General features: G+C 41.6%; 10 protein-coding genes across 18 annotated transcripts; 4 read left to right on the top strand and 6 right to left on the bottom strand.

Annotated features, from left to right (window-relative positions):
* Positions 1 to 17790: 17790 nt before the first annotated feature.
* LOC135463897 (uncharacterized) lies at positions 17791 to 18999 on the bottom strand. The gene is made up of 3 exons (XM_064741361.1): positions 18778 to 18999; positions 18374 to 18628; positions 17791 to 18187 (listed from the first exon to the last, which is right to left on the bottom strand). Exons 1-3 carry the CDS (start codon positions 18879 to 18881, stop codon positions 17905 to 17907), a joined length of 642 nt encoding a protein of 213 aa, XP_064597431.1. The 5' UTR covers positions 18882 to 18999; the 3' UTR covers positions 17791 to 17904.
* A 659-nt stretch (positions 19000 to 19658) lies between these two features.
* LOC135463519 (uncharacterized) lies at positions 19659 to 22628 on the bottom strand. The gene is made up of 6 exons (XM_064740778.1): positions 22510 to 22628; positions 21738 to 22201; positions 20796 to 21326; positions 20311 to 20523; positions 19913 to 19987; positions 19659 to 19732 (listed from the first exon to the last, which is right to left on the bottom strand). The coding sequence occupies exons 3-6, from the start codon at positions 20812 to 20814 to the stop codon at positions 19659 to 19661; spliced, it is 381 nt and encodes a 126-aa protein (XP_064596848.1). The 5' UTR covers positions 20815 to 21326; positions 21738 to 22201; positions 22510 to 22628.
* Positions 22571 to 27979, bottom strand: LOC135463520 (uncharacterized). The gene is made up of 6 exons (XM_064740779.1): positions 25809 to 27979; positions 25153 to 25316; positions 24634 to 24808; positions 24326 to 24373; positions 23997 to 24095; positions 22571 to 22905 (listed from the first exon to the last, which is right to left on the bottom strand). The coding sequence occupies exons 1-6, from the start codon at positions 26041 to 26043 to the stop codon at positions 22571 to 22573; spliced, it is 1056 nt and encodes a 351-aa protein (XP_064596849.1). The 5' UTR covers positions 26044 to 27979.
* An 8315-nt stretch (positions 27980 to 36294) lies between these two features.
* On the top strand, positions 36295 to 37780 carry LOC135463521 (putative nuclease HARBI1). Its single transcript, XM_064740780.1, has 3 exons — positions 36295 to 36734; positions 37066 to 37105; positions 37382 to 37780. Exons 1-3 carry the CDS (start codon positions 36295 to 36297, stop codon positions 37706 to 37708), a joined length of 807 nt encoding a protein of 268 aa, XP_064596850.1. The 3' UTR covers positions 37709 to 37780.
* A 14352-nt stretch (positions 37781 to 52132) lies between these two features.
* LOC135463622 (uncharacterized) lies at positions 52133 to 74453 on the top strand. 4 transcript variants are annotated; one of them, XM_064740958.1, is made up of 2 exons: positions 52133 to 52218; positions 73820 to 74453. In XM_064740958.1, exon 2 carries the CDS (start codon positions 73848 to 73850, stop codon positions 74424 to 74426), a length of 579 nt encoding a protein of 192 aa, XP_064597028.1. In that variant the 5' UTR covers positions 52133 to 52218; positions 73820 to 73847; the 3' UTR covers positions 74427 to 74453. The 4 variants fall into 4 exon arrangements, with proteins under 4 accessions (XP_064597028.1, XP_064597032.1, XP_064597030.1 ...); XM_064740962.1 differs by lacking the exon at positions 52133 to 52218 and adding an exon at positions 56660 to 56687; XM_064740960.1 differs by lacking the exon at positions 52133 to 52218 and adding an exon at positions 70877 to 71056.
* A 6769-nt stretch (positions 74454 to 81222) lies between these two features.
* Positions 81223 to 93080, bottom strand: LOC135463738 (uncharacterized). The gene is made up of 6 exons (XM_064741148.1): positions 92994 to 93080; positions 89593 to 89703; positions 87926 to 89313; positions 86010 to 86135; positions 84981 to 85141; positions 81223 to 84565 (listed from the first exon to the last, which is right to left on the bottom strand). Exons 2-6 carry the CDS (start codon positions 89701 to 89703, stop codon positions 83157 to 83159), a joined length of 3195 nt encoding a protein of 1064 aa, XP_064597218.1. The 5' UTR covers positions 92994 to 93080; the 3' UTR covers positions 81223 to 83156.
* A 4164-nt stretch (positions 93081 to 97244) lies between these two features.
* Positions 97245 to 100035, bottom strand: LOC135463522 (uncharacterized). The gene is made up of 6 exons (XM_064740781.1): positions 99727 to 100035; positions 99190 to 99245; positions 98540 to 98627; positions 98220 to 98284; positions 97817 to 97900; positions 97245 to 97449 (listed from the first exon to the last, which is right to left on the bottom strand). The coding sequence occupies exons 1-6, from the start codon at positions 99757 to 99759 to the stop codon at positions 97245 to 97247; spliced, it is 531 nt and encodes a 176-aa protein (XP_064596851.1). The 5' UTR covers positions 99760 to 100035.
* Positions 100036 to 106468: 6433 nt separating this feature from the next.
* LOC135463524 (RBPJ-interacting and tubulin-associated protein 1-like) lies at positions 106469 to 107122 on the top strand. Its single transcript, XM_064740782.1, has one exon. The coding sequence runs from the start codon at positions 106469 to 106471 to the stop codon at positions 107120 to 107122; it is 654 nt and encodes a 217-aa protein (XP_064596852.1).
* Positions 107123 to 117230: 10108 nt separating this feature from the next.
* LOC135463549 (arf-GAP with SH3 domain, ANK repeat and PH domain-containing protein 2-like) lies at positions 117231 to 195268 on the bottom strand. 6 transcript variants are annotated; one of them, XM_064740809.1, is made up of 31 exons: positions 195012 to 195268; positions 193094 to 193166; positions 191947 to 192024; positions 183102 to 183163; positions 179874 to 179998; positions 159448 to 159523; positions 157197 to 157250; positions 156508 to 156593; positions 156025 to 156184; positions 155301 to 155318; positions 147169 to 147348; positions 146702 to 146749; positions 146426 to 146477; positions 144773 to 144821; positions 144070 to 144239; positions 142789 to 142922; positions 141938 to 142026; positions 141384 to 141564; positions 141093 to 141187; positions 140499 to 140679; positions 140130 to 140198; positions 133973 to 134020; positions 129951 to 130113; positions 128460 to 128504; positions 127013 to 127030; positions 123975 to 124295; positions 122616 to 122670; positions 119345 to 119406; positions 118887 to 118990; positions 117581 to 117703; positions 117231 to 117416 (listed from the first exon to the last, which is right to left on the bottom strand). In XM_064740809.1, the coding sequence occupies exons 1-31, from the start codon at positions 195135 to 195137 to the stop codon at positions 117342 to 117344; spliced, it is 3120 nt and encodes a 1039-aa protein (XP_064596879.1). In that variant the 5' UTR covers positions 195138 to 195268; the 3' UTR covers positions 117231 to 117341. The 6 variants fall into 6 exon arrangements, with proteins under 6 accessions (XP_064596879.1, XP_064596880.1, XP_064596882.1 ...); XM_064740810.1 differs by lacking the exon at positions 155301 to 155318; XM_064740812.1 differs by lacking the exon at positions 128460 to 128504.
* A 126-nt stretch (positions 195269 to 195394) lies between these two features.
* On the top strand, positions 195395 to 243325 carry LOC135463525 (X-ray repair cross-complementing protein 5-like). Its single transcript, XM_064740783.1, has 19 exons — positions 195395 to 195516; positions 196803 to 196909; positions 198117 to 198230; positions 199069 to 199252; positions 203677 to 203725; positions 205462 to 205587; positions 208096 to 208257; positions 213718 to 213832; positions 214224 to 214359; positions 227423 to 227532; positions 229486 to 229548; positions 230290 to 230427; positions 231299 to 231410; positions 232030 to 232084; positions 233601 to 233676; positions 235529 to 235725; positions 236005 to 236101; positions 238067 to 238139; positions 243105 to 243325. The coding sequence occupies exons 2-19, from the start codon at positions 196895 to 196897 to the stop codon at positions 243323 to 243325; spliced, it is 2043 nt and encodes a 680-aa protein (XP_064596853.1). The 5' UTR covers positions 195395 to 195516; positions 196803 to 196894.
* The last annotated feature ends 14713 nt before the right edge of the window (positions 243326 to 258038 follow it).

Consider the following 258038-nt stretch of genomic DNA (forward strand, 5'->3'; position numbering starts at 1 on the left):
TTTGCCAGAATTGATGCTTGACTGACAGAAGTAGAGTGGCACGCGTTCGTGCCAACTTCGCTGTACCTTTCTCTGTTAGCGGTACCGATATTCAAACAACGCTTTTCAGTATGCCCTTTATCGACAGATATTTTCAGAATGCAACATGATGAAATGTATTTATTGATTAGAGCTGTAAGACCAAAAATGTCATAACAGACCTGTGAAGAAGTGTGAGAACAGAACTGTTAGTACAGACGTGTTAAAACGAATGTGTTATGACAGAACTATAACAGACGGGGAAAAAAACAAACGTGATATCAAAATAGCAGAATAGACTTGTGACAACACAGATATGATGACAGAACTGCAGAACAGACAAGTGATAACACAGATATGATGACAGAACTGCAGAACAAACGAGTGACAACACAGATATGATGACAGAACTGCAAAACAGACGTGTGATAACACAGGTATGATGACAGAGCTGCAGAACAGACGTGTGATAACACAGGTATGATGACAGAGCTGCAGAACAGACGTGTGACAGCACAGATATGATGACAGAACTTCACAACAAACGTGTGACAGCACAGGTATGACAGAACTTCACAACAAACGTGTGACAGCACAGGTATGATAGAACTTCACAACAAACGTGTGACAGCACAGGTATGACAGAACTGCAGAACAGACGTGTGATAACAGATATGATGACAGAACTGCATAATAGAGTGTGATAACACAGATATGATGACAGAACTGCAGAAAAGAACATAGTTGAAGAAGGCATCCTGCGATATCAGTTTGTCACTAATCATGTCATTTGCCATTGCTAAATTTCAGTGTCGTGCTTAACTTTTTTCTTTGTGTGTATTTTCATCTAACTTTATATGATGAAAATATAAGAAGCAAACTTATTTGTTACCATTGTTGTTTCTTGGCTCCATCAGTCCGTAAAATAGAAGAGTCCAGTAACGTGTCCGTGAACTTCTGATATTGATTACTCGAAGTCCATTAACTAATCCGTAACCTTCTGATATTGATTACTAGAAGTCCATTAACTAGTCCGTAATCTTCTGGCATTGATGACTAGAAGTGCATCAACAACTCCGTATTGGCAACTTAGAGATCCATTAACTAGTCCGTGACTTTCTGGCATGGGTGAAATCAGTTAAGCCTCTGAAATGCATGGATAGAAGTCCATTAGTCCGTAAAGTCCGTAAAGTTCAACATTGGATGACTAGAATTCCTTTAATTAGTCAATTAAGTTTAACATTGGGTGACTAGAGCCCCATTAATTAGATTTAAACGGTTACTAGAAGTCAATTAATTAATTAATCCGTGAACCTCTGAAATGGATCTGACATTTTTTGTCATATATTTCGTACGGAATAACATAATCGTATTTTCCGAGACACACGGGCCTTTTTCTGGATTATGTGTACGCTGCTGAAGTGCTTAATGTGATGATTTCAATATACATTACAATGCGTCATGGCACAGAAAGCTGACACCTACACGGCCAGATTTAACTTTCTTTTGTCCCTGAGTACATGTGCAATAACATGTATGTGTAACTAACTGTTAGTGCAGATGTGCGCATACATCAAGTTGCTGTTCTGTTTGTGAAAAGGTTTGTCATGTATCTAACAGTAGTTTGTGGTTTACCCCCGGGCTTTCTCCGATTTCCACTCATACACCTGGTAGCACATATACAGATTTAAGCGACAAACGCCAGACAAAATGTTGCCAATAAAACTGAACGAATAACCCCTGTATTCTAGGCCCACACTGCATTGGAGATACAGAACACTAACCAAGATCAAGCCATGCACCGCCAAGATCTTACTTGTCAACATCAATGACGATTTCTCTGTCAAAGTGTGGAATAGCTTTTGGTCAGAGTTCAACTTGATATTCTACTATTCCGACCGACAGATTGTTAAAAATAAAAAATTCCATTAATCGTTAATGTCGCAGGACATCCTAACACGCTGTACCTCAACAGAGCTGTCATTACCAGGGGACCTTACTCTGCTCTCACGCATGTACCAGAACAGCAATGTGGTAGTCTCCCCTTGGTTGTTTATATATCTAAACACACGAGGAAAATATACGCTCTCTTGATCACTTAACACAGGCGCTGGTTTTCTTTTTCCCTTTAAATATTCTCCAGTCATGAGAAATGCATCTTCCAGCTTTTTATACTCTAAGACTGTAATGTATATGTGAATACGCCTGTCACGAAATGATATCAAAGCCATACTTGTATATTACTAATATAAATGATATTAATACTCTGACTGATGATGAAATAGCTTCAGAATTTCTCATTTCGCAATCGTTTTTTGCTGTTGTTTTCTTTGCTTTTTTTTTAAAATAATAACTCATTCAAAATAATACAGTTTCTGAAACAACGTCAATTTGGTCAAAAAAAGACCCAAAGAAAATGTTGGCAGAATGAGGCAGATGGCTGACAATGAGAAGAGTGGAGTCAGATATTGGCACGTTCCTGGTCAGATTGAACTCCGTTTTTCCAGGGCCTTGGGGATGTGTTCACGGTTAGACAACAAGGAATTCGTGCATTTATCAGAATCTTTGATTTAGACGTTCGCAGAAAGAAAGAAAAAAAGTTACACAAATGTCATACTGTATTGTTTGTAGTAAGAATTATTCTGACGTGGGAAGCAGCGTGTGTTCACAATTTGTTTTCAGCACATGATCCGCGGCGTTCACAACTGAGGCAGAGCCTATGAATTTTATTGTCAGCACATGATCCGTGGCGTTCACAACTGAGGCAGAGCCTATGAATTTTGTTGTCAGCACATGATCCGTGGCGTTCACAAAGTCTGAGGCAGAGCCTAATGAATTTTGTTGTCAGCACATGATCCGCGGCGTTCACAACTGAGGCAGAGCCTATGAATTTTGTTGTCAGCACATGATCCGCGGCGTTCACAACTGAGGCAGAGCCTATGAATTTTGTTGTCAGCACATGATCCGTGGCGTTCACAAAGTCTGAGGCAGAGCCTAATGAATTTTGTTGTCAGCACATGATCCGCGGCGTTCACAACTGAGGCAGAGCCTATGAATTTTATTGTCAGCACATGATCCGCGGCGTTCACAACTGAGGCAGAGCCTATGAATTTTGTTGTCAGCACATGATCCGCGGCGTTCACAACTGAGGCAGAGCCTATGAATTTTATTGTCAGCACATGATCCGCGGCGTTCACAACTGTGGCAGAGCCTATGAATTTTGTTGTCAGCACATGATCCGCGGCGTTCACAACTGAGGCAGAGTATGTATGAAATTCACACACCATCCACCCCTACTTCTGTTTACTGCCTCTGCGTGTGTGTCAACACCATGGAGCTGTAATGGCTTTTAATATAGGAGGCAGCCAGATATATCGTTCCACCTACAAATCTTTTCGACTTTGTATTTAATTTCACAGTTTAAGCGTACCCGTGAGCAGAAAATTTAAATATATGATTATGTATGTATACTGTTTCTCCAATGTAGGATTGCAGTTAGCAGGCCCCCTGTAAGTTCCAGTTGTACAACATGAAGTCGGAGATTGTGTTTCAACAATGTTTATTGTGATACGGGAACTTCCAAATATGGGAAAGGTAAAAAGCTGTAAAACAAAAGGAAAAACAAACTTTCACACAGAGCTTGTAATGGGAGAGAATCGCTATATAATATGGCAATTAACCTAAAAGTTACCTCCCTTGAAATGAACAGTCGTGCGACAAATATTAACAGTTATCAACGTGACCTTTCTTCCCAAACCGGGTTTGAACAAGGATATGTTAATGCTACTGCCAGAACAGTTCGTGTGGTCGGAGTGGAGCAGGTATCAAAGCACATGCCGCGCAAAACAAGGCTCTTATATTTAACACTTGGAATGTAGCGGTAAGTGAATAGGCGTTACGCACAAATTATGGATACGGCATCAACCGCCAAGTGCAACAAAGATGGTTACCTGACTGATTACACGAACTTACGCTGTGGTTAGCTATGGGAGAACGAGAAAATACAGGAAACAGTCAGCATCAGAAGTGGAGTACTGTTGGGCATGCACGTTGTGGCATGAATCGTACATGGTAGATGCGCACAATGTCCCTCCACACACAGAAGAATTCCATGGGCTATATATAAGTTTACCTGTAGGCCCTAATGTGCGTTACAGAACAGTATGCATCTTCTAGATTTGATAAGCATACATGTGGAATTTAAACAAATAGATCTATTCTAGGTAAAGAATAGAAACGTCTTCACTTCATATCACATTCGCCCAATCGTTTTTCACGGTCCACGTCCTAAGTATATATATTATGATGAATACAAATGTATGTACCATATGGATACAGGATACAAGATAGAAAGCTCACGTCAAAGACATCGAACATATATATCTAGTATTCAACATTTTTGTTAAGGATGTTGTAACAATCAGTACCGGTATGTTACACAGTGTACTGTGTACCGCCATGATTAAGCATTGCGGCATGTAGTAAATTCCCAATCTTTATTATATTTATTTATTCATTTGATTGGTGTTATACTCCAGACTCCAGAATATTTCACTTATACGATGACGGCCAGCATTTTTGTGGGAGGAAATCGGGCAGAGCCGGCGGAAACCCACGACCATCCGCTGCTTCCTGGAAGACCTTCCCACAGACAACCGGAGAGATCTTTATTATAGTTATGAAGTTTAATATATAGCGCTTGATAAGAGACTAATCCCAACAGGGTGTGATGAAAATACAGAAAACTTTGTCTTAAATACGCCCATGACATTTTACACTACTCTACCTGAATAATTTTAGCATGCCTCTAAAAGCACATACATGTAGTATACAACGGTTTTCTCTAAAAGTGAATGTGGTCAAAACACCAACCAGTGAGAATATTTTGTAGAGAACTGCCCTTAGACCTCACTGTTAATGTCTTTTAGATGTGCAGAGTCCAACGAGGGAAGGTCAACATGCTGTATATGATATATAATTTTTGTCCATGTCAAAGTTACTCATGATGCATGATTCTGAGCGTTCTGTTAATCTGAGAAAAGTGTTTTGTGGTTTATCTGGAACGTAGGGTGATATCCTACTGAAAAAATGTAAGTTTCAGCACTACAAAAAAACTTAATGACCTTGTTTGCCTCTCATGATCCACTTTTTAACGGCAAATTTTTAAGGTAAACACAATTTAAATACATGAAAATGATACAAGTTAAAAGAAAAAAAGAAAGAAGTTTATTCTCGATTTAATAAGAAAGGCCAAAACACATACATTTAAGGACAATTTAAATTTAAAAAATAGAATCTACACGAAAAATTGCATGTACGTCCATATAAACTCCAATAGGCCGGTTCAACCAGATTTCCCTCTATGTTAACGGATAATCCTACCTATTATAGTACATGTATATTGATGTTAATAAAGAAAAAATAATTAACAGCTTGCTCTTGGACAATTAAAATTTAGCAACCCCTGAAGTTGCCCCAAAAACTCACACAAAAGTATTGTGATGTGTTTAAGGTGCTCTTGGCCATCTATACCAGAAAAGATATTGGACCAGATGGCACCGTCCCAAGATGCTTTTTGAAGGCATGTTCGAAATGTCATCAGTACGATGATTTCTTTGTTAATGCGCCTTTAATTACAGGAAGATGTGAATCTAGTTACAAAATTGTCATCCTAACACCAAAATGGTAGTCTCATCTAAACTCGAAAACCATATAGGCTATATTTCCCTTCTTAATGGCATCCTCATTATCTGAAGGCATTATCTTTCACCTATATAGACCCGAGGTATTTGGTTTTTTCAGATTGGCTTTCAGAAATACAGATCTGGACTCTTCAATTTACTAGCCTGGAACTCGGGGCTTTCGCCTGCGCTCTCCTGGAAATGTCGAAGCTGTACGCCACAAAAGCATGTTTCCTCTAATAATTGGGTTCCCAAGCTCCTGAGCGTCCCCTCGCAAGAGAGAGCTGTCAGTCAAAAATGACGGTTTGCAAGATTTGCGGATGGTATCCGAATGGATGCGTTGGCTATGTTTGTGTTGGGACGTTACAGTCTTTATATTCCCGCATCATGAGGTGATGTAGAATAGCTGGGAAGTTCACGGGATAGGGCGAGCAACAGGACAGAGTTCCAGTTCGGTGAATGTAACGGTCAGAGCCTTTAATGTGGAAGTTAAGCGAGGAACATCACCACGGTATCTCAGCACTATCAACCGTACTGAAAATATCTGTAAACTGTGTCTTTTCGTCATCAGATCAGCAATGTAAACTTTATATACTTTGCCAAGCTATGTATATTTTACTTTACTCTTGCCATCACTGAAGCCCAAGGAAATATATTTGATCGAATTTAACTCAAAAGTATACCAAATATGTTTAAGGTCACATTTAATGAAGGGACCTATTTTACAGAAAAGCTTTGTGGAAGATTTCTGTGGAATACGCAGACCTGTGTCTGCGGTCAATATTACTCAAAGACACTTAAATACTATAGAAAATATCCTAAAGAATGAACAATGTGTATAATTGTCACTAGCTTGAAAAAAAGAGTTACCTCTAATCTACCGTACTCCGCCAAGAATTAAATGTCTTTGAACTAGCATATCAGCACCACCCGTGTGCATGACGTTAGATAATAACAAGAGCTTTTAGTTAATTCTTTTCTCCACAAACTTGCAGTAAATAGAATACTCTCCCACTCATTAGGAAATACAAAATATGAAAACAAAGCACATCCGGTAATATAGAAATCATTACATCCTGCGCATCAATACTTTGTGCCCATGACTTGCATGACTGAGGGGAAGAGACCTCTAAAAATCGAAGCAGGCGTCGCTAGATAGACCAGTTAAAATATGCATACACATTCTTTCTTTTATTTTTTTTTTAGATTTTTGTGAAAGGTGTTGAACGTGTTCAAACATTTTAATTCCAAGGTGCGCTTTATGGATCACGCTATCAGAGTTTCGGAACTCTGACGTCAAAGTTTTTCCAACTGTAATTGCGAAAATGATTTGGAATAACTCTTTTTAGCTGTGAGACAACGATTACTGAAATAGTGTTCCCAAAAATTCCTTTCTTCTGGTAATCTAGAAGAAAAGGGTGATGTGACGTCAGAGTTCCCAGATACCGTCAGCATGACTCATAAAAGCCCAACGTACTATTCAAATGTCTGAATGCCTTTTAGAACTCTTAAGAAAGTCTGGAAAAATAAATTAAAGTGTTTTTTTTTTCGCATAGTTATCAGTTGTCTGTATGATAACTCTTATTCCATATTTTAGCTCTTTTTCACTTTCAGTCTGAGTAGCACACATTCAAATAAATGCACTTAAAAAACACGCTTAGCTCACTAAAGCAAACATAAATTGCAATAACCCCACAAGAACATGTATTACACATCACTTCCTTATTACTTGTGTTGTTGTCAGCAATCAAAGTTCACGATAATTAAACCAGAATATGTATTACACAACACTTCCTTATTACTTGTGTTGTTGTCAGCAAATGTGTGCTTGGGATTACATATGTTGGTATATGAGGATGTGTACTTGGGGTTATACATGTTGGTATGTGAGGATGTGTGCTTGGGGTTATATATGTTAGTATGTATGGATGTGTGCTTGGGGTTAAATATGTTAGTATATGTGCATGTGTGCTTGGGGTTATATATGTTGGTAAGTGTACATGTGTCCTTGGGGTTATAAAGTTTGGTAGGTGTAGATATGTGCTTGGGGTTATATATGTTGGTATGTATGGATGTGTGCTTGGGGTTATATATGTTGGTATGTGTGGATGTGTGCTTAGGGTTACATATGTTGGTATGTATGGATGTATGCTTGGGGTTATATATGTTAGTATATATGGATGTGTGCTTGGGGTTATTAATAATTGTACATGTAGATGTACCCTTGGGGTTATAAATGTTGGCATACACGGATGTATGCTTGGGGATATATATGTTGGCATGCACGGATGTATGCTTGGGGATATATATGTTGGCATGCACGGATGTATGCTTGGGGATATATATGTTGGCATGCACGGATGTATGCTTGGGGTTATATATGTTGGTATGTGTGGATGTATCCTTGCGGTCATATATGTTGGTATGTGTGGATGTGTGCTTAGGGTTACATATGTTGGTATGTGTGGATGTATGCTTGGGGTTATATATGTTGGTATGTGTGGATGTGTGCTTGGGGTTATATATGTTGGTATGTGTGGATGTGTGCTTGGGGTTATATATGTTTGTATATGTGGATGTATCCTTGGTGTTATATCTGTTGGTATGCACGGATGTATGCTTGGGGATATATATGTTGGTATGTATGGATGTATGCTTGGGGTTGTATATGTTAGAATGTGTGGATGTGCACTTGGGGTTATAAATTTTGGTAGGTGTTGATGTTTGCTTAAGATTATATATGTTGGTATAAGAGAATGCATGCCTAGGGTTATATATGTGGGCATGTGTAGATGTGCGCTTGGGGTTATATATGTTAGTATATGTGGATGTGTGCTTGGGGTTATATATGTTGGTATATGAGGATGTGTGCTTGGGGTTATATATGTTGGTATGTGTGGATGTATCCTTCGGGTTGTATATGTTGGTATGTGTGGATATGTGTTTGGGGTTATACATGTGGGTATATGTGGATGTGTGCTTGGGGTTATATATGTTGGTATGTATGGATGTGTTCTTGGGGTTATATATGTTGGTATGTGTGGATGTATCCTTCGGGTTATATATGTTGGTATATGAGGATGTGTGCTTGGGGTTATATATGTTGGTATATGAGGATGTGTGCTTGGGGTTATATATGTTGGTATGCACGGATGTATCCTTGGGGTTATATATGTTAGTATATGTGGATGTGTGCATGGGGTTATATATGTTGGTAAGTGTACATGTGTCCTTGGGGTTTTAAATTTTGGTAGGTGTAGATGTGTGCTTGGGATTATGTTTGTTGGTATGTATGGATGAATATTTCAGGTTATATAGGTTGGTATGTATTGATGTATGCTTGGGGTTATATATGTTGGTACGTATGGGTGTGTGCTTGGGGTTATATATGTTAGTATGTATGGATTTGTGCTAGTGTTATATATGTTGGTATGTGTAGATGTGTGCTTGGGATTATGTATGTTGGTATGTATGGATGAATAATTCGGGTTGTATATGTTGGTATGTATTGATATGTGTTTGGGGTTATACATGTGGGTATGTGTAGATGTGTGCTTGCGGATATATATGTTGGTATATATGGACGTATGCTTGGGGCTATATATGTTGGTATGTGTGGCTGTGTGCTTGAGGTTATATATGTTGGTATGTGTGGATGTATCCTTCGGGTTGTATATGTTGGTATGTGTGGATGTATCCTTCGGGTTATATATGTTGGTATGCACGGATGTATGCTTGGGGTTATATATCTTGGTATGTATGGATGTGTGCTTGGGGTTATATATGTTGATATGTATGGATGTGTTCTTGGGGTTACATATGTTGGTATGTGTGGATGTGTGCTTAGGGTTACATATGTTGGTATGCGTGGATGTGTGCTTGGGGTTACATATGTTGGTATGTGTGGATGTGTGCTTCGGGTTACATATGTTGGTATGTGTGGATGTGTGCTTGGGGTTACATATGTTTGTATATGTGGATGTGTGCTTGGGGTTATATATGTTGGTATGTATGGATGTGTTCTTGGGGTTATATATGTTGGTATGTGTGGATGTGTGCTTGGGGTTATATAAACTACCAGGCAAAAGAAAGGTTTTACCGTATTTTTTGTCATAAAAAAAATAAAAGCGCGGTTCCGGATTTGTTTCTAAGTAGGACATGGTGTATGACTGCATCGTTTCCTCTACCAGAACGCATCGTCACGAACGCAGCAATTGGAATTGTGAAATTGCGACCACATGCAAAACGTCCTTTTGAGGCATGGCTCGTGATGCACGTGCGGTAATGTTACATAAATACTTTTGCTCGAAAGAGCAGACATTCAGTGACCGAAAAAACACCAACAGTATGCCAAGACTTACGCAAACGCAACGATACCAGGCCATCGGTATGTCCACCATGGGAGTCTCGCAACGTCACATTGCAAGAACGTTCAACTGCAGCCAAACCACCATCAGGAGGTTGTTGATACGCTATCAGCAGACAGGCCAGACCCAAGACAGACCAAGATCGGGAAGACCGAGGGTAACAACTGCGGCTGAAGATCGCTACATCCGGCAGATCCACCTCCGAAACCGATTCGTCACGGCGACGTCAACAGCGGCAACGGCACTAGGCCATGTCATCAGCCCCAGAAGAACACTGCGTCGTCTTCGTACAGCTGGTTTACGACCTTACCGCCCCTTCCATGGGATGGCCTTGACCCTTTTACATCGTCAATGCAGATTGCGATGGGCACGTATTGTACATCGGTGGCAGCGACGTGACTGGGCGAGAGTGCTGTTTACAGACGAGAGCAGGTTCTGTCTATTCAGGAACGATGGCAGAGTTCGAGTTTTCCGACGAAGAGGCGAGCGTCTCGCGCCAAACTGCGTAAGAGAGGTTTATCCGTTTGGAGGCGGAGGCGTCATGGTTTGGGGAGGGATTTGTGACCAAATGAAGGCGCAGCTGGTTATTGTGCGAGGTAATCTGACTGGCCAGCGATACGTTGATGAGGTACTGAGACCTGTCGTCGTTCCTTTCCTCCAATGACAGCCAAAACGATCGATCTTGCAACACTGCCCGCATTTTTACAGACTACCTCAAGACCGCAAACGTCATCGTGTTGCCCTGGCCAGCCAACTCACCAGACATGAACCCTATTGAGCATCTCTGGGATCACCTTGACCGCCGTTTGAGACAGCTGGTGCCTCCTCCAACTAACCAACAGGAACTTGAGCAAGCTCTGTTAAACCTATGGAACGTTATCCTTGCTGACGTCATCCGGCGACTGACGACGTCAATGCGGAGGCGTGTGCTTGCTTGCTTGCATTGATGCCCAGGGTGGCCACACTCGCTGCTGATGACTGTAGTCCTTCATTTCTGTGGATACTGTGACTTTACATGCACTTGCCAGTTAACTTTACATTTGTGTAATTTTTTCTTCTGACCCCTTGTCTCTTTCATTGTGTTTTGTGGCCAATTGAATGCCAATAATTTAAAGCCTTTTTGAGAGAATATTTCACAATGATTCCTGTTTATAAACCAATCTTCTTAATTCTTATAACTGACTTTGTTTTTGTTTTATGGGCTCAAGAAGTGGGTGAAACCTTTCTTTTACCTGGTAGTTTATGTTGGTATGTATGGATATGTCTTTGGCGATACATATGTTTGTATATGTGGATGTTTCCTTGATGTTATATGTGTTGGAATGTATGGATGTATGCTTGGGGTTATATATGTTGGTATGTGTGGCTGTGTGCTTGAGGTTATATATGTTGGTATGTGTGGATGTGTGTTTGGGGTTATATATGTTGGTATGTGTGGATGTATCCTTCGGGTTATATATGTTGGTATGTGTACATGTGTGTTTGGGGTTATATCTGTTGGTATGCACGTATGTATCCTTGGGGTTATATATATTGGTATGTGTGGATGTATCCTTCGGGTTATATATGTTGGTATGTGTACATGTGTGTTTGGGGTTATATATGTTGGTATGTGTGGATGTATCCTTCGGGTTGTATATGTTGGTATGCACGGATGTATGCTTGGGGTTATATATGTTGGTATGTGTGGATGTATCCTTCGGGTTACATATGTTGGTATATATGGATATGTGTTTGGGGTTATACATGTGGGTATGTGTAGATGTGTGCTTGGGGTTATATATGTTGGTATGTATGGATGTGTGCTTGGGGTTACATATGTTGGTAGGTGTAGATATGTGCTTGGGGTTACATATGTTGGTATGTGTGAAGGTGTGCTTAGGGTTACATATGTTGGTATGCATGGATGTATGCTTCGGATTATATATGTTGGCATGTGTACATGTGTGCTTGGGGTTATATATCTTGGTATGTGTGGATGTGTACATGGGGTTATATATGTTGGTATGTATGAATGTGTGTTTTGCGATAAATATGTTTGTATATGTGGATGTATCCTTGGTGTTATATCTGTTGGTATGCACGGATGTATGCTTGGGGTTATATATGTTGGTATGTGTGGATGTGTGCTTGGGGTTATATATGTTGGTATGTGTGGATGTGTGCTTGGGGTTATATATGTTGGTATGTGTGGATGTATCCTTCGGGTTGTATATGTTGGTATGCACGGATGTATGCTTGGGGTTATATATGTTGGTATGTGTGGATGTGTGCTTGGGGTTATATATGTTGGTATGAGTGGATGTGTGCTTGGGGTTGTATATGTTGGTATGTGTGGATGTGTGCTCGGGGTTATATATGTTGGTATGTGTGGATGTGTGCTTAGGGTTATATCTGTTGGTATGTGTGGTTGTGTGCTTGGGGTTACATATGTTGGTATGTGTGGATGTGTGCTTGGGGTTACATATGTTTGTATATGTTAATGTATCCTTGGTGTTATATATGTTGGTATGCACGGATGTATGCTTGGGGTTATATATGTTGGTATGCACGGATGTATGCTTGGGGTTATATATGTTGGTATATGTTAATGTGTGTTTAGGAATATATATGTTGGTATGTATGCCTGGGATTATATATTTTGGTATGTATGGATGTTTGCTTGGGGTTATATGTTGATATGTGAGGATGTGTGCCTGGGGTCATATATGTTGGCATGTGTAGATGTGTACTTGGGGTTATATATGTTTGTATGTGTGCTTGGGGTTACATATGTTGGTATGTATGGATGTATGCTTGGGGTTATATATGTTAGTATGTATGGATGTGTGCTTGGGGTTATATATGTTGGTATGTGTGGATGTATGCTTGGGGTTATATATGTTGGTATGTATGGGTGTGTGCTTGGGGTAATATAGGTTGGTATGTATGGATGTTTGCTTGGGGTTATATGTTGATATGCGAGGATGTGTGCTTGGGGTTATATGTTGATATGTGAGGATGTGTGCTTGGGGTTATATATGTTGGCATGTGTAGATGTGTACTTGGGGTGATATAGGTTTGTATGTGTGCTTGGGGTTACATATGTTGGTATGTATGGATGTATGCTTGGGGAAATATATGTTAGTATGTGTGGATGTGTGCTTGGGGTTATATATGATGGTATGTATGGATGTGTGCTTAGGGTAATATATGTTGGTATTTATCGAGGTGTGCTTGGGGTAATATATGTTGGTAGGTGTAGATCATTTCTTGGGGTTGTATATGTTGGTATGTATGGATGTGTGCCTAGGGTAATATATGTTGGTATTTATCGAGGTGTGCTTGGGGTGGGATATGTTGGTAGGTGTAGATCATTTCTTGGGGATATATATGTTGGTATGTATGGATGTGTGCCTAGGGTAATATATGTTGGTATTTATCAAGGTGTGCTTGGGGTGGGATATGTTGGTAGGTGTATATCATTTCTTGGGGTTGTATATGTTGGTATGTATGGATGTGTGCTTAGGGTAATATATGTTGGTATTTATCAAGGTGTGCTTGGGGTGGGATGTGTTGGTAGGTGTAGATCATTTCTTGGGGTTATATATGTTGGTATGTATGGATGTGTGCTTAGGGTAATATATGTTGGTATTTATCAAGGTGTGCTTGGGGTGGGATATGTTGGTAGGTGTAGATCATTTGTTGGGGTTGTATATGTTGGTATGTATGGATGTGTGCTTAGGGTAATATATGTTGGTATTTATCGAGGTGTGCTTGGGGTGGGATATGTTGGTAGGTGTAGATCATTTCTTGGGGTTGTATATGTTGGTATGTATGGATGTGTGCTTAGGGTAATATATGTTGATATTTATCAAGGTGTGCTTGGGGTAATATATGTTGGTAGGTGTAGATCATTTCTTGGGGTTATATATGTTGGTATGTATGGATGTGTGCTTAGGTTAATATATGTTGGTATTTATCAAGGTGTGCTTGGGGTAATATATGTTGGTAGGTGTAGATCATTTCTTGGGGTTATATATGTTGGTATGTATGGATGTGTGCTTAGGGTAATATATGTTGGTATTTATCAAGGTGTGCTTGGGGTGGGATATGTTGGTAGGTGTAGATCATTTCTTGGGGTTGTATATGTTGGTATGTATGGATGTGTGCTTAGGGTAATATATGTTGGTATTTATCAAGGTGTGCTTGGGGTGGGATATGTTGGTAGGTGTAGATCATTTCTTGGGGTTGTATATGTTGGTATGTATGGATGTGTGCTTAGGGTAATATATGTTGGTATTTATCGAGGTGTGCTTGGGGTGGGATATGTTGGTAGGTGTAGATCATTTCTTGGGGTTGTATATGTTGGTATGTATGGATGTGTGCTTAGGGTAATATATGTTGGTACTTATCAAGGTGTGCTTGGGGTAATATATGTTGGTAGGTGTAGATCATTTCTTGGGGATATATATGTTGGTATGTATGGATGTGTGCTTAGGGTAATATATGTTGGTATTTATCGAGGTGTGCTTGGGGTGGGATATGTTGGTAGGTGTAGATCATTTCTTGGGGTTATATATGTTGGTATGTATGGATGTGTGCTTAGGGTAATATATGTTGGTATTTATCAAGGTGTGCTTGGGGTGGGATATGTTGGTAGGTGTAGATCATTTCTTGGGGATATATATGTTGGTATGTATGGATGTGTGCTTGGGGTGGGATATGTTGGTAGGTGTAGATCATTTCTTGGGGATATATATGTTGGTATGTATGGATGTGTGCTTAGGGTAATATATGTTGGTATTTATCAAGGTGTGCTTGGGGTGGGATATGTTGGTAGGTGTAGATCATTTCTTGGGGTTATATATGTTGGTATGTATGGATGTGTGCTTAGGTTAATATATGTTGGTATTTATCGAGGTGTGCTTGGGGTGGGATATGTTGGTAGGTGTAGATCATTTCTTGGGGTTGTATATGTTGGTATGTATGGATGTGTGCTTAGGGTAATATATGTTGGTATTTATCAAGGTGTGCTTGGGGTAATATATGTTGGTAGGTGTAGATCATTTCTTGGGGATATATATGTTGGTATGTGTGGATGTGTGCTTAGGGTAATATATGTTGGTATTTATCGAGGTGTGCTTGGGGTGGGATATGTTGGTAGGTGTAGATCATTTCTTGGGGTTATATATGTTGGTATGTATGGATGTGTGCTTAGGGTAATATATGTTGGTATTTATCAAGGTGTGCTTGGGGTGGGATATGTTGGTAGGTGTAGATCATTTGTTGGGGTTGTATATGTTGGTATGTATGGATGTGTGCTTAGGGTAATATATGTTGGTATTTATCGAGGTGTGCTTGGGGTGGGATATGTTGGTAGGTCTAGATCATTTCTTGGGGTTGTATATGTTGGTATGTATGGATGTGTGCTTAGGGTAATATATGTTGGTATTTATCAAGGTGTGCTTGGGGTAATATATGTTGGTAGGTGTAGATCATTTCTTGGGGTTATATATGTTGGTATGTATGGATGTGTGCTTAGGTTAATATATGTTGGTATTTATCGAGGTGTGCTTGGGGTGGGATATGTTGGTAGGTGTAGATCATTTCTTGGGGATATTTATGTTGGTATGCATGGATGTGTGCTTAGGGTAATATATGTTGGTATTTATCAAGGCGTACTTGGGGTGGGATATGTTGGTAGGTGTAGATCATTTCTTGGGGATATATATGTTGGTATATGTGGATGTGTGCTTGGGGTTATATATTTTGTTACAAATAATATTCAAATATTATTCTCTGTACATTAAGAGTTATATGTTAATACGGTTGATTATATGATGTATTCTAGTAAAATATGACTACTGACTCACCCACATTTATAGTAGTGTACCATGTATAACAGCTTCTCTAATGTTATATCATCTGTTTACTTAGTGCTAGGGATGGTCTTGCAGCAACCTGTGGGATGGCTGTGGTTTATGTTTTCCTTCCAGAACTTGTCTGGAAAGCATTAAAACACTACATTCTTGGCAAAGAAGATGGCCTGACCTTCATGGCGACTAACAGGAAGAAAACAATGAAAGTGTATCCCACTGAAATGTTAACATTGTGGGCTGACAAGTTAATGTATTATTTCCCAAGGCACAGGCCCAGAGCTCCACGCTTCTCGGGGCCTTTAAGGTCACTACACCAGTGTAATGGTAGAGGGATATCACTATCTGGGTCACACAAGGATTCGAACTCGGGTCTCTGCTGCCGAAGTCCAGCGCTCAACCGAGCTAAAAGGAAATTCTCGCTAGCTACTGCTAGTATAAGCTCTGGAAATCTGCTCCCGTTACACTCCAGACTGGCGCACGTAAGTCTCCACCGCGCAAACCAGAAAATCCAAGAAAAACAGAAAAAATTAAGTCACGCTGGTGACCTACTTTCAAAACGAAAGCGGAGATAACTTTGATCAAAACATACTTATGTTTATTGCATTAGTAATATACTAATAGTAATACTTTGGTTTTGTTTATATAAATATCCACTTGTATAATATTTCCAGGATTTCATATGTGAAGCTGCTAACACTAGGCCTTCCTCAAAATTTAAATTTTATAGAATCAGTCTAGTTTTAAGATCCTCTTACAAACTTCAATGAATTTGAAAGCCGTATTTTCACTTTTACTGAATTGATAGTGTATGCTTTTGCACAACATAACAGTCAGGGTGGCTGGTCCTAGATATAATTGCAGACTTTTCGCTTAATCATTAGTCCAAGAACATTGATAAATGGAAATGAACTCACAACCTTGAACATCAGCTTGTTCTGGTATGAATAACACAATCGCCGTAGTCAGCACACCAACAAACTTAACAAATGTACTGTTTCTCTAAATACAGACACTAAGCAGAACTACATTTTCATCATTAATGATTCATGCCCTTCTAAGAACCCTTTTCCCCCCCATATATGTAGACCCACAAATCCCACAAAGACCCCACAGCCATCCCCAAACTGCTGAATCAAGTAGTAATGGATGAACTTCTGATCTCATTGTTAATACCATGTTTTTACCAATTCTCATTTTCCATTTTCATGAAACACTATGGATTCCTGAAATGCTATGGAGCATCATATTAAACCCCAAACACAAACTTATTTCATATTTCTTGAAAGCCTCATTCTCAAGTGAAAATAAATCTATAGAAGTTGCGGCAATCACAGTTGTGTCATGCACACTTAGTGTTATTTTGAGACTGCACAAAATTTCTCCTCCGCTTTTTACAAGGGCTTGGAACCTTCTACTGTTCCATAGAAGCGATGTCACTCAATGTTACAGGTTTATCAACTTATCCACTGACGCTTTCTGAACAAGTTTTATTCTGCATTGTCAGGTATTCTGATTTGTAATCAAAAACTTCATCAAGATGTCAACATCTCTCTAGACTATGACACAGTAGGCAGAATTAAAAATTCTTTATAGATATATATTTTTACTTCTTTTCACCGATTCCTTTTCTCTGTGCATACTGCTTAAATAGTCCTCTTCCTTGCGACACCTTGGGATTGAAGGTTTCTTCTCCATTCTTCAAATGGTACTGCTCGAGTCTTTGCACAGTATCTGTAGCCCATGTACTGCTGATGTAGTGGGGGGACTCTCTCCTCTCCACACTGAGAGCATCGCACCAACGTTGTTTTTTTACATGTTCTTTCTTTTGGGCGCCCCTTCTTTTGTTTCTCAGGCATACCTTGAGACAACGGGGGCACAGCCTGACCTGGTGTTGACTTGATATTTTGGAATACAACAGAGGGTAATATGGGCACAGGTGAAATACTTGGCCACACTCCAATGGAGGACGCAGCAGTTTCATGTGGAAGTGGTTGTTTCACGGGGTGGGCTGTGGCTGGCACGACAGGGCGAAAATGTAGGTGAAGACGTTGTAGCCTGTTGTAACCTTGGGCGCTTCAGTTTTGCCATGCCTGCTGTATCTTGAGGGTCTGGGAATGAAAATGATTCACCTTGTCCCACACTGAAAGTGGCTGGCTTATCTTTCGGCTGTGGAGCGCCAGTCCAGGATATGGAGGGCTGAGGCAGATCTATGCCTTGGAGAACAACTTGTAGGTCTTTCTCCTTTCCTTTTTTGTTGTACCTGGGGGAAAAGACAACAGAAATAGATTGACTTTGAAGAACATCTCTGTTACGGATGCACTGTTGTGTATTTCACAAATGCAAAAAAATGGCACCATTCACCAGCTGTAAAAATTCAGCACAAACAGCAGATTCTGCAAGCAGTTCATCTTAAATATAGAAACAGGAAAAGTCAAATTTCACTTACCACTGTTGTATTGTCTTAATATTAACACTTGAGAGCTGTATATCTGTCTCAGTCATCACCCTGCGGTTGGACATAATTAGGCCCTGGATACAGGAGTAGGCATTCTTCATGAGATTCCAGCGAGTGGTGGAAGTTTTGGTTTTCTTAGACCGCCTATCGCTCGGGTATGCAGCAACCAATTTCTCAATGGTGGCCTCCACATACCGATTGCAATCAGGCCAGTTAGCCCGAGTGGGGTTGGGTCCAAGAATAGCTCTGTGCATATAAAAGGATATAAATGTAACTTTTATCAAAGATTTTACTCCAATGTACATAAAAATGTACAGTCATAAATCATATCATAAGTATAAATCAAACTGTAAGTCATTTCAGGTGGAGGTGTATGTAGAAAACTGTACTATTACCTTTGGATGCTTGTAACTCCCAAAGCTACTTGTTTCTTGGGACTTTTGAAGTGACCAGGCCCTGGTGAAGGAGATACCCTCAGGGGAAACTTTAGCCATTCCATAACTTAATGAGACTGTCTGCCTCCTCCGATGTTAATGGAGTAAGCTGTTCTTTCAAGCTAGCCAGGAAGCTTGCCAGTTTTAATACAGCAATATAGCCTGGGACATTGTCAGGGCCAAGGTCGCTCTGAAATTTGAAACAGACAAAATAGAAGATATATAAACATTTTTATGCTGCTGCTTGCAAATTACCTCCTTAGGACTGAACTACATTTAATATGTACATGTATGGCCAGTGATTCCACAGTGTAGAATCTGTGAAATGTGTAGAACTATCTCAGAATTTGGCACTTTGAGACTGTCTCACTTTTTTAAGTGATATGAATGGAATGATGGTGTGGAACTAATTTTTGTCAGTAAGTAATCTGATGGAGACTTGTGTTAAGTGCTGAGATGAGAGATGATTATCTGACATCATCACCTGTGGGCTCACATGATAAGATGAGAGATGATTATCTGACATCATCACCTGTGGGCTCACATGATAAGATGAGAGATGATTATCTGACATCATCACCTGTGGGCTCACATGATAAGATGAGAGATGATTATCTGACATCACCTGTGGGCTCACATGATAAGATGAGAGATGATTATCTGACATCACCTGTGGGCTCACATGATAAGATGAGAGATGATTATCTGACATCACCTGTGGGCTCACATGATAAGATGAGAGATGATTATCTGACATCATCACCTGTGGACTCACATGATAAGATGAGAGATGATTATCTGACATCATCACCTGTGGACTCACATGATAAGATGAGAGATGATTATCTGACATCATCAACTGTGGGCTCACATGATAAGGTCATCTCCTTTCCTGACTCTTGAAGCTGTTCAACACCTGAAAAATAAATAGGAAAATCATTAATTTGAGAAAAATCTAAACACTACCACTGGATATTATTTATAAAGTTCTTTTATTCCAGCAAACTTAAGAAGTTTCTTGCAGCACTATATATCTTTGTGGGGAAGAGCTGAATCTTTACATGGCATTTGTGTTAACTAATCACAACTTACTCACCTGTACTTAAAACAGCCGTTGTGTCAATGGTGCGCTCAGAAGCAGAGGTCACAGGAGGCATACCGGATGGCTGAGCTATAGGGAATAAGCAAAATACAAAAATACTCAAAAAGACAAAAGTTACTGTAACACAATTCTGTAATGAGAGTTTAAAAAAAGCGGGAACAAAAGTCCAGAGACGTATCATTTGCTAATCCTTAAAGCTACGTATTACACAAAAGGATACAAACGTTTTTGATTTACAGCTCTGTTCCCAAAAAGTTATTTCACGATAATAATTGTGTATTTTCTTTTAAATCAGACTTTAACCTAAAGTGATCTGTATAATCTGATCATTTGCATATCTCAAGAATACGCAAAAACAATATATTAAGAAATTAAAATTATGCCTTTCTTACCCGTATACTTTTTTGGTGGCACAAAATTTGGACAAAATGTTTTCCCCGGCACCTCTGACGACAGCTTGTTGACTGCTTGCTGCAGTGGACCATCATAGGAGATGGGATCAGCTCCTCCTTTACTGGTTAAGGCATCCCGTCTTCTGTCCTCATTCCACCTGTACACACCATCAAGGAGGTAAACCTGAAAGTTTACATCATTGGCAACAGTACCTGAAAAACAAAGTGTTATAAAACTGTTAAAATTTATCTTGGGCTGATTCGGTGATGAACATATCACTGACAGTAACAGCCGAAACTGATATAAGGAAGGTAAAGTTACCAGACTCACAGATACCGCTAGTTTAAGATGTTCAGTGGTTGGTGTTTTATGACATGCTTAAGAAACTCAAAACACATCTACTGACTACAGTGCTGTATCCTGAAGAAATGCCAGAGAGAAAATAATAACAAACTACCCGTATGAATACTGTAACTTTACATACCGGGGATAAATCTAGCCATATGTAAATGGAAACTCTCCAGACTCGATCCTCTGGAGCATCTGAAAGTTGGGAGTGTTACACCTCCCTTAACCAATGTACCCGTGCAGGTGTACAACTGGATAGCTTCAGGGTCCTGGATACAACCAACATGTCAACTCTGCTGTTGCCAAATGTCTCATTTTCTCAGTGCTGATGAGGGGCACACCAAGAATATCCAGGCCCTTGTCACCATCCATGGAACTGATCAGTTTCAAAATAAGACGTTCAGCCTCATCGGCGCGACGAGTCCTTCTCCTGCAGTGGAGAGCTAGCTCTTCCCTCTGGAGCGCCTGCATTACATCAGAATCGCTGGGATTTGGAATATGACGTTTGATCATTTCCAAACGCTTTGCGTTTTTCAGTAGGCAGATATCTTCCTCCTCCCAGCGAAAGATGCAATGACTTAGACGCCCCATAAAAACCCCATACAGGGGATGAGCATCAGTTGTACACCCTGAAGATAAGCGTCGCATGAAATGCCAAATATCCAGTCTGTAAACAGAACAGGAAAAAAATTAAGGTTCCCTATTACAGATAAATGCCATTCAATATTAAAGAAAAACAAGTGGTTGACAAGGTTTACATTTGAAATATATGTATTTTTATCAGTCTGATATATTCCCATACACCCAGGATGGAAATCAGCCATACAGTGTTCTTCCCAGGCAGTCCAGTCCAATAAAACCATTAAATTTATTTGACTTATTTAAAGTACTCGAGAATATTTCACTTATACGATGGCGGCCAGCATTATTGTGAGAGGGACCCATGCAGAGTCTGGGGGAAACCCACAACCATCCACATCTCACATAGGGCTGGAGAGGAAGTCAGCATGAGCTGAAACCCTTAAAGTTATTGTACACACTACTAGAACTCTCTGACATAAAGCAAACAAGACTTTACCCAACTTGCAGGAATGGCCAGTCATCAAAGTACTTGGCAATAGCAGAGCCGCCACAACAGCCTCTGTCTACATTTGAAGTCCAGGAGGGTCAACATTGGCACGACGATAGCAATCAATGACACACAATCAATCATATCCCTCAAACCCTGTCCTTCCCCTGTAGTGAGAACTGTCATGATGACTTGCCCATGCTCGTTGCCAACGTTTGTGGCCCACATGGCAGATTTGCTCTCTGGAATCGTCGACACTCAGTCAGATAATGATGGACCGCCTTGAGATAGCGATCTCCATGCTCCTCCTCTAACTGCCTACGCAACAAACTACTGCTGTTACCCAGGCCTCGATGCCACAGTAGCTCTACCACCTTACGATCACAGGCAAACTTGGCAGTCAGGATGCATGGAAAACGTATTTGATGGTCAATACCAAGCTGATTGATGATGTTATGTGCCCAAGAGATAACCTAGAAAGAAAAATTTCCTCTTGAGTTTTGACTTCCAGCAAGAGGAAAAATCATAGTAAAAACACATGGAATGGAACTCACAGCCACTTTGCTGAGAGTTTCACTGAGCCTTATTGTTGTGTACAGCAAGCAGACTGAGAACAATTAAATTAATCCAAGCCATTCATCAACTTCTTGTGTTCACAATGTTGGACTGAGGAGTGTGCTCTACCTCCTATGCTTGAGTTTAGACTCACAAAACTGGGTATGAAACTGTTTCTCCTCTTGTTTAACATACAGTTGAACTCACAATATAAAACATAGTTTACCTTAGCACCACAGGATGAGCATTGTAGATACTCTGCAGCAATGATGTAAAAGCTGTCAACATCAAGCACCATCCTTGTTTTCTGGTGGAACCCTGCCCTGGTCAGCACTCCACCACATTTTCCCCAACTCACTGCCATGTGGACAAAGAAGCTTTACTCCCCAAAAATTAACTGCTATCCACAAAAACAATTGATGACTGAAGTATCTGTCAACTTTGTTTCGGGCTGAAGATGCCATACTTGGAGGGGGTGGTGTATGCCACAGTTTGATCAAGATATCAGAGCGGAACTCAATTTTGTTGGTCCGGGGGTTCCTCCTGAAAAATGTTTTGGATATCCACTGCTGGTCCTCTTTTGGCAGCGTAGATTTCCAGCCTTGATACAAGAGGAGTTCATCTGATTTAAACAATAAGTCAGAAATTGAGAAGTAGGAATTAAGATAAATTCTCGAGAACTTCACATTTATGGCAAAAATCAAATGGTATTTTTCAATCCTTAAATCACTCAACAGATCACTATTTTGACAGAAATAACAGACGTTAAAGCTTATGAAGTATAATGTACAGCTGAAGAGAATTATACAATTTAGGCAAGGAAATACATCCTTGGTTTACAGGCTTCTAAAATTAATTATCAAACTAAAAGGAAGTCAAAAAATTATACTAAATTTATAAGAAAATTTAGTTCAATTGGTTTTCTTAAAATATTTTATAAACCACAGGTTACCACACACCCATCTACATGTATATATACCGACAGTCCCTTAATACCATATACGCACAATGCATTGCTCCATTCTTAAGCACTATGATATGCTAAGTTCTACCAAAACCACAAGACATGCTGTTCACATACATATTGTGCATCGCCATTTAAGTTTCATTAGAATAAATGAACATAAAGCTATAAGGAAATGGATGGAGTGAGTGAGTGCTTGGGGTTTAACATCATACTTAACTGAAATGGATGGAGAGCAGACAAGACGCTTTAGTGAGAGACAAAATAAATGAAGAGAAGTCCCACAGGTAAAAAGCAAAAGGTGGACATGTGGAGCCTCAAGCTAAGATAAAATATCAGTACTTACCTCAAGTCAGCCTACTAATATCATAAAACAATTCCATGTAAACATTAAACATCTACCAAAATACAAATTTTGAAGAAGTACACTAACTCACCTAAAATCTGGGGAAGAAAAATTTGCCTCTTTTTGTCAGATTTTAGAAGTTTGATGGCATTTTAAGAAATCATTTTGCATTTATTAGACACAATACTAAAAACACAAATACATATATCAGTCACCCAATGTATAATTTGGGGCAGCTGTACTGACTTCTAAAGTTAAGGTGATATTTAGGATATTCTATTTACTGCATTTAAGTGTACATCAAATTCATAAAATATCTTGTTCCTATAAAAATGATTTCTGGAGAATTTAAAATGTAAAAATATTCGTCCTATACAAACTGAATATTTTACACAAAAATTACCTGGAACTTCTGAAGATACTTCAGTGGCGTCCGACATTTCAGTCGATTCAATATGTTCAAGAACCGAGACCAGATCTCGATCTTCCTGTGCTGAAGTACCTGTGCAAAAAAGAAGCAAACATATCACGGAACCGTTCATCTGCACCAGATGTACAATCCTGTACTATATGTCACGTTCACTTGACTGCTTTCATTCGTTACCACAAAGATGTGTATTTTAACATCCAAATACATGAGTGGAATTTATATCACATCCACAGATATTATTATCTCTAGTCCACATACAAGCCAGGTAATGTGCATGTGAGTGCATGTACATAAATACTTACCCAGTTTGATTTCTTGAGCAATCAGAGGTGACTGATACGATGGAATGTCTGTGAACAAAGATCACATGTTAACTGAATTGATAAAAAACTAAATACAACAAAAATTAATATTTCACACATCTTATTTTCACAAGAAACTATAATTATGTCAATGGGATACCTTATTATAATTGTGAGTTATCTCCCCTGATCCTAAATCTTCTCATCACTGTGTGGTATTAATCCAGTTATAATTTTCAGTTATCATCTTTGTTATATTTCGATAAACAATATTAACTGATTTGCACTGATTTATCAGCAGTACTCACTTGGTTTCACCTTAGGTGGGGCAAAAAGTGTCTTGGCCTTCTGCACAAGGGCCCCAGTTGATAGCTGTCGCTCTGTTGTGACAAGGGCCTTCAACTGAGAGGTGCTTGACTTGCATTTTTCTTCGCTTTTCATTTGAATAATGGCGCGCCCCTCCTCAAACATTTGCATGTAGCGCTATAAAATACAATTTTCATCTGATTGTCACTAAATGTCACTGAAACAGGTTCAAGTTCAGAAAGATTTGTACAATTACAATAGAGTTCAATTAAATTTGTCTGTACACTGTCTGCTTGTGTTGGCATGTCTGATTTCGAGAATTTCACTGTAATAGTTATTTAATAGGTGTAGGGATCATCCAATCTATGGTTCACTACCAGTCTTGTGCAAGTCAGCTAGCATCCATTGCAGATCCTGTATACATTTTAGTGGGTTTGATTGATTGATTGACTGACTGATTGATTGAGCCTTAACATCCTACTTAACAGTGTCAGTAAACCATAAAATGTACAGGGTGTCACCTTAAATGCAGCCTTGTTGTGTCTTTGCTGAACACTAGACAGGTCTTGTTTCCCTTCATCCTTAATGATCTGTCCAACAACCCATCCACAATATCCAGGGCCATTCTCCAAAAGCCACCGGAAACACTTTCCCCTATACTTCCCACACTGGAGGATGTACTCACCTAGCAGTTCATAATAAACACAATAGGTTGAATTAACATACATTAACATGTTCACTTTTAATGTACAACATGGCTGTTATTTTCAAATTATAAATTTGATTAGATTGATTGGAGTCCTACATGCATTGCAGAACTTCCACTTACATGTACATTAGAATAATCGGTGGTATTATCGCAAGAAAAACAACTAATCATGACCATCACCTGGCTGCTGATGAACCATCACACTTAAGCTAAAGAACAAATTCAGCTGATGCTGAACAAGGTTGGCAGATCTTGAAGGATGTTTTGGTCAGGAATACAGAAATAAATAACAATAACCAAATTAAGTACTCCACAGACACTGAATACATGTATCTAAAATTTAACAAGGGAGTGTACTTGTTTTATAATTTTACCAGTTTCTTATCCATCAAGCAAAATATTAACTTTATGCATGTTCTTGAAAAATAGCCCTACTGGTGAATACTATTGACCTAATCAGGGACCTACCAAGTACATCTTTTTCAACAGTTAAATCGCCTTGCCTGGCAGTGACTCTTTCCCTGGCCTCTTTGTGTACAACTGCAGTGGTAAGCACTGGTGACAACTTTGGGCGATTCGCAGCTGCAAGCCTCCCTTCCACAGAATCACTGAGGAGAAGTTCGCCTGTTTCACTCTTTCGAAATTTAGGATATAAGACACTAGACATGATTGTAAACTGAAAAAGAACAAATGATGATAGCATTATCTCACCTTAAGTATATTTATTTGGTTGTAACATATATCGCATAAAAATCTCAAAAACATGATATTTCCCCCATCCTGGATTAGGACGGACATTAAATTGCTGCTGCCATAAACAAAACTAACAAACCAGGATAACACAGAATTACATAGTTGCACAGGTTATTACATGTGGAAATTAATTTAAGAGTATCAGTATCTTATAACTATCCATATATAGGGGCCACATACATACCCTTGTTTTTTGTCTGAGCCAGCAAGTGAAATACTGCAGCACAGATATGTTGCCTATAACTTTCCCAAGGGACACTTATACAGAGTTTACATGGACCATGGCTGCTGAATATCACATCAACTAAGAGGACATTCCTGATAGGCTGCTGGCAAGATGAACACTGGGGCTACCATCTTACCAGATGTCCGGGCCATTAAAAAGCCATAAAGGTTTAGAGTGGTCAGTAGAAGCAGCATCTTCTCATGGGAAACACAGACCAACCTGTTACACTGTCCAGACAATCTCAACCTGAGGGATTCACTCAAAATTAGCTTGAGAAATACATGTAGTATGCATGGTAAAATCTCAAGGTATCGCCAGGACAGAAAGTCAGCCCATGTGCAATTAACTTGTCAAACATTATATGACAAGAAGCTAATTTAACAAATTAGTTTAATAAAATGAATTGTGCTTTCCATTTGAACAACCTGATAATCCATAGAACTTGCACTAGGCTGCACTTTAAACTGTAAAAACTGTTTGAAAAACACACTCTGATAATGAGGATAGGCTGCTGAGCTTGGAAGCAGGCTCCTGTAATTACCTATCAGGAGATTACTGGCTGGAGTCAACATTAACATGGGTTCAGATGTTCATCTTGTATTTCTTTACAAGTTAGCCGACGGAAATATTTCCCGAGTTTTTAACTATTTAATCTCAGAGAAATAAATCAACTTATAGACCGCTTTAACACTAATCAATGCAATCACATCCAAGTGATCAAATGCCGCTAGAATTTCTTCCATCTCACCCCATCATAAACTGGCTGGCCGTTCGAGCGGGTGACATCCGTGAAGTGGAGGGGGTGATTAATTTGTAATGGCGTTTCCCCATAAAAGTGAAGTGGATATTTGCTTTACACAATATATACCTCCCCCAAATACGGCTACGGTGTTAAACCCCAATCACTCACTCACTCACCCACCCGATGCTGTGCATCACCGAGGGTCTAAAGGACAATAACAACAACAACGGCGTGCTGTGCTTTACATACCAGATATGATAAAATGATGTCAGGCCTAAAGTCAATAAAAGTGACATCCCAAGGTTATGGGAGCACACCGATCATGCATTAAGCGTCTGAATGCTTGCATACTCACAGACTGCACCTGTCGTTGTAAGCTAAGACTCAAAAATTTATCGGATCTCCGCTTTATGTACCGTTTACCTTCGGTTTCGCCATGCGACTTCTCTAGCCCAGTGATCTGAATTACTGATTACTGGTTTTCATTGGATCGCAAATCGTGGTTCTGAAGCTTTGATTGGTGCTTTAATTCTGGTTCTCTGCTTTTGATTTGTTGTCAATGTGATCGATTGGGTTTAGATCCGGGGATTTGGAGGGCCAGGAAAGGGTTTTGATGTTGTTATTGGCCAGGTAGTCCACGGTGGCACGTGCTGTGTGAGGCCTGGCGTTGTCCTGTTGGAAGAGCTGCCGTTGAAGGTCAACAAGACGAAGGACGTGCGGGCGGAGAATCTTGTCGATGTATCGATTGCCCGTTAGATTGGACAAGCACAAGCTCCGATAACCGGGTGTATGAGATGGCTCCGCACACCATAACACTCCCTCCACCGAATCTCTCCACCTGTCTGATGCAGTGAGGAGCAAAACGTTCATGACGTCGTCTGTAGACACAGTCAATACCATCACGTCGCCTGAGGAGATATCGGGATTCATCGCTAAACCATATGCGCCTTCAGCTAGCCAGGTTCCATGGCAATACCGTGGTACACCATCTCACTCGTCGACGTCGATGTAGTCGTGTCAAGGAGGGGGCAACTTTTTGACGTTTGGCACGTATTCCTGCTTCTCGGAGACAGTTCCTGATTGTCTGATCGGACACTCTTCGGGCTCCAAACTGTTCTTGTGCTGTGTCCCGGGCGGTACGATGGCGGTCACGTAGATGTGTTACCCGGATGTACCGATCTTGGGCAGGTGTGGTGACTCTAGGTCTTCCTGATCTTGGGCGGTCATTTATCAAATTTGTTTGACGAAATCAATCCCACAACCGAGTTATTGTGCTGGGATGAACGTTGAAGATCCTTGCCACCTCACTCTTTGATTCGCCAGCTTGCAATCGTCCAATTGCCTGATTTCGGTCGGCAGCGTTGAGACGTCCCATTTTCGTGTATAGTACTTGCAAAGATATTGGATAAAATTGTGAGATTCGTTTGGGCCTTTTATAGTCACATGCTGTACTCATGTTTTGCACGTGACAAACAATCATTGTGCCTGAACTTCGTGCTGCACGACATCAACGCACATCATAACAATCCTAATTGACAAAACCGTTCAAAATCATTTTTGGTTGCGTTTGGTCAAGGATGATCTTCTGAAACATTCCAGTAACAATGTGCAACCCTACAAAACTGTTTGAGTTAACATGTGTGCAAAATTGTATCATTTTTGAATTTCATTTTGCGTTTCTTTTTTTGAAGAGTGTACATGTGCATCATTACCTTTATCCTGAACAATGCTAAGCAAATTTCAATTTCTATATTATACTGAAGTGAAGTCAGTTCTTACCCTCCCCTACCCCTCTCCTCACCCTCTCTAGAAGGAATGGAGAAGGATTCCACAACAAAACATCCAACGACTGATTCGATCTGTACCCAGGAGGTATCGGGCAGTGGTAGCAGCTGGAGATGGTCATACGAGTCACTGACTTCAACACCACCTGGTGGACAGCAGTAATGACCGTGATGACTGTTATTCTCATGAAATATGGACAACATAGCAATGCTCCACAAAATTTCATTCGTGTATCTTTGTTTTCCGCTGATCTACACGTCCTTGAATCACATCAAATTTACATTGATATTTGGGTTTTGCGTTTCTCTTTTTAAAGAGTGTATTTAGTGTGGACTCCGTCGATTTCCAGCTGAAACCTGGACATTACAGCTGAAACCTGGGGATTACCAGCTAAAACCTGGAGATTTCCAGCTGAAACTTGCAGATTATCAGCTGATTTATATAGTGTATAAGTTAACTCACTTTATATTTAGCGTGGACTCCGTCGATTTCCAGCTGAAATCTGCAGATTACCAGCTGAAACCTAAAGATTACCAGCTAAAAACCTACAGATTACCAGCTAAAAACCTACAGATTACCAGCTGATTTATATAGTGAATATGACTATAAGTTGTATTTAATATGATCAAATCATGAACAAAAATGTCAGTGTGCAGTGTTAAATAAGCAGTATGTAAAGATGGAAAGAAAACCTCTAAAATAAAAATATTATCAGTACGATAGGCCTATATTTCGGCCTGTGTCGAGTGCACTTAAAACTGAGAGAAGACTCAAATTTATGATCATACAGTAACCCAACCCCAGCTAACAGCCTACAGTCCCAGATAACAGCTAACAGCCTACAGTCCCAGATAGCCTACACCTCACAACCTACAGTCCCAGATAACACTCTGGCCCATATCTCCATAAATACTGCATTTACAGACATCACACTTGGTACATTTTGGACACCTAATGCGGGCTTTCACGTTATGCCAATGATTCCCAATTCTGACACCAGGGGGCGCTTCCATAAATACTGCACCTACAGACTTCATATATGGTACATTAATGACACTTAATGCGAACTATTACGTCATGTCAACAATTCCCGATTCTGACACCAGTGGGCGCTTACGTAAACAGCAGTCTGGCGCATATCTCCATAAATAATCCGCCTACAGACATCATACTTGGAACATGACACCTAATGCGGGCTATAACGTCATGCCAACGATTCCCGATTCTGACACCAGGGGGCGCTTCTGTGAATAGCAGTCTGGTCCATACCTCCACAAATACTGGCCCTACAGACATCATACTGTATTTGGTACAATAATAACACTTAATGTCGGCTATCACGTCATGCCAAAAAATTCCTGACTGACACCAGACTGCTATTCAAATGGCTATTCACAGAAGCGTCCTATGGTGTCGAATCTGGAATCATCGGCCTCATGTGATAATCGAAATCAAGTGTCATTAATGTACCAACTATGATTTCTGTAGGTGCAGTAATAATGGAGATATAGCCGAATATATGCTTTATAGAAATAAGGACTTGCCCCCATTGAATAGCTTTCAGTCACTTAGATACACAGGTATGCGTGTATGTGTGTATGTGTCTATGTTTATTTGTATGATTATGGTTTACGTCGTACTAAATAGCTTTTATGTCCTAGTTTCACAAATTACAAGCTCATACTCCTTCTATTGTTTTATTAGATCCTTACAAGCAACTAACAAAAACACTAGCATATATTAAAATGATATTGTAATTTAAATGGAAATAATTTAAGCGACCTCTTTATTTCATCCATAAAATATCATAGTGGACAATAAATGGAATAAAACTGTTGGCGAACAGTGTTGCCGGGTCCATGCTAGTTGCGTGTAATCTCTGAGAATGGTCACCTTTATAGTATTTTCATGACAGTGGAAAATAGAGAAAAGCACGCGATGCAAAGAAAGTTGAATAAACGAATTGGAATATTCGGAACTCAGTGTGCTAAAAATAATTTCGACACCTCTGGAAATATTTTATTATTTGAAAAAAAAATTTTTAAACTTGCGTGAAATCTTTAACAACACACAATAATGATGGCTACTTTTAAGAAATAAATATTTACGTTTTGAAAATAATTTCTTAAACTTTACAATGGATTTGTAAAAAAAGATAAAATTTCACTTCATCTTAATTTATTTCAACTGCATTTGTAGTGACATTTTAAACTGGAAAATAATTTCTGAAAATTTAAAGTTATTTTTCACCGCCTTCAAAAGTTTACCACTATTGTATTTTGAAGAAACCTTTAAATTTTTATTTCTAAACTTACAATGAGTTTTCAAAGTGTAATCAAAGAAGAACATAATTCAGATTGTTCTTAGAACGCTACCTCCAACATTGAGAAACATTTAAATATAAAAAAGTTAAAATTTGCCCTGGTCTTCTTCCAGTTCACATTAGTAAGCACAAACCAGACGATCAGTCTTAAACACTCACAGTAGATGTCAACAAATAACTTTAACATAATCATTTCTTAATAAAGCTGCCATGTTTAAAATATACACGCCTTATAAAAATGTATTTTAGTTCACAAAAATTATGCTTACAAACTATGTAAATATCTTTAATACTTAAAGCGACACGATCGCCCAAGTATTAGGTATTTTTGCGTTAGTACAGAATGACATGAGTATCGGGTATTTCGGTCAAGAAGTAAAAGTTACAAGTTTTTTGTTAACCCCACCCCCAGCGTTGCACGATAAGTGAATGTTTAAAAATAACAAAAAAACTGAAAACTGAAAAGTCTGCCAGAATATTTAAATGAGGCGTTGTCAATTCGGCGGAGCATGCGCACAGCGCTCGGTAAAATTCATATGTAAATAAACATGGCTGGTAGAAAGCGTGCAACACAGGGTAGCCCTATTATGTACAGGCGGCTTACACTGCACATCTTATAAAACACTAAAGGCTTAATTAAACTGGGAAACCTTTTACATTCGTAGAAAAGAATCAAAGGTTGTTACTTTTGTATAAGATAATCAAGGACTTACTGCTCCATTACTAAAAAAGTCTATGTACCTCAAGAAAAGAGACTGGAAATAACTATATTCTCCAAAACATCGAAAGCTTGCCCTTATTCAAAAGACCTACTTCATTGAGTTCATCCTTTTTCCCCCAAACCACTGAAGATTGACATTCTCTCCCACTCCATATAAAAGCTCCAAGATCCAAGAAGCTTCCATCAAAACGTACAAATGTCATCTCTCCACGCCCAAGAATGATACGAAGACTTTTTGTTCGATTTTACCCTGCAGGATGTTAATGGGGCAGATCGCTCTTCACGCAGACGTGTTTAAGTGCGGCATCACTGATGACTCCGTATGCACACAGTGTGGTTTCAAATGTGAAGATGCAGAGCACTACCTACTTATAGATACCCCGTATTTGCCGTAAGTAGGGAGCACATGCTTAAAACACTGACTCAAGTTTTCTCACCCAGTGTCCACCACTCTGTTTCTCTCGTCGTCATATGACTGAAAATTGTTGAGTACGACGTTAAACCTCAAGCACTCACTCTGTTTCTCACATGCTGCCCAAAATATATATCTTCAGTAGTAATAAATGCATCTCAAGGTCTATCTTTACAAGAGAACAAACTTACTTTTATAAGTCTACATGAAAAGATTTTGGCCAACAATCGGTTTAAAACCTATTACACAGCTTATCAAGCTACCCACCACATCATGGGTACAAACAAATAAACAAATATTCACCTAGCGTGTAAATATGTACTTCAGTGATAAGTAGCTGGCTGACTATTCTGTGTATATGTTGTACCTCAAATACTGCACTATACGCTGTGCCTATGTTATTACATGTTTTGTAGCAGTTAAATATTCTTATGGCATGTACAGTGCTGAAGAAAACCTCTCGTGGCCACTGGCTGTGGGGAATCCGCGTTAAATATATAAAGAATGAAATACATACACAGTGGAACCTCGACAACACTGATATCGCAGTTTGAACTCCGACATCGCTGATATAGCAGTGGGAACTCCGACATCGCTGATATCGCAGCTGGAACTCCGACATCGCTGATATAGCACCTGGAACCCCAACATCGCTGATACAGTAGTTGGACATCGCTGATACAGTAGCTGAAACCCGATATTGCTGATATCGAAGTTAGAACCCCGATATCGCTGATATCGCTGATATCGCAGTTTGAACTCCGATATCGCTGATATAGCAGTTGGACATCGTTGATACAGTAGTTGGAACCCGATATTGCTGATATCGCAGCTGCAACCCCGACATTGCTGATATGGTAACTGGAAACTAGTATATTCCTCAGTCAGGGTTTCATCCCAACTGTTCATATAAATTCAATATTACCAAATTACAGGCTACCTAACACCTATGGTTAAACAAAATTAAGTAAATCAATGCGGTCAAGTTAATTGTTAAAGTTTTTTCTAAGGAAATGAAAAACTTTACAATTTCGGTATTGTAGCTTAGAAAACAATGTCTAAAGCTTGAGAAATCTTTTTCGGAGATTTAAAATTTTATACAGTGTATAGGATTGAATTTGATTTAACAGTCTGAATAAATACCACACTAGCAACCAATCTGAGAAATCATTTTCGTGTGTTAAAAACTTAATTACACTTACCTGTGTGGGGAACATAAAACTAACTGCTCCAGAGTCTCCAAATCGTACAGTTGACCCAGACTGTCAAAGGAGAACTGTGGATCAACCGTTGACCAAACCGTGAATCAAAGATTGTCCATACAGTATTGTGGATATAGAGTGTCCAAATCCGTACAGTGGATCCAGAGTGTCCAAAACCGTACAGTGGATCCAGAGTATCCAAAACCGTACAAGGGATCCAGAGTATCCAAAACCGTACAATGGATCCAGATTGCCCAAAACCTATTGTAGACTCACCGAATGTCCAAGCCGTATTGTGGACAATTGTGGGCAATTGTCACAGATACTCTAGTTCTTTAAGGAGTTACACAGTTTCTTTATCCAGAGACGGCTAAAGAGACCCACTGGATACCCAAAGCGTATTGTAAATTCTTTAGTAAAGTCGATGAGGGTGCCTCACATTTGTGTTTGAACCTAACGGTGGCTCTGGTATAACACTACATAAATTCAAGTCACAAACGCCTATTAGTGTTCAAGTCCACAGTGAGAGGCTAGTAGCTGACAGAAGAGTTCCAAACACGGTGAACGGGCTTATCAATGAAGAGTTCCGACAGTCGAGCGTGATCTGATCAGTGGACAAGAATAATTCATACCTCGTACAAACCGCTTAGAATATCCAAACATTCTCCATACATTCTCCATGTTGGGAATTTGGTTTGTGACCCCCAATCCGGCCCTCCCCGCTTTCCGCTAATACCGGCCAGCGGAATGTGAGGAATTATCACAGTTTTGTGACCGGAGATCCGCCCTCCCCACTTTCGACAGAAACCAGCCAGCTGAAAGTGGGCAATTGTCACAGATACTCTAGTTCTTGAAGGAGTTACACAGTTTTCTTTATCCAGAGACGGCTAAAGCTTGGGGTTAACATTCAAATTAGGCTTAAAGACAGTCAGCAGAATGTTGGGAATTTGGTTTGTGACTGCCAATCCGGTCCTCGACTCTCTCCGCTAATACCGGCCAGTGGAATGTGAGGAATTGTCACAGTTTTGTGACCGGAGATCCGCCCTCCCCACTTTCGACAGAAACCAGCCAGCTGAAAGTGGGCAATTGTCACAGATACTCTAGTTCTTTAAGGAGTTACACAGTTTCTTTATCCAGAGACGGCTAAAAAGACCCACTGGATACCCAAAGCGTATTGTAAATTCTTTAGTAAAGTCGATGAGGGTGCCTCACATTTGTGTTTGAACCTAACGGTGGCTCTGGTATAACACTACATAAATTCAAGTCACAAACGCCTATTAGTGTTCAAGTCCACAGTGAGAGGCTAGTAGTTGACAGAAGAGTTCCAAACACGGTGAACGGGCTTATCAATGAAGAGTTCCGACAGTCGAGCGTGATCTGATCAGTGGACAAGAATAATTCATACCTCGTACAAACCGCTTAGAATATCCAAACATTCTCCATACACCCTCCATGCACTCTCCGTACACTCTCCCTACACCCTCCGTACACTCCCTGTACACACTCCATACAGTCTAACTACACCCTCTGTACACTCCCTGTACACACTCAATACATTCTCCATGCACTATCCGCACACTCTTCATACACCCTCCATACACTCTCCATGCACCCTCCCATGCACTCGCCTTGCACTCTCCACACACCCTTGATACACTCTCCATACATAAAAGAAAACAGAGGAATAAATTTTTTATATTTTTTCACGATACACGTGAAGAAAAACTGTTCGAGAAAGAGCCAAAACGTCGTCGTTGTTCACCGTTTTCCAGAAAAAAATCGAGGGAATGAAAGCACTTCTTTTCAGCTCCGGCCTAAACCCAGTGAACACCGTCGGTTTGACTGCTCGGTATTTACAACACCTCCGAACGTAAGCGGCAAGGTCTGCCAGCAACCTGCGGAGTTTTAGTATGACCGCTAGGTATTAACAACGCGCACGGTCGGTTTTTAAATTAATTGTGGTCGGTCGCGGTTAGTCACCGTCGGTATTTACAACACGCACGGTCGACTTCTAAAATACTTGCAGTGAGCCGAGGTAGCCTAATCTCCCTGCTTAAATCAATCGCTCCTCGACTGACACGGACTGTTCTTAGCGGAACCATGCCTTCCGCATTCTGATCCTGCGTGGAGTACCATCTCTACGGCCGTATGTTCCTCCGCCCTCAGCGCTGTGTGGAGTACCATCTCTACGGCCGTATGTTCCCCGCCCTCAGCGCTGTGTGGAGTACCATCTCTACGGCCATATGTTCCACCACCCTCGGCACCTGGCTCCGAAAAGTTTCCTAACAGCTGACTGTCTCCTACCTCCCAGTCCATTGGCTCCTCTCTCTGCTCAAAGATGCAGAATGTCCCGCCGTCCTGGGCGCCTGGCATCGTACATTTCCCATTATATCACCACGGCAATTTCCATACTCGTCCTCCCAGTCCATTGGCTCCTCTCTGCGATAAGTGTTCTCCGGTAGCCATACTGGGTTTCCCTGTAGAGTACGGTCTGTAGGGTGGAATGTTTCCCAGGCCTGGGCGCCTGGCTCGGGGGAGCTTTCTAAGGGCCGTCGTACATTTCCCGTTGTGTCACCAGCAGGCCCGGTGATTGCGGATCTGAAACTCGATCGATGTTGCGGACCTGGGGCCAATTTCATAAAGCTGCGTACGGAAAAATTTACACCAGCGTCCGTTTTCATAAAAATTCTTACGTAGGCTATCCACTATGCGTAAATTTCCGTGTAAAACTACGGCACCTTCTGGGCTACCTTAAAGCCTAATAAACGTGCGTTTTGGCGTAAATTCAACATGGCGAATGTTCTCTTGGCCGGCCTCGCTGAAAGACGAACCATTCGAAGAGAGCGTGTTTTTCGTGATCGTACTCACCCTCTGGATGTTTTAAATGGCGGCGATGTCGTCGCTCGGTATAGAGTTGACAGGCGGGCATTTTTGCAAGTTGTGGACTTCTTAACACCGGCTTTGGAGAGACCTACTAACCGGAACCATGCAATTCCTGTCGTCCTGCAAGTCCTCACAGCTCTGAGATACTATGCCTCAGGGTCTTTCCAAAGTTTAGTGAGCGATCTTCATGGGATAAGTGTTCCAAGCACGTCCAGAATAGTCAGAAGTGTCACTACCGCCATCGTTAATTTAAATACATATCCCCTTTCAATTTCATCTCCCTCAAATCCGAGGGAAATTGCAGAGGCCCAGCAGGCCTTCTACGAGATTGAAATTTCCCACACGTAGTCAGTTGCATAGATGGCACGCAGATTCCCATAAAGTCCCCAACAAAAGATGAACGTGTTTGTGTGTCGCAAAAACTACCATTCACTCAACGTGCAGGCCACAACAGATGCGAGACTTAGGTGGGTATTAGGTCATTCGCCGACATCAACGCCTTCTACAACTAGGTCAAAATTCCAAGGGGAATAACTTTAAAGGCTATCCCAGAGCGAACACCTGCATAAATCACATAGTTATTAGACTATTGAGCCTTTTCTTGTACAAAGCGGTACCGGTACTGAATCATTCGGGAGATATTAAGTTTTTATATTTTAAAACCTTTAATTATTACAGCAAATGTTGTGTGACGTCATACTGTCCCAATCTGATAAATGTTTGTGTGTAGCATCATTTTTTCAAAATATTAAGTGGATTGATTACAGAAAGCTGTCAAATACGTGCAGGCTGAATTTCAACATATTTAGTGATTTCCTGTATTCTAAGTGGTGGATGGTTTTAGGGCTACAATTAACTGTTTCAGACAGTGTCCAGTTTTGATCAAATTAGTACAGATACATTTTGTAGTACCTCATAGCCTTTCAAGTTCTAAAACTAGTTTGCAAAAGTTTTGCATAGGTTAATAGCATGCATGGGATAACGGTATTCTCAGAATCTCCCGATTAGAATTGATTGTGGCCCTGCATGCTTTCCTGTTATTTCCTGCAGATTCACCAGTGTAGTATCTAGGTATCCAGGGTCAGCACATGACAGTTTTATATTGAAGCAAAGCGGCATTTGGAGGAAGTACCAGAATGGTGATTTTGATGGTACCATTATCCTTGGGGACAGTGGTTATCCTCTGAAGCCATCGTTAATGGTACCCTTCATACAGACACATAATGGTGCACAGGCCAAGTACAACAAGAGCCACAAAACTACAAGGTGCACAATTGAGAGGGCTTTTGGAGTAGCTAAGTCGAGGTTTAGGTACGAATAACGTCTGCTTTATCATGATTTTCACAGATTATATAAAGCTTCTGCCCATAACACATTTCTTACATATATAGATATGGGTCTACACAATGGACCGTCTTTAACACCATTAATCTTGATGTTGGTTCAGCCATGGTTCCACTGGTTTACACTGTGCACTCCCGTTTTCAGCATGCAAGAGTAAACCCGCATAAGTGACACAAAGCACTTTAATCAAATAAATAAACCACCATTATAAAACTTCCTGCTATATATATATATTGAAATTGGCCGTTCATTAGTTTCGAGAGTACTTTTCATTTCCCTGACCGTTTCATTAAATTTTAAGAGGTACTCCATCTCTCTGTCATTCAGATGTATTCACCACAAATCTGGCGGGTTCCTGATGCATTCGCCAGAAGTGAGTGCACAGGTTGTTGTAGCTGTCTTTAAGCTACACAACCTGTGCAGCAACAACCAGCTACCTAACCCCGATATAGAGCCGGACGATGGGGAAAAAGGGGATGATGATGATGACCATACCACAGGTGTTACCCTGCTTGCAGATGGGGCACGAGCCAGAGATGAACTTGTTAGGTTCAGATTTAGCTAGTAACCTGTACTACACGTTGGAATTTTTGCTGTTTAGATAAATATAGTATTTCACCTAAAACTCCGCCCACGACAGAGCTGCAGCCTGACTGGAAAGCCATGTCGAAATTACTATGCATGATGTCCTACACAGTTAGATTACACAAACACCTGGCTGACCAGTACTTATTCACAGCCTTATGCTGTGGGCCAAACGTACCAAGAAAGTGCCCTAACACCATTGTTAGTCTTATATATGAACTAGAACTGCGTGCAGTTTTAAGGCTTTCAAGCTGTTTCATACACAATTTTCAGCTTTTGCACCAGTGTACAGCAGTTGCAGGGTACTGCAGAGTTTGTACCGATAGTCCAGAACAGCTAATACTGTCTAATACACATATAATGCACATACAGCCTTTGCACTCACCAGTTTTCATCTTCTCACCTTCAAGTATGTATCATTTTGCACCTTAGCATTTTGTCACAATACAGTGTACTCCCTTTTTTTCAGCCTATTTTTGCCCTCATAAATCCACTTTTAGGTCAAAATTAGGAATGGCAGCACCAAGGTACTGATATGTTTGAAGATTCTGAGTGAACACAGATTAAGCCAGGGGAACTTCAAAACACTGAAACAGCCCATTGCAGCATTAATATTTGGGCCTAAGGTACCTTTGGTATATCTCATTCCAAGCCCTGTTCTTCTCAGATTTGGTCACATGTTTACCAAACTTTGCCTTAATAACGTGGTCATGATCCTCAAGGGCCATGACCAAGGCCTTGGTCGCCCTGGACTCCCACTTAGGCTTCTTTGCCTTCTTTACAACATTCAATGCCATGATGATTGAAGTAACAAACGACAGCTGTCGATGTCAGTTTCCCATAATTCGTAGCAACCAGTTAATCAGCTGATTTATTATCATGTCACAAGGCAATGTAAAGCATTTTCTTGCGCCCCCCCCCCCCCCACCAAAAAAAAATGAAACCACATCAACTAAACACTATGCGGTACAGTGGTATTTGTAGAGTAGAATATTTGCACGGTTAACAAGCAGAGGGCAAGCATAAAGATATAATCTGATATGTCCTTGCACGACTCCTTGAAAACCTTTTCGTTTTCCATCTGAAGTCTTGCGCAACCGGTGTACCCTAAGGAAATAAACATGTGTCAGTTTATAAAATACACGGATACAAGCAGTAACTTACCTCAACGATCTGTTTTACCTAATCCAGTTGTAAATAATACCTTATATTCCTCCATATCTGAGTATTTCTAACCTCTTGGTCATCAATTCGTGTTGTCAACTTCGGACCGCCATTTTCTTCCCGCCTGACGTCACACCCGAGTATGTTATCTATCAGCTGCACTACAAAAACTCACTGAACTTCCAGCGCTATCACATTAAACTTCATCAAAACCAGCTGGGCTGCAAACTGAAAGTACAAAAGTAATGATTTGAAATGAATATCCCAACAGGCGACAATGAAATTAAGCCGGCTGCAACCCCGACATCGCTGATATGGTAACTGGAAACTAGTATATTCCTCAGTCAGGGTTTCATCCCAAGTGTTCATATAAATTCAATATTACCAAATTACAGGCTACCTAACACCTTTGGTTAAACAAAATTCAGTAAATCAATGCGGTCAAGTTAATTGTTAAAGTTTTTTCTAAGGAAATGAAAAACTTTACAATTTCGGTATTGTAGCTTAGAAAACAATGTCTAAAGCTTGAGAAATCTTTTTCGGAGATTTAAAATTTTATACAGTGTATAGGATTGAATTTGATTTAACAGTCTGAATAAATACCACACTAGCAACCAATCTGATAAATCATTTTCGTTTGTTAAAAACTTAATTACACTTACCTGTGTGGGGAACATAAAACTAACTGCCCCAGAGTCTCCAAATCGTACAGTTGACCCAGACTGTCAAAGGCAGAACTGTGGATCAACCGTTGACCAAACCGTGAATCAAAGATTGTCCATACAGTATTGTGGATATAGAGTGTCCAAATCCGTACAGTGGATCCACTGGATACCCAAAGCGTATTGTAAATTCTTTAGTAAAGTCGATGAGGGTAACTCACATTTGTGTTTGAAGAATAATTCATACATCGTACAAACCGCTTAGAATATCCAAACATTCTCCATACACCCTCCATACACTTTCCGTACACTCCCTGTACATACTCCACTCCATAGTCTCCCTACACCCTCCGTACACTCTCCATACATTCTCCATGCACTATCCGCACACCTCCGTACACCCTCCATACACTCTCCATGCACCCTCCACACACCCTCGATACACTCTCCAGAAAACATAACAGAAAACAGAGGAATATATTTTTTCTACAGTTTTATTACGACACACGTGAAGAAAAACTGTTCGAGAAAGAGCCAAAACGTCGTCGTTGTTCACCGTTTTCCAGAAAAAATCGAGGGAACGCACTTCTTTTCAGCTCCGACCTAAACCACCGTCGGTTTGACTGCTCGGTATTTACAACAATTCCGGACGTAAGCGGCAAGGTCTGCCAGCAACCTGCGGAGTTTTAGTATGACCGCTAGGTATTAACAATGCGCACGGTCGGTTTTTAAATTAATTGTGGCCGGTCGCGGTCGGTCGCGGTTAGTCACCGTCGGTGTTTAGTATGACACCTTGGTATTTACAACACGCACAGTCGACTTCTAAAATACTTGCAGTGAGCCGAGGTAGCCTAATCTCCCTGCTTAAATCAATCGCTCCTCGACTGACACGGACCATTCTTCACGGAACCATGCCTTCCGCATTCTGATCCTGCGTGGAGTACCATCTCTACGGCCGTATGTTCCCCCCGCCCTCAGCGCTGTGTGGAGTACCATCTCTACGGCCGTATGTTCCTCCGCCCTCAGCGCTGTGTGGAGTACCATCTCTACGGCCGTATGTTCCCCGCCCTCAGCGCTGTGTGGAGTACCATCTCTACGGCCATATGTTCCACCACCCTCGGCGCCTGGCTCCAAAAAGTTTCCTAACAGCTGACTGTCTCCTACCTCCCAGTCCATTGGCTCCTCTCTCTGCTCAAAGATGCAGAATGTCCCGCCGTCCTGGGCGCCTGGCTCAGGCGAATTTTGTAAGAGGCATCGTACATTTCCCATTATATCATCACGGCAATTTCCATACTCGTCCTCCCAGTCCATTGGCTCCTCTCTGCGATAAGTGTTCTCCGGTAGCCATACTGGGTTTCCCTGTAGAGTACGGTCTGTAGGGTGGAATGTTTCCCAGGCCTGGGCGCCTGGCTCGGGGGAGCTTTCTAAGGGCCGTCGCACATTTCCCGTTGTGTCACCAGCAGGCCCGGTGATTGCGGATCTGAAACTCGATCGATGTTGCGGACCTGTTCCGTACGGTGTCGCCGAGATTTGGTGCCGCCGAACTTTGGCATGAGACGTCGCCGAACTTTGGTTTCGCGCAAATTTGTGGTGATGCATTGCTGAATGTTCGCGCCGCGGTAGTTTGCGTTGAGGACTCGCCCAAGGTTGGTTTCGCCGAACATTGCCGTAAGGCTTTGCCGAACTTTGGTATCGCCGGAATTTGTTGTAAGATTTTGGGTATCCTTGGCGTCGCGAAATTTTGCCCTGAGCGGTCGCGCTCTGCTCGATCACAGGCGTTGAGCCACCATGTTTGCTTTCACGAGATGACCTCGCAGTGTGTGACGTGTCAACCACCTTATGTGACGGACACTGTTGTAGATCCACGTCTTCAACGCACGGTAGTGATGTTTTCCCAACGAACGCCATTGTGAAATGGCAGACTGATTCTCCTGCGCCGGTATTTATAGTTTCCCGGGACTATCTATGAATGCATACATCTGAAAGCTCAGGCACCTCGACATTCCAAAGATTATATCATATTCTGGCCTATGAGGCTACAACAAAAATATTTACTTTCTAAAGTGGCACAGTTGCAAGAACTTATTAATTACACTTCGGAAAGTTTTTTGTCTTTTCACAGCCTTATACTTCCGCAATACAGTTGCGTAATGTTGTGCAATAGGGAAGAGCTATATATAACGGCCAATGAAAACCGTCAGGCGAAGAGAGCTTTATCCTTTTTTGATATATCCTTTCACGTGCCCTTAAACATTAATGAAATTATGAGTTATGTTACACCTAAGTTTGTGGATATTTGGCAGCGGCAGTGGGATGAATCTAATAAGGGGAGGTTTTTTCACGAGTATAATCGTTCTGTTTTGTTAAACTCGCCAGTATCATTACGTTCCCGACGAGATGAAACGCTAGTTTTTCGCCTTATTTCTGGACATGTGCCTACAAATACCTATTTATTTAGAATGAATCTGAACCCATCTGGGATGCCTAGTTAACGATGATATCGCTCATCTCTTATTTACGTGTACCCGGCACTCTAACGCTCGCCGTGTTCTTTACCGGGACTTACGCTCCATTGGCCTTCGGCATTTTACCTTAGAATCTGTTTTAAACCCTAAAACGAACCGAAATAAGACTTCCCAGGCCCTGGCCAATTTTCTTAGCAGATGTCGTCGTTTTTAATAATCCGTAGTATACAGAATACAACACTCATATGATTGTATAAATATAATTTGCCTGAAGTATTATTAATTATATGAAGGTACATTTTTTAGTGTTAACATCGTTGGACCGGCCTATCTGTCGCTTTTATAGTGGTTGTTGTCGTTTTTTACCCATACAGAACTGATACGAGCTGACGCTTCTACTGTTTTTGTCCAGGTATTATCTATGTATACTGTTCAGCTCTTCCTATACTATACTCTGTGTTCCGTATATGTTATAACATCTTGAGTGTTCTAACGCCCACCTTTCCCAAAAATCTCTTTAACCCATGTACCTGCCCCTCTTGTACTGTAAATGTGGATTGTATAACTACATTAAGTATTGGTCATCATAGTGAATAATGACCCGTTACAAACACTTATTTTTTTCTTTTAGTCATCAAGCCCAAAATTCGTCGGCTATAATGCTACAAATGTTACAAGCTACAATGTCCATAGCACTAGTACTGAAATTTCTTCTTCTTGTTTTAAATAATATACTCTTCCTTTATATATTACCCAGGTTAAAAGCACTTTCAATGACGCACATCGGCGCACATCGGCCCTTTGGGCCGGAAAAGCGCCAGTGCAAATCAAATCCCCCCCCCCTTCCCCGTCAGGAGAAAACATGTTCAGGCTACACTGGCGCATTTCAGTAAAATGGGTGCAACATTTGCCTCCCAACTGAAGGGTAAATTGGATAACTGGATAGCCTAGGATTACGAAAACAAGATGGCGGACAATGTGAACTAATGTAAAAACAGCTAGTAAAATACCAGGCCATACACGGGGGAATTATTTCGCTGGTTGATCTCTACGATCCCAACGATGGCTCTGCGGGAAAAACAAAAGTCTGGTACGAAGGGAGCAAAAATGTCTCCAAGGATTCTGCTGATTTTGAAGCTTATACTGGTATGTGTAAGTCAGATTCGGAATTCGAACAATCTAGAACAACAACAACAGCAACACTTGCCAACTCAGACGTAACAAACACAACAGGGAATTCACCAGTCGAGGTCACAAACACTCATCTGAAGGGGATAATCTTATCTATGAATGATTCTCTGAACAAAAAACTCTCCAATTTTGATGATGATGTAAAAAACTTTAAAGTCGAAGTTCGTGTGATCGCTGAACGAGTTTGTCAAGATGAGCTCAACCTTGTAGACATGGAAAAATCGTTGAGCTTCACATCCCAATAACTTGATTCAGAGGAAAAGACTTTACAAAATACTGAAATCAAACTCAATAACTAGACCACTGAGCTGGAGAAAAAATCCTACGGCTGGAAATTCATGATCGTTCATGACTATTACAAGAAGGTTCCTGTCTGAGGAGACGAAGCCGGGTTGCGAATGGGCGAGAGACTTACGTATTGTGAATGTCCATCGACTCACACGGTCTACCCCTGCTCAAAATTATTTGTTAAATTAGTCCATGTAAAAGATAAAGATAACATTCTAAGGCCCCGACTGTACTTCGAGGGAAAAAATTAGCATCAGAACTGACCTGCCACCAGAACTTATACGTGAGAGGGGTAGGATCGCTAACTTGGCGTACGGCTTGAGATCTTCTGAAGGCAAGCAAATCAGAATTAGAGTGGTAGATACAAATGTATTGTTGGAGACAAGACTAGATACTGAAGTGGGCTCCTGGAAAGTTTCCAGGAGTAGCAGGTGTTAAAATAAGTAATTGATGCATCTTTTCTCATAAAGGTGATCTTGTGTGTTTCATAACATCAGATATCTCACAAACTCTGTCAGCCTAATATATATACACTCATATGCTGCACGAGCAATATCATATGTATCTGCTATCCAAGCAATATGATAACCAAGTTTGTGCACTTCTGTGCAGTATCAAAATACACTTACTTGTTCTTTTTTGTATTTTTCTTCCGTAACTAAAGGTATTACCATGTTATTACACATGGAGTATAAACTGATAATAATTCATATATTGAAATGTATTTATTCAAAAAGAAACTAATAAAAAAAATTATCTTCAACTAACCTTACACCTTTCTCAAACACAGCAGTGGAATTTACAAAGGGAGATAACTTGCATATTGTTCCAGATTGTGCCCACTATCTTGCCAATTGAAAATTTTTTTTAACATCAAAAGCACAGTTATAAAATGTACTGCTGTCCTTAATGTGTCATTGTTATGATACCTGTTCAAACACATGGATATCCCATGCTCAACTCCTGCTAAACTTTGCAATGATATTCTGACGTTCTAACACTGAACTTCATTCAGCATACTGTGGTGTTGGCTATGTCTAGACTAAATTTTGAACAATGCAACTTGATAAGTGTATAGATGCTGAAGCTGTCAGTAATTTCTAATTTTGTCATGTTGTCTGTTCAAGTGGATGCATATTCCATGCTTAATTTCTGCTAAACCTGGCAATCGTATTCTGATGTTCTAAAACTGAGTGAGTGATTGAGTGCTTGGGGTTTAACGTCGTACTCAACAATTTTCAGTCATATGACGACAAAGGAATCCTCAGAACGCATGTAATGTACCTCCTTGTTACAGGACGGATTTCCACCGCTCTTTTATCAAGTGGTGCTTTACTGAGACGACATACCGAAGGCAAGTACATGTAAGTCGCCCCGCCCGAGCCGTTATACTGATACGGGTCAACCAGTCGTTGCACTATCCCCTTCATGTTGAACGCCAAACGAAGAAGTTACAACTTCGTCTTTTAAAGTCTTAGGTCTGGAGTTGAACTCTTGTATGTTTGAAATGTTTAGACCTAAATATGAACAATGAAACTTGATAAGTGTATAAATGCTGTAGATGGCATAAATTTCTAGCTTTGTCATGATACCTGTTTAAACACATGCATTCCCTTACTTAAGTCCTGTTAAACTTTGCAATGATTTTCTGATGTTTTAATGTTGAACTGCATTTGGTGTGCTGCTGTTTTGGTTATGTCTGGAATGCTGTAGATCACGATTTACCATGAACCTATTCAAATCGAGTCCTGTGTGTGGCTTGGTACACTGTTCATTTTATCTTGTGCTCATTGTTTGTGTACTTTGCTTTTATCTGTTCTATTTATGTGTAATGGTAGTGAAAGACACTATAGTTTGGTGTACTACTCAGTCATTACCTCTCGTCTAAATGGTGGATACCGCAGATGCCTATGAGGGCAGAATATTTTAGAAGCCCTTCCCTCTTTCACTTCAGAGGAAATGGAGCACTTAAATTTAGACTCTCACAGTCCTGAAACATCTTACCAACACCCTTTCCTTGATTTTGATATACTGTGTTTTAATCCTATTGATATAAATGTTACGGAAGGCATGCAGTATCTTATTGACGACGCCTTAGAGGAACACGAAATTTGGCTTGTTTTAAACGAACATCAATCAACTATTACCAAAAAAATTCCTTTAACATGCTAGCAACTTCTACCACAATGATCGATTCTAGTACATTATCTTTTCTTCCTTTCAATGCTCATTTCAATCTTCGGAAACGTCATTCTGGGGTTGTCCCGTACTATGAATCATTACAATATTCATTCACCAACTTTGGTATGTCAGAAAGCTGGCTCACCTTTGGAACTGAGGATCTGTATAAAATTCCAAATTACAATTCGTCTCGTCTCGTTCCAAACGGAAGGGTAGGGGTCTTTTCTTTCTGTCCATAGCAGTATAAATGAATGTTTCGTCAGCGATGACCTTTCTCAAGTTGATAAAAACAGAGAATATCAAAGTTTATTTTTGGAAATTGAAATACATAACGAAAAACATCTTATTGGGTTATTTTATAGACCTCCAGGGAAAGATTTTTACTTCTTTAACGATCAGCTTAATGATTTATTATAAATTTTATAAAATAAAATCAGAGTGAAGGTTTTACACAATATTTGGTGATTTCAACATATATCTTTTCAAATCTCATCAACACTTACTCTCCAAAAGAATTCCTAGAAATCCGTAAATCAGGCTACCTATTCCCATTGATCACCAAACCAATTTTTTCATTAATCACATGGACTCAGCCGTAAAATCTGGTATCTTACTAACCGACATAACAGATTATCTACCTATATTCTACAACAAAACATTATCGCATGCTGAAGATCAAAGATCAAAAAGAATTATTTCGACGAGAAATTTACTTCAGTAAATAACAACATAAAAGGGGCGTGGAAATCAGTAAATAATTTAATTGAAACAAAAAGTAATAAGAAACTACCAAACTCGTTCACCAGTGGTGGTGACAACTGATCCAGAAAAAAATGCAGATGGTTTTAACACATATTCTGACATCCCTAATAATTTACCATGGTTTTCATCCCTCTGTTATGAAATTGGCAGCTGATTCCTTGGCTCATCTATTGACCTTTATAGTTAACTTGTCGTTTCAACCACAAATATTTCCAGATGTCAACAGTCGCAAAAATCTGTCCCATTTTTAAAGCAGGACGCATGGATGGCTTTAGTAATTACAGACCCATTTCCACATTGCCATTTTTAGTAAGATATTTGAATCATTAGTAGCTGATAAACTACAAATATAATTAGAAACAAACGAAGTACTTTTCGAAAATGAGCATGGCTTCAGTGACAATCATTCTACGATGCATGCTCTGATTTCCAAAATTACCTAAAGAATCAAATAAATTTAGCACATCTCTTTTTCTTGACCTAGCCAAAGCATTCGACACAGTCTATCATATTATCCTCATAGAAAAACTAAAACAGTATGGTGTTACCAGTCTAACCATACCTTTATGAACCCAAAAACATTTACGCTCCTCCCTCTTCGGAATACTTTTACTAAAGGTAAACAGGACCATGCCCGCGTAAAACATGCATTCCCATCTGCCGCAGACTTATTTTCAACACAAAAATAATTTTCAAACCACCCGCAGTCTTCATCCTGCATAAATATTTGCGCAAATAAATAGACGACCATATGTGGAAAACCCTTGCGATACACAAAATATTGAAACAAACTTATTTCTAATCAAACGTCTTTTATTTCCCAGTATGGCTATGGAGCTCCGTACGAGAAGGGAAAGACGAAGATTACGAACAAATATCACCGCTTCAGGTGAAGGACAAAACTCAGTCAAACCATCGATTGTCATAAATGTTAAACAGAGATTTGTCTGAGTGCCGATATCATAAACATTACTGAAAATGTCATGTCAGCTCTAGTGAGATATCACAAAGACGAAAACTAAAATTTGATGTCAGAGCGTGGTTATCTCGTTTTACGATCACAAGATAATTATATTCAACACTGCGATTTTGTAAATAAATTTATCAGTTCCTACCTGGCTGCAAGCGATGTTGATAATGTGCTTCAAAGATTTAAGGTTTGCTAAGAGCTCTCTTATTTTAATGGGTATAGGAGAACGGAGTATCGGGTGTTGGAAAACGGGGTACCGGATGTACGAAAACGGAGAACTGGATATAGGAAAACGGAGTACCAGATACAGGAAAACGGTGTACCGGGTGTAGGAAAAACAGAATAACGGCTGTAGGAAAAACAGTATACCGCATGTAGGAAAACGGAATACCTGGTGTAGAAAAACGGAGAGCCGGGAGTAGGAAAAAGGAGAACCGGGTGTAGAAAAACGGAATACCGGGCCTAGGAAAACGAAGTACCGGATGTAGAAAAACGGAGAACCGGGTGTCGGAAAACGGAGAACCGGGTGTAGAAAAACAGAATACCGAGTGAAGGAAAAAGGAGAACCGGATGTAGAAAAAAGGTGAACCGGGTGTAGAAAAACAGAATATGGTTGTAGGAAAAAGGAGAACCGGGTGAAGGAAAAAAGAGAACCAGATGTAGGAAAAAGGAGAACCCTCGAGTAGGAAAAAGGAGAACCCGGTGTATAAAAACGTATGAATATCGGATACGGCTGCAAAGTGCTTGCCGTCGCAACGTTCCATACACGGAATATAGCAAAAAATAAACCGTGGCGTTACATCCCTCATGTCATTATGTGCATGTGTGCCCGCTGTTTTGCGTGAGGACCGTTAGACTCCGCAAACGGACACGCTTTTGAGCATCGTCGAACGTCCCCTCAAGGTGTGAGAGCGAGGGAATAAGCCAGATAGCCGTTTCATGTGGTGCCTCAGTTCGCGCGCAGCGTGTAAAGGTGGGATAAACATGACTATTTATGCCTATGGTACAATATTACACTCTTCGGCGACAGCCCAGAATTCAACTCCAGTCCAATTTCTTAAAATGTATTTTTCTAAATTTTCGACTTGAAACTGTCCTCGGCCCCATCCAACGAGTAGAATGAAACATACGGATTTCGCTGAACTGTGTTTAACTGCCAAGCGATGAAATCTGCATCTTGCGCACTGGAAACAGCTATACAGCTTATTAAGAAATTCCTTGTTGTAAAGCGGGCTTTAACCCGGTGGTCGTGTGTCCCAGCGATTAAAAAAAGCAAGCCCTTGTAACCATTAGACCATTGTGAGATTGGTGCAATGGTCCCAATGTGAATGGGAATTATCTCCCCCTGTTATAAATTGCCTCCTTTTGCATGGACTGAACAGGAACACGCATGGTCGTTTTAGTTGAATTTCTACTTTCAAGCTCCTACAAGCTAATGGTCCACTTACAAACGTTGGTTGGTGCCAATGTACAAAAACATGACCATAAAATAGACCAGATGGAAAAAATAAACACATAAACACTGTAAATAATGGGTCTTTAATAACACACTGTAAGGACCTTTGACGGCGCAGGGAGGTTTGGCCTTGGAGCCCTTCAAGGGAGCTTGGAAGTTTGGCCTCGGAGATTTTCAGGGCATAAGGAAGCGTGGCCTTGGAGCTCTACATATTACAAGAAAGTTGAGCCCTTTTTTGTTTTCTTTTTTTCGGAAATGAACCTTTAAGAAAGAAAATAGCATTTTCTTGATTATAAGACAAGCTTATATGTAGTTTCAATACACATATTCCACATAAACTGTATTACCCTCTTAGTGTAGGGCAACCTGCGGATGGTCTTGGGTTTCCCTCGGGCTCTGCCCGCCTTCCTTCCACCATAATGCTGACCGCCGTCGTATAAGTAAAATATTCTTGACTACGGCGTAAAACACCAATCAAATAAATAAATAAATCTTATTGTAGGTCTTGAGTGATTTTGATAGAGCAACGCGAAAAGAAAATTTACAAATATTTACTTTTTTGAGGAAAAAGGTGTTTCTTTACACCTTTAGAGTTATATAGTTAGAAAACAGAAGTTGCCAAAAAGAAAAAAAGAAATTTTCGACGCAATTTCATACGTAGCTGACCCACCCCAGTGGCTCAGTTGGTAGAGCGTCCGCTTTTGGGTCGGTAGATACAGGACTGACCCTGGATCGGGTCACACCTAAGACCTTAAAAGGGGGAGTTGTAGCTTCCTTGCTTGGTGTTCAGTATTAAGGGGACAGTGCAACGACTGGGTTGACCCTTATCAGTATAATAGGTGGGACGGAATACGCCTTCGGTAAGTTGCCTCAGTGAAGTACCACGAGATAAAAGAGCCATGGAAATCCGTCCTGCAAGAAGGAGGCACATTACATACACCCTAAGGACTACTTCGTCGTCATATGACTGAGAAATTGTTATTACGACGTTAAATTCTAAGCACTCACTCACTCAAACATTGTCTACTCACTCACTTTATACGGAGAGGTGAAATGGACATAGTCGTTTTCTTTTTTTAAACTGTGCCTTTTCTGTTTTTTTCCACTAGCTGCGTAAGAAAAAAGAAAAACTCCGACTGCAATAGTTTTTCTTTTTTTAAATACACAAAAAAAAAACTCCCAGAAAAGATCTCGGGCCCGAAATAATCAGCCAGTCGGATTACAACTTCGCAACGTTATGTCGGGGCCGGATATAATCATCCGATGATAGTACATACATTAGTGTTTCAGCAAAAGCACGAAGAAGAACTCCAATCCGATCAGTTTTTCTGAGAGTTTTTCTTGGGGGCTGTGGGTGGGGTTGCTTAAGGAAAAAGGAAAACTACGACTGCAGTAGTGGAAAAAAAATTAAAAATGCACAGTTAGAAAAAAAATAAAACTGCCATGTCCCTTTTACGGCTCCGTAGCTCTATAACAATTGCAATAAAGATTTCCTTTTTGAAGGGCATTAAAGATATTTTTATAACTGTGAGAGGATCTATAACTGTCACTCTATTCAAACTTCTCCTTAACGACCCGTAGGAAGACCATGTAGAGGAATAGTTATCCGAAATGGACACTGGTTGAGCATCGCAGGATCAATACCAATCTATGCCGAAAGCTCGACATAGGTGACAGTTAAAATAAACAGAATAACAGGATCACGTTTTGCACAGAGAAATGTCTTTTCTCCGTATTAGTAACAACTGATACAAAACATCATTTTTGTTTTGGGTTCCGTAGAGTGGGTCATTATACGTTCTATCTTGATTCCCTTCCCCATGGTGAAAGCTGTGAGGTACAGAAGCCACTATGTAAGTATAATGTGCTGGTTTTAAATAACCTAAATCCGACAGTTTCAATCTAAAAATAGACAGCATTTCTGTAGACCAGCAGGTGAACTTTCTGTCTGTCATTATGATATCGTGTGCAGTAGCCTAAATGTTCCATCTCTGTGCGTGAACTCTTACATCGGTTACTCCATACACAGACTCAGCCTCATTGTCACGTATTTGATTAGTGAAATATGAGAAGTCGGACAGGTAAATATACTCTGTCATATTCTGTGAGTACAATACTGTGTGCTTGGTTCCAGGTGTTCTCACTATCCTCGCGCAGAGCCACTGTCAGCTGCTCTCCCAAGTACGCTGCTCGCTTCTCTACCTTGATGCACACAGCCTTTCATCTTGTGGTATTACGTCACCGTTTGAATTTCGGACAAAATTTTACCCAGCTGCGGTGAAGGCTTGTAGTCAGCCGTGCTACAACACAGAAGGCAAACTTGTAAGTGTACAATTTCAAGAAAATAGGACAAACATTATTTTCATCCTGCACTGTTTCATACAAACTCAAGTTTAATGCTGGACACAATACACGTCAATTCAGATATTATGTGTTTTAATACTTTCAGGTCTTCCCATTGCCCCTTAACCCATGCTTCAGCAGAGGTGAATCTATAACACCTCCAGGCCACGGTGATCCTCTAGGCTAGTGCGGACAAAGAAGGCTTACATCGACTGCTACACGAGCATTCGTTCGTGTACTAAGCCCTCTCCCACATTTGTGTGTGTGTTGTATGATCATCTCAGTCCTGGATATCTCGTGCCAGTGAACATCAAGCATCACAAGTATAGTAAGACATCTGTGTGTCCGGCACGATTTATATCAACAGCTCTATCCCGGTAGCTCAGCCTGACAGAACACACTACCAAAAACGCTTCTCTGGTAAGTCTGACTGTAGATCTCTTATTTTACCGCAGTCCAGAAGCGCCCCTGGGTCGGGTGCTGCTCAACACGAGCCAGGGCAGTCCGGCAAACGTGCAGCTATATACACCAGCTGTTTGTGAACGTAGGGGCCTCAAGTCATAAATCTCCAAATATCAGTAATTTATCCGGTCATGAATATAGCTAGGTTAGGTGTAAGCGCTGTCAGTAACAGCCATGGGATCACATCTCTGTATATCACGGCAATAACACTATGGCCGCAGCGCCCCAGTATACAAAGTGTTGTAAGAATTACCATTACAATCGTACGAGATTACTACCAGATCATTAGGATGTAGGAAATCATACCGTACTAACCGTCAAAATGTATGATGAATTTAGCTAAAAAGATAGACCTTTTATCTACATTTCATCTGTTTTTGTTCGTCCGTGCGTGAGCCGGATTCGTGGCGTTCCTAGAACGTGTGTCTATCTAAGTGTAGCTCAGCCCAAACCGCCTTCCACGGTTTTCAAAATGCCTTGACGAGAAAATTACCTGTACATCTATACTTAATAGCCGTGTGGGTACCGGTATGTAAATACTATGGTTTGGTGTAGCCGGTCGACTATCATAACAATCACCACTCATGCTGAACACATTGCTTGAGAGCAATGATTTGTTGGTCTATGTTAACGTGAAGATAATATTTTTGTTTGTGGATAAAATTTCAGGACAGATACGTGTCAATACTGTGTACATGTATGTGTACAGGACAGATACGTGTCAGTACTGTGTATGTCTAGAGGATATATAGGTGTCAGTACTGTTTATGCGTGCAGGATATATACGTGTCAGTACTGTGTATGAGTACTAGTCAGATACGTGTCAATACAGTGTATATGTACCGGACAAGTATGTGTCAATACTGTGTATGTGTACAGGACAGATACGTGTCAATACTGTGTGTGTGCACAGGACAGATTCGTGTCAATACTGTGTATGTGCACATGGCAGATACCTGCCAGTACTGTGTATGTGAACAGGACATATACGTGTCAATACTGTGTATGTTTACAAGACAGATACGTGTTAGTACTGTGTATATTTACAGGATATATACGTGTCAATGCTGTGCATGTGTACAGGGCACATACGTGTCAATATGGTGTATGTGCACCGGACAAATACGTGTCATCACTGTGTATGTGTACATGCCAGATACGTGTCAATACTTTGTATGTGTACATGACAAATACGTGTCTATACTGTGTATGTGTACATGGCAAATGTGTGTCGCTACTGTGTATGTGTACAGGACAAATTCGTGCCAAGACTGTTTATGTGTACAAGACAAATACGTGTCAATACTGTTTATGTGTACAGAGCAGATACGTGTCAATACTGTTTGTGTGTACAGGGCTGATACATGTCAGTACCATTCACATATATGTGAACAGCACAGATAGATGTCAGTACCGTGTATGTGAAAAGGATATATACTGTGTATGCGTACAGGACAGATACCTGTTAGTACTGTCACTGTGTACAGGACAGATACTTGTCAATATAGTGTTTGTGTACAGGGCACATACGTGTAAATACTGTGTATGTGTACGGGACAGATTCGTGTCAATACTGTGTATTGTTACGACCCAAACTGTCTGTATTATAAAGAGATGGCTTGTTCGAAATACACGACAGTTTAGCCGCACAAAAAAGTAACCAAAACCAGCAGATTTTATTTTACAACAATTTATTAGCTTTAACAAGAACAGACAATAAGACTTATACAAATACTAAAGTACTTAAGTTTAACAAGAAAGGATAGCAGTATCTATACAAATACTTACGGTGTCAAGTCCAAACGGACGCATATATTCCACAATATATACCACACAGGCATAAATGCTCAGAGGCAAATTCACAAGACGGAAAATCCACAGTATAACTGAGTGTATGACGAAATATACACAAAATTCCACAGACAGGGTCCGTGTACTAATAAGCACTGTGTACACAAGAGCACGAATCATGTGTACAAGCTCGGACTGAACAAGTGCTCGGTGGAGATAGGATATAAGAAAGCCAGAGGCTATAAAGACACCAAAATTCAGCACAAAAGGCCTACTAAAGTAATACACAGCGAAAGCATCCAAACTGTCAATAATTCTCCTTTCTCTCCGTTCTCTGTTCTCTCCCGTTTGACCTGCTTTCATAGTTCTTATATAGCCTGGTGGAATTGTCTAGAATAAGAAAATTCCTGAACACTTGATGTAAACAAACAGGCACCGAACTGCGCGCATTCTGAAACACTCTAAGGCAGAGGCAGACAGCAGGCGCCGAACTCAGCGTATGTAAACAGTAACAAGCTAAATTTAGCAACTGACGGCAGTCGTGCACATAACAGTATGTGTACAGGACAGATACGTATCAGTACATTGACTGTTCACAGAATATTTACCTGTCTGTATTGTAACTGTGCACAGAACAGATACCTGTCAGTACTGTGACAGTGTACAAGACAAATACCTGTCAGCACTGTTACTATGTACAAGACAGATATCTGTCCTAAGCTTTTGTTTCCGTGACGTGTCCCGCCATTATTAAATGAAAGGAGAAGACTACGACAAAAACCTCGTCTGTGACAACACCGACTGAATGAATGAATGAGTGAGGGGAATTTTAGGGCAATATTTGACAGTTTTGTCTAAAATACAAAGCTAAATTCATTCAAATATTCAGATGACTAGGTGGGCTCTGGAAACCATATTTCTGTTGTTGTGCTTCGCTGAGGTTACAGGAATTTCTTTGCTCTTAACGTTTAGCTTATATAAAACTCCTGTGACTTGCATGATACTCAAGGTGCTCTGACTCACAAGAAGAACTAATCTGGCCCTAAATTCCCGATGACGGCTTTAAAACAGAGCTTATGGCATCAATTTATTTATTTATTTATTTGATTGGTGTTTCACGCCGTACTCAAGAATATTTCACTTACTACGACGGCGGCCAGCATTATGGTGGGAGGAAACCGGGGAGAGCCCGGGGAAAACCCACGACCATCCGCAGGTTGCTGACAGACCCTTATGGCATCAAAATTGCCGGTACTAGCAGCACGCCTTTTGGAACCCGCTTTAGAATTCAAATCCTTGAATGCATTTAATTATGTTGTGGAAAAGTCTTTTAAGTCAGTATAGTTTAGATACAGTTTTCATTAGTGTGTCTGTTGACGATGACATTCTACTCTCTTTTCATTCGTCCTCATTGTATGCTGTCACACGCAATCATGTCACGTGGCCAGCTTTCTCCAACTCTTATCAAGTAGCCACCTGTTAGCACATTTAGAGTATTTAGTCATATCCGTTCATTCGGTCATTCAGTTCCATATCAAAGCCGTATGCAGCCAATGGCAAGATACTTATAGATGTGAGTTATGACACGTTACATGTATATGCTTAGAATGTGACGTTCCTCCATAATGTTGCCGACATCGTATAAGTGAAATATTCTTGAGTACGGCGTAAACCACTAAACTAATAAATAGAATGTGAGTGGAGGGGGTGGGTCAACAATGTTACTACACATACTGTAGTTTATAGATTGTATGCTGGACGCACATTCAAAACTGATAACAAGTTCTCTCTTGCATTTTAACAGCTCTTAACATAATAAATTTACATATAATTATTTTTTAAATATCCCTCTGGGGAGTGGTATTTTAAGTCGTTTTCAAATAAGTCTTGTGATCATCAACCTTGAACGCCCTTTCATCGTCTACGAGTGGTTCATGGACACTGACACGTGTCATTATATTAAATAATGTACCACATTATAAATGCGGTTTATTGGCGGTACACATTTCTGGCGTCAAACGAGGAAAATATGAACGGCTTAACAGCAGTAGAGAACATCTGTCTCACGTGATTTACAATAAAGGTTGATAAATGACATTTGTATGTTCACCGCAGGGATCTTTGTAACGGTGCAGCTTTGTCGACATCATACAATATCACACACTGTATACATATCAATGGCACAAAAGTCAGATTTGACTTCAGTCGAGCCACTTACAACGTTTTATTGTCTAACTAGAAGCCGTGGACAGGGTCGTGGCAGATCGAGTACACGTAACCGAGAGTACGCAGCCCGTGGGGAATGGTGACACCGCGGTGTAGTATACGTGGGAGTCGAATACTTCCCAGGGTATACCGATTCTACCCTCCCCACTAACCTCCGCCACCACCACACCACCACCCTCCACCCCCCAACACCCCACCCCACAGCCAACCACCTACCCCGACATACGCCGACATGGTTATAGTTGTAATCAGTGGAGTAGGCTATTGTGAAGAACGGAGGAAAGGACCTATCAAATCTGCACATGTACAGATACATCGGATAGTCACACATATTAAGAAGACAGGCCTTCACATAATCGAAAGTAGGTCACGCAGCGCAAAGTTGAGAACAGTTTGAAGTGGAGTACTTGGTGAGTAAATACTGTATGTGTACCAATAAACCCGAGCCTAGCCAAGATATTACATTGTAGCTACATGTACATGGATTTTCCCTCCTGTAACATATACTCTAGATGTGTTTTCACGAAATGCTTTGCGGGTATGTATGTAGGCCCTAAACAGACTATATCAGAGTCCAGAGCTATGGTGACGCTCAGCTCACTGTGGGGGGAGCTCAACGTGCACCTATAATTTGATCTAGTCATGTATAAATTGAGCTGAACTGAAGTTCAGTTAAAAGAGTTTTTTGTATCTTAATTGGGTTGTTGCATATTAATCGCAGTAACATGTAAAAGTAAAAGCCATTACAGGGGTGATTCACCCAGTTTGCTCTGGGTGGGTCATACCCAATACTAAACATGGTACTTCTTCCTGCCTGACTTGCTACTCAGCACTGACAGGCTAGAGCAACAAACAGAACTGGTAGGCTCAATATTTAGTCAATATAATGTGACTGGATGGGGTGTCATGTCTGGTTTGTCAGATATTTCAGAATGTTTGTCAGAAGATTATCAGAAAATTTGTCCGGGAATTTGTCAGAAAATTTGTCCGGGAATTTTTCCGAAAATTTGTCCGGGGATGTGTCCGAAGGCCTAAGTTTAGCTAGTTTGTTATGTCATTTTTGTCAGGTTTTTGGGTCAGGTTTAGTCAGAAAGTATGCCCGGAGATGCGTCAAAGAGTTTTCCTGCGAATTTGTCATAAAGTTTGTCTGGGAACATGTCTCAAAGGTTGTATGGGGATTTGTCATACAGTTTATCCAGGGATTTGTCACAAAGTTTGTCCAGGGATTTGTCACAAAGTTTTTCTGGGGATCGGTCGCAGTTTGTCCAGGGGTTGTCAGGAAGTTTGTCTGGGGATTTGTCACAAAGATTGCCCGGGAATTTACTAGAAAGTTTGCCCGGGATTTGTCAGAAAGTTTGTCCGGGGATTTGTCAGAAAGTTTCCCCGGGGTGTGTTCGTAGGATTGCTCTCCATCCGTGAAACAACGGTATTAAATAATTGATTTATGATTTGATACAACATATACGCGCAAATCAATAGTTAATTAACTAATACAAACCAATCTCTAGCTGTTACGTCCCTTTTAGCAATGCCGTATTTCAGGAGTCTGTATGATTCCAATTCCAGTTAATCTGTTCCGTCTCCACGTGTCTAGTATAATTTGCAAAGGAGATCCGATCACTTTCAGTTTTGATGATGTCACATCCGGTTTGTTAAAACGGATTTTAAGACCTAGGTCTATTGGATTTTTCAGTTCATTTCAATGTGTCAACGAATCTATGAGGAAAGTAAAACACATGCCTATGTTGAACTTGTGGTGAAAGAATAGACTTTCGCCCTACAGATGAAACACATCTGTTGACATGCTGATGAAGGGCCAGAGGACGGGCTACAGTTTGATAGAGGTCCCATCATTCTAGCCGTTTTAGTTTTCATCCTGTGGGGCAAAATGTGATTTCTTCAAAATACCGAATAGCCCGAAGTAAAATGAACGTGACATGAAATATGTACCATTGAACTTTCAGTTTTCGCTAAAAACCCCAAACTCTTCGACTATTTTCATTTTTTTTTCAACTTCTGAAATAACATTTTGAAAGTACCGGTAGTGAGAAAGTAGTGATATACGTGGACTCAGCGCCCACAGTTTCGCCTGAAAAGATGAAAGCTGGCTCATTTTGGGAGAAGACAGAACATAAATGAAAAATTGGTGACCTAAGGCTATAAAACATGGTCACAGTTCCTCGGGGATTCATGTATTTATTTTGTCCTCAAAACAATTTCACTCGCTCTTAATAATATTCCTGAAACAATTAACCCAAACAAATACTTTAAAACTATCTATGCCTATCTATGAACATGTTGGAGATCATTTCGCCGACTAACTTTTCACGATTTCTATAGTTACGTGATTTAACTTAAATTTTCAATAACATTCATTTTTGCAACTGGAGGACTTTTTTTTCCAAAATCAAATTTCTTTTAAAATCATACATCAGACAAACTAGCGGCGTGTTGATCTTGAAAGACAAAATGATATTGGCTTTTATTCATAATAAGCTCTTAGCAGGCATCCCGATCAAACATAGCTGTCATCTATATAAAAAAAAACGATTACGTTTATTTAGACCTCTCTAAATTATACATCCTGGATTTCTTCACAGTTGCAGTCTTTTCACCATATATAATTAGCATGCCCTCAACTGATGTCTGGGTATATTGATTGTGCGGTTTATATTAGCCTTTATTCATTCAACGAGTACTGCAAAGCATTGAAACCGTACACTTATCCGCATCTTATATACATTTTATGCAGATATCTTTGTGAATTTACGGGCTTATCATTATTAATATAGACGTGGATGAATTTGAACTTACGACCTCCTTAACCGTGGCGTGTACTTATGTCGTAATGCCAAAGTTCAATGTCCCTCCAGCCGGCTCGAGATAATCGGGACACAGGCCCTTGTTGGCAGATGTCAGCTGGCGGAATGGACATTAGCTACCGGAAGTGATATACGCTCATCTCAGAATATACATAAGTGTATCCTTTTATATCCAGGTATAGTGAAGTTTGCTTATGACGATAACCCTTACACTTTACTTTAACGCAATGTTGAGCTTATCCTCCATATTATTTCTTTACATATTTGATTTGGAATTAATGGCGTAAAGGTGCTCAATAATGTTGCACTTACTCTACGGCGGAGAGTTGAGTTAAGAGACATAACACACCTGGCGTAAACCAACGGCATTTGGTAAACTACTGACAAACTTCCCGCCTCGTGACACAGAGATTTTCACCTGCAAACCAGTTTAGGTTGTTGTAAAAGTGGCGCTGACATTCATTCCCCGTCTTTCTTAAGCCTGCACGGAAATGTGGGTATTTGCCCCGCGTTGTGTTCTATCGAGCTACAGACATTGCATATCGTTGTTTTACATTCATAACTTACTAGACACTGGAAAGTGAACGCCAGTGGAAGACATCGTGAAGCGCTCTCCCTATATTCACAATAATAACCATGTCAGTAGCCAAACTTTATCTTATAGGCAAGAAATGGTCATTCTAGTGGTATGTATATATCGTTTCTGGGCTGGTCTCGTTGGTTACCTGCTAAGGTGTGTGGCTGTTTGACGCTGACATACAACTTATGCGTGGTTGCCGATCCTGACGTAGTATGAGTTAGGCCTTTGCTGTTAACAAACAGAATATTGTAGCTTCTGTGGAGGATGAAAGATTTCGCAGCGCAAACGTTACTTTAACCCTCAGCACATAATTTTAAAGATAATCGTCCTAACGATATTATGGGGTGATTTGTGTGACCACGGAGAGACGACTTTTGGGGATTTCTCTGTTTTTGTGGACGGTTAATTTAATTTATTTTTTTATTTCGCGAAACTTGCAGGCAATGCTGTTAGTTATAACTGAGAAGAATGTTGCTAAATAGCATGTCGTGTATGCGGGTCAGGTAAAGGCGATAACCAGTGACTGGTCGAGTGTAGCTGCTGGCTGCTCTGTCAACTGATTTCCATTTATCGTCAACTTTTAATTTTTATGGCCTTGCACAACCGAGATATCGCAGTTCCAAGTAAGCAAAAAAGAAAGAAACGCACGTGGAGACCGTGGTAAGCGTCACCATGGTATCAGTTTTATCCAATCAGGCGCGAGTTACATGTATTTTATAACCCGATAGTCTGTTTTAATTTACTGCATTCAAACCGTATTTTGATCTTAACATGCGTGTGTTGGTTAAGAGTGACGCGACAACGTGTAACATGTCACTTCCCAAGGTCTTGTGTCTAACATGTCACTTCCCATGGAATTTGTGTCTAACATGTCACTTCCCATGCCATTGTGTGTAACATGTGGTTTCCCATGGCCTTGTGTGTAACATGTGGCTTCCCATGGCATTGTGTCTAACATGTGACTTCCCATGGCATTTGTGTCTAACATGTCACTTCTCATGGCTTTGTGTCTAACATGTCACTTCCCATGGCTTTGTGTCTAACATGTGGTTTCCCATGGCCTTGTGTCTAACATGCCGCTTCCCATGGCCTTGTGTTTAACATGTGGCTTTCCATGGCCTTTTGTCTAACATGTCACTTCCCATAGCTTTGTGTCTAACATGTGGCTTCCTATGGCTTTGTGTCTAACATGTGGCTTCCCATGGCCTTGTGTCTAACATGTGGCTTCCCATGGCTTTGTGTCTAACACGTAGCTTCTCATGGCACTGTGTCTGACATGTGGCTTCCCATGGCTTTGTGTCTAACATGTGGTTTCCCATGGCTTTGTGTCTAACATGTTGCTTCCCATGGCCTTGTGTCCAGCATGTCACTTCACATGGCATTGTGTCTAACATGTGGCTTCCCTTGGCCTTGTGTCTAACATGTGGCTTCCCATGGCATTATCTCTAACATGTGATTTCCCATGGCATTTGTGTCTAACATGTCACTTCCCATGGCCTTCTGTCTAACATGTCACATCCCATGGCTTTGTGTCTAACATGTGGTTTTCCATGGCCTTGTGTCTAACATATGGCTTCCCATGGTTTTGTGTCTAACATGTGGCTTCCCATGGCTTTGTGTCTAACATGTGGCTTCCCATGGCCTTATGCCTAACATGTGGCTTCCAATGGCCTTGTGTCTATCATGTCATCTCCCATGTCCTTGTGTCTAACATGTGGCTTCTCGTGGCTTTGTGTCTAAAATGTCACTTCCCATGCCATTGTGTCTAAAATGTGGCTTCCCATGGCCTTTTGTCCAGCATGTCACTTCCCCTAGCCTTCTTTCTAACATGTCACTTCCCATGGCATTTTGTCTAACATGTGGCTTCCCATGGTTTTGTGTCTAACATGTGGCTTCCCATTGCATTTGTGTCTAACATGCCGCTTCCCATGGCCTTGTGTCTAACATGTGGCTTCCCATGGCCTTTTGTCTAACATGTCACTTCCCATAGCCTTGTGTCTAACATGTGGCTTCCCATTGCATTGTGTCTAACATGTCACTTCTCATGGCTTTGTGTCTAACATGTCACTTCCCATGGCTTTGTGTCTAACATGTGGTTTCCCATGGCCTTGTGTCTAACATGCCGCTTCCCATGGCCTTGTGTTTAACATGTGGCTTTCCATGGCCTTTTGTCTAACATGTCACTTCCCATAGCTTTGTATCTAACATGTGGCTTCCCATGGCATTGTGTCTAACATGTGGTTTCCCATGGCCTTGTGTCTAACATGTGGCTTCCCATGGCTTTGTGTCTAACACGTAGCTTCTCATGGCACTGTGTCTGACATGTGGCTTCCCATGGCTTTGTGTCTAACATGTGGTTTCCCATGGCTTTGTGTCTAACATGTTGCTTCCCATGGCCTTGTGTCCAACATGTCACTTCACATGGCATTGTGTCTAACATGTGGCTTCCCTTGGCCTTGAGATTAACATGTGGCTTCCCATGGCATTATCTCTAACATGTGATTTCCCATGGCATTTGTGTCTAACATGTCACTTCCCATGGCCTTCTGTCTAACATGTCACATCCCATGGCTTTGTGTCTAACGTGGTTTTCCATGGCCTTGTGTCTAACATATGGCTTCCCATGGTTTTGTGTCTAACATGTGGCTTCCCATGGCTTTGTGTCTAACATGTGGCTTCCCATGGCCTTATGCCTAACATGTGGCTTCCAATGGCCTTGTGTCTATCATGTCGTCTCCCATGGCCTTGTGTCTAACATGTGGCTTCTCGTGGCTTTGTGTCTAAAATGTCACTTCCCATGCCATTGTGTCTAAAATGTGGCTTCCCATGGCCTTTTGTCCAGCATGTCACTTCCCCTAGCCTTCTATCTAACATGTCACTTCCCATGGCATTTTGTCTAACATGTGGCTTCCCATGGTTTTGTGTCTAACATGTGGCTTCCCATGGCATTTGTGTCTAACATGCCGCTTCCCATGGCCTTGTGTCTAACATGTGGCTTCCCATGGCCTTTTGTCTAACATGTCACTTCCCATAGCCTTGTGTCTAACATGTGGCTTCCCATTGCATTGTGTCTAACATGTGGTTTCCCATGGCCTTCTGTCTAGCATGCCGCTTCCCATGACATTTGTGTCTGACATGTAGTTTCCCATGGCCTTGTGTCTAACATGTGGCCTCCCATGGCATTGTGTCTAACATGTCACTTCCCATGGCATTGTGTCTAACATGTGGCTTCCCATGGCCTTGTGTCTAACATGTCACTTCCCATGGTATTGTGTCTAACATGTGACTTCCCATGGCCTTGTGTCTAACATGTGGCTTTCCATGGCTTTGTTTTTAACATGCCGCTTCCCATGTCTTTGTGTCCAACATGTGGCTTCCCATGGCATTGTGTCTATCATGCCGTCTCTTATGGCCTTGTGTTTAACATATGGCTTCCCATGGCTTTGTGTCTAACATGCCGCTTCCCATGGCCTTGTGTCTAACATGTGACTTCCCATGGCCTTGTGTCTATCATGTCGTCTCCCATGGCTTTGTGTCTAACATGTGGCTTCCCATGACATTTGTGTCTGACATGTAGTTTCCCATGGCTTTGTGTCTAACATGTCACTTCCCTTGCCTTTTGTCTAACATGTGGCTTCCCATGGCCTTTTGTCTAACATGTGGCTTCCCATGGCTTTGTGTTTAACATGTGGCTTCCCATGGCATTGTGTCTAACATGTGGCTTCCCATGGCATTGCGTCTGACATGTGGCTTCCCATGGCTTTGTGTCTAACATGTGGCTTCCCATGGCTTTGTGTGTAACATATGGCTTCCCATGGCATTGTGTCTAACATATGGCTTCCCATGGCCTTGTGTCTAACATGTGGCTTCCCATGGCTTTGTGTCTAACATGCCGCTTCCCATTTGATTTATAGCGTTACCACGCACGTCGGAAATATATTCATTTAATTTTTGTTTTTATCATTTGTTGTTTTCATACCTCTTCGTAAATAATTCAGGTTATATTATTTGTTATTTTCATCCCTCTTCGTAAATAACTGAGGTTATATTCTTTTTTGTTTTCACCCCTCAGCCTAAATAATTCGAGTTGTATTATGTGTCGTTTTCACCCCTCAGCCTAAATAATTCGGGTTGTATTATGTGTCGTTTTCACCCCTCAGCCTAAATAATTCAGGTTATATTATTTGTTGTTTTCACCCCTCAGCCTAAATAATTCAGGTTATATTATTTGTTGTTTTCACCCCTCAGCTTAAATAATTCAGGTTATATTATTTGTTGTTTTCACCCCTCTTCCTAAATAATTGAGGTTATATTATTTGTTGTTTTCATCCCTCAGCCTTAATAATTCGTGTTATATTATTTGTTGTTTTCACCCCTCTTCCTAAATGATTTAGGTTATATGGTTATATTATTTGTTATCTTTCGTTTTAAGCTCCACTTGTAAAATAGTCTCTGTAATTCATGCATCCCGCCATTGTCCCTTTGTAAGATAGATGTTTTCCAAGATGAATCGTTTTCATAAAGTGTAGACTGTTTACTGCGCTTGAATAATTAAGCTAGAGCTCACCCAGGACAGTTGGGTCTTTGTCCGGGAGCAATTCAGTTTATAGAGAGTAACCTTTTCAATTAGAGAAAGACCTTTAACTGTTTTTAGCTTACATCCTACCCTGAGCGTCGGCGTCAGCGTCCAATAACAGGAGCAATGTTAAACAAAATGTTAGGGGTGGTGTCGTAAAAAGTAGAGCACAATAACACTAAGGGGATATTCCATCGTTGATTCGGTGTGTGCATATTAAATACCGTACATTGCTGAATCCCTGACTTTGTGTATTGTGTAGTAGAATCAATGTTCAACGAAATGTTAGAGCTGGTATCTCAAAAAGTGCAGCGTATATTGAGTTCAGGGTTTGCACGTATGTAGAGCACAGTGACCCGAGGGGCATATTCCACCGTTGATCCTGTATTTGCATATTGGTCACCGTAAATTACCAATTTCACGATTTCAGTACTTTATGTATCGAGCTGATGTTTTGCATTCATGTATTCCCAACAGGCAAGATCAAAAGCTACCAAATTTAAGCTATTTTTTGCAATGATATGAGCTTCCAACATATCGATGTGCACATGTACATATTGTGGTGCTATGTGTCACTGACGAAAGGTAGTTGTACCACTGACTTTAAGAGCTTTTATTTATTATTTATTTATTTGATTAGTGTTTTACGCCGTACTCAAGAGTATTTCACTTATATGACGGCGGCCAGCATTATGGTGGGAGGAAACCGGGCAGAGCCCGGGGGAAACCCACGACCATCCGCATGTTGCTGCGGGACCTTCCCACTTACGGCCGGAGAGGAAGCCAGCATGAGCTGGACTTGAGAGATTTTATAGATAGCTAAATATAGTGTACAAACTCAGGTAGGTTCATCTAAATGCTAGTATAGTCATGTCAGGTTATTCTGCTGAAATATTTGATGTGTTTGAGATAACTATTTTTGAGCAAAACATTAACTGGCAAGCTTTGTATCATATGATACAGGTTGTGTAAACTCTGGGTGTGTAAAGGTATATAGGAGCAATCTTAGCTCGCGCTTTCTGTTGTCCGCTTATAAAATTACATTGTTGTAGTCAAAAGCTAGAATGCCTTATTCTATAATCGGAAAGCAGCTCACATTGTGAACTTTGATCTGGGTCTAACGGAATGTTTACTAACAGTCGAAGATTGTTTCGCTAGGTTTCATAATAGCTGTCAGAGAGATAGCGTGTACTTTAAGTTATACCGGATGCATGCGGTGACCCACTGGTTAGGGTGCCTGGTATTAATCTGTTACTTTTAACAGAAAGTCTCTTGTCTGAGTGATGCTAGAATGTCTTCTGTCAGTGCAGCAGAATATTCTGTTAAATATAACACACATATTCTAATAATTCAACACTCAAGATTCTGTTAGACTAATATTATGTTGAATATGACACAGTATTATGTTATAATAGTTGAATACATTCTAGCATTGCCCAGACAACAGATTTTGTGTTGAAATTAATTTTTGAGAGTACTTCCTCACGTTAACAGATTAACTGTTTGAGTGTACTTCCTCACGTTAACAGATTAATTTTTGAGCGTACTTCCTCACGTTAACAGATTAGTTTTTGAATGTACTTCCTCGCGTTAACAGATTAACATTTTGAATGTACTTCCTCACGTTAACAGATTAGTTTTTGAGCGTACTTCCTCACGTTAACAGATTAACGTTTTGAGTGTACTTCCTCACGTTAACAGATTAACGTTTTTGAGTGTACTTCCTCACTTTAACAGATTAATTTTTTGAGAGTACTTCCTCACGTTAACAGATTGACTTTTTGAGTGTACTTCCTCACGTTAACAGATTAGTTTTTGAGCGCACTTCCTCACGTTAACAGATTAGTTTTTGAGTGTACTTCCTCACGTTAACAGATTAGTTTTTTGAGCGCACTTCCTCACGTTAACAGATTAGTTTTTGAGTGTACTTCCTCACCTTAACAGATTAGTTTTTGAGCGTACTTCCTCACGTTAACAGATTAACTTTTTGAGCGTACTTCTTCACAAGGTGCTCAGTATAAGAGGAATGAATCAAGCAATAGTCGGTCTGGTGCCAGTGTAATGGGACTGGATATGGCCTCGTGTATGATGTCCTCGACTTGGCGTTCCAGTTAGGCAGCACTGTAAAAAAACTCGCATTTGTTTGACCTGCTACAAGCAGACAATGTTGTGATATGACGGAAATAATGTTTGAAAGCAACGTTCAACACCGATTAAACAAGCAAACCTCAGTAAATTTTGTTTTTCTCGGGTGTCCTCCGCATTCAAGATCCACCACACTATCCAGGTGTGTATGGTTCACTTCATTTGGAAATTCATAGCGAAGGTGTCATGACAGTTTTCGCTTTTGTTGCCCGTCATATAAAATACGGTGGGCGGTTAAGTGCATTTAACTGCGGTGTCCGTTCCCTGTGGCTGGTATGATTCACCCCTAAAAGGCCGATAATTAGCTCGGGCTGAAGCTGTACGTCCTGAGTTCACGACTAACGCTGTCTGCACATATCATTTGATAAGCGGGTTTGTCACTCTTATGTTAACAGGACTATTGGATTTTTTTATGTGGGAGTAAATACCCATCTCCATTCTCCGGAATTCCCCACTTATGCGATGGGGATCATTTTTGTGGATGAGAGAAACAGGAGTGCTCGGGTTAAATCCCTGATCTTTGGCACGCTACTGACGGACTTTTCAAAAGGTGGCGTACAAGTCGTGCTCAGCGAACGTTAGGCACGTAATCCAATTCGTGAGAGGTAAAAAATCTGGTGTGTCCCTAACCAGAACCAGATTTGAACCCACACTTCTTGTGTACTAGCGATTGATACGCAAGCATTTCAAGCATTTCTAACCATAAGACACGGCGATGTTCTAAGATGCAAATTGTAAAAACCTCTTATAGAAGCTTGGACGAATGTACAAAGCATATCATGTATACTGGCTGTGTCGTGTACTTTCAGTCTCGATGCACTGATCATGTGTGGCCATAAACAATGGAAGTTCCGACAATTTCGCTAAGCTCACTGTAACACTTCTGTTGAAAACTACCAACTAATGCTGTATGGTGTGTCTCGAAGCGGGATTGAAACTCCCGCTTGCCGCTTGCTGGAGCACATCCCTAGACCTAAGTGATTATAGGCAGTGATGTATGGCCTTCATCACATGATGGTGTTTTGTTGCGATTCTGACGGGCGGTTGACAGGGTAATGTCACGTGTCTCATCTGGCATACCTGTAATTCTTTGTAATAATTACAGCGGTATGCATTATTTCCATAATAGGGGCATAAATTCCTTCTATGAGTAATACTCTCACATTTTGTTTGTACGGCGTAATTACGCTGAAAAGTGCTATGCGCAGCATTTTCACATAAATCTGTGCGTCAAATTGCTTTCACTTGTTACATAACGTTTACGCATCTGCCCTCCTTGTACTATGTAGTATAGTGAACGCACCAGAGCAATCCAGAGCTTTATGATTGTTGAACCGACCAGGACCTTTAGATCTATGAATCTTAAAGCAACCAGGATATCCAGCCTTATGAATCTTGAACACACGGGAACAGATCCAGATTTATGAAACGTGAACGCATCAGAACTCACCCAAGACATGAACTTTGAACGCAACCAAGGCTCATCCGGACTCATGACCCTTCAACGCACCAGGACTAATTCAGACTTACGAACTTTGAACATACCAGAGCGCATGTAGACTTATGAACAATGAACGCATCAGGACTTATTCAGACATATGGCCCCTTGAATGCACCAGAACTCATCCAGCCATGAATTTTAAACGCACCAGGACTCATCCAGACTAATGAGCCTTTAACGCAACCAAAACTCACCCAGACATGAACTTTGGACGCACCAAAACTCACCCAGACATGAACTTTGGACGCACCAAAACTCATCCAGACATGAACTTTGGACGCACTAGAATTCATCCACACTCATGAACCTTGAGCGCACCGGGACTCTTCCAGATCCATGAAACTTGAACGCACGAGGAACATATTCAGACTTATGAACCTGGAACGCACGCGGACATATTCAGCCTTATGAACATTGAACACATACGAACTTATTCAGACATATGACCCTTCAACGCACCAGAACTCATCAAGGACATGAACTTTGAACGCACCAGGACTAATTCAGACTTATGAACTTTGAACATACCACGACTCATGCCGACTTATGGACCTTGAACGCATCAGGACTTATTGAGACATATGACCCTTGAACACACGAGAATTCACCCAAACATGGACCTTGAACGCGCCAGTACTCATTCAGACTGATAATTCTTGAACGGACTGGTGACCTTAAACGCACCAGAACTCATTCAGACTTATTAACCTTGAACGCGCCAGAAATCATTCAGACTTATTAACCTTGAACGCGCCAGAACTCATTCAGACTTATTAACCTTGAACGCGCCAGAACTAATTCAGACTTATTAACCTTGAACGAGCCAGAACTCTTTGAAAGAATCAGAACTAATCCAGACTAATTTTCCGGCATTAGGTACTGGAGCACGAAATGTATAATATTGTCGCGATAAAGGTCTCACTAAGGCTTTAGTGAAGTACACATGAACCAGTGAGTCAAACACCATATCAAGCACTTGAAGCTTAGAGTGGATCTCATATTACGCTGTTCACAATCGTACATAATCCCGATCATGAGAACTACAGATATGTAGGGAATAACCACAACAACATTTTTCTCACAGCTGATTAAATGTGCAGATATACAGTAGATTTGCTTCTGCCAAGTGTAAATGACATCACATAATCATGAACGGGGTGATGTTCTTCAGCTGCTACCCGGACTTTCTTAGGCCTGACCAATGGGAGTGAAAACGGCATAAAATATCTTTAATTATGGCAGAGTTACTCTGATTCGATCATTTCTAGAGGGGACCGTTCACATAAGGAAAGTGTACTGGCTGTCTGAAATGCACTGGGCCGCATTGGTTTCTCGGGGACCCCATGAATTTGTGAACCAGAATAAGCTACCGACAGTAGTTGTAAATTCCTCGTGACACTGAGCAGTTTAGGCTTCGGGACTGAGGTATAACTTCATAAATGGGAGTGAATGCTTGGAGTTTAACGTCGTGTTCAACAATTTTTCAGTCATATGACGACGAAGGAATCCTTACGGTGTATGTCATGTGCTTCCTTGTTGCAGGACGGATTTCCACCACTCTTTTATCTAGTGCTGCTTCACTGAGACGACTTAACGAAGGCAAGTAAGCCGCCCCGCCCCAGCTAATATACTGATATGGGTCAACCAATCGTTGCACTATCCCCTTAATGCTGCACGCCAAGCGAGGAAGTTGCAACTTCCTCTGTTAAGGTCTTAGGTGTGACTCGACCCAGGATTGACCCTGGCTCTACCGCTCCAGAGGCGAACGCTCTACCAGCTGTGCTGTCCGGGCTGGTACGTTACAGGGGAAGATTCCTTTGAAAGGTCAACATGTTTCGGTAGTAACCCCATGATTCCAGAGTAATCCCATGATTCCATAGTAACCCCATGATTCCATAGTAGCCCCATAATTCAATAGTAACCCCATGATTTCAGAGTAACCCCATGATTTCAGAGTAACCCCATGATTTCAGAGTAACACCATGATTCCATAGTAACCTCATAATTCAATAGTAACCCCATGATTCAATGGTAACCCCATGATTCCATAACCCCATGATTCCATAGTAACCCCATAATTCCAAAGTAATCCCATGATTCAATGGTAACCCCATGATTCAATGGTAACCCCATGATTCCATAGTAACCCCATGATTCCATAGTAACCCCATAACTCAATAGTAACCCCATGATTTCAGAGCAACTCCATGATTTAATAGTAACCCCATGATTCCAAAGTAACCCCATGATTCCAAAGTAACCCCATGATTCAATGGTAACCCCATGATTCCATAGTAACCCCATGATTCCATAGTAACCCCATAATTCAATGGTAACCCCATAATTTCAGAGGAACCCCATGATTTAATAGTAACCCCATGATTCCATAGTAACCCCATGATTCCATAGTAATCCTATGATTCAATGGTAACCCCATGATTCCAAAGTCATCCCATGACTCAATGGTAACCCCATGATTCAATAGTAACCCCATGATTCCACAGTAACCCCATGATTCAATGGTAACCCCATGATTCCAAAGTAACCCCATGATTCCATAGTAACCCCGTAATTCAATAGTAACCCATGATTCCTGAGTAACCCCATGATTTAATAGTAACCCCATGATTCCATTTGAAGACTGAGGACCCATGATTGCAGAGGGTTAAAACTGACATGCACAGAAAAAGGGACGTTTACTCTTCTAATCCAATTAAAACACCGTGTTAATAAATGACAATGGCTCTCCCATTCCTCAGGGGATGATATATCCAAATCGTGGCCAGGTCATTTATTAGCTGTAAGAGGTGTGAACAATATTTTGAACCAATCCACTGCGTTGCTTGAATTTTCCGCCTTTCAGTAAGTACTCTCTAACTCAAAATGCTATTACAGTGTAATAAGATTGCAGCTCATATTTCACTTGGTGCGCATATATCATCCATAATAATAATAAAGCAGTGTCCTAATTGACGCAGTTATGTCCAGAAACATTTCAGATTTTCAAATAAGACAACCCTATGTACTTAGAGAGTTTTACTGGGGAAAAAATCATGGCCATCCCCTGTAGGATGTAATTATAGCATCGCACCTTCTACACAAGTTAGGGTAAAGAGTACACAGAGATTGAGTCCGAAAACCAGCTAAGCAGGCAGGTAGCAAGTTCTCCTAAACTTGTAATTAAAAATTAGCTCTGAATTAAACGCCAGAAAATGTAAATTATCTACATAATAATCAGTCTATTACAACAACAACACCATGTGTACAGTTACATGTGTTCGATACTTAACACACGATATATTGACATTACCATGTCCTGTTTACTCACAACAATATACTAGTCTGTTTTTTAATCTAGGGGTAAATAAATTTGTCTGAATATTGCCATTACTGAGATTGTGGGATGAAGATTTACTATACACTTCTATACTTTAATTTTGTGTTCACTTAAAATGTTCGAGTTCCGTCTATGTATGAAAGATTCAAGACATCTAACTATTTCTTTATTTTTTTATTTATTTGATTGGTGTTTTACGCCGTACTCAAGAATATTTTACTTCTACGACGGCCGCCGGCATTAAGGTGGGAGGAAACCGGTCAGAGCCCGGGGGAAACCCATCGGCCGATTGATTGATGGTAGACCTTCACACGTACGGCCGGAAAGAAAGGCAGCTTGAGTTGGACTTGAACTTGAACTGACAGCTACCGCATTTTGAGAGGCTTCTGGGTCATTACGCTGCGCTAGCGCGTTAACCAACTGAGCCACGGAGGCCCCGACTTGTTACTACATAAATTCGACCGCTTTAGTGGCCTAATTGTTAGAGCGTCTCGGGACCCCGGGATCAAACCTGTGTCGGGTCTACTTTTTCGACTTTAAAAATAATACTTGCTGCTGCCTCAATTGACGTTCAGCACTGAGAGATTAGAGGAAGGAAACAAGACTGGTTGGCCCGGTGTCAGTATAATGTGACTGGATGGTGTGTCATGCCTGTTGTTTTCGGCATGACACTTCAGTGGCGGCAGCACTTTGGCGGCATGAACTCGCCCTATACGTATACAGTATTAGTATACGCACCTAATGACTCCTCGTCGCCATATGATTGCAAAATTTTTAAGTACGACGTTAAACCCCAGACATTCATTCCTTAGTTTGCTTCATAAATTATACGGATAATGAATGTGTACTGGTAACCTGTATACAAATGTAGAGCATATGATTTGAAACGGTTCTGAACAGCGAATAGGCCTGAGTCCAAAATAAATTAATTAACAGTTAAAAAAAAATAAACAAAAAAAAAAAAAAAAACAAAGTGCCTATTGATATACCCGGTGCCGATGTAGGTCGCTGAACTTTGATTTTACCGTTGGTCTGGAACATCAGTGGCGCAAGTAAATCTAGGCGGGTGTTGCAAGCCACGCCTATATCAGCTGTTAGCTGTTGTACATACTGGTACATTAGTTGAAAGACGCAGAACATAATGTTATCATGTGAGCCACTAATCGCAGTACTCGTCCATATAATAACTACTAATTATAACTTGATAAAGAGGATCGTAGATGAACCGGCTGGCGGATTGGCTGGTGCATGGTGTGACATTCCTGTCGGGCCGATGTGGGAACCGCTTAATATCTTTCACATCCCCCTCCCTATCACAAGTCCCATGCAATCCCCCCGCCTCCATTTCAATACCCCCCCCCCCCACGCCACCCTCACCCCCACGCTCCAACCCAACCCATCCACCCAAACCCAACAAACTTCAAATCCCCTTCCGCAGTGGTAAAATAGGTTAGCCTCGTACACCACACTGTATTACTTGTGGGTTACGTGGAGAACGGGTTTGGAAGGAAACGAAATTTAGGGCAGGTAATAACTGATAACGATGTGGCTAGGCAAGTTTTCCACTGTACACAACACTGTGCTGTGATGGTTTAATCGACTGATTCACCTTTTATAATGTATTCACCATGCATCTGATCTGAAGTGCGATGGAGAGCGTCACTAACTCAGAACGATGGCTAATGGATTCGCGTCATAGTGGTCGTAATCGTGCAGTAGTGTGTCATTCGGACCATGTACTCTAGCCGGCCGTGATCATACAATACCAGTCACTGTCTCTACCAACGCGACATCCGCATGAACAAACTTCGACAAGCCCTACCAGGTAGTATCATTGACGCAGACCATCATTATTGTGGACATTGGGTTAACCCTTGCAACATTAATTTGGACAGCTACAATAACGACTGGGTTCTGTCAGCAGATATCACTGATAACTCCACCACGATTGCTTTTATTTTGCATGCATTGGCGTTGCTATAATGCTCACTTTTGCATCTTCTAAATGGCATCTACCAGTCTGATATGTTCATGCAGCCAAGACTGAGAGCTCCGTGGTTTCTGATTATCACAGGAGTTCATGTATGTTCATCATGAAGAAGGCGACCTGTTGGTGAAATGATTTAAACGGCGGACAGATATACATGGCCATAAAATCCTAGACCCTGAGGTCGCTGGTTCGAAGCCCGGAATGGTCTCTTTTTATTATTAGAATCTGTGCTATGTCCCTAAAGGATGATACGTGAGAACAATAATATTGCTGCCCACAGCTAATTATACCACCTGCATCACATTGCCCTGTGTGGCATTTTAAGGCGCAATGATATAAACGCTACTTTGGACTAATATATGTTTAAAGATAAGTGCTTTAAACAAAAAAGAGTTTTATTTACAAAAAAGAGTTTTACTTAGAGTGCTAGCGTTGGTTCCCCCCACCCCCCGGGCTCTGTCCGGTTTCCTCACACCTTAACGCTGACCTGTTTTCGTATGAGATGTTCTTGATTAATGCGTAAATCTCCAATCATATAATCGGCTGGCATGTTTTCCAGGCGTATTTCATTGAATGACTGTTCTCTTACAGGCCTCATCTGTTTGGCTCAGGCGTGGGAATGGCGGAGATCGATCTCCAATTCCGACTGGATATGCTCCCAATGCTGACGTCACTTCCTGGCGGGCGGAAAGTGGTCGTTGATCACATGACTGACCGACAGATCACGGAAACTTACGCCATGGTGGAGAAGGACGCCAGTAACGGACTGGGCTTCGCCGTTGACGAGTACGTTACCGAGGAGGACTTCAGAGACGAGGTTTGCGAGGGTTTCGGTTTTGTTGTTTTGAGCGAAGACAAGTCTGAACTTATATCAGCGTTCTTCATCATCAGGAGCCGGTTTTGTCGGGACGGCCGAGCGGCCGATCCAATAGTGATTGTGCGAGAAGACCAGCGAGGACAGAAAATTGGGGAATTCTGCTCAAAACTCGTTATGCAGTTCGCCCCTAAATTAGGCTTTGTGTGCATATATTTCGACATTTTCACTAATAACAAAGCCATGCTGCACATCGTCCACAAACTGGAGGGACTCACACGAATTGGCCATCTACCTTACTCCGGCAGATTAGGAGACACCGGCAAGGCCATCGGCTCCGATGTCTTCTTTTACTCTTTTTCAAACCAATCAAATAATATTTAGGTAAATAATTTTTGAACAGTGTTTACTTTAAAGGGAAATATAATAAATATATATATATATATATATGTATGTGTATATATGTTGATATAAATCGTCTCGTAATTGTTCTGTATATTGTTAGAAGGCGGGGTATGATGTGACTAGGTCAGATGTCATATCTGGTGTTATCGGCATGATACTTCAGTCTCGGAAGGACTTTAGCGGCATGGACTCGCCCTCCCACGAGAAGATAGAGTACACGTATACACGTTTAATGACTCCTCGAGATCATGACTGAAAATTGTTCGACATTAAACCATAAGCATTCATTCTTTCATTATATTGTTGATTGTCTGCCAGCAAAATGTGGATGGTTGTGGTTTTTCGCGAGCCCAGTTCCCTCCCACCATAATGCTGGACGCCGTCGAGTAAGTGAAATATTTTTAAGTACGGTGTAAAACACCAAATAAATGCATAAATAAATGAATAAATTTATTTATCATAGTGCATGAATAATGGTGAATCTAACCTTAGATGTACACTCATGATGCATGAGTAATGACGACTCTAGCCTTAGATGTACACTCATGATGCATGAGTAATGGTGACTAGCCTTGGCTGTAGACTCATGATGCATGAGGAAGGGTGACTCTAGCCTTAGATGTACACTCATGATGCATGAATAATGGTGAATCTAACCTTAGATGTACACTCATGATGCATGAGTAATGACGAATCTAACCTTAGATGTACACTCATGATGCATGAGTAATGACGAATCTAACCTTAGATGTACACTCATGATGCATGAGTAATGACGAATCTAACCTTAGATGTACACTCATGATGCATGAGTAATGACGACTCTAGCCTTAGATGTACACTCATGATGCATGAGTAATGACGACTCTAGCCTTAGATGTACACTCATGATGCATGAGTAATGGTGACTAGCCTTGGCTGTAGACTCATGATGCATGAGTAAGGGTGACTCTAGCCTTAGTTGTACACTCATGATGCATGAGTAATGACGAATCTAACCTTAGATGTACACTCATGATGCATGAGTAATGGTGACTAGCCTTGGCTGTAGACTCATGATGCATGAGTAATGACGACTCTAGCCTTAGATGTACACTCATGATGCATGAGTAATGACGAATCTAACCTTAGATGTACACTCATGATGCATGAGTAATGGTGACTAGCCTTGGCTGTAGACTCATGATGCATGAGTAATGACGACTCTAGCCTTAGATGTACACTCATGATGCATGAGTAATGACGAATCTAACCTTAGATGTACACTCATGATGCATGAGTAATGGTGACTAGCCTTGGCTGTAGACTCATGATGCATGAGTAATGGTGACTAGCCTTGGCTGTAGACTCATGATGCATGAGTAAGGGTGACTCTAGCCTTAGTTGTACACCCATGATGCCTGAGCAATACCTTACCAGTTTGTCCACAAAGGCAGTATGTAGGGCGGGGATGAACTAATATAACACGGCTCAGACCTAAATACATTATGCGGTAAATGTGTTCTACTGAATAATTCAACTGAATGGGATTGGATTGGATCGACTAAGGTAGTGGTAAACAGTTCGCCGGACAACATTTGTTTATTTGTTAAGTTTTCTATTGACATATTAGATTGGAGTTTTACGACATACTGAAGAATATTGCGCTTGAAGGCGGCCACCACTTTGCCATGTACAAGGAATACCTCCCGACGTGAAGCCGCAGCCAATCAGCGAAGGTGGATTCGAGACTGACGTCATTGGTCTGTGGCAACTGTTTTACACCCTCCCATAAACTTGACGTGGATTTTCTGAATGTAATTTCGTTCAAAACACAGGTTAACACCCTACAGCCAATGCACAATCATACCGTAACTCCCTACAGTCAGTGCACAACCATACCATAACTCCCTACAGCCAGTGTGCAATCATATCATAACTCCCTACAGTCAGTGCACAATCATACCGTAACCCCCTACAGTCAGTGCACAATCATACCGTAACTCCTTACAGCCAGTGCACAATCATACCGTAACTCCCTACAGCCAGTGCACAATCATACCATAACTCCCTACAGTCAGTGCACAACCATACCATAACTCCCTACAGCCAGTGCACAATCATACCATAACTCCTTACAGCCAGTGCACAATCATACCGTAACTCCCTACAGCCAGTGCACAATCATACCGTAACTCCCTACAGCCAGTGCACAATCATACCGTAACCCCCTACAGTCAGTGCACAATCATACCGTAACTGCCTACAGCCAGAGCACAATCATACCGTAACTCCCTACAGTCAGTGCACAATCATACCGTAACTCCCTACAATCAGTGCACAATCATACCGTGACTCCCTACAGTCAGTGCACAATCATACCGTAACTCACTACAGTCAGTGCACAATCATACCGTAACTCCCTACAGTCAGTGCACAATCATACCGTAACTGCCTACAGCCAGTGCACAATCATACCGTAACTCCCTACAGTCAGTGCACAATCATACCGTAACTCCCTACAGCCAGTGCACAATCATACCGTAACTCCCTACAGTCAGTGCACAATCATACCGTAACCTCCTACATCCAGCTCACAACCATACAGTAACAACATACAACCAGTCCGTCACCATACAGTAACTCCCTACAACCAATACACAACCAAATCGTAACACTCTGTGGCCAGTACACTACCATATCGTAACTCCCTACAGTCAGTGCACAATCATACCGTAACTCCCTACAGCCAGTGCACAACCATAGCGTAAACCCCTACAGCCAGCCCACAATTATACAGTAATTGCCTACAACCAGTCAACAACCATACAGCAACTCTCTACAACCAGTCCGAAACCATACTGAAATTCCCTGCAACCAGTCCAGAACCATATCATAACCCTCTATAAATAGTACACTATCACATCGTAACTCCCTACAGCCAGTGCACAATCATACCGTAACCCTCTACAGCCAGCCCACAACCATACAGTAACAACCATACAGCAACTCTTAACAACCAGTCAACAAACATACAGTAACTACCTACAACCAGTCCACAACCACACTGTAACTCCCTACAACCAGTCCGGAGCCATATCGTAACTCTCTTTAACCAGCACGCTACCATATCGGTCAGAGCACAATCATAACGTAACTACCTACAGCCAGGCCGCAACCATACCGTAACTACCTACAACCAGTCCACAGCCATACAACAACTCTCTACAACCAGTCCAAAACCATACTGTAACTCCCTACAACCAATCCAGAGCCATATCGCAACTCTCTACAACCAGTACACTACCATATCCCAACTCTCTACAGTCAATGTACAATCATATCATAACTACCTACCAACAGTCCACAATCATAGCGTTACACCCTACAACCAGTCCACAATCATACAACTCTCTATAACCAAACCACAACCTTACAGTAACTCTACACAACCAATTCACATTCATACAGCAACTCCCTACAAGTCCACAACCATACAGCAACTCCCTACAAGTCCACAACCATACAGCAACTCCCTACAACCAGTCCACAACATACAGTAACTCTCTACAACCAACCACAACCATACAGTAATTCTCTACAACCAAACCAAAACCATACAGTAACTCTCTACAACCATACCGCAACTCCTTACAACCAGTCCACAACCAGTCCACATCCAGCCTAGGCTCCACTCCTGAAACCGTTCCAAAAAAGATTAAGACCCGTAGGCCTCCAGTTGGCTATACGTACTGCTCTAGGTACGTATACTTACATATTTTGACGAACCCCCCGAGCCTATATCCATTATATATACATACATGTGGTAATATTGTGATATCAGAAACCAATTCTATACGTTTTCGCCGACACACCAGGGCCCGGAGGTTTATGCCGGCCCATATTGATCTGTGCTCTCTCTGCATACTCTCTGTGTACCGGTAATGGGCGTTTGTCCAAATTATATTTATTTATTCATGTGATTGGTGTTTCACGCCGTACTCAAGAATATTTCACTTATACGGCGGCGGCCAGCATTATGGTGGGTGGAAACCATGCAGAGCCCAGGGGAAACCCACGACCATCCGCAGGTTGCTACAAAAACCTTTCCACGTAAGGCCGGAAAGGAAGCCAGCATCAGCTGGACTTGAACTCACAGTGACCGCATTGGTGAGAGGCTACTGGGTCATTGCGCTGCGCTAGCCAACTTAGCCACGGATGCCCCCCTCCAAGTTATAAGAGGAAATCTTAGTTTGAGGTTTAATAAAAAACAAAATCACTTAATGTGAGTGGTTTGTATTGAGTGAGTGCGGGTGTTGAATTGGAGAATGCTGATCAAGCCTTGTCTTCCGTGAGTAAAAAGTAATTGTCATATACAGGTAACAGAAAAAAATTATCTGGTAACGACATCTACTCACAACGAGCCTCGTTGTAACGAAACCTGTAGATGTATTTCGCACAAGCCAATCGTTCGTTCACAAATATTTGTACCTACATGCTTGCTGATAAATAGAGAAATGTTTCAAAATCTCAACAGAATATATGCCTGCTGTCGATTTCCCACCAACTTTTATCTGAAGTGAAAAGTAATATTTTGATCCTGCTTTTCTTTTTTGTGCACCTCCCCAGTTTTCACTGAGGCGATGTTGTACAATTGCATTCACCAATTCAACACACGCAATTAATGTTTTTCTGTATCAAAAGAGTGCAAATGTGATTGGTTGTAAATCTCGTGACTCTTTGGCTAATGAAAAACGACAAAATGATCGAAATCCATGTGTTTCAATGATAACATACCTGTATTCCTATCATCAATGGTTTTGATGTGAAACAAGGGCTTTACAAGTATGGTCTTGGAGTAAGCAGTGTTGATGCAGTGAATGAAAGTACTCAATAAAAGCGCCATTTGGTATCTCGTAAAGCGCTTTATGTCAATATCGGGTGTATAGACTGTGTGCCTGGATGACAGCCTGAACCCTTCTCCTCATACCACCTGTCCGCCTCTTGATACTCTGAAGGGGGAAATCGTTGCCATTCCTCGTGTAGGCAGTTCCAGTTGAGCCAGATCATGTACGGGTAAATCCCTTGCTTGCGCACGACGACCAGTCATGTCTCTGACATCCTCCAGAGGGTTGCAATAGGATCTCATTTCACACCATGGAAGTGTCACAATCGCCTCATTCCGGAGAAAGTCGGTCACAGCTCGAGCACGATGTGGTCTGGCGTTGTCATCCATACGGGGTGAGTACCCAATGGGTGGTTGTCGAAATCAGGTACAACAGGATTCAGAATGTCCCGAATGTGCAGTTGACCATTAAGATTCCCTTGTACTGTCACTAAAGGCTACTTGCAGTCATGTTAAACAGTCATGTATCTCCAGACCATACCTGAACCTCCACCGTATGGTACAATAGGGTACCTCTCTGCCTCCAGACTCTCTGACGACCACCCGTGACATAAAGAAGGGGCCTGCTCTCATCGCTCCAATGGATTCGCCTTCGGGTTCAGACGTCGTCTTCCATGGAAATCTGAAGGGGCAAGATGTTTAATGATCCTTTTGGAGCAGGGCTCTGTCTTCTCTGGGAGTTGTCTTCCTTGGTTGTCCTGACCGTCTATCCTTCACTTCACCCATAGCTTGATGTTTGGGCTACTAATGACTGAGTGGTTGTAGCCCAGTTGTCGTCCAATGGCCTTAAATGATATCCCTGACTCACGCGCACCAAGGATTTATCACCTCAATGCCTCCGACAGTCTACGCCTTGCCATTTCAGGCAGGTACTGGCCAAAATATCTCCAAATATACTTGCTTTACGTCCCAATATCAGATTATAAGAAAACGCTTTTCATGAAGTTAACGATTAGCATGTTACATATACGCTGCGTTTCTGTGGATAATAAACTGAAAGTTTCTTATGCTGACCGACATGAAATGTGTTTTTCTACATGGATATTATCATCGTAGTACTCAAATTAACAACTGCCTCACAATCGTGAAACATTCCAAGGGGTGCTTAATTAAATTCTGTTTATACATCAATACACAAGTGAGTGAGTGAGTGAGTGCTTGGGGTTTAACGTCGTACTCAACAATTTTTCAGTCATATGACGACGATCAATACACAAGTGAATTTGGCGGTTCATCGCTTGTAGTTTTTTTCACAGAAGTCCTGAGACACGACACGTGCGGTGCTGTATCAGCTAATAGGGCATAACTTTAAAGTGTCTCCTTATATCTAGTTGTTTTATGAAGCCCCCACGTCACCACCCCTCCTTTGACAATGAACTGTTCGATAGATATCACTCTTCAGTCGGAGTAGACATGTAAAGGGAAGTCTGTCTCCAAGTCGGACACACGTTTTACCCGCCAGGTGTTCGGGGTAAACTTTACTCACAAACATTATCCAGTGATGAAACTTGTCTTTCGGCATGTCTTGGCCATGTGTTTTTCTCAATGTCAGAAGGGTGACACGGATTTGCATGATCAATCGGATCATGCCTGCGTTCATACGTTAGCTCAAGAAAATTTTGAATATTCTTGTCCTTATTTGTTAAAGAAAAAAAACACGAATCAAACTGGAGGCATACTCTTGTCCACCCTAATTCTGTAGTCAAGATTACCGCATTGGCCAGGCGTCGATCAGCATAATTGTATGTATAAGCGAGCACTCCCAACACCACCAGGTCAAAGACACGGAGCAGGAACCGTCTTACGCAACTTTCGGCTGCACGTCTCTCCATGCTCACAAGCCAGAACAACAGACAAGGCAAACGAGGAAAACTTTTCTTTTAACCTTTTTTTTCAAAATGAACAATCAAAATGAACAATCAAATGACAATCTTGCGATCCTGGATGAATATGACTGGAGCGAAATATGGACATGTACTTGTAAACAGAGCTTGTATTTACTTGTAAATGGCCCGGAGAATGACATGTAGAAATGAGACAAGAACAACAACATACTACAAAAGAAACTCTTATTAGTAACCTATCATTGCTAATGCCGTTCCTCAGGCGGAATACTCATCATAACTGTCAGTCCAGAGACACTATTACAGAACCTTGTGAATCAATTCTTAACCTGCATCAGAATTGACGAATTGAGGTCAAATGTCACTTCAGATCACTCATATGATTTACCACAGAAGTTATGAAAGATATCTTTACCAAGTTTCGTGTCAACTGAATGATGTCTGAGAATACTGGGGTCTGACGGATGTACATCTACACTTGAATTTGTACAGCAGCCAGGAGTACACTATCAAAATTCTAAAATTTATTTGTATATTTTTTCTTTTTAATATTGAAAAATCTTAAAAATAAACAGCTTAAGTATCGATATAAGCATTTATCAGCATATAAAAAGAGGTTCTTTGGTATTAAATTTGTACAAAGAATGAAATATAAATAATTCAGATAAAGAATTAGATCAAATCTGTTTTATTTATTTCACTGGTGTTTTAGGACGTACTCAAGAATTTTTTACTTATACAACGGCGGCCAGCATTATTGTGGGAGGCAACCGGGTAGAGCCTGGGAAAAACCCATGACCATCCACAGGTTGCTGACAGACCTTCCCACATACAGCTGGAGAGGAGAGACAGCATTAGCTGTGAACTCACAGCGACCACATTGCTGAGAGGCTAGCATGCTAACCATGTCCAAAATCTGTTGAAGTCTCTTGGGTATTTTAGGGTTTGAAAAGTGTCATCCCATACCTTAGTCATATAATGCACTACAGCCTTAAAATTAATATTTGTGGATGAATGAACGAATGAATGTGGCTTTCAGAATATCAGCATTATTTTATCTGTATCTGTCAGCAAAATTAATGAAATTTCTGTTCATTATTAGGCTAACACAACGCAGAACTTTGTGTTTTTTTATCAATCATTGTTTCCAGATGACTGGATGTAGAAATGTCAGAGTAAGCAGAAAAACACTGTTTCGTTTAAGAAACAATACATCTAATAAGATGTTACATATCTTCAACAAAGATCTGTGCAAAATAGTGTCACTACAGTCAAGACAGCAGATCTGTGCAAAATACATGTAGCATCACTACAGTCAAGACAGCAGATCTGTGCAAAATACATGTAGCATCACTAGTCAAGACAGCAGATCTGTGCAAAATAGTGTCACTACAGTCAAGACAGTAGACCTGTGCAAAATACATGCAGCATCGCTTCAGTAAACACAGCAGATCAGTGCAAATATAGTCCTTTTTATCCTACAATCATTTACATATCCAGATTACTTGATACATTCATAGATTAACAACTGATTTAGCATACAATTGAACATGTGCATACGTATACAAAGCGATGCACATAGCTTTGAAATTAGTGAAATGGCTTTAATGGTACAGTGCAACACTAAAGTAGAACACATATTTGGCTATGTATTATGTCGGTAATTAACGGGCATAGCCTGGGGGGAAACCCATGACCATCAGCAGGTTTCTGACAGACATTCCCAGGTATGACCCAAGAGGTAACCAACATGAGCTCTTATGAAAATGTACTTCTGCACCTTGTCAGCATTACAGCATTTATTATGCTGGAGAGAAAATGCTGAAGCGGCAATAATTTTACTACTAAACCATAGTGTAGACATTAACACCTCATACAAGAGTACATCCAGTACACGAGTACAAGATGTTTGCTAGCACAACACTCTGTATCCAACAGACTGATCCAGAGCACGGCCAATACTCTGACAAAACACAACCTTTAATGAGACAGTAAGGCATCAATGGAATTGCATTCGTCTGGCAGGTTAAGGGTGGGTCTCAACAGCTCTGTGAGATCACCAGAGTCAACGCTGCATTCATCTGGCAGGCTGTAGGTGGATTCAAAGGGCTGTGTCATATCACTGGAGTTAGCACTGACGTTTAAGTCCAAGGCCTTGTACAGGTTTTGGAGAATCTCAGTCTGTGCTGTGCTACTGGAGTTATCCCCCTTGTAATCCTCTGACAGGAACTCTGACAGTTCTGGCAGAGCATTGGACAGTAAATCAGACAGATCCGGTTTGGACTGGTCCTCGGTCACATCCACCCACTCTGGTAAAACAAGGTCTTCAACAGACAGTTCCCCATTTGGATCAGAAATAATATTGTTTTGCACAAACTCTGTATTTTGCTCCATCACTGCCGGATTCTCCACATGTATAGTGTTTGGAGAAGAGAGAGCCAAGGCTGCTATAGGGCCGGCACTAGGACCGTGAACAGACCTCTGAGTGAAACTGTCCAAGTTTGCAGGATCAGCCAAATGGCATGAAGAGCGTAATTTCTTTCGTGGCAGAACAGGGACAGAGCCTTTCCGTTTTAACATAGGATTCTGGGAGACTGTAACAGCACTTGTCTGGGATGGAGGAATAGCTGCCTTGGTAGACAGCAGTTTTTGTTTACTAACGTGGATATTTGAGCCACAAGTTCTGCTAGTGATGAATTCTTCTTCACCATTTTCCTTCTGCTTCTGTGTGCAGGAGACTGCCTTAGATTTGTAGCCTTCAAACACCTGAGTATTTGCTTTTGACTTCACTTGAGTTTTCGGTGAACTGGAGGCTGACGATGCTGTTAAAGATAGGTTTCCCTGAGATAAGACTAGCGCAGCATTGGGCCGCCTAGGCTCAGCCCCTCTAGGCTCTCTTACACAAGGCCTGATCCCAACTCCAGCTGTGCCAATCGTTCGGCTGCGTGACCTGGAGACATCAGTGGATGATGTGGTGCATGTCTTGCTGGATTTCATCTGCTTCAGCAAGGCAAACGTTTTCCTCACCGCCACAGGAGGGATGGCTTTTGCTGCAGTTGTACTCTGATTGTCTTGCCGGAAGTTACGCTCACCGAGGTCTGTGGGGACAGGTTTCTTTGTAGCACTGCCTTCCACATCCGGCTCCTTCGTCCCTGAAATGTCCTCTGAGGACTCGAGGACTGCTGCCTTCTTCCTAGATCTTAGGTTCAGTGATTTCAAGGGTTGTTTCTGTCTCGAACCAAATGGCTGCTTGTCAATTTCTGGCTGGACATCAGCAGAGGTCCTTTCCCAGAATACAACATGGATTTGACCAGCCGGGAGATTTGGGGTTTGACCTTCAAACTTACTCAATGGCCCTTCAAGGTCATCACACTCCATCCAAAAATCCCCTACAAAACAGAACCGAGAAACTAACTTAACTTACGTACACATATATTTGCATTCATTTTACAAATATTTTGAATAGTAAAATATTTTGAATAGTATATAGGTAGCCAGTATAGGTGTAAGGAAAACCCTGCTCAAACTCAACACAAGTCATACAATCTGAAAGAGTTACTGACATGAGTTTGTAGCTTATCAACTGATTACTTACTGCTTTAGTTTGTGCACGAGAATAATCCCGACATAAGATGACCTGGGAAATTCTCAAAACCACCGCGACAATCGGATTCATACACATCATTGTCTAATGCTTGTCAAAATGTTAAAATTTTTGATGTTTTTCAAAGAAAAAATATGTGTTGATCAAAATGTACCAAACTCAAAGCTGTAGATGTTGAAACCTGCAAATAGTATACTTACCTGATGGGTGTTTAATCCAAATAACGAAGTGGGACGGGTCACTTTTATACTGCACCACACTGGACACCTGGTAGGACTGGCCGCTAAGGCTGAAATGAAGGGCCGTCAGGTCAGAGCTGGGCAGACCCTCCACAAAGTGGATCATTACACACTGTGAGAGCCTGAAAAAAGAGAGTAACAAGGGCTATTAGCAAAACCAGCCTTACTTCCAAGCTTGTGAACTCTCCTTGCCACCCCCTCCCCCCAACCTTCCCACAAACACAAACCAAAAAAACCCTGCATTTCTCACATGCGAACTCCCACCCACCCTTAATTAAAGAGATTCCATTTCATCTCTGAGTGAAACGTACAAGCCAAATGAGCATCTATGAAATTCCATGGAAAGTGACCCAAATTTTCGGGTCTCACAAGAATGGAAAACATCCATGAACAATAGGAAAACATCCATTAACAATCTTGCTGAAGCCAACTTAAAGACACATACACAAACACATCAGTGTTTGTTAAGTTATACACAAACACAATTTACATACATGTAGGATTTTGAACAAAGAAAAAAAAAATTTATATATGTGCAGTTAGAAATATACCTATATATAAACACATATGTACCTCACTATCTCTATCTAGAGTTTAAGCTGATAGCAGTTTTGTGGGCGGAGGAAACCCGTCCCTGTGGTAAACCACTGACCTACAGCAAATTAGTGTCAAACATGAACCACGTGTATCCTAGTGACTGGAAGTCAAGAATCTTTATCATCTAGCCATGACTCGCTTACCACCTGTCAATCCATGGAGGAAATATTCAGTCACAGGGGCATGAGTCTGCAAAGCATTTCATGATAATGTTGATTATCAACAGGCTTCCTACTCCAGAACACAATTCAGAAACATACGTGAATCTATTCTTAGTCGTTTTTAGTAAGTGACAGGAGTCCATCAACAACACACTAGGACGAGGTAAAAATAAAAAATTTTTCAATTAGACTCTGGCAAAAGCACTTCTACTTAAAGTTACTGGCGACTTACTTTTCAAAGTGAAGCTGTCTCTTCTGGTTTGGTGCTGAGCAGAAGAAGCAGTCCCTCCAGTGTGAGACGTTGTACATGGAGAAATCCTCCACAACTTTGGGGAGAGTTGGCAGGACTTTGGTATACCTGGGGGAAGACAAACACAACCCGTTAACTACACACTGTACATGGAGAAATCCTCCACAACTTTGGGGACAGTTGGCAGGACTTTGGTATACCTGGGGGAAGACAAACACAACCCGTTAACTACACACTGTACATGGAGAAATCCTCCACAACTTTGGGGAGAGTTGGCAGGGTTTTGGTATACCTGGGGGAAGACAAACACAACCCGTTAACTACACACTGTACATGAAGAAATCCTCCACAACTTTGGGGAGAGTTGGCAGGACTTTGGTATACCTGGGGGAAGACAAACACAACCCGTTAACTACACACTGTACATGAAGAAATCCTCCACAACTTTGGGGAGAGTTGGCAGGACTTTGGTATACCTGGGGGAAGACAAACACAACCCGTTAACTACACACTGTACATGGAGAAATCCTCCACAACTTTGGGGACAGTTGGCAGGACTTTGGTATACCTGGGGGAAGACAAACACAACCCGTTAACTACACACTGTACATGGAGAAATCCTCCACAACTTTGGGGACAGTTGGCAGGACTTTGGTCTACCTGGGGGAAGACAAACACGACCCGTTAACTACACACTGTACATGAAGAAATCCTCCACAACTTTGGGGACAGTTGGCAGGACTGGTATACTTGGGGGAAGACAAACACAACCCATTAACTACACACTGTACATGGAGAAATCCTCCACAACTTTGGGGACAGTTGGCAGGACTTTGGTATACCTGGGGGAAGACAAACACAACCCGTTAACTACACACTGTACATGAAGAAACCCTCCACAACTTTGGGGACAGTTGGCAGGACTGGTATACCTGGGGGAAGACAAACACAACCCGTTAACTACACACTGTACATGAAGAAATCCTCCACAACTTTGGGGGACAGTTGGCAGGACTTTGGTATACCTGGGGGAAGACAAACACAACCCATTAACTACACACTGTACATGAAGAAATCCTCCACAACTTTGGGGAGAGTTGGCAGGACTGGTATACCTGGGGGAAGACAAACACAACCCATTAACTACACACTGTACATGAAGAAATCCTCCACAACTTTGGGGAGAGTTGGCAGGACTGGTATACCTGGGGGAAGACAAACACAACCCATTAACTACACACTGTACATGAAGAAATCCTCCACAACTTTGGGGACAGTTGGCAGGACTGGTATACCTGGAGGAAGACTAGCACAACTGGTTAACCAGACACTGTACATGGAGAAATCCTCCACAACTTTGGGAAGAGTTGGCAGGGTTTTGGTATACCTGGGGGAAGACAAACACAACCAGTTAACTACACACTGTACATGGAGAAATCCTCCACAACTTTGGGGAGAGTTGGCAGGACTTTGGTATACCTGGGGGGAAGACAAACACAACCCATTAACTACACACTGTACATGGAAAAATCCTCCACAACTTTGGGGAGAGTTGGCAGGACTTTGGTATGCCTGGGGGAAGACAAACACAACCCATTAACTACACACTGTACATGGAGAAATCCTCCACAACTTTGGGGACAGTTGGCAGGACTTTGGTATACCTGGGGGAAGACAAACACAACTGGTTAACCAGACACTGTACATGGAGAAATCCTCCAAAATTCTGGGGAGTGTCGGCAGGGCTAGTAAAGATCCACATAATCGGCATAATCTTTACCTTTTCATTTACAAAGGTTCAATGTGGAACTTGGATAGAATATGAAAGTCATTATTAGACATGAAAATTAGACAAGAAAATTAGAAGGATGTATCACTGCTCCAATATCAGTACTTACCTTTCAATCTTTGTGTCACCACACTCAGAGCATTTCGTCTCAAACTTGTACGTGGTCTCAAACAGGTGGCAGATATCAGAGTCTGAGTGCAACAACAATGGAATGGCAAAAACAGGGCTGTCTTTGCGTCCTTTCTCACACTGTAACTTGGGCTGTAAAACCTGCCAGACCTGCTCCCGAACACAGTTAAGTATGGAGCGGGCCTTCCGGAAGCCAGGGTCCCGAACCATTATCTCTGCCCAGGATGCCAGGTTGGGGCTGTGAATTTGCCCTGCACCCATTTTGAGGGGAACGCCGCCATTTGAAATTGATTGAATAGGTCTTGACAAATGGAAGACTTGTTTCTTTGATTCCTTCTCTGCATGTGATTCCCAAGACATGCCTTTATCTTTAATCTTGGTGTCTTTGGCAGGTTTTATCTCCTGCTGTTGAGCAAATCTATCTTGAGTCCACACTCCACTGCTAACACTTCTAGTCAATGTTTCTCCTCCTTCTGACTTTGGCACAATCTTTAGTTTTTCTCTCTCGGTGCAAAGCGACTTGCTTAGTGCCATGGCCTGATCATAAGCCGCTAACAAGGTGCGGACTATGTATGTCTTTCCTGTCTCTGGCTCTGTGCCTGAGGAAGTTTTCAAAGAAAGGTCAACTGCCGTTTTAACCGACCGGCTCTGCACTAGCAGACAGAGGACAACGTCTAACCAACACAGGGCATCCCGATTTTCCCACTGTATATACCACTTACTGAGAACATCTACATCTTCTCCCTTCACATCATTTTGCTGGGCATTACAATAGTCTCGTACCGGCAGTTTTCCACCTCTGCCAGAGTTTGCCCTCCGATTACATCGTCCATCATTACTCCGGCTTCCCCTGGTCTCAGCTGAACTCTGAACATCAAAACCATTCAGTTTAACAGAATGGATTGAGGATTTCTTCACACTGGTGGTCATAACATAGTTTGCCTTCATTTGGGTGCCATTTCCTGAGGGGAGGTTTCCAGCTGCAGGTGTTGCATTGTGAACACTAGCTGCTGTTTTATAGGTTCCTGCTGGAATTGTACCGGACTCATGAGCATCACAAGTCCTGATCTGGCCTTGGTTTGGAGTACGTCTATCTTCCAATTCAACCTCTGCCAACGTGACAGGGACAATGTTTTTCTGGAACAGTCCAGGAGTGTAACCACCACACACTTTGTGTCTTGAAATGTGAGGACCTGTTTTTCCACGCCATGGAGAGAGATTCTTTGTGACAGTGTTTCCAATCCCTGAGGAATTGTGAATCTTGTCTGCATTGGATACTGCTCTCTTTCCATTGGATACCTCTCTCTTCAGGCTTTCAGGCTTTCTGATGAGATCATCTGTCTTAACAAGGCCTAATGGGTATGTACACTGCCAACATAAAATGTACCATTAATTTATTAGACTGATCATTTTAAGGTTAGGACGAGAAAAACTGTGACGGAGAAGAATTGCTGAAATGCTAGTAACCAAAAATGTTATTATTTACCCACCAATTCTTTTTGTATAAAAGGAAATTCATGCACACTGATACATTGTAGCAGATAAAACAGATTACTCTTCACTCGTCAATTTTTATAACAGGATTAAGAGGAGTGTCATTCATTCTAATAAGTGTCACAAATCAAAATTCTCTGAATCATTTCTTACCTTTTTATTGGCACACAGAGTAATGGACTCCTCAAAATTGATATGAAAGCGTTGTAGTTTCCCCTGAAGCCCATTTTGTCGGCATACAGGACAGTCTGGGTTCAAAGCCATCTGAATCACAAAAACATAAATTCATTATACATGTATATAGAAATTAATGTTACAGCAGCTCACTTTTTTGTGGCTTCTCTATGGAATCATTACCTGAAAACTACATAAGTTAGTTTAAGTTTGGTTTTTTATGAAATACTGATGTTTATTCTCACAACAAAGATCTTTTGGATTAGATAGGTAATGATCTCAGCAGCTGTGTCACTACACGTACCTCAGTCATCTGATCCAATGGTGTCAAAGGCGAACTTTTCAACTTTATTTTAACTTTAAAGAATCTGGATAAATGCCTTTCACCCTTTGCCATTCACAAGTCAATACAGGCTTTTGTTTTCCAAAATTGTGTGAGAACAATCAGGCGTTCGCGCGAGTTTTATCAACTGTAATCCTTCACTGTAATCTGAAAGATGTTCACACGACCCACCATTCGCAGTAAAAGTTATATATCGTACAAATTACTGTTCTTGTATACCTTGTAAACTGATGGCTATTTCTGTCGGTAACCTAATTACATTGTTGATGAAAGAAAGTCTTTCACTTTAAACAGTGCTCCAGATAAGGGGCATATCAGGGTAGTTTAGGCCTTTAAATATGCCCAATATGCACATAAGTGAAAAAATAGGAGTAACAAATACGCTTAGAAAAATTAAGATACACATGAGTTTCTTAAAGCGTACATAGATGTTATTTCCTGTTGATAGGTAGAATCACTTGTGGGTTGAATATGGGGGATAAATCTATTGGTTAAACTGTGCTAAGTCGCATTACTTTCTGCTGACTCACAGATTGTCTGGAAAGTTGCATTGATCATAAATGCCTGGCAAGGTACAACTCAAGCACATTGTCACGTGAAAGGATGCCAAATTTCTGAGATTTTCCAAGAAGTTATGGTGCCCAAATACAGCAACAACCAACCAAAGACAAGCTGGATGTGTATGGAAATTCCAGATCTTTGTAAACCTTCATGAATTCTTGCACAGAGCATGTTGTTGCTGAACACTGCTAGATATCCTAACTCTCATACTTACCATCCCTAAGGTTTTTAGGTGCATTGTTGGTAAACTTTATTTTTAGAAACACAAGACTGTTTTCTATAAATATTGCGAATTGCAACAAGTGCATAATAGTAATTTGAGCTCATTGATGTGTTAGCAAGCTGGGTTGGAATTAAGCTCTGGTCATGGTAACCTGTTTGTGGGTTGCCACTTTTTCATGTATGGTAACCCATTATAAAAATGGGTTACCGTCATTCAATATATGTTATTGATTAGTCTGATCTAACAGAACATTGCTCTGCGAAAGTCCATACTGCTGTTGACTGTGCCTTCCCAGTCAAAAACGTTTTCCACAATGAATAGACCTCAATGTAAAATAAATAATTTGTTTTGTTGAGTAAAGTACACATTAGTCCTGTTTTTACTTGTTTTATGTCTTCGTTTAACTTAGCAATAGGTTACAATGGCCAATTCTTGAAAACAATGTACACTCCTTCCTAATATCTAGACATACACGAAGTCATCAAAAAATGCTGTCAAAGACCGGTGTTCGAACGTCAAACAACATTGACAACAGCAACAGTGACAACAACAACAAAAACACTCGGAACATCTTTACTTTCGGCGGTCCTCCCATTCAGTTTCATATTTTCCAAAATATTGGATGTTGCTGTTGTTGCCGATGTTTCTCGTTGCGCAAGTGAACAGAATTTTCGCTTTGCTCAGTCATGCAAAGACCCGGACTTGACGTGTCTTGTAAGTTATGCTGACCACACAGTTTACGAGAGACTGCAGTGACTGTCCACTGATGCCTCGAATCTTTGTCTCGCCCCGAATCTTGGAAATATGTTCTGAACATACTTTGCATTGGAGCCTAGTCAATCGTTTGTCCTCACTCATTTCATATGTAAAGTCGCCGCGAAAGTTCAGCGAAAGAAACGTTTTTTCCGTGACAGACTCAGAAGTTATCTCCTAACTTTTTGTTATTTTCAAGAGAGATAAACTGACTATTTTAGCCAACTTTCAGCGTGCGTGGTTACGTGAAAGCTTTTAGTGTGGAGGCGCGCTTAATACCTGAAATGCTACACAGACTGCTATCAGTACGGGCCGTTTGTCGTACAAAATGCTAACAGCATTTAAGTGCCGGAGTAAATCGACTTAAACACATCTTGTGGTTCAGATTTTAAAGGCCTTTTCCCGGTGAACTTAAAATATTTGAATCTCAGCCTTGGCTCGTGGCAAACCTTCCCCATAATTAGATGGACGGCGACCCATGCGCAACCCTAACGAGCGTTCGCCGCTTAATCCCAACTATGAACAGGCATCTGATAATATGTTCCATGAGACCTAAGTTTTCATTTTTTGCCACCAAAAAAGTCCTTTTCTGTATTATAAATGCAGTGATAAAAACCAAAAAAGATTATAAATTTACTTTATAATTTCATGAAAAAAATTCAGTGTGAAGCATGTGAACTGAAATAGTTTTGATGTTGCCAGTAGTAATATGAAGATTTATTCAGTACCGGTACCAGTAGCAGTACTTTACAGTTGCAAGCAGAACATAAATGTTTTTTTTTTTCTAGATATGGCCTCGGAAGGTCACCAATACCTGATTCTAAGAGCATCTCTCAGGAGAGAGATTGCGTCTTCATAATTTGAAATGTTACACATCCAAATGTTAATCAACATGTAACACAAGTTTTAGCAATTTGCAGTACTCCTAAGACATAAGCCAGTACACCTCTGCTAATATTTAGGAGTACTTTACTGCCATAAAAACATATCGATCTGAAGCACTGTTTAAGGCAGATAATCACCAGTCACTTCCAGCAGGGGAATGTTTTCATGGCGATATCCAACACCAAAAATGTCATCCTGGCGGCTGCATTTCGGACTACCCATCCTCTGTCTATACCTTTCTACAAGTGAAAGTACATGTACAACAAACATAGCCTAACCATAGAACTGTGCACAGAGGCTACTTCTCACCATGACACCATGACACCACTCATCGACTGACATCCGAATTAAAACACTGTCACTTACGTTCTGTCTATTAAGGGAGCACTCAGCTGAATACAGTCACTGCATGTGTGTTGTAAAATAAACGTAGCGGCTTCGTCGTGAACAACGTAATGCAGACGTTCATGGGTGTCGTAAATAAAGCGTCAGTACTACCGGCGAGGGCTAACCTGAAACAGATCGCCCCAAAGTTTGTACGAGATCAAATCGTACACCTAAACAAATAGCATTGTACAAAATTCCTAAAGTTTACAAGCTACTCAGCAGTCTTACATTTGTGAGAAATTCTCCAAGGACGACGTCTTCAGAATCGAAATTTGGTTATCGAAGCGCACATGTTCCATTGCCGCCATCATCAACGTTCGGCGTGCGATGTCGCGTGATTTCTCGGTTACATGTGATGTTCTAAAATATTCACTTTGCGATCTTTTTTGTAAGGTAACAGTGTTTATGGGAATTATATATGTTTTTCTCACACCGCATCACATTGAAATATTAGATTAAAGAGTTTTTATTTCACCAAAACAAAAGACTTCCGCAGCGCTCGGCGTGCAGAAAAAACTTTAACCTGTAATTTATACGGAAGACTTTGCTCAAACTTTCGATTTTAAACTTATGCTAATCAACGACCTATGGTCATAAATACAGGAAATGGATAATGAACAAATTAACATAGGCTATTCTCTAAATTAAATAACAATTTCACGGTAGCCCTGAAAATATCTGGGACTAATATATGTTATGTATTAGTCCCCGTATATATATATATAAAACTGATAAGGCATACGTGCCGGAAAGGTTACTAGGCTTAGCTGTCTTTCAATCGCTCAGGATGACTCAGGGCCATAAAATCTGATTTTACGTTGACCAGTACGTGTATGCACATTTAAGCTCGCGTAATGATTTAACTTGATTGTCTATTTAAAGATTTGTTGATTAATTATTGAATTTGAAAACATATTTTCTTTCTTGGAAACCCAGTCTTTTTGGACTCCCACGAATACATTGGTTAGCTCAATAATAAATCAATGCAAGGTAAAAAGCGAGCTTAATCGTGTTTCAACTTGCACCACCGCAAATGATAAAATAATCGGATTTTCGGTTTTAGATGATATTTTACCTTTTCTGCTTTCCGATCACCATCCCAACAGTACTCGTCAGCCTACATCCACGAGGGGAACGGAAGTACATCCACCAGGAGAACGGACATCCATCAGGAGGACGGTGTAGTGCGCATGACCACACATATGGCGCGAAATGTAAAGTAGTGGGATATAGTTACACATTTGTGTTCACTAAAAAGACATACGGATTATATCACTGTATATCTCATACTATTAACTTAAATTTTATTTACTACAGGGCTTCTCCAAAATAATCGAACTATAGACAACAGATGATGAATAAGACAAGGTATCTTATAAATTATCGGTATAAATTATCGAACTATCGAAGACAGATGATGAATAAGACAAGGTATTCTATATCATAAGGACCCAACAGCCCACGGCCTCTCCAGACCCGTTGTCCCGACATGGGGTTCATAGGCCTGTAGGACTGTACAGTATACAGGTACTTGGCAAGACGGTGGTTTTCCCCCGGCATCTATATAAATTGTGCCTAATTTACCTTCATATAGGTATAAAGTACAACATCCACGAGGAGGACGGTGGCTAATTTAACTTCCTGCAGGTATAGAGTACAACATCCATGAGGAGGACAGTGGCTAATTTACCTTCCTGAAGGTATCAGATACAACATCCACCAGGTGGACGGTGGCTAATTTACCTTCCTACTGTTATAAGGTACAACATCCACGAGGAGGACGGTGACTAATTTACCTTTCTGCAGGTGTAAAGTACAACATCCACGAGGAGGACGGTGGCTAATTTACCTTCCTGCAGGTATCATGTACAACATCCACGAGGAGGACGGTGGCTAATTTACCTTTCTGCAGGTGTAAAGTACAACATCCATGAGGAGGACGGTGGCTAATTTACCTTTCTCCAGGTGTGAAGTACAACATCCATGAGGAGGACGGTGACTAATTTACCTTTCTGCAGGTATCAGGTACAACATCCACAAAAAGGACAGTGGCTAATTTACCTTTCTGCAGGTGTCAAGTACAACATCCATGAGGAGGACGGTGGCTAATTCATGTTCCTGCAGGTGTAAAGTACAACATCCACGAGGAGGACGGTGACTAATTTACCTTTCTCCAGGTGTAGAGTACAACATCCATGAGGAGGACGGTGGCTAATTTACCATTCTGCAGGTGTGAAGTACAACATCCATGAGGAGGACGGTGGCTAATTTACCTTTCTGCAGGTGTGAAGTACAACATCCATGCGGAGGACGGTGGCTAATTTACCTTTCTGCAGGTGTAAAGTACAACATCCACGAGGAGGACGGTGGATGCTTTACCTTCATATAGTTATAAAGTACAACATCCACGAAGAGGACGGTGGGTAATTTACCTGCCTATAGGTATAAAGTACAACATCCACAAGGAGGACGGTGGCTAATTTTCATCCCTATATGTGTAAAGTACAACATCCACGAGGAGGACGGTGGCTAATTTACCTTCCTACAGGTATCAGGAACAACATCCACGAGAAGGACGGTGGGTAATTTACCTTCCTGCAGGTATAAAGTACAACATCCACGAGGAGGACGGTGGCTAATTTACCTTCCTCCAGGTATCAGGAACAACATCCACGAGGAGGACGGTGGATGCTTTACCGTCATATAGTTATAAAGTACAACTTCCACGAGGAGGACGGTGGCTAATTTACCTGCCTTTAGGTATAAAGTACAACATCCACAAGGAGGACGGTGGCTAATTTACATCCCTATATGTATAAAGTACAACATCCACGAGGAGGACGGTGGCTAATTTACTTTCCTGCAGGTATAAAGTACAAAATCCATGAGGAGGTCGTTGGCTAGTTTACTTTCTTATAGGTATAAGGTACAACATCCACGAGGAGGACGGTGGGTAATTTACCTTTCTGCAGGTGTGAAGTACAACATCCATGAGGAGGACGGTGGGTAATTTACCTTCCTGCAGGAGTAAAGTACAACATCCACGAGGAGGACGGTGACTTATTTACCTTTCTGCAGGTGTAAAGTACAACATCCACGACAAGGACGGTGATTAATTTACCTTTCTGCAGGTGTAAAGTACAACATCCATGAGGAGGACGTTGGCTAGTTTACTTTCCTATAGGTATAAGGTACAACTTCCACGAGGAGGACGGTGGCTAATGTACCTGCCTATAGGTATAAAGTACAACATCCACAAAGAGGACGGTGGCTAATTTACATCCCTATATGTATAAAGTACAACATCCACGAGGAGGACGGTGGCTAATTTACCTTCCTGCAGGTATAAAGTACAAAATCGACGAGGAGGACGGTGGCTAATTTATGTTCCTGCAGGTATAAAGTACAACATCCACGAGGCTATAGCTATAAAGTACAACATCCACGAGGAGGACAGTGGCTAATTTATCTTCCTATAGGTATAAAGTACAACATCCACGAGGAGGACGGTGGCTAATTTACATCCATATAGGTATAAGGTACCACATCTACGAGGAGGACGTTGGCTAATTTACATCCCTATAGGTTTAAAGTACAACATCCATGAGGAGGACGGTGGCTGATTTACCTCCCCGTAGGTATAAGGTACAACATCCACGAGGAGGACGGTGGCTAATTTACATCCCTATAGGTTTAAAGTACAAAATCCATGAGGAGGACGGTGGCTAATTTACATTCCTGCAGGTATAAAGTACAACATCCATACGGAGGACGGTGGTTAATTGACGTTCCTATAGGTATCAGGTACAAAATCCACGAGGAGGACGGTGACTAATTTACCATCCTTTTTCTCCGCAGATGGGAAAAGCCCAACACGAACGAGGACAAACCGAGTTTGCCTTTCTCTACATGTACGTAGATGAGAAAGTTTTCACAGAGCCTTAGAATATAATCCTCGAATCATCCAATATGAGAAATCCAGTGGCCACCAATTCCGGACAGTTGAATAAAAAAGTCAACAACCACATTCTAGTTTAAATATATGTATTTTAAGGAGCCCTGTCGTAGTGCCATAACCCACCGCCCATGGAGAGTTTGCCAACAGAAACTCTAATTCAACAAGTTCCTTTCCCTAAAAATGGTTACAGCATTGTATTCATCCGGTTTGCAAAAACCTTTACAGAAAAACTATTATAAACTGAAGAACGCTTTACCGAGATGTACGGATAAAAGTTGTGTTTCATTACATATGCTGCAGTACCCTAGGCAAGTTTATTAGTGTATTAACTCTCTTGTACATTCTAAGATTCTATACATGTGTAAGTGAAGCAATGAATGGTTTGGAGGTGGAATGGAAGATACATCATAGGTGTAGGCTATATGTACAAGGCATATAGCCATGATACAATGATAACAATGATATAAAATACACATTGTCAACTCATCAGTCATCTATTATTTACACACACGGCATTCCATTTACGACTCGGTACTGCTGATTAAGCGGTGTGCTCTTAATTGTTCACTTTTTTTAAGTGCCGTGTGTAACGATGAATGTTCAGTTTGACAGCATCTTCGTCTTGCTTCTGGTAAAGATATGTGCAGTTTGTTGGATACAAGCAGTGCGACTACATCCCGAACCAAAGCTTCCTTACATCTCCTATTCCTGACTGTCCCTTCGTACCTACAAAGACAAAAATGTGAACAGAATGCAATCCTGTTAAAGGCTTCCTATTTCATTTGTAAAAGACTGAAATCTGGAAATGTATATATATTGCTACTAATGTATATATATTGCTATATGCCTGCACACTTTTTAGCAAGTCATGCGCGGAACAAAATTATGAAATTATAATGATAAATAATTAAACACACATCTACATGTAAATGACTACTTGATGACTGCAATATTCTTCGTTACTTTCCTCCTTTTTATGGCTTTAGCAAAAATCATTCCGATACTACTCCATTCATAACTGGAGCCAAAATAGCCATATCTAATTATACCAAAAAATAAAAACAGACAGATAAAACACAAGGTAAATACAAACCCATCCACATTTAAAATCTTCTGAATTCGCTCGGTTCCTGGTAGCTGGACTAGCTTGTGTACAAATCCAGATGTGGCGGGGCGCCTGAAGCAATGTTTCACACAAGAAAATAATCACACAGTGAAAGATAATCATGGCCTATTTCCAATGCACATATACAGACAAGGTATACAAAAGCATATGCAGATTGTTTCGCATAATTTAATCACGCTCTATGTAAGCAGCAATGAATCCGTCACTTTCTTCTTCACTCTTGGACCAAAATAAGTTGTGACAACAAACAAACAGAACATCCCAGATCTGTACTGTAACAAAAAACCCTTATAGGCATGATTATTTGAAACGTGCATGGAGAAGACCGGGATTACTGGCAACCACCCTACCTACATGTACCTATACGTACCGTTTGTCCCTAAGCTTCAATTTGAAGAACTTTTTTTCCACATAGGCTTCGAGATATGTATAAGCCTAAAAGAGAAAATCTTATTAAGTACCATACGCATACCCATTCGAAATAACACCCAGAATGGCCATAATTTACTCACAAAACATTTACAAAATTCCAGTCTCGCAGCGTTGTTTTTGGTACGAAAACATATATAAATATAGTAACACGGCTTTTTCCATACAAAGGGTATTTTCAGTACATATACATCAAGCTAAGCGATAAAGTCAATATCAATTTATAAACAATTTATACACCGAAATCACACTTTTACGTACCAAGTCCAAGACATAACCGAAACCAAAGCCCTTTAGAAATTCCCTTCTCGGATTTGTCAAGAAAATCTCCAGCTCAGAGCTCTCGGACCTAGATAAACACATAATCATGTATACAGTTGTACGAGGAAGGGGTTAGGAGAAGCTATCAATATAACACAGTGAAACACTCTAAAACACTCGTTTTAGATGCATAATAATATATCCCGGGCGATGAAGTGCATGAGGATCTTTATGAAATCACATGCTACCATCAAGTGTGGCTGTATGATGTGAAACAATACATTAAACTATATGTCATGTAACAAATTAATTATTTGTATCGCAGCAACTATTCTTCAAATAGCAGCGAAATCTTTCGAGTTTGTGTGATATGAATGTACAATGGTGCTGCACGCCACTATAGAAGAATAGGGAAAGACAGAAATGTGTTTAAAACTACTGTATATAGTCAAATACAAGGGTCAATTAAATACACTGTGTCTGTAAATTATAATTGCGCAGAAAAATGTGTAGGTATTCCTAAGCTAATTGTTGTTCACACCAGTCACTGTGCGAAACTCCAGAATGCGCCTACACATATGAGGAAATATAGAAAAATATGTAAAAGACAAAGAAAATAAATGAAGTGTACAGATTTAAGCTATACATACCACTTTGAACCTCTGTCTGTCAACAAGCCTTCCACATACTGGTCGATCACATCAACCTGAAATATCAACATTATGCGGCATATATATATACAATCCAAACATTGTGTTTAAGTTGGTTAAAAATCCAAAAATTGTCAGACACAGTTTAATGGTATTTTTCTACTGATGCTGAATACTTGAGGCTCAGACCCACCTGTTATTTCTAAACATTTTGAGTATATGCCTCAATGTCACCTGGGGCCTTCATGGCTCAGTCGGTTAGCGCGCTAGCGCAGCGTAATGACCTAGGAGTCTCTCACCAATGCGGTCGCTGTGAGTTGAAGTCCAGCTCATGCTGGCTTCCTCTCCGGCCGTACGTGGGAAGGTCTGCCAGCAACCTGCGGATGGTCGTGGGTTTCTCCCGGGCTCTGCCCGGTTTCCTCCCACCATAATGCTGGCCGCCGTCGTATAAGTGAAATATTCTTGGGTACGGCGTAAAACACCAATCAAATAAACAAATCAATGTCACCTGCATGACAACTGCTCCCTTATCCATACCTGTGAAATGACATCAGATACACAAATAAACATGTTGGAATCCTGCTCCTCATTGTTGAGTTCCTCGTCCGCAAATGGAATAATCCTGGACACTTGTAAGTCTTCTGACGAAAACCTACAGAAATCAAGACATCACAAAAGTTGTATCTTTCTTGAAAACATACGAGAAATGACTGCAACACTTATCAAAATCGACGCCCACATCGTTACACATTCTAAAGCAAAACGTATCGGAAAGAATGTGTTCAAGACAAAGACCTTAACCCTAAGACATGCAACAATGTTCAGTCATGCCCAGCATTTGTCGCCCCAAGCACCACAATGCAGATATACACGAGTATAATATTCAATTCAGATTTGAAATGCATTTCCTTAATTAGTGTTCTCTTTGCGAATAATTATCCTTCAACATGACGTGCAATGGAAATGCCGTGAAGAACTGTGTTCAGTTAGATAGCAAAGAACGGCACTTTTACCTACAAAAATAAACACGTCTTTTGAACATTGTGATAATTTAGTTATTTATTTCAATGGTGTTTTACGCCTCAAAAACAGCTCAATTTACAGCCCATGTGATGGCGGTCAATTTTATGGACATATGTGCATGGACTGTAATATATAGCGCAGACTTAAAGCCTAATTAGATTGCTCGCACAGTGAAGGCTTTGGAAAGAAGTTTAAACCCGTGCAGAGCTGATCCAATTTCTTGTGTGAATATATACAGTGTAATTTGACAAATAGATTATGAATCTGGCTTTGCTTTTGTTCTAGCTTTGTTCTAGCTTAAAAAGTTTGACCACAATTTACCTACTGTTCATGCATTAGGCATAAATAGCTAACCACGAATGTGGCTTTGTTTTGGTTCTAAAGAAGTTTTCGCTTTTAGGCACACTTTATTCTGATTTTTGAGACACGATGCGAAAAGCAGTAATGGTGCAATGCTGAAAGTTGGTCAGCAGGACAAATTGTGCTCTTCTGTCGTATCAAATTATTACAGATGAATAGTTTTCCAGTGATTGGCATTAAAATTTTTGCCAAATTTTTAAAATTTTGGCGTCACCTACAGAGCCGATAAATCTGCATATACGTCTGGATGACCACTAGGAGTATACACTTCGAAAAAAGATGTAGAAAAATAGTTCAAGAACATATCATCTCATTGACAGGGAATGAATCTATTTTTTTAACATGAAAAGTTAATCAAAAAGCTCGCCTATCATATAAAGCCGCAGACGATAACTATATATGTACACAGTATTTTAGATGAATGAAACGTATTGATGCTTAATTTTACGTACCATTTTGTCCCTCAACGCGTGCTTTCCAGTGTACAGCTCTCAAATGGTTCTCTACTTTCTTCTTCCTTGTTGGCTTGAACTTTGACGGTGGACATAACGGACAATGGAATGAAATATAGTCTCCTTTACAACAATCCTTGCAACTTTTTACACAACTTAAAAATTCATCCACAGACTGAATCACGACAGGTTGGTGTGCTGTCATTGTTACATTGAGGCGTCCAGAAATAAACTCGTCGGAAAAGTGGAAAGCTTTTATAAAAGCTATGTACTACATTAGCCAAACTGCAAAGCTAACAAGTCACCCTGAGATAGTATTACTTCAGCAGACATGCGATGGGAAACTGTGTTTACAAACACACCGCCACCTCGGCTTTCCAAGGTCCAGACACACGAAAGTTACCCATAAATTTGTTTTGTTTAGACATTGTGGCAAGTGATGCACGGAGGTATAAAAGTGTAGAAAGAGCAGGCCTATACACTGAATGTTCTTAGAAACTCCACATTTTTAACTTTAACTGAAAATGTTTTATCTTATAATCGAATTAGAAAATCATTTATACCTCTATCAACATCGAGTTTTTCCAAATATTGTATTGTTTTGGCGTCCGAAAAACATAAACAAACTCGTACATGATAGAACTCGTTAATTTTTCTGGAAATAACTCTCCACCGTCGAATTCCAAGTAAATTGGGATTAGGAGACATGAAGATCATTCATGTGAGACAACATGTCCATATGAACAAAATAAAATAGTCCTACTTAATTTCTAAGATGAAGATATTGGTCCGAAGTACATTTTAAATTCTTCAACCATAACAAAAGTTATCACGACACTGCAGATATGACTTTCAAGCACTATAGTAGGCCCAATGTGCTAGGTAGTACAAATGAAATGGTATTTGCTTGACATACTTCCTTTTCAGCCATTTCATGAGGATTTCATTCATTGTATGAATAAAATCAAAGCGCTATTCAAAAAGCCCGACCCCAATTCATATTGTATTATACATGGATCTTCTGCTGCTTGGTTGTCGGGCAGGGAAAGGCAAATTTTAATGCGAATTGAGTTACATAATTACATTGACGGTATATTTACATACACCTGTATTGTTGCATTCTTTTGCCTGTACACATATTTGTTAAGAAATATTTTGTGATGTGTGGATTTTTATGATTCTGATCATTTTTATTTTTTAAAACTTAATAATAGTAGTAATAAATGCATCTTGCTTAGGTCAAAGAAAACAATTCTGGGTATGAGAAAGTTATAGCTGACAGATTTCCTTGACAAGGAGATAAGTCTGAATTAAGTTTTCACTTAGAGAATTCAGGAGCAATAAAGCGGGCGATCACTTGTCCACCAGTGAAATCTGATATATGTGGATGTAAGCTTCTGCGGTATAACAAAATAAACTGGGTCATGCATGAAAGTCAGAGGTCAGACTTGAACCTTTCTCTGCCATAAGAGGAAGTAATGTGTGGGGTGTGTTAAGAAGCAAACTCTGAAAAACTTACTTGATATCTTTGGCAAAATAAGCTTTCTTAAATATTCAATGTTTTTCGCACTTTACAAATTATGGTCTCAAGCTACATATGTGTATTTTTGGGGTTATAAATAAGGCTATACAACAGCAGCAAACACCTTGTTTGTCCTTATCAAGGAACTGAGCGTAACAATTCGCCAGGCTTTATATCTCTGCAAGTTTTTACATACTAATTAAATGGCTATTGAACGTTAATTGACAACAAGAGCGCTGTGAACAGCTATGCACAGGCAGAGATCAAAAGGGATTACAACATTAAGCGTCAGAAGTTTACTGTACACAGAATAAAGCAATAATAATAATCATGTACATAAAACATATAACATTTCTAAGTAACAATAAACAACCTATGGTTAATTACCACACAAGTGTGATCAGGCTGGCGAAGAGCTATTGTATAACTTATAGGACTTCCATTCAAATCGGGCTAATACTTAGTTTTAAAAAAGTTTCTTAAACATGTAACAAACCCTGGTATCCATCACCTTACATACATACTTATACATTATATGTTATATATATTTCTCTGAAATAAACAAGGCAACAGTCATCCGCATATAGATTTTAGCTGTACCAAAACGACATATAACTTATCTATTGTCCTCATAAGTGTGTGTCAATCAATCAGTTAAATCTTTATTAGAAGTTAATTTGGTAATCATCAATGTTGTACTGCATACCTGAAGGATGGAAAACTTTATACCTATAAAGGTTGAACTTTATACATATAGGAAGGTAAATCAGCCACCGTCCTTCTCATGGATGTTGTACTCTATAGCTATAGGAAGGTAAACTGGTCACCATCCTCCTCGTGGATGTTGAATTTTATACATGTAGAAAGGTTAATTAGCCACTCTCCTTCTCGTGGATGTTGTACTTTATAACTATAGGAAGATAAATTTTCCACCGTCCTCCTCGTGGATGTGGTACCTTATTCGTACGGGAAAGCAACTTAACCACCGTCTTCCTCATGGATGTTGTACTTTATACCATTAGCAATGGTGTAAATTAGCCACCGTCCTCCTCATGGATGTTGTACCTCATGCTTACATGGAGGTAAGTTAGCCACCGTCCTCCTCCTGGATGTTGTACCTTATACCTACATGGAGGTAAATTAGCAACCGCCCTCCTTATGGATGTTGTACTTTATACCAGTAGGAAGGTAAATCAGGCACCGTCCTCCTCGTGGATGTTGTACCTGACACCTCCAGAAAGGTAAACTAGCCACCGTCCTCCTCGTGGATGTTGTACTTTATACCAGTAGGAAGGTAAACTAGTCACCGTCCTCCTCGTGGATGTTGAACTTTATACCTATAGAAAGGTAAACTAGTCACCGTCCTCCTCGTGGATGTTGAATTTTATACATGTAGGAAGGTAAATTAGCCACCGTCCTCCTCGTGGATGTTGTACTTTATACCAGTAGGAAGGTAAACTAGCCACCGTCCTCCTCGTGGATGTTGAACTTTATACCTATAGAAAGGTAAACTAGTCACCGTCCTCCTCGTGGATGTTGTACTTTATACCTATAGGAAGGTAAATCAGCCACCGTCCTCCTCGTGGATGTTGTACTTTATACCTATATGAAGGTAAATTAGCCACCGTCCTCCTCGTGGATGTTGTACCTCATGCTTACATGGAGGTAAGTTAGCCACCGTCCTCCTCGTGGATGTTGTACCTTATACCTACATGGAGGTAAATTAGCCACCGTCCTCCTTATGGATGTTGTACTTTATACCTATATGAAGGTAAATTAGCCACCGTCCTCCTCGTGGAGGTTCTACCTGATACCTATAGGAAGGTAAATTAGCTACCGTCCTCCTCGTGGATGTTGTACTTTATACCTAAAGGCAGGTAAATTAGCCACCGTCCTCCTCGTGGATGTTGTACCTTTTACCTGGAGGAAGGTAAATTAGCCACTGTCCTTCTCGTCGATGTTGTATCTTATGCCAGTAGGAAGGTAAATTAGCCACCGTCCTCCTCGTGGATGTTATACTTTATACCTATGGGGAGGTGAACTAGGCAAGGTCCTCCTCGTGGATCTTTAATATTTTTTCTTCAAGTTAGTGATGGAGGACTGTTAGGTTACTAATTAACAATGACACATTAGAGAAGGTCTTCAGGGTTACAGTAATGTCTGTGTTTTCGGATAATAAGGGGTTTAAAGTGTTGAGAATTTATCTGCTCGGCTATAGGCCTATATAAATATACAGGCCTATAGTCTCGTACCTTGCCCAATTATTCGTAAACGAACAAGTTACTTGTTCCGTTCTGCTCATGGATGTCCGTTCTCCTCGTGGACGTTCTCCTCATGGATGGCGGCTGCCCAGTGCTACTCCACCATCCGTTTGGCTTGACTCGTACATTTAGTGAAATGTCTGGGTAAGCGTCCTTTCGTTGTTTGTTGTTATGGGTGAAAAACAAGTGCGTTGATGTTCATTTGCTGTTTTGTTTGATTGTATTCACTTGATACAAGCTGTGAAAATCGAAAACACTCATTTACGGTGATGAAAGCTTTTTTCGTTAAAGTTTTTTCTTTTTACCTATGTAGATTTGGGCATTTGGATGATCTGTGTTAAAAAATGGTAGACTTATATCATTTTCATGGACGCACACATTCAGCATGAGTTTTCACTATTCTCTGTTGGTTTCTGGTAGTCGTTAGTGTTTACGGTCTAACAGTTTGCACTCTGAGCAAAACTGTGTGTGAAGGAATGCAATAGCCAAAAACAGCATAAAGCTTTTTGGCAATTCTAACGTGGCATTAAACTGCGAGCTATTAAATTGCGAAGACGGCAGCTAACTTTTTGTGGTCTGACTGACAAATTTCAAAATCTATTCAAAGCAGCTAATGGATTAGATGCCTGACAATGTGCTTGTTAGGAGCCTGACAATGTCCTAGTTAGGTGCCTGACAATGTCCAAGTTAGTGCCTGACAACATCCTTGTTAGGTGCCTGACAATGACCTAGTTAGGTGCCTGACAATGTCCTTGTTAGTTGCCTGACAATGACGTAGTTAGGTGCCTGACAATGTCCTTGTTAGGTGCCTGACAATGTCCTTGTTAGGTGCCAGACAATGACCTAGTTAGGTGCCTGACAATGTCCTAGTTACGTGCCTGACTATGTCCTTGTTAGGTCCCTGACAATGTCCTAGTTAGGTGCCTGACATTGTCCTAGTTAGGTGCCTGACAATGTCCTAGATAGGTGCCTGACAATGTCCTAGTTAGTGCCTGACAACATCCTTGTTAGGTGCCTGACAATGACCTAGTTAGGTGCCTGACAGTGTCCTTGTTAGGTGCATGACAATGTCCTAGTTAGGTACCTGACAATGTGTTTGTTAGGTGCCTGACAATGTTCTAGTTAGGTGCCTGACAACATCCTTGTTAGGTGCATGACAATGTCCTTGTTAGGTGCCTGACATTGTCCTTGTTAGGTGCATGACAATGTCCTAGTTAGGTGCCTGACAATGTTCTACTTAGATGCCCGACAGTGTCCTTGTTAGATACCTGACAATGTCCTAGTCAGGCTACTCATTTGCAGACTTGGCGAAGTGATGAAAGCTGTCTGATTTTGCATTTTTGTTCATTGCAGTGAAGAAGAAGAAGAACTGACTGAAAACAATCCTGCTGCCATTGGATGGAGATGTTTTAAGTAGGGCATACCTTTACCAATTCTGGTTGCTGCAGTGATCTGTGTAAATGAGCGTTTGATTACAAAGACACATACAACAATGGCTGGTGCAGATAATATCAACAGTTCTATGATAGACACTGGAGTTTTCGTCAAAGTGACATGATTTGGGAGAACTGATCTGGCCCAGACCTGGTGGTCATTGTTGTTCAACTGTAACAATTGTTAGCTATATTGTTTTTCAAGATAAGCAGCAATAACAACTAGAAATGAGATTAAGTCGTAGCGAACAAGATTTGACCTTGACAGGCACTCGTCCACCATCGGCATGTTCTTCGAATGGACCGAATTCAGGCAGAAACTCTCGAAAAGGCTATGTGAAAGTTGCCAATACATCAGTGGCAGATGAACTCTTGTTTTCCTCCTCAGTGTCCAGAATGAAACTGGAGGATGCGTCCTTTGATGCTCCATGGGTGACAAAGAAGGACCAGCGACAAATTCTGCTGTGGTCACCTGCTCCATCAAGTATGCGAACAACAAGGTCAACACCAGCAGGTGATCAAAGGACAGAATCCAGCCCAGTAGACAAGCCAGCAACGGGACTGGTTGTCACCAAGAAAACACCCAAAATCAAAGACACAATGTTAAAGACACGACACCCATATAGACTTGTCAAGAACACGCCTACCTTTGTTGATGAATGCTTGTTTGGCCCTCGCCTGGAGGAGCCATCTTTTACGGCTCCATGGAATGTGAAAGTGAAACCAGTAGGTGCTCAAAGACCTGGGACGCCCAGCAGGGGCCCCAGGGGAGTAGTGGCTGGAAACGGCGTCACAAAATTGGACTTTAGGTACAGACCAAGGTCTGCCATGAGGTCCGCATCTGATAGTGACACTGGTGCTAAGCCAATCTGGAAGCCTTGACCATCCATTCATCCACGTTTTAGGGTTAGGAACCAGCATTTGCCTGAACCAGCTTGTTTCACAAGACATATAGTGTTAGGTTCACTTAGTTACCATGGTAAGCCAATTACTCTAGGTTTACTCTACCCATAAACCTGATTAACCTTAACCAGTAGAGACAGGACGAGTTGTACCAATCTGTACATTGTTATTGATATGAGCTTTTGATGAGTTGTACCAATCTGTACATTGTGTTATTGATATGACCTTTTGATGAGTTGTACCAATCTATACATGGTGCTATTGATATGAGCTTTTGATGAGTTGTACCAATCTATACATGGTGTTATTGATATAAGCTTTTGATGAGTTGTACCAATCATCGTATACATCGTATTATTGATATTAGTTTTCGAGAGCAACTGCTCTCATCAGTTATTATGTGTATCTGATGATGGGAACAGTTGCTCTAGAAAGCTCATATTAGTAAAACCGTGTATAGATTGGTACAACTCATCAAAAGCTCATATCAATAGCACCATGTATAGATTGGTACAACTCATCAAAAGCTCAGATCAATAGCACCATGTATAGATTGGTACAACTCATCAAAAGCTCAGATCAATAGCACCATGTATAGATTGGTACAACTCATCAAAAGCTCAGATCAATAGCACCATGTATAGATTGGTACAACTCATCAAAAGCTCATATCAATAGCACCATGTATAGATTGGTACAACTCGTCTTGTGTTTACGGTTTTAGTAAACCCTCTACATTACCAAATATACTGATTAACTTTGTATAAGAGAAAAGCTCAGACTGAGTACCAGTATAAGAAAGAGTGACATGCTGCTAGCCTCAATAGTTATGTGCACTCACTGAAGCCTATACACTTTGTGAGATATGCGCCATGTGTCATATACCACTGTTGGAGAGTTTGGTGGTGTGAAAATTGGGTAATGTGAAGTATTGTAGAGAGAGAAATCTCAGAGGGTGTTAACTATAAAAATGGTGTGTTTATGCACATGTGATAGTTAGTGTCAGAAGTGACAGTAAGCCCATGATTTATTATAGGTTTCTTATGTTAATGCATGATATCAATAATGCATGTCCAGCTTGTACGATTGAAAGTTTTACAGAATTGAGGGATAGGTGCACTTACTGTGCTATGCATCTGTGGTACATGCTGTATTTACTGTACACTATACATTTGTGGTTCTGGTACATGTTATATGTACTGTACACTATACAGGTGTGGTAAATATACATGTAATATTTACTGTACACTATACAGTTGTGGTTCAGGTACATGCTATATTTACTGTACACTATACAGGTGTGGTACTTATACATGTTATACTTACTGTGCTATACAGTTATGGTACTTGTACATGTTATATTTATTGTGCTATACGGTTGTGGTACAGGCACATGCTATATTTACTGTGCACTATGCAGGTGTGGTACACTCACATGTTATACGTACTGTACACTATACAGTTGTGGTACAGGTACATACTATATTTACTGTACACTATGCAGTTGTGGTTCAGGCACATGATATATTTACTGTACACTATACAGTTATGGTACAGGTACATGTTTTGCTGTTTATTATTGGGATTATATATTTTAGTGCGGAACTTTTCCTTTTTGGATGATGAAAAGTTGTGTAGGTATGAACGGTCTGGAGTAGGGAAAGGTAGAATGGTTAGTAGTTTATGTGCTTCACATTGATTTGCTCATGTGTACAATGTGTACTGGAGTGGGGAAAGGTAGAATAGTTGGTAGTTTATGTGCTTCACATTGATTTGCTCATGTGTACAATGTGTACTGGAGTGGGGAAAGGTAGAATAGTTGGTAGTTTATGTGCTTCACATTGATTTGCTCATGTGTACAGTGTGTACTGGAGTGGGGAAAGGTAGAATAGTTAGTAGTTTATGTGCTTCACATTGATTTGCTCATGTGTACAATGTGTACAGTCGCGTTACAGTTTTAATTCAGCTTTAGTTATGGTGATCTGAAGTGGCGTTAAATCCTGAAATTTTGTATAGATGAGAAAGACAGAGCAATATGTACAAGAGAAGCATGTTTCCTTTTAATACAGATATTTTAATTCACACATAATATAATGATCAACATTTACCGCTCACATGTCACAGTTTGTCAACACATATAGTATACAACAACAACAAACTTAGGCTTAACAAAAGTTTGAGGGTGTAGAGTATATTTTATATCTGGTATGACATTTTCATCCCTTTAAAACCACATTTATTTAAGTGATAACGTGAGGATGTTCTTCTTTTTTAGTTGATAAAAGATTCATTTCAGTTTTGATTACATGTTGATTGTTTTTAGAAAGTTTGTCTTCTTGCCATAATGTACGTAGTACCAGTATTGAACTTGGATAAATACAGCAGTAAAAGATGTTGAAACTTTAAAATGGATTTCACTCTTGCTTTTGTGTGGTCTATTTATTTGCTTGGGGTTTGACATCACTTTCAACATTCTTTCCCCAGCCTTTCCTGTTCTGGGGGTATTGGTGGAAAAACTGGTGGACAGAGCATATAGGGACATTTAGCATGTCTATCATGAAGTTTAGTGTGGAGAAACTAATACTCTCTAATATGACACATTGCTGCTCTGCAGTATATTTGATACCAGACATGACTCCCCACCTTCTCACATTTTACTGACACCAGACCTGATGCTCTTACCCAGTCAGAATGTACCGACACCTGACCTGACACTCAACCCTGTCACCGTGTAGTCACCAGACTTGATGTCCCACCCAATTACATTGTACTGACACCAGTCAGTGTCTTTATATTGTTGGGACCATTTCCACTGTCAGTATTCAGCGGGTGTTGGCAACTGGACAGATACCTGAAGACCCACCACACTTTACAAGATTACTTTCCAAAGTAAAGCCACAACTGGATTTGAACCTGCGACCTCATAGGTCGAGGGCCTCTTATCTGCAGCAACAACGGAGCAGTAAATCAATGAGTCCTACAAGAAAACTTTATGTACATAACAGTTTCAATCAGATGTTTAAACGGCTGATTAAATTTGAGCAGGGGCCTAGTGGTTGACCCACTATGACCCACTCATGTGGTCGGTGCGAGTTCAAATCCAGCGTTTGCTGCCGTTCTCTCTGGTCGTATGTGGGGAGGTTTAGGTTTCCCTCACCCAGTTTCCTTACATCATAATGCTGACCACTATCAGATTAAGTGAAATATTTCGATCAAATAGATTTGAACAGTTCATGGAAGGGAATTCTATAGAAGACAAGAGTCAAGATGAGCATTGATTTAATGTGAGATAATGGTATTTTATTAAAACAAAATGAATGCTCTGTTAACAATACATAATGTTCATGTCGGCTAACATGAAGCCTTTTATTTTACGCATAAGGTACATGTGTATACTTCTACAGCATATCTTCATGTATTCTCCAAACATATCTTATTTTTTACAAGTGCCTTAATGACGAGTGCCCCTAACAACTCTGGCATTGCAGTTATCTTGACGTGACTAATTCTACGTGTAGATCTACTGGACTAGGGTGAATGTATTGCAGTGTATATAAGGGTACATCTCTCCTGTTCAAAACCTTACCATTATTTCCACCTGGCACATCTTCATGAAACAACATGGCATTAATATGGAAGTATACACAAAAGCTGTCGTCTGTGCATGCACAATGCCATTGTTATACCTAACCTGGCTTTAATATGAAGTCAGCCCACAGAACATCAACCTGCGACCTACAGGAACCACTAGAGTCTGTTACACTCTGAGTCTCTAACTTAATGCTACAAAGACATTCAGGGTGACACATGTAGGCTTGAGACAGAGGGATTTACCTGGGTGACACATGTAGGCTAGAGGCAGAGGGATTTACCTGGGTGACACATGTAGCCTAGAGGCAGAGGGATTTACCTGGGTGACACATGTAGGCTAGAGGCAGAGAGATTTACCTGGCTGACAGATGTGGGCTTGAGGCAGAGAAATTTACCTGGGTGACACACGTAGGCTTGAGGCAGAAGGATTTACCTTGGTGACGCATGTAGCCTAGAGGCAGAGGGATTTACCTGGGTGACACACGTAGCCTAGAGGCAGAGGGATTTACCTGGGTGACACACGTAGGCTAGAGGCAGAGGGATTTACCTGGGTGACACACGTAGCCTAGAGGCAGAGGGACTTACCTGGGTGACACATGTAGGCTAGAGGCAGAGGGATTTACCTGGGTGACACATGTAGCCTAGAGGCAGAGGGATTTACCTGGGTGACACATGTAGGCTCGAGGCAGAGGGATTTACCTGGGTGACACACGTAGCCTAGAGGCAGAGGGATTTACCTGGGTGACACACGTAGCCTAGAGGCAGAGGGACTTACCTGGGTGACACATGTAGGCTAGAGGCAGAGGGATTTACCTGGGTGACACATGTAGCCTAGAGGCAGAGGGATTTACCTGGGTGACACATGTAGGCTCGAGGCAGAGGGATTTACCTGGGTGACACACGTAGCCTAGAGGCAGAGGGATTTACCTGGGTGACACATGTAGGCTAGAGGCAGAGGGATTAACCGTGGTGACGCATGTAGCCTAGAGGCAGAGGGATTTACCTGGGTGACACATGTAGGCTAGAGGCAGAGGGATTTACCTGGGTGTCACATGTAGCCTAGAGGCAGAGGGATTTACCTGGGTGACACATGTAGGCTCGAGGCAGAGGGATTTACCTGATCCATTCATAAAACACAGGAAGAGAACACAACGTACATGGTTGGTAAATCCATGTATAAAACTGCTCCATTTATAGAACAGATGTATATAACACGTACTGCTCCATTTAGAGAACATGGTCCGACTCCAAGAACCCATTTCAGACTTCAGTCAAATTTTGAAATCCGATCTTAAAGTGTATTTTTGGGCATTGAAAATTGAAATTTTGACTCCCTCACCAATGTTATGTACATGCCAATGTCTAAGTTTCAACTTCCAGTATCCAAAACTGAGGATTGTAAAGAGTTACAAAGAGCATAATTTGGACTTATGTCAGAAACAGATTTGTGGAATCAGTTCCTGATGTACATGATGTCTACGTACTGCCCCATTTAGAGAAATTATGGAACGTGTAGTACTTGATTTCAAGAACAGATGTATACTACAATTAGTAATCCATTACAGAGAGGACAGATGTACAGAACATGTGGTGCTCCATTTAGAGAACCAATGTCTAGATCATGTACTGCTCCATTTAGGGAACAGGTGCACAGAACATGTCCTGCTACATTTAGAGAACAAATGTACAGAACATGTGGTGCTTCATTTACAGAACAAACGTACAGAACATGTGGTGCTCCATTTAGAGAACAAATGCACATAACATGTACTGCTCCATTTAGAGAACAGATGTACCAGACAGAACATGTGCTGCTCCATTTAGAGAACTGTACAGCACCAAGCAAATAATGTAGCAATGAGATAAACCAAACCAGTCCTTCACAGTTATCAGCAAAACAGGAAATGTAATGAACAGTCGTTGTCATGTTTATTGCAATGAACTACATTTGGGTGCAAAAAATTTTATAAATAAATAAAAGAAAGAGAATGGAATGTATGTACACATGAAATGTTTAAAACAGCCAATTTCACTTGGCATAAGTACAGAGTTAGCACCTAGCATGCACCAGAAATACTCAAGTTTGGTTTAAAAACAAATAATGAAACTTGCACAAACTAATTATAAGCACTTCTTGAGACTCAAGCCTAAATTCCTAACAAATGATAGAGAATAACAGAAATAATATTAGAATCAAAGCAGTATACAGGAGAAAGGAAACTAGCACCCCGCAAACAACGCCATGATTATATTTACAGCACCTTCTAACATCTATTACAAAGGTATATATACACACAGTTTTGCAGTCACCCTGTCAAAATGTCCCTCATAAATATCACTATGTATCTTCTCTTCTAAAAGATCTTCTTCATCGATGAAGCTCTGGTGGGTGTCAAAACACTCAACTAGCCATGTAAGTAGCTACATGCAGCAATACAAACAAAAATTCGGACTGATCAGGGGAAATAACACAGTAAACTACTCAGCATGGTCACTTCACAATTGCCGTTTTACAGCTACATGTGAATATACTGCATGCCACGGGTATCACAGGGCGTTAGTGTACATGTAGACACCTGTTAGAATGAGCTCAAATACCACTGGTATCACAGGGCGCTACTGTACATGTAGACACCTGTTAGAATGAGCTCAAATACCACTGGTATCACAGGGCGCTACTGTACATGTAGACACCTGTTAGAATGAGCTCAAATACCACTGGTATCACAGGGCGCTACTGTACATGTAGACACCTGTTAGAATGAGCTCAAATACCACTGGTTTCACAGGGCGCTACTGTATATACATGTAGACACCTGTTAGAATGAGCTCAAATACCACTGGTGTCACAGGGCGCAACTGTACATGTAGACACGTGTTAGAATGAGCTCAAATGCCACTGGTGTCACAGGGCACTACTGTACATGTAGACACCTGTTAGAATGAGCTCAAATGCCACTGGTATCACAGGGCACTACTGTACATGTAGACACCTGTTAGAATGAGCTCAAATACCACTGGTATCACAGGGCGCTACTGTACATGTAGACACCTGTTAGAATGAGCTCAAATGCCACTGGTATCACAGGGCGCTACTGTACATGTAGACACCTGTTAGAATGAGCTCAAATGCCACTGGTGTCACAGGGCACTACTGTACATGTAGACACCTGTTAGAATGAGCTCAAATGCCACTGGTATCACAGGGCGCTACTGTACATGTAGACACCTGTTAGAATGAGCTCAAATACCACTGGTATCACAGGGCGCTACTGTACATGTAGACACCTGTTAGAATGAGCTCAAATACCACTGGTATCACAGGGCGCTACTGTACATGTAGACACCTGTTAGAATGAGCTCAAATACCACTGGTACCACAGAGCGCTACTGTTCATGCATATATGAGAGACTGCCACTGTAGACTTGTAGACAATGCCATGGATTTCATATCATGCTATGATACATTAACAAACAAAGAATGAACAACAAAGTGTGAATACACACTGTCATCAAGAGGACTGCTTCAAGTCACAGGTATGCACATAATACACACAGTCATCAAGAGGACTGCTTCAAGTCACAGGTATGCACATAATACACACTGTCATCAAGAGGACTGCTTCTAGTCACAGGTATGCACATAATACACACAGTCATCAAGAGGACTGCTTCAAGTCACAGGTATGCACATAATACACACAGTCATCAAGAGGACTGCTTCAAGTCACAGGTATGCACATAATACACACTGTCATCAAGAGGACTGCTTCAAGTCACAGGTATGCACATAATACACACAGTCATCAAGAGGACTGCTTCAAGTCACAGGTATGCACATAATATACACAGTCATCAAGAGGACTGCTTCAAGTCACAGGTATGCACATAATATATACACACAAATCAAACGTGTGGAAAAACTTACACTATGACACAATAACCAAAACAAAGTTACAATTGTAATGTGATAGCATAGGCACTATTTGAATAGAAACTAGAACATGAAAACATACATACTGGCATGTGGTAACAATCCACAAAACAATTAATCCTTCTAACCACAGTCACAGTCTTCGCCCTGCTGTTCGTTGTTTACAAACAGATATGGTATAAGTGGAACAACTTGTCATTTCAGGACTGTCATTTCCATGGACCATCCTGGTTTATAGGAGCAGATAAATAATGGGCAATAACTCTTGTTAAAACTCCAAAAACAACAACATTTATACCTGTAGATTTGTATACCAGTCAACTGATGCCGAAGCCTTTCCTGACAAACTGATAACTGGAAGATTCAGCATTAGGGGAAACACTGACTAATTATAAATGGTTAAGATGTGAGACATAATGACACAACAGGAATGTGACATAATAGATATTTTGGCCCAAATTTATTCTATCTACATATTGCTTAATATACAAATTAGATCACACTTTATGTGGAATCATATAAAAACAAATGTAGCCACTATAAGCCTTATGTATTTTAAGGACTGAACTTGGTGAAAGTTTCACGGAAGTCTCAAATAACCCCAGTAAGGTGCTGCATGTACTTCTGAGACAGTTTATACAGAGATCACAAGGGAGAGCACAACTAGGCTCTGTTTAACTCCCCCCAACAGGAGACCTTGTCAACAGGCAGGAAAGACTCTATAATCATCACAGTTACATGCCTTTATGTATGTTATGTCCTACTTTTTCTTCTATTCTGACAAAATACAAGAAAAAAAAACTGCCACTATATGAAGCAGGCAAGGAACAGTGTGCTTTCTAGGTCTGCATACAAAGGCTATCCTGACATATTTAGAGTAAACATGCATGTCTGTTTTAACTTGTTCCTCTTCTGCAGACGTCATAAATACTGCATTCTAGATAACAAGACTACGCCAGGGATAAATGTTGCATATATTTAAGTTCAAACCAACATCCTTACACATATTTCGAGAATAAAATGCTGTGGCAATCTAAATACAAGCACGCTATGCTTATTGCAATAGTTTGGCCTAATGTGGCTGCTCTAAGATAAACCTGACTATACTGCTAGTGTGATAATCTCCCCTGTTTTTTAATCCGGATTGGGGGGGGGGGCAAAGGGGGGACTGTACTGTACATATAAATACAACATATGGCGCCAAAATAAACCATGTTTCTGTTGGCTTTGTGTAAACGCTCAATGATAAAATATCGTTTTTCATAGTTAATACAGGAGAACAAGCAGATGTCAAACATTGCTATGAATGGTATATTGCGTTTCATAGATACCAACAAAATACAAAACTTAGACCAATATATCCAACTTCCTTCCAAAATTGCTCTTCATAGATGTGTACGTGTACATATATATACACAGCTGAGCTAAAGATAGAAAGCTTCTGAAATGTATCTCAGCAGTTTCATTTTATGAAAAGTAGAAATTTGATAATTCTAGAAAACTCAACTGATGTCAGAAAATTCCTTGATTGTCTGAATAGTTAAAACATCCTAACCTCCAATACTTTCCAGGATTTCCATGATCCATAATCCACCGTGGAATAATTCCAGTTGTGTCCATTAATTCCCCACCATGTCAGGTTCATGTTTATGACTGCTTCCATAACCATGGTGATAGCAGCAGAGCCAGAGTAGCTAACACACATTTACATGTCTGCTTCGTAATAAAGAGACTGCTTCAGATTACATCTTCAGGCTAAGATAACATCTGCACACAGCCATGTGTGAACGAATGTAGTTTGCATGCCCTTTATTGTCTATATTAAATACAACTTTATAGCAACTTCATCCTGAAGTCCAAGGTATTCAATTAATCATGTTTTTGACGGCAAAGGGTGTGCATACATGTACAAGTACGTCATCATGGCAGGAAGTTTAAGATTTCTCTGTGTCTGGTGGAAATTAACTGTTACAATCAAGTTCTGAACATTGTTTGTTCGCATTACGTACAGGCAGAAACATAACCTGCGCAGGCAGACACATAGCCTGTACAGGCAGACACATAACCTGTGCAGGCTGAAACATAACCTGTGCAGGCAGAAACATAACCTGTGCAGGCAGAAACATAATCTAACCTGTGCAGGCAGAAACATAACCTGTGCAGGCAGAAACATAATCTAACCTGTGCAGGCAGAAACATAACCTGTGCAGGCAGAAACATAATCTAACCTGTGCAGGCAGAAACATAACCTGTGCAGGCAGAAACATAATCTAACCTGTGCAGGCAGAAACATAACCTGCACATTCATTTTGTGCCTTCAAACATTAATTGCTTTAGTTCATAGTTTATACATGGTTACAACTGTGATAAAAGTTAACACATACTCTACTGTCAAAAGTTAACCACATGAAAAATGTGCTTTTTGGCAAAAACATAAAAAATATCAGATTTCTCCAGAAGGATGTTGTAAAACACTTACACATGTAAAAAGGTTTACAGTATAATGCACTAAATTAATATTCTCTGCCTGCAAAAGAAGCCAGCCAATCATCTATCACAAAAACATCACATGCTTTTGGTATAAAATCTCCATAGCCAATGGGAAACAAGCTAACAAATTTAAACTATCCAATGAACGAACATACAACAATTTGTAGCTAAAGACCACTGAGGTCAGTCATTGAGAATGTGCACAAAGCTAACAGGAAACAGGCCACGGCGGTTGGGGTCTCCTTCAATCTCGCCCTCCTACAAATAGGAAAACAACAGAAGAATTAGCACAAGTTTACATGTTGATGGTAATAGTTGTACAGTGATCACTTTCTAGCTACTGACTGTTTCCATACCAATATCATGTTAGACACATTTCAAATCACCACTGGATGTAAATGTTAACACTTCTCACAACTTACCCACCAATCCTCCTCTTCTTCACGAATAATCACAATTATCTCCCCTTCTTGAAACGACAGCTCATCTTCATTGTCTGCTGTGCAGTGGTACAACGCTCTGCATCTTCTGCGCCCAGGTTTTTTCTACAGGTATATACAATGTAACAACATTGCAATGGACAAACAGAGGTAGTTTTCATACATCAAGAAATACTAGTGTCTATGTTCAAGAATGATTTTGTTTGAACGAGTTCAACCTTGCCTACAACATCTGATGATCACAGGTGTTTTCTTGTGGAAGGCTAGGGGCAATGACAACAGATTTATAACGCTGCCTCACTAGAATACCATGCCTAAGACACTATACCTGAAAGCCCACCTAATCACAGTACATGGACACCAGACACAGACACAAGCCATAATAGCCCAGCAAGTCAGGGTAGTAGCCTGTACTAACTGCAGTTTTTAAATCTTTTTTATTATTTTCAAAAATGATGAAAGTGTACACTTGTTAAACTTATGAATCAATCTGCACCCTACATAAGCTGGCCTACCTTAGCCCTGAGAGACATAGGTGAGAAGCCACCCTCTAGGGGAGAGCCTTCACACACACTAGCTGTATAAAGGAACTGGCCTCCTTAGCCCTGAGAGACACAGGTGAGAAGTGACCCTCTAGGGGAGAGCCTTGGGGAGACAGGTGGACTAGCACACTAGCTGTATTAAGGAGCTGGTCTACCTTAGCCTTGGGTTACAGTTGACTCTCTAGGGGAGAGCCTTCACACACACTGGCTGTAGTAAGGATCCAGACAGCCTTAGCACTGAGTGACACAGGTGGGAAGGAACTCTCTGGAGGAGAGCACACACACACTAGCTGTATTAAGGAGCTGGCTTATCTTAGCCCTGAGATGGGATACAGGGGAGAAGCGACTCTCAAGGAGAGCCTTGACGCACATTAGCTGTATTAAGGAGCTGGACTACCTTATTTCAGGGCTGGGGAACAGGTGGGAAGTGACTTTCTTGAGCGCTGACCTAAGTAAGCCCTGGGCTGGAGGAGAGGGGGAAGGAGCTGGCCTACGTTAGTCTTGTGGTACAGGTGGGAAGTGACTCTGTGTGGGAGATCCTTCACACAAACTAGCTGTATTAAGGAGCTGACCTTCCTTGGCTGTGGGCTGGGGGACAGGTGGGAAACAACTGTGTGGGGAAGAACCTTCATATACACTAGCTGTATTAAGGAGCTGGCTTACCCTAGCCCTGAGAGACACAGTGGGAAGGGACTCTCTTGGGGAAAGCCTTCATGCACAGTAGCTGTATTATGGAGCTGGCCTACCTTAGCCCTGGGCTGGGGTACAGGTGGGAAGTGACTCTCCGGGGGAGAACCTTCACTGGAACTCTGTGAGTCTCGTAATATCGGCCGTCGTATACATGTAGCATCTGAAAGAACAACGACATATTGTCCATCACAGCACTCCCAGACGACTACTGTTGTGGAATTCTGTGTGAATTGTGGAGTCAATTCTGGGATTTGAACTTCAGGAAATCCATCTGGAATGCTGTTGTTGTTCCCTAGGCTATTAGTGTTTAAGATATTTGCTGAGAGATATGCTATAATTTCAGTCTTAGTTCATCCAATTTTAAAACTGTTCAAGACACTAGCTTCATCATCCCAATATTTGTCACCTTGCCACTTCCCCAATGGTAAGACAAGAGCAAGTTTTAGGCAAAATAGCAACAATGACTGTGAGTATGAGGTAATTAAAGACCGTCCACAGCTCCCTGCTCACTCACCTTTTTCCCCCATGGACTGCGTCCTCTGATATCGCGGGGCTATGCTGGGCTTTCCACTTCCACTACGGACAAAGTAAACATCAACATCAGTGAGGAATAAGAATGAAACCGCCATTACTGACAAGGTAAACATCAACATCAGTGAGGAATAAGAATGAAACCGCCATTACTGACAAGGTAAACATCAACATCAGTGAGGAATAAGAATGAAACCGCCATTACTGACAAGGTAAACATCAACATCAGTGAGGAATAAGAAAGAAACCTCCACTACTGACGAGGTAAACATCAACATCAGTGAGGAATAAGAAAGAAACCGCCATTACTGACAAGGTAAACATTACCATCAATGAGGAATAAGAACGAAACCTCCACTACTGACAAGGTAAACATTACCATCAGTGAGGAATAAGATTTATTTATTTATTTATTTGATTGGTGTTTTACGCCGTACCCAAGAATATTTCACTTATATGACGGCGGCCAGCATCATGGTGGGGGGAACCTGGGAAGAGCCCAGGGGAAACCCACGACCACCTGCAGGTTGCTAGAAGAGCTTCCCATGTACGGCCTTAGAGAAAGCCAGCATGAGCTGGACTTGAACTCACAGCAACCGCATTTGTAAGAGACTCCTGGGTCATTACGCTCTTGCGCGCTAACTGACTGAGCCACGGAGGCCCCGTAAGGAATAAGAACAAAACCGCCACTACTGACAAGGTAAACATCAACATCAGTGAGGAATACGAACAAAACCTCCACTACTGAAAAGGTAAACATAAACATTACTGAGGAATAAGACCAAAATGTCCACTACTGACAAGGTAAACATAAATATCAGTGAGGAATAAGAATAAAACCACCACTACTGAAAAGGTAAACATCAACATCAGTGAGGAATACGAACAAAACCTCCACGACTGACACGGTAAACATCAACATCAGTGAGGAATACGAACAAAACCTCCACGACTGACACGGTAAACATAAACATCAGTGAGGAATAAGAACAAAACCTCCACTACTGACAAGGTACACATAAACATCAGTGAGGAATAAGAAAGAAACCTCCACTATTGACAAGGTAAACATAAATATCAGTGAGGAATAAGAACAAAACCTCCACTACTGAAAAGGTACACATAAACATCAGTGAGGAATAAGACCAAAATGTCCACTACTGACAAGGTAAACATAAATATCAGTGAGGAATAAGAATAAAACCACCACTACTGAAAAGGTAAACATCAACATCAGTGAGGAATACGAACAAAACCTCCACGACTGACACGGTAAACATCAACATCAGTGAGGAATAAGAACGAAACCTCCACGACTGACACGGTAAACATAAACATCAGTGAGGAATAAGAACAAAACCTCCACGACTGACACGGTAAACATAAACATCAGTGAGGAATAAGAAAGAAACCTCCACGACTGACACGGTAAACATAAACATCAGTGAGGAATAAGAACAAAACCTCCACTACTGACAAGGTACACATAAACATCAGTGAGGAATAAGAAAGAAACCTCCACCACTGACAAGGTACACATAAACATCAGTGAGGAATAAGAAAGAAACCTCCACTACTGACAAGGTAAACATAAATATCAGTGAAAAATAAGAACAAAACCTCCACTACTGACAAGGTAAACATAAATATCAGTGAGAAATAAGAACAAAACCTCCACTACTGACAATGTAAACATCAACATCAGTGAGGGATAAGAACAAAACCTCCACTATTGACAACGTAAACATAAACATCAGTGAGGAATAAGACCAAAATGTCCACTACTGAAAAGGTAAACATAAACATCAGTGACAAATAAGAACAAAACCTCCACTACTGACAAGGTAAACATCAACATCAGTGAGGAATACGAACAAAACCTCCACTACTGACAAGGTAAACATAAACATCAGTGAGGGATAAGAACAAAACCTCCACTACTGACAAGGTAAACATCAACATCAGTGAGGAATACGAACAAAACCTCCACTACTGACAAGGTAAACATAAATATCAGTGAAAAATAAGAACAAAACCTCCACTACTGACAAGGTAAACATAAATATCAGTGAGAAATAAGAACAAAACCTCCACTACTGACAATGTAAACATAAACATCAGTGAGGGATAAGAACAAAACCTCCACTATTGACAACGTAAACATAAACATCAGTGAGGAATAAGACCAAAATGTCCACTACTGACAAGGTAAACATAAACATCAGTGAGAAATAAGAACAAAGCCTCCACTACTGACAAGGTAAACATAAATATCAGTGAGGAATAAGAACAAAACCTCCACTACTGACAAGGTTAACATAAACATCAGTGAGGAATAAGACCAAAACCTCCACTACTGACAAGGTAAACATAAACATCAGTGAGAAATAAGAACAAAACCTCCACTACTGACAAGGTAAACATAAATATCAGTGAGGAATAAGAACAAAACCTCCACTACTGACAAGGTAAACATAAATATCAGTGAGGAATAAGAACAAAACCTCCACTACTGACAAGGTAAACATAAATATCAGTGAGGAATAAGAACAAAACCTCCACTACTGGTGAGGTAAACATAAACATCAGTGAGGAATAAGAACAAAACTTCCACTACTGACAAGGTAAACATCAACATCAGTGAGGAATAAGAACGAAACCAGACTGCTTCCCCACTGATCACCCACACTTCCCCACTCACAGTACACTGCTCCCATAGCAGACTGCTTCCCCACTGATCACCCACACACCAACACACCCACACTCCCACCCTCCCCCACTCACAATACACAGCTCCCCTAGCAGACTGCTTCCCCACTGATCACCCCTACTCCCTCCCCCACCCACAATACACAGTTCCCCCAACAGGCTGGTTTCCCATTAATCCCCAGGGCCTCCGTGGCTCAGTTGAGTAGCGCCCTAGCACAGCATAATGACCCAGGAGTCTCTCACCAATGGGGTCGCTGTGAGTTCAAGTTCAGCTCATGCTGGCTTCCTCTCCGGCCATACATGGGAAGGTCTGTCATCAACCTGCGGATGGTCGTGGGTTTCCCCCGGGCTCTGCCCGGTTTTCACCCACCATAATGCTGGCCGCTGTCGTATAAGAGAAATATTCACAAGAGACAAACACCAATCAATCAAATAAATAAATAAATAAATGCCCCCTCTTCCCCCTAACAATACACTGCTCCTCCGCTGATAAACTTTGCTTAAATACTCAGATCTACATGTAAAAGAGATGACCTAAGACTTACCTGTCTACATGGTGAAGAGGAAACTCTGGTCGTGGAGGAAGCACAAACTTAGCACCTGTACACAACACACCGAGATTGGGATTACACAAGGGAGACAACACAATCTGCATTATAACAATACCCCTCTGTATCCTGCCTGCACATTCAACCCAAGCGGTTATGCATGCTTGAACAATCTGAACACCACTAAATTTGTGTTGCACTAAGTGCACTGTAACAGTACCTGCTTTCATAGCAAATACGTTTACCAACAAATAAAGCTTGCTCACGACAATCATTATAACAGGGGTTAGAACTAAAAGCTAGTAACAATGTTAATTTACCTATATGCCCTGTAGTTGCCTTCTTCAATTTTCTAAACGCTAGACTACTTTACTACTGCATGCACAATGCGTTTTCATCTAGCCATTTTTTATTTATTTATTTGATTGGTGTTTTACACCATACTCAAGAATATTTCACTTATACGATGGTGGCCAGCATTATTGTGGGAGGAAACCGAGCAGAGCCTGGGGGAACCACGACCATCTGCAGGTTACTGGCAGACCTTCCCAAGTACAGCCGGAGAGGAAGCCAGCATGAGCTGGACTTGAACATTAGCGCACTAACCAACTGAGCCATGGAGGCCCCTCATCTAGCTTTTAATGTGTCTAGCTGTTTATGTGTCTAGCTATTAATATGTCTAGCCATTAATGTGTCCTGTAAATGCTTTGTCAGCCTAGTTAGCGTGCCGTAAATGCTTTGTCAGTTAGTGTCCTGTCCAAAAAACAAACAACAGATTTGATTTCTGATATGATAATTGCCCTTGTAAAGTTTCACTTGACAGAAACTAAAAAAAAAAAAAGATATTGCCTGGTTTTTGCTTGACCTTGACCTTGATTTGATTTATTTATTTGCTTGTTGTTTAACACTATACTCAACTGTTGTTGACTTTAGAGGAAACTGGGGTGCCTGGAGTAAACCAATGACCTTTGGCAAGTTAGTGATCTACTTTCCCTTGAGTATGTGACAAAGTGATTTGCAAGAGGACACTTGATTGTAGTCAACCACTTCATGTGACCAAGGCTCTGTAAGCTGCAAGGTCTGGATTTTGAATGATCCAAACAGTTTTATCATAAGAATTCTGCACAACTAAACCATCAACTTGTAACTAGCATCCGACAATATAAGCATGCATACATGTATTGTAAATATAGATGGAAATGTCTTAGGTTTGCAAGTTCTTGCTTAACACCATCACCGAAGACAGGAAAGCTTTAACTTTGTGAGACCCGCCTCATACGTTAGCTGATATAAGTGTGTTGTTAAAAGCTTGCATGTTGTTGCCTTGAGTTTGCGTGTAGTTGCCTGCAGGCTCACCAGGTGGTAGCAGCACAGTGTTCCGATGACTGGGGTCAGGTTTAGAGGGGCGTGGAGGCGGGTCAGAGGGCGTGCGTTTGTGAGACAAGAGGAACGCTGCATTTGGCTCTGACAAGTTCCTCATGTGACCTGGGGGTTTGGGGGCAGGGGCTTTCTTCGGAGCCTTTACTCTGGGAGGCAAGGGGGGCCCAGAAACCTGACCTGACCCAACGTGACCTTGACCCAGGGAGTGCACGTGATTGGTTAGATTGTTGGCATGGTGATTGGCAGAGTGCGTCTGATTGGTTGTTCCTCCATTAGCCGGAGCGTTCAGTCCAGGAACTAGACAAAGAAGTAAATTAGGCAAGATTCAAAACAAGCTGGATAATAATTCTACTTGTACACACAACTTTACATGCACACTACTTGTAACTACATGTACACATGTAATTCTACCCATACACACAAGGCTAGAAGCACACTACTTGTAACTACATGTACACATGTAATTCTACCCATACACACAAGGCTAGAAGCACACTACTTGTAACTACATCTACACATGTAATTCCACCCATACACACTAAACTACATTACACTACTTGTAACTACATGTACACAAGTAGTTCTAGGATGTTCAGTGCACTACATGTACACATATGTTGCTCTACAAGTAACTCTACATGTGCACTAACCCTTACAAGCACACGTGCATATAACCCTTACAAGTACATGTACAATATTGTATTTACTAAACTACATGTATGCGTACATCTCCAGATATACACATGTAATAAACTCTACATGGACATGTACATATGCTGGCTGTGTGTATGAACTCCTCCTAACCATATACACAGCTGACTGCTACACAGACACAAACCCAATTGTCAGCATTGACACGTCACCTGCTCTAGTCTAGCACATGTACACAGCATTGACACTTCACCTGTTCTAGTCTAGCACATGTACACAGCATTAACACTTCACCTGCTCTAGTCTAGCACATGTACACAGCATTGACACTTCACCTGCTCTAGTCTAGCACATGTACACAGCATTGACACTTCACCTGCTCTAGTCTAGCACATGCACACAGCATTGACACTTCACCTGCTCTAGTCTAGCACATGTACACAGCATTGACACTTCACCTGTTCTAGTCTAGCACATGTACACAGCATTGACACTTCACCTGCTCTAGTCTAGCACATGTACACAGCATTGACACTTCACCTACATGTATGCGTACATCTCCAGATATACACATGTAATAAACTCTACATGGACATGTACATATGCTGGCTGTGTGTATGAACTCCTCCTAACCATATACACAGCTGACTGCTACACAGACACAAACCCAATTGTCAGCATTGACACGTCACCTGCTCTAGTCTAGCACATGTACACAGCATTGACACTTCACCTGTTCTAGTCTAGCACATGTACACAGCATTGACACTTCACCTGCTCTAGTCTAGCACATGTACACAGCATTGACACTTCACCTGCTCTAGTCTAGCACATGTACACAGCATTGACACTTCACCTGCTCTAGTCTAGCACATGCACACAGCATTGACACTTCACCTGCTCTAGTCTAGCACATGTACATCTAACACATAACTGAGATAAAGACATAATATTAGATGTAACCCATGGCATCTGTTAAATCTGTTAAAACCATGTCAGCTACCAAACCTAGCCATATGTTACTAGACTGGTCTGCTTTTTTCATGTGCAGAAAAAAAGAAAAATTCCAATTATTACAGCAAAATCAGTCACTTGAAATTAGTTACTGGTGAGTCAGCTCCCATCAGTCACCAGTGGGGACAATACAGAGAAATGACCCCATCAGGGTCTTAACATTTCTAAGAAATTACCCAATCGGGGTCTTAACACTTTACGTGAGAGAAGAAATCACCAAACATGATACAATATCTACTATACGTAGTCATGTAGACATTTTACAGGTAACACTTCTAGTACATCTCTGTTAGCTCTATTTGGTTCGTTAGTTTAACTGGATAAGTTAATCTCTGTTTATTGCACATTCTCCAAAACTAACCCAGGATTAGGTTAATAATAAGAAATGGTTTGTTGCTAAACTGCTATTGTCTAATATCATTTACATCCACATATATCATGGCTTGCAGCATTGTCATGCACGTAAATTAGCTTGTTTTTGTCCAAAATTCAGCTGTATTCAAAATTTCCAATCTTCCACTCAAATATCATTGTACTTCTCATCACAATTGTTTTGTCATTTCTGTCTCATCAAATGTGACAGGTTGAGTGTTAAGAAGTATAAGATGTCCTCCTGAAGAGGCACTGTTCACCATGCTACATTGTGCACCATATTGTACATGTAACCATCTTACAAACATCAATTACAATATTAAATACAACAGTTAACAAAATATGTGGATGCAGAAAAATGAGGAAGATGGGTTGACATATATTACTACTTTGCAATGAGTGTAGTTTTAGTGAGATTTGAACAATTAAACAGCAGTTGCAAAAAGTCATGGTTATTAAACATCAGTTGCAAACAGTCATGGTTATTAAACAGCAGTTGCAAACAGTCATGGTTATTAACCAGCAGTTGCAAACAGTCATGGTTATCAAACAGCAGTTGCAAACAGTCATGGTTATTAACCAGCAGTTGCAAACAGTCATGGTTATTAACCAGCAGTTGCAAACAGTCATGGTTATCAAACAGCAGTTGCAAACAGTCATGGTTATTAAACAGCAGTTGCAAACAGTCATGGTTATCAAACAGCAGTTGCAAGCAGTCATGGTTATTAAACAGCAGTTGCAAACAGTCATGGTTATTAACCAGCAGTTGCAAACAGTCATGGTTATTAACCAGCAGTTGCAAACAGTCATGGTTATCAAACAGCAGTTGTAAACAGTCATGGTTATCATCACCTAGATGAACAGTCATGGTTATCATCACATAGCTGAACAGTCATGGTTATCATCACATAGCTGAATGAAGACCACCAAGAGGAAAACACCACCCTGATCAACACGCTACACCAATGGCTACTTACCAGCGAGAAAACTGGCCGCTGTTGTGATTGAAACACCATGAATAACGCTCATTAATTCTGATAAATCTGGTTTTTCTTTTTGAAATACAATTTTACTCAACATGAACAAACTCAGCTCTTTCTTGCAAAACAAACTCATTATTTCCAAATACATGTACAACAATTGCCTCACAGCCCCTCACTGTAATTATACATTAAAAGTGAGACTATTGAGATGACAGGAGTTCAAATCCACCAGGTGCTACTTTGTCCCCACAGTGTAGGCCGCTTCTACTTTGCCACTTTCTACTTCGGTTCTACACATGCACGTTTTCCAGATTAAAATGTTATATTAAACACATCAATCTTGACTGCACAGATGAACATAAACAAATATATATATGAACATGCATCCAGGAAAATATTACATGTTTTCATTATGAGTTGTTATACTAATGGCATGATGCAGATACTTGAACAATACCTTTTTAAAGATAAGGTAATGAGGAGGATGATTAAGAAATCAGAAAAAAAGAAAACAAGGAAGTGAATTATTTGTCAACAAATGTCTTGGGTGGATGGGTATCCATGCAGATTGGTCAGGCACTGGTTCGTCAAAGAATGTTCTTTGTTAATGGATATGCAGGTGATTCTGTTGTGCAGCCAGTGGCTTGAGAGACAATGTTGGCTGACACGTGACTACATCGTATGCGGAGCACACCACATGGGGCATATCCAGGACACACCTCATGGGGCGTATGCAGGGCACACCTCATGGGGCGTATGCAGGGCACACCTCATGGGGCGTATGCAGGGCACACCTCATGAGGCATATACTTCCAGGACCTGCTATTTACAGGATGCATTGTTTGATTACACAGTCATGCTGACAGAGGGCATCTAGAGTCAAGGTTTGCGCACAAGCACGAGGCTAACATTTGCATTTTGGTGTTCATGGAAGCCCAGTGCCCTGATTCTGGTCATCAGTTCTCACCAACAAGGCATTCTATATATGGCTGTAATTGTATGTCCAAATTGTCATATCTCCATCCATAATGGTACTGCGTCTTTGCCAAACTGAAATTATCTGGTCATCATCCTAATTTTCATGAACACAAGTTTTCATCCTCTTACCAAACAAAAAGTCAGAGGACAGTGCACGAGCAAATATTAACCCAAGAGGAAAAGGAACTCTCAGGCTGCCAGAGGTGAAAACCCAGATTAAACGGTCACTAAATCAGACAAGAGTTTTGGTTGATTTGTCCACATTGTCGATGGAGCTATGATCCCTGTGGGAAGCCTGTGGGAAGCCTGTGGGAAGCCTATGGGGCCACACATGTGAACAGAAGGCTACAAGCAAATAGGTAAACCCCAGGTGTGCTTCAATTTGCATCTCATGACAACATCATTTCAGGACAAGATTCAGGTCATGAGCACAGGTAAGTGTGGTTGGTAGTGTGATACTTACAAGTGCGAGATTTGTCGCGGTAATAACCAGGGATCGTAACATATTCTACAAACATCGATAGAAAGCAGTTCAAAAGTCCACCCTTCAACTGAGACATAATGAACTGAATGTGAATCCAATACTAGCAGGCAATGATTGTCAGCTGAATATATTATCTGCAGTTTTGTTAACTACTCATGATAAATGGGTGAATGTGATCAATGAAGAGAGCAGATACTGGTAATGATAAATGGCTGAATGTGATCAATGAAGAGAGCAGATACTGGTAATGATAAATGGCTGAATGTGATCAATGAAGAGACCATATACTGGTAACGATAAATGGCTGAATGTGATCAATGAAGAGAGCAGATACTGGTAACGATAAATGGCTGAATGTGATCAATGAAGAGAGCAGATACTGGTAGCGATAAATGGCTGAATGTGATCAATGAAGAGAGCAGATACTGGTAACGATAAATGGCTGAATGTGATCAATGAAGAGAGCAGATACTGGTAACGATAAATGGCTGAATGTGATCAATGAAGAGACCATATACTGGTAACGATAAATGTCTGAATGTGATCAATGAAGAGAGCAGATACTGGTAACGGTAAATGACTCAATGTGATCAATAAAGAGAGCAGATACTGGTAATGATAAATGGCTGAATGTGATCAATGAAGAGAGCAGATACTGGTAACAATAAATGGCTGAATGTGATCAATGAAGAGAGCAGATACTGGTAACGATAAATGGCTGAATGTGATCACTGAAGAGAGCAGATACTGGTAACAATAAATGGCTGAATGTGATCAATGAAGAGAGCAGATACTGGTAACGATAAATGACTGAATGTGATCAATGAAGAGAGCAGACACTGGTAACGATAAATGGCTGAATGTGATCAATGAAGAGAGCAAACACTGGTAACGATAAATGACTGAATGTGATCAACGAAGAGAGCATATACTGGTAACGAAAATGGCTGAACAGAAACATTAAATGAATGATTTTGGCTTTCATGCCATGTCAGCAATATTTCAGCCATTTCGTAGTGAGAATAGAAACATCTTTTAAAGGCATTATAACACATGTAAATGGTTCCCTATGAACCTGTCAGCTATAAACAAATACAGGTAACGAGAATAGTTGAATAACGAACCTGAAGTTAAGCTTACAGGTAATGAGAATGGTTGAATAATGAACTTTGTTGATAACACTTTACAGGCAAATGAAAGTGACTGAATAACGAACCTTGAATTTAACACATACAGGTAATGAGAATGGTTGAATAATGAACCCTGAAGTTAACAGGTAATGAGGCAGACTGAATATGACAGAATAATTTGATTGTAGTTTTTGTTCATTTGTGCTTGTGTTTGAATTTGTGCTTAACGGGATCTGACACTGCTAGTAAACTGTTAGGCTTGGATGATAACCTACATGTAGATCACAAATTTGTGGACACATAGCCCGTCTTTCTGAGAAATCTCTGACACAATACTCACTCTTTGGTTTGTTGGATGCTGGGGGTGGTGGAGGAGGCAGCTTAGCGTCCTGGTCCCCGGTCTTTTCCCGCTGACCCAGTTCCTTGGCAAGGTGTGGAGGCATGTCTGTGGGGAAGTTGATGAGGCTTGGGGGGCGGGAACGAGATTTCTTATCAGGGGTCCCCTAAAACATTCCCAGTGTCACACATTGACTAGAAAATCAAGGAGAGAGGCCAAGCACTTACTCAAGAGCCATTGTTGAGCAAATGGCATATAACCTACTCTCCACAGTAGCAGAAACAAGGACATAACCTACTCTCCACAGTAGCAGAAACAAGGACATAACCTACTCTCCACAGTAGCAGAAACAAAGACATAACCTACTCTACACAGTAGCAGAAACAAGGACATAGCCTGCTCTACACAGTAGCAGAAACAAGGACATAACCTACTCTACACAGTAGCAGAAGCAAAGGACATAACCTACTCTACACAGTAGCAGAAACAAGGACATAACCTACTCTACACAGTAGCAGAAACAAGGAGATAACATACTCTACACAGTAGCAGAACCAAGTTATCTGTTCCACCAAGAACAGGGGATAGTCAATCCCCTTGAGTATCAGCTTGAATCCACACGACACTGACAAACCAAACCACACAGCAAGGTACAGTACAGTCAGCCTATAATTTATAAAATTTGAACAACTGACACATACAAAGGTCAGCATGTTAATGTTTTTCCCTTTAATCTCGAGTTCCTAAATTGTATCCCTAATGTCACAATTGTCGATTCTATCTTTTATAAGCACAAAAACAGGTTTATTATAAGATGAGCTCAATCATATGTACCCTTACATATGCATGAAGATGTACAAAGTAGGCCCTGGCCTATATATATATATATATATTTGAAGAAATAGAGAAAGATCCCCTGGTGAGGGGAATTTCCATAGGAAAAAAAATAATAAAATGCCCTCTTAACTTTCTACATTCTGTTATATTCCAACTGTAGTTTCAAACTTCATGTTATTTTCAAGGAATATGAATTTGAATGTCCACAGAATGTGCCAGCAACAATTTATCCATGTATTATGCTATGTAACGAAACCAGTGCCTGTTTTGACATGTACATACAACTGTAACATGTTCCTTAGTTACTGGTAACACATATCCTATGTAAAGACCTCTTATATTCATACTCCTTGAAAATAACATGAAGTTTGAAACTGCAGTTGGAATATAACAGAATGTAGACAGTTAAGGTGTTTTATTATTTTTTTTCCTATATATATATACATATATATATATATATATATATATATGTGTGTGTGTGTGTGTGTGTGTATATATATATATATATATATATATATATATATATATATATATATATATATATATATATGTGCATGAACCCCAAAGTTTGCATTCCTAAATCTTGCATAAAATCAAGCTATAAAATGTATTACATATTTTGAGAATATCGCTCTATCTATCATGTATAAATTATGAAAATACACCAAAGAAAATGAAGATCAAAACCGTAGATTCTTGATACTGGTAAAAGAAATCTATTAGCGCAATTCCAACCCACTTTTTGCTGTTACTTCAGAATAGTTACCTTTCACAAAATATCAGCCTCGTGTGTGTATGTGTTATGTTCAAAATCGGTCATAAAGTTCTAAAAAGGCATTCTGATAGATCCCACCAGCTCACCGGCTACAGCAGTCAGCTAGACAATGTAATCAGGATAAAGATAGAAGTTGTAAAGCGTTGTGGTGGTAAAGATGTCAGTGTGGGGGAGTTCGTGCATAAAACTGAGACAGTGGTCTCTGAAAGGCAAACTGTGAACTGTATGCGGCAGTTCGTGAACAATTCCAATGCGGTGAATGGCTGAGCAACTGTTCAGCGATGGTAGAAAAAAAACTTTTGAGGGGTGTTCAAGCACCCACTTGCTGGAGTGGTCTTTGATATGCAAATCGCTTTCCATGACTGGTTATCCGTGTACTATGGGTGGCAATTGCAACTCGCTGCTTTGCTGAGCAAATACTCAGCTGACAACAGTCACTGTCTACGTGGATGGTTTAAACATTCCATCACAGTATAGGAAGACACATGCATCGGCCAGTGTCATAGGCTCCTAGTTCTAATAAAGCTGTGAAAAGCTTTGTACAGATACTGTGTACACCAGATATATTGGTATACACCAAGGTAAACTCTTGCACTCTATAAATCTGGTAAAGTAACTGGACAGACAAAAAGCTTATCTAGATAAGTGACTGCATAAAAACTGTAGCCCTACATGAAACTTTTCTTGATTACAAAAATGGTAAATCTGGTAAAGTTCATAAATCTCATAAGCAATACATTCACAGAAACCTTGCATACAAGAAACCGTTGCCCTGCATGGAGGTTAATAGTGGGCGTATAACACACGGACCATCTGACCACAACGGGTTAGATTGGTCACTATTGCTGGTGAGGATCCGGCTGTACTGTATCATTTTCTCCACGGCAACATTTCTCTCTGAAAATTTCATCACGGTTATTATAAACTGCGTGCATGTGTAACATTTCACTCAAATCCTGGTCTCTCTAAGGCTGACTGAAGGCTGTTTGTTCCCTTTCTGATTTTTATAAAAGTTGCCATAAAATCTTGTACAAGCAGGGTTATGCAGGTATGCCCAAACTGAAGCTTGAAATTGGGCGCTTGTGTGACTCCGAGGATAATTAGCAGATGAACATGTCTTAAGACGAAAGATATACACGGGTCAGTCATTCTGGAGAGAACATAGCCTAGTAAACTTTATCAGGGTAGCTGATTAGGGTGATAACACAGGTACCAAACAGAACTGCATATCTGAAAATGTGTCAGAAAATACGCTGTCTATTTGCACATGGCCATCAGCTGTATCAGGCTAACTGATTAGGGTGATAACAGAGCAACCAATCAGAACTGCATATCTGAAAATGTGTCAGAAAATACGCTGTCCACTTGCACATGGCCATCAGCTGTATCAGGCTTGCTGATTAGGATGATAATACAGGTACCAAACAGAACTGCATATCTGAAAATGTGTCAGAAAATATAATGACCATTTGCACATGGCCATCAGCTGTATCAGGCTAGCTGATTTGTGTGATAACAGAGCTACCAATCAGAACTGCATATCTGAAAATGTGTCAGAAAATACGCTGTACATTTGCACATGGCCATCAGCTATATCAGGCTAGCTGATTAGGGTGATAACAGAGCTACCAAACAGAACTGCATATCTGAAAATGTGTCAGAAAATATGCTGTCCATTTGCACATGGCCATCAGCTGTATCAAGCCAGCTGATTTGTGTGATAACAGAGCTACCAATCAGAACTGTATATCTAAAAATGTGTCAGAAAATACACTGTCCATTTGCACAAGGCCATCAGCTGTATCAGGCTAGCTGATTTGGGTGATAACAGAGCTACCAAACAGAACTGCATATCTAAAAATGTGTCAGAAAATATGCTGTCCATTTGCACATGGCCATCAGCTGTATCAAGCCAGCTGATTTGTATGATAACAGAGCTACCAATCAGAACTGTATATCTAAAAATGTGTCAGAAAATACTCTGTCTATTTGCCCATGGCCATCAGCTGTATCAGGCTTGCTGATTAGGATGATAACAGAGCTACCAAACAGAACTGCATATCTGAAAATGTGTCAGAAAATACTCTGTCCATTTGCACATGGCCATCAGCTGTATCAGGCTAGCTGAATTAGGGTGATAACAGAGCTACCAAACAAAACTTCCCATCTGAAAATGTGTCAGAAAACACGCTGTCAAATTGCACATGGCCATCAAACACAAAACAGATCATATCTGCCATGACCACAGCGTGCAAATGAGGCCCTTTATGACAAGTTTTAACTGATAAGATACATCATACATGATTAACTGATTTCCATGTATATTATATTAACTTCAGTAATTTCAGTTCTTGTTGCTGTGACAACTCATGGGAGTATTTAACAAAGTGAAGCACAAGGAGATGTCACCTACCTCCAAGTCATCATCGCTGTAGTCTACATGGTCATACATATGGTCATCCTGAAATCACAAACAAACATTCACTTACATTTATCCTGAGGTTATCACTCTGATCATGAATCAATCAGATTTTAATGTCCATGTGAAGACAGTAAAAATTTGAACGTATGACACTGAATATAGTCATATCACATGACTAAGAGGAAATGTCTCGGCACAGCGCCACACAATCATAATCTTCTGGCACTGCACATCTACCTGATTTACATACAGATGTCCAACATTTCATATTCATTTAAGGATAATACACTGTACTCACACTATAACAGTTTCTTTCCCCTGCATATTTCCTCTGACCAAACCACTCAACACTCCAATCACACTCTAACAGTTTCTTTCCCATGCATATTTCCTCTAGGTAAACCAATCAACACTCCAATCACACTATAACAGTTTCTTTCCCCTGCATATTTCCTCTGACCAAACCACTCAACACTCCAATCACACTCTAACAGTTTTCTCTCCCCTGCATATTTCCTCTAGGTAAACCAATCAACACTCCAATCACACTATAACAGTTTCGTTCCCCTGCATATTTCCTCTAGCCAAACCACTCAACACTCCAATCACACTCTAACAGTTTCTTTCCCCTGCAGATTTCCTCTAGGTAAACCAATCAACACTCCAATCACACTATAACAGTTTCGTTCCCCTGCATATTTTCCTCTAGCCAAACCACTCGACACTCCAATCACAGTATCACAGTTTCGTTCCCCTGCATATTTCCTCTAGCCAAACCACTCAGCACTCCAATCACACTATAACAGTTTCTTTCCCCTGCAGAATTCCTCTAGCTAAACCACTCAACACTCCAATCACAGAATAACAGTTTCGTTCCCCTGCATATTTCCTCTAGCCAAACCACTCAGCACTCCAATCACATTATAACAGTTTCTTTCCCTGCAGAATTCCTCTAGCTAAACCACTCAACACTCCAATCACAGCATAACAGTTTCTTTCCCCTGCATATTTCCTCTAGCCAAACCACTCAGCACTCCAATCACAGTATCACAGTATCTTTCCCCTGCAGAATTACTCTAGCTAAACCACTCAGCACTCCAATCACACTATAACAGTTTCTTTCCCCTGCATATTTCCTCTAGCCAAACCACTCAGCACTCCAATCACAGCATAACAGTTTCTTTCCCCTGCATATTTCCTCTAGCTTAACCACTCAACACTCCAATCAAACTATAACAGTTTTGTTCCCCTGCATATTTCCTCTAGCCAAACCACTCAACACTCCAATCACACTATAACGGTTTCTTTCCCCTGCAGATTTCTTCTGGCCAAACCACTCAGCATTCCAATCACAGTATAACAGTTTCTTTCCCCTGCAGATTTCCTCTAGCCAAACCACTCGACACTCCAATCACAGTATAACAGTTTCTTTCCCATGCATATTTCCTCTAGCCAAACCACTCAGCACTCCAATCACAGTATAACAGTTTCTTTCCCCTGCATATTTCCTCTAGCCAAACCACTCAACACTCCAATCAAACTATAACAGTTTCGTTCCCATGCATATTTCCTCTAGCCAAACCACTCGACACTCCAATCACACTATAACGGTTTCTTTCCCCTGCATATTTCTTCTGGCCAAACCACTCAGCATTCCAATCACAGTATAACAGTTTCTTTCCCCTGCAGATTTCCTCTAGCCAAACCACTCAGCACTCCAAACACACTATAACAGTTTCTTTCCCCTGCAGAATTCCTCTAGCTAAACCACTCGACACTCCAATCACAGTATCACAGTTTCTTTCCCCTGCATATTTCCTCTAGCCAAACCACTCGACACTCTAATCACACTATAACGGTTTCTTTCCCCTGCATATTTCTTCTGGCCAAACCACTCAGCATTCCAATCACAGTATAACAGTTTCTTTCCACTGCATATTTCCTCTAGCCAAACCACTCGACACTCCAATCACAGTATAACAGTTTCTTTCCCCTGCATATTTCCTCTAGCCAAACCACTCAACACTCCAATCACACTCTAACAGTTTCTTTCCCCTGCATATTTCCTCTAGCCAAACCACTCAGCACTCCAATCACACTATAACAGTTTCTTTCCCCTGCAGAATTCCTCTAGCTAAACCACTCAACACTCCAATCACAGAATAACAGTTTCGTTCCCCTGCATATTTCCTCTAGCCAAACCACTCAGCACTCCAATCACATTATAACAGTTTCTTTCCCCTGCAGAATTCCTCTAGCTAAACCACTCGACACTCCAATCACAGTATCACAGTTTCTTTCCACTGCATATTTCCTCTAGCCAAACCACTCGACACTCCAATCACAGTATAACAGTTTCTTTCCCCTGCATATTTCCTCTAGCCAAACCACTCAACACTCCAATCACACTCTAACAGTTTCTTTCCCCTGCAGAATTACTCTAGCTAAACCACTCAGCACTCCAATCACACTATAACAGTTTCTTTCCCATGCATATTTCCTCTAGCCAAACCACTCAGCACTCCAATCACAGCATAACAGTTTCTTTCCCCTGCATATTTCCTCTAGCCAAACCACTCAACACTCCAATCAAACTATAACAGTTTCGTTCCCATGCATATTTCCTCTAGCCAAACCACTCGACACTCCAATCACACTATAACGGTTTCTTTCCCCTGCATATTTCTTCTGGCCAAACCACTCAGCATTCCAATCACAGTATAACAGTTTCTTTCCCCTGCAGATTTCCTCTAGCCAAACCACTCGACACTCCAATCACAGTATAACAGTTTCTTTCCCCTGCATATTTCCTCTAGCCAAACCACTCAGCACTCCAATCACAGCATAACAGTTTCTTTCCCCTGCATATTTCCTCTAGCCAAACCACTCAACACTCCAATCAAACTATAACAGTTTCGTTCCCATGCATATTTCCTCTAGCCAAACCACTCGACACTCCAATCACACTATAACGGTTTCTTTCCCCTGCAGATTTCTTCTGGCCAAACCACTCAGCATTCCAATCACAGTATAACAGTTTCTTTCCCCTGCAGATTTCCTCTAGCCAAACCACTCGACACTCCAATCACAGTATCACAGTTTCTTTCCCCTGCAGAATTCCTCTAGCTAAACCACTCGACACTCCAATCACAGTATCACAGTTTCTTTCCCCTGCATATTTCCTCTAGCCAAACCACTCAACACTCCAATCACACTCTAACAGTTTCTTTCCCCTGCATATTTCCTCTAGCCAAACCACTCAGCACTCCAATCACACTATAACAGTTTCTTTCCCCTGCAGAATTCCTCTAGCTAAACCACTCAACACTCCAATCACAGAATAACAGTTTCGTTCCCCTGCATATTTCCTCTAGCCAAACCACTCAGCACTCCAATCACATTATAACAGTTTCTTTCCCCTGCAGAATTCCTCTAGCTAAACCACTCGACACTCCAATCACAGTATCACAGTTTCTTTCCACTGCATATTTCCTCTAGCCAAACCACTCGACACTCCAATCACAGTATAACAGTTTCTTTCCCCTGCATATTTCCTCTAGCCAAACCACTCAACACTCCAATCACACTCTAACAGTTTCTTTCCCCTGCAGAATTACTCTAGCTAAACCACTCAGCACTCCAATCACACTATAACAGTTTCTTTCCCATGCATATTTCCTCTAGCCAAACCACTCAGCACTCCAATCACAGCATAACAGTTTCTTTCCCCTGCATATTTCCTCTAGCCAAACCACTCAACACTCCAATCAAACTATAACAGTTTCGTTCCCATGCATATTTCCTCTAGCCAAACCACTCGACACTCCAATCACACTATAACGGTTTCTTTCCCCTGCATATTTCTTCTGGCCAAACCACTCAGCATTCCAATCACAGTATAACAGTTTCTTTCCCCTGCAGATTTCCTCTAGCCAAACCACTCGACACTCCAATCACAGTATAACAGTTTCTTTCCCCTGCATATTTCCTCTAGCCAAACCACTCAGCACTCCAATCACAGCATAACAGTTTCTTTCCCCTGCATATTTCCTCTAGCCAAACCACTCAACACTCCAATCAAACTATAACAGTTTCGTTCCCATGCATATTTCCTCTAGCCAAACCACTCGACACTCCAATCACACTATAACGGTTTCTTTCCCCTGCAGATTTCTTCTGGCCAAACCACTCAGCATTCCAATCACAGTATAACAGTTTCTTTCCCCTGCAGATTTCCTCTAGCCAAACCACTCGACACTCCAATCACAGTATCACAGTTTCTTTCCCCTGCAGAATTCCTCTAGCTAAACCACTCGACACTCCAATCACAGTATCACAGTTTCTTTCCCCTGCATATTTCCTCTAGCCAAACCACTCGACACTCTAATCACACTATAACGGTTTCTTTCCCCTGCATATTTCTTCTGGCCAAACCACTCAGCATTCCAATCACAGTATAACAGTTTCTTTCCACTGCATATTTCCTCTAGCCAAACCACTCGACACTCCAATCACAGTATAACAGTTTCTTTCCCCTGCATATTTCCTCTAGCCAAACCACTCAACACTCCAATCACACTCTAACAGTTTCTTTCCCCTGCATATTTCCTCTAGCCAAACCACTCAACACTCCAATCACACTATAACAGTTTCTTTCCCCTGCATATTTCTTCTGGCCAAACCACTCAGCACTCCAATCACAGTATCACAGTTTCTCTCCCCTGCATATTTCCTCTAGCTAAACCACTCAGCACTCCAATGACAGTATCACAGTTTCTTTCCCATGCATATTTCCTCTAGCCAAACCACTCGACACTCCAATCACACTCTAACAGTTTCTTTCCCCTGCATATTTCCTCTAGCCAAACCACTCAGCACTCCAATCACAGTATCACAGTTTCTTTCCCCTGCACATTTCCTCTAGCTAAACCACTCAACACTCCAATCACACTATAACAGTTTCTTTCCCCTGCATATCTTCTAGCCAAACCACTCAGCACTCCAATCACAGTATCACAGTTTCTTTCCCCTGCATATTTCCTCTAGCCAAACCACTCGACACTCCAATCACAGTATCACAGTTTCTTTCCCCTGCATATTTCCTCTAGCCAAACCACTCAACACTGTAATCATAGTATCACAGTTTCTTTCCCCTGCATATTTCCTCTAGCCAAACCACTCGACACTCCAATCACAGTATAACAGTTTCTTTCCCCTGCATATTTCCTCTAGCCAAACCACTCAGCACTCCAATCACAGTATCACAGTTTCTTTCCCCTGCATATTTCCTCTAGCCAAACCACTCGACACTCCAATCACACTCTAACAGTTTCTTTCCCCTGCATATTTCCTCTAGTCAAACCACTCGACACTCCAATCACACTATAACGGTTTCTTTCCCCTGCATATTTCTTCTGGCCAAACCACTCAGCACTCCAATCACAGTATCACAGTTTCTTTCCCCTGCATATTTCCTCTAGCCAAACCACTCAGCATTCCAATCACAGTATCACAGTTTCTTTCCCCTGCATATTTCCTCTAGCCAAACCACTCGACACTCCAATCACAGTATCACAGTTTCTTTCCCCTGCATATTTCCTCTAGCCAAACCACTCAACACTGTAATCATAGTATCACAGTTTCTTTCCCCTGCATATTTCCTCTAGCCAAACCACTCGACACTCCAATCACAGTATAACAGTTTCTTTCCCCTGCATATTTCCTCTAGCCAAACCACTCGACACTCCAATCACAGTATCACAGTTTCTTTCCCCTGCAGAATTCCTCTAGCTAAACCACTCAGCACTCCAATCACAGTATAACAGTTTCTTTCCCATGCATATTTCCTCTAGCCAAACCACTCAGCACTCCAATCACAGTATAACAGTTTCTTTCCCCTGCATATTTCCTCTAGCCAAACCACTCAACACTGTAATCATAGTCTCTTTATTATAACCATTATATACCTATAATCTTTCAAACATGCCACCAAGTTTGTTGGTCACAGCTAAACTTAATCAGCGTAGTTTTTCAAAATTCAATCATTATGTAATTTCTGTAAGAACTGTTTTTTCTTCAGGATAAAGAAGTTAACTTTTGTAAGCTGAATCTCATGCAGTGTCCAAAAAAAGCAGCAAAAACAACTCACCGGAATGAGTTCCCAATCAATGTTGACACATTCAAATGCCTCCTTCTTCCCAGCCAGAGCCGATCTCAGCTGGAAAACACAAACGACACTTCTAATAATCATCCATTTATATACAAGCTTGTATTCATCCATTTATCCATTTGTCATACAAGCTTGTATTCATCCATTTGTATACATGATTGTATCTATCCATTTATACACAGGCTTGTATTCATCCATTTGTATACATGCTTCAATCCATCCATTTATACAAATGCTTGCATTCATCCATTTACATGCTTTTTGTATTCTTCCATTAAGACACATACAATTTTGTATTCATCCATTTAAAAATGTACAAAGCCTGAGGATGTCATACAGTTCAGTTACCAGTTCAGAGCAGAGCTCATGGTTGTTCTCATTGGCGATGTCCAGCGCAGTTTTCCCCTCCTTATTCTCTATGGTAACCATCTCGGGCTTGCTGCGCAGCAAAAGCTTCATGCATTCTGTGCGGTTGAGCGCTGCGCACAGGTGTAGTGCAGTGTTCCCATCACGTGTGCATTTGTCCAGACTGGAAAAAAAACATTTCAAAAATATGTCAATGTTTTTTTAAAAACACTGTACCTCATGGCAAAATTTCCTCTACAAATATTCCTCTAATTTCCCTTAACCTCCAGGACAGACGAGGTAGGATTATAGGATAGCAATGTGGTTTATACTGTTCCCATCATAGATTAAACTGATCGCACACCTGGCCACTCAAACAGTGAGAGTGAGGAAATCAACACATTCCTTATCAAAAGTCGGGTCTGAACCTGCACCTTATCTGTCCCAGCAAATGAACGACAAATGCCTGAACTAATGTCAATCACGACTCACGGCCAAAAGCAAACATTTCACATCACAATGGCACGTCAGGAATGCAATAATTTTACAAGTCTGACTACACCTACATCTGTTGTCATATATATAAGTTGTACTCACATGTTAGAGTTCTGTATGATGAAGTCGACCATGTGCAGCGCGGTACCATCCTGTTCCTGAGACACTGCCAGGTGAAGCGCTGTCTCCTCGTTTGGCTGAAACAGGCAGAAACCAAGTTCTAAAAGCTTCCCTCAAACTTTTATTCCCTGATAGTAAAAACGTTCTCTTCAACGCAGCTGTTCAACAAGTGGTTGCTGAGAGAGAAATGTCTATAGGTCTGGATAACATTATCGCAGGAAAACATGCTCTTTTACTTTCACTTTGGAGGGCCGTTCCATCTGCTGTACTCACCATATTGTGTAGTGTTGTGGTGAGGTCGATGCCCTCAGCGTACACCTGCAGCAGAGCAAACACGTCTCTGTACTGAATAGCCTGTTGTAAGTCCTGCTTCAGATCCTCTTTGTAGGTACATGTTATAATTGCATACTTGTGGCCCTCATACTTAGCTTTGATAAAATTACGCTTCTGTTCCCTGAAAATACAAGAAATTTTTCAAACATTGATCAATAATTTCACTTGTTTGAAAAATTGTAACAAATTAGAATTTGTTTCTTTACTAACATTTGTAGTTATGCAAACATCATGTCCCATAATAAATATGAAAAACTCTTACATAGATTAAACCGATTCGTAAAACTTCACCTGGGGATCCACAAAGATGAATTTCAACAGCAAACTGATCAAAATCAAAATATTTGGAGAAGTTATTGTGCAAATTATACTTCTTTTTAATGTAAAATAAGAGAAATAATAAAGAGTTCATGTAATAAACAGAAGTTGTTAATTTTATGAGAAAAATCTCTCAGAGGCCGCTCTTGCTAAGTCTCTCCAGCAGACAAACTTACATGGGACTGTTTACATCAGGTTTCTGTGAAGGATGCAAGGTCGCCTCCATGATGTCATTAAAACCAGTGTTCCCCACAACACGGGCAAGCTGAAACAGCCATGCCACCAACGATAACACATCTTGTAGCTTCTATTTTATGAGGTGTTCAAAAAACATACTTCACATCTGTCAGTCTCTGATGCATGGTTTACGGTAGGTACATGTAGGCCACAATAATTGTACCTTTCCATCAGTTCAATCGTTAAAAGGCATAACGGTTAACCTTTGTGGGTATACAAGTTTTTTACATTCAGCAGGAATTTTTAAGACGCGATCAGCAAGTAGTGGTAATTTCATGTACATGTAGCTGCAGTAAGCAGATCTATTAGGTTGCCAGTCTGTTGGTTGGCTGGTAAGTCTGTCCAACTTTTGACACCCTACCTTACAACACGGGTCAGGCACTTAATAAAAGGACGACCACAGCATACTTGTACATGATAAACTTTGCTCACAACCAATGTGCAGAATTTCAGAAGCATAGTGATATCAGCGTGTACACAACTGTAGTGAAGCAAGTCATCCCAAATTCGTGGAAAACCACTGAGGCGTGACTCCAATCACTGCTTACTGACTACTTGGACCAAAGCACAGAAAACACTGCGAGAAGGAGAATCTCAGAAATAATGCATGTGCCAGGGGAATTAAAGTACATGGGTATTAATTCCGAGGACAAAACCCCAATTTCCGTAGGAGCAAAACCTTGTGTCTGTACATCCCCACCCAGGAAAGGCCTACTACCTCCCTCTCCAACCCGGACACAACCCACACATAGCCTAATGTCCCCAAGTAGGAAGTTAAAGTAAAACGGACCAATAACTGTGATGTGGAGAGTTCGTCTATGACCATGCTCTGTGTGCGTGATATGTGAACTCCCATCTCCCGGTGGATCCCAACACACTCTAAACACACCAACACACCAAGGTTTGTTGACAGCCACTCTGGGTCTGAAAATAAAACATGAAAATTACATGTACACCAGTTATTCATCAAACCAGGTCACAGTGGTATGACACAGGTACATCAGACTTACCTGATGCCCCACAATCACACCAGAACTTGTTTTCTGACAGTTGTTTAATCCTCTCTCTAACAGGTACATCAGACTTACCTGATGTCCCACAATCACACCAGAACCTGATTTCTGACAGTTGTTTCATCCTCTCCTAACACAGGTGCAGCAGACTTACCTGGTGTTCCACAATCACAGCAGAACCTGTTTTCTGACAGTTGTTTCATCCTCTCTGTAACACAGGTGCAGCAGACTTACCTGGTGTCCCGCAATTACACCAGAACCTGTTTTCTGACAGTTGTTTCATCCTCTCCTAACACAGGTACATCAGACTTACCCGGTGTCCCACAATCACAGCAGAGCCTGTTTCCTGACAGTTGTTTAATCCTCTCCTAACACAGGTAGTGATTACACTTTGTGAATATAGCACAGATTCTAGTGCTGAAATTTGGCTGGCTGAGACCACTGCGGGTTTCCAACCAGCGACCTCAGAGTCAGGCACCAAATCGCCAGCAGACTTAACTGGTGTCCCACAATCACACCAGAACCTGGTTCCTGGCAGTTGTTTAATTCTCTCATTACCACAGGTACAGCAGACTTACCTGGTGCCCCACAATCACACCAGAACCTGTTTTCTGACAGTTGTTTAATTCTCTCTCTAACACAGGTACAGCAGACTTAACTGGTGTCCCACAATCACAGCAGAACCTGGTTCCTGGCAGTTGTTTAATTCTCTCATTACCACAGGTACAGCAGACTTGCCTGGTGCCCCACAATCACACCAGAACCTGGTTCCTGACAGTTGTTTAATTCTCTCATTACCACAGGTACAGCAGACTTACCTGATGTCCCACAATCACACCAGAACCTGGTTACTGGCAGTTGTTTAATTCTCTCATTACCACAGGTACAGCAGACTTACCTGGTGTCCCACAATCACAGCAGAACCTGGTTCCTGGCAGTTGTTTAATTCTCTCATTACCACAGGTAGAGCAGACTTACCTGGTGTCCCACAATCACAGCAGAACCTGGTTCCTGGCAGTTGTTTAATTCTCTCATTACCACAGTTAGATCAGACTTACCTGGTGCCCCACAATCACAGCAGAACCGGTTTCCTGGCAGTCGTTTAATCCTCTCCTTAATACTTGTGGTCAGCTCTCGGACGCTCTGGTTCATGGAGGGAGAGTTGGAGCTGTCCTGGAAGGCTTTCATTAAAACCTCTTCTTTGGCATTGTTTAATACTGATATCCACCTATAATCATGAGGGGAACACAAATTTAGATCTGTAAGCAAGAAATCTCCTATCAAAGGATATCGTTTTGATAGCTACGAGGAACATGTAGGGACAGATCTGTTACTGCTATCCAGAAGTTTTCCAAGACTTAATAAAGGTGATAATTCAATGCAAAAGACGCAACAGTTATAACACAAAAAGATCAACAATGATAACATAGAAGGGGCAACAGTGCATGACAACATAGAATCGGCAACATAGAGAAAGAAACAGACAAGGGTGATAATACAGAAGGGGCAACAATTATAACATATAAGGGGCAACTGATAATACAGAAGTGGCAACTGATAATACAGAAGTGGCAACTGATAATACAGAAGTGGCAAATGTGACAACAAAAAATGGCGCACCAGTGATCACGCAAAAGGGGCAACAGTGATCATGCAGAAGTGGCAAATGTGATAATGCAGACAGGGCAATTGTGATAATACAGAATGGGTAAGTGTGAGAACACAGAATGGGTAAGTGTGATAATACAAGGGGCAACTTACTCCTCCATGTCTTTCAGATCTTCTCCTTGAAAATGGTATGTTCTGTTTTCTGCAAAAAAAAAAAGCTTTATTTTGTATTACATACAGTATATAACTGATATTTTAAAAGAAACAAAAATTCATGTTTAGCTTAATTTAGCTTACAAAACACTGGGCAAACACTCTGTGTTGGGAACAGAGATGCACATCACATGAGATATATCAGTATTAACACCAAATCACATGAGACATATGGGTATTAATACCAATCCACATGAGACATATGGGTATAAACACTAAATCACATGAGACATACCAGTATGAACACCAAATCACTTGAGACATATGGGTATTAACACCAAATCACATGAGACATACGGGTATTAATACCAATACATATGAGACATACGGGTATTAACACCAAATCACATGAGACATACAGGTATTAATACCAATCCACATGAGACATATGGGTATTAACACCAAATCACATGAGACATATGGGTATTAATACCAATCCACAAGAGACATATGGGTATTAACAACAAATCACATGAGACATACCAGTATGAACACCAAATCACATGAGATATATGAGTATTAACACCAAATCACATGAGACATATGGGTATTAATACCAATCCACATGAGACATATGGGTATTAACACCAAATCACATGAGACATAATACCAATCCACATGAGACATATGGGTATGAACATCAATCCACATGAGACATATGGGTATAAACACCAAATCACATGAGACATATGGGTATGAACACCAATCCACATGAGACATATGGGTATAAACACCAAATCACATGAGACATACGGGTATTAATACCAATCCACATGAGACATACAGGTATTAATACCAATACACATGAGACAAATGGGTATTAATACCAATCCACATGAGACATATGGGTATAAACACCAAATCACATGAGACATATGGGTATTAATACCAATCCACATGAGACATGTGGGTATAAACACCAAATCACAATGGACATACCAGTATGAACACCAAATCACTTGAGACATATGGGTATTAACACCAAATCACATGAGGACACAGGGGTATTAATACCAATACACATGAGACATACGGGTATTAACACCAAATCACATGAGACATACCAGTATGAACACCAAATCACATGAGATATATGAGTATTAACACTAAATCACATGAGACATATGGGTATTAACACCAATACACATGAGACATATGCGTATAAACACCAAATCACATGAGACATATGGGTATTAATACCAATCCACAAGAGACATATGGGTATAAACACCAAATCACATGAGACATACCAGTATGAACACCAAATCACTTGAGACATACGGGTATTAACACCAAATCACATGAGACATACGGGTATAATACCAATCCAAACACCAAAACAGTTGCTGGATAAGAACACAGCATCGGAGAAAAGGCAACTAAAACATACATGTATATTACCACTTTCTGCAAGACCCTTGTCTAACAATAACTACATGCTTGACATAACATATTGTTAATAAAAAAATCAAAGCCAAAACAGAATTCATTTATTTGACTAGTGTTTTGTGATCAGTTTGCTCAGATTCCTGAAGAGACTGAAAGCGTTGAGGCCTACTTCTTCTTTGCAAGAAAAAAAAACAAAGGACTTACTCAGACTGGATACTAAATCAAAACATTTTTTGCCCTGGTCCTCTGGAACCAGCTGAAAAATAAAGACGACAAACATTTTATACTCAATACCTCATGGACGGACGTTATGCTTATTGTGTTCATGCAATGTTCATTAATTCTAACAATAAATCACTGTGGTCTGCAGCAAAATTTCAAACCAGATTTCTATTCATCCTAGCTCTAAACATTATTATGGCTGATTACAAAACATTATACTCTGACACTTTTTTTTTTGGTTGACACTGGATGGCTTACCTTGACCTGGCATGTGAGGAGATTCAGTCTGACTGGATCTTTACTCTCCTGCAAAAAAACAACAACAACAACAAATCCTGATTCAGTAAACCAAACATGAGGCTTAGCTGATCAAACAGACAGCCTTTACACAAGAGCTTAAATTAAGAGAAACATAAATACAACTATTGCATAAAGCTTTCCAAAAAGTAAAACACTGTACATCATATTTATTATTATCTATTGATTTCCTACTCAACATCTGAAAAACCAGTTCACCAAATTTTGGGAAGGTACATGAATTCCTTTTCAAAGAATTTGAGAACACTTGGGGCAAACACAGATGAAGGATAATCTCTGAGGTGTACAAATTACATGTAATCTGCATTATACCATTTATTGGACACTTGTGAAAGACACTTTCAAAACTACTGGGTACAGTAATTACTCAGACGTAAATCTGGACAATAAAAGGCTGTTCATCTCACATCTGAGTGACTAATGGACATGAAGCCAGCTTTGATAGAGCATCTCCTCCTCTGCCAAACCTTCCTCATGCGCCCTTCGCTCTTCTTCAGCAGATAGCCCTGCTTCTCACAGCCATGGGCTTTGTTTCCTTGCAGCTGATGGAGGTTGTACTGAGATGAGCTGTTCTGTGCTACTGTAGGCTACAAAAACAACATACAGGCAAGCTCAATACAAATAAATCACGTTATCTCTCTTATCAACATGTAGGTTTATGGTGGGAAAAGCTCTAAGATATGGATTAAAATTTTACAGAAAATACATGTACTTTCTCAAAGAAATGCCTATATTGCTAGTGATGGTCATATGGAACCTATAACATGAAGTGCTTTTAAAATTAAGTGAAAGCATTTCATCAACTGGAAGAACTGGTTCAGTATTGTATAGATATTCAATGTCTCCCTTGTTTTAACATCTGGGAGGTTCATTTGGACAATGCATCTCTCCATTTCTCTGATACCTGGGAGGTTCATTTGGACAGTCAATGTCTCCATTTCTCTGATACCTGGGAGGTACATTTGGACAGTCAATGTCTCTACTGTTCTGATACCTGTGAGTTTCATTTAGACAGTTAATGTCTGCACTGTTCTGATACCTGTGAGGTTCATTTGGACAGTCAATGTCTCCACTGTTCTGATACCTGTGAGGTTCATTTATACAGTCAATGTCTCCACTGTTCTGATACCTGTGAGGTTCATTTGGAAAATCAACGTTTCCACTGTTCTGATACCTGTGAGTTTCATTTAGACAGTCAATGTCTCCACTGTTCTGATACCTGTGAGGTTCACTTGGAAAATCAACGTTTCCACTGTTCTGATACCTGTCAGTTTCATTTATAGTCAATGTCTCCACTGTTCTGATACCTGTGAGGTTCATTTGGACAGTCAATGTCTCCACTGTTCTGATACCTGTGAGGTTCATTTATACAGTCAATGTCTCCACTGTTGTGATACCTGTGAAGTTCATTTGGACAGTCAATGTCTCCACTGTTCTGATACCTGTGAGGTTCATTTGGACAGTCAATGTCTCCACTGTTCTGATACCTGTGAGGTTCATTTGGACAGTCAATGTCTCCACTGTTCTGATACCTGTGAGGTTCATTTAGACAGTCAACGTTTCCACTGTTCTGATACCTGTGAGGTTCATTTAGACAGTCAATGTCTCCACTGTTCTGATACCTGTGAGGTTCATTTGGACAGTCAATGTCTCCACTGTTCTGATACCTGTGAGGTTCATTTGGACAGTCAATGTCTCCACTGTTCTGATACCTGTGAGGTTCATTTGGACAGTCAATGTCTCCACTGTTCTGATACCTGTGAGGTTCATTTGGACAGTCAATGTCTCCACTGTTCTGATACCTGTGAGGTTCATTTATACAGTCAATGTCTCCACTGTTCTGATACCTGTGAGGTTCATTTGGGAAATCAACGTTTCCACTGTTCTGATACCTGTGAGTTTCATTTAGACAGTCAATGTCTCCACTGTTCTGATACATGTGAGGTTCATTTGGAAAATCAACGTTTCCACTGTTCTGATACCTGTCAGTTTCATTTAGACAGTCAATGTCTCCACTGTTCTGATACCTGTGAGGTTCATTTAGACAGTCAATGTCTCCACTGTTCTGATACCTGTGAGGTTCAATTAGACAGTCACTGTCTCCACTGTTCTGATACCCGTGAGGTTCATTTAGACAGTCAATGTCTCCACTGTTCTTATACCTGTAAGGTTCATTTAGACAGTCAATGTCTTCACTGTTCTCATACCTGTGAGGTTCATTTAGACAATGTCTCCACTGTTCTGATACCTGTGAGGTTTACTGTTGGCAGCCATGTTATCGAGAGGAAACCCATTACCATCCGCAGGTTGCTGGTATGACCCGAGAGGAAGCCAGCATTAGAGGAACTCACGGCGCCATCATAATGCAATAGCATGCTGACCACTTGGTCACATGGGCCTCCATCTTCTGATCTTCACGTAATGTACTAAATATGATAAGCACTTTGTACAAATTTAAAGAATCATACGAGCAAGGATTTATTTCATTTTGTATTGAGAAACCACCACACACATACATGTATGATCAGAGAAGCCAGTATGACAAAACTGACACGCATATGACATATACATATGACACAAATATCAAAGCAGTTAACCACAAAATAAATCATGCTTCATTCTTGGCAATTAAGAGTCCACCTGCCATTCCAGTACAAATACCACATTAGTGCATGAAACCAGTATATAGATGTATACTCTTGCCAGTGAAACGCCTTGAAACAATTTCATAGCAATACATGTACAGGCACCACAGGGAGCTACACATGGACGTACACGTACAGCACCACATGGAGCTACACATGGACGTACACGTAAAGCACTACATGGAGCTACACATGGACGTACACGTAAAGCACTACATGGAGCTACACATGGACGTACACGTAAAGCACCACATGGAGCTACACATGGACGTACACGTAAAGCACCACATGGAGCTACACATGGAGAACCACGTGGACCTACACATGGAGCACCACATGGAACTACACATGGGGCACAACAGGGAACTACACATGGACCTACACATGGGGCACCACATGGAACTACACATGGACATACACGTAAAGCACCACATGGAACTACACATGAACGTACACGTAAAGCACCACATGGAGCTACACATGGAGAACCACGTGGACCTACACATGGAGCACCACATGGAGCTACACATGGGGCACCACATGGAACTACACATGGACGTACACGTAAAGCACCACATGGAGCTACACATGGAGAACCACGTGGACCTACACATGGAGCACCACATGGAGCTACACATGGAACACCACATGGAACTACACAAGGAGCTACACATGGAGCACCACATGGAACTACTCATGGAGCTACACATGGAGCACCGCATGGAACTACACAAGGAGCACCACATGGAATTACACATGGACATACACGTAAAGCACCACATGGAACTACACATGGACGTACACATAAAGTACCACATGGAGCTACACAGGGAACTACACATGGAGCTACACATCGAGCCCCACATCGACTTACACATGGAACTACACATCGAGCCCCACATCGACTTACACAGGGAACTACACATGGAGCTACACATCGAGCCCCACATCGACTTACACATGGAACTACACATGGAACTACACAGGGAACAACAGAAGGAGGTACACATGGAGCAGAACATGGACTTACAAATGGAACTACACATGGAGCACCGCATGGAACTAAACAAGGAGCCCCACATGGAACTACACATGGACATACATGTACAGCACCACATGGAACTACACATGTAGCACCACATGGAACTACACATGGAGCACCACATGGAACTACACATGGACGTACACGTAAAGCACCACATGGAGCTACACATGGAGCACCACATGGAACTACACATGGACGTACACGTAAAGCACAACATGGAGCTACACATGTAGCACCATGTGGACCTACACATGGAGCACCACATGGAACTACACATGGACGTACACGTAAAGCACCACATGCGACTACACATGGAGCACCACATGGAACTACACATGGAGCTACACATGGAGCAACACATGGAACTACACATACACCATAGGCAGAGGTAATTATACAACCTGTTTTGTCTACAGTTCAAAGCACTGTGCCTTAAGCAATGTGCATGTACAGTTAAGAAATGCCAGACTAGGCAATGTAGGGAAGTAACAGTTATGTGCTATTTGCAGTCAAACACTAAGGAAATTCGTAGGATAAACTGAGTTTCTTGACAGAATAATAAAGAGAAATACACTGCACATAAAGGAAGTCCAAACGAAAAAGGAAAGACCCCAAATGTTTCAATTTATCAGCAGCTTGATATACATATGGCAACTACATATGAGGTACATGTTTCCTCAGTTATCTCTTTGAGTGCTGTTTAAGAATTTTCTACTTTAATACATGCCAAAGTTGGGTACATGAATGGCAGGCAACGTAAACGGCAGGCAACGTAAACGGCAGGCAACATGGGGGGTCTACTAAACAACTGCAGATTGTATTTACTTCCTCGACTGCTGTTTTAGGCCATGCTCACGAATATTTCACCTCTTCAATGACAGCCAGAACTATGGCAGAGAGCCCAGGGAAAACCCATAACCATTTACATGGCAATGACAGCAACTTGTAAGGCACATGTACTGAACAAACACGCCTGAGCTGGATCTGAACCTGTGACCTCATCAATGACTGGAGAACTTCATACACACTACCCATGTCCTTTCAGCGAGCGAGCAGATAACCATAGATCTACATGAAGATGCAGTAACTGATTTAATATATAGATGTGCTCATCAACACAATTATGCTCACAACACTACAACTACATGTAGGCTGACACACACTGTACATGTAGGCTGGCACACACTGTACATGTAGGCTGACACACACTGTACATGTAGGCTGACACACACTGTACTTGTAGGCTGATGTACACTATACATGTAGGCTGACACACACTGTACATGTAGGCTGACACACACTACACATGTAGGCTGACATACACTGTACATGTAGGCTGACACACGCTGTACATGTAGGCTGACACACGCTGTACATGTAGGCTGACACACAATGTACATGTAGGCTGACACACACTACACATGTAGGCTGACACACACTACACATGTAGGCTGACACACACTGCACATGTAGGCTGACACACAATGTACATGTAGGCTGACACACACTGTACATGTAGGCTGACATACACTGTACATGTAGGCTCACACACTATGTACATGTAGGCTGACACACACTGTAAATGCAGACTGACGCACACTGTACATGCAGGCTGACACACACTGTACATGTAGGCTGGCACAAACTGTACATGTAGGCTGGCACACACTGTACATGTAGGCTGGCACACACTGTACATGCAGGCTGACACACAATGTACATGCAGGCTGACAAACACTGTACATGTAGGCTCACACACACTGTACCTGTAGGCTGGCACACATTGTACATGTAGGCTGACACACACTACACATGTAGGCTGACACACACTGTACATGCAGGCTGACACACAATGTACATGCAGGCTGACAAACACTGTACATGTAGGCTCACACACTGTACATATAGGCTGACACACAATGTACATGCAGGCTGACAAACACTGTACATGTAGGCTGACACACACTGCACATGTAGGCTGGCACACACTGTACATGTAGGCTGACACACACTGTACACGTAGGCTGGCACACACTACACATGCAGGCTGACAAACACTGCACATGTAGGCTCACACACACTGTACACGTAGGCTCACACACACTGTACATGTAGGCTGGCACACACTGTACATATAGGCTGACACACACTATACATTTAGGCTAACACACATTGAAAATGAAGGCTGACATACACTGCACATGTAGGCTGGCACACACTGTACACGTAGGCTGGCACACACTGTACATGTAGGCTGACACACACTGCACATGTAGGCTGACAAACACTGCACATGTAGGCTCACACACACTGTACACATAGGCTCACACACACTGTACATGTAGGCTGGCACACACTGTACATATAGGCTGACACATTGAAAATGAAGGCTGACATACACTGCACATGTAGGCTGGCACACACTGTACATGTAGGCTGACACACACTGTACACGTAGGCTGGCACACACTACACATGCAGGCTGACAAACACTGCACATGTAGGCTCACACACACTGTACACGTAGGCTCACACACACTGTACATGTAGGCTGGCACACACTGTACATATAGGCTGACACACACTATACATTTAGGCTAACACACATTGAAAATGAAGGCTGACATACACTGCACATGTAGGCTGGCACACACTGTACACGTAGGCTGGCACACACTGTACATGTAGGCTGACACACACTGCACATGTAGGCTCACACACACTGTACACGTAGGCTGGCACACACTGTACATGCAGGCTGACACACAATGTACATGCAGGCTGACAAACACTGTACATGTAGGCTCACACACACTGTACACGTAGGCTGGCACACACTGTACATGCAGGCTCACATTACACTGCACATGTTTTAACATCTAGAGTTTTAGACACCATGTTTCAGAAACTATAGGCTTGCTGGGTTGACCTGACCTAACCTTTACATGTACATATTGAATAAAACTGACACTAAACTATTACACTAAAATAAGAAAATGGATTTCTCTTCACTCAATTTGAGAATAAAACTCATCAATTCTCACCCAAATTGTTTTAGCATGGTTAACCCATCCTTTATCTTTAGCTAGTATTCCTTCATAACCATTATGTATTAAAATAAAATATAAAATATTGAAAATACTGATCTTGTCCCCACCAATTGAGTAGGACGCACCATGATGCATTATATAAAAGAATTACAGACGCTATAGCAGTTAAACTAAATTAATTTGCATCCAATTTTTTCAGCAAGCTCAGATGAAGTTTTGAAGTCTAACATCTGTTGGATCATTGGCTGAATCAGATCTGAAGACAATGCAGAACAAATGGGGAAAGATTCAGAAATATAAGCAGGAGTCAACACCGGAATGAGTGTTAGTGATCTTTTATCTTGCTAAAACAACATATATTAGTTACTTTAAGGGTTCACCAGGCAAGCCTATCCTGACCAGGAGTATGTTTTTCTTATGTGTATGAAGGGTTAGTGTAGGTCAATAGGGTAAACAGTTAGCCGTTCCATGCTGTACAAACACAACAAACACGAGGGCACACTTAAGTTACCCAGCTTCCCCCTGAGTATCGCTGATGAGAATGCTTGGAAAGGCAAAAAAAACACACTAATTCACTGGTTTCAAGAACTCAACAGAATATCATTTGAACATTTTTATAAAAAAAGCACTATTTATGTGTTTATACTGGTGAATACAGGTAAGTTTTCAAACATTTTAACGTGCAAATAAAGTCTCTGTGAATCACCTCCGGGCCTCTATTTCAAAATGGTCTGAATATCGTACAATATGACTTAACCATTGTAGGGGTATTGCCCAGTCCAAATGGCACCAAAATATTTGTCAAATTACACATACAAATTTTATACATGGTTATTATTTATATTACCAATTTTTTTTCAGTATGCTCAGAAATGCTGTTAACAACATAATTTGTTAATTCTGGCACTTACTCTCATGTGCATGAGGCTATCATTTTTATTCATTTACTACGTGAATTATATCACTTAATGGCAGGAACACTTCAGACTTGCTTGCTAATTTGTGAGTGTTACTTTTCAATACACTCCTCGCTGCTGCTCGTTTTGCTCATGATAGGCAAGTAACCCATACAAACTAGAGACACTGCTGGCATATTAACAGAACGAGAAGATCTTAACATTTACATCTTCTTAGTCACGCTCAGTATGTGAGACAAATTCAAAATGTGACTATACCATGATGATACAATAAGTTACCACACCAGGATGTCTAGCACACATCAGTGCTTAAATTTATTGTTTTTCTTTGTTTGCTCAGAAATGGACAAACACGAAGGAGAAGGTAAAGTATATTAAATGACTCTTATTGAAAAACTTCTTCTAGCATGTCAAGTCAAGGTTCTATTTCATTTTTCTAAAATTACTTTGGAACTGGTTGAATTTAAAAATGTAGTAAAAACTTTACTATTCAATATTTCTGGTTTAACTTTGACAAGCTTTTCAGGAACTAAAATTATCATGATAGTATTAAAGGATATGTAAGTTTTTAATGTATTACAATCTACTGAATTTATAGACAGGTAATGACATTTCTGTCAATCATCTTAACTTGTGAGATGGAAACATAATTTCAAATCCACTCCTAATCCAGTTTACGGGTTGACATGCATGTACATGTACCAGCAATATTCCTCTGGTAAAGATGGCATAATCAACTACAAGGCTATGGGCATATATATCAACTGGTTTGCTTAAGCTTTACAGCATGCCCTGGGGGGGGGGGGGAGAGGGGAGGACAGACGTGTGCATAGCACGGCAATTGGCACAAGGAAAGAGCATTTGAAAGAGTAAGTATCTCACCCGTCCATGGTCTAAAATCTGAATATTAAAATTAACCAAGAGATGCACTAGTAATATGTGTGACCGTATGCCAACTATCACAGTGTGGTCACAGCTCTGGTTTAACCGTCAATCGTCACTGCTCCCGTTTTACTGTCTATGCTGTAGTCTGAAGCAGGTGTTCTCACACACTTCTTTGTGACTGTTTTTTATGACATGGTAATAACAATGACGGCAATGGGATCCAAGGAAAACAATCTACACTGCACATAACATGGATCATCTTCACCCTGCAGGCAGCTTATATTCATTTGCCAGCATGTTGCTGAAGCTATGCTGGTATCTAGCAGAATTTTGTACACTGTGCTTCTACTTCTACATCTTTATAGTGGCATCATTTTTCTTGGCACATTACGTTAGTACAAATGATGTATCTTGGGAATGTGACAATAATTAAAGTGTGATAAATTCTGATATGAAAAGTGATGTTCACTTGTACACGTAGAGGTAATCTCATGTTTGCTTTTAGGTAAAGTAGATATATATCAATCACACACTGCCAGAGCTGTGACCGTCAACAACATTCACAGATTTCATACATTGGAGATTATCACAAAATACCTGTCCTTCTTAAGCTAAATTCTACCAGATCTGGTAAATCAGCAATTTCCTAAATCCTCAGATAACTATATGCACTGCTCTATCTGGCCACAATATATGTGGTCTCTGTTACACAGACACCTACCTCTTTATATGTGGTGAGAGTGCTCTTGAGGGCTTCCCGCAGTTCAATCAGCTTCCGCCTCTCCTGATCCTGCCTCTGTTTAATGACCTGAAGCTTGGACACCAAATCCTCCACGTAACTATTGTAATGGTCAATAGTCTTTATGCCATCTTGAAAAAAGCTGGAAAGGAAGATTATCTAGTGACACTTTTGAAATAATACCAGCAGGCGGACAAATCTATAATTATGGATAGTTTGGCTGCCAGTATATTTATAGAATTACCTGATGGAAATTCCATTTTAAAGATATCAAAGATGCAGCTAAACATGTCATGGTGCACAAAGTTATCCACTACCTGTCCCAGCCCTAAACTCTATTATAATAAGGCATGGAAGTAAACCAACTATGACAACACTCACTGATTTCTTAAGCCACAAATTAAACCATGGCCTGCTTAGTTGATTTGTCAGCTGAAGAGAAGATGAGAGCTTTGGTGTTCTTACTTGGTTTGAGCTTTGTAGTACTCCACTAAGTGCTGTAGCAAATCTGCTCCCTTCTTGGTCTTGATCTCATTCACTTTGATTAAATACTGCAATCAAATGTAAACACTCATCAAAGATACGTCTTCCACACCATACTTTACATTTAATTATTTATTTCATTGGTGTTTTACACTGCCCTCAGAAATATTTCACATCATATACGACGGTGGCCAGCATTATGGTAAGAGGAAGCTGAGCAGAGCCAGGGAAAAACCCATGAACATCAACAGCTTGTTGGCAGACCTTAAGCTCCCCACCAACGGCTGGAGAGGAAGCTTATTGGTGAGAGGCTCCTGGATCACTGCGCCGTGCAGGCACTCTAACCACCTTGACTGTGGAGCCCCAACCCCCACCCCCGCTACTTTTACTTATTAGAAGTCTTTTTTTTATCAATAATGTTGAGAAAGAAAGGTTAACTTTAGACGATCGCTTCAGGGCTCAACTATACATTTATAAAGGTTACACTATATATGTGAATATACAAAACAGGTGCTCCAGTGAGTCTTATGCTTAATGATACCTGCTCTATTTTGATTAAAATTTTGCTGCATGGTCTGTGCTTCTTCTTCTTATACATAGATTTTACATATAAATTGTTTTCTGCGATAATAAATATTTTTGAACTAAAACCCAGAAGTAACAACATCTACCTCACACATCTGTAGTTGGAACATGCGTCTCTCCTTTTCCATCTCTTCTGCAATCTGCAAGGGGAAAGGAGGTTCAACGACTGACTTACACACAGACCAACTGATGTGTGGCCATCATAATCACTTTATACTGTACTTGGTGTTTGGGCAATCAGACAGCTATCGACATGTTACAAGAGTTGCTTGTCATCATAATCACTTTATACTGAAGGCAGAGTTGGTGTGCAGGGCATTCAGACAGCTATTGACATGTTACAAGAGTTGCTTGTCATCATAATCACTTTATACTGAAGGCAGAGTTGGTGTGCAGGGCATTCAGACAGCTATCGACATGTTACAAGAGTTGCTTGTCATCATAATCACTTTATACTGATGGCAGAGTTGGTGTGCAGGGCATTCAGACAGCTATCGACATGTTACAAGAGTTGCTTGTCATCATAATCACTTTATACTGTACTTGGTGTTTGGGCAATCAGACAGCTATCGACATGTTACAAGAGTTGCTTGTCATCATAATCACTTTATACTGAAGGCAGAGTTGGTGTGCAGGGCATTCAGACAGCTATCGACATGTTACAAGAGTTACTTGTCATCATAATCACTTTATACTGATGGCAGAGTTGGTGTGCAGGGCAATTAAGACAGCTATCGACATGTTACATGAGTTACTTGTCATCATAATCACTTTATACTGATGGCAGAGTTGGTCTTCAGGGCATTCAGACAGCTATCGACATATTACAAGAGTTGCTTGTCATCATAATCACTTTATACTGAAGGCAGAGTTGGTGTGCAGGGCATTCAGACAGCTAGCGACATGTTACAAGAGTTGCTTGTCATCATAATCACTTTATACTGAAGGCAGAGTTGGTGTGCAGGGCATTCAGACAGCTAGCGACATGTTACAAGAGTTGCTTGTCATCATAATCACTTTATACTGAAGGCAGAGTTGGTGTGCAGGGCATTCAGACAGCTAGCGACATGTTACAAGAGTTGCTTGTCATCATAATCACTTTATACTGAAGGCAGAGTTGGTGTGCAGGGCATTCAGACAGCTAGCGACATGTTACAAGAGTTGCTTGTCATCATAATCACTTTATACTGAAGGCAGAGTTGGTCTTCAGGGCATTCAGACAGCTATCGACATATTACAAGAGTTGCTTGTCATCATAATCACTTTATACTGAAGGCAGAGTTGGTGTGCAGGGCAATCAGACAGCTATTGACATGTTACAAGAGTTGCTTGTCATCATGATCACTTTATACTGAAGGCAGAGTTGGTGTGCAGGGCATTCAGACAGCTATTGACATGTTACAAGAGTTGCTTGTCATCATAATCACTTTATACTGTACTTGGTGTTTGGGCAATCAGACAGCTATCGACATGTTACAAGAGTTGCTTGTCATCATAATCACTTTATACTGAAGGCAGAGTTGGTGTGCAGGGCATTCAGACAGCTAGCGACATGTTACAAGAGTTGCTTGTCATCATAATCACTTTATACTGAAGGCAGAGTTGGTGTGCAGGGCATTCAGACAGCTATCGACATGTTACAAGAGTTGCTTGTCATCATAATGTCATTTCCACGAGCTGTTTTAAGGACTCAATATGCTGTACTTTGAGCTTCACAACTACCTATCTGAAATCTAAGAACAACTTCAAGGGTTGATTTCTATGGGCATGTAGAGCAAACCCACCATCTTCATAACAAAATGGACTACACATACATGTGCCCTTCCATCAGCTTCATCTACTGGAATTCTTCAAACTTTGCGCTGTCTGCAAGGTGTTTATTCAAGTATATTCTGTAGGAATTATTCTGTGTAGACTGATAAAATTGTACTGTTCGTAGAGCCCTCAAATTGGCTGATCCAACCAATGTAGTTTGGCTCCAAAACCAAATTTAAAATTCGCAAAAATTTCACTGCAAGATCCTCTTTTCTGTTCACAGAGGTTGAGGAATTAGGGTAGACATTTTCTTTTTTAACTTTTTTTTAGCTTTTTTTCAGAAATTCCACTGTGTAGATGCTAATGCCAAAAGGTGATGTGATTTACATTTGCATGTATGAGAACGTTTGTACCAAACACTAGATTACAGTTTTGTAAAAGTGTGAATTAACTTAGGCTGGCTACATGGCACTAGCCCAAACAGATTGCATTGTCTCAGCTGCAGAGATACGACAGTATAGTCATAGTCATTTATCTTAGCTAAAGCTACAAATCTGTGTCCATTCTGATTTCAAAACCCACCTCATTCCCAGAAACTTCTGTTCTCACCATACCAACTTCTTTTGCCTGCTGTTTCTTCTCTTTTTCTATCTTTGAGCTGAAATAACAACAAAGTATGGATAACACATATATATGTACAATGTATGTGTATGTGGCAAGAATTAGGGTTAGGCATTACATCTACATCTACATGTACACGCACACTGACCAGCTTAATTCATCCTCAATTTCATCTCAAATCCTTTATCGTACATCAGACGAATCAAGAATGCACACATGACGGAGACGGAGACAGGCAAACATGATGACAACAAAACACCTATTCTTGGGGTGACCACTGCTACCAATAATGCATGCAAATCAATTTACATCAAATAAAGTAGCAGGGCTTCCCGAAATGCCCTGGTCCACAGCTCCTGAATCAAACGACGGGATGGAGATTGGAAAGACATTTGTATTCCTAAAAGCAGTACAGTTCAAATTTCATATACATCATCAAGTATCTTCAGTCCACATTTTCCTATGTGATTTTCTCTTTGTAATTCATTCCTCCTGCTTTTCAATGTCACACAGAATTCTTAATAGCTTTGTGAGAGTGAACTTTGTAAGTCAGTCTCTCTGTTGTCTTATCTCACACAGAATCCTTTGTAACTCTGCACTAGTTATCAACTCTGCAAATCAGTCCTTCTGCTCCTCTACGCCACACAGAATCCTTTGTAACTCTGTACTAGTAAACTTTGTAAATCAGTCTTTTTGTTGTCCTATCTCACACAGAATTCTTTATAACTCTGTAATACTGAACTTTATAAATCAGTCTTGTTGTCCTATGCCACACAGAATCCTATGTCATTCAGTAAAAGTGAACTCTGCAACTCTGTCCTTCTGTTGTCCTGTGCCACACAAAATCCTGTGTAACTCAGTAATACTGAACTCTGTAAATCAGTCCTTCTGTTGTCCTATGCCACATAGAATCGTATGTAATTCAGTAATAATGAACTCTGTAACTCAGTCCTTCTGTTGTCCTATGCCACACAGACTCCTATTTAATTCAGTAATAGTGAACTCTGTAACTCAGTCCTTCTGTTGTCCTATGCCACACAGAATCCTATGTAATTCAGTAATAATGAACTCTGTAACTCAGTCATTCTGTTGTCCTATGCCACACAGAATCCTATTTAATTCAGTAATAGTGAACTCTGTAACTCAGTCCTTCTGTTGTCCTATGCCACACAGAATCCTATGTAATTCAGTAATAATGAACTCTGTAACTCAGTCCTTCTACTGTCCTATGCCACACAGAATCCTTTATAATTCAGTAAAAGTGAACTCTGTAACTCAGTCCTTCTACTGTCCTATGCCACACAGAACCCTTTATAATTCAGTAAAAGTGAACTCTGTAACTCAGTCCTTCTGTTGTCCTATGCCACACAGAATCCTGTATAATTCAGTAATAGTGAACTCTGTAACTCAGTCCTTCTGTTGTCCTACACCACACAGAATCCTATGTAATTCAGTAATAGTGAACTCTGTAACTCAGTCCTTCTGTTGTCCTATGCCACACAGAATCCTTTATAATTTAGTAATAGAGAACTCTGTAACTCAGTCCTTCTACTGTCCTATGCCACACAGAATCCTTTATAATTCAGTAATAGTGAACTCTGTAACTCAGTCCTTCTGTTGTCCTGTGCCACATATGTTATACAGAATCCTGTGTAACTTTGTGCGTCATATTTTCAAGAATTCTTTAGGGTATCAAACCTTACACAACATTTAACGTCAGACATTTTCTCAAATATCCATGTGTACCATTGCTCTTTGGGGAAACTTCTTTGACCATCTGAATTAGATTTCTATTAGATGTCCTCACAGTACACAAACACAGATCAGAGTCAGTGTTGGCTGCTTCCAGTGTTACTTTAAAATTCCATAATGAACTTTGGAGAGAGATCAGTCTTGGTGAAGATGAAGAAGCATGATTTTACAGACAGCTATAGTACATGTACATGTGCCTGCCTTCATATTAATAACATAGCTTTCTCTAGTTGCAATGTGATATTCCTAAAAGTCATAAAACAATCTCTGCACAGTAGATTGAGATGAACATGTGATAATAACAGCTGTGTGTCCAAAAGAAGTCCCAATTATGTTGTCATCCTTCCCAGTACAACATCTGAATCCTCACAGATTGTATCGAGTCGAAACAAGTGAGCTATGTGATCATGTTGATGGAACCTTATGCTGGTATTAGCATGTATCAGCTGGAGTGGCTGCACATAAGAAGCATCCATCATCCTGTACAGTTACCCAAACACTGGGCTGTTGAACTGCTACGGATTCTGTTATACAGCAAGAATAAAGGACATTTCTCCTTATTTCTCCTTGTTCATTTCTGAATCTTGTCATTTTGATTCAAACCTTTATGCTTTCCCAGACCACAGACTTTCATACAAGCATAAACTGAGCAAGAGGTTTTTCACCAGGTATCCAAACACTCTGAACAATTCAATCCAAATTTTAACAACATAATATCTTTCAACAACACAGCACCTGGCTTTCAATTTCACTGTTTGAGTTTGAACACTGATCAGAGTTATAGATGACTCTGAACTGCAGGAGTCAACTAAATTGAAGCTCACAACTCACAACAGCATGGGTAATCTGCTTTTTTTTTTCATCTCCACGGCTGTCTTCCCACATCCAGTATTAATGTTGCAGTATACGTTGAAAACCAGAGAAAACCGCAAGATCCAAACTTCAGGATAATACAGTAGCATTTGGAGTGATGATAAGTGAACTTCTAAAGATGTTAAAAACACTGGCTGGTTGAAGCTTACAGACAGCTGATCTGCTGATTGTGACAGACTGATGAATCACACATGCACGCACCACATGTACTCATACATATTCTCACACCTTAGCTTCTAAAGAGCTTGTTCATGCATGACTGCTCTAATCACACACAAATGAGTGTAAGTGACAACCATCTACACTTTAATTTCAACCTGTAGCTTTATAAAAGGGTATGTGATGGTTATAAGCAAATGTCTGCCAAACAAATTAAACTGCCAACTATCCAGCAACAAAAGACTTTGAAAGTTTGACTAAAGTATTCTCCAGCATCGAATGTCTGCAGGTACATTCTATTTACAGAAGAGAGATTTTTATGAAATTTCCCCACGCCTTCCTAAACACAAAGCACTTTCACACTGTATTATCATGGCCATTACAATCACACAGCCTTCAGCTGTGATCAGGATTAATGATTACATGTACCAGACTTTTGTTTCACCTTTGTTTTCGGCTAGCTACCTGGATGATTCACCTGGCAGATTGCCTTGTTAAGATTTACGCCCGATATCTGTAACTAGCCCCTGAGATAACACAGATAAATCCAAACACAAATCTCAAATTACAATACAATTCATCTTAGTGGTGATTAACAGAGAAAAGACACCAGTCCATTGCATTATTAAATCTCTACCCAAATCTCAGATAACCATATCTTATATCTTTACTGATTGTCACACAGGTAATGAGAAAAATGTGCCCGAATTTTGTGCTCGAAAAGCCTTTTCAATATAGAAAAAAACTTGCAGTCTGTGCTCCTCATACAAAAGCATCAATTAAACCAGGCTAAAGGTGACACATACATGAACAAAGTGAACACAATCTATATGACTGGATTCATACCCGCAGTATGTATATAGCACAGTATATGCAGATGGCTATACAGATGGCTACACTGATGGCTATACAGATGGCTAGACAGCCAACAATGCTCCTTTAAATCACATGAACAACTCTAAAACAATACATGTACTGTATCTGCAACAATGTTTTAGTTGCCATGGTTACCCATGCATAATGTGAATGAGTGAGTTCTTGGGGTTTAACGTTGTGTACTTAATAATTTTTCAGTCACATGACGACGAAGGAGTCCCTAGAGTGTATGTAATGTGCCTCCTTGTTGCAGGACAGATTTCTACTGCTGTTTTATCTAGTGCTGCTTCACTGAGACGACTTACCGAAGGCAAGTAAGCTGCCATTATACTGATACGGGTCAGCCAATCATTGCACTGCCCCTTAATGCTGAACGCCAGGCGAGGAAGTTCCAACTTCCTCCTTTTTTAAGGTCATAGGTGTGATCTGACCCAGGATTGACCCTGGATCTACCGCCCCCGAAGCAGATGCTCTACCAACTGTGCTATCGGGGCATGGTCACGCATAATGTGCATCAAGGACAAATTCTCTTACATTCACAGCCTACACTGAGCAGAATACAAGCTTTCAGTAAGTAACACGAGATGGTAATAAATACCAACAATGACACAGTAGTGTATATTCAGTCCAGTTAAAGTGTTTTTTTACTTGCTAAATATATATGTGTGCACTGTGTACGTTAATCTTCTACAAAACCTCTACACATACACAATATATGGGTAAATGATGTATATCATGTGCATATAAGTCATATAATGGAAGATTTAAATGTATTTCTTTAGTCTTTTTTCTTATATTTTTTTCTCTCCACCAACTGGGGGCTTCTGGTGTACATGTACATGAAATAAAAAAAATTTTGCATTATTTATTTGCTTTTTCATGCCATACTCATTTTATATTATGCAGCAACTAGTATTATGGTGAGAGGAAACTAGGAAGGGCCAAGGGGAACCCCACAGCACATATAGTATATGTACATACATGTATGCTTGTGGATTGTGGAATCCAGCCAGATATAGAGTTAGAAAAAACCCCTTGCCATCAGATACATGTACTGTCTAAAGAAGCGCTAATACTAATAAAAGCCAATGCAGTCGCTGTGATTTCAAGTCCAGCTCATGCTGGCTTTCTCTCTGGCAGTACAAGAGAAGGTACTCCAGCAACGTGCGGATGGTCATGGTTTCCCCCAGGCTCTGCTCACTTTCCTCCCACTATAATGATGGCAGCCGTCATATAAGTGAAATATTCTTGAGAACAGCCTAAAACAGCAATCAAATAAATAAATACTATAATACATAAGCTTGAACCCTGGCGTCTGTACTGTACATAAACATGTCTACAAACACAGGTCTATACTGTAGGTAGAGTGAGGTCATCAGCATTGGACAGACTGGTCAAAGCCTATAGAACATGCACAGTGATGATTAGAATGCTAACCAGGGATCTGTTTACATATCAGGATGGGCCCACTAGGCTTACTATACCAACAGGAGCTTCTTGTAACTGATACATGTTTGTGTGCAGTCATATTGACCATCCATAACATGCACATTTCTATAGCTCATGCAGTGTACATACGGTCATGATTGTGCCACCCCATTCACAAGCACCTGCACACAGTACACAGGTCCTTGCATGTACTATACAGGTACTGTCTAAAATGACTATAAATTTCATCCATGACTCCAAGCTTGCCCATATTTCCTGATTCTGAGAGTTCTATGTATTTTAGAAAGGTGTATGGTGTTTTGAGGCTTGCTTGGAACATAACATGATATTCTACTGGAACATTTAGCACCAAAAATAACACTTTGTGACATTTATTTCCCGCTAAAATTGCACATTTGTGGGCGAAATTTTAGGTATACATATATACATGTATTAACATGCTGTGTAATGGTCCAGCAGGGTAAACACACAGCCAGTTATGAAGAGGGGCACTTTTTATGTGTAATGGTCCAGTAGGGTAAAAACACAGCCAGTTATGAAGAGGGGCAGTTTTGTAATGGTCAAGCAGGGTAAAAACACAGCCAGTTACGAAGAAGGGCACTTTTTATGTGTAATGGTCCAGTAGGGTAAAAACACAGCCAGTTATGAAGAGGGGCACTTTTTATTTATGTGTAATGGTCTAGTAGGGTAAAAACACAGCTAGTTACGAAGATGGACACTTTTTGAGTGTAATGATCTAGCAGGGTAAAAAGACAGCCAGAGACAAAGAGGGGCACTTTTTATGTGTAATGGTCCAGTAGGGTAACAACACTGCCAGTTATGAAGAGAGGCACTTTTTTTAGTGTAATGGTCTAGCAGGGTAAAAACACAGCCAGACACGAAGAGGGGCACTTTTTACTTGTAATGCTCCAGTAGGGTAAAAACACAGCAGTTGTGAAGAGTGGCTCTTTTTGAGTGTAATGGTCTAGCAGGGTAAAAACACAGCCAGATATGAAGAGGGGCACTTTTTATGTGTTCTGGTCCAGTAGGGTAAAAACACAGCCAGTTATGAAAAGGGGCACTTTTCATGTGTAATGGTCCAGCAGGGTAACCACACAGCCAGTTATGAAGAGAGGCACTTTTTACTTGTAATGCTCCAGTAGGGTAAAAACACAGCAAGTTATGAAGAGGGGCAGTTTTTGAGTGTAATGGTCTAGCAGGGTATAAACACAGCCAATTATGAAGAGGGGCACTTTTTATGTGTAATGGACTAGCAGGGTAAAAACACAGCCAGATATGAAGGGGTGGCACTTTTCAAGTGTAATGGTCTAGCAGGGTAAAAACACAGCCAGATATGAGGAAGGGCACTTTTTGAGTGTAATGGTCCAGCAGGGTATGAACACAGCCAGTTATGAAAAGGGGCAGTTTTATGTGTAATGGTCCAGCAGGGTAAAAACATAGCCAGTTATGAAGAGGGACATTTTTTCATGTGTAATGGTCCAGCAAGGTAAAAACACAGCCAGTTATGAAGAGGGGCACTTTTTGAGTGTAATGGTCCAGCAGGGTAAAAACACAGCCAGAGACAAAGAGGGGCACTTTTTGAGTGTAATGGTCCAGCAGGGTAAAAACACAGCCAGAGACAACGAGGGGCACTTTTTATGTGTAATGATCCAGCAGGGTAAAAACACAGCCAGTTATGAAGAGAAGTTTTATGTGTAATGGTCCAGTAGGGTAAAAACACGGCCAGAGACAAAGAGGGGCACTTTTATGTGTAATTGTCCAGCAGGGTAACAACACAGCCAGTTATGAAGAGGGGCACTTTTTGAGTGTAATGGTCCAGCAGGGTAAAAACACAGCCAGAGACAAAGAGTGGCAATTTTTATGTGTAATGGTCCAGCAGGGTAAAAACACAGCCAGACACAAAGAGGTGCACTTTTTATGTGTAATGGTCCAGAAGGGTAAAAACACAGCCAGTTATGAAGAGGGGCAGTTTTATGTGTAATGGTCCTGCAGGGTAAAAACACAGCCAGTTATGAAGAGGGGCACTTTTTGAGTGTAATGGTCCAGCAGGGTAAAAACACAGCCAGAGACGAAGAGGGGCACTTTTTATGTGTATTGGTCCAGTAGGGAAAAACACAGCCAGAGACAAAGAGGGGCACTTTTTGAGTGTAATTGTCTAGTAGGGTAAAAACAAAGCCAGACACAAAGAGGGGCAGTTTTATATGTGAGGGGCAGTTTTATGTGTGAGGGGCAGTTTTATGTGTAATTGTCCACTAGGGTAAAAACACAGCCAGAGACAAAGAGGGGCACTTTTTATGTGTAATGGTCCAGCGGGGTAAAACACAGCCAGTTATGAAGAGGGGCAATTTTTTATGTGTGCTTTCCAGCAGGGTTACCACACAGCTAGCCATGATGAGGGGCACTTTTTTATGTGTGCTTTCCAGCAGGGTAAACACACAGTTTGATGAGGGGCGCTTTTTGTGTGGTCATCCAGTCACATGAGAACTGTGAATGGATTAAGACCAGTGGAATGTACAGGACCATGTGGAAACTGTAGGGATTTTCAAACAGATACTGTAACTGACAGAAAATGCTGACACAGCAGGATTTTACTGGGCATGCTTGTGATATTATTTGTACAAAGGTGTGCGAATCATACATGATTATTTATTCCAGGGTGTAAACAGGCTGAAACAGCATTGCCAGTACTCTCAGTGATGATCAGACAGCCTGACAGTCACTCACAAGTTGAGACTGCACTTTCTGCGTATATAGGACGTTACAATTGCTGAGTCAGCATTGCCAGTACTCTCAGTGATGATCAGACAGCCTGACAGTCACTCACAAGTTGAGATTGCACTTTCTGCGTATATAGGATGTTACAACTGCTGAGTCAGCATTGCCAGTACTCTCAGTGATGATCAGACAGCCTGACAGTCACTCACAAGTTGAGACTGCACTTTCTGTGTATATAGGATGTTACAATTGATGAGTCAGCATTGCCAGTACTCTTAGTGATGATCAGACAGCCTGACAGAGTCACTCACAAGTTGAGATTGCACTTTCTGCGTATATAGGACGTTACAACTGCTGAGTCAGCATTGCCAGTACTCTCAGTGATGATCAGACAGCCTGACAGAGTCACTCACAAGTTGAGATTGCACTTTCCGTGTATATAGGATGTTACAATTCCACTCCCAGCTGTACTGGCACAAGTACATGTACATGTCCCCAGCCAAATGCATTAGCACAATAAAACAAACTTTGTACATGCATAAAACCCTGTTACTTGCTACAGGCTCCATTCACTGTGTTAAAGACTACATGCAACTCTCACATCGGTGAAAGATGTAGAGTATGCGTATCAGTGGAAGCTTCTCCAGCGAACTGTAGCCTATCTCTACAACACACACGCCACATCTGCCACCCCCTATACATGTCGAAAATAACTGCAGCGGCTTGTTCCTTATCCCCATCAGACTTCCTCTATCACAGACTGTCTTATTGATTTTGTATGTACACAGTTACTTAGACTGAAGGCCAAGCCAATCCTCTTTGAAATATTTTAAGTGAAGTTGTACATATACACGTAAAACAACACACAAACACATGTATGATAAGACATCAATAATTTCTGAAATCAATCTTTGTATTTTTTCTTTTCTTTGTCATTTTGTCAGTGTTTACATACAAGATGTGCGTGTTCATCAGTTTAGGTGAGATGACACAGGAGATGACAAATGTCCTTGTTCTTCCTCATCAATGTTACAGGACATTTACCAGGTTTGCATTCTTGTGTGTTAACAGACCTGGCTAAAACCCAAATAAAGCACAACAGGTGAAATACAACAATCTTAATACCAGCACAAATCATCATAAGAAAACTCCTTATAACTCACTGTAATCTACAAAGACCATGTATTTAAATCTTCAATATTTCAACCACTAAGGCACCTATTTCAGTGGAATATAAGAATACAATTATTATGAAAATGATGCTAAAAATGATTTGTTTGCGTCAATAAAAATGCCAGCTTTATAAAACTGTGTAAATTTACTGATATTATTTCTTTACACCCCATAATTTTCTCCTAATGTTTCAAAATATTGGTTGCAGAGGCGGCTGAAAAAGTTGAAAAATGAGAGTACATTCATGTATATGTATAATGCAGCGTATGTGCAGCAGAGTCTTCCATGGAACACGTCTTTGTTCACCACAGATCTGAGAGCACTTGACAGAAAGTGGCCCAATCTGAGTCTTACACGCCACACACTGACAAAACTGTGGCAATGATGAGTATAAATGAGAAAAGAGTGCTTTACAACACTATCACAACAGTGTCACTATCACACATGCACTATAGTCACGAACAATCAAACATGTATTACAGTCACTAACAATCACAAATGTACTATAGTCACTAACAATCAAACATGTATTACAGTCACTAACAACCACACATGTACTATAGTCACTAACAATAACACATGTATTACAGTCACTAACAATCACACATGTATTATAGTCACTAACGGTCACACATGTATTATAGTCACTAACGATCACACATGTATTATAGTCACTAACATTCACACCTGTATTATAGTCACTAACAATCACACCTGTATTATAGTCACTAACAATCACACATGTATTATAGTCACTAACGGTCACACATGTATTATAGTCACTAACAATCACACATGTATTACAGTCACTAACATTCACACGTACTATAGTCACTAACAATAACACATGTATTACAGTCACTAACAATCACACATGTATTATAGTCACTAACGGTCACACATGTATTATAGTCACTAACAATCACACATGTATTATAGTCACTAACATTCACACGTATTATAGTCACTAACAACCACACATGTACTATAGTCACTAACAATCAAACATGTATTACAGTCACTAACAATCACACATGTATTACAGTCACTAACATTCACACCTGTATTATAGTCACTAACAATCAATCATGTATTACAGTCACTAACAACCACACCTGTATTATAGTCACTAACGATCACACCTGTATTATAGTCACTAACAATCACACATGTACTATAGTCACTAACAATCAAACATGTATTACAGTCACTAACAACCACACCTGTATTATAGTCACTAACAATCACACATGTATTATAGTCACTAACATTCACACCTGTATTATAGTCACTAACAATCAAACATGTATTACAGTCACTAACAACCACACCTGTATTATAGTCACTAACGATCACACCTGTATTATAGTCACTAACAATCACACATGTATTATAGTCACTAACAATCACACATGTACTATAGTCACTAACAATCACACATGTATTATAGTCACTAACAATCACACATGTACTATAGTCACTAACAATCAAACATGTATTACAGTCACTAACAATCACACATGTACTATAGTCACTAACAATCAAACATGTATTACAGTCACTAACAATCACACATGTATTATAGTCACTAACAACCACACCTGTATTATAGTCACTAACAATCAAACATGTATTACAGTCACTAACAACCACACCTGTATTATAGTCACTAACGATCACACCTGTATTATAGTCACTAACAATCACACATGTATTATAGTCACTAACAATCACACATGTATTACAGTCACTAACAATCACACATGTACTATAGTCACTAACAATCAAACATGTATTACAGTCACTAACAATCACACATGTACTATAGTCACTAACAATCAAACATGTATTACAGTCACTAACAATCACACATGTACTATAGTCACTAACAATCAAACATGTATTACAGTCACTAACAATCAAACATGTATTACAGTCACTAACAACCACACCTGTATTATAGTCACTAACAATCACACATGTATTATAGTCACTAACAATCACACCTGTATTATAGTCACTAACAATCAAACATGTATTACAGTCACTAACAACCACACCTGTATTATAGTCACTAACATTCACACCTGTATTATAGTCACTAACAATCAAACATGTATTACAGTCACTAACAATCACACATGTACTATAGTCACTAACAATCAAACATGTATTACAGTCACTAACAATCACACATGTACTATAGTCACTAACAATCAAACATGTATTACAGTCACTAACAACCACACATGTATTATAGTCACTAACAATCACACATGTATTACAGTCACTAACAATCACACATGTATTATAGTCACTAACAACCACACATGTATTATAGTCACTAACATTCACACCTGTATTATAGTCACTAACAATCACACATGTATTACAGTCACTAACAATCACACATGTATTATAGTCACTAACGGTCACACATGTATTATAGCCACTAACGATCACACATGTATTATAGTCACTAACGGTCACACATGTATTACAGTCACTAACAATCACACATGTATTATAGTCACTAACAATCACACATGTACTATAGTCACTAACAATCAAACATGTATTACAGTCACTAACAACCACACCTGTATTATAGTCACTAACGATCACACCTGTATTATAGTCACTAACAATCACACCTGTATTATAGTCACTAACGATCACACCTGTATTATAGTCGCTAACAATCACACGTGTATTATAGTCACTAACAATCACATGTGTATTATAGTCACTAACAACCACACCTGTATTATAGTCACTAACGATCACACCTGTATTATAGTCACTAACAATCACACCTGTATTATAGTCACTAACATTCACACCTGTATTATAGTCACTAACAATCACACATGTATTATAGTCACTAACAATCACACCTGTATTATAGTCACTAACATTCACACCTGTATTATAGTCACTAACAATCACACATGTATTATAGTCACTAACGATCACAAATGTATTATAGTCACTAACGGTCACACATGTATTATAGTCACTATCACACATGTACTATAGTCACTAACAACCACATATATTATAGCCACTAACAATCACACCTGTATTATAGTCACTAATGATCACACCTGTATTATAGTCACTAACGGTCACACATGTATTATAGTCACTATCACACATGTACTATAGTCACTAACAATCACACATGTATTATAGTCACTAACGTTCAAACCTGTATTATAGTCACTAACTATCACACATGTATTATAGTCACTAACGATCACACATGTATTATAGTCACTAACGATCACACATGTATTATAGTCACTAACAATCACACGTATTATAGTCACTAACAATCAAACATGTATTACAGTCACTAACAACCACACCTGTATTATAGTCACTAACGATCACACCTGTATTATAGTCACTAACAATCACACGTGTATTATAGTTGCTAACAATCACACATGTACTATAGTCACTAACAATCACCCCTGTATTATAGTCACTAACGATCACACCTGTATTATAGTCATTAACGATCACACATGTATTATAGTCACTAACAATCACACACGTATTATAGTCACTAACAATCAAACATGTATTATAGTCACTAACGGTCACACATGTATTATAGTCACTAACAATCACACATGTATTATAGTCACTATCACACATGTATTATAGTCACTAACAATCACACATGTATTATAGTCACTAACAATCAAACATGTATTATAGTCACTAACAATAACACATGTATTATAGTCACTAACATTCACACATGTATTATAGTCACTAACAATCACACATGTACTATAGTCACTAACAATCACACATGTATTACAGTCACTAACAACCACACATGTATTATAGTCACTAACGATCACACCTGTATTATAGTCACTAACAATCACACCTGTATTATAGTCACTAAGAATCACACATGTATTATAGTCACTAACAATCACACACGTATTATAGTCACTAACAATCACACATGTATTATAGTCACTAACAATCAAACATGTATTATAGTCACTAACAATCACCCCTGTATTATAGTCACTAACGATCACACCTGTATTATAGTCACTAACGATCACACATGTATTATAGTCACTAACAACCACACCTGTATTATAGTCACTAACAATCACACATGTATTATAGTCACTAACAATCACACATGTATTATAGTCACTAACAATCACATGTATTATAGTCACTAACAATCACACATGTACTATAGTCACTAACAATCACCCCTGTATTATAGTCACTAACAATCACACATGTATTATAGTCACTAACAATCAAACATGTATTATAGTCACTAACAATCACCCCTGTATTATAGTCACTAACAATCAAACATGTATTATAGTCACTAACAATCACACATGTATTATAGTCACTAACAATCACATGTATTATAGTCACTAACAATCACACATGTACTATAGTCACTAACAACCACACCTGTATTATAGTCACTAACAATCACACATGTATTATAGTCACTAACAATCAAACATGTATTATAGTCACTAACAATCACCCCTGTATTATAGTCACTAACGATCACACCTGTATTATAGTCACTAACGATCACACATGTATTATAGTCACTAACAACCACACCTGTATTATAGTCACTAACAATCACACCTGTATTATAGTCACTAACAATCACACATGTATTATAGTCACTAACATTCACACATGTATTATAGCCACTAACAATCACACATGTATTATAGTCACTAACAATCACACACATATTATAGTCACTAACGATCCCACCTGTATTATAGTCACTAACGATCACACATGTATTATAGTCACTAACAACCACACCTGTATTATAGTCACTAACGATCACACCTGTATTATAGTCACTAACGATCACACATGTATTATAGTCACTAACAACCACACCCGTATTATAGTCACTAACAATAACACATGTATTATAGTCACTAACAATCACACATGTATTATAGTCACTAACAACCACACCTGTATTATAGTCACTAACGATCACACCTGTATTATAGTCACTAACAATCACACATGTACTATAGTCACTAACAATCACCCCTGTATTATAGTCACTAACGATCACACCTGTATTATAGTCACTAACAATCACACATGTACTATAGTCACTAACAATCACCCCTGTATTATAGTCACTAACGATCACACCTGTATTACAGTCACTAACAATCACACATGTATTATAGCCACTAACAATCACACATGTATTATAGCCACTAACAATCACACATGTATTATAGTCACTAACAATCAAACATGTATTATAGTCACTAACAATCACACCTGTATTATAGTCACTAACGATCACACCTGTATTATAGTCACTAACGATCACACATGTATTATAGTCACTAACAACCACACCTGTATTATAGTCACTAACAATCACACATGTATTATAGTCACTAACAATCACACATGTACTATAGTCACTAACAATCACCCCTGTATTATAGTCACTAACGATCACACCTGTATTACAGTCACTAACAATCACACATGTATTATAGCCACTAACAATCACACATGTAGCATAGTCACTAACGGTCACACCTGTATTATAGTCACTAACAATCACACATGTATTATAGTCACTAACGGTCACACATGTATTATAGTCACTAACAATCACACCTGTATTATAGTCACTAACGGTCACACATGTATTATAGTCACTAACAATCACATGTATTATAGTCACTAACAATCACACCTGTATTATAGTCGCTAACAATCACACATGTATTATAGTCACTAACAATCACACATGTATTATAGCCACTAATAATCACACATGTATTATAGTCACTAACGGTCACACCTGTATTATAGTCACTAACAATCACACATGTATTATAGTCACTAACGGTCACACATGTATTATAGTCACTAACAATCACACCTGTATTACAGTCACTAACAATCACACATGTATTATAGCCACTAACAATCACACATGTAGCATAGACTCCACCATTTCAAAGGTTGTTACATATACATATATACTCTAGATTACAACATAGCATCTATCCATACATACTGGAAATTGTATAACATGAATATGGGCATGTGTCACAAAATCTAAGGGATATAGCCTAGAACAGCCAAAAACTACTGATGTTTCTGAAAGTCAATGATGCCATAATAGGGCTTTCAGGTATATAGCTGTCCGAGATATAAGTGGGAGTCAAGGCACTGTGCAGAAGTGCCTTTTATACTGCAGCAGTCACTGAGTTACATCATATATACATGCATGCAGCAGTCACTGAGGTACATCATATATACATGCATGCAGCAGTCACTGAGGTACATCATATATACATGCATGCAGCAGTCACTGAGGTACATCATATATACATGTATGCAGCAGTCACTGAGGTACATCATATATACATGCATGCAGCAGTCAATGAGTTACATCATATATACATGCATGCAGCAGTCACTGAGTTACATCATATATACATGCATGCAGCAGTCAATGAGTTACATCATATATACATGCATGCAGCAGTCCCTGAGGTACATCATATATACATGCATGCAGCAGTCACTGAGTTACATCATATATACATGCATGCAGCAGTCAATGAGTTACATCATATATACATGCATGCAGCAGTCACTGAGGTACATCATATATACATGCATGCAGCAGTCACTGAGTTACATCATATACACACGTATGCAGCAGTCACTGAGGTACATCATATATACATGCATGCAGCAGTCACTCAGTTACATTATATACACACGTATGCAGCAGTCACTGAGGTACATCATATATACATGCATGCAGCAGTCACTGAGTTACATCATATATACATGGGGGCCTCCGTGGCTCAGTCGGTTAAAGCGCTAGCGCAGCGTAATGACCCAGGAGTCTCTCACCAATGCGGTCGCTGTGAGTTCAAGTCCGGCTCATGCTGGCTTCCTCTCCGGCCGTACGTGAGAAGGTCTGTCAGCAACCTGCGGATGGTCGTGGGTTTCCCCCGGGCTCTGCCCGGTTTCCACCCACCATAATGCTGGCCGCCGTCGTATAAGTGAAATATTCTTGAGTACGGCATAAAACACCAATCAAAAAAAAAAAAAAAAAAAAATTATATATACATGCATGCAGCAGTCATTGAGGTACATCATATATACATGCATGCAGCCTTCATTGAGGTACATCATATATACATGCATGCAGCAGTCACTGAGGTACATCATATATACATGCATGCAGCAGTCACTGAGGTACATCATATATACATGCATGCAGCAGTCACTGAGTTACATCATATACACACGTATGCAGCAGTCACTGAGGTACATCATATATACATGCATGCAGCAATCACTGAGTTACATCATATATACATGCATGCAGCAGTCACTGAGTTACATCATATACACATGCATGCAGCAATCACTGAGTTACATCATATATACATGCATGCAGCAGTCACTGAGTTACATCATATACACACGTATGCAGCAGTCACTGAGGTACATCATATATACATGCATGCAGCAGTCACTGAGGTACATCATATATACATGCATGCAGCAGTCACTGAGTTACATCATATACACACGTATGCAGCAGTCACTGAGGTACATAATATATACATGCATGCAGCAGTCACTGAGTTACATCATATACACACGTATGCAGCAGTTACTGAGGTACATCATATATACATGCATGCAGCAATCACTGAGTTACATCATATATACATGCATGCAGCAGTCCCTGAGGTACATCATATATACATGCATGCAGCAGTCACTGAGTTACATCATATATATATATATATATATATATATATATATATATATATATATACATATACACATACATGCAGTAGTCACTTGTCGCTACCAACACCCCAAGAACAGTAGAGTGTGGATGTAGAACATTTATTTAATGGTCTATTTATCACCATGTTTAACACCATATTCAAGAATAATTCATTTATACTTATAGCATTTCACCTATAACATTATTTAGGGAGGAAACCTGGCAGATTCCAGGAGTACCCCACAACCATCCACAGATTGCTGCTTGACTTTCTCACATTGGAACATTTAACAGAAGGGTGGAGATGTTTATAACTTAAGAAACATATAAGAAAAAAAAAATAGATGTGTTATTGCAGCTGATCTGGTGAAGATGAAGTCACATGATGTGTAACAGATTATATAACCCCATGGACATGTCCACAAATGACGGATGATGATTCTACCAGGCAACTCATAACGATCCTACCATACAGTGTCAGATACTCTGTAATGCCTGAAAAACACTGATCGCAAGTTCAGACCTTCACAGACAGATATTAAATACGGCTCAATCCTAACAGATTAAAATACCCATTTGTCAAGTAATGCTACATGTGGTGTACATAAATGTGCAATGACTTGACTAGCCTAGCAGGGAAGATCTGACAGGCAGTATTTCTGCTGTAGTTTTCCCATACATGTACACGTAGGTCTGTAAGGCTTACAAGTAAACTGATACTACATGTAGGCCTATTTACTTCATCCTTTATCATACTGTATTATGAAGTAATCTGAGACAATTTTGCTGTCAGCACTTCACATGATACTACACTTTACTGGCCAAAGGATAGAGCGGGGCATGGCATGGGTTCAAGTCCATGTTACGTCAAACCTAGTCTATCTTAGGCATTAAAATCAGAAACCTTTTGGTTAAAGTTTGTCTGGTGTAAAACTTCGTACATTTTGTGAAATATCATTTCTGAAAATACATTATCTACATGATCATCTACAAAATGTTTTTTGTGTACAGTACACAAAACTTTCCAGCTGCTGCCATGGTATTAGAGCATACCTTCACATACATATACATGTACAGTACACAAAACTTTCCAGCTGCTGCCACGGTATTGATGCATACCTTCATATACATAAACAGTACACAAAACTTTCCAGCTGCTGCCACGGTATTGATGCATACCTTCATATACATATACATATACAGTACACAAAACTTTCCAGCTGCTGCCACGGTATTGATGCATACCTTCATATACATAGTACAGTACACAAAACATTCCAGCTGCTGCCACGGTATTGATGCATACCTTCATATACATACTACAGTACACAAAACTTTCCAGCTGCTGCCACGGTATTGATGCATACCTTCATATACATATACAGTACACAAAACTTTTCAGCTGCTGCCACAGTATTGATGCATACCTTCATATACATAGTACAGTACACAAAACTTTCCAGCTGCTGCCACGGTATTGATGCATACCTTCATATACATATACAGTACACAAAACTTTTCAGCTGCTGCCACAGTATTGATGCATACCTTCATATACATAGTACAGTACACAAAACTTTCCAGCTGCATCCACAGTATTAATTCATACCCTAATATATAATATAACATATATAGCATGTGTTGGTAGAAAACATGTTGCACATGCAAGTCAATGTGACATTGTGCCCCCATCCTGACATAGCTATATACATGTACTGTGTGTATGACAACCCAGACGAAGAGGTGGGGCGAGGGGGTGGTGGTGGTGGATGTGGGGGGTTGGGGGTTTGGGGTGGAGTGGGTTCTCCCTCTTGAAATCTGTCAGCACATACACATGTACATGTAGCTTTCATCAAAACCCACTGCTCACAAGTATACATTTACCTTGCCAAAACAAATATACTTGTGGCTGTCAGCTGGCCAAATTCCAGATGGAGCCGCACGACATTGATGACTCACTTCCTTCAGACTTTCCTGTGTTAAGAGACGCATGTATACTGTCCTGCTTTAATTACATGAATTCATGGGTGTTTACATGGACAGCTACAGCCAGAGATCTCTACTCTCTATAAAGTGTAACTTGTGTAATATTGGCTTATTGCAGCTTCTGACCATCATATAAAGTAAACCTACGACCGCCAAAGTCCACTCAAACTCAAGATGACAAATCCCTTTCTTACACGGTATCATGATATAACACTAGCTCTGACATACATGTACATGAAGCTCAGTCGAGGTTAACAATGTCAATTTTGTAGCCGCCAATAACACTAAGCTCCCAACAACAAAATCCTTATCATCATGATATCACACAATTATAGCTCTGCTTTAAAACCACACAGTATGTGTAGCTCACAGGAGGCCGACGATTTAATAACTTCTGCAGCAGCCCATGACCATTCAAACTCCAAAAGACAAATTCTTATTATCATTATATCACACTATTTAGCTCTGCTTTAAAACCTTGAAGTTAGATCTGTCAGATGTATGTGGAGCTTCGTGGTTGACATTTTCACTTGTGCAGCAGCCAATGGCCACTCAATCTCCAGATGGCAAATCCTGAGTACAGTATACTGATATAACACTAGCTCTGTCTCAGAACTGCAGAAATCATCCAGACACACACAGATGTAACTCAGTGGAGACTGACAAAGGAGCATGAGCTCCTAAGGTAAAAACAAATCTGTCCTCATAAACAACAGCTGTATCACACTATACAGATAAAGAACAAGCTGATAGCCTTACAGCTACCAACAACACATGGCACTGATACATGAACTGAGCAGGATGATACATGATACATTGAGCTGGGTGATACATGATACATTGAGCAGGATGATACATGATACATTGAGCTGGGTGATACATGATACATTGAGCTGGGTGATACATGATACATTGAGCTGGGTGATACATGATACATTGAGCTGGGTGATACATGATACATTGAGCAGGATGATACATGATACATTGAGCTGGGTGATACATGATACATTGAGCTGGGTGATACATGATACATTGAGCTGGGTGATACATGATACATTGAGCAGGATGATACATGATACATTGAGCTGGGTGATACAGAGGCCTAAATCCTCCCAGAATGATTTCTACAGCTGTAATGCTAACTAATGCATGTAGATGCAACAGATGTCCACAGCTGTGTTTATTAGCCATAAGAGTGTGTCATACAGTGTACACAGGCCCTAGCAAACCTAAATCCAGTGTTAAGGGTCAGGGGTTATATATGTACAACCATGTAGAATGTACAACAAAATACAGAATGCCCCTACAGAGCTGTACCAGTATCTGGTCAAATTACACAAAGAAATTAAAGCAATCTTCTTCAAAAATGAATCCCATCATCACAACAGTGGTACATGTAACAGAAAATGTAACACATTAATTTGAACAGTCTTACACGAAGGGGCTTTTGAGACATCTTGCTATAGCTGACCCACAAACTGATACACTCACAAAGGGACAGGGGCACATCATAGTGCTCCCACTGTATCAGCAAGTAGCCATTAAAAACAAGGTTAGATATACTCACAATTTTGCATCGTAATCTTTCCAAGCTTTGTCAAAAGGTTTTTTGAGATCCCCTTTAATTCCCTTGAGATCGCCTTTAAGGAATGCATCCAGTGGAAACAAAACAATGTTGTTGAGACTTTGCATCTGTAATGAACATTGAAAACATAACAATGTTGTTGACACTTTGCATCTATAATGAGCACTGCAACAAACAAATGTTGTTGAGCCTTGGAATCTGTAATGAATGTTGCAAACAATGTTGATGATAATTTGCATCTGAAATTAACATATTGCAGTAGCATAGATTTTCAAAACAATAGCTTTTTTTATTTAACATTGTTAGCCAGAGTACATGTATACCACCACCAAAATAAAGCAACCTGGCTGATTTGATAGGGGGAGGAAACTGAGGGTATAAAACATGTAAGTGACAAATCCCTGTCTTATCTGATAGGGGGAGGAAACTGGGGGTATAAAACATGTAGCTAACAAATCCCTGACAGATCTGATACGAAGGGAAAACTGAGAGTATAAAATATGTAGCTAACAAATCCCTGACTGATCTGATAGGAAAGGAAAACTGAGGGTATAAAACATGCAGCTGACAAATCCTTGTCTGATTTGATAGGAGGGGGAAACTGAGGGTATAAAGCATGTAGCTAACAAATCCTTGTCTTATCTGATAGGAAGGGAAAACTGAGGGTATAAAACATGCAGCTGACGAATCCTTGTCTGATTTGATAGGAGGGGGAAACTGAGGGTATAAAGCATGTAGCTGACAAATCCCTGTCTTATCTGATAGGGGGAGGAAATATAGGGTATAAGACATATTAGAATATCAGCATACAAATGAACTGACGTTGGATTCTATGTACACTGAACCTAGCATGACCTAAACATTGTCGGACACTGTATCTGCCATGACCTAAACATTGTCGGACACTGTATCTGCCATGACCTAAACATTGTCAGACACTGTACCTAGCATGACCTAAACATTGTCAGACACTGTACCTGGCATGACAAACATTGTCAGACACTGTACCTGGCATGACAAACATTGTCAGACACTGTACCTAGCATGACCTAAACAATGTCAGACACTGTACCTGGCATGACCTACACATTGTCAGACACTGTACCTAGCATGACCTAAACATTGTCAGACACTGTACCTGGCATGACAAACATTGTCAGACGCTGTACTTAGCATGACCTAAACATTGTCAGACACTGTACCTGGCATGACCTAAACATTGTCGGACACTGTATCTGCCATGACGTAAACATTGTCGGCCACTCTACCTGGCATGACGTAAACATTGTCAGACACTGTACCTGGCATGACAAACATTGTCAGACACTGTACCTAGCATGACCTAAACAATGTCAGACACTGTACCTGGCATGACCTACACATTGTCAGACGCTGTACCTAGCATGACCTACACATTGTCAGACACTGTACCTAGCATGACCTAAACATTGTCAGACACTGTACCTGGCATGACGTAAACATTGTCGGACACTGTATCTGCCATGACGTAAACATTGTCAGACACTGTACCTGGCATGACCTAAACATTGTCGGACACTGTATCTGCCATGACGTAAACATTGTCGGCCACTCTACCTGGCATGACCTAAACATTGTCAGACACTGTACCTGGCATGACCTAAACATTGTCGTCCACTCTACCTGGCATGACCTAAACATTGTCAGACACTGTACCTGGCATGACGTAAACATTGTCAGACACTGTACCTAGCATGACCTAAACATTGTCAGACACTGTACCTGGCATGACATGAACACTGTCAGACACTGTACCTGGCATGACTTAAACATTGTCAGACACTGTACCTGGCATGACTTAAACATTGTCAGACACTGTACCTAGCATGACCTAAACATTGTCAGACACTGTACCTGGCATGACCTAAACATTGTCAGACACTGTACCTGGCATGACTTAAACATTGTCAGACACTGTACTTAGCATGACCTAAACATTGTCAGACACTGTACCTGGCATGACCTAAACATTGTCGGACACTGTATCTGCCATGACGTAAACATTGTCAGACACTGTATCTGCCATGACCTAAACATTGTCAGACACTGTACCTGGCGTGACGTAAACATTGTCAGACACTGTACCTGGCATGACCTAAACATTGTCAGACACTGTACCTGGCATGACCTAAACATTGTCGGCCACTCTACCTGGCATGACGTAAACATTGTCGGCCACTCTACCTGGCATGACGTAAACATTGTCAGACACTGTACCTGGCGTGACGTAAACATTGTCAGACACTGTACTTAGCATGACCTAAACATTGTCAGACACTGTACCTAGCATGACCTAAACATTGTCGGACACTGTATCTGCCATCACGTAAACATTGTCGGCCACTCTACCTGGCATGACGTAAACATTGTCAGACACTGTACCTGGCGTGACGTAAACATTGTCAGACACTGTACCTGTCTGACAATAAGGATGCCCCAGAAACTGCTGACACCCATACAAATGCTTGATTGTTGATTAATATCATCCTGTGTACAGTGGTGGTTAGTTCTTTAGGCGGAAGAAACCAGAGTGCAAGGGATAAACTATTAGATTTGAAAACCTTTCTCACAAATGACACGCCGACTCGCACGCAGTATGTATTGGTCCATATAGTGTATAAGTTCATGAACAATGGACTGTGCAAATAGTCAAACAGCCTCCTGGACAACTTCTGGGCACCAAGGCCTTACTAACAATGAAGGCCTCAATGGGACGGATATGATAAGGTCATACCAACAATGAAAGGGACAGATTTGATAAGGTCATACCAACAATAAAAGGGACGGATTAAATAAAGTCATACCAACAATGAAAGGGACGGATTCGATAAGGCCTTAATAACAATGAAAAGTATGGATTCGATAAGGTCTTAACAACAATGAAAGGGACGGATTAGATAAGGTCATACCAACAATGAAAGGGACAGATTCGACAAGGTCTTAAAAACAATGAAAGGGATGGATTCGACAAATGTCCTGTCCAAGGCTGGGATTGAATACACATTTCATGATTCTTGTGGATGGAGGCTAACATCCCAATACCAATTCGCCAAGTCCGTCACTTTTATGCATAACTTTTGTAGGGATTAAAATATAGTTGTATGAATAATGTTTGGCTAAACACTGGATCCTCATTGGCCATTTAGGTTTATGTACATGTAGGAGACTTACCAAGCTTCTCATCAGCTGAGACAGATCTTTTGTAACAATGGAGAACTTGAGGAAAGCTTTCTCTGTGGAACATAAAACAGAAACAGAGCAAATCACACTTGTTGTCAGCAGAGTCAAGACTTTTGTGACTTTTTAATACTAAATTTGGCCAAAGCTTTCCCTGTGGAATCAAGTGAAAATGTCATCCCATTTCTTAAACTGTATTACAAATATGTTAAAACATGTACTGGAATTAACTTAGGCATAGTTTCACACATCACATCCCTCCCTCACCATGCCATTGTAGAAGACCACTGGGCCAGTGTAGCAAAACTGAATGAGAATAGCAAAGTTTGGGTAACATACACATGTATATAAATGTAGTCATCTAATTCTTCTGTCCATGTCTGATGTAAAAAATGTTTACAAAAATACCTGAATATGAATATTATCTTAAAATAGAATCTAAATTTGACACCATGCAGCACACATATTCAACATATATGTCGTTCCAACTAAACAATGTAATTATGTACTTTATAAAGCCTATCCACCAAGAACTATTTACTCTTTGTTTTTTTAAGTGGACAGTGACCTCAAGTAAGATCAAAAGGCCAATGGGACTATATATACAACCTGTGTACATGTAGAACCTGAAGGCAGGGCTTTACAGACCTACATGCAGTGTTGGTGCATGGATGCACATTGTACAATGTAGGTTTGAACACTCACATACGTATGGTCAATTCCACGTGGCGGGTCATGGATGACTTACTCACTCAGTTGAGAAATAAATTGTTAAAAACTCTGAAAACTTAAGCATTCTTAACACACAGTGCAGTAAGGAATGATCACCCTGGTGTATACAGCAACAAAGTTAAAATTATTAAGAGACATTACCTGATTATAACAAAGGCTCATCTGCATAGTGTGAATTGTGCTACAGAAAAAAATCACTGATGAAGCGTCAATTTGATGTCTTCACCGATCCCTGTGATATGCTGTAAGACTAACCCTTAATTTCAGTGTCGAAGTTTAGCTGCGTGAATACTGTTTATAATGCCTCAAGACTGACTTAGATATAGCGATACACTGTAAAGTATTAATCCTGTTGTATCAATCCATCAGTATGACAGTACTACAGGTCTTGAGACAGGTGCTACATGCTTGAAACCATGCCATCTAACTTTATTTTGAAAGCAAAAGAAGACAACAGCACATACTTGCCCATAAATACAATTAACCTGTTTCAACAATGTATGTAAGTTAAAATAATTTTCAATTTAAGTAATCCTGTTGGTTTGAACTCTTGTATCAATGCAGTCTGTCACTGAGTCCGTCCTACCCTGTTCGTATCATTGCAGTCTGTCACTGAGTCCGTCCTACTGTGTGTCATTGCAGTCTGTCACTGAGTCCTTCCTACTCTGTGTGTGTCATTGCAGTCTGTCACTGAGTCCGTCCTACTCTGTGTGGCATTGCAGTCTGTCACGGAGTCCGTCCTACTCTGTGTGTGTCATTGCAGTCTGTCACTGAGTCCTTCCTACTCTGTGTGTATCATTGCAGTCTGTCACTGAGTCCTTCCTACTCTGTGTGTGGCATTGCAGTCTGTCACTGAGTCCTTCCTACTGCGTGTGTGTCATTGCAGTCTGTCACTGAGTCCTTCCTACTGTGTGTGTGTCATTGCAGTCTGTCACTGAGTCCTTCCTACTGTGTGTGTGTCATTGCAGTCTGTCACTGAGTCCTTCCTACTCTGTGTGTGTCATTGCAGTCTGTCACTGAGTCCTTCCTACTCTGTGTGTGTCATTGCAGTCTGTCACTGAGTCCGTCCTACTCTGTGTGTGGCATTGCAGTCTGTCACTGAGTCTGTCCTACTCTGTGTGTGGCATTGCAGTCTGTCACTGAGTCCTTCCTACTCTGTGTGTCATTGCAGTCTGTCACTGAGTCCTTCCTACTCTGTGTGTGTGTCATTGCAGTCTGTCACTGAGTCCTTCCTACTCTGTGTGTATCATTGCAGTCTGTCACTGAGTCCTTCCTACTCTGTGTGTATCATTGCAGTCTGTCACTGAGTCCTTCCTACTCTGTGTGTGTCATTGCAGTCTGTCACTGAGTCCTTCCTACTCTGTGTGTGTCATTCAGTCTGTCACTGAGTCCGTCCTACTCTGTGTGTGTCATTACAGTCTGTCACCGAGTCCGTCCTACTCTGTGTGTGGCATTGCAGTCTGTCACTGAGTCCTTCCTACTCTGTGTGCGGCATTGCAGTCTGTCACTGAGTACTTCCTACTCTGTGTGTGTCATTGCAGTCTGTCACTGAGTCCGTCCTACTCTGTGTGGCATTGCAGTCTGTCACTGAGTTTGTCCTACTCTGTGTGTGTCATTGCAGTCTGTCACTGAGTCCGTCCTACTCTGTGTGTGTCATTGCAGTCTGTCACTGAGTCCTTCCTACTCTGTGTGTGTCATTGCAGTCTGTCACTGAGTCCGTCCTACTCTGTGTGGCATTGCAGTCTGTCACTGAGTCTGTCCTACTCTGTGTGTGTCATTGCAGTCTGTCACTGAGTCTGTCCTACTCTGTGTGTATCATTGCAGTCTGTCAGTGAGTCCTTCCTACTCTGTGTGTAAATCTGTGTTTATGTTGGTTGTGCCATAACATATGCACCTGAGTGATTTCTCACAATTACAGTGTCAGTAACAGCTAGTACAGATTGCATGCATTAAAAAAACTTTTTTTGGGCGTAACACAACCCTGTCAGAAAAAATAGGCCCAGCCAGTAGGGATTTTTTTTTTTACATTTGCTAATGAAAGAGAAGGGATTTTAACGAAATTACTATTTATAAAATCCATCAGAAGCCCAATGAAAACATCAGAGTTTGGCCATTTCTGGAGGAATGATCTGGTTACCCCCAACAAACATATTTTTTATCATGGCCTACAATGCAAGAGGCTCTATAATTAATGAATTGCTAGGGTGTTTACATCTTAGTTGGTGTGAGGTTTTCAGGCATTGACTTTAAATGAACAGAGTTTGACTTCTGATGAAATCTCGGGAAATCCAAGGGTTTAAAGAGTAGGGGAAACCCATTAAGAATGCCAATCATTTTACACTGGACTAGGAGTGGCAATCATTTTACACTGGATTAGCAGTGGCAATCATTTTACACTGGATTAGCAGTGGCAATCATTTTACACTGGATTAGCAGTGGAAATCATTTTACACTGGATTAGCAGTGGCAATCATTTTACACTGGACTAAGAGTGGCAATCATTTTACACTGGATTAGGAGTGGCAATCATTTTACACTGGATTAGCAGTGGCAATCATTTTACACTGAACTAGGAGTGGCAATCATTTTACACTGGATTAGCAGCGGCAATCATTTTACACTGGGTAAGCAGTGGCAATCATTTTACACTGGACTAGCAGTGGCAATCATTTTACACTGGACAAGGAAGTGGCAATCATTATACACTGGACTAGGAGTGGCAATCATTTTACACTGGACAAGGAAGTGGCAATCATTTTACACTGGATAAGCAGTGGCAATCATTTTACACTGGACTAGGAAGTGGCAATCATTTTACACTGGACTAAGAGTGGCAATCATTTTACATTGGATTAGCAGTGGCGATCATTATACACTGGATTAGCAGTGGCAATCATTTTACACTGGACTAAGAGTGGCAATCATTTTACACAGGATTAGCAGTGGCAATCATTTCACACTGGATTATGAGTGGTAATCATTTTACACAGGACAAGGAGTGGCAATCATTTCACATTGGATTACGAGTGGCAATCATTTTACACTGGACGAGGAGTGGCAATCATTTTACACTGGACTAGCAGTGGCAATCATTTTACACTAGACTAAGAGTGGCAATCATTTTACACTGGACTAGCAGTGGCAATCATTTTACACTGGACTAGGAGTGGCAATCATTTTACACTGGATTAGCAGTGGCAATCATTTTACACTGGACTAGAAGTGACAATCATTTTACACTGGATTAGCAGTGGCAATCATTTTACACTGTATTACGAGTGGCAACCTTTTTACACTGGATTAGCAGTGGTAATCATTTTACACTGGATTAGGAGTGGCAATCAGTTTACACTGGATTAGCAGTGGCAATCATTTTACACTGAACTAGGAGTGGCAATCATTTTACACTGGATTAGCAGTGGCAATCATTTTACACTGGATTAGCAGTGGCAATCATTTTACACTGGGTAAGCAGTGGCAATCATTTTACACTGTATTACAAGTGGCAATCATTTTACACTGGATTAGCAGTGGCAATCATTTTACACTGGATTAAGCTGTAGCATGGATCTCTTGATTATTGTTTATATTCATGTTTACCAAGGCATTTCTACTTTAAAATTCATCGGACTCATGAAAGGAAGAGTGATGGTTAATGTTCCAATATCAGTTCACAGCTATTGAGTACATTTACATCAATTCAATGCACATTTAAAGCAGCATGCCTTTCCACAATCTGTCCCTGCTTTCAAAACCCTGTGGCTCTCGCCAGGTTTACAAGAAAGCTGAATACAGCTTATTGCATTCTTCTAAAGTATGTATTTGTCACTGTCACCTTTGCTTACATGTGCATATCCATGAAGTAATCTGGTTTTTTTTTTCAAATGTCTGTAAACCTTATGAGATAAACAACCACATTAGTACACGCTTTCACTCCTGAAAACTGAAAATTTTCTTTACGGTGCCATTTCCAATTAAATTTCTGACTACTGAATGGTAAGCAAATCATGCATTTTTCCTTGAAATGAGAACTACTGCCACTGAGTATGTTGTACAGGTCAACTATTAAAACATTCTGAAGATCTTGCCACGAGATGTTCAGATACATGTAGCATGCTGCATACTTCATTTGTTCTAAATGGTCAATAGCAACAACAAATATTCTTAAGGTGCTGTTAACATTTATAGTAAATTCTAATTTGCTTCTTATGCCAATGAGCAGACTGAACAGGACAGACCATGTGATCTGTGACAGGTTATCCTTGTGCCAATGAGCAGGCTGAACAGGACAGATCATGTGGTCTGTGGTAAATTAGATGATAATTGAAGGTGCTGAAGCAGAAATTGATTACATTTGGATTTTGCAATTTGTTTACATTTGTATGCTCACTATTGAAATATGCAGTAGTTTCCTTTCACGACACCACCAAAGTCTACATGTAAATCAGTTAATGCAGTCTTTGCACTGAATTTTTCTGATTGTCAGGTATGTATTAATGACGCACCACCCGTCACATGAAATTTGTAGCACCCATGACTCTAATTAGCCATTTTAATTAAAAAAAATTAGAAAAATAACACTACAAGGTAACTGTTTTCTTTACATTGACACATTCAGAAAACAAAGAGGGATATTTTTGTACAGGTATATTTTTGTAGGAAATTCATCCAAATTGTGACGGGTTCTACATAACTTTTAATCATGAATTCCAAAACTAAACTGAAATTCATTCAAGCTATCTTAAGTTTTTTACAAAGCACATAAGTCGACCTAGATGACTAAAAACAAGGTGACCAAATGTTGAAAATATATGCAGAAGTGTCAAATATCTGGTGTTTGAATTTCTTCAAATCATCACCTCCCACCATAATGCTGGCTGCTGTCGAATAAGTGAAATATTCTTACAGCGTAAAACACCAATCAAACAAATAAATAAATCAAATGAAATCAGCATTCCCAACATCAGTCTTCATGGAGGGAACACCACTGTGTCTTTAAAATTATTTTTTGAACATTCCTTGATCAGTTCAATGAAGTTTAAACATTTATCTTTCAATGTACATCAGGATAGAAGTCCAAAAAAATTAGGATACATGTAAGTGAACAAGTTACATGGAATTGACAGTATGTACATTGTGATGTTTTCTGGAACACAACTTCTGATGTAGTCATGGTTTCATGAAAACAAAAACTCTTCAGACTTCTATTTATATAATGTTTCCTGAATCACATGTAGGACTGGGAAGATTTGGGCAGTTTTACATGAATCTTACCACAAGTACACACATTTACATATCTGCATTAAACATGTACCTATTTCTAGCAGTATGTGGTCAACATTTACATTTATATGTAGCACATGTAAGTAATGTATGTACATGTAATTTACCGGCCATGTCAAGCACACTAATCTCTATTCATATGTGTACTATCTGTATCTTACCTATGGACCTTCATGTACAGATGTACAGTAGACACAGCATAATACAACAGGCTATCTTAGCTACATGCACCTGTACACACAGGCACACAAAAACTAGGGGCAATTCAAGCCTAGGTCAGACTACTCAGGTATACAGTAGATAAGCCTAATGAAGCGGACAGACTAATTATCATAGGTTGTTAGTATTTTTTCACTTTGCCCCCAGTGTCCTTCATCTGAGACAATCACATGTACAGAATGGTCTATCAGTTTAATGACATCATTCAGGGCATGACCTTCAGTGATTCTATATGATCTTCTAGCAAACACAACTACAACAATAACAAGAGAGTAGAGAGTAAAAAATAACCAAATTATCATAACTGACTAACTGACTAATGCTCTAACAAGAATTTGTTGGCACATAGTAGCAACACTAAACAGTCATCAGCACTGTTGACACACAGAAGCAACAGTAAGCAGTCATCAGCACTGCTGACACACAGAAGCAACACTAAAGAGTCATCAGCACTGTTGACACACAGAAGCAATACTAAACAGTCATTAGCACTGTTGACACACAAAAGCAACACTAAACAGTCATCAGCACTGTTGACACATAGTAAGAACACTGAAAAAGTCATCAGCACTGTTGACACACAACACCACCACTGAAGAATCATCAGTATTACTGTCAAACAGCAACAACACTAAAGAATCATCAGCATGGTTGATACAAAGAAGCAACACTAAAGACTCATTAGTACTATTGACGCCGCAGCTACCCTAAAGATTATTATTGCAGTTGACACACACACACGTAACACTACAAGTTCATCAGCACTGTTGACACACCGTAACAACACTTAAGAATCATGAGCACTGCTGATACACAGAAGCAACATTGAAGCAACACTAAAGACTCATTAGAGCTGTTGACACACAGCAACAACACCAAAGACTCATTAGAACTGTTGACACACAGCAGCAACACTAAAGACCCATTAGAACTGTTGACACACAGCAGGAACACTAAAGACTCATTAGAACTGTTGACACACAGCAGCAACACTAAAGGATCACCAGCCCTGTTGATACACAGAAGCAACACTAAAAACTCATTAGAACTGTTGACACACAGAAGCAACACTAAAGACTCATCAGCACTGTTGACACACAGCAGCAACACTAAAGGATCACCAGCCCTGTTGATACACAGAAGCAACACTGAGAAGGTGAAAGGGAATATTCAGGTACAAGTAGATTCTAGAAGAAGTCTGACACATGAATCCACTCGTGAAAACATCTTGTAACATGTCAATGTGAAAGCAAACCCCACACGTGTGATAACACAGATCTAAACATAACAAAATAAATTCATCACCTGTCTACTGGGTCTTCTCATCCACACATATGACATGTACATGTACAATGCAGGTAGATGTAGATGGCCCATACTTCCAACAATAATTAATGACAACCCCAGACATGCTCACCTGTGGTCACATGTAACTTTACAGTTAACCTGTATTCAGATGTCCATGTACACCTGTACTGATGACACTCAGTTACACGTATGTTTTTATTCTATCCTTAGACACAGGTGATTATATGTACACATGCAGATTTCGCTTCATTAAATCCTCTGCTCAATAAACTGTATCGCGAAATTAAAACTGCTCATATGACCCTACATGAACAATACAGCTCAATCAGCAGTATCCAATAGGAGAGAAACAGATTAGTTACCTACTGGATTAGATGATCAAGTGCACATGCAAGTGTGCGAGAATATACACTCTGATAATCTCAGGTAAGGTTGAAAACTTGTTAGAATCAGGTATATTGGCAAATTTACAAATGAGCAGGTGTCATGTGTGTGAATGTGAGAATGCATGTAGATTTATACTGGCAAGGCAGTTCAGCTCAGTAAAGGTGCACTGCCCTAACGTACTAGTCAGGACTGAAATCCCCATGCTGCCTTACAGGACAGAAAGGAACTAGAATGCTGCACCATAATTTAGTATATACACAAGATAAAGGGCTTTCTACATGTAAGTTATCTGTAACTTGTTCACCATAGAAAACACGGTTCTATTTCAGATATCTTAGCATTGCAATCACAGTGTACAGAAATTTGGAATTGTGGACAGGTAAAGCCTCAGGTGTTCATTTACCTGTACCTGTATCTATGCAAATTACAGTAAATCTCCAACATTTTTCGACTTCTAAAGCACTCTTTTCAGTGCAATTTATGCACACAATTATATTGAAAATGACGCTAAAAATGTTTTTTTTTTCATCACTAAACATGCATGCAGGCTTTGAAAAACTGTACAAATTTACTTCTATACACCCCATAGTTCTCCCATAATGTTTCAAAATATTGCCTGCAGAGGGAGTTTGGGTAGATAACAAGATGGTACCCAGGAATCACCTCATCTGCATTTGGTGCATGTATGTATATTGATATTGTATATCAATGTTAAATGTAATCTGTTCTCTGCCAAGGTCCATGATAAACATGTATGTTATTCTGATGAAACAATCGACAAATATATCGTCAGAGAACATAAAAACATGGAACATGGGGTTATGCATCAAACAGAAACACAGATGTACCTCTGTCCTAGATGCAACTGTCACCTTCAGCGCTACAGCCTGGCAAAATATGCCTGACTTACCCAGTTCTGTCTCTTGATCTCTAGTCGCACCCAACTTCTCCAAGTTTTCTGCCAGATATTCTTCGTTACCAACATGAGCTGTAATCAAGTGTGCCAGAGTTAGTAACAAAGATCTAATCCCTTGAATTCACAGTTAAACCAAAGCTAAATTTACAGGTACCAAAAAACATCATCAAATAATATTTTTGGTGCTGAAACTTAAAATTTTCCAGCAGAGTATAATACCATGCTGCAAGCAAACCTCAAAACACTTTTCAAATACCAACAGAACTCTAAGAATCAGGAACAAGGCATCAGAGAATACCAGTAGCTCACCTGATTGAGCAGTTTGTAAAACTGCATAATCTTCAAGTCATGTGATAGAGTCAAATATTAAAATCTAAACCAAAAAAGATTAGAATGACTGACACTGTCATACATAGATATTATCCTCAAATTATATACCGCTAAGACCTTGCCATTAAATCAACAAGAAAGACCAAAATTATTATACTGTCAGAAATATGACTGTTTATCGTATGCATTAGGATTGCAGAGCAGTGACTTCATATGTTATGCAGTTGTAAATCATTGTGGTGGTAAAAGACACTGTGGGGAGTTAGTGCACAACTTTACCAAAGAGGTCTTTGATATGCACATTGCGAACTGCATCTGGCAATCTATGTACTATGGGAGGCAGTTGCAACCACATGAATAGCTGAGGAAATGTTAACCTATGAGGTCAAAGACGTTCTTGGTATTTGATATGCAAATTTATGGTCATTTAGGATAATTACAAGGTGAAGGTCGCCATGTCTGGTAGTTGAAGGCAGATCATTTTAGCTGTTGTGGTTCCCAGATTATCTTTTTTCTTTTTTATTTCTTGAAGTAAAAAAGATCAATATTACTAGTCAGTAGCTATGTGTACATGTATGTGTACACGTATGTGTACATGTATGTGTACACGTATGTGCACATGTATGTGTACATGTATGTGTACACGTATGTGCACATGTGTGTGTACATGTATGTGTCAGTAATCCTCAGAACTTGGAGTTAAAGGTCTCTATAATACTTCATCCAGTTACATACACACTCTTCTCTGATTAACACATCAAAACCCTCACCTGGAAGGTGGAAAAAGGCCAACAATCACAAATTAACTTACTGATTCCGGAGTTGTACAAGGCCTTGACACTCTTTTTCATTTTTGTCACACCACTTCGGTCCATGTCCAGAGTCTGTTGAGAAAAAAAACACCACATGTTTGATGACAGATGATACAGTATATAATGATAATGACAACTGAAAATGTACACAACCAGCTTTGACAAAAGACAGCCTAATACACCTTCACTGGCAAGAACAGGTACTTGTTCAATTCCCTCATGTAGTTTAGAAGAGAGCCAGCAGATCCTGTGAACAAATTTGCCTCAAAGCAAAGTGTTTGGAGCAGAGCCCTATTTACATGCACCTCAGACTGGTCTATGAAGGGTGACCAGCACTTTAACAGGACTTTAACAGCACTATAGTACATGTATACATGTACACATAACACTGAGGCTACAGGCTTGATTACAAATCTTGAGTAATGTACAAAATAATGTCATTGGATTCAAGGTCATCTGCTCACTTTGCTTATCCACTACATGTAGTTCAACTTCCCAGACTTCCACTTTAATTAATTGAGTGCTTGGGGTTTAACCTCGTACTTAACAATTCTTCAGTCATATGACAACGACTGCTTTAATTAATAAACTTTGCTGTCAGTAACATGTAATTCTGTGATCGTAACATATACACATTACTATACATGTATGAAATTCAACAGGTAAGTTTTGTGGATGAAGGCTATGGTGCCAGGCAGGGTTTATGAGGGGGTGGGGGTGGGTGTTGGATGGGAGAGGTGGGGATTTGAAACTAGCCTCCAAGTACAACAGAAGCTTTGTGATTAAACATGTATTATAATAGCATAATCTTTCCAGTTTTTATTTTCAGCTCACAGATTAGATAATTAAAATTAACACCCTGATACCTGATACGTTTATCACAGTTAATTGGCTCTGCAGGCATGAGCTCTGCAGACATGAGCTTACATTTACAATATATACATACCAACAGCACTAACTTCATTAATTACCACTATTGCTACCTTGTCACACATACATATATACAGGTGAAACAGATAGCTTCACCTCTGGTTTTTCCAATATTTTTCTTTCTTTTTAAATTTGTATTTTGTACATGTATATTTTCATCTAATAATGTAACTACATGTTTGCATATAAGTACCATGCACACAATTTGTGAGGGGGTCTATATGGCTTAGAGGGAGAGGGGGGGGGGGGCTAGTGTGGGGGTCTCTGAGGCCTCGTGTTTAGCATGCTAACACAGCACATTGACTCAGGAGCCTCTCACCGATGTGATCGTTGTGAGCTCAAGTCCAGCTCATGTTAGCATCCTCCATGCCCTTACGTGGGAACTGGTCTGACAGCATTCTGCAGATGGTTGTTGGTATCCCCAGGGCCCTGTCGGGTTCTTCTCAGAATAATGCTCATCGCATAAGTGAAATATTCTACAGTACGACGTAAAACACCAAGCAAATAAATAAATACAATCAAAATTTATGACGACTGTCTGCATTTTATGAACTAATATACGTGTACATGTATTAAAATCTGCTCCTATTCACAAAGCATTTATAATAATCAAACATATTCTCATAGAATTTAAATAATTTGCTATAGTCACATATGATTTATAAATTTACATTGACACATGTGAGCAAAAAATACACATGTGGATACAGAGTGCAACTTAGCAGCAACCCCTACAGACGGACTTACAAAGGTCTCAGTTGAAATATGTTGGGAGCCAGAAAACCAGACAGAGCCCCTTGGAAACCATGACTATCATTTTTGTGGCTAAATCCTTTCTTGCAGTGTCTGATTAAGCAGACAAGATGTAGAAGTCAAGACATGTTTAGTCTACAAACTAAACATGTGAAGAGACAGGCGGATTGGCCGGACTAGCAGACAGACAGACTAGCATGCAGACAGACAGGCAAACAGAGAGACTATACATACCTCCTCCAGACTGGCAACAGTGTGTCGACACTGCCCCATCTTGTGGACAAACGACGACGTCGTCGGAGAGTTGAAGTCGTCCCATGCTTCGTGCAGAAATTCTGGTACACTGATCAATTCCGGCATTTCATGGGGCCTTATCGTACTGCAGGCTGCCAGGCGTTGATGGAAAGTCTCGCTTGTTGTTTAGCTAATCACCGCCCATCAACATTAAATGATGCGAATACGCCTTCACTTCGTGTAAATGTTGCTTTCCTTACCGGAAGTTTATCCCCGCATTCGGAAACCCTCCCCGTGTGTGTATCCAGTCATATCAGTGTGGTGCCCCACGTCCTGCTGCATCCGCATTAATATAAACACGTGAAACATTTAACTGTTCGAAGAGCACCTCAGCGACTTTCTTTCTACGGACTGTTTTTCTGAAGGTCCTGACAATGGAATATCAATTTTTGTTGTATTACTTTTCAACTAATCACAATGTAAAATCGTCAACGTTTACATTCTGGTGAGTGGGAAACCAGTTTGATGTATTCCGTGAGGAGGGTCTATAGGCTGGGCTATCTCAGACAATTGCACAAAATAATGCTTACATTTGCCATTTCATAAAAAAATTGTGTGTAGTATATTTCCTAGTGAAAAAAAAAATTGATTGATAATCTGCTCATTGCTGAGGCAACATGAAAACGTTAATAATGGAAATGCATAACTTGTTTGATAATTGTAAGTCTTAATTACTACCAAATGAAATTAGTAATAAATCAAGTGTGAAATGTATTCTTACAAAAACAAACATGTCTGTCAGTAATGTATACGCTTGTGTATAATAGCTGGTGTTTACATTGATCATTTGAATGAAACTAATATTTATGATACCCGTGTAAAATATATTAAATCATTCACAAGGTACACATGTAGTACGGTACTACTGATACCGGGAGGAGCAGAGAAAAGCATTAAACACCAATGTTAAATTTGGTGTTTCGTACGAAAAAGTAATGAAGATTAAATTAGAATCCAAACATTCCAATTCATTCAGTCCAACAAAAAAGCAAAGAAAAAGACCCCCCACCCCCCAAAAAGGACCATAATAAAAAATTAAAAGAAAAAATAAGTAAAGGTAGTTTTAGATACATGTACTTTTTCATTCCACTTTCTCATTCTGATTCGTGCACAAAGTAGGTCAGTTTCAATCTGTAAAGGACCATCTGGCCCAGTTTATCTCCCCATGTTTTTGTTGTTGTTTTTAACATTTGACAAAAACCAAGTTGCTGGACAGTGACAGTTGCTGGTCCGCGATCATGGTTGTATTGAGGTGAAGCTGAGGTACAATGTTGTGTTGTTCAAGTCAATCATGAGCTAAGCTATTTAGCGCATATTATCTTTTTTTTGGCCACAATGTATCAAGTTGTACTACAGAAAATATAGTAGATCTTTCATAGGCATTGGGTAATACATGGAACTGAAATCTTGACCATCATACTTGGTTGACCACAACAAGAAAAGAGACGGTATGCGGTAAATTGTAAACCAGAAATAATTCCAACACATTCTGTGTGACACTTCAGTAAAAAGTGGATACGATTAAAAGAAATCCTCGATCTATGATCCACCATTACTGGAAACAAAGTTTTGCGTTACCTGTATACTATATATAGTTGCAATGTTTGCCTAAACGTCTTACATGTATCTTCCACAATGCAACTAAGTAATACTATATAGAACACTCACTCTGAGGTGCCTAGTTGGGTAAAACAAAGTCCACGTTTGATTGACTGCCTGTACCCCTATTAGTCATTTCAGTAACTGGACTACCATGACGTTTCGTGGAGTTTTCTCCCGTGTAGAAAGGAACTCTTCAATTGCCTGACGAGTTTTTGACCAGGATGGCGGCAACTAAGGTGAACTGTGTAACGAGTCTAACGACGCACGTTTCTGTTCATTAGATCTTCAAAGTTTTGTCAGAATATTTTAAATCAGTAAAAAGTGCAGTATGGAAGTATGTGGCTGTCACATTCAGATTTACAATGAGAGCCCTAGAATTAAGACATTGATAAAGCACGAAAATTGGCGCCCAGGTGGCATAGATGATAAAATAAACTCTGTGTCCGCAAGAGTTGTGAAACTGGCATAGTTTAGAAGCTGAAGAAGCTTGTGTGATGTTTTTAATTTTGGGAATTTGAGGGAAGTGTTCTTTGTAGTGCTTATCTGTCAGTGTGACACGTCGTTCTGTGTTTTTGACACCCTGTCTTAGCATGGGGCGTTTGGTCGATATCTGACAACCTAACTTGTAATTTGGGTGTGTGCCTTGCCCTAATGGTGAGCGCAATGATACTGGAGCCTCTCACTAATGCGCTTGCTGTGAGTTCAAGTCCAGCTCATTCTAGCCTCCTTTCCAATCATATGTGGGGTGGTCTGCCATCAACCTGTGGTTGGTTATGGGTTTCCTCGGCCCGCTTTCCTCCACCATAATGCAGGGCGCCATCAGTTTTAGCGAAATATTTTTGAGTACAGCGTAGCACACCAATCAAATAAGTTCTATTTTTTACTTATAAATGTGAAACTGTGCACATCCTGGCACATCTGGCCAATTGACTTTACTCACTTCTTGTGGAGGCCAGCAGGAAATGAGGTGAAAGACAACATGGGAAGGTTTAGGGAAATGAACAATAATGGGCATAGGTGCAGCTCTCTTTTTTTAAATATTGTTAAACATGGAGCTTCAAAGCAAAAGCTCATGCTGGCTTCCTCTCCTCTCTACGTGGTAAGGCCTGTCAGCAACCTGCAGTTGGTTGTGGATTTCCGTCAGGCTCTGGGCAGTTTCCTGCCATCATTATACTGGCTGCCGTCATATAAGTGAAATATTTTTGAGTACGGTGTAAAACACCAATCAAATAAATAAATAAATCAAACAAAAGCTGCAGACATTGGGTAGCTCCAGTGCAATCCAAAATGAGGCTATATGTATATAACAGCATAGAAGGTGTCAACTGGAGAGGGGGAAATATTCAGCCATTCAACAATTTGGTTCATAACTTTATTTAAAATAAATAGGATTTTTGTTATTTAGATAAATTTAATATGACCTGACCTATTGTATGAATGCAGGAAGCCATTGGAATTGTTCTGGATGTGGGTCCCTCTATGAATCAGGCTCCTCCAGGGGAGGAAACTCCTTTGCAGACGGCCATTGCAGCAATCACAATGATACTGCAGAGGAAGGTTGGTGACTGTAAAGTAGCCATAGTACATAATAGGCCACACTCTTAACAACCGTATAAATTTATATTCAAGACTCTTCTTAAAATAATTCCCTAAATGACCATAAATTCCGTCCATGGCTAACTCGGCCCATTTTTCCTGGCTTTTGAGAGTTCTGTTGATTTTAGAAAAGTGTTTTCAGGTTTATTTGGAACACGGGATTATCTTCTATTGGAAAATTGTGAGTTTCAGCACCAAAAATATTATTTTGTAACATTTGTTTGCTTGTGAAAATGCACTTTTGTGGATGAAACTTTAGGTCATTTAGGGTATATGGTTTTTAATTACGGATACATAAACCCACCCTGCTCTAGGCACAGATACATTCTGTTTCCGTGTAGCCTTTGTAACATTAAATCACTGTGTGCATCAGTTCCCTAATACTTCAGTTTTAGGTTGAAACCTGGCGAAAGTTTCTGATTGGTTCTTATATATGAAAAAATGTACCAAAAGTATGTTTGTGATACTTCTGGAATGACTGCTGCTGAGGTGAATGGTTAGTGTCATAAAGTTAACAGCAATGTGCTTAATGGGCATACAGCTTGTAAAACATTTGTCATATTTGTTAAAGTGACCTACATTCGTGTCTCGAGCCCATTGCAGAGGAAACTTTTGAATCAATTCACATGGATGAATCTTTTACTCTTGCTTGTAGTGATCATTTTTTAATACATGTACATGCCTTCAGCGATAAGCAATGGATTTTATGTTTTTTTCTTTTTTATTTTTATTTTCTGGAAAGGGGTGGAGGGGGCTCATTATTTTCAAGTTGTTTTTTTTTTTTTTTTTCTTGACATAGATGTTTGCTGAGTCCAAAGATGAGGTTTGCCTGGTGCTGTTTGGGACACAGAATACTGACAACCCATTGGCTAACGGAGATTGCTATGAGAACATTGTTGTGGCGCGAACTCTGGGCATTGCCGACTTTGACCTCTTACAGATGGTACAAAATGATATCACAACCAGCAATGTCTCAGCAGACTGTATCCTTGTTAACAGAGTATACATTTACTCTGTCAGTTACTTTATCCATGAGGATATTTACACGTACACCCAACAGTGTCAGCAGATGGCACTTACTTAATATAAAGACTATGACCTCTTGTAGATTGTTCATTCAGTATGATGATAGTACACCCAACAGTGTCAGGAGAGGGTACTTACTTAATATAAAGTCTATGATCTCTTACATATTGTTCATGCAGTATGATGATAGTACATCCAACAGTGTCAGGAGAGGGTACTTACTTAATGTAAGGTCTATGACCTCTTACATATTGTTCATGCAGTATGACGATAGTACACACAACAGTGTCAGCAGAGGGTACTTACTTAATATAAAGACTATGACCTCTTACATATTGTTCATGCAGTATGACGATAGTACATCCAACAGTGTCAGGAGAGGGTACTTACTTAATATAAAGTCTATGATCTCTTACATATTGTTCATGCAGTATGACGATAGTACACCCAACAGTGTCAGGAGAGGGTACTTATTTAATATAAAGTCTATGATCTCTTACAGATTGTTCATGCAGTATGATGATAGTACACCCAACAGTGTCAGGAGAGGGTACTTACTTAATATAAAGTCTATGACCTCTTACATATTGTTCATGCAGTATGACGATAGTACACCCAACAGTGTCAGCAGAGGGTACTTACTTAATATAAAGTCTATGACCTCTTACAGATTGTTCATGCAGTATGATGATAGTACATCCAACAGTGTCAGCAGAGGGTACTTACTTAATATAAGGTCTTTGACCTCTGACAGATTGTTCATGCAGTATGATGATAGTACATCCAACAGTGTCAGCAGAGGGTACTTACTTAATATAAAGTCTATGACCTCTGACAGATTGTTCATGCAGTATGACGATAGTACACCCAACAGTGTCAGGAGAGGGTACTTACTTAATGTAAAGTCTATGACCTCTTACAGATTGTTCATGCAGTATGATGATAGTACACCCAACAGTGTCAGGAGAGGGTACTTACTTAATATAAAGACTATGACCTCTTACAGATTGTTCATGCAGTATGATGATAGTACACCCAACAGTGTCAGGAGAGGGTACTTACTTAATATAAAGTCTATGATCTCTTACAGATTGTTCATGGAGTATGAAGATAATACACCCAACAGTGTCAGGAGAGGTTACTTACTTAATGTAAAGTCTATGACCTCTTACATATTGTTCATGCAGTATGGTGATAGTACACCCAACAGTGTCAGGAGAGGGTACTTACTTAATATAAAGTCTATGACCTCTGACAGATTGTTCATGCAGTATGATGATAGTACACCCAACAGTGTCAGGAGAGGGTACTTACTTAATATAAAGACTATGACCTCTTACATATTGTTCATGCAGTATGACGATAGTACACCCAATGGTGTCAGGAGAGGGTACTTACTTAATATAAAGACTATGACCTCTTACATATTGTTCATGCAGTATGATGATAGTACACCCAACAGTGTCAGCAGAGGGTACTTACTTTATATAAAGTCTATGATCTCTTACAGATTGTTCATGGAGTATGAAGATAATACACCCAACAGTGTCAGGAGAGGTTACTTACTTAATGTAAAGTCTATGACCTCTTACATATTATTCATGCAGTATGATGATAGTACATCCAACAGTGTCAGGAGAGGGTACTTACTTAATGTAAGGTCTATGACCTCTTACATATTGTTCATGCAGTATGGTGATAGTACACCCAACAGTGTCAGGAGAGGGTACTTACTTAATATAAAGTCTATGACCTCTGACAGATTGTTCATGCGGTATGACGATAGTACACCCAACAGTGTCAGGAGAGGGTACTTACTTAATGTAAAGTCTATGACCTCTTACAGATTGTTCATGCAGTATGACGATAGTGCACACAACAGTGTCAGGAGAGGGTACTTACTTAATATAAAGTCTATGACCTCTTACATATTGTTCATGCAGTATGACGATAGTACACCCAACAGTGTCAGGAGAGGGTACTTACTTAATATAAGGTCTTTGACCTCTTACAGATTGTTCATGAAGTATGAAGATAATACACCCAACAGTGTCAGGAGAGGGTACTTACTTAATATAAAGTCTATGATCTCTTACAGATTGTTCATGCAGTATGACGATAGTACACCCAACAGTGTCAGGAGAGGGTACTTACTTAATATAATGTCTATGACCTCTGACAGATTGTTCATGAAGTATGATGATAGTACATCCAACAGTGTCAGGAGACTGTACTTACTTAATATAAAGACTATGACCTCTTACATATTGTTCATGCAGTATGATGATAGTACATCCAACAGTGTCAGGAGAGGGTACTTACTTAATATAATGTCTATGACCTCTGACAGATTGTTCATGCAGTATGACGATAGTACGCCCAACAGTGTCAGCAGAGGGTACCTACTTAATATAAGGTCTATGACCTCTTACATATTGTTCATGCAGTATGACGATAGTACACCCATCAGTGTCTGCAGAGGGTACTTACTTAATGTAAAGACTATGACCTCTTACATATTGTTCATGCAGTATGATGATAGTACACCCAACAGTGTCAGGAGAGGGTACTTACTTAATATAGAGTCTATGATCTCTTACAGATTGTTCATGCAGTATGACGATAGTACACCCAACAGTGTCAGGAGAGGGTACTTACTTAATATAAAGAATATGACCTCTTACATATTGTTCATGCAGTATGATGATAGTACATCCAACAGTGTCAGGAGAGGGTACTTACTTAATATAATGTCTATGACCTCTTACAGATTGTTCATGAAGTATGAAGATAATACACCCAACAGTGTCAGGAGAGGGTACTTACTTAATACAATGTCTATGACCTCTTACATATTGTTCATGCAGTATGACGATAGTACACCCAACAGTGTCAGGAGAGGGTACTTACTTAATATAAAGTCTTTGACCTCTTACAGATTGTTCATGAAGTATGATGATAGTACACCCAACAGTGTCAGCAGAGGGTACTTACTTAATATAAGGTCTTTGACCTCTGACAGATTGTTCCTGCAGTATGATGATAGTACACACAACAGTGTCAGCAGAGGGTACTTACTTAATATAAGGTCTTTGACCTCTGACAGATTGTTCATGAAGTATGAAGGTAATACACCCAACAGTGTCAGGAGAGGGTACTTACTTAATATAAAGACTATGACCTCTGACAGATTGTTCATGCAGTATGACGATAGTACACCCAACAGTGTCAGGAGAGGGTACTTACTTAATGTAAGGTCTATGACCTCTTACATATTGTTCATGCAGTATGGTGATAGTACACCCAACAGTGTCAGGAGAGGGTACTTACTTAATATAATGTCTATGATCTCTTACAGATTGTTCATGCAGTATGATGATAGTACATCCAACAGTGTCAGGAGAGGGTACTTACTTAATATAAAGTCTATGATCTCTTACAGATTGTTCATGCAGTATGACGATAGTACACACAACAGTGTAAGCAGAGGGTACCTACTTAATATAAGGTCTTTGACCTCTGACAGATTGTTCATGAAGTATGACGATAGTACACCCAACAGTGTCAGGAGAGGGTACTTACTTAATATAAGGTCCTTTTTTGAAAAAAAAAAAGAGAAATTACCAAGCACAGAGGCTTGTCTGCAAAATCAGCCTAGGCCCTCGGCCTGGACGTTAGCACCTCTTATAAGATAAAATCCACTGTTTAGCAAAAATTGTTTATGTAAATAAAAATGACAGACATCACCTTAATGTTGAGCTTTGCAGTGCATTTACTTTTTTAATGAATCTGAGTGGTTTGTGTTAGTTTTGTTGACACAAACCCAAAGACGAGCAAAAACCCAATCTGTCTTAAAGAAATCTAACATCCGATTATTGTCTTTCAGTTTTTTTTTACACATCTGCACTTTCCAGCCTTTACCATGTTTTCAGCCGCTCCCTGGCCAGGCACAACTTTCCTGTCCCACCATTATTGCGCAGTTTGTTCAAAGCAGTGGTTTTGGTCAATTTTTAAACATTATCTCAAAGGTTGACTTCTGTGTGGAGATTTTAGGAGCACCAATACACGGAAAAACGTTCTTGTTATTATGGAGTTACCTCCCCTCTGGTGATGAGAAATGGCGAAGTCGGTGATTAATAAATATGAAAGATAGAGCCCCCAAGATTTAATAATTTACTGTGATTATTTGAAAAAAGTGCTTTGGTTTTTTCAAAAAATCGTTCCACAGAAAGGCCCTGGATTCAACCCTGTATTTGAGTGATGTTTAATATTACTGTCCCATAATTGTGAGTTCAGAAATACAAAGGTCATATCTTGTGGTTTAATCTTTAATAGTCATTTATTTACACATATGTGTTATTCCTTCACTGTTGTTAACCAGTTGTGGATGCTCTGATTGTGGCATTGGACCAGGTCATCAATGGCATGCAGTAAGTTATTATTTATGTCGTAGTCCTTGATATCGGGTGGGGGGTGGGGGGTGTTGGCCCTCCTCGTCTGTAGTGAGAGATACATCATGACTCATGTCATTAGCCTCTCACTAATGTGGTCACTGTGAGATCAAGTCCTGCTCATGCTGGCTTCCTCTCCGTCTGTTCATGAGAAGGTCTGCCAGCAAACTGCAGATGGTCCTGGGTTTCTTCCGGGCTCTGTCCAATTTCCTCTCACCATTTTGTTGGTTGTGGTCATATGAATAAATAACCCGTGATGAGTGTTAACAGAGGGAAGGGAATGTTTGCTGACAGCCTTAACATGTGTGTGGAATAAGATAACCTTTGATGTGTGTTTATAGAGGGAAAGGAGGGCGGGTGGGGGGGGGGGGGTGCTGACAGCCTCATCATGTCTGTGTTGTAAGATAACCTTTGATCTGTGTTTACAGAGGGAAAGTGGGGGGGGGGTGGTGACAGCCTCATCATGTCTGTGTTGTAAGATAACCTTTGCTGTGTGTTTACAGAGGGAAGTGGGGGGGTGCTGACAGCCTCATCATGTCTGTGTTATAAGATAACCTTTGATCTGTGTTTACAGAGGGAAAGGGGGGGGTGTTGACAGCTTCATCATGTCTGTGTTATAAGATAAGCTTTGATGTGTGTTTACAGAGGGAAAGGGGGGGGGGTGCTGACAGCCTCATCATGTCTGTGTTGTAAGATAACCTTTGATCTGTGTTTACAGAGGGAAAGGGGGGGGGGTGCTGACAGCCTCATCATGTCTGTGTTATAAGATAACCTTTGATGTGTGTTTACAGAGGGAAGTGGGGGTTGCTGACAGCCTTCTCATGTCTGTGCTATAGGATAAGCTTTGATGTGTGTTTACAGAGGGAAAGGGGGGATGGTTGCTGACAGCCTCATCATGCCTGTGTTACAAGATAACCTTTGATGTGTGTTTACAGAGGGAAGGGGGGGGGTGCTGACAGCCTCATCATGTCTGTGCTATAAGATAACCTTTGATGTGTGTTTACAGAGGGAAAGGGGGGATGGTTGCTGACAGCCTCATCATGTCTGTGTTGTAAGATAACCTTTGATCTGTGTTTACAGAGGGAAAGGGGGGGAGGGTGCTGATAGCCTCATCATGTCTGTGTTATAAGATAATCTTTGCTGTGTGTTTACAGAGGGAAGTGGGGGTTGCTGACAACCTTCTCATGTCTGTGCTATAAGATAACCTTTGATTTGTGTTTACAGAGGAAGGGGGGGGGGGTGCTGACAGCCTCATCATGTCGGTGCTATAAGATAACCTTTGAGGGAAAGGGGGGGGGGGGGGTGGTGACAGCCTCATCATGTCTGTGTTATAAGATAACCTTTGATGTGTGTTTACAGAGGGAAAGGGGTGGGGGTGTGCTGACAGCCTCATCATGTCTGTGCTATAAGATAACCTTTGAGGGAAAGTGGGGGGGGGGGTGGTGACAGCCTCATCATGTCTGTGTTATAAGATAACCTTTGATGTGTGTTTACAGAGGGAAAGGGGGGGGGGGTTGCTGACAACCTTCTCATGTCTGTGTTATAAGATAACCTTTGATTTGTGTTTACAGAGGGAAGGGGGGGGGGGTTGCTGACAGCCTTTTCATGTCTGTGCTATAAGATAACCTTTGATTTGTGTTAACAGAGGGAAAGGCTGGGGGGGTGCTGACAGCCTCATCATGTCTGTGTTGATAACCTTTGATTTGTGTTAACAGAGGAAAGCGAGGATTTGCTCACAAACGCCTCATCTTGTTTTCTGATCTTGGAGGAGAATTTGGGGACGATCAGATTGAGAAGATTATAGCAGGGATTCGAAACACTCAGACCGAGCTGAATATCATGTAAGGAAATATGTTTTTTAATTTCAATGTATAGTCAATATATTAAAGACTTAATGTATGCTTCTTAAATTTGAGACACACTGAATTACGCAGACATGTAATCCCAGTGATTTATATCTGTGTCACTTATATTTGTATCTACCAGTGACATTTGTGTGTCTTTGTGACATCTGTATCACCCAGTGACATCTGAATATCCCCAGTAACATGTATTCCCCAGTGACATCTGTGTATATAGTGAAATCTGTATCTCTCAGTGACATCTGTGTTTCACAGTGATTTTTGTCTATGTATCTGTCAGTGAAATACCTATATCCCCCAGTGTCAGCTTTATCTCCCACTGACATCTGTGTGTCCCACTGACATCTGTATCTCCCACTGACATCTGTGTGTCCCAGTGACATCTGTATCTCCCACTGACATCTGTGTATACCAGTGTTTTATATCTGTGTATCTGTCAGTGATTTACACCTGTATCCCCCAATGACAGCTGTATCTGCTATTGACTGTGTGTCCCAGTTATTTATATCTGTGTACAGTAACAGTTGTCTGTGTATCTCCCAGTGCCATCTGCCTGTGTTTCTCCCATTGACATCTCTCTGTGTCTCCCAGTGACATCTGTCTGTGGATCTCCCAGTGACATCTGTCTGTGTGTCTGACAGTGACATCTATGTATCTGCCAGTGCCATCTGTCTGTGTGTCTCCCATTGACATCTCTCTGTGTATCTCCCATTGACATCTGTCTGTGTTTCTCCCAGTGACATCTGTCGGTGTGTCTCCAAGCGCCATCTGTCTGTGTATCTCCAAGTACCATCTGTCTGTGTTTCTCCCAGTGCCATCTGCCTGTTTCTCCTAGTGACATGTTTGTGTATGTGTGTCTCCCAGTGCCATCTGTCTGTGTTCACCTCAGTGCCATCTGTCTGTGTTTGTCTCAGTGCCATCTGTCTGTGTATCTTTTAGTGCCATCTCTCTGTGTTCCTCTCAGTGCAATCTGTCTGTGTTTCTCTCAGTGCCATCTGTATGTGTTTCTCTCAGTGCCATCTGTCTGTGTTTCTCTCAGTGCCATCTGCCTCTGTATCTCCCAGTGCCATCTGTCTGTGTTTCTCCCAATGTCATCTGTCTGTATTTCTCCCAATGCCATCTGACTGTGTTTCTCTCATTGCCATCTGCCTCTGTATCTCTCAGTGCCATCTGTCTGGGTGTCTATGTATCTCGCAGTGCCATCTGTCTGTGTGTCTCCTATTGACATCTCTCTGTGTATCTCCCATTGACATCTGTCTGTGTTTCTCCCAGTGACATCTGTCTGTGTATCTCCAAGCGCCATGTGTCTGTGTATCTCCCAGTACCATCTGTCTGTGTTTCTCCCAGTGCCATCTGCCTGTGTTTCTCCTAGTGACATATGTCTGTGTCTCCCAGTGCCATCTGTCTGCGTTTCTCTCAGTGCCATCTGCCTCTGTATCTCCCAGTGCCATCTGTCTGTGTTTCTCTCAGTGCCATCTGTCTGTGTTTCTCTCAGTGCCATCTGTCTGTGTATCTCCCAGGGCCATCTGTCTGTGTATCTCCCAGTGCCATCTGTTTCTCTCAGTGGCGTCTCTCTCTTTTAGTGACATACATCTCTCCCAGTGACATCCGTTTCTCCCAGTGCCATCTGCCTGTGTTTCTCCTAGTGACATATGTCTGTGTGTCTCCCAGTGCCATCTGCCTCTGTATCTCCCAGTGCCATCTGTTTGTGTTTCTCCCAATGTCATCTGTCTGTATTTCTCCCAATGCCATCTGACTGTGTTTCTCTCATTGCCATCTGCCTCTGTATCTCTCAGTGCCATCTGTCTGGGTGTCTATGTATCTCGCAGTGCCATCTGTCTGTGTGTCTCCTATTGACATCTCTCTGTGTATCTCCCATTGACATCTGTCTGTGTTTCTCCCAGTGACATCTGTCTGTGTATCTCCAAGCGCCATGTGTCTGTGTATCTCCCAGTACCATCTGTCTGTGTTTCTCCCAGTGCCATCTGCCTGTGTTTCTCCTAGTGACATATGTCTGTGTCTCCCACAGACAGTATCTGTCTGCGTTTCTCTCAGTGCCATCTGCCTCTGTATCTCCCAGTGCCATCTGTCTGTGTTTCTCTCAGTGCCATCTGTCTGTGTTTCTCTCAGTGCCATCTGTCTGTGTATCTCCCAGGGCCATCTGTCTGTGTATCTCCCAGTGCCATCTGTTTCTCTCAGTGGCATCTCTCTCTTTTAGTGACATACATCTCTCCCAGTGACATCCGTTTCTCCCAGTGCCATCTGCCTGTGTTTCTCCTAGTGACATATGTCTGTGTGTCTCCCAGTGCCATCTGCCTCTGTATCTCCCAGTGCCATCTGTTTGTGTTTCTCCCAGTGCCATCTGCATGTGTATCTTGCAGTGCCATCTGGCTTTGTTTCTCTCAGTGCCATCTGTCTGTGTATCTGTTATTGATATCTGTGTATCAAAATGATTTATGCTGATGTCTGTGTGTGTGTGTCTGTCAGTGGCCCAGACTTTGATGATGATGGTGATGATGGAGACGCTGGCGGAGCATCCGTCGCTGTGGTGAACGGTCAGCGTAAAGAGAAAACACCGCAGCAGAAGGTAGGAGAGAAGATGGTCAAGCATATACTGGAGGAAGTGAATGGAGAGTGTTACTCATTCAAGTAAGTTTGCAGATGGAACTACTTATTCAAGTACAAGTAAGTTTGCAGGAGGAACTACTTATTCAAGTACAAGTAAGTTTAGAGTAGGAACTACTTATTAAGATACATGTAAGTTTACAGAAGGGACTACTCATTCAAGTAAGGTCGGCCCCGATAACTCAGTCAGTAGAGCGTCAGGGGGCTGTAGATCCAGGGTCAGTCCTGGGTCGGGTCACACCCTAAGACGTTAAGAGAAGAAATTGTAACTTCCTCGCTTGACATTCAGCATTAACGGAATAGTGGCTAAAACCCTGAGGACAAAAACCCCGGTGGACAAAATTCCCATAGTATTAATTAACTGACAAAACATGTCTGATAGTCTGACGAACATGATGTTAAATATTTGTTGATGGGAATTCATATAGTTTGACTTTTTCATCTAAAAATTTGACATCAGAGCGTATCCCAGTCTGTCAGTTGGGCTTGACAGCTCCCCTCAAAAGCATTGTAGGCCTACACGTACGCTTCAAAACAGTTTCGCCAAAATGACTCTCTGATGTCTCTAATATTATTATTGAATGCTTTTTGTCGAGCAAACATAAGTTCATCAGCATGGCATATAGGTTATGACTTACTACAGTCCACAGTATCACCTAGGCTGCCGTACGGTACCTTAAGTCACCTAGAGGTTAGCCGAAAATTTCTGGCCATAAAGTTTAGCTGATTTGAGTTACGGAGGATATGACGGAAGAGTGATAAGCCGCCAGAGTGATGTGCAGTAATCCCCAGTGATGGCCTAGCTGCTGGCCCTCGTCACATGGGGCAAACTCCCCAGGCATGGACTCAGACCAGTGTGTATACACTCACTAGTCCATCTAGACTCTCATTGAAACATTGTTGGTTGTGCCTAACAAGCCAGTGACTTGTTCTCAAGTTTTTTAAACAGTCAGTCATTGAAAAAAAAATTTTTTTTCTTTGACCCATGAAATAACTTGTGGAAAATATTCTAAAATTTCCCCAGTTGTTTACTTCCACACAGTCTTTTGAGGGTGGCATGACCTATGAGATATTAACAACTCTCCCTCGCCCCTTTCTCTTGTTAAACTTCGTGACAGCTTAGGTTGCTAACCCTTGCCGTATGGGGTCAACTATAGTGCTTGGCAGTGAGGCTTAAAGATTTCCTGACCAGTCACACTTTTGTTTTTACTCATGAATTAAAGTGGATAAAGTGTACAAAACTGTTTATTCAAGAAATGTCCACGCTAAACAGACTGCCTGATTACTTCTTAGGTGGACAGGCTAAATTTGCAGCTTACACTTGCTGCCCTCGATTAAATGGGCGATTGCCTAATTGTTCAGGTTACATGGAGGTCACCCAACGATAGCATTGTCCGGGAAATGGTGTTGTCTGTTCACAGCCTCGAAAATAAATTTAACACATCGGCATACAAAGGTATTTCAGCGCCATAGGCCTGATTGGTAAATATCAGTCTTGAGACTCTCGCAAAGTGAAAGTTGAGTTTGCCACATCTCACACACGTGTTATTTCATTATAATCAAAATCCTCCTCCCATTTCAGAAGAATTCTATTTTCTCGCCTTATCAAAACAGGTACCGTCAGTTCAGCATAGAAAACGCATTTCTGCAAAGTTTCCGAAACCATATATACCTTGTGTTCTATCCTCTTTTGGCACTGTTCTGACAGCCGATAGCCATGCACTGGACTGAGAACTCAGTCACATGCGCGTAAATGTCTACAGGTAACTGACAGCTTACTGATTTCAACACTGACCAATTAGATGCATTTAATTTATATACAGCCACATGCCCACTGAAATGCATGTACCGGTTCAGTAATTTTCGCAAGACCACTTTGGACTTTGCTGCTAAACCATTTCGGTAAAGCCATGTAATCATGTATTTCAGTGGTTTACCCGCGTAACCCATTTACAGCGAGTAGAATTAAAACCAATTGCCAAACATCAGATGGTGGGATTGGGTCTCAGCTGTGATTGACTGGTGTCCTAAACTATGTTGAAACTTCAAAGATCATACCCAGAGCTGCGTGAATGGCCAGGATTAGCCATGATATCACTAGAACTCAGCTGTTTATATATGAATACTCAATAGGTTATAGTTTGGCACCTACTCCTCTACAATTTCCATATAATGAACGCTATTGTTAGGTCATCAAGGCCTACACTGGTAAGGTGTGATCATGAGTTCTGATTCAAGCAGACTGCGTGAAAATGGATTTCCCTACTCCTAACCCTAACAAGGACAAACCTGTAAAGCTGGACCTAATAGCGATAAGTCGGAGCAGTATTTGTATTTGTAAATTAGCTTTTAAAACGCATATGGGTATTTATTTACATTAGACACATATTCGCTGTTAAGTGATGTTTTGAAAGATCTGCACGCTTATCAGTGCAGGCCTATATGTTACTGGTGCACCGTCTAACCTCAATCTGCCTGTTTTGGCACGACATACTCTTGCAGACCATACCTGAAACATGCATTCTGGTAGAAGATATGTAGAGATGGTACTAGTGCTGACATTCTGTTGCTCATGACTCACTTTGGCATGACTCACTGGGCACACCATACGTGAGATGTACATTCTAGCAGTAGCTGTGTAGTGATTCTACTGGAGCTATCAGTAGCATGTTCATTGAAACGTGAGCGTGTTTATTGGTCTTGTCACAGGTACGTACAACCCTGCGAACACACACCTCAGACCCCCACTGACCCCCAGCAGTGTCCAATTACCAAGAATTAAAACCAGACACAAGGAATCATAGGATAGACTTATTACAATCATCAGCTAAACTCTACGTGATTTACAGTATGCTTTTTGAGTCGGTTATCTTTTGCAATTTTAGGTGTTCACTATAACAGATGTATTTTGATTACCAAATAATATTATAGTTCACAAGAAAAATATTATTTTTAAATACTCTTGAAAAGAATAATTTTTATAGGTGATTGTGTATTTTTTCCTTTTTTATATGCCCTACATGCATGGATGTGTAACCTTTTCTGGGACGAGGCAACAGGTTATCTATCACTAACATTAGGGGAAGCTAGGTGGTAGGCATTTAACGGACACAAAATCAGAGTGAGTGATGTGTACTTCTGTCATCTGGGTGACCAGCCAAGGCGGTGACATCTTGGGTTTTGCCTGCGGGGGTTTGTTCGCCGGGACTTCTGTCAGTCCCCTGGTTGACCAGCATCAGTATAAAGGCTCGTGCGGGGGTGGGGCAGCTTAATTGCCTTTGGTATGTCGTCTCAGTGAAGCAGCACTAGATAAAAGAGAAATCCATCCTGCAGCAAGGAGGCACATTGCACATACATGCACTCTAGGGCCTCCTTCATCGTCATATGACTGAAAAATTGTTAAGTAAGACATTATAGCCCAAGCACTCACTCACCCATTCAAGTAAGTTAACAGAAGTGACTGCTTTTTAAATTCAATTATACAAACGGAATATTGGTTGATAACATTGACGTGTATGACCTTGAAGAAGTGGCCTAGGTCATCTCAGGTCATGGTATGGCCTTGCAGAAGTTGCCTGGGTCATCTCAGGTCATGGTATGGCCTTTAAGAAGTTGCGTAGGTCATCTCAGGCCATGGTATGGCGTTGCAGGAGTGGCCTAGGTCATCTCAGGCCATGGTACGGCCTTACAGGAGTGGCCTGGGTCATCATCTCATGTCATATTAGGGCCTTGCAGAAGTGGCCTGGGTCATCTCAGGTCATGGTACGGCCTTTCAGAAGTGGCCTAGGTCATCTCAGGTCATGGTACGGCCTTACAGGAGTGGCCTGGGTCATCATTTCAGGACGAAACCTTGTAGGGCCCAAATACATGGTATGGCCTTTCAGAAGTTGCCCAGGTCATCTGAGGTCATGGTAGGGCCTTGCAGGAGTGGCTTGGGTCATCTCAGGCCATGGTATGGCCTGGGTCATAATCTGAGGTCATGGTATGGCCTTGCAGAAGTGGCCTAGGTCATCTCAGGTCATGGTACGCCTTGCAAAAGTGGCATAGGTCATCTCAGGTCTTGCAGAAGTTGCCTAGGTCATCTCAGGTCATGGTCGTGGCCTGGGTCATCTAAGGTCATGGTATGGCCTTGCAGGAGTGGCCTGGGTCATCTCAGCCCATGGTATGGACTGGGTCATAATCTCAGGTCGTGGTACGGCCTTGCAGGAGTGGCCTGGGTCATCTCAGGAAGCAGTGGTGAGTTTGTTGTGGACGTCATTAAGTGCTGTGGTCTTCTTTGGGCCCTACAAGGTTTCATCCTGGCTGATTAATTTACAGCTTTTGAGTAATGAGTTTGTCATGTACATCATTAAGGCCTTTGGTTGTCTTTCCGCCTTAAAACGTTTCCACCTGGTTGGTTAATGTACATCTTTTGAGCAGTGAGTTTGTCTTTTATGTCATTGAGGGCTTTGGTTGTCTTTGCGCCCTACAATGTTCCCACCTGGTTGGTTAATGTACAGCTTTTGAGTAGTGAGTCTGTCTTGTACGTCATTAAGGGCTTTGGTTGTCTTTGTGCCCTACAATGTTCCCACCTGGTTGGTTAATGTACGGCTTTTGAGTGGTGAGTTTGTCTTGTACGTCATTAAGGGCTTTGGTTGTCTTTGGGCCCTACAATGTTTCCACCTGGTTGGTTAATGTACAGCTTTTGAGTAGTGAGTTTGTCTTGTACATCATTAAGGGCTTTGGTTGTCTTTGGGCCCTACAATGTTTCCACCTGGTTGGTTAATGTACAGCTTTTGAGTAGTGAGTTTGTCTTGTACGTCATTATGGGCTTTGGTTGTCTTTGGGCCCTACAATGTTTCCACCTGGTTGGTTAATGTACAGCTTTTGAGTAGTGAGTTTGTCATGTACGTCATTAAGGGCTTTGGTTGTCTTTGGGCCCTACAATGTTTCCACTTGGTTGGTTAATGTTCAGCTTTTGAGTAGTGAGTTTGTCTTTTATGTCATTAAGGGCTTTGGTTGTCTTTGGGCCCTACAATGTTTCCACTTGGTTGGTTAATGTTCAGCTTTTGAGTAGTGAGTTTGTCATGTACGTCATTAAGGGCTTTGGTTGTCTTTGGGCCCTACAATGTTACCACTTGGTTAGTTAATGTTCAGCTTTTGAGTAGTGAGTTTGTCATGTACGTCATTAAGGGCTTTGGTTGTCTTTGTGCCCTACAATGTTTCTTTCTAGCTGGTTAATGTACAGCTTTTGAGTAGTGAGTTTGTCATGTATGTCATTAAGATCTTTGTTGTTTTCCTGCGCAATGTAATTTCCTCCACCCACAAGCCTTTCCACTTTTGTGTAAGGGCAGTGTTATTTAGCACAAAATTTAACACATGCAAATGTAAGTAAAGAAAAAAGTATGCATGTGAATGAAGAGATTGATGATAAAAAGTTTCCAAACCAACCATCTTACTGTGTCACTCAGTCTTTGAGTTCTGCCCTTTTTTTGCTTTTCCCAGTGAGGCTTTACCAGCCCTGAGTTACTTCCAGGCTCGTCAGGTTCGTCCCACCGCCTGGAAATGTAACCTGGAGATAGGTCCCAATCTGAAGATCCCCATCTGTGGCTACATCAAGGTCAGACTCACAAAGTCACCCTGTCTGGTACAATACCATACATGTACTTTCATGCCAGTTGGTGTTTGGTGGATGTTTGCTTTCTAATTTTGTGCCTTAAAACCTTTAGAAAACAAAATATATTGTCCCAAAAATGACTCTTTGCTGTGTACCTGGTTTGCATATGTAGACCAAAAGGAAGGGATGGCAAGCAACAAGTTACCTCTTCTAGCAAGATATGACTAATGGACACTGTTACATGGAAAACAGGTACGGTAACTGCCAAGGTTAAAAATGAAGAGAAAGTTAAGGTCTATTTTTATTGTGGAATAGCTATTGAAACACTGTTCATAATCAATTTAAAAAATTACTAGATTACTCGAAATTATAATTATCTCTAACCTTAATACAGGTAAAAGATTTCAAGTTAAAGCAAAGTTGGAAAAAGGTGTATGCCAAAGACCCGCAGGCTGACGTGGGATTGCTGAGGACGTCCCATATGAATGATGAAGAAGAAACAGAGGTGGAGAAAGAGGACATAGTAGAAGGTACAACTATCAAGTGCTAAAGTAGTATACACAATAGGGGTCCTGGACCACCCTTCTCAGAACCCTCCCCAGAACAAATAGAGGCTCCCAGCCCCCTTTCCCTGCTTCCTCCATAACGCCCTCCCCATGGCAAATAGAGGCTCCCAGCCCCCTTTATACACAATAGGTGTTCTGGCCCACCCTCCCCATGGCAAATAGAGGCTCCCAGCCCCCATTTAGTACTTTACACAATAGGTGTAGTAGTATACACAACAGGGTTCTGGACCACTCTCCCCAGAACAAATAGAGGCTCCCAGCCCCCCTTTCCCTGCTTGCTCCATAACGCCCTCCCAACGGCAAATAGAGGCTACCAGCCCCCTTTCTCTGCTTCCTCTATAACGCCCTCCCTATGGCAAATAGAGGCTCCCAGCCCCTTTCCCTGCTTCTAGGGGTCCTATTAGACATATCAATTGCACCAGGTATACTTCGATAAACACAACAACATGCCAAAGGGTCGCAATAATTGCAAGTGGCTTCTCATCGGTTCCACGGAGCTCTGTGGTAAGAGTTGTCTTGGGGAGTACTGCGGGATTCACTTAGCCCGTCTGCGGAAGAGTCCTGGCACCCAGCCATGTATTAGCTGTGGCCGGGGCGTTAAAAACCGATTTCGGCTTTGCGTGGCCTGCGGATATAATAATGTCCAGACGTGTGAAAGGCAGCGGAGGTGCAAGGCTTTCTTGGACGAGTTCAAACGACTGGTGGCTATCGAAATTTCCTATTAGAGAATCACTGTCATTAGGTATAACGATGATATTGTATAACGGCGCGTACAATGAAACATCATCAAAAAGCACGAGCACTACGGGAGGAGTTTGAGACGCTCATAGGTGTGCGGCCCAAGTACCCACGGTCCCGCATTGCCTTGGAAGAATTGCAGGGGATCCTTGACAGGCATAAAAACGGCTGAGGCTAAGTGGAAGGCTAAGTTGAAGCAACTGCAAGACAACAAGAACTCAACCTTCCTCAGTAACGAGGAGTTGAAGCAACTGCAAGACAACAAGAACTCAACCTTCCTCAGTAACGAGGAGTTGGATGAATTGCTAGGTGGAATACAGGGTGAAAAGAAACTAGAATTCACTAACACCGGCAGGGCCATAAGGAATCTCCTCCGGGTCTGGCAGATGGACGTACCTGAAGGTGTTTGGACCGACCCAATAGCCTTCTTAGAAGAAATACGAACCATTATTCGCCAGAAGCTAGAAGAAGAGATCCTGGCACTCAACGGGGTTAAGTCCCAACTAGGCCTCAGGGTTCAGTTGCGAAAGGACAACGCCGATGGCAGTGAAGAGTATACCAGCCCAGTACTCCACAGCAAACAGGAGGCCCTCTTAGAGGCCGGTGACATTGACGGGGCTCTAGATAGGGCCTTCCCCACCATCCAGGAGGTGCTAGAAAAATGGACACAGCGAGGGTCAGGGTGGATTGTCAATTGCGTGCAAACACTCTGGCTTGACATTGCAAGTTATCAGCCACTGAGAGGCGGGTCCTACATCCCCCCTACCTGCAGTTGTGAGTAACAAGAAAACAGTCATCAATGTGAAGAACAAAGACGACAACTGCCTCCGATTGGCACTCCGGCCTGCCTTATTTCCAGCCGTCAGACACCCTCAGAGACCAACAAAGTATCCCACCAATGATGGTCTTGACTTTGGTGGGATCGATGCCCCCACACCCATCTCTCAGATCCCTAAAGTGGAGGAAAAGAACGACCTCACCATCAACGTGTTCGGGTGGGACAAGGGTGTGATCGTGCATCGTCTCAGCAAGCAGCCCGGTGACACTCCCCGAATCAGTCTGCTGCTGATTGGGAAGGCAGACAAATTCCATTATACGTGGATTAAAGATCTCGATCGTCTCCTGTTCCAAGAAAGTAAGGCACAAAATCGCAAACACTTCTGCGAGCGTTGTCTACACGGTTACACAAGGGAGGATCTGCTCGAGGCGCAAAAGCCGGAATGCCGTGGGATTGGTCAGACGGCGGTGAGGTTGGAAATGCCACAGGAGGGGGAAAACAAGTTCACCTTTCAGAATCACCACAAACAGCTACCGGCTCCGTTCATCATATATGCCGACTTTGAGGCTCTGACCAAAAAAGTTGAAGGCCCACCGCTCAACCCTACAGAGAGCAACACTCAAAAGACTCAGCACCACGAGACATGTAGTTACTGCTATGTTGTGGTGTGTTGTGACGGTCACACAAAACGCCCCATGGAATACAGAGGCCCTAACACAACAGAACACTTCCTCAGAGCTCTCCGGCAGGAGGAGCGGGAAATCAAATATGTTTTAGCTAACCTTAAAGCCATGAGGATGACTCCCCAGGACTGGCAGGCCCACAACAACGCCATAACCTGTCACATTTGTGAGAAGCCTCTAGGTGCGGCACATAACGAATGCAACCTAAAGTTGCGGCTGAGTCCTAAGACAACCATACCAGTAGTCTTCCACAACCTACGGGGCTACGACGGGCACCTCCTGATGCAAGCCATAAGTAAGGTGGAGAGCCGCATCTCCTGCACCCCCAGCAACACGGAAAAGTACATCTCCTTCTTACTTGGGCAGCTCCGCTTCATCGACAGTGTTCAATTCTTACTGACTTCCCTTGACGATCTGGTAGAGGCCAACAAACCTGAGGCTTTCCACATCACAGCTCGATATGAGCCTGCCGAAGAAAAACGTAAGTTACTCACGCGCAAGGGTGTCTACCCCTATGAGTGTATGGACTCCTGGGAGCGCTTAGACGAGTCCAGTCTCCCACCTAAAGAGGCTTTCTACAGTAAGCTCAAAGTCTCAGACATTAGCGATGAGGACTTCATCCATGCTCAACAGGTATGGAAGGTATTTGACTGCACCAATCTGGGAGACTACACAGACCTTTACTGTCGCAGACATGCTCCTGTTGGCTGATGTGTTTGAAGCCTTCCGGAAGACTTGTTTACAGCAGTATGGATTGGACCCAGCTCACTACGAGCCCAGGTCTCTCGTGGGATGCACTGTTCAAGATGACCAGGGTAGAGCTGGAGCTGTTGACTGACTATGACCAACATCTCTTCATTGAGGAGGGGTTGCGAGGAGGTATCTCCATGGTAAGTAAGCGATATGCCAAAGCCAATAATCCGCAGGTAGAGGGATACAACCCTGAAAGTTCAAACAGCTACATCCAATACCTAGATGCCAATAATCTATATGGCTGAGTATCCAGCCGACCTACATAACACACATAACGGCTACCCATTAGCCTCGGAGCATCTGGTGGTTCAAAAGGAGTGGATGTCAGACTATTAGCACGGTCTTCTCGGTAAGAAACGCCTACCGAGGTCGAAAAGCTGGTCCAAAATCTCCGCAACAAGGAACGGTATGTCCTGCACTACCGGAACCTACAGCTGTATCTATCTCTGGGAATGCGCCTGACAAAGGTTCACCGGGCCCTGAGATTCACCCAGAGGCCTTGGATGGAACCCTATATCAGGATGAACACCGAGCTCCGAAAAATGGCCGCCAGTAAATTCAAGGACCTGTACAAGCTAATGAACAAATCGGTCTTCGGAAAAACTATGGAGAACCTTCGAAAGCATGTGGACGTCAAGCTGGTACTCTGTGGAGAAGACGACAAGCTCCGACGCTTGATAGCCAGCCCGAGCTTCGCACGGGCAAACATATTTGATGATGACCTCGCAGCGATTCAGATGCACAAGACCCGTCTAGACCTGAACCGACCTATCTATGTTGGCATGAGCATTCTAGATCTCTCAAAGCACCTGATGTACGACTTCTACTACAACCACATGAAGGCCCAGTACAGAGAGCGTTGCCAGCTCCTCTACACTGACACGGATAGTCTGCTACTCGCGATTCAGACTGATGATGCTTATAGGGATATGGCTGAGAATGCAAACCTGTACGACACCTCAGATTACCCACAAGACCACCCACTGCACAGCGTAGCAAATGTGAAGGTCTTGGGGAAAATGAAGGACGAGTGCACTGGGCGACCGATCGCTGAATACATTGGTCTGCGTCCCAAGATGTACTCCATTCTGGAGGCAGGTGGAGCTAACATTAAGAAGGCCAAGGGCGTGAAAAAGGGAGTTGTGGGAAAGCACATCCGCCATAAGCAGTATAAAGAGGCCCTCTTTGAGAAGAAGATCTTCCGTCACGGTATGGACGTGCTGCGATCAGAGCGTCACCATATCTACGGACAACACCTGAATAAGGTCTCGCTGTCCCCCTTCGATAGTAAGCGCTGGATTGCTGAAGATGGTGTCCACACCTTGGCTTATGGTCATAGAGATGCAGTCCCCGCAGGATGGGCTGGAATGGACATCCTCATTGAGGAACTACTAGCGTCGTAGAACCCCATGCGGAGGAAGCTGAGTATCGGGAGGTACTATAAGCAACTCTTCACAAACGAAGCCCTGTCGCGGGCCATCCGATGTATCGTCTAGATAGTAAGGCACGGGCTCATTAGGCTTTGTGACAGAGCGCCCAAGCCGATATATCTCTAGAGACCACTCAGGATCAGTCGCGCGACGGCGGCCGCCCTCCAGTTCTCCAGACTGATAGAGATAACGAACACCAACACCCTCGATGATCTTCCGCTCATTAAGTCCAACGGGTGACCTGGAACTGTCGAGGAAGGCTTATGGGGCACCTCTTGTGCCTTGATGGCGTCTTTCGACTTTTTACCGATCAGTCTCGTCTCGTTATTCAGAGCAACCACAACAGAGGGCAGCCGAGCCACCCATTCAGTAGACCGGTGTTCGGGAGGGAGGCGCATCTCCTGGGCGTACTGATGTCCAAAGAGCCGCTCAGCCAGAGTACGGCTGAAACGCTCCACTATGCCTTGATCTCTGGTGGATATCCACGCGACCTCGGCGGACTGTGACATCATGTTTGGCCATCATTTGGCTTACTGCACCCATGAACTCGCACCCAGGGGTCAACTTGGAGAAGCTTCGGCCATCGAAGGGGTCCCCGCTTGTAAATGCGAGAGAGAGCATCAGCGACTTCTTTGGAATCTTTAGTTGCCAGAGGTTCCGCCTCCTTGTAGCGAGAAGCGACATCAACAACTTATACAGCTTCCGGCCTCGCCGATCATGTGGTAGAAATAGAAGATCGGCTTGGTGGAGGTCATTCGCGTGGAAACATCGAACATAGGCCTCGGTATTTTTCTGGAAAGGGGCAAGTATATCTGCCAGATAGCCTGCTTTTCCAACCAGGCCTGGACCACATCTTCGGAGACTTTAGCCGCAGTGGCAAAGTTTCTGGATGGCCGCGCGACCCTTCCAGTACCCACGAGGGCTGTAGTAGATATTTACCAGGCGAGCAGACACCTTACTAGCCATGTCATCAAGGTATTCTAGCAGCCCTCTAACAGATTTGCGACAAAAAAGATGTTAATCATCCTGGCGTTCGCGGTGATGATCAACTACGTCACTACTAAGGTCGTGCCTGCCATACGGCGAGGAGCTCGATGGTGAGTCTGGCACAGTCAGTTCGGATTAGTTGGTGAGTTTTGTGATTCCGTAACTCACACGGAGTGGGTGTCACTCGGGGTGTTAAGTACAGCTTCTGGAGGGTTCCTTTCAGGTAACATCTGGCCGAGACGAGCGTACCCAGTAGCCAGGAGAGAGACAACAGCGGCGTGGTAGGCCGCGTTGACTAGCACTTTTTCCGTCACTAGTTGGAGTAGACATGTCACTCTATATAGAAAGGGTCGCGACGTGTGTTTAAATGGAGTTTCTGTTTTTGCGAAGGAACAGGCGTAATATCTTGTTGTGCCGTATCACGGCTGCGCCACACGCGTAGCAACACTAACACTGCAAGGCTGCCAACGCCTAATAACGCCAGGGCGCCCCCCCAGTGGGTGATTTGGTGTGCCTGTTCCTTCGTAGAATCAGGTTCCTTCGCAAAATCAGGTTCCTTCGTAGAATCTGGTTCTTTCGGCTGTTTCTTAGTAGAATCAGCTGCGTCAAGCAAAAGCAGCCTTAGCTTCGCGAAGATCATCCTTGAGCTTTTCAGCATTGGCCTTTCTCGCTGCAGCACCCGCTCGACCCGCAGCGACTTTTTGGGGATTCTTCCCAGGGCTGTCATTCGTAGAATCCGCAGTCACCCTCTCCTCTTCCTTCGGGCCTTCCAGATTCGTTGTTCTCATGTTCCTCTGGATCATACAACTCATTTCTAGGACAGCAGTGGTGTTCAAATGAGCAGTGCTCAGCAGTGGTCAACGCCATGGTTAACGGAGCTAAGTACTTACCATAGCAGTAGTACAGCCAGCAGCTAGCACTGTTAATTGCCTGTTCAGCAAATGGGTCGGTGGCGAGCTGTGCCATGAGCATTGGTTGATTCTCGGGTGGGATAGGTAGGAGCCAGCCGGCCGCCCTTACATATGATCTCAAGAACATACCTCCAAGACCGTTAACCATCCGCACACCGAGCTTAGCCTTGTACCGGGAGTACAGCTTTTCAACGCCTTCATCGATCTTAGCGGCCATTACGTCTTTTCCCACCCACCGCAAGTGCCGCCAGCCTATCCCTATGCTGCAGTGGCTGGGGTAGGGCTGTTGGCTTCGGCCGGGCTGTTGGCTTGGGGCCGGGCTGTTGGCTTCGGCCGGGCTCCTCCTCTGCTCCCAGAATCTTGTTCCTGCGGTGGCTGTTCCTGACAGCGGGGCTCCTATCTGCGCTCAACAGCTCGTCTATAAACTCGTCAGTATCCATGCTTCATTGGAAAATGTTGTCTACGTCTAATATAAAACCTGATATGTGCTGGCTGATCAGTCTTTAGCAGGAGCTTAGAATGCCAATTGTCCTTGAGCAACTGTCGAACCTCTGCCTTTTCGCTCTTGGTCGCGATGACGTCATTCTCCTCCAGGCAGGTTTCGAACGAGTGCCGATCTTTGTAGTTGAAGAGAGCCACCCACTTTGTCTGCTCGCGAAAGTCTGTGAGGACGGCGTTGTATTTCTGAGTGAGTACCCAGAAGCTTTGGTTGCATGACGGCCCGAGAAAGCCATGAATGAGAGCATGTCTTTTTTCTTCGTCATCACCTGCGACTTGCTACAATGATCGATGATGTATAAGGTGGGTTCCCCCTTGAACAAATTGTAGAAAGCTCTCAGAAAGTCCTGGAGCCGCTCGCCGGGGTCAAAACAATAGACCTCTGGGTCAGACAGTATCCATCGTAGCCGGTACGCCTTGTTATGCTTAAGGACTGGGGCACAGGATCACAATGTGATGAAAGAAACTGTGGAAAGGACCCTCAAGCAGGTCCAGCATGAAAACTGTTTTACCGCATCCAGTCTGCCCACAAATAATTGCGCAGTGGGCGTATTTGGGGTAATCAATACAGCGCTCTGTCAAATCCACCATCCTGGATGTGAAGCTTTGCGTCCATGATCACATACAGATACACGTTCAACACTCCGGGCTCTTCTCTCTCTTTTGTAACCTGTGTCGTAATCCCCTCGCTGGCGTTCATCACGCGCCTCCCACTGCCATGCAGCTCGTCATCGTCGCTTGTCCTCAGGTCAAGCCAGAAGGCGTGCTTGTACGTCAAGAACTCTTCCAGGGACACGTTTGCCAGGCCGAAGTCTTTTACGACCCTGGCCACCTCGGGGTCCCGCTTCTTAAGGGGTGAGCTGGCGAAGAACTTCTTGACCTCGTCCCATTGCTGGTACGCCCACATGCCCTGGCTGTACAGCTGATTGGGAACACCTTCTATTGTGACTTCTACTTTGGTGATCTTCGGGTTGTAGAAGGATTCCGACCTCCTCCTCCACGGGGTTCCTTTAGCCTCGAACAGCATGAGCATGCCCTTCATTGCTCTTGCGGGAGTGTTCAGGTTTATGTTCCAGAGAGTATCAGACTTGTCCTTCACAAGCTTTCGGAGGCGGAGGACACGATCATACAGTATGGAGACGACCCCGGCAAACTGGTTGCGGATCTGTCTAGCGAGCTCCTCTTCGGTGACCTTATCGTACTCCAGGCTGATGTTGTCGATGGTGTAAGTCGCGTCGGCATCGTCTGTTGCCTGGATGACCTGGCCGTAATCGTTGAACGTCAGTTTGTACTCCAGTCAGTCGGCCAAGGCACTCTGGTAGAATGGCATGTGGCTATCTAGAAGCTCAAAGTCTAGTGGGATGTGGAACCGGTTGCCAAGGGCGTGAGCGATGGCATTTTCTCCAGCATCGTCGTCACTTGCGTCCTCCGCTCCGACTCAAAGTTTAAGCATGTTTTCGCTGCCGATGCCTTGGTAGGCCGCATTCTGCCGTTCGTTTTTGGTCAGCCATAAGTCGCCGTAGCAATGAAACACATCAGAGTCGTCGATGGACATTACCTCATTCCCGCTGATTTTGATCGTGGTTTTCTTGACTACTGCGCGTCCAAGATTCCCGACCACTGTGGCATTCGGGTCGGATGAATTGATAGCGATCGAGAAGGCCAAGCGCACGGTACCGGGCACAATGACGTCATTTGTGCCGAGGTTGTGGAAGCAGACCAAGAGTAGTTGATTCTGGTCGATCGTACTCGGGCTATTGGTGATGACCACGGACTGCCGTACACCTTGTACCCCAAGAGGCTTACGGAGTGTTCTGAAGGGGTTTAGCCTGCGCCCGTAATCATCAATTGTGTATTGAAGGCACACCTTGAAATTTTAACACGAGGATTATGACTATGACTTTGATAACCCGGCATTCAACGACGCCAGAGAGGACAACAAAGACGACAAACAAACACCTCTCTGTAACCCCTCTGGGGTTAGCGATAAAGTTGGCGCTGACTGGCGGGTCCAGCGGGGGCATCCAGCCAATGCCACCTTCATCCGACGGGCGTGGTCTTAAAGAATGGGTGAAAAAGCATCTCCAGTCCCTGGCGCGCGCCCTTGGCAAGCTGGGTGGGAAGGCTGCCGCTGCGATTCCGGGTATTATTGGCAGTATCGTGTCCTGGCTACTGAACCTTCTCGGGAAAGCGGCTGGGTGGCTGGCCGATAATGTCTGGGCTGTAGTCGTCGCAGTAGGTGGCCTAATGCTCGTGGCTGTTCGCAAGTATTTAACGCATAGTCCACAACAGCAGTAAGCCGATACCAACCCCAGCGACAACAATAGCTATCTGCTCCGCATCGTGATTCTTTTGGTCTGGAAATAGGGGTTTTTTTTCCTGCGCAGCAACATGCACCCTCATTGCCACCTAGCTTTTGGCCCTCTGTGGCCACGACGATTATGTTGTTGTAGTTCGCCACATGGCCGATCTGCAGAAGCATGTCGCTGGGGGCCATATATAGGCCTATGCCATACACAAAGTCTACAGCACTCTTGGCATACTGTAGCACGTCCTACTAGCGTTTGATAGCAGACGGAAGGTCGATCGGAGAGGAAATAGCGTCTTCAACGTTCGCAATAAACTGGTTTTGCGTGTCGAAGGCTGTGCCCGTGCCTAGAATACGCAACCTTGTTTGCGCTTGTGTACCTAAAATAGCCCACACGTATGTTTGGATGGAATCTTTCAGGCGCTCTACGCCCGGCAGCATGAATCCTTTGGATTTGTCCACAATGAACGCCGCCCAAGCCTCCTCGGCGTCCTGCTCGATGTAGTCAACGTGGAGCGCTGTAGACTTTCTAGGGAACGACATCCTGCTCAGATCGAAGGCCCCATCGCCAATGGGGCGGTAGCCCATTCTCGTGACATAATAATATGCCACTCCGAGGCCGTGATTCACTCCACTGCTCCTCCAGTCTGTGTGCGTAACTACGTGGAACTCCCTACAAATCCTCTCATAGGCCCTCTTGTCGTAGGGGTTGTCGAATGTCGCCCTCGCTCTGTCTTGCGGCAGGGGAGCCTTTATCTCTTCCAAGATCCGCCTAACTTGGTAATAAACATGGAACGTGTAGAGGGCCCTTATTCGTTGGTCGGGGGCGAGAAGATGGTCTTTTGCAGATACGCCACAGCCCGTGGTTGCGCTCCAGACCACGAAGTTCACTTGGTTCTGCCAGAAATGCATAGGATTGGTGTTCCAGGCCTGAACAATGGAATTGCTGCTTATCTTTGGCAGCCGGTACTTGGCCAACACATCTGTCAACTCGACCGGAAAGGCCTTCTTTCCATCGATGTAGATGTCAAATCACGTGAGCTGCTCTGCGTGGGTTTGGATACCATGAAATGCCCCGGCCTTGTAAGTAGCCTCTCTGTTGAATCTGTAAGCCTCACTGTTCATTGTGGCTATTCCGTAAGATGTCCATCATATTGACTGACATTCTAAATGGGGCACAGCACATGCTGCCTCATGCCCTTAACAACCTCGACGGCTGCCTTAAAACCGCCCTTCGCAAGATAACATTCTACCCGGCCTGGGTGAATATCCCCGCCGGAGTGGGCTTCTTGCTTAATAGCAAACGTGTTGGAGTGCCGACGGGCTACTACAATGTCTGTACGCTGGACAAGGATATATTCCGCCCGCATGGGGTTTCTCTGGAAATGAATGAAGCTACAGGCTGCCTAGTCCTTACCCTCCCTAGAAATGCCTACATATTGCTCCAAGAGCTTGCCCCAATCTTATGATCATTGGGGAGACTGTGGAAGGTGATAAGCTACCTAACTTGGTGCCACACAAAGAAGTCTTCGTGCATTTAGATGAACAGAACACCTCAGAAAACGTGAGAATAACCTCAGATTTCGGTGGCGGTTCCACACTACTTCAGGCCATCACTGTGACTGGTGAAGGGATTAACTGCGGGAAGACGGTTTCATTTCCCAACCCACAGCCCAAGCCTTGCGCACCGACTATATAACGCAGTTGACCGTAGCGCTTTTAGATAAAGACGGGAAGTATATGAATATAGGGTACCTCAATGCTACCTTAGAAATACAATGAGTATGGTGGACGCATTCGGTCCCAGGTCTGCGTGCCTGTCTTTAAGCGACTTGGCAGATGTGTCAGGAAGGTAAAATCTACACCTTCCAGTTTCAAAGTGGCAAGTACAACCGCAAAAAGATTTGGGGGGGGGGGGGGGGGGGGGGGGCAAGCAGAACCTACGACGTTTGCTTCCCTTGTACATGTCTCATCCACTGCAGAGCAAGAGCGCAGGTCGCCGTCTGAGGTGAATGAAGAACAAAAACTCTCATTAATTCGCTTTGAAGACCGCTTTGTTCTTACCAGAGCTCGCGACCCCGATTGGTTGATAGATGTGAAGGTGACCCTGACGTTGGTCCAGACCACCGGAACCGAGGTGAAAAAAGTTTTCAACTCCGGAATCTCTTTCGTGTCGTACGTACCAACCAGCGTCTGTCTTGTGGCTTTGGAAGGAGGAGGTTACTTCACACTAACTGCGCCGCCGGGTGTAGAGAGCGTGCGTCTTAACGCGCAAACCGAGTTTGAGGCCACACTACAAATAAACCCTGGATCTATACTTATCTTAGACATTATACTTGGGACGGCCTCTCATCGCCCTTCCTCCACGATTACCGGGTTGAAACTGAAGTGGCCTGCAAAGCACATTGGAAGGGAGCTCAGAATTATGATCAAATTACAGGCCCAGGGCAAACCAGTCATCAAGAGCTCTCTCGAGGATATACGAGTCAGCACAGCAGACATTCCCAATCTCGAGGAAATCTATTTAGAGTCTGGTATAAGATTTCACCGCTTTTGTGTTAGTAGTTACGAGGACAATTTAGAGTTGACCGACGTTATTGATTCATAGGACGGACAATATGGGACTATGTCTTGAGAGCCCCGGGGGTAAAAAAAAAATCTGCCCAGTGTGGGGCTCGAACCCATGGTCCAAAAAAGCAAAAGGCCTGGTTTATAGCTCAACCTGTTACCAATTAATCACCACCCTAACGGCGGGCTCCAGAGTTTTTGCGCTAGTGACCCGCCGTTGGGGAGGGGGGGGGGGGGTTAATTGGTGCTGACACATTCCACCACCAATGGACCATCTACAACACCCCTTGGTAAGGTCTCTCTGCCTCCGAAACTGTTGAAAGTTGCGGAGATTCCTCAGAAGTGCGTAGAGCCCGACGTTATATGCGGGTAATGTATTCATACTACATATACAGGAGACCAAATCCGGATTTGAGCTAGCAAACATCTCCTTATATACGCAGTATATGAATACACCCCTTACATACAGCGCCATTCACACCTCTGTCAGCCGACTGAGCTATATCCCAGACCCACGAAACATGGGCTAAATTGGAAGGACTTTTCCGCATAAACAGAATATCTCCAATCCTCCCAAAAAAATAATGGATCTTATCAAACAAGACACGCTGAAAAAGACTGCCACATTTATTTTTCATGAAAACCCGTAGTTTAAGCCCTATCCTGGGGGGAAAATCAGCTGAATCACCCTATTGTGCAACACATCCGGTTTACATATAGGCTATACGACTTATCTGTTAAATGCCAACTAGGTCGCCTCGTATCAATGTGTGTATGTAGGCTAGACTTGTAAACTTGTCCAGGCCGGCTGAGGGCGGGGGCTAATATGTTTATATCTTATTCACGAAATGGGGGCTGGGAGCCTCTATTTGTTCTGGGGAGGGTGGTCCAGAACCCTGTTGTGTATACTACTACACCTATTTTGTAAACTACTAAATGGGGGCTGGGAGCCTCTATTTGCCATGGGGAGGGTTTTATGGAGGAAGCGGGGAAAGGGGGCTGGGAGCCTCTATTTGCCATGGGGAGGGTGGGCCAGAACCCCTATTGTGTATAAAGGGGGCTGGGAGCCTCTATTTGCCATGGGGAGGGCGTTATGGAGGAAGCAGGGAAAGGGGGCTGGGAGCCTCTATTTGTCCTGGGGAGGGTTCTGAGAAGGGTGGTCCAGAACCCCTATTGTGTATACTACTTGCTAAACATCTCCTTGTTTACCACATACATGTACATATTCACTGTCTCATCAGTAGTGTCCATAAAAAAGTTAACTATGGATGCAGTATTTGCTGTGAAATAATTATTGCATGGACCTGTAATTTCAGTTTTCACTTTAATCAGAATTTAAATGTTTTCCCAAATTCCATGTTCCATCTCCACAGGCTATCGCTATGGCAACACCCTGGTTCCAATGTCTTCTGATGACAAGGAGAGCATGAAGTACAAATCCTCAAAGTGCTTCAAAGTGTTGGGGTTTACGAAGTCAGACAATGTAAGCAATGACCTGTACTTACCTGTCCATGTATATGTGTGTTACCTGTCCCCAACTGTACATGTACGTATGAGTTACCTGTACCTACATGTACATGTTCGTGTGTGTTACCTGTACCTACCTGTCCATGTATGTGTGTGTTACCTGTCCCCACCTGTACATGTACGTATGAGTTACCTGTACCTACTTGTACATGTACGTGTGTGTTACCTGTACCTACTTGTACATGTACGTATGAGTTACCTGTCCCCACCTGTACATGTACGTGTGTGTTACCTGTACCTACATGTACATGTACGTGTGTGTTACCTGTACCTACCTGTCCGTGTATGTATGTGTTACCTGTCCCCAGCTGTACATGTACGTATGAGTTACCTGTACCTACTTGTACATGTACGTGTGTGTTACCTGTCCCCACATGTACATATACGTCTATGTTACCTGTCCCCGCCTGTACATGTATGTGTGTGTTACCTGTACCCACATGTACATGTACGTGTGTGTTACCTGTACCTACCTGTCCATGTATGTGTGTGTTACCTGTCCCCACCTGTCCATGTACGTGTGTGTTACCTGTACCTACATGTACATGTACGTGTGTGTTACCTGTACCCACCTGTCCTTGTATGTGTGTGTTACCTGTCCCCACCTGTCCATGTACGTGTGTGTTACCTGTACATGTACGTGTGTGTTACTGACCTGTACTTTCATGTACATGTGTTTTACTGACCCATACCCACATGTACGTGAGTATCACTGACCTGTACCTACGTGTGCATGTGTGTTACTTACCTGTACCTACATGTATGTGTGTGTCACTGACCTGTACCTACATGTACATGTGTGTTACTGACCTGTACCTAATGTACGTGTGTTACTGATCTGTACATACACGTATGTGTGTGTTACTGACCTACACGTACACATACGTGTGTGTTACTGACCTGCACGTACACATACATGTGTGTGTTACTGATCTGTACCTACATGTACATGTGTGTTACTGACCTGTACCTAATGTACGTGTGTTACTGGCCTGCACGTACACATACGTGTGTGTTACTGACCTGCACGTACACATACGTGTGTGTTACTGACCTGTACCTACATGTACATGTGTGTTACTGACCTATAAATACGTGTACATGTGTGTTACTTACCTGTACCTACATGTACGTTTGTGTTACTGACCTGTACCTACATGTACGTGTGTGTTACTGACTTACATGTACATGTAGTTGCGTGTCACTGACCTATACCTACATGTATGTGTGTCACTGACCTATACCTACATGTACGTGTGTTACTGACCTGTACCTACATGTACGTGTGTGTTACTGACCTGCACCTACATGTAGTTGCGTGTCACTGACCTATACCTACATGTACGTGTGTCACTGACCTATACCTACATGTACGTGAGTATCACTGACCTGTACCTACATGTAGTTGCGTGTCACTGACCTGTACCTACATATACGTGTGTGTTACTGACCTGTACCTACATGTACGTGTGTGTCACTGACCTGTACCTACATGTATGTGTGTGTTACTTACCTGTACCTACATATACGTGTGTGTTTCTGACCTGTACCGCCTAATTTTAAAATTGCATTCTTCTGACAATCCTTGTCACGCTACACTATTACTTATTCATATTTCACTTGTACAACGGCGTCTAGCATTGTGGTGGGAGGAAACAGGCAGGGCCAGAGAATTCCGACAGTGATCCACAGGCTGCTGGCAGATCTTCCCACATACGGTCGGATAGGGCGCCAGCGACCACATTAGTGAGGTTCTCATGAATCATTGTGGTGCGCTGGGGTGCTAACCCTGTCGGCCACGGAGGCCTCTGCTGCACTGTTAATACTTGTTTAACATATACAGTATAGTGTCAAGCTCACATATAGTGCCCTGGGTGGTTTGAGAAACATTTACCCTTTCCTGTTTCAGATTAAACGCCATCATTACATGGGAGACGGTGTTTCCATGGTGGTAGCTGACAAAGGAGATGATGTGAGTTGTGGTGATTCTTGTATAATTACGCTGGTAACATGTCACAGGAGCATAAATGTTACTAGCCCCGGACCACTTCGGTGGGCCAATGGTTGGAGCGTCCGCCTTGAGGTCGGGGAACCTGGGATCAAACCGGGTCGGGTCATATGAGAGGCTGTAAAAGTGGTAGTTGCTGCCCTGCTTGGCGCTCAGCATTGAGAATAGAGCAAAGAAAGAGGACTGGTTGGTCCAGTGTTAGCATAATATCACTGGGTGGCATGGGGTGTCATGTCTGGTGTCTTCTGCATGATACATCAGTGGCCACTTTAGCATGATGAACTCGCCCTGCCACAAGAAGACACAGCATATGTACTCACATGTAATGTCTCCTCGTCATTATATATGACTGAAGAATTCTTAAGTGTAATATAAAACCCCAAGTATACATACATAAATGCATACATACATACATACATATATACATATATTACCAGCCCAGCACAGTTAATTGGTTGTTCAATAGATTAATTGAATAGATTTATACACTCATTATGGCTGTATCATAGAAGTCTATCATGGGAAAGATAAAACTGTATCATGATATTAGCTTAACCATTTTGTCACAGGGTAATTGTCAGTGTTTTCATCTGGCCGCAAATCACAACATTACCAAACAGCTGTCTTGACCGTATTTTTCATGGAAAAATATAAAAAATGAAAGTGATTTTTTAGTAAGTTTTGCTTTTTGTGTATTTTGTGCAGGCTGCAGGTGTTGCCTTGTCTTCGCTCATCAATGCCCTCTATGAGACAAACATGGTGGCGATAGTCCGCCGCGTCTACATGGCCAACTCTGCTCCAAAACTGGGCTTTCTCTCGCCTAAGATTAAAGGAAGTTACGAGGTACGATAATAGTTTTGTGAGAATGATATTTTTGGCTTTCACATGTATTCTGTTTTCAGCCATCAGTTTGCCCTCAGCTTGAAAGAGAACTAAAACTATATTATCTTTTGATCAATTTATGCGCGCTATTGACTTCCTATTTGGACTCCCAGACTGGCTATAGTGGCTTATATTTTCTGTTGACAGTGAATGGTCTTATTTTCTGGTGAGAAATACCAGTTGTTATGTTTGGAGTCTCTGGTATTTTTTATTGACTGTCTATGATATTATGTTTGGAGTCTGTTATATTTTCTGTTGACAATGCCTCGTGTTATGTTTGTAGTCTTTGGTATTTTCTGTTGACATTGCTTGATGTTATGTTTGGAGTCTTTGGTCTTTGGTGTTTTCTATTGACATTGCCTGATGTTATGTTTGTAGTCTTTGGTATTTTCTGTTGACATTACCTGATGTTATGTTTGGAGTCTTTGGTCTTTGGTGTTTTCTATTAACATTGCCTGATGTTATGTTTGGAGTTTTTGGTATTTCCTATCGACATTGCCTGATGTTATGTTTAGGGTCTTTGGTATTTTCTGTTGACATTACCTGATGTTATGTTTGGAGTCTTCAGTATTTTCTGTTAACATTGCCTGGTATTATGTTTGGAGTCTTTGGTATTTTCTGTTAACATTGCCTGATGTTATGTTTGGAGTCTTTGGTATTTTCTGGTGACATTGCCTGATGTTATGTTTGGGGTCTTTGGTATTTTCTGTTAACATTGCCTGATGTTATGTTTGGAGTATTTGGTATTTTCTGTTGACATTGCCTGATGATATGTTTGGAGTCCTGGTGACATTGCCTGACGTTTGTAGTTTCTGATATTTTCTGTTGATAGTGTCTGATGTATACAGAGTTGCCTTTCATGGAGGACATCAGACAGTTCACATTTGGATCACTACCAGTCAAAGAAACAGAAAACCAGACCAACAAAAAATATTCCCCATCAGGTTGGTGTCCATAGGTCTGTTCTACAATACATGATGTCCAGTAGATACAGTACAGATGGATCCTAGCCAAACAGCCTGTGTCCCCCTTGGCTGCATGGTCTGGGTATGGTGGACCGACAATTGTCAGATGGTGTTAGGGATGATCCCATCAAGAGAGCAGTAGGGAGCAGATCAGGGCCTGCGTATGGTTCGCTATGACAGGCCTGGGATATTCGGCTAGTATCGGGCTTTACTGTACATGTAGGGGCCTCAATGGCTCCGTTGGTTAGCACGCTAGCGCAGCTGGCGTCCTCTCCGTCTGCCAGCAACCTGCAGATGGCCGTGGGTTTCCTCCCACCATAATGCTGGCTGTCATCCTATAAGTGAAATATTCTTGAGTGCGGCGTAAAAACACCAATCAAATAAATAAATAAAATGTTCTGTGGAAACAGTTCTCAATGACCACTTTATTCTATACGTGGCAGAATTTTAGAAGAAGAGAGTTTTCAAAGTTTCCTTACCTTATGTGTGTAGCCAATATTAAAATGAAGACAGGGAGTGAAACACTGATTGGTAAATAGGGTTTTTAGGGCTATACGTGTATGATTGACATGTGATATACAGGTGTTTTGATTCACAGCTGAGCAGTTGAGAGCTATCGATGACCTCATCACTTCGATGGATCTCACTGCAGAGTAAGTGGAATAATTGTTTTATTAAACTAAAAGTGATGAGAATACAGTCTCTTCATTTTCTCCATCCTCCACTCCTTTCATGGAAAATTCTTTAAAATTCCTATGACTTTTGACATCATACACTATACAGGTCCACCATCTTTCTACATTTCCTTTACCACTTTGTGACTTCAAAAATCTTTTCAAACTATGTATTGAATAAACCGTGGTCAAATAAATAAACAGTTGACTAAAAGATTCTGCTGTCTTTGAGTGCAGTTAATATGAAGTGTGCAGATCTTGTTTTGGTAGCAATAATGTGGGCTACCACCATTTGCCCAGGGGACAGGTCTTGTATTGGTACCAATAACGTGGGCTACCACCATTTCCCCAGGGGACAGGTCTTGTATTGGTACCAATAACGAGGGCTACCAACCTTTGGCCAGGGGACAGGTCTTATATTGGTACCAGTAACGTGGGCTACCACCATTTGCCCAGGGGACAGATCTTGTATTGGCACCAGTAACGTGGGCTACCACCATTTGCCCAGGGGACAGATCTTGTATTGGCACCAGTAACGTGGGCTACCACCATTTGCCCAGGGGACAGGTCTTGTATTGGCACCAGTAACGTGGGCTACCACCATTTACCCAGGGGACAGGTCTTGTATTGGCACCATTAACGCGGGCTACCACCATTTACCCAGGGGACAAGTCTTGTATTGGCACCAGTAAGGCGGGCTACCACCATTTACCCAGGGGACAGGTCTTGTATTGGCACGATTAACGTGGGCTACCACCATTTACCCAGGGGACAAGTCTTGTATTGGTACCAGTAACGTGGGCTACCACCATTTCCCCAGAGGACAGGTCTTGTATTGGTACCAGTAACGCAGGCTACCACCATTTCCCCAGAGGACAGGTCTTGTATTGGTACCAGTAACGCAGGCTACCACCATTTCCCCAGAGGACAGGTCTTGTATTGGCACGATTAACGTGGGCTACCACCATTTACCCAGGGGACAAGTCTTGTATTGGTACCAGTAACGTGGGCTACCACCATTTCCCCAGAGGACAGGTCTTGTATTGGTACCAGTAACGCAGGCTACCACCATTTACCCAGGGGACAGGTCTTGTATTGGCACCAGTAACGCAGGCTACCACCATTTCCCCAGAGGACAGGTCTTGTATTGGGACCAGTAACGTGGGCTACCACCATTTCCCCAGGGGACAGGTCTTGTATTGGTACCAGTAACGTGGGCTACCACCATTTCCCCAGGGGACAGATCTTGTATTGGTACCAGTAACATGGGCTACCACCATTTACCCAGGGGACAGGTCTTGTATTGGTACCAGTAACATGGGCTACCACCATTTACCCAGGGGGGACAACTCTTGTATTGGCACCAGTAACGCGGGCTACCACCATTTACCCAGGGGACAATGTATAGATATGTAAAGCTATTTGTTTTGTTAAGTAAATGTTGATTCATGTTAAAACAGCTGATTTCATTTCTCCTGTATTTGAATTTTTTCAGAGATGAAGATGGAGAGAAAAATGAATTGCTAAAACCAAATCTCTTATTTAATCCTCATTTCCAACGTCTCTACCAGGTAACTATTAAATTAGGAACATGTTATGAATTCATGTCATGAAAACCTGCTCTTCACTAACAATTACGTGGCTGCACTCCACTTTGCATACTGCAAGCAGGGCTAAATCCACTTAATTTTTCAGTCTGGGGGAGTTTACTCATGCCTATAAGACAATGCCGGGGGAGTTCTCATGCCTGTAAGACAATGACAGGGGAGTTTACTCATACCTGTAAGACAATGACGGGGGAGTTTATTCATACCTGGAAGACAATGACAGGGGAATTTACTCATGCCTTTAAGACAATGCCGGGGGAGTACTCATGCCTGTAAGACAATGCCGGGGGAGTTCTCATGCCTATAAAACAATGCCGGGGGAGTTCTCATGCCTGTAAGACAATGACGGGGGAGTTTTACTCATGCCTGTAAGACAATGACGGGGAGTTTACTCGTGCCAAAAAGACAATGCCGGGGGAGTACTCATGCCTGTAAGACAATGACGGGGGAGTTTACTCATGCCTGTAAGACAATGACGGGGGAGTTTACTCATGCCTGTAAGACAATGACAGGGGAGTTTACTCATACCTGTAAGACAATGACGGGGGAGTTCACTCATGCCTGTAAGACAATGACAGGGGAGTTTACTCATGCCTGTAAGACAATGACGGGGGAGTTCACTCATGCCTGTAAGACAATGACGGGGGAGTTTACTCATGCCTGTAAGACAATGACGGGGGAGTTCACTCATGCCTGTAAGACAATGACGGGGGAGTTTTACTCATACCTGTAAGACAATGCCGGGGGAGTGCTCATACCTGTAAGACAATGACGGGGGAGTTTACTCATGCCTGTAAGACAATGACAGGGGAATTTACTCATACCTGTAAGACACTGGTGGCGGAGTTTACACATGCCTGTAAGACAATGACGGGGAAGTACTCGTGCCTGTAAGACAATGACAGGGGAATTTACTCATACCTGTAAGACACTGATGGCGGAGTTTACTCATGCCTGTAAGACATTGACGGAAGAGTAAAAACGTAAACTGTATGAGTAAAATCCTCGCGTATTAAATAGTGTTACTACTTGTTACATTGTGATGTATAGTAAACTGATAAATGCAGCGTGAGAAATGGTATATTAATTCATTACATGTATAGATATATCAGTCAGTGCAGGCATGAGGATTTCCTCCATCTTCCCATCTGCCCCTCCATCTATCTGCCTATCCGTCCATCTGCCTATCCATCCATTTGCCTATTCGTCCATCTGTCCCTCTTCCTATCCATCCATTTGTCCATTCGTCCATATGCCTATTCATCCATTTATCCATCTGTCCCTCTGCCCTATCCATCCATTTGTCCATCCATCCATCTGCCTATCCATTCATTTGTCCACCTGTCCATCTGCCTATCCATCTATTTGTCCATCCATCAATCTGCCTATCCATCCATTTGTCCATCCATCCATCTTGTCTATCCATCCATTTGTCCATCCATCCATCTGCCTATTCATCCATCTGCCAATCCATCCATCTGCCCATCCGTCCATCTGCCTATTCATCCATTTGTCCATCCAGCCATCTGCCCATCCATCCATCTACCCATGCGTCCATTGGTCCATCTAACCATCTCCCGATCCGTCAATCCACCCATCCCTCCATCTGCCCATTCGCCCATCTGCCTATCTGTCATCTGCAAATCCATCAATCTGCTTTTCTGTCCAGCCATCTGCCCACCCATCCATTTATCTCTCCAGCTGTTAATTTGCCCATCTGTCCATCTCTATAACCATCATTTCCCATGTAATAATGAGCCTAGTGCACAGCCCTTTGGTCAGCACAGCCTAATGTTTTGCTGTTTTTACATTGAAGTGCCTTCAACACAGAGTCCTTAATCCCGACGACCCCTTACCAGAGTTATCCCCCCTAGTTGCTAACTACCTCAAACCTCCCCAGGAGGTGATCACGAAGTGCCAGGACAACGTGGAAAAAGTCAAAACGCTCTTCAAGCTGGAGGTCAACACAAAGAAAAAGGAAGAACAGACAGGAGAAAATATGTTCAAACAGAAGTAAGCATATTTCCCAATAGGTATAAGAAATCAGGGCGCTGAAGCCAGGTACAATACAACCCTCACATAATTTGAAAAAAATCAAACGGGTGAAATACATGCATGTTCCATGAACATAATTTTGAAGGTGATACCAAAATTTTTTATTACCAGTGATTTATAACTTATTCAGACAATTCCATTAAATGGAATATTTTGGCATTCTAGAAAAGTACATGGAATTGGAAAACACAATCTTAAACCCAGATAATCCAAAACTTGTACATTTATGTTGGACAGTGATGAAGTAGAACCCGGGCCTGTGTCAAAACGGGCAAAGCTTGATGACAGCTTGGAGGGTGGAATTGCAGACCTTACCAAGGCCAAGGTCACTGAGGTCAGTTATCAAGTACACATCTGCCTTCTAACACGGGCATCGCAAAACTTTTTGACGTTTCAGAATAACATTTAGGTTTCAGATTTTTATGCCATGAGATACATGTATGGTGTAACATATTCCTCTAAGGACTTTCTTAAAGTTCAAAAGTTTACTGCAGCAAAGACAACACAACATGCACGGGAGAAGCCATGTTGAAGGGCGAGATAACAAGGTAACCACGGGTCATCTGTAATTGACCATGTTTTAAAAGATCATACACGACTTTTATTTCAAAGATGATTCAAACATTACAGTGTGAAATATCTGTGCCAATTTACTGGTATTGATATGCCCTGTCCATTGCTTTTTGTTCATCAGGTAGGCCTAGGTCACACCTGTAGAGGCATTCAGAACTCTCATCCATTGCTCATTGTTTCTTCTCTCATCATGTGGGCTCATCTATGGAGGACTTCAGAACTCTCACCATTGCTCATTGTGTTTTTATTTAGCATGTGGTAGACTTCAGAGCTCTTATCCATTTCTCCTTATTGTTTATTTTTGTCTCAGGTGGGCCCAGTCACAGCTATGGAGAACTTCAGAGGTCTCGTCCATTGTTCATTGTTTTTCTTCTTTCATGTGGGCCCAGTCAAATCTGTGGAAGACTTCAGAACTCTCATCCATTTCTCCTTATTGTTTATTTTTGTCTCAGGTGGGCCCAGTCACAGCTATGGAGAACTTCAGAGGTCTCGTCCATTGTTCATTGTTTTTCTTCTCTCATGTGGGCCCAGTCAAATCTGTGGTAGACTTCAGAACTCTCATCCATTTCTCCTTATTGTTTATTTTTGTCTCAGGTGGGCCCAGTCACAGCTATGGAGAACTTCAGAGGTCTCGTCCATTGTTCATTGTTTTTCTTCTTTCATGTGGGCCCAGTCAAATCTGTGGACGACTTCAGAACTCTCATCCATTTCTCCTTATTGTTTATTTTTGTCTCAGGTGGGCCCAGTCACAGCTATGGAGAACTTCAGAGGTCTCATCCATTGTTCATTGTTTTTCTTCTCTCATGTGGGCCCAGTCAAATCTGTGGTAGACTTCAGAGCTCTTATCCATTTCTCCTTATTGTTTATTTTTGTCTCAGGTGGGCCCAGTCACAGCTATGGAGAACTTCAGAGGTCTCATCCATTGTTCATTGTTTTTCTTCTCTCATGTGGGCCCAGTCAAATCTGTGGAAGACTTCAGAACTCTCATCTATTTCTCCTTATTGTTTATTTTTGTCTCAGGTGGGCCCAGTCACAGCTATGGAGAACTTCAGAGGTCTCGTCCATTGTTCATTGTTTTTCTTCTCTCATGTGGGCCCAGTCAGATCTGTGGACGACTTCAGAGCTCTTATCCATTTCTCCTTATTGTTTATTTTTGTCTCAGGTGGGCCCAGTCACAGCTATGGAGAACTTCAGAGGTCTCATCCATTGTTCATTGTTTTTCTTCTTTCATGTGGGCCCAGTCAAATCTGTGGAAGACTTCAGAACTCTCATCTATTTCTCCTTATTGTTTATTTTTGTCTCAGGTGGGCCCAGTCACAGCTATGGAGAACTTCAGAGGTCTCGTCCATTGTTCATTGTTTTTCTTCTCTCATGTGGGCCCAGTCAGATCTGTGGTAGACTTCAGAGCTCTTATCCATTTCTCCTTATTGTTTATTTTTGTCTCAGGTGGGCCCAGTCACAGCTATGGAGAAATTCAGAGGTCTCATCCATTGTTCATTGTTTTTCTTCTTTCATGTGGGCCCAGTCAAATCTGTGGAAGACTTCAGAACTCTCATCCATTTCTCCTTATTGTTTATTTTTGTCTCAGGTGGGCCCAGTCACAGCTATGGAGAACTTCAGAGGTCTCATCCATTGTTCATTGTTTTTCTTCTTTCATGTGGGCCCAGTCAAATCTGTGGAAGACTTCAGAACTCTCATCCATTGCTCATTGTTTTTTTTGTCTCAGGTGGGCTCAGTTACACCTGTGGAAGACTTCAGAACTCTCATCGCAAGTAAAGATGAAGATTTGTTTGAGAAAGGTGAAATAATTATCAGATCGCAGGTTGCTAATTTAACCGTTTTAATTTTGGTAAATTTATCTTTACACCAACAGTATGAAATCCATATAAATGTACTTGAAGGTTCTGAAGTCATTTGCTAATTGTAGTTCATCTTTGTTTTTCTTCGCTATAAATGTAAGCAATCCATATAGCTTTTAGAGTCAGTTTAGGATTGGAGTGATTTCATCTTCACTTGAATTTTTTATTTGATTGGTGTTTTACACCGGTCTCAAGAATATTTCACTTATACGACGGCAGCTTGCATTATGATGGGAGGAAACCAGAGGCCGGGAGAAACCCACAACCATCCGCAGGTTGCTGACAGATCTTCCCATATACGGCCAGAGAGGAAGGCAGTATGAGGTGGACTTGAACTCACAGCGACTGCATTGGGGAGAGGCTCCTGGGTCATTACACTACACTAATGCGCAAACCAACTGAGCCACGGAGGCTCCATCTTCACTTGAATGATTTTTGGAAATTCATCTTTGCTCTAAAAGTCTATGTACAGGTGGTTTATGACTTTATTTCTTGCACCCATTGTGGCTGGCTACTTAGTGTATGATATGTTGACAGTACAGACACCATGGGATGGCGTTTAGCAATTTAGCTGTTAATTTAAGCATGTTTTGATGGTAAACTTAGACACAGGTTTTTACAGCTTGTCACATGAATGTATCACCAAGAATTAGATGCCAAGTGTAGGAATGTAAAGTATATAGCAGGTTCCATTTGGGGTTTGTTGTGGCTGGGTTGTGTGTAAAAGACAAAATGCTCATTATGTCACCATGATAATTGATGGTATCAAACAATTTTTAGCTCACCTGCACGGAGTAAGGAGAGGTATTGTGAGAGGGGGGGAAAGTGTCTGTTGGTGTCCAGTTGAGCCTTTTTTTTTTTTTTTTTTTTTAGCTACTTTATAATGGACTCTCATTTTAGGCTTTTTTTATCTAAGGCATGATAAATGTACTCAGATAAATGTTCTCAAATGAAATTTAATCTTCCTTTAGCTCTTCTGTATTGGGATTTCATACATGGATTGAAGGTTAAGCTTTGTTATTTTTAACTCCTGTATAATGAGCTGTGATGCATGGATTGAAGGTTAGGCTTTTTAATGTAGCTCCCTAATGGTAAGTGTACATGCTCACATGGAATTTTACCCTTAGTTTAGCTCCTATGTATTTATTGAACTTTTTTATTGGTTCTAGTTCTATAGGATTGGTGAATGTTTTTAGTCATTTCGATTGATAGACTTTCAGTGTAAAAATTTACCAGTTACATAAACTTGGCTCTGTTTTTTTGTGGTAAACACATCTTCTCTAGAAAGCCTCCAGGCAAGGCTGTACACCGGGTCATAGGTAATTAACCTGGTTCTTCCGGCGATTTTGCCAGATTTGTCATCATTCTGTTTTGTGGACTCATTCTGTTCTCCTGTAAATACAGATCTCTTTTAGCCTTTCATGTAGGGCTAGAGTTTCTTACATAAACACCTGTGTCAAAAGTTTACATCATTTTTGCACTTTTGTGGTAAACATATTACCTGTAAAAGGCTATCCTCTTACATAATGTTTAAACATACAAATCAGTGCTCTGCAATTTTTATGATAAACATATACTGTCATATTTATGACAGTATATAATTTTGACCTTTCTTAATTTGATGGCAAGATCATAGCACTGTCTAGTTAGAGAATAAAATGCATGTATGACGATGTAGCTCTAAAATTGTGGTGTAGAGGACAGTAACAGAACGTATTACCTCACTTGTACATTATGCAGTTTTTGAACTGCTCATTCAGGCTACCTGCTTGTGTTCTCTGAATACCTTATTGAAAGAAAAGATAACACTGGACCAATTGTATCTGTGTCAATAAAATGTCCCACGTAAATAGATATAGCAGTTCAAAGTAATTTATAACACGCACACTGAGAAAATCAGAAGCGCCAATATTTTTCACCAATCGTGTGTCTTATCTGTATACTTGTGAAGGCAGGTGATTCTGTTGATGTCACCCGAGCATTGTTTTGTCTTTTAGGCTTATGAACGAGGTTTCTCGAACAAGGCACATCACATGGCCTCAGAAGAATTTCAGATTAAAAGTTGATCCAGGCGTGAGAATTTTCCTCCAATTGGCTGATTTCGGGCTTTTTTCTTTAAAAGTAGAAAAACAAAAGTGACTGATTTCATGAGAACAGGTGTTTGCTAATGCGATTTGGGGCTAGGATAATGAGAACAGGTGTTGGCTAATGTGATTTGGGGGCAGGATAATGAGAACAGATGTTTGCTAATTTGATGTGTGGGTAGGATAATGAGAACAGGTGTTTGCTGATATGATGTGGAGGTAGGATAATGAGAACAGATGTTTGCTAATTTGATGTGTGGGTAGGATAATGAGAACAGATGTTTGCTAATGTGATTTGGGGCTAGGATAATGAGAACAGATGTTAGCTAATGCGATTTGGGGCTAGGATAATGAGAACAGATGTTTGCTAATGTGATGTGTGGGTAGGATAATGAGAACAGATGTTTGCTAATGTGATTTGGGGCTAGGATAATGAGAACAGATGTTTGCTAATGTGATTTGGGGGTAGGATAATGAGAACAGATGTTTGCTAATGTGATTTGGGGGTAGGATAATGAGAACAGATGTTTGCTAATGTGATTTGGGAGTAGGATAATGAGAACAGATGTTTGCTAATGTGATTTGGGTCTAGGATAATGAGAACAGATGTTTGCTAATGTGATTTGGGGGTAGGATAATGAAAACAGATGTTTGCTAATGTGATTTGGGAGTAGGATAATGAGAACAGATGTTTGCTAATTTGATGTGTGGGTAGGATAATGAGAACAGATGTTTGCTATTCTGATTTAGGGGTAGGATATTGAGAACAGGTGTTGGCTAATGTGATTTGGGAGTGGGATAATGAGAACAGATGTTTGCTAATTTGATGTGTGGGTAGGATAATGAGAACAGATGTTTGCTAATGTGATTTGGGAGTAGGATAATGAGAACAGGTGTTTGCTAATGTGATTTGGGGGTAAGATAATGAGAACAGATGTTTGCTAATGTGATTTGGGGGTAGGATAATGAGAACAGATGTTTGCTAATGCGATTTGGGGCTAGGATAATTGGAACAGATGTTTGCTAATGTGATTTGGGGGTACGATAATGAGAACAGGTGTTTGCTAATGTGATGTGGTGGTAGGATAATGAGAACAGATGTTAGCTAATGTGATTTGGGAGTAGGATAATGAGAACAGATGTTTGCTAATTTGATGTGTGGGTAGGATAATGAGAACAGGTGTTTGCTATTGTGATTTAGGGGTAGAATAATGAGGACAGATGTTTGCCAATGTGATGTGGGTCTAGGATAATGAGGACAGATGTTTGCCAATGTGATGTGGGGGTAGGATAAAGTGTTTTCAGACTTATTTGAGAAACATCAGACTTTTTCTGAGCATCAATTTTCAAACCTGTTAGTCTATAAGGTTGCCACGCACATGAGAACAAAATTGCTTTGGCTGTTAAGGTGTGTTTCAACTCTTCTTTCCAAATAATTACATGCACCATTTAATTAGTTGTTCTTTTTTGTTGTTTTTCTTTTGTTAATGGTTCACATTTCCAGCAGTAAACAAACACTGTAAACATGAAATAACAGAAAATGATACTTTATAATGATAAGAAACAGTGATCATGATATGCCATAGGGAAGGGAACATGTCAGAGGGGAGGGAAACATGTCAGCGGGGAGGGGAACATGCCAGAGAGGAGGGGAAACATGTCAGAGGGGAGGGGAAACATGCCAGAGGGAATGGTGAACATGCCAGATGGGAAGAGAAACACGCCAGAGGGGAGGAAAACATGTTAGCGGGGAGGGGAACATGCCAGAGGGGAAGGGAAACATGCCACAGGGGAGGAAAACATGTAAGTGGGTAGCAGAATATGCCAGAGGGGAGGGGAAACATGCCAGAGGGGAAGGCAAACATGCCAGAGGGGAGGGGAACATGTCAGTGGGGAGGGGAACGTGCCAGAGGGGAAACATGCCAGAGGGGAGGGGAACATGTCTGATCAGTAAAAGGGAAGGGGATGGTCATCATTTCATACCAATCCTCCCAGCACAATGGGTGCAGAACATGCCAGAGGGGAAGGGAAACATGTCTGATCAGTGAAGGGGATGGTCATCATTTCGTACCAATCCTCCTGGCACAATGGGTGCAGAACATGCCAGAGGGGAAGGGAAACATGTCTGATCAGGGAAGGGGATGGTCATCATTTCATACCAATCCTCCTGGCACAATGGGTGCAGAACATGCCAGAGGGGAAGGGAAACATGTCTGATTAGTGAAGGGGAAGGGGATGGTCATCATTTCATACCAATCCTCCTGGCACAATGGGTGCAGAACATGCCAGAGGGGAAGGGAAACATGTCTGATCAGGGAAGGGGATGGTCATCATTTCATACCAATCCTCCTGGCACAATGGGTGCAGAACATGCCAGAGGGGAAGGGAAACATGTCTGATCAGGGAAGGGGATGGTCATCATTTCATACCAATCCTGGCACAATGGGTGCAGAACATGCCAGAGGGGAAGGGAAACATGTCTGATCAGGGAAGGGGATGGTCATCATTTCATACCAATCCTCCTGGCACAATGGGTGCAGAATTTAAGGGTACGATACCAACTCACACACTAGAATATTTCCATAAATTTGGTGAAATTCATCATCACACTATATGATGGTGAATTTCACACTCCATATTTGTGTTGTATTGACCAATATCACAATTTGATACAATGGGGTTAACAGGGATGTCCTGGTTGTGATATGACTGTGAAATTACAAGTCATTTACAAGCCTGTTGTCCTGCACCCAGTAACCTGATGCGACTATTTTAAGAAGAAATATTCAGTCAATCAGCAAGTCAATTCTTCTTATTTCAGCGTGTGATCAGATGAGCAAGAGAGCTGAGGAGATCGTCCTGGATTCATTTGGTGCTCACTTTTATGGGAAGGCAATGGATTGTCTGAAGGCACTGAGACAGGAGTGTATAAAGGTACAGTGGTGGAATTTGGGGTCCAGTCATGGATTGTCTGAAGGCACTGAGACAGGAGTGTATAAAGGTACAGTGGTGGGATTTGGGGTCCAGTCATGGATTGTCTGAAGGCACTGAGAGGGGAGTGTATAAAGGTACAGTGGTGGGATTTGGGGTCCAGTCATACATTGTCCGAAGGCACTGAGAGAGGAGTGTATAAAGGTACAGTGGTGGGATTTGGGGTCCAGTCATACATTGTCTGAAGGCACTGAGAGAGGAGTGTATAAAGGTACAGTGGTGGGATTTGGGGTCCAGTCATACATTGTCCGAAGGCACTGAGAGAGGAGTGTATAAAGGTACAGTGGTGGGATTTGGGGTCCAGTCATACATTGTCTGAAGGCACTGAGAGAGGAGTGTATAAAAGTACAGTGGTGGGATTTGGGGTCCAGTCATGGATTGTCTGAAGGCACTGAGAAGGGAGTGTATAAAGGTACAGTGGTGGGATTTGGGGTCCAGTCATGGATTGTTTGAAGGCATTGAGAGAGGAGTGTATAAAGGTACAGTGGTGGGATTTGGGGTCCAGTCATGGAATGTCTGAAGGCACTGAGAGGGGAGTGTATAAAGGTACAGTGGTGGGATTTGGGGTCCAGTCATGGATTGTCTGAAGGCATTGAGAGGGGAGTGTATAAAGGTACAGTTGTGGGATTTGGGGTCCAGTTATGGATTGTCTGAAGGCATTGAGAGGAGAGTATATAAAGGTACAGTGGTGGGATTTGTGGTCCAGTCATGGATTGTCTAAAGGCACTGAGACAGGAGTGTATAAAGGTACATTGGTGGGATTTGGGGTCCAGTCATACATTGTCTGAAGGCACTGAGAGAGGAGTGTATAAAGGTACAGTGGTGGGATTTGGGGTCCAGTCATACATTGTCTGACGGCACTGAGAGAGGAGTGTATAAAGGTACAGTGGTGGGATTTGGGGTCCAGGCATACATTGTCTGAAGGCATTGAGAAAGGCGTGTATATAGGTACAGTGTGGAGATTTGGGGTCCAGTCATGGATTGTCTGAAGGCATTCAGAGTGGGGTGTATAATGGTACAGTGTTGAGATTCGGAATCCAGTCATATATTGTCTGAAGGCGACGAGAGAGGAGTGTGTAAAGATACAGTGTGGAGATTTGGGGTGCAGTCATGGATTGTCTGAAAGCATTGAGAGAGGAGTGTATAAAGGCATAGTGGTTGGAATTGGGGTCCAGTCATGGATTGTCTGAAGGCATTGAGAGAGGAGTGTATAGGTACAGTGGTGGGATTTGGGGTCCAGTCATGGATTGTCTGAAAGCACTGAGAGGGGAGTGTATAAAGGTACAGTGGTGGAATTTGGGATCCAGTCATGGGTTGTCTGAAGGCATTGAGAGGAGAGTGTATAAAGGTACAGTGGTGGGATTTGGGGTGCAGTCATGGATTGTCTGAAGGCATTGAGAGAGGAGTGTATTTAGGTACAGTGTGGGGATATGGTGTGCAGTCATGAATTGTCTGAAGGCATTGAGAGGGGAGTGTATTTAGGTACAGTGTGGAGATTTGGGGTGCAGTCATGGATTGTCTGAAGGCATTGAGAGAAAAGTGTATTTAGGTACAGTGTGGAGATTTGGGGTGCAGTCATGAATTGTCTGAAGGCATTGAGAGAGGAGTGTATTTAGGTACAGTGTGGAGATTTGTGGTGCAGTCATGGATTGTCTGAAGGCATTGAGAGAGGAGAGTGTATATAGATACAGTGCGGAGATTTGGGGTGCAGTCATGGATTGTCTGAAGGCATTGAGAGAGGAGAGTGTATAGGTACAGTGTGGGGATATGGTGTGCAGTCATGGATTGTCTGAAGGCATTGAGAGAGGAGTGTATATAGGTACAGTGGGGAGATTTGGGGTGCAGTCATGGATTGTCTGAAGGCATTGAGAGAGGAGTGTGTATAAGTACAGTGTGGGGATTTGGTGTGCAGTCATGTATTGTCTGAAGGCATTGAGAGAGGAGTGTATTTAGGTACAGTGTGGGAATTGGGGTCCAGTCATGGATTGTCTGAAGGCATTGAGAGAGGAGTGTATTTAGGTACAGTGTGGAGATTTGGGGTCCAGTCATGGATTGTCTGAAGGCATTGAGAGAGGGGTGTATTTAGGTACAGTGTGGATATTTGGGGTCCAGTCATGGATTGTCTGAAGGCATTGAGAGAGGAGAGTGTATAGGTACAGTGTGGGGATATGGTGTGCAGTCATGGATTGTCTGAAGGCATTGAGAGAGGAGTGTATTTAGGTACAGTGTGGAGATTTGTGGTGCAGTCATGGATTGTCTGAAGGCATTGAGAGAGGAGAGTGTATATAGATACAGTGCGGAGATTTGGGGTGCAGTCATGGATTGTCTGAAGGCATTGAGAGAGGAGAGTGTATAGGTACAGTGTGGGGATATGGTGTGCAGTCATGGATTGTCTGAAGGCATTGAGAGAGGAGTGTATATAGGTACAGTGGGGAGATTTGGGGTGCAGTCATGGATTGTCTGAAGGCATTGAGAGAGGAGTGTGTATAAGTACAGTGTGGGGATTTGGTGTGCAGTCATGTATTGTCTGAAGGCATTGAGAGAGGAGTGTATTTAGGTACAGTGTGGGAATTGGGGTCCAGTCATGGATTGTCTGAAGGCATTGAGAGAGGAGTGTATTTAGGTACAGTGTGGAAATTTGGGGTCCAGTCATGGATTGTCTGAAGGCATTGAGAGAGGGGTGTATTTAGGTACAGTGTGGATATTTGGGGTCCAGTCATGGATTGTCTGAAGGCATTGAGAGAGGAGAGTGTATAGGTACAGTGTGGGGATATGGTGTGCAGTCATGGATTGTCTGAAGGCATTGAGAGAGGAGTGTATTTAGGTACAGTGTGGAGATTTGGGGTGCAGTCATGGATTGTCTGAAGGCATTGAGAGAGGAGAGTGTATAGGTACAGTGTGGGGATATGGTGTGCAGACATGGATTGTCTGAAGGCATTGAGAGAGGAGTGTATTTAGGTACAGTGTGGAGATTTGGGGTGCAGTCATGGATTGTCTGAAGGCATTGAGAGAGGAGAGTGTATAGGTACAGTGTGGGGATATGGTGTGCAGTCATGGATTGTCTGAAGGCATTGAGAGAGGAGTGTATTTAGGTACAGTGTGGGGATTTGGGGTCCAGTCATGGATTGTCTGAAGGCATTGAGAGAGGAGAGTGTATAAGTACAGTGTGGGGATATGGTGTGCAGTCATGGATTGTCTGAAGGCATTGAGAGAGGAGAGTGTATAAGTACAGTGGTGGGATTTGGTGTCCAGTCATGGATTGTCTGAAGGCATTGAGAGAGGAGTGTGTATAAGTACAGTGTGGGGATTTGGTGTGCAGTCATGGATTGTCTGAAGGCATTGAGAGAGGAGAGTGTATAGGTACAATGTGGGGATTTGGGGTGCAGTCATAGATTGTCTGAAGGCATTGAGAGAGGAGTGTATTTAGGTACAGTGTGGAGATTTGGGGTGCAGTCATGGATTGTCTGAAGGCATTGAGAGAGGAGTGTATTTAGGTACAGTGTGGAGATTTGGGGTGCAGTCATGGATTGTCTGAAGGCATTGAGAGAGGAGAGTGTATAGGTACAGTGTGGGGATATGGTGTGCAGTCATGGATTGTCTGAAGGCATTGAGAGAGGAGTGTATAAAGGTAGAGTGGTGGGATTTGGGGTCCAGTCATGGATTGTCTGAAGGCACTCAGAGGAGAGTGTATAAAGGTACAGTGGTGGAATTTGGGGTCCAGTCATACATTGTCTGAAGGCACTGAGAGAGGAGTGTATTTAGGTACAGTGGTGGGATTTGGGGTCCAGTCATACATTGGCTGAAGGCACTGAGAGAGGAGTGTATAAAGGTACAGTGGTGGGATTTGGGGTCCAGTCATGGATTGTTTGAAGGCATTGAGAGAGGAGTGTATAAAGGTACAGTGGTGGGATTTGGGGTCCAGGCATGGAATGTCTGAAGGCACTGAGAGGGGAGTGTATAAAGGTACAGTGTGGGGATTTGGTGTCCAGTCATGGATTGTCTGAAGGCACTGAGAAGGGAGTGTATAAAGGTACAGTGGTGGGATTTGGGGTCCAGTCATGGATTGTTTGAAGGCATTGAGAGAGGAGTGTATAAAGGTACAGTGGTGGGATTTGGGGTCCAGTCATGGAATGTCTGAAGGCACTGAGAGGGGAGTGTATAAAGGTACAGTGGTGGGATTTGGGGTCCAGTCATGGATTGTCTGAAGGCATTGAGAGGGGAGTGTATAAAGGTACAGTTGTGGGATTTGGGGTCCAGTTATGGATTGTCTGAAGGCATTGAGAGGAGAGTATATAAAGGTACAGTGGTGGGATTTGTGGTCCAGTCATGGATTGTCTAAAGGCACTGAGACAGGAGTGTATAAAGGTACATTGGTGGGATTTGGGGTCCAGTCATACATTGTCTGAAGGCACTGAGAGAGGAGTGTATAAAGGTACAGTGGTGGGATTTGGGGTCCAGTCATACATTGTCTGACGGCACTGAGAGAGGAGTGTATAAAGGTACAGTGGTGGGATTTGGGGTCCAGGCATACATTGTCTGAAGGCATTGAGAAAGGAGTGTATATAGGTACAGTGTGGAGATTTGGGGTCCAGTCATGGATTGTCTGAAGGCATTCAGAGTGGGGTGTATAATGGTACAGTGTTGAGATTCGGAATCCAGTCATATATTGTCTGAAGGCGACGAGAGAGGAGTGTGTAAAGATACAGTGTGGAGATTTGGGGTGCAGTCATGGATTGTCTGAAAGCATTGAGAGAGGAGTGTATAAAGGCATAGTGGTTGGAATTGGGGTCCAGTCATGGATTGTCTGAAGGCATTGAGAGAGGAGTGTATAGGTACAGTGGTGGGATTTGGGGTCCAGTCATGGATTGTCTGAAAGCACTGAGAGGGGAGTGTATAAAGGTACAGTGGTGGAATTTGGGATCCAGTCATGGGTTGTCTGAAGGCATTGAGAGGAGAGTGTATAAAGGTACAGTGGTGGGATTTGGGGTGCAGTCATGGATTGTCTGAAGGCATTGAGAGAGGAGTGTATTTAGGTACAGTGTGGGGATATGGTGTGCAGTCATGAATTGTCTGAAGGCATTGAGAGGGGAGTGTATTTAGGTACAGTGTGGAGATTTGGGGTGCAGTCATGGATTGTCTGAAGGCATTGAGAGAAAAGTGTATTTAGGTACAGTGTGGAGATTTGTGGTGCAGTCATGGATTGTCTGAAGGCATTGAGAGAGGAGAGTGTATATAGATACAGTGCGGAGATTTGGGGTGCAGTCATGGATTGTCTGAAGGCATTGAGAGAGGAGAGTGTATAGGTACAGTGTGGGGATATGGTGTGCAGTCATGGATTGTCTGAAGGCATTGAGAGAGGAGTGTATATAGGTACAGTGGGGAGATTTGGGGTGCAGTCATGGATTGTCTGAAGGCATTGAGAGAGGAGTGTGTATAAGTACAGTGTGGGGATTTGGTGTGCAGTCATGTATTGTCTGAAGGCATTGAGAGAGGAGAGTGTATAGGTACAGTGTGGGGATATGGTGTGCAGTCATGGATTGTCTGAAGGCATTGAGAGAGGAGTGTATTTAGGTACAGTGTGGAGATTTGGGGTGCAGTCATGGATTGTCTGAAGGCATTGAGAGAGGAGAGTGTATAGGTACAGTGTGGGGATATGGTGTGCAGACATAGATTGTCTAAAGGCATTGAGAGAGGAGTGTATTTAGGTACAGTGTGGAGATTTGGGGTGCAGTCATGGATTGTCTGAAGGCATTGAGAGAAAAGTGTATTTAGGTACAGTGTGGAGATTTGGGGTGCAGTCATGAATTGTCTGAAGGCATTGAGAGAGGAGTGTATTTAGGTACAGTGTGGAGATTTGTGGTGCAGTCATGGATTGTCTGAAGGCATTGAGAGAGGAGAGTGTATATAGATACAGTGCGGAGATTTGGGGTGCAGTCATGGATTGTCTGAAGGCATTGAGAGAGGAGAGTGTATAGGTACAGTGTGGGGATATGGTGTGCAGTCATGGATTGTCTGAAGGCATTGAGAGAGGAGTGTATATAGGTACAGTGGGGAGATTTGGGGTGCAGTCATGGATTGTCTGAAGGCATTGAGAGAGGAGTGTGTATAAGTACAGTGTGGGGATTTGGTGTGCAGTCATGTATTGTCTGAAGGCATTGAGAGAGGAGTGTATTTAGGTACAGTGTGGAAATTTGGGGTCCAGTCATGGATTGTCTGAAGGCATTGAGAGAGGGGTGTATTTAGGTACAGTGTGGATATTTGGGGTCCAGTCATGGATTGTCTGAAGGCATTGAGAGAGGAGAGTGTATAGGTACAGTGTGGGGATATGGTGTGCAGACATGGATTGTCTGAAGGCATTGAGAGAGGAGTGTATTTAGGTACAGTGTGGAGATTTGTGGTGCAGTCATGGATTGTCTGAAGGCATTGAGAGAGGAGAGTGTATATAGATACAGTGCGGAGATTTGGGGTGCAGTCATGGATTGTCTGAAGGCATTGAGAGAGGAGAGTGTATAGGTACAGTGTGGGGATATGGTGTGCAGTCATGGATTGTCTGAAGGCATTGAGAGAGGAGTGTATATAGGTACAGTGGGGAGATTTGGGGTGCAGTCATGGATTGTCTGAAGGCATTGAGAGAGGAGTGTGTATAAGTACAGTGTGGGGATTTGGTGTGCAGTCATGTATTGTCTGAAGGCATTGAGAGAGGAGAGTGTATAGGTACAGTGTGGGGATATGGTGTGCAGTCATGGATTGTCTGAAGGCATTGAGAGAGGAGTGTATTTAGGTACAGTGTGGAGATTTGGGGTGCAGTCATGGATTGTCTGAAGGCATTGAGAGAGGAGAGTGTATAGGTACAGTGTGGGGATATGGTGTGCAGACATAGATTGTCTAAAGGCATTGAGAGAGGAGTGTATTTAGGTACAGTGTGGAGATTTGGGGTGCAGTCATGGATTGTCTGAAGGCATTGAGAGAAAAGTGTATTTAGGTACAGTGTGGAGATTTGGGGTGCAGTCATGAATTGTCTGAAGGCATTGAGAGAGGAGTGTATTTAGGTACAGTGTGGAGATTTGTGGTGCAGTCATGGATTGTCTGAAGGCATTGAGAGAGGAGAGTGTATATAGATACAGTGCGGAGATTTGGGGTGCAGTCATGGATTGTCTGAAGGCATTGAGAGAGGAGAGTGTATAGGTACAGTGTGGGGATATGGTGTGCAGTCATGGATTGTCTGAAGGCATTGAGAGAGGAGTGTATATAGGTACAGTGGGGAGATTTGGGGTGCAGTCATGGATTGTCTGAAGGCATTGAGAGAGGAGTGTGTATAAGTACAGTGTGGGGATTTGGTGTGCAGTCATGTATTGTCTGAAGGCATTGAGAGAGGAGTGTATTTAGGTACAGTGTGGGAATTGGGGTCCAGTCATGGATTGTCTGAAGGCATTGAGAGAGGAGTGTATTTAGGTACAGTGTGGAAATTTGCGGTCCAGTCATGGATTGTCTGAAGGCATTGAGAGAGGGGTGTATTTAGGTACAGTGTGGATATTTGGGGTCCAGTCATGGATTGTCTGAAGGCATTGAGAGAGGAGAGTGTATAGGTACAGTGTGGGGATATGGTGTGCAGACATGGATTGTCTGAAGGCATTGAGAGAGGAGTGTATTTAGGTACAGTGTGGAGATTTGGGGTGCAGTCATGGATTGTCTGAAGGCATTGAGAGAGGAGAGTGTATAGGTACAGTGTGGGGATATGGTGTGCAGTCATGGATTGTCTGAAGGCATTGAGAGAGGAGTGTATTTAGGTACAGTGTGGGGATTTGGGGTCCAGTCATGGATTGTCTGAAGGCATTGAGAGAGGAGAGTGTATAAGTACAGTGTGGGGATATGGTGTGCAGTCATGAATTGTCTGAAGGCATTGAGAGAGGAGAGTGTATAAGTACAGTGGTGGGATTTGGTGTCCAGTCATGGATTGTCTGAAGGCATTGAGAGAGGAGTGTGTATAAGTACAGTGTGGGGATTTGGTGTGCAGTCATGGATTGTCTGAAGGCATTGAGAGAGGAGAGTGTATAGGTACAATGTGGGGATTTGGGGTGCAGTCATAGATTGTCTGAAGGCATTGAGAGAGGAGTGTATTTAGGTACAGTGTGGAGATTTGGGGTGCAGTCATGGATTGTCTGAAGGCATTGAGAGAGGAGTGTATTTAGGTACAGTGTGGAGATTTGGGGTGCAGTCATGGATTGTCTGAAGGCATTGAGAGAGGAGAGTGTATAGGTACAGTGTGGGGATATGGTGTGCAGTCATGGATTGTCTGAAGGCATTGAGAGAGGAGTGTATAAAGGTAGAGTGGTGGGATTTGGGGTCCAGTCATGGATTGTCTGAAGGCACTCAGAGGAGAGTGTATAAAGGTACAGTGGTGGGATTTGGGGTCCAGTCATACATTGTCTGAAGGCACTGAGAGAGGAGTGTATTTAGGTACAGTGGTGGGATTTGGGGTCCAGTCATACATTGGCTGAAGGCACTGAGAGAGGAGTGTATAAAGGTACAGTGGTGGGATTTGGGGTCCAGTCATGGATTGTTTGAAGGCATTGAGAGAGGAGTGTATAAAGGTACAGTGGTGGGATTTGGGGTCCAGGCATGGAATGTCTGAAGGCACTGAGAGGGGAGTGTATAAAGGTACAGTGGTGGGATTTGGGGTCCAGTCATGGATTGTTTGAATGCTTTGAGAGGAGAGTGTATAAAGGTACAGTGGTGGGATTTGGGGTCCAGTCATGGATTGTCTGAAGGCACTGAGAGAGGAGTGTATAAAGGTACAGTGGTGGGATTTGGGGTCCAGTCATACATTGTCTGACGGCACTGAGAGAGGAGTGTATAAAGGTACAGTGGTGGGATTGGGGTCCAGGCATACATTGTCTGAAGGCATTGAGAAAGGAGTGTATATAGGTACAGTGTGGAGATTTGGGGTCCAGTCATGGATTGTCTGAAGCATTCAGAGTGGGGTGTATAATGGTACAGTGTTGAGATTCGGAATCCAGTCATATATTGTCTGAAGGCGACGAGAGAGGAGTGTGTAAAGATACAGTGTGGAGAATTGGGGTGCAGTCATGGATTGTCTGAAAGCATTGAGAGAGGAGTGTATAAAGGCATAGTGGTTGGAATTGGGGTCCAGTCATGGATTGTCTGAAGGCATTGAGAGAGGAGTGTATAGGTACAGTGGTGGGATTTGGGGTCCAGTCATGGATTGTCTGAAAGCACTGAGAGGGGAGTGTATACAAGGTACAGTGGTGGAATTTGGGGATCCAGTCATGGGTTGTCTGAAGGCATTGAGAGGAGAGTGTATAAAGGTACAGTGGTGGGATTTGGGGTGCAGTCATGGATTGTCTGAAGGCATTGAGAGAGGAGTGTATTTAGGTACAGTGTGGGGGATATGGTGTGCAGTCATGAATTGTCCTGAAGGCATGAGAGGGGAGTGTATTTAGGTACAGTGTGGAGATTTGGGGTGCAGTCATGGATTGTCTGAAGGCATTGAGAGGGGGAGTGTATTTAGGTACAGTGTGGAGATTTGGGGTGCAGTCATGGATTGTCTGAAGGCATTGAGAGAAAAGTGTATTTAGGTACAGTGTGGAGATTTGGGGTTGCAGTCATGAATTGTCTGAAGGCATTGAGAGAGGAGTGTATTTAGCGGTACAGTGTGGAGATTTGTGGTGCAGTCATGGATTGTCTGAAGGCATTGAGAGAGGAGAGGTGTATATAGATACAGTGCGAAGATTTGGGGTGCAGTCATGGATTGTCTGAAGGCATTGAGAGAGGAGAGTGTATAGGTACAGTGTGGGGATATGGTGTGCAGTCATGGATTGTCTGAAGGCATTGAGAGAGGAGTGTATATAGGTACAGTGGGGAGATTTGGGGTGCAGTCATGGATTGTCTGAAGGCATGAGAGAGGAGTGTGTATAAGTACAGTGTGGGGATTTGGTGTGCTGTCATGTATTGTCTGAAGGCATTGAGAGAGGAGTGCATTTAGGTACAGTGTGGGAATTGGGGTCCAGTCATGGATTGTCTGAAGGCATTGAGAGAGGAGTGTATTTAGGTACAGTGTGGAGATTTGGGGTGCAGTCATGGATTGTCTGAAGGCATTGAGAGAGGGGTGTATTTAGGTACAGTGTGGATATTTGGGGTCCAGTCATGGATTGTCTGAAGGCAGAGAGGAGAGTGTATAGGTACAGTGTGGGGATATGGTGTGCAGTCATGGATTGTCTGAAGGCATTGAGAGAGGAGTGTATTTAGGTACAGTGTGGAGATTTGGGGTGCAGTCATGGATTGTCTGAAGGCATTGAGAGAGGGAGAGTGTATAGGTACAGTGTGGGGATATGGTGTGCAGACATAGATTGTCTGAAGGCATTGAGAGAGGAGTGTATTTAGGTACAGTGTGGAGATTTGGGTGCAGTCATGGTTGTCTGAAGGCATTGAGAGAAAAGTGTATTTAGGTACAGTCTGGAGATTTGGGGTGCAGTCATGAATTGTCTGAAGGCATTGAGAGAGGAGTGTATTTAGGTACAGTGTGGAGATTTGTGGTGCAGTCATGGATTGTCTGAAGGCATTGAGAGAGGAGAGTGTATATAGATACAGTGCGGAGATTTGGGGTGCAGTCATGGATTGTCTGAAGGCATTGAGAGAGGAGAGTGTATAGGTACAGTGTGGGGATTATGGTGTGCAGTCATGGATTGTCTGAGGCATTGAGAGAGAGTGTATATAGGTACAGTGGGGAGATTTGGGGTGCAGTCATGGATTGTCTGAAGGCATTTGAGAGAGGAGTGTGTATAAGTACAGTGTGGGATTTGGTGTGCAGTCATGTATTGTCTGAAGGCATTGAGAGAGGAGTGTATTTAGGTACAGTGTGGGAATTGGGGTCCAGTCATGGATTGTCTGAAGGCATTGAGAGAGGAGTGTATTTAGGTACAGTGTGGAGATTTGGGGTGCAGTCATGGATTGTCTGAAGGCATTGAGAGAGGGGTGTATTTAGGTACAGTGTGGATATTTGGGGTCCAGTCATGGATTGTCTGAAGGCATTGAGAGAGGAGAGTGTATAGGTACAGTGTGGGGATATGGTGTGCAGTCATGGATTGTCTGAGGCATTGAGAGAGGAGTGTATTTAGGTACAGTGTGGAGATTTGGGGTGCAGTCATGGATTGTCTGAAGGCATTGAGAGAGGAGAGTGTATAGGTACAGTGTGGGGATATGGTGTGCAGACATGGATTGTCTGAAGGCATTGAGAGAGGAGTGTATTTAGGTACAGTGTGGGGATATGGTGTGCAGTCATGGATTGTCTGAAGGCATTGAGAGAGGAGTGTATTTAGGTACAGTGTGGGGATTTGGGGTCAGTCATGGATTGTCTGAAGGCATTGAGAGAGGAGAGTGTATAAGTACAGTGTGGGGATATGGTGTGCAGTCATGAATTGTCTGAAGGCATTGAGAGAGGAGAGTGTATAAGTACAGTGGTGGGATTTGGTGTCCAGTCATGGATTGTCTGAAGGCATTGAGAGAGGAGTGTGTATAAGTACAGTGTGGGGATTTGGTGTGCAGTCATGGATTGTCTGAAGGCATTGAGAGAGGAGAGTGTATAGGTACAATGTGGGGATTTGGGGTGCAGTCATAGATTGTCTGAAGGCATTGAGAGGGTAGTGTATTTAGGTACACTGTGGAGATTTGGGGTGCAGTCATGGATTGTCTGAAGGCATGTGAGAGGAGTGTATTTAGGTACAGTGTGGAGATTTGGGGTGCAGTCATGGATTGTCTGAAGGCATTGAGAGAGGAGAGTGTATAGGTACAGTGTGGGGATATGGTGTGCAGTCATGGATTGTCTGAAGCATTGAGAGAGGAGTGTATAAAGGTAGAGTGGTGGGATTTGGGGTCAGTCATGGATTGTCTGAAGTCACTCAGAGGGGAGTGTATAAAGGTACAGTGGTGGGATTTGGGGTCCAGTCATACATTGTCTGAAGGCACTGAGAGAGGAGTGTATTTAGGTACAGTGGTGGGATTTGGGGTCCAGTCATACATTGTCTGAAGGCACTGAGAGAGGAGTGTATAAAGGTACAGTGGTGGATTTGGGGTCCAGTCATGGATTGTTTGAAGGCATTGAGAGAGGAGTGTATAAAGGTACAGTGGTGGGATTTGGGGTCCAGGCATGGAATGTCTGAAGGCACTGAGAGGGGAGTGTATAAAGGTACAGTGGGTGGGATTTGGGGTCCAGTCATGGATTGTTTGAATGCTTTGAGAGGAGAGTGTATAAAGGTACAGTGGTGGGATTTGGGGTCCAGTCATGGATTGTCTGAGGCATTGAGAGGGGAGTGTATAAAGGTACAGTGGTGGGATTTGGGGTCCGCGGCATGGATTGTCTATAGGCATTGAGAGGGGATTGTATATAGATACAGTGTGGAGATATGGTGTGCAGTGATAGATTGTCTGAAGGCATTGAGAGAGGAGAGTGTATAGGTACAGTGTGGGGATTTGGGGTGCAGTCATGGGTTTGTCTGAAGGCATTGAGAGAGAAGAGTGTATAGGTACAGTGTGGGGATATGGTGTGCAGGCATACATTGTCTGAAGGCACTGAGAGAGGAGAGTGTATAGGTACAGTTTGGGGATATGGTGTGCAGTCATGGATTTCTGAAGGCATTGAGAGGGGAGTGTATATAGATACAGTGTGGGGATATGGTGTGCAGTCATGGATTGTCTGAAGGCATTGAGAGAGGAGAGTGTATAGGTACAGTGTGGGGATATGGTGTGCAGTCATGGATTGTCTGAAGGCATTGAGAGGGGAGTGTATATAGATTACAGTGTGGGGATTTGGGGTGCAGTCAAGGATTGTCTGAAGCATTGAGAGAGGAGAGTGTATAGGTACAGTGTGGGGATATGGTGTGCAGTTATGGATTGTCTAAAGGCATTGAGAGAGGAGAGTGTATTTAGGTACAGTGTGGGGGATATGGTATCCAGTCATGGATTGTCCTGAAGGCATTGAGAGAGGAGAGTGTATAGGTACAGTGTGGGGATATGGTGTGCAGTCATAGATTGTCTGAAGGCATTGAGAGAGGAGAGTGTATAGGTACAGTGTGGGGATATGGTGTGCAGTTATGGATTGTCTAAAGGCATTGAGAGAGGAGAGTGTATAGGTACAGTGTGGGGATATGGTGTCCAGTCATGGATTGTCTGAAGGCATTGAGAGAGGAGAGTGTATAGGTACAGTGTGGGGATATGGTGTTGCAGTCATAGATTGTCTGAAGGCATTGAGAGAGGAGAGTGTATAGGTACAGTGTGGGGATATGGTGTGCAGTCATATATTGTCTGAAGGCATTGAGAGAGGAGTGTGTATTTAGGTACAGTGTGGATATTTGGGGTCCAGTCATGGATTGTTTGAAGGCATTGAGAGAGGGGTGTATATAGGTACAGTGTGGGGATTTGGGGTCCAGTCATGGATTGTTTGAAGGCATTGAGAGAGGGGTGTATGATGGTACTGTGTTGGGATTCGGGATCCACTTATAGATTGTCCTGAAGGCATTGAGAGAGGAGAGTGTAAAGATACAGTGCGGAGATTTGGGGTCCAGTCATGGATTGTCTGAAGGCATGGAGAGAGGAGAGTATATAGGTTACAGTGTGGGGATATGGTTTGCAGTCATAGATTATCTGAAGGCATTGAGAGAGGAGTGTATATAGGTACAGGGTGGGGATATGGTGTGCAGTCCATGGATTGTCTAATGCATTGAGAGAGGAGTGTATATAGGTACAGGGTGGGGATATGGTGTGCAGTCATGGATTGTCTGAAGGCATTAAGAGAGGAGAGTGTATAGGTTACAGTGTGGGGATTTGGTGTCCAGTCATGGATTGTCTGAAGGCATTGAGAGAGGAGAGTGTATAGGTACAGTGTGGGGATATGGTGTCCAGTCATGGATTGTCTGAAGGCATTGAGAGAGGAGAGTGTATAAGTACAGTGTGGGATTTGGTGTCCAGTCATGGATTGTCTGAAGGCATTGAGAGAGGAGAGTGTATAAGTACAGTTTGGAGATTTAGGGTCCAGTCATGGATTGTCTGAACGCATTGAGAGAGGAGAGTGTATAGGTTACAGTGTGGGGATATGGTGTGCAGTCATAGATTGTCTGAAGGCATTGAGAGAGGAGAGTGTATAGGCACAGTGTGGGGATATGGTGTCCAGTCATGGATTGTCTGAGGCATTGAGAGAGGAGAGTGTATAGGTTACAGTGTGGGGATTTGGTGTCAGTCATGGATTGCCTGAAGGCATTGAGAGAGGAGAGTGTATAGGTACAGTGTGGGGATATGTTGTCCAGTCATGATTGTCTGAAGGCATTGAGAGAGGAGAGTGTATAAGTACAGTGTGGGAATTTGGTGTTCAGTCATGGATTGTCTGAAGGCATTGAGAGAGGAAAGTCTATAAGTACAGTGTGGGGATTTGGGGTCCAGTCATGGATTGTCTGAAGGCATTGAGAGAGGAGAGTGTATAGGTTACAGTGTGAGGATATAGTGTGCAGTCATAGATTGTCTGAAGGCATTGAGAGATGAGTGTGTATAAGTACAGTGTGGAGATTTGGGGTGCAGTTATGGATTGTCTGAAGGCATTGAGAGAGGAGAGTATATAGGTACAGTGTGGGGATTTGGGGTGCAGTCATAGATTGTCTGTAGGCATTGAAAGGGGAGTGTATTTAGGTACAGTGTGGGGATATGGTGTGCAGTCATGAATTGTCTGAAGGCATGAGAGGGGAGTGTATTTAGGTACAGT

The sequence above is a fragment of the Liolophura sinensis genome, chromosome 3 (genome assembly GCF_032854445.1).
Source record: "Liolophura sinensis isolate JHLJ2023 chromosome 3, CUHK_Ljap_v2, whole genome shotgun sequence".
Taxonomy (NCBI): Eukaryota; Metazoa; Mollusca; class Polyplacophora; order Chitonida; family Chitonidae; genus Liolophura; species Liolophura sinensis.

Bases quoted from the DNA above. Each gene is read 5' to 3' on its own strand.
- LOC135463897 (XM_064741361.1), bottom strand. From the start codon at position 18,881: ATGGAATGGCTAAAGTTTCCCCTGAGGGTATCTCCTTCACCAGGGCCT. The intron at 18,629-18,777 runs GTAATAGTACAG...TTATATGCACAG, and splicing joins GGAGTTACAAGCATCCAAAG to AGCTATTCTTGGACCCAACC. The intron at 18,188-18,373 runs GTAAGTGAAATT...CTTTTCCCCCAG, and splicing joins ATTAAGACAATACAACAGTG to GTACAACAAAAAAGGAAAGG.
- LOC135463519 (XM_064740778.1), bottom strand. The intron at 19,988-20,310 runs GTAAGAAAGGCA...TATTCCCTATAG, and splicing joins GCCACCAAAAAAGTATACGG to CTCAGCCATCCGGTATGCCT. The intron at 19,733-19,912 runs GTGAGTAAGTTG...TTTATTTTTCAG, and splicing joins AACGGCTGTTTTAAGTACAG to GTGTTGAACAGCTTCAAGAG.
- LOC135463520 (XM_064740779.1), bottom strand. From the start codon at position 26,043: ATGCTATCATCATTTGTTCTTTTTCAGTTTACAATCATGTCTAGTGTC. The intron at 25,317-25,808 runs GTAGGTCCCTGA...ATGAACTGCTAG, and splicing joins TGTTGAAAAAGATGTACTTG to GTGAGTACATCCTCCAGTGT. The intron at 22,906-23,996 runs GTAATTTTTGTG...TGTTTAAATCAG, and splicing joins AGTATCTTCAGAAGTTCCAG to ATGAACTCCTCTTGTATCAA.
- LOC135463521 (XM_064740780.1), top strand. From the start codon at position 36,295: ATGGCGAATGTTCTCTTGGCCGGCCTCGCTGAAAGACGAACCATTCGA. The intron at 36,735-37,065 runs GTCAGTTGCATA...TAATTATTACAG, and splicing joins ATTGAAATTTCCCACACGTA to CAAATGTTGTGTGACGTCAT. The intron at 37,106-37,381 runs GTTTGTGTGTAG...CGGTATTCTCAG, and splicing joins ACTGTCCCAATCTGATAAAT to AATCTCCCGATTAGAATTGA.
- LOC135463622 (XM_064740958.1), top strand. From the start codon at position 73,848: ATGGCGGAGATCGATCTCCAATTCCGACTGGATATGCTCCCAATGCTG.
- LOC135463738 (XM_064741148.1), bottom strand. From the start codon at position 89,703: ATGGCTTTGAACCCAGACTGTCCTGTATGCCGACAAAATGGGCTTCAG. The intron at 86,136-87,925 runs GTAAGTACTGAT...GTCTTCCCCCAG, and splicing joins GGTGACACAAAGATTGAAAG to GTATACCAAAGTCCTGCCAA. The intron at 84,566-84,980 runs GTAAGTATACTA...TCTGTTTTGTAG, and splicing joins TTGGATTAAACACCCATCAG to GGGATTTTTGGATGGAGTGT.
- LOC135463522 (XM_064740781.1), bottom strand. From the start codon at position 99,759: ATGTTTATTTGTGTATCTGATGTCATTTCACAG. The intron at 99,246-99,726 runs GTATGGATAAGG...TTGATATTTCAG, and splicing joins TATCTGATGTCATTTCACAG to GTTGATGTGATCGACCAGTA. The intron at 97,901-98,219 runs GTACGTATAGGT...ACATTGCTTCAG, and splicing joins TTGAAGCTTAGGGACAAACG to GCGCCCCGCCACATCTGGAT.
- LOC135463524 (XM_064740782.1), top strand. From the start codon at position 106,469: ATGAGATTAAGTCGTAGCGAACAAGATTTGACCTTGACAGGCACTCGT.
- LOC135463549 (XM_064740809.1), bottom strand. From the start codon at position 195,137: ATGCCGGAATTGATCAGTGTACCAGAATTTCTGCACGAAGCATGGGAC. The intron at 128,505-129,950 runs GTGAGTATTGTG...CGATGTTTGTAG, and splicing joins AGCATCCAACAAACCAAAGA to AATATGTTACGATCCCTGGT. The intron at 119,407-122,615 runs GTAAGTCTTAGG...CTTTGTCCGTAG, and splicing joins CCTCTTCACCATGTAGACAG to TGGAAGTGGAAAGCCCAGCA.
- LOC135463525 (XM_064740783.1), top strand. The intron at 227,533-229,485 runs GTAAGCAATGAC...TTCCTGTTTCAG, and splicing joins GGTTTACGAAGTCAGACAAT to ATTAAACGCCATCATTACAT. The intron at 235,726-236,004 runs GTAAGCATATTT...TATGTTGGACAG, and splicing joins GAAAATATGTTCAAACAGAA to TGATGAAGTAGAACCCGGGC.